The following is a 277,136-nucleotide window of genomic DNA, read 5'->3' on the forward strand; positions in this document are numbered from 1 at the left end:
ATGGCATCAAGACAGAATACGTTACAAATACTGGAGAAATATCTAGTGGCGGCATGAGGGAGATGCAAATACCGGTTTCATACCACGTTCCTTAGCTTAATCACTTTCTAAATTCGGTAACTTTATTATGAGGTTGCATCGTCGGCAATGTGTAACAACACTTTTGATCTGTGGCGATCACTGTCTATATTCAGTGTCGCTGTATTTGTCTGGAAAAATCACTTCGGAGGTAATGCCATACCTCGATTTATAAAGCCAGTATAGCTTTTAACATGGATACTTGTATGCACCTGTAGAACCAAGACCACTTGTGACGGTAACATACAGTAGTTGTACCGATCGTGTTTTTTATCATCTGGCGGTATGTAGAACAAATACGCCTCTCTTCCTAAGACACAGTGGTGCCACTCGCAAGAAAAACTTATGAGACATGTCCACCCATCGCTGATTTTCGGTGTGGTGTGCGTACTGTAAGACCTTCGGTACACACACCATCAGATTATTTGACTTGTCGCTCTAACGGAGTAGACACGCGGGGTTAGCCGAGCGGTCTAGGGACTGCAGTCATGGACTGTGCGACTGGTCCCGGCAGAGGTTCGAGTCCTCCCGCGGGCATGAGTGTGTGTGTTTGTCCTTAGGATAATTTAGGTTAAGTAGTGTGTAAGCTTAGGGACTGATGACCTTAAGTCCCATAAGATTTCACATACATTTCTAACGAAGTAGGCGAGTGTCAGCAATATGTCTCATGGTCTTATTGTGGCGTGTTTACCTTCTGCCGTTAGGTCAGACGATAGAAATGCCACTTGCACGCTTAGAGTAGCAGATTGACGGTGACCAATTTTAAACAGAACTTGATTAATTTTCACACACATTTATTAAAACAATAACAATCAAAAACATTACTTAACTTGATTCTGGATGCTATTTACAATTGACAATCTGAAGTTCCTTTGGTATTGGTACATTAATCTTATTCTCACATACATCTCTGATACTTGACTAAAGTCTCTATACGTTTATCTTCATGGCTATGTACAGGAATATGGTAATCTTATTAGGCGTAGACTGAAACTTGACTATAGACTGGTACAGACTAGTGTAGACAAACGCAGACTAATGCAGACTGACTAATCGGAGGTCTGTACACTCGTTATGATACCTCGCACGTTCATGTACCACTGTGCGAGTGTGATCTGCGAAAAGAAAAGGTTCTACGTTAGCAGCAATCTCATTGGCTGCGTTACATATTAATACATATTAATACGTGGATTGGCGGAAGCAGAATTTGGTCCGTCTCTAAGGCAGCGCCATCTCGTAGTGCGGAGATGGACGAGCGCTGCGCCTGCGCTGTTGTGCTCAGCGGTGCGCACTCTAGTGGTAAAGTTGTGTATGCGCTGACTACACGGAACTATGTACACAACATTCGGTCAGTATTATTCCGTATCGCTAGCAATTAGTTATTGACGAAGTATTATACTTAGTAGTAGGGAATTCATGATAGGCTCGCCTTGAGCCTCAGACTTACAAAGTATGTGTTTGTGTTCCAACATGTGCAAAGGAAATGATTATGTCCAGTCGTAAGAAAGGTATGGATTTGACATGGAATACTGTGATAGCAAAGGGAAGAGTATGTCAAGTGATAAGAATGGTAAGATATTGCTATTTCCAGAGCCACAGCTGTCAACAGGATTTATTTCCGATACTTCGCTCATTGTGGAATGTCGTTCAACTCAGACCACAATCATAGCATTTAACTGTAAGTATAACGATTAAATATACACTACTGGCCATTAAAATTGCTACACCACGAAGATGACGTGCTACAGACGCGAAATTTAACCGACAGGAAGGAGATGCTGTGATATGCAAATGATTAGATTTTCAGAGCATTCATACAAGGTTGGCGCCGGTGGCCACACTTACAACGTGCTGACATGAGGAAAGTTTCCAATCGATTTCTCATACACAAACAGCAGTTGACCGGCGTTGCCTGGTGAAACGTTGTTGTGATGCCTTGTGAGAGGAGAAAAGCATACCATCACGTTTCTGACTTTGATAAAGGTCGGATTGTAGCCTATCGTGATTGCGGTTTATCGTACCGCGACATTGCTGCTCGCGTTGGTCGAGATCCAATGACTGTTAGCAGAATATGGAATCCGTGGGTTCAGGAGCATAATACGGAATGCCATGCTGGATCCCAAAGGCCTCCTATCACTAGCAGTCGAGATGACAGGCATCTTATCTGCATGGCTGTAACGGATCGTGCAGCCACGTCTCGATCCCTGAGTCAACAGATGGGGACGTTTGCAAGACAACAACCATCTGCACGAACAGTTCAACGACGTTTGCAACAGCATGGACTATCAGCTCGGAGACCATGGCTCCAGTTACCCTTGACGCTGCATCACAGGAGCGCCGGCGATGGTGTACTCAGTGACGAACCTGGGTGCACGAATGGCAAAACGTCATTTTTTCGGATGAATTCAGGTTCTGTTTACAGCATCATGATGGTCGCATCCGTGTTTGGCGACATTGCGGTGAACGCACATTGGAAGCGTGTATTCGTCATCACCATACCGGCGTATCAAGTGGCGTGATGGTATGGGGTGCCATTGGTTACACGTCTCGGGCTCCTCTTGTTCACACTGACCGCACTTTGAACAGTGGATGTTACATTTCAGATGTGTTACGACCCGTGGCTCTACCCTTCATTCAATCCCTGCGAAACCCTACATTTCAGCAAGATAATGCACGACCGCATGTTGCAGGTCCTGTACAGGCCTTTCTGGATACAGAAAATGTTCGACTGCTGCCCTGGCCAGCACATTCTCCGGATGTCTCACCAATTGAAAACTTCTGGTCAATGGCTCCGAGCAACTGGCTTGTCACAATACGCCAGTCACTACCTCTGATGAACTGTGGTATCGTGTTGAAGCTGCATGGGCAGCTGTACCTGTACACGCCATCCAAGCTCTGTTTGACTCAATGCCCAGGCGTATCAAGGCCGTTATTACGGCCAGAGGTGGTTGTTCTGGGTACTGGTTTCTCAGGATCTATGCACCCAAATTGCGTGAAAATGAGATCACATGTCAGTTGTAGTATATTTGTCCAATGAATACCCCTTTATCATCTGAATTTCTTCTTGGTGTAGCAATTTTAATGGCCAGTACTGTATATGTGGCTGATTTCGGAGGGCGATTCTGTGTGTGTGCTAGGCGCGGCGGCGGCGATGGCCTATGGCGCTAATGATTCACGTTTTCCACTAACGGCAGGAGCCGTCTGAATGGACAGGCCTGTTGGGATGCAGGAATGTAGTTGACTTAACCATGTCGTCCTCTAAACGGCCGAATAGCAGACTAATACCTAGTATGTGTTGGACAGCTTTCGTGATCGCGTGGAAATTTGAGATGAACAAAATCTTTGTATGATGCTCTAACAGCCTCTTTTGTTTTTTCGTAACAAACTCAATTTTGCCTCTTGAAAGCACAGGTTCATCTCGAGATGATCCTACCCCTGCTCCAAAGTGTTAAATAGGTACGGTGCTTAGCAACATGAACTTAAAAATACGCTTAGACTGCAACAGTTTTGCGGTTTCTCCACCCACCTGCACCACCCGTGGAAATTAACTCTGGATGAACGTACTCCAGTATATTTTGCACTCACAATGATTTCATAGTCAGGGGACAATTGTGTGATCTGAGTGGTGGAAGCTATGCATGGAATGCATGGACTCAAACCCCGACTTGGCGGTCTGAATATATGTTGTTGTTGTTGTGGTCTTCAGTCCTGAGACTGGTATGATGCAGCTCTCCATGCTACTCTATCCTGTGCAAGCTTCTTCATCTCCCAGTACCTACTGCAACCTACATCCTTCTGAATCTGCTTAGTGAATTGATCTCTTGGTCTCCCTCTACGATTTTTACCCTCCACGCTGCCCTCCAATGCTAAATTTGTGATCCCTTGATGCCTCAAAACATGTCCTACCAACCGATCCCTTCTTCTAGTCAAGTTGTGCCACAAACTCCTCTTCTCCCCAATCCTATTCAATACCTCCTCATTAGTTACGTGATCTACCCACCTTCTCTTCAGCATTCTTCTGTAGCACCACATTTCGAAAGCTTCTATTCTCTTCTTGTCCAAACTGGTTATCGTCCATGTTTCACTTCCATACATGGCTACACTCCATACAAATACTTTCAGAAACGACTTCCTGACACTTAAATCTATACTCGATGTTAACAAATTTCTCTTCTTCAGAAACGCTTTCCTTGCCATTGCCAGTCTACATTTTATATCCTCTCTACTTCGACCATCATCAGTTATTTTACTCCCTAAATAGCAAAACTCCTTTACTACTTTAAGTGTCTCATTTCCTAATCTAATCCCCTCAGCATCACCCGATTTAATTTGACTACATTCCATTATCCTCGTTTTGTTTTTGTTGATGTTCATCTTATATCCTCCTTTCAAGACACTGTCCATTCCGTTCAACTGCTCTTCCAAGTCCTTTGCTGTCTCTGACAGAATTAAAATGTCATCGGCGAACCTCAAAGTTTTTACTTCTTCTCCATGAATTTTAATACCTACTCCGAATTTTTCTTTTGTTTCCTTTACTGCTTGCTCAATATACAGATTGAATAACATCGGGGAGAGGCTACAACCCTGTCTCACTCCTTTCCCAACCACTGCTTCCCTTTCATGCCCCTCGACTCTTATAACTGCCGTCTGGTTTCTGTACAAATTGTAAATAGCCTTCCGCTCCTTGTATTTTACCCCTGCCACCTTCAGAATTTGAAAGAGAGTATTCCAGTTAACATTGTCAAAAGCTTTCTCTAAGTCTACAAATGCTAGAAACGTAGGTTTGCCTTTTCTTAATCTAGCTTCTAAGATAAGTCGTAGGGTCAGTATTGCCTCACGTGTTCCAACATTTCTACGGAATCCAAACTGATCCTCCCCGAGGTCCGCTTCTACCAGTTTTTCCATTCGTCTGTAAAGAATTCGCGTTAGTATTTTGCAGCTGTGACTTATTAAACTGATAGTTCGGTAATTTTCACATCTGTCAACACCTGCTTTCTTTGGTATTGGAATTATTATATTCTTCTTGAAGTCTGTGGGTATTTCGCCTGTCTCATACATCTTGCTCACCAGATGGTAGAGTTTTGTCATGACTGGCTCTCCCAAGGCCATCAGTAGTTCTAATGGAATGTTGTCTACTCCCGGGGCCTTGTTTCGACTCAGGTCTTTCAGTGCTCTGTCAAACTCTTCACGCAGTATCGTATCTCCCATTTCATCTTCATCTACATCCTCTTCCATTTCCATAATATTGTCCTCAAGTACATCGCCCTTGTATAAACCCTCTATATACTCCTTCCACCTTTCTGCCTTCCCTTCTTTGCTTAGAACTGGGTTGCCATCTGAGCTCCTGATATTCATACAAGTGGTTCTCTTCTCTCCAAAGGTCTCTTTAATTTTCCTGTAGGCAGTATCTATCTTACCCCTAGTGAGACAAGCCTCTACATCCTTACATTTGTCCTCTAGCCATTCCTGCTTAGCCATTTTGCACTTTCTGTCGATCTCATTTTTGAGACGTTTGTATTCCCTTTTGCCTGCTTCATTTACTGCATTTTTATATTTTCTCCTTTCATCAATTAAATTCAATATTTCTTCTGTTACCCAATGATTTCTATTAGCCCTCGTCTTTTTACCTACTTGATCCTCTGCTGCCTTCACTACTTCATCCCTCAGAGCTACCCATTCTTCTTCTACTGTATTTCTTTCCCCCATTCCTGTCAATTGTTCCCTTATGCTCTCCCTGAAACTCTCTACAACCTTTGGTTCTTTCAGTTTATCCAGGTCCCATCTCCTTAAATTCCCACTTTTTTGCAGTTTCTTCAATTTCAATCTGCAGTTCATAACCAATAGATTGTGGTCAGAATCCACATCTGCCCCTGGAAATGTCTTACAATTTAAAACCTGGTTCCTAAATCTCTGTCTTACCATTATGTAATCTATCTGATACCTATTAGTATCTCCAGGATTCTTCCAGGTATACAACCTTCTTTTATGATTCTTGAACCAAGTGTTAGCTATGATTAAGTTATGCTCTGTGCAAAATTCTACAAGGCGGCTTCCTCTTTCATTTCTTCCCCCCAATCCATATTCCCCTACTATGTTTCCTTCTCTCCCTTTTCCTACTGACGAATTCCAGTCACCCATGACTATTAAATTTTCGTCTGCCTTCACTACCTGAATAATTTCTTTTATCTCGTCATACATTTCATCTATTTCTTCATCATCTGCAGAGCTAGTTGGCATATAAACTTGTACTACTGTAGTAGGCATGGGCTTTGTGTCTATCTTGGCCACAATAATGCGTTCACTATGCTGTTTGTAGTAGCTAACCCGCACTCCTATTTTTTTATTCATTATTAAACCTACTCCTGCATTACCCCTATTTGATTTTGTATTTATAACCCTGTAATCACCAGACCAAAAGTCTTGTTCCTCCTGCCACCGAACTTCACTAATTCCCACTATATCTAACTTTAACCTATCCATTTCCCTTTTTAAATTTTCTAACCTACCTGCCCGATTAAGGGATCTGACATTCCACGCTCCGATCCGTAGAATGCCAGTTTTCTTTCTCCTGATAACGACGTCCTCCTGAGTAGTCCCCGCCCGGAGATCCGAATGGGGGACTATTTTACCTCCGGAATATTTTACCCAAGAGGACGCCATCATCATTTAATCATACAGTAAAGCTGCATGTCCTCGGGAAAAATTACGGCTGTAGTTTCCCCTTGCTTTCAGCCGTTCGCAGTGCCAGCACAGCAAGGCCGTTTTGGTTAATGTTACAAGGCCAGATCAGTCAATCATCCAGACTGTTGCCCCTGCAACTACTGAAGAGGCTGCTGCCCCTCTTCAGGAACCACATGTTTGTCTGGCCTCTCAACAGATACCCCTCCGTTGTGGTTGCACCTACAGTACGGCTATCTGTATCGCTGAGGCACGCAAGCCTCCCCACCAACGGCAAGGTCCATGGTTCATGGGGGAAGGTCTGAATATATATATATATATATATATATATATATATATATATATATATATATATATAAAGCTATGCATGGAATGCATGGACACAAACCCCGACTTGGTGGTCTGAATATATGCATGGAATGCATGGACACAAACCCCGACTTGGCAGTCTGAATATATATATAAAGCTATGCATAGAATGCATGGACACAAACCCCGTCTTGGCGGTCTGAATATATATATATATATATATATATATATATATATATATACGACTCTAGGGCTTTTTAGATTGTAATTACAGGGCTATTACAAATGATTGAAGCGATTTCATAAATTCACTGTAGCTCCATTCATTGACATATGGTCACGACACACTACAGATACGTAGAAAAACTCATAAAGTTTTGTTCGGCTGAAGCCGCACCTCAGGTTTATGCCGCCAGAGCGCTCGAGAGCGCAGTGAGACAAAATGGCGACAGCAGCCGAGAGAGCGTATGTCGTGCTTGAAATGCACTCACATCAGTCAGTCATAACAGTGCAACGACACTTCAGGACGAAGTTCAACAAAGATCCACCAACTGCTAACTCAATTCGGCGATGGTATGCGCAGTTTAAAGCTTCTGGATGCCTCTGTAAGGGAAAATCAACGGGGTCGGCCTGCAGTGAGCGAAGAAACGGTTGAACGCGTGCGGGCAAGTTTCACGCATAGCCCGCGGAAGTCGAAGAATAAAGCAAGCAGGGAGCTAAATGTACCACAGCCGACGGTTTGGAAAATCTTACGGAAAAGGCTAAAGCAGAAGCCTTACCGTTTACAATTGCTACAAGCCCTGACACCCGATGACAAAGTCAAACGCTTTGAATTTTCGGCGCGGTTGCAACAGCTCATGGAAGAGGAAGCGTTCAGTGCAAAACTTGTTTTCAGTGATGAAGCAACATTTTTTCTTAATGGTGAAGTGAACAGACACAGTGCAAATTCGCAATTCACCAAAAGTTAACGTGTTTTGTGCAATCTCACAGTTTAAAGTTTACGGCCCCTTTTTCTTTTGCGAAAAAAACGTTACAGGACACGTGTATCTGGACACGCTGGAAAATTGGCTCGTGCCACAACTGGAGACCGACAGCGCCGACTTCATCTTTCAACAGGATGGTGCTCCACCGCAATTCCATCATGATGTTCGGCATTTCTTAAACAGGAGATTGGGAAACCGATGGATCGGTCGTGGTGGAGATCATGATCAGCAATTCATGTCATGGCCTCCACGCTCTCCCGACTTAACCCCATGCGATTTCTTTCTGTGCGGTTATGTGAAAGATTCAGTGTTTAAACCTCCTCTACCAAGAAACGTGCCAGAACTGCGAGCTCGCATCAACGATGCTTTCGAACTCATTGATGGGGACATGCTGCGCCGAGTGTGGGAGGAACTTGATTATCGGCGTGATGTCTGCCGAATCACTAAAGGGACACATATCGAACATTTGTGAATGCCTAAAAAAACTTTTTGAGTTTTTGTATGTGTGTGCAAAGCATTGTGAAAATATCTCAAATAATAAAGTTATTGTAGAGCTGTGATATCGCTTCAATCATTTGTAATAACCCTGTACATCCTTTATTCATCCACAAATACGTAATGGCGGGAGGCTTTTTGCAGTGCGAAAACGACAACCGGCTGGTGCAAGTGTGGATGTATATTAATTTTTTTTATACACCTATAATCGATAGTCAGAAATGTGCTGCTGCTTGAAAGTAAAGGTACCGTGGCTTGTGTTGCGACATACGTTTGTGGGAAGTAATCAAACTACTCTTCACGTAAAAGAAAAAAAAAAAAATTACGTACGTCCAGTCATCATGGAAGGATACATTTGACATGGTGAATTGTGATTTCAACGCATTGAGGAATATATCCAAACGTATATGGTGGTAGATTCATTCCTTAAACAGCTGCACAATATAGCAATGCAGGTGCTCAACTGGACCTGCTGTACTGTTCAAACAGGACGGGCTATATGGCTGTAACAATACATCGCCTCATCGGCAACCCTAAGCGTACCCTCGCATTTTCCTTGTTGTTCTATCCATAGTGATGTTGATTACAGAACACCAATCCGTGTCAGTGATATCTTTCCAAGCATTACGTCCGCGAGTGCGGTATTCATTATCATGTAGTGCCGGATCCCTGTCCTTCATAACACTCGTTTCAGAGAATCTTGGCAGGATGCAGCACTTTCCAGATGCGCTGATTCGAAGACTTTGTCAGATAATTTCCTAGAACTTAGGAGAATCGAGACAGATAGCCGGTGTGAGTGTAGGCATACCATAATTTTTTCAGGCGCTGTACAGATATAAACGATAACTGCATCGTTTGTGTAAAATGTGTATACATTGCAGTTTAATGTTACTGTGGCTTGTGTTGTGGCATGTCCTCTCGTGAGGGACCTATAGATTCAGTACATCTATAGCCGAGAGGGTATGAGAGAGATTTTTACATAGAAAATAATGTGCGCTATAGATACTGAGATTCGTTCCAGATCCACAGCCTTCAAGAGGAGACATTACCTGTACATCGATCGGTGCCAGACTGCAGCAGCGATCGTACTATTTAATTGTATTCAAACTGGTACACCCGTTCCTGATTCCCAATATTCTTGTGAGTCTTGCATGTATTTGACGATCTGTAGACAACTTTTGCGGGGTCTAACAGTCAGTGCAAAATGGTTCCAGACTGCAGCGCCTTTAACCGCACGGCCACTTCGGCCGGCACAGTCAGTGCAATGTGGCGATCTGTACAAAATAGTTTTGCCACTGAAAGTCTCGTGTGCAGGAAGCAATGGCGGATGGTGTTCCAACTGTGGCAGCAGCATCAGTTTGACAAGTAAATTCAGTGACGAGTGTCCTGCCCCTTTACGATTGCTAGGAAGAATGCAACCTGTGTTATTCAGAAAGCACTGCGACAGATTTCTATGGCGTGCCCAGAGGGGGGACTTGACTATTATTTACACAGACATGTGATGTCAGAATAACATTGAGAACGTTTTAGCTGGTATGCAAACATCTCTGTAGGTGCTGGACCCGCACTGCAGCTATGCGTCTTTGTGCCAGCAACAGTGTCTAGGTGAACACGCATTTCGACAGGAATTTCTCAGTGTCAAATATGAAAAGGATGACGCCGCCAGATTCTTGTGGGACCCAAATGGACACCTGTGCATGTCTCGGCAGCTGATGGCCAAGTCGTCTCTTCGCGTGGGCCGACAGTGCACCCCGACTCCTGGGGCTGTGTGCGGTGGCGTCCTGTGCGGTCCATTGCACAGGAGACGGCAGGAGGTTTGGTCATCGTGATCGAGAGATTTTTAACTGTGTAATTACGTGTGATGTGTGTTTCATGATGGTATTCCTTGCGCAATTCGAATAAAAAAAGAAATGCGACTGATGTAATCACGTCTTACAAGACCTGCATCTTACCAAACAGCAGAGAATGATGTGCAAGAGAAATTCAAGCCTCACAGACTTTTTTTAATAAAAATCAATATACCCTTGAATTTCCCTTCATGAGGTCCTTCCTCTCCATCGCATAACTGCCAATTTCCAGGTAGAGGAGGGTAAGGGTGAACGGAGGGGGCGAGGGAGGTGGGGATGGTGTGGTGATCGGTTCCCTGAAAAATTATTTAAATATATAGAGAAACTACATTCTATTCACTGCCTTGAACCCCTAAATTGTTTAAATAAACAATATTTCACACATTGTTTAAATTTTTTAAACAATATTCCATATACAGCAATCGATTTCTGGACAAATTCTTTACCTAAATAAACTATATTCCATACACTGCTATAAATAATTAAACAATATTTTAAACATTGTATAAATTGTTTAAACAATATTCCATGCACTGAAATCGAATTCCCTCTAAATGACCGATCAACTGAGTCTTTTTCCCACCAATTTCCAAGAGGGAGGGTGGGAGGGGAGGGGGTTTACCAGGGGGGAGAGGATAATTAATTTAACAGTTTAATTAGGTAGTCAATCAATTTGATAAGAGTGAGAGGGTCTATTCCAATAACTCAGTCCTGAAAGTGCACTTGTAACAGTGATGGGGGAGGTTTCCTGAGGGTTTGGGGAGGGGGGAGGGGGAGGGGGTGGGTGAACAATAGGTTAAGAACCTGTCAATCAAAGGAGAACAATAGGTTAAGTAACTCTAACAAAGGAGAACAATAGGCTTGCCCCTGAGTGCATACCTGCCCCTGATATAAGCAACCTATGCTTTTTTGCATTCCTATTAGGCATTACCTCATAACGATCGCTTTCTTTACGTATGCCATTACTGTCTTAGATTCCCCTAAAAACCTTAAGTAGTAAACCCTCTAGAAATTGGGTGAGCTTATATAAATGTCTGGGTAACCTATGGGAAATTTTTGTACTACATATGCTACGTCCTTAGAACACGACGCAGCCAGGGCAAAATTTGTTCAAAGACAATAACTAACCTGCGGTAAGAATGCCCGGTTAGCCGATCGGTTCGCCACTTGAGCGAGTTCCAACAGCTGACAAGGGAACCTCCCCATCGCACCCCCCTCAGATTTATTTATAAGTTTGACACAGTGGATAGGCCTTGAAAAACTGAACACAGATCAATCGAGAAAACAGGAAGAAGTTGTGTGGAACTATGAAAAAAATAAGCAAAATATACAAACTGAGTAGTCCATGTGCAAGATAGGCAATATCAAGAACAGGCCGAGCTCGGGAGCGCAGTGGTCCCGTGGTTAGCGCGAGCAGCTGCTGAAGGAGAGGTCTTTGGTTCAAATTTTCCCTCGGGTGAAAAGTTTAATTTTTTTATTTTCAGACAATTGAAGGGGTCGGAGAGATATAGTCATAAGCCAAATCGAACTAGTTTTGAGATACAGCGAGTTTAAAGTTCCACGGAGGTCTGAAAATGTTTAATACAAAATAGAAACTTTATTTCTACTGCACACACTTGCTTAGTACTTGCGAAGCATGTTGTTAAATAGTCAACTCTGTGCATGCTATAAAATATTAATTTTAGAATGATTCTAATTAAGATGTAGTCAATGGTGGCTTATGACTATATCTCCCAAAAAATTGTTTAAAACATAAAGTATGAATTTGTAAGGATTTATTTTAACTACTCTTACATAGCAAGCAGAAAATATAATTTTTACACGTTAATATATACATATCAGGTATCTGAGATGTATAAATTACTTTTTCATTGATACAGTTGCATCAAGGAAGTTCCTCTACCTCATCATTGTACACGTTATTTACAGTACATGACCGAAAGAAATCTTGATTTGCTGCAGGTATGTATGGCACAAGAGACAGTACATCATCAATTTTTTTCTGGTTAATTCGTAGTGGCTTTCTGTACTTTATTGGCAGCTGATATGGATTTGGTTCGACTAGCCTTCCTTTCTTTTTGACACGAATATCCACTGACATGAAAGCTCCTATGTCTGAATAAGAGTGCTTTACACTTAGCTTGAAGACATCTTCAGACTCAAACTTAAATTGAGTAGCTTCACTGAAATGGTGGGGATCTCCAGATGTGGATTCTGTATGTTTTGAGATCAATGTCTTCAGTCTTTCCAAACTTCTGAAATCTTCTCTTTCCATTTTAGTTACAATGAAATGTTTTGGACTCTCAGGTTTTATTACTTCTGCCCATTCATCTGGAGTGTACACTATTGCACGTCTGTTTCTTGCATACCGTTCAATGCGTCAAAAATCACGATCACAAGGTAGCATGGTGTGACCTACCACAGGGAAGTAATGCTGGACAGAATCAAATCTTTTGGTAGCAACAAGGGACCTTTCCAAAGCAATAACAGTCCAATTCTTTGCCTGGCCCTTGCAGTTGTCTGTGATTATGTGGAGATGTTTTGTCTGAAGATTAGTTGTCTCCAAGTACTTCAATAAGCAGCTCCCAACCTCATTTGAACCCCGTCCTCCATCTTTCTCGCTTCACAGAAACATATAACCCTTATTTGATCCACAGTCATGGATACCATAGTTGTATGTCCATATTTTTCTCTTGTAAAATGCTTGACCAACTGTTAGTTTAGGTGTGGGGAACGTTTGCTGCATATCCATTGCTATCACATGATGCTCTTTCGAATTTTCTTTAGCCAGAGCAGTTAAAGATGCAATCATATTTTGTCCTCTGTCAGCCTTTTTGAGATGCAGTTCATATTGTTGTTTCTTTTCTGTGACTTCTTCTGCACATAATTCTGGGCTATCTATTGCAATTAGAAATCCATCACATTTTGAACAGGTGTCACTTATTGGTAGTTTGAAGCCTGTGTTAAATTCAGATACGAAAATTTCTCTGAATTTACTTTCAGATACTGCAGGAACCTGCTTTTCCTTGCAGTATTCTGAGTATTTATGTCGAAATAAGGAAGCAGTTGTGAGATCATAATCCAAATATACTTTATTGGGGCTCTGTTGCCTACTGTAATGACTGTTATATTTCGGTGTGGCATTGAGAAATTCTCTAACACTTTGTAGAGCTTCGTCTTGAAATTTATGTGGGTAGTTTCCATATTTTCATGAAAGAAAAGAAAGATGAGCTTATTTCCTCTTCCTAACTGAAATATTTGTATAGTACTCAGTTGGAGTACATCCCTAACTTATAGCACAGAGTAACATACAAACCTCTTCCATCTTCTTTTGGCACTGCAAATCCCTGCTTCATTTGATGTTGCAAATTCCTTTCTCTTCGTGCATGTATCTGTAAGCCATGAACCCTTAGGAAAGCTTCCTTGCAGATCATGACTTCTATTCCGCATACCCTCACATTATAAGAAAATGTAACATCCCTGGATGATACTTTCTTGGAAGTCTTTTTTGGATAGCTTTGAAATAAATTATGACAAATATAACGAAATAAATATACAAAATATTAAACCATTTTTATTTAAATAGTGAACAAACCTCCGCTTTTTCGGTTCTATTTTCATACAGCTCATCAGGTAAGTATTCTGGGCATTAAAGTTTCCTATGTCCGAAAATGAATGAAAATCGTTTTCTTCCTCTCCAAGTAGTTTTGTGAAGCATTTATTTAAACAAGTACAGGGACTTCCTAAAGTAGCAGCCTGAACAGTCTTGTGGGTTTTTAAAGACTTATACTGCTGACCAGCATTTCGTCGACATTTTGCTTTATTTTTCTTCCACTGATCAATATTTCGCTTTCTTTTTCGTGAAGGCTTTGGTTTTTCAGGCGATTCTTCATTTATTCTACTTATTCCAAGCTATAATATGAAGAGCAAAATAGTCTAAGAATATGCGTGGGATATAGTCATAAGCCACACAAAACATTAAATTTCGTTAAAATCACATTAATGAGAAAATATTTTTTACACATCTTTTGCCTTTGAAACTACATTATTTCATCATTAAGCAGTAATATAAATTTGCCCATCAAGTTTCATCATTAACACACAGCATGGCTGTCAAATGCGTTGTCAATGTTGAGAGAAACAAAGTCACAAGCCACAGGAAATTAATCACCAGAAATAAACCGTTTTATATACTTACCGAAACATCATCTGAGCTGGAACTGCTGGTCGATGGTTGCCAAGATTCATCACTGTCAGGATCCAAAGGGTCAAGCTCTTCACTTCCACTACTGTCTGCGTCAAATATGCGTTGAAGACCCGAAGACGCTTCAGACGTTCCTGACCCACCTGCCATTTTGCCGTGGCTTGTGACTATGTATCTTCTGAAACTACCACCAGATGGCACAGCATAGAACTGCACTCCATCATAGCCTCCCATCTGTTGCAGTAACATGGAACTTAATCAACACGTTATGAAGAAGACATTGTTAAGAATGCCGCAACATGAAAAACTCAATTTCGTGAAAGTTGTTGCTTATGACTATATCTCTCCGAGCCCTTCAATTATAAAAGTCAGGCACTCTCACATAATCAACTTCGCTCTCCAAAATTCCAGGACATGTTCAGATTTGCTTGGATATATGCAGGATTTGACAGTCTACACACGGAAAAGTTTGAAAACGTTAAAAACATATGTTTTGACAGAGCACAGGGAAAACTGTGAGACTGTGAAACTGTTGCATTAATTTGTTGCAGTTTATGTGACGAACCCTTATGTTTTCATCACTTTTTTGGAACTGATTATCATATCCACAAGAAAACCTAAATCGGGCAAGGTAGAAGAATCTTTTTAACCATTCGCCAAATGTACAAGTTAGGTGCGTCGACAACATGTTCCTGTCAAAAAATGGCTCTGAGCACTATGGGACTTAACATCTGAGATCATCAGTCCCCTAGAACTTAGAACTACTTAAACTTAACTAACCTAAGGACATCACACACATCCATGCCCGAGGCAGGATTCGAACCTGCGACCGTAGCGGTCGCGCGGTTCCAGACTGAAGCGGCTAGAACCGCTCGGCCACACCGGCCGGCTGTTCCTGTCATGTGACGCACATGCCGTCACCAGTGTCGTATAGAATATATCAGACGTGTTTTCCTGTGGAGGAATCGGTTGACCTATGACCTTGCGATCAAATGTTTTCGGTTCCCATTGGAGACGCACGTCCTTTCGTCTACTAATAGCACGGTTTTGCAGTGCGGTAGCAAAACAAAGACATTAAACTTATTACAGTGAACAGAGACGTCAATGAACGAACGGACAGATCATAACTTTACGAAAATAAAGAAAGTAAACTTTTCACTCCAGGGAAGACTTGAACCAAGGCCCTTTCGTTCCACAGCTGCTTACGCTAACCACAGGACCACGGTGCTCCTGAGCTCGCACTCTCCTTGATGCTGCATATCTTGCACATGGACTACTCAGTTTGTATATTTTGCTTATTTTTTTCATAGTTCCACACAACGTCTTCCTGTTTTCTCGATTGATCTCTGTTCAGTTTTTCAAGGCCTATCCACTGTGCCAACTTATAACTAAATCTGAGGGGGGTGCGATGGGGAGGTTCCCTTGTGAGAATGAAGATATCGACTTCGCCTCGGCCTGTTGCCGGGCTAGTACCATCCGATCAAACGACAACGGACAGAAGGCCACTCGGAAGATAGAAGAGCAGCCCTCTCCCACTTGCTTATAGATCATCGTTCAGGGTTTACTTAAACAGGGAAAGTCGTTTGGTGAACTCTTAGAAGTTAACAGACAATTGTTATAAATTGCATTTGCTATGTACTGTGAAGTTTACCTACGATTGTGTGCACTTAGCCATCGAGGGCCTTTTTTATGTTATATTATATTCAGTGTTACAGACTTCGTTATTCGACAAGTCACAAAGATAAGTAAAACTTTTCAACTCATTTGAGTGACTTCGTTACTAATTTGTCGGAGTATTATACTACATTCATTCTCCTATCCTGGAGCGTAACTGTGTAATAGTGGCAGAGGGAAATTGTCTTAATGGTGTACTGCACCGGAAGCCGTTTCACGAACTCACAAACACAGCCTGGCTTCACATCCGTAGCAACTCGGCCTCCACAGCAGCAGCGACGAGGCCTTTACAAAACTGGCGACGACGGTTTTCAAAAACATAGTTACCCTCCTGTCTGTTACTCAAAAGTAAACAGTATTGTAGCAAAATTGAAACTCTAAATGTTTAATTCAGGCTTTATTCGTAAATTGTTGATTTGTTGTAGCAAAAATAAAGAAAATAATATAGATTTTTCGTATATCGCTAGAAAACACAATTTCCTCAACAAAAATGTAAAATAAAAAGAAACTGCAAAAGAAAAATGTAGTTAACATGACTTTAATACTTTGTTGAACTTACATAAAACATGTTTCTGTTTATCATGCACAACTCTCTCATTTATCAGTATTAACAGGAAACTCTTGCCTTTGATCATGATGAAGAATGTTCCACTGAGTACAAAATAATAACAATAATTATACAGATCATTTTACGTCTGAACATATAAACTATACCTGCATCAAAAGTAATTGCTTTCGTTACATAGAACTGCAGGCATCAAATAATTTCTGTCACCTATAAAATTCAATTTATAGGCCTATTTTTTGGATATAAAATACACATTGGACTAACATTGAATAATATTCGATTCTCATTATGTGCAAAACGAACAATCAAACAAACAAAAAAGCAAAGAGAAGTCGTCGTCTTCCAGTCATAATGACGTACGTTGGACACATTATTCCTGCTATTTCGTAATATATCAAGTATACCTACATTACTAGTGATCAATTTGCATAACAGGAGTGAAATATTCCTCCCTTTACCTCTGCCGTGCCTATGGTTGAAATAAATTACAGCCCGCTCCTTTCTGCCCCCCCCCCCCCCTCTCCAATCAACATATTATACCGTATCCCTTTCGTGTCTTCAACTTCAGCTTCTAAGGTAAGTTCCACCTGAGTCCCAGTCTACGAGTACATACATGGCCTAAAGAGAGGATCAGTTGTGCTGATTACTATGACTGATTACCGTAGGCAGTCTAATCGTATCAATTCAGTCACGGACTTGATGTATCAACATTGATTCTTAGAGTCATAGTAAAATAGTAGGTACGTCTAGGCAACTAGTGAGTATTCATCGATAGTTGGCCTTTTAATTCAACGCTTTAGAGGCACACTGACTGTGAACCCACTGCCATAGATAATGGATATGAGTGAGATGGCCTGAGTGATACTGCAGTAGTTACTCATGTCGCATCGGGATTCGTGACTGAATGCACCCATGCACAGTTACGGGGCGGTCAAAATGATCAGTATTAGGCTACTATTACTGCTATCGTGATCACATTGTTATTATTAACCGTATGCTATTTAAGACCTCAGCAACTGTCCCACCAACATTTTGGCAGACTTGTCTGTCATTGCAATTGTCTCCCTAATTTGTAATTTTCAAGTATTTTACGTCCTTTTCCACATTATAAAAAGAAAGGTCATTACACTAGGGTAATTACCTATGTTGGGTGGTTGGCTTAAAAGGGGGGAGGGGCGGAAGTGACCAAACTGCTTGGTCATCAGTCCCTAATTACCTATGTTTAGCACTTTAATGTTAGCACTGGCATCATTATTTGGAGACTGGTAAAACTTTGGGATTGCAATATTTCACGATTTCACAAGTACCAGAGCAGTAATTATCATTGCAAATAACATTAAATTAAAGTCAGCACATAAAAATACACTTGGATTTGCCTGTGTCTCACAAATGTCATGTTGGTCAACATAAATTCCGCCTTTATGGTGATGGTTAATATCTTTGAAAGCTTTCTCAAAATTCTATCATTTGTAGTCCAAATGGCAAAATATTGCCCCATCAGGTCACATAGGCGGTAGTTACTTATTTCTGGGGCAAACAGTATTTCATTTTATGTTAGTTTGCATAAGTTTTCCACAATATGTGTAGCTCACTGATATTTATGTTGGAAGGCGGCAAGCAATCGTCATTTTGTACTATGTATCTGTGTAGAAAGACGGCTCACATGTGGAACGGTGATATATCCTGTTTTCAAGTTTTACCAGTCTAAAATATGTTAGACTGCATTTTTACTACGATAACTATGTTCTAATGTGCAATGTCTTTTGGTAATATCCTTGGAACAGTGAGTCCAGCCATCACAATGCAAATGTAGCTGTAAACAAAGTTCATTTAAACAACCAAGTATGTTGTACTTTCTGGAGGAGTTTATTGGCATCAAAGACTGTATAAGCATATTCTCATAGATAAATACAAAGTCATTTATGAGAGCACATACATTTGTTAGAAAAGAATGGTACAGTATATTAGACTTTTAATTTGTTTGGCAATAAAGTGAAGTTACCATACTGGGCAATAAAGAAACATTTAATTGAGCTGTAGGGTGTGTCTCATATATATATTGAGAATATATGCAATACTTTTTAAAGAAATGCTTTTCTTGCTTAATTTTCTAGGCTAAATACCATTTATATGAAGGTCTCCGAAATAAGTGGCAAACACGAGCCTTGTTAAGGTCCTCTTTAAGAAATCGGAACCGACCTTTGACAAAATCCTGGCTACATCATTGGTTAGTTGCTGTGTTCGTACACTGACACTTTACACGGAGCCCAGCGGCCTGTTTCCATAAGGCTTGACCAGATGGTGTAAATGGTGAAGGATGCCATCGATGGGGGCAGTGCGCAGTGCTGCAGCTGTGGTTACAAAAAAATGGTTCAAATGGCTCTGAGCACTATGGGACTAAACATCTATGGGCATCAGTCCCCTAGAACTTAGGACTACTTAAACCTAACTAACGTAAGGACATCACACAACACCCAGTCATCACGAGGCAGAGAAAATTCCTGACTCCGCTGGGAAACGAACCTGGGCGCGGGAAGCGAGAACGCTACCGCACGACCACGAGCAGCTGTGGTTACATCCCTATGACATTCGCAATAAAGTAACATCATATCTAGTTTATCTTCATTATTAAAAACCAGCATTTTGGCGAGACGACCCCAGATGTCGCAACCGACGCCAAAACAGGGGAAGTACTGTCCCAAACATGTGAAAAATGTGTCACAGTGTATTTTCCGGTTTGTCACTGACAGCAGTGCAGCAGGGCTGAGTAGGAGAAACTGGCAGACCTAAGAGTGTAGGAGAATGTAATGTGCATGCTGATAGTGGTCTGTTCGCAGCAGGCTGCAGATCAGTGCAGATTGTGACAGAAACTGCAACGCTGTTGCCATCTTTTAAAGTCTAATATTACAGAATGTACGAGGGTTAGGATAGTGAAACCAAGTCTGCCATCATCAATTGTACCTCTAGCTTTCATTTGGCCACGCAGGGTAGCTGCAAGGTCTGATGCATCTTGTCATGGTCCGCGCAACTCCCCCCATCGGAGGTTCGAGTCCTCCCTCAGGCATGGGTGTATCTGCTGTCGTTAGTGTAAGTTAGTTTAAGTTAGATTAAGTAGTGTGTAAGCATAGGGACCAATAATTCAGCAGTTTGGTCCCATAAGACTTTACCACAAATTTCCAATTTCTAGTTTTCATTTCAGTAGAGAAATCATATATGTGCCATTTTAAAAAAACCTAACTTTGTATTGAAGGTTGTGTTCATTGACACGTCAGGATTATGCATTTCTGCTCATTTGGTGAAACCCTGAGAGAGGTGCATCTCTGGCCAAATGTATTTTCCACATCTTGTTTCTTCTGTACAGTAATTAAGTCTCTGTATGTAACTATTACGAGGGTGAGTCAAATGGAAACCTTAAATTTGTAATAACAAATCGAAATTTCACGCCGTTATCCTACAAGTTGGTAAGTGTGCTACAAACAGCATGCAGAATGACCTGTAGGTGGCAGCATAGTTCAGATGCACAAATACCGTCGGAGTATCAGTAAAAAGATGGCCTCCCCACTTGTGACTTGCACCAGGGAAGAACAGCATTCTGTTTTATTCGGTTTTTGGGTAGTGAAGATGTGAAACCTATTGAAATTCATCGATGAATGAAGATTCTGTATGGTGATGCATGTTTGTCACAGCAACAAGAGTACGAATGGAGTAGGAAGTTCGCAAATGGTGTGACTTGAGTGGAAGATGCTCCTTGTCCAGGTCAGGCACAACAAGTTGTGACTCCACAGAACATTGCAGCAGTTGAAGCCACAGTGAAGGAAAACCGCGGAATGACACTGAATGACATTGCAGCATGTTTACAGATTAGTCATGGGTCAGCACACCACATTGTGCATGATGTGCTCCAGTTTCACAAAGTGTCTGCAAGATGGGTGCCATGGCAGCTGACTCCTGAAATGAGAGAACAATGTGTCGATGCTTGTGAAGAACTTCTTTGGTGCTTTGAACGAGAAGGTGATGGCTTCCTTGCAATAATCGTTACTGGGGATGAAACCTGGGTTCACTCCCACCAACCAGAAACGAAGAGACCAAGCAACCCAGACCTTCCACAAGTGATTTCCATATGTTTGGACCACTGAAAGACGCAATGGGAGGAAAGAAGTTCTGATGAAGAGGTACGCCACATGGTGCATGAGTGGTTGCACGGACTACCAAAAGAATTTTTTTCTAAAGGAATTTATGCACTTTGTAAGCACTGGAGGACCTGCATTGCGCATGGGGGAGATTATGTTGAAAAGTGATACAGCTTCTGCACAATAAATAATATTTTAAAAAATATTTAAGGTTTTCATTTGACTCACCCTCATATAAAATTATTCTGTGCACTTAAGTGTATATACATTTCCAATTTTGTGAAACTTTGGTTTTAACTTGTAAAGGAAAACATGTTTCATATTTTGTGCTTATCCTTTTTGGAAATACATGTATGAATATTTCCTTTCAGTAGTAGAACCGCCCTTTATTTAAAATTCATTTAAATTAAAAGAGAAAGTACAAGATCAAGTTGCCCCATTACTACTTGATGATAAATTCAGTTGGGAGGACCACACCGGTGTGTGAATGCCTGTCAAATCTTTATTTTCAGCATGCATTTTGTTACAAACAGCTATTATAAAAATTTAGAAAAACTGGCATACTTTGCTTCATTTCATTCTGTATCATCCTACTGCATCATACTTTGAGGTAATTCATCAAGCTAAATTAAAATTCCCTTAGTACAAAATCATGTAATAAGAATAAATTGATGCGCAAATTCAACAGTGTGTTATATAGGCCTGTTGAAGGAACTATACATGCTAATTCCTGCATCCCAGTATATTTATTCCTTAATGTAATTTGTCATATATAGTATATCTGTTTTTTTTTCAGAATAACAGCTCAGTTCATGGAATCAGTACAAGAAACAAGAATAATCTACTTATGTATTTAAAGTCTTTTCCCTTTATCTAAGAACGTGTCCATTATTCAGCAACATAAATTTTCAATAACTTAATTGCAGCCATAAAATATTTAGCTTTCAATAAGTGGAGCCTACAGATGAATTGGTGACAAACTTGTACTCCATTGAAAATTCCTCAGTAGAACCAATTTATATATAAGCAAGTATTGCATAATATCTGACATCTGCTCATCTGTGCAGTAATTACATCCCTGTATGTAACTACTATAAAATTATTTTACGCACTTAAGTGTATATAACTTTACATGTTTGTAAAACTTTGGTTTTAACTTATAAAGGGAATTATGTTCCAGATTTTGTGCTATCCTTCTTCCTTGATATTGGTAATCATTTCCATTAGGATCTTTGGAATAATCATTACCATGTCTCCTATGGATTGTGTGTATATCTATCTATCTACCTACCTACTTACCCACCCATCTACTTACCTACACTTATAATAGTCCTTTTGCCTGGAGAGTCGAGTTTACTCTTGAAATCCTCCACAGGTCTAGATACTGTTTTTAAATGTTCAGTTAACATGTGTGTTACAGATATACAAATAGATGAATGACAAATGTGTGTACATACATATTGATGTGCACTGTTGAAATATAAAATCATCTCCAATAAGTAAATACATTGTCTGTAGCATAAGCAAAAAGATGCCTGAGGTTCAACAATCACATGTCTGCTCTGAGATCCAGCAAAAATAACACAATGAAAGAGAAACAAAGGCACACTTCTCAGTCGAAATGTCTGCACAGAAAGAGGGAAGTGACTGCAGAGGTTTAGGCACTAGACTCACATTCAGGAAGAGCAGGGTGCAGATTCTTGCCCATCCATACAAACAGATATTTCCCATGATTCGGCAGCAGTACCTAATGAAGTCAGCAAATGTAAATAAAGACCTTTTCAACTGGCTCTGGTACTGTCTTCAACAAAGCATAAAAATTACACTGAAAGTCATACTGAAGACTAAATTTTGAAAGCGGGGCTGAAAATGCCATTTGCGGGTATCACTTTATTTTGTCCTTATCTCTAAGTGGAATGGCATTCTTCAAAGGTATGCTTAAGCTCCTGAAAAGGGTGAAAAGGGTGCTTCTAGGATCTCTCATATATAGTAATATTTTTAATCCTCCTGGCTCACTCATTGACTGCCCGTTTCTTGCATATATTTCATCAGTAATCACTTATTAAATTAATCCTGATAAGTAAAATCAATAGTTCAAGTTTTTTGACCGACAGATTTCAAATAATTTTCATAAAATAATTGATACCTTGGTTGGTGTATAGTTTGTTTCCTGTTCATGCTTCTATGGAAAGAAGACAGTTCAGCTCCAGAGAAAGCAAGGAGTGTGGAATGAATGACATAACTGGAAGCTTTGAGAGGGAATGATTACTACATGCGCAAACAAAGTTGACACTCGGCACAGTGGCTGATGGGAATGACTGTAAAGGCATTTCCCATTTACAGTCGCTCCCATCAGCCACCGCGCCGAGTGTCAACTTTGGGTGCACAAACAATACTTGTTTCTTAGTCCGCCTCCGTAGCACAGCAGTAGTGTTACTGCCTACCACGCAGGGGGGGGCCAGGTTCGATTCCCAGTAGGGGACTGGGTGTTGTATGTCCTTCAACATAATTGACTCGCAAGTCACCGATGTGGCGTCACCTAAAAAGGACGTGCAATACGGCTGGTGAACTCCCCCAAATGGGGCCTCCCGGCCAACAATGCCATACAATCATTTCCATTTTAGTCAATACTGGCAACCTATGGATGTGCTCAATCAGGATCTGTGGTATAAATAAGGACTCCCGAAAGAGGATTATAGAGATATTCGTGTTACAACAGGCTAGTTACATTATTTATTCCTCAATAGACTTGCGCAACACAACAATATTTCACAACGCATCAAAAGAGTTTTATCTCTTATAAACAATAAATGAACTGATCAGAAACATAGCAGCAGCGTAGAATTGATTAAGTCAGAGTTTCTGGTTGAAAGCCATTCTGATTGCAGAGTTCTGCTAAGTACTTTTAGGACACATATGATACATATGTGCAAATTTTTTAAATTTTATTGTAATTATATTTGTGTATTATGTTCAATGAACAAATAAACTTGTTTGTTTGGATTCGATTAGATGTATTTTTCATTTCGTGGACACAAAAATGGGGGATTGTTGTAGATGTGGAACATGTCAGGAAACATAATATAACTAACATATTTAGAACACTTGAATGTAATGTCCATTTCTGAATTTACACCACAAATAAGTCTTAGCACATGCTTTTGATCTCTAAAAACTTTGCTTTGCTTACAACAAATATCATAATTGAATATAAGTATTATGAAGGTGCTGTGAATATCCTTACTTCCTTGAGTAAATGTCTGCAAGATGATCTTCGGAGGGCTCCAGCTATTGTTCTGTTTACACACTTTTGTGCACTGAATACTTTTCTCTTAGTTAGTGAAGCAGCAAGGGTTTCATGCAACCAGTTATTACTCAGAGTGTTTCATTTAAGCTTAAGGTGACCTTTCTGGCATGGAACCACACTGGGCAAGCATAGTCTGCTATGGAGAAGTACAGTGTCTTGGTTGTGGTTCTCAGCACCCTTGGGCTAGCTCTCCATCTGCTGTTAGCTAATTTTATCAGTCCTATTTCTTGCTGCAACTTTGAAATATTTTCTAATGATGCTTTACCATATCTTATAATGTGTGACATAAAAATGATAAGGATAGAAAATTATATCGAGCAGTGCTATTATGATCACAGATTTGTGTCACGATGTTGTGCAATTAGTTGAGAAAATAATAAAATATTTTAACGATTTAATTCATAAAGACATTTTTGAAGTGATCCAGAAAATACACATTCAAATTGAATTGCACTGTTTATAAACATTCATTTATTACAGAGTGCAATTACATGATAGTGTAATAATGTCATGTTATTTTATTTGGAGCTGTAGTCATTGTTCCTCTTTCCAGTAGCTCAGATCCACCTGGGGAATGAGTGTGCAGTCTGTTGCTGGGTTCCTGGAAAAACAATATTGCCAATGACAATCAAATATTAACAAATCTTAAGTGACAATGGTTCGACACAAATGTGTCAGAGAACCTCAATTACATACAGGAAGCATGCAGGATGCAAGTGGAAATGTGGTAGGAAAAGAAGAAATACACTAATAATAACAAGAAATCCAGATCAGCATGTAAATATTGTTTGATTTCTATGCAAGTAAGCATCTCCCACTAGACCTCAACAAACCTACCTGCATTGCTCAGGCAGTTTACTTTATCATGGAATTAATTTTATAGTTAATTGATTCTTACATTCATTCTTCATGTTCCATAGATCCCAGCAAGAAAGATAAAGAAGTAAGATATACATTAATAAAAGACAAGCAAATTAAAAACTTAATCTGTACAATATATTAACAATAGACCACCACTGAAGTGCTTAACACTATTTATGCTAAAACCAAGTAAGTGTAACTCAGTAAATTAAAAGAGCAGCTGCTAATCTGAAAAAAAAAAAATCAGGTGCCTCCTCATTTACATTAAATAACTGCCATTTATCTCCAGTCAAAATATGCTCAGAAAGCACTTACGTGTCACTGACTTTCTTGAAACTGTTGGTCTGTATTCTGGTTATGTTGTCTGAGTTGTCACAAATTATCCTGGACATTGTTACCTTTTTAATTTCATTTAGCTGATCTGCAAACAAGTTCGATAAAAATTAATCTCAGACAATGTAATAAACCATATTGGAGCAGTGAGTTTGCTATTTTCAGGTACATGATATAATTTGAAAGCAGAGATGCAGGGTGTGTTTACAAAACTACTACAATCTAACTCACCCTTGCAGCTGAAGTCAGTAAAGCATGCCTGTGCAGTGGCACTCAATTCTGGGGTAATGAATTGGTCTTTTTTACATTCATTAATTCACTCATTATGTTCTGCAAATCTCATCAGGGAGGAAAAGCAGCAGAGATGTGAAATGAGTCAAGTTATACATTAACAGGCAGGAGCAGCCACCATAGCTATTACACTTACAACAGATCATGATTAGTGATAAATTACTCATTTTAAGAACTATAGTGTTGCTTCCCAATTACTTTTTATGTAAGGCTCATTCCAAAAGTAAAGAAAATTTTGGTCAAACAAGCCATGCAATTCTCCCCTTGCCCCCCACCCCCCACCCCCCAACCCCACCCCCACCCCTCCCCACCACCGAGTCATAGACCTTTTAATCATTGGCACCTACATCTACATTTATACTCCGCAAGCCACCCAACGGTGTGTGGCGGAGGGCACGTTATGTGCCACTGTCATTACCTCCCTTTCCTGTTCCAGTCGCGTATGGTTTGCGGGAAGAACGACTGTCTTAAAGCCTCCGTGCATGCTCTAATCTCTCTAATTTTACATTCGTGATCTCCTCGGGAGGTATAAGTAGGGGGAAGCAATATATTCGATACCTCATCCAGAAACGCACCCTCTCGAAACCTGGACAGCAAGCTACACCGCGATGCAGAGCGCCTCTCTTGCAGAGTCTGCCACTTGAGTTTATTAAACATCTCTGTAACGCTATCACGGTTACCAAATAACCCTGTGACGAAATGCGCCGCTCTTCTTTGGATCTTCTCTATCTCCTCAACCCGATCTGGTACGGATCCCACACCGATGAGCAATACTCAAGTATAGGTCGAACGAGTGTTTTGTAAGCCACCTCCTTTGTTGATGGACTACATTTTCTAAGCACTCTCCCAATGAATCTCAACCTGGTACCCGCCTTACCAACAATTAATTTTATATGATCATTCCACTTCAAATCGTTCCGCACGCATACTCCCAGATATTTTACACATGTGTGCTATTTTGAAATGTATCCAAAATATAACAATTTCAGCAAGTGTGAGGTTTATATTATAATATGGTTTCTGAATAACAGCAAAAACCCACTATCAAAATTTGCAGATGGATAATCAAAATTTATAACAGTGTGGTAAACAAAGCTTCAGTTTGAATTTGATGCATAATTGTTAATGGTGGATAAACAAATATTCATGAAGAGGAATGCTTAAGTCAGCCTTCAGTTATGACTGACAACCTCAAATCAAGGATTATGAAAAGAATTAAATAGGACAGATATGTCACGGAAGAGGACTGAATTTTCACTTCCAGAAATTTCTCGATCATTATTTATGACGTCCTTGGTGGTGATTTTGGGTTGTAGAAAACTGCGTATCAGCACCACAGAAAAAATGCTAAGATATCAAAATGTGTTGTAAAAGAATGTTTTCTTTCATTGTCTTGAGTAGAAATATATGGGAAAACAAATATTATTTACTGTTAGGATAACCCTCATACGTTTATGTATAATGGGAAAAAAACCAGATGGTTTAAAGAAAGCCATTGATCCTGTCCTTATACCGTGCAGTAAAATCTACTCACTTATCTCTCACAGTGAATAATTATATCATTTTAAATATTTTCTGGGAATTTGTTACATTAATTCATTATGAAAATCTGGGCTTTCGAAAATATCAACCATTATCATTATCAGGAAACCAACTGACTGTCAAAGTAACAGAGTCACAACAATGTAACTTGTGTAGCATTAACCCCTGTGACCAAAGATTGTCTTTACGTCAATGATGTGATGTCACTAACAGCATCCTTGTTTCCATTGTCATGCATATTATGGACATACCGCTATGCACTCAGTAGAGCACAGATGCAGACACCAAAAGACTGCATAGGTTTGTGTCTCATATTGTCCATCGTGATGGTAACAAGGATGTTGTGAGTGACATTTCAACATTGTACCTATGTAATGTTTGGTCTTAGTGGACACTACTTCATCATTTACAGCTGTCAGTACCTTTCCTGGCATTGACAATGGTGGATATTGTCAACAACTCTTATTCTCATCTACATCTACACTCAGTAAGCCACCTTATGGGGTGTGGTGGAGGATATTTTGTGTACCACTATCACTACCACATTTTCCTGTTCCATTCGCAAATGGTTTGTGTGAAGAATGATTGCTGGTAAGCCTCTAATTTTATCTTCATTGTCTTTTAGCGAGATGTACCAGGTGATTAAAATTAAACTTTTCCTATTTAACACATTATAAAATGGAAACTAATTATGGTACGATTAGCAAACTCGGTAGCATTAACATCAAGGACATGGGGAAAGATGTAATGCAAAATCAACTCAATTGAAACACTTTTAACGTGCTACTATGGTACATTTTTCCCGAAGGCATGCAGCTTTACTGTATGGTTAAATGATGATGGCGTCCTCTTGGGTAAAATATTCTGGAGGTAAAATAGTCCCCCATTCGGATCTCCGGGTGGGGACTACTCAAGAGGACGTCGTTATCAGGAGAAAGAAAACTGGCGTTCTACAGATCGGAGCATGGAATGTCAGATCCCTTAATCGGGCAGGTAGGATAGAAAATTTAAAAAGGGAAATGGATAGGTTAAAGTTAGATGTAGTGGGAATTAGTGAAGTCCTGTGGCAGGAGGAAAAAGACTTCTGGTCAGGTGAATACAGGGTTATAAATAAAAAATCAAATAGGGGTAATGCAGGAGTAGGTTTAATAATGAATAAAAAATAGGAGTGTGGGTAAGCTACTACAGACAGCATAGTGAACGCATTATTGTGGCCAAGATAGACATGAAGCCCACGCTTACTACAGTAGTACAAGTTTATATGCCAACTAGCTCTGCAGATGACGAAGAAATTGAAGAAATGTATGATGAGATAAAAGAAATTATTCAGGTAGTGAAGGGAGACGAAAATTTAATAGTCATGGGTGACTGGAACTCGACAGTAGGAAAAGGGAGAGAAGGAAACATAGTAGGTGAATATGGATTGGGGCTAAGAAATGAAAGAGGAAGCCGTCTGTTAGAATTTTGCACAGAGCATAACTTAATCATAGCTAACACTTGGTTCAAGAATCATAAAAGAAGGTTGTATACATGGAAGAATCCTGGAGATACTAAAAGGTATCAGATAGATTATATAATGGTAAGACAGAGACTTAGGAACCAGGTTTTAAATTGTAGGACATATCCAGGGGCAGATGTGGACTCTGACCACAATCTATTGGTTATGATCTGTAGATTAAAAATGAAGAAATTGCAAAAAGGTGGGAATTTAAGGAGATGGGACCTGGATAAACTGAAAGAACCAGAGGTTGTACAGAGTTTCAGGGAGAGCATAAGGGAACAATTGACAGGAATGGGGGTAAGTAATACAGTAGAAGACGAATGGGTAGCTCTGAGGGATGAAGTAGTGAAGGCAGCAGAGGATCAAGTAGGTAAAAAGACGAGGGCTAGTAGAAATCCTTGGGTAACAGAAGAAATATTGAATTTAATTGATGAAAGGAGAAAATATAAAAATGCAGTAAATGAAGCAGGCAAAAAGGAATACAAACATCTCAGAAATGAGATCAACAGGAAGTGCAAAATGGCTAAGCAGGCATGGCTAGAGGACAAATGTAAGGATGTGGAGGCTTATCTCACTAGGGGTAAGATAGATACAGCCTACAGGAAAATTAAAGAGACATTTGGAGAAAAGAGAACCACTTGTATGAATATCAAGGGCTCAGATGAAAACCCAGTTCTAAGCCAAAAAGGGAAAGCAGAAAGGTGGAAGGAGTATATAGAGGATCTATACAAGGGCAAAGTTCTTGAGGACAATATTATGGAAATGGAAGAGGATGTACATGAAGATGAAATGAGAGATACGATACTGCGTGAAGAATTTGATAGCGCACTGAAAGACCTAAGTCAAAAAAAGGCCCGAGGAGTAGACAACATTCCATTAGAACTACTGACAGCCTTGGGAGAGCCAGTCCTGACAAAACTCTACATCTGGTGAGCAAAATGTATGAGATAGGCGAAATACCCTCAGACTTCAAGAAGAATATAATAATTCCAATCCCAAAGAAAGCAGGTGCTGACACATGTGAAAATTACTGAACTATCAGTTTAATAAGTCACGGCTGCAAAATACTAACGCGAATTCTGTACAGACGAATAGAAAAACTGGTAGAAGCCGACCTCGGGGAAGATCAGTTTGGATTCCATAGAAATATGGGAACACGTGAGGGAATACTGACCCTACGACTTATCTTAGAAGCTAGATTAAGAAAAGGCAAACCTACATTTCTAGCATTTGTAGACTTGGAGAAAGCTTTCGACAATATTAACTGGAATAACCTCTTTCAAATTGTGAAGGTGGCAGGGGTAAAATACAGGGAGCGAAAGGCTATTTACAATTTGTACAGAAACCAGATGGCAGTTATAAGAGTCGAGGGACATGAAAGGGAAGCAGTGGTTGAGAAGGGAGTGAGACAGGGTTGTAGCCTCTCCCTGATGTTATTCAATCTGTATATTGAGCAAGCAGTAAAGGAAACAAAAGAAAAATTCAGAGTAGGTATTAAAATCCAGGGAGATGAAATAAAAACTTTGAGGTTCGCCGATGACATTGTAATTCTGTCAGAGACAGCAAAGGACTTGGAAGAGCAGTTGAATGGAATGGTCAGTGTCTTGAAAGGAGTATATAAGATGAACATCAACAAAAGCCAAACAAGGATAATGGAATGTAGTCGAATTAAGTCGGGTGATGCTGAGGGAATTAGATTAGGATATGAGACACTTAAAGTAGTAAAGCAGTTTTGTTATTTGGGGAGCAAAATAACTGATGATACTTGAAGTAGAGAGGATATAAAATGTAGACTGGCAATGGCAAGGAAAGTGTTTCTGAAGAAGGGAAATTTGTTAACATCGAGTATAGATTTAAGTGTCAGGAAGTCGTTTCTGAAAGTATTTGTATGGAGTGTAGCCATGTATGGAAGTGAAACATGGACGATAACCAGTTTGGACAAGAAGAGAATAGAAGCTTTCGAAATGTGGTGCTACAGAAGAATGTTGAAGATTAGGTGGGTAGATCACGTAAATAATGAGGAAGTATTGAATAGAATTGGGTAGAAGAGAAGTTTGTGGCACAACTTGACTAGAAGAAGGGATTGGTTGGTAGGACATGTCCTGAGGCATCAAGGGATCACAAATTTAGCATTGGAGGGCAGCGTGGAGGGTAAAAATCGTAGAGGGAGACCAAGAGATGAATACACTAAGCTGATTCAGAAGGATGTAGGTTGCAGTAGGTACTGGGAGATGAAGGAGCTTGCACAGGACAGATTAGCATGGAAAGCTGCATCAAACCAGTCTCAGGACTGAAGACCACAACAACAATACAATGGTACATCATACTATTACATACTGGTATGATTACTGCAACAAAAGAGGCTCAATATGGCACCCATCAGTATCTAGAAGAGTCTGCAATTAGTGAATTGCATTCTGCACAGTAGTACAAGGCATTTCCGTAGGTATGCTGGGTACCTCTCTTGATATGCTGCACTTCACATCAGCACATGTATTACTGTTCCTCTGGTAAACCCTGTCCTTCAGGTAGCTCCACGACCAGAAATCACAGGGAGAGGGATCAGGTGATTGTGCCAGCGAAGCCTTTGGATACAATCAGCTCATAATTCGATCATTTCTAAATGTGTTTCAGAGAAGCAGGTGCGCTTCACAAGTGATGTGTAGTGGGGCCCCATCTTACATGAAAACTGTTTATTTCAATATGTGTCTCCTGTAGGGCGGGTATGACATGCTGGTGAAGCATATCGCAGTAACACTGGCCAGTCACACTGCACGTCTTTGGTCCTTGAGCATCAACCTGTTAAAAAAAAAAAACAATGTGCCAAAGATGAATGTAGCCACAAAGCCACACAATATGGTGACACGTACACCATACAGAGGAACTTCATGCACAGTGACTGGAGGTGAAGGTCCCCACACTCAGCAATTCTGTGTGTTTACCTCATCCATTAGGAAAACATGAGCTTTGTCTGTCCATAGGATGGTTCAGGACCAGCTCTCATCAACTTCAGTCCTGGTGAGAAAGTGGAGAGTGAAGTCAATATTTCGTTGTGCGTCCTGTAGTGCAAGCTGCTGTATGATACAGATGTTGTACTGATACCGTTTGAGAATGGTTCAAAGTACCTCCCGTACAGTGGACCACCACATGTCCAACTGTCATGACACAGCATGTGCAATGCCTGAAAATCGGGAATTGCGTGCAGTGTTGTCTGCCATAGCAACAGCGATTTCATCAACCACCTGTGGTGTAACCGTCGTCGGCCTGCTCCCGGAGCGATGCCCAGTTCTCCAGTTGATTCAAACTACTTCATCATGCTCTGCACAGGGAGTGGAGAAAGAGGACCCTTCCATAATTCTTTCAGCTGGCAATATTCTCAAATTTCAGCTGCAGTATTACTGTTGTTGATAATAGAGCTTCACCAATAATGCCCTGCTCCTTTTGTCCAACCTCACGTTGACACGTCAACAAGCACTATGACTGACCAGGTGTGTAAGACTGTGAATCATGATGATTGGACACGGCATCTGATGACCATAGTAGGAACTGGATGGTGACACTGTGATGCATGGAAATCATGCACCTCATACTCTGTACGTTAATGCTACCAAGTTAGGTACTCATACTGTAATTAGTTTCCGTGTTATAATATGTATATAAGCAAAAGTAATATACTGATTGACTCTTCTAGAAATGATGCTATCCAAACTTTGACTGTAAACCACACCATGACATAGAACACCTGTCTTGCAGCATCTATCACTGGAGTCAGCTGAACATTTGCATGATGCTTTCATGCTTACTAAATGAACCTGTAATGAAAGATGCTGTCCTTCTTTGGATCTTCTCTATTTCTTCCATCTGTCCTATCCATAAGGAATGAGTGCAACAATGCACTGAGAGTATGTAATATGAAAGGAAGGTCTAGATACCTAAGTTGATATAGTCTAATAAACTGTGGAACGACTGGCTAATGAGATTTTCTTTTAGCAACTGGGGATTTCCAGTTTCCTTTCTGATGTCTACCGACACCTGTTCCAGTCTTTTCCAACAGTATATAAAACTCCATTCAGAACCCTAAATTGAGATGCATAATTACATGGAAATTATCCTTACTGCCGATATTGTCATGAGTTACAGAGGCGAGAAGACAGTGCAGGTCAGCAGAATGAGAGAGATTTCTACATTCAAGTGAAAATTAAATGTTTTTCAGCACTCCATGAGTCTATCGACCTTCACTTCAAACAATTCACTAATTTTATTACCCACAAATACATTAGAGAATTTATGTATTGTTATGTAAGCCTAAGAATCCCTGGGTCCCTACAGAGTCTTGTGCAAGATGTTTGGTTATCAATTTTAGATAGCATTCTTACTACATGTATCTGTAGAATTGTGCATTGTGCACCTTAGTAGCATTGCTCCACAATATGTCACTTGACAGTACTTAGTGAAAGTAGCCAAACTGTGTTAGCAATCTGATGTGCAGGTCAGCACAATGAGAGAGATTTCTACATTCAAACATGTATAACTGAGGTTCTTGGTTAACTTATGTATGTGCTGCTGTCCATTCAATCTATTATTAATTTGTATGTCAAGGAACATAACAAATGAGGCCTCAGTGTGTCCTTACTTATATATCTCTGGTACCTGTGAATCATTTTCACTTGTTTGAAATTGCATAACATTAGTCGTTTTTATGATAAAGTGTTAAACTATGAACTAGTTCTAATACTACAACATTATTTTCCTAGGTGTGCCTGATATGGATGTGTGGACCCTTGATCACTATACTAGCGTAATCAGCAAACAAAAGTTTTTGAAGGGTAGTCCAGTGTCCCAGGTAAATCACTTATGTTGGTCAAGAACAAGAGTGGGCCAAGCACTGATCCTTGTGGGGAGCCATATTTAATGTTTCTTAACTCCTAATTTAGTCTTATTATTGCTGTATCATTTGTTAGTCTGTATATCTGTTTTCTGTTGTTAACACATTTCCATTCTGGCAAAGGGAGTGGCTTTTACAAAACACCAGTAGCATTTTAGTTTTTTGATTTCTTTAGTAGACTTTCACAATCTTCATGATTAAAGGCCTTGGCTAGAACACAGAAAATTCCAACATCATGAGATAACATGCAGCTTTCTCAGTCAAGAACAGTTAATGGAAGCCAATCTCAGCTACTGTAAAAATGTAATTCAAAGGAACTTGATTTAATATTCTGTTTTCAGCTTTCTTCTCAGAAATGTTAGAGAACTTAGGAATGATGTGTCTAACATTACTGGGACTTTACTTTTGGAGATCACAGCACAGTATCCCTGAGGCTGTGCATGTACAACTTAGTAACAACATTCAGACTTTATGAAAGATGCCATCATTGGCAGGAAGGACATGGGATCATCATCCAGTAAATTTCACAGACATTTAGTTATAGTGCCATGACTGGATAATGAATAGAGATGAAATTTGGTGAGGACAACAGTCTGTGAAGAGATCAGGTGGGGGTCCTTCCATAAAGCCTACATCACGAGAAGAACATAAGATTGTTATACCATTTCTGATGAGCAGGAGGATGACAATAGATGAAATCCAGCCAGAGATTTGTAGAACCATTGGAACAGATTATTAGAAGTTGAAATGAACCTATACTTTGGTAATACATGTGCAATAATAGGTGATACTGTAACTGTGTCTAAATAAACATCTCGATACAGTAATTGTCCCCGTGATATCTCTCAGCATTCACAAACTATATTTACTGTGTGTGTGTGTGTGTTTGCAGATTCATTTTGATGTTCTGGGGCCTGTGTTTGAAGTTTCATTTATGATTTTATATTGTTTCTTCCGTATGTTAAACATCCTTTTCTACATATTTTGCACCTGCTATCTGAAAACATTAATTGTATCATGTGATCCATATTGCTTACTATAATGAGTGTCAGCAGTGGAACTTATTCTCAGCAAACAAAATTATTAAAAATTCCATTATTAAAAACCATATTTAAAAATTACCTAACAAATTATATTTAACAAAATATGCTAATGAATTAAATAGTAATATCTACCTAAACATGATTTCAGTTGAAGTATACTGATATTTATGGAAGTGTTTGATCTGTTGGAATGAAACATCTTTGTCTTTGCTTTGTTTTACTCTCTGAAGCTTCTATATAGATAGGATATCATAATTTGGTAGTGGAGTTGTAAGGAAGTCTGTTTCGAGTGTTAATAGTGGATGAATAGGGGAGGCAAAATTGAACTTTTCTCCACAGCACCCACATGCAATGCATCCATAGAGTTATATTGTTCTACAAAAAGTGTCAGCAGTCAAGAAGTGTTTTGTCAGATGTGTGAAAGATATAAAAGTGGTACTTCAAAACATGTTTCATTCAAGAATATTTTGAGTTTACATAGTTACAGTATTTCCAAATGAAACAGTCTTGTACTTCGTTATTGTCTTAATTGTTTGATGAATGGATTATGACAAAAAATTGATTCTAGGAAGAAAGATGAATTTTGTTCCTAAACATGACAAACTGTGGCTTTCTCAGTGAGATCACACACCATTTTATTACATGACAATGAGCAAGAACAGCTACTTTGACATCAAGAGAATTAAGTTCAGGATAACTTTTTAACTGTTGACTTTATCAACAAATGAGTTGCACATTGTTCATCTGCAACCTATGTCCCAAAAAGTGCAAAAATCATTTCTATGTCTGTGGCTTTAGTCAAAAATCTTGAAATAATTTTAGTAAGGAAAATAACATTATTGTTTAATTGAACTGTGAGACTGAGTCATTTAGAAAGGTTAGATCAGATCTCAAGATGCCATATGTCAGTTACTGCTGATGCCATTCCAAAACAATAGACCCTTGCATGGCATAAAGCCAGAATGAGATGAGGTATTGGGTAGCATTCTGTGGTGTTCAGCTATGAGTCTTGCTTCTGCTTGTGGCAGTCAAAGTGAGATCAAAGGGCCTGTAGAGGATGTGGTGAACCAGCAATTATCAAGACCCTTATGTCTTCATCTCTTGGAATCGGTCTGGGGAGCTGTGGGACATGACAAAAGGACTGATTCCATAATAGTTGAGTGGAGACTGAATGTTCTCCAGTAAATGGAAAGAGTGGCAAACATTGTTGTCATAGACCTCATGGCCATGGTACAAAATGGCATATTTCAGCAGGATACTGTAAGATCTCACATACAGTTCACACCTCAAACGGCTTGAAGAATGTATGGATTCTTTTCTGCCCCCACTGGTTTTCTGATTTGTCACCCATATAACTTGTGTGGTATATGGTGGAAAACCAAATATTTTCATACAAGCCTTCAACCAGCAATTTTCATGAACTGACACAGTGTATGTTTCAGACATGACAATAAATCCACCAAAATGGCATTTAGAGGTAGTCTGCTTCAAAGCCACAATCAATACAAACGTGTTTTCACGCCTACAAGAGTTACACTTCATACCGATATTATTGGTGTGGATCTGTTTGAAATGGAGTAGGCTTGTTTAATCTGCTTCTGCCAGTTTACATGTAGTTTGACCCATTTCACAACTCTGAAGAGCTCCTTCATGATCAGATTTGTTGAACAAGGCATTTGAATAAATGAATTTGGACACACTCTTGTTTCATGATTTTACTTAGCTTTTAAATATTGATGCATAAACACACACACACACACACACACACACACACAGAGAGAGAGAGAGAGAGAGAGAGAGAGAGAGAGAGAGAGTGAGTTCTAGAGGGGGGGGGGGGGAGGGCAGGAAGGGGGGTTAGGGATTTGAAAATATATACAAAGTAATGGAAAAAGAGGAAAGGTGCCATATTGTGAATGTGCTAATGAAATAACAAGGGCAGTGTTTGTTATTCTGAACAATGCCAAATCACATAAGCAATGTCTGCTGATAGGAAGAAAACAGTAACAAAGTTTATACAGACTTATTAAACAGTGAAAAAATGTAAATAAATGAGACATTAACTGATACCTTCTGAGAATGGGTAAGGGGACCCACTGTAATCATAGAAGAATCTGTCTCCACATCTCCAGCGGTAGAACTGCTCTGCGACAATAGCCTGCCTCACTGTCAGTTTGTCTGGGCTGGTTTTCTCCAGCATCACCATCATCAGCTCAACGTCATCTGGATCTGCATAATACTGTCCCAAGGCCATGGCATCCTTAAAAGGAAAGTTATGTCAGCTGCAAATAACTTATATGCTTTTTTGATTAATGTACATATTGTGTAAACAACTCTGTTTTTAGGTGTCTCACATTGTCACCATTCAAATAGTCATGTTTAATCGAATAAAACAACACATTAGTAGGTATTTCAGATTAAAACTGTAAATTACATTGTGTGTTCTCTGGTTAGGTGCAAAATGAAATCAAAGTTTCATGCTGTACACTCTCTTCAGACTCTTGCTTCTCTTCTATACACTTCTTGCTCATATGAGTTTTATTTCAACATATTTCTCTGACAGCTCCACTATTTGCAAATCTAGTTTTGTTACTTCAGTAAATGACTGTATGTGTGAATATGCTCTTCAAAAAAATCTGCACCTCAAATGATGTGGTAAGCTCGTGGTGTAACAGACGACAAGTGGTCTGTTGCATGCACCATCTATCGCCTCTGACCTAGCACAAATTCTAATTAAATGATAAAATTGAATTACGGGTTAGGATTTGTTAGTTATGTGCATAAATACTGCAGAAGTATTTGGTTTTTATATGTGCAGATAATTCAAACACCGAGCCAGCAACCGGCACGGACTTTCATTGACGCGGCAAGTAGGGGGCTGCCGTGGAGCAAACACAGTGAGGCTGATGACGTCGCTCCATGGAGGTCCAGAGTCGTGGTGGCGGGATACTCCGAGGTGACTGTTGGACTTCACAGGAAAAAAGAAACGAAGAATGTATAATGAGGAACTTTGTGTATAACAGCGAAAGTAGGAAGAAGCAATTTAACTGCCAGTAATGCAGTAGGCGGTACCTCAAGAGCTGACTGTACATAGGTATCAGAAATAAATCGCTATAACTATTCTAAAAAAGGAGTTCTGAGTAAGAGTTATTACGAGAAGCAGTCAGACAGTGTCAGTTACTGGTGAATGATCGCCATAGGCAACATTTACTTCATCAGCTACGCCACCCCCTCTTTCACTCAACGAATTTAGTCAACATTAAGACAGAGCCGAACTACGCAAATAATAAAACTCATCAGTGGGGTGGGGACAGTGCAAGCTGACGAAATAAAACTGTTACTCTGGTACCGAGCACTGCTGGTTTCGAATCCGCACCAGACAGCATGGACCTCGATTATCGCTAGAAGGCTCTGCAGCCATCACACCGTAAGCTGTGGCTGCGTGAGCTCCTGGACCACATATAATGTGAGGGTGCCACAGCGGAGGCAAGTGGTCCCAGTGGCCAATAGCAATGTACCCTATCATGTATTTAAGCGCCTGCCTCTCATTCAGCGAGGCAGTCTGATATTCACGTGAGTATATCGACATCTCTCCTACAGACAGTGTGTTTGCTTTGTTTCCGTGTATGAGTGGACATTGTGGATTCATGAGGTTTTCAGTTGTAACCCCATTGCTTCTTGCGTGTTGTTGTTCATAAGGTCTTGCTCGGTCATCTGTCATCGTTCTTGTCCGTCCTTTCCCATTCGTTTTGTTTGTTCGCGAACCGCTCCTGTTTGGTCCCTTCACTACAAACTACAAATATATAATGATAACAGAAATTACTCAATGTAAACGACAAATAAAAATGAGTAAAAGCAACCAATCACCAACGGACTGACTATTGGTGTTGCAGTGACCAGGTTTCACGTATTATAGTTCAGTGAGGGAGAGTTATCTTAGCTGTCAGAGTTAGAATTAATAAAATGGTATTGTCATGGCCAAGGAAATCAGCATTTGAATTTTGTTTGACAATGTTTTACATGTGCCCCACATATCTTTTTATTTGTGAGAGAATGAATGTGCTTCCCAGAGGCAAATCTATCCTCCCTCAGCCCAGGGAACATTTTACAACAGCATCTGTATTTTTAAGTATGTCAGTTCTCAGGTTCATAGGTAATTTTTTGGAAAATAAACTAGTTTGGAAATACTCTAAATACAGAAAGGAATCCTTGAAAATTACAAGTGGGCTGACTGGTTCCAGAGAACATTCCAGCTGGGTACAGGCACCCATTCACAGGCTGGCCACATCTTCTGCCGACAACAAATCCAACTCAGTTCCGGAGTCTACATGTAACAACAGGAAGGGGAAGACCCTCCACCAAGGATAAAATTACAGAAACACTGACTTCCCTGACTGTGAGCAGAAACAAACAGCACTCCATTCATTCACACACTCACATAGCCCTAGTCTGCAGACCTGTGTTCACAACTCTATTCTCAAATGAGACTGTGATAATGATGAGTACATACTTTGATTTTATTTCGTGTGACTTACTATCCTTGTACGCTATTCTAAATCAGTCTACCAAACATCAATCTTACCAAATTGTTATTATATTAAATTAATTATTCCATTCTTGTTACTATTAAATTCTAGGTCTCTGAGGTACCTTAAAAGTACTAGTAACACCTTTTCACATCCCAATGCATGATACAAACATATTAATATATGTAACCTCATACAAGCCCAGTGAGGGTACCCACAGTGGGAATAAAAGACCTCCTAGTGGATGTCTCTGCCTCTGCCTTTGCTGTTATTTGTCTCATGTCTGTCCGTGGACTCCACAATGCTGCAACTATTTACAGCATTTAGTTTTGTGGATCGTAAACATGGTATTTCCACCAACACTAGCCTTTATGAAACTCTGAAACAAAATACTGTTTATCCAGGTAAGTCATGCAAGGACTGCAGTCTTTCCACTAGAACAATCTCAGATCCATTTCTGCTGATATTTCACCATGAACTGTTTCTGCTTCATTCATGGAGTAACTGATTAATTACATCTTCTGTGCTTATGTTAACCTTCCCCCTCCCCCCCTCCCCACCTCCACCCCTCTCTTGCCCACTTTCCAGATGCAACCCTTGTTCTGTGCCTGGCCTTTCCTCAAATTTTTATTTTTGGAGATCAGATCTGCTTTAAGCACAGTTTTATTTTATTCTCACCCAAACAAGTTTTGCAACAGCTATGGCATCATCAGTGTATACACTATTTGTCCTCTAGCATTATTTCATGGTATGTTTGCAGATGACTTGGTCCTTCTAGCAGTGGATGGAAAAAAAGTTACAGGGACTCTGGATGCCGTTGAAACTAAAGAAAGAGCTATGGAATTAACATGAATACAAAGAAAATGAAAGTAATGAGATTAGGAGGAAATGAAAGAGCAAATATAATACTGGATGGAGAATCATTAGAACATGTGCAAAGCTTTAACACTTAGGATGCAGAAAGGAAATCAATTGGAATTGGAACACAGAAATTAAAACCTGGGTAGCAATGAGGAAAAGGCATTTTATAATAATAGGGGACTTTTCTTCAGCAATATGGAGAAATATTTGAGGGAAAGAGTGATGAAGTGTATTGAGTGTCATCCTGAGTGGTTCTGAAACATGCAAAATGAAGCAGAAAGAAAGAATAAGTTAGAGACTTTTGAGATGTGGACATGGTGTAGGCTTCTGAGAAGTGAATGTGGTGCAGGATAGAAAGAATAAGTTGAGTAGTGAAGTGAGATGTTGAGGTGCTGAGAAGACCATGAGAGCAGAGACAATGTGTAATAAAATAAGGAGAAGAAACTAAATGGGACATATGTTAGGAAAGAAGTGGGGGGGGGGGGGGAGGGGGACATTTTGTAGGAAGTCTTACAAGGGAATGTTGAAGTGAAGAGAAGGCAAGAGAGGAAGAGATTTTAGGTCTTTCATGATGTGCTGGATGGTAGCATTGAGAAGCAAGTGATAGACTGCTAGAAATGAAGAAATGAAGGCACTCCCAGCATAGCAGAAAACTAATGATGATGATATTTTATGGTATGGTAGGCACATAACAGAGTTGTAAATTATAACAATATCATTACAGGATATCATACTCTGGCTTATCTCCATCAGCTGAAATATGTGACTTTGAGAAGGTATGTAATGTCTGCTATAAACAGGAAACTGAAATTTGCACCAGCTTCTTGAAGTAAAATTTCAATATACATAGTTTCATCTGTCCACTTGTGATAGACATTTGCTGTTTTTTGGCAGGCCATTGGGACAAAATGATTTCCAAAAAGCATTTGTGGATGTTTGCAAATATGGGGAAAACTGTGAGTAGCCTAGAGTTACAGATATTGAAGATGATTGCCTTTCCTCCATTTTATTTGTTGTTTTCTATTGTGAAAGATCAATATCAGTTTTATTAATGGATATGATTCAATTAATATATGCTCTGCTTAGAAAATTATATCATTCTGAACCATTAGCCCAAATTGAATTATAAAGACTAGTTAAGATGTAGTACTTAGTGTTTCATTTTCACAAATAAAAATTAACATAGAGTAACAATGACTGTTTAAATACCTCATATGACATAAGATCAGCAAAGTCTTCAAATTTTGTTGCTCTTGGTAGGCCTATTAATTCTCGATAATCATTATAGTGTCCCAAGCCATTATCTCTCCCTCTTATTATGTCAAACATGTCCAGGTCTTGGCCGTAAGGCCCATCAACTTGGAACAGGTTCCTGTTAAGCTGAAATCATTTAAACTTCATTAATTCAAGCACTAGTGAAAGAATATTGAAATATTTGCATTAATATTGTTAATTCGAAACAGGATGACTGACATTGGTCAGTGTTATTTAACTTAATCTGGGAATGGAGAGAAAAATTCCAAGGAGAAGGCACAACAGATATAAGGCTCAGTGAAAAGAATGACAAACTACAGTAAAGCCAATGGAAACTGCAAACTACTGTAAAGGCAAATGGAAACTGCGTTGAGAAATAGATTTACAGCAAATACAGAAATAGGAAGAAATGTTACAGGACTGTAGATCTGGAAGAACATTTATTTAGTATTTGACAATATTATGAAAAGGACAGGTTGCTACCCATCATATAATGGAGATGCTGAGTCACAGACAGGCACTACAAAAAGAGTACTTAACACACAAGCTTTCAGCCAGAAGATCTTCTTCTGAAATAGACAACATACACCCACACATTCACGAAAATGCAGCTTGCACCACATGACCACTGTCTCTGGCTGCTGAGGCCAGACTGCAAGCAACAGCACATGATGGGAGAAGCACTCTGGATGATGGGAGTAAGGAGGTGGGTAGGGATGAGAGGGGGTGCGATATCAGAGTACGGGCGGGTGGCAGTAAAGTGCTGGCTGTGGTAGCACAGAGATGGGGAGAGGGTAGGGCAGCTAGGTGCAGTCAGGAGGTTAGACAGAGAGCAGGGCAGTGGCAGAAAAGTACAAAGACTGTGGGTGCACTTATGGAATACAAGACTGGAGTCGGAACAGGGAAGGGATAGGTGGGTGAAGGACAATGGCTAACAAATGTTGTGGCCAGGAGGGATATGGTAATGCAGGATAAGTTGCAGGGATAATTCTCACCTGTGCAATTCAGATAAGCTGGTGTTGGTAGAAAGGATCCAGATGGAACAGGCTGTGAAGTAGTCATTAAAATGAAGAGTATTGTGATGGGCATCATGCTGGGTGGTCCAGCAGCTTCTTGGCCACAGTTTGTTAGTGGCCATTCATGCAGATGGACAGGTTGTTAGTTGTCATGCCCATGTAGATTGAAGCAACATGGTTGCAGCTTAGCTTTTAGATGGCATGACTGGTGGTGTGTTGCAAAAGCTATCAAGTGCCAATGCTACACAGTAACATACTGCCATTGGGTTGGTTGCCAGCTCAGTCCCTGTGACTACCTGACATTCCAACTCCACTATTTGCAGTGCAACCTGCAGAGGGCCTTTGCTTACACCGGACTAAAGCACAGAGGGTGTTTAAATCAGCAAGAGAGGTTGCTCCTGCCTTGAACCTTTTTTTGCATCTGCCAGTGTCACAAGTAGCCAATCAGGAGGAAGTGTACTTCCACTGTGTAGGTATTAGGGCCGTGTCTGCAATGATCGTGGCAGTTGTGATGCACCCAGCCAAGAGAAGCAGCCCACTCTACATCCAGCACAACTGACCGCATGCTGCCTTTGCCACCGAAGGACCTCGGAAACTCCTCATGGGCCTGTTAGTTTTCTGTCAGACTCACTTGGCAAGTCCTTAGAAACTGTTAACTTGTACAGATCATAATTAAAGTATTAGTCACTTCTACTGTGCTCCACTAAAGAAGAGTGAGGACTTAAAGATTTGATAGTCAGACTAGTGGAGAGCAGAATTTGGCTGTAAAAGCCTTCCTTTTGTTGTCCCCTAAACCAAGATTGGTATTACAAGTACTTGCGATTAGTTATGAACTTATTTCCCTATTAGGAAACAGTTACAAAGTTGGTTACTTGTTTTTTTAAGGTCAATGAAAATTATTTGTGTTGAATTCAATGTGTTCTTAAATATAGACAGTGAACTACATGCTTGTGTATTTCTTGTAGAAATGCTCAAAGTAAAGGACACTTCCTGGTTTCACAGGTAGCTCTGCCTTTGATGAGATAGATTATGCTTGTTACCAGACTGGAGTAGGTGGTGGCAGGAGGATGCTTGGGACAGGTCTTGCATCTAGATCCATTAGAGGGATATGAACCATGAGGCAAGGGGCTGGGAGCAGGGATTGTGTAGGGGTGACCAAGGATGCTGTGTGGAACACCACTGTGGGAGTGGTCGCGAGGGTACAGGTAGGACATTCCTCATTGCAGGGCACAATGAGAGGTGGTCGAAGTCCTGGGGGAGAATGTGATTCAGTTGCTCCAGTCCTGGGTGGTACTGAGTCACAAGGGGTGTGCTTCTCTGTGGCTAGATGGCGGGACTTTGGGAGGTGGTATGTGTATGGAGAGTTAAGGCACAGGAGATCTGTTTCTGTACAAGAGTGGGAGGGTAATTACGGTCTGTGAAGACCTCAGTGAGACCTTTGGTATATTTCGAGAGGGACTGCTTGTCACTACAATTGCAACTGCCATGTGTGGCTAGGCAGTATGGAATGGACTTTTTGGTATGGAATGGGTGGCAGCTGTCGAAGTGGAGGTATTGCTGGTGCTTTGTAGGTTTGATATTGATGGAGGTACTGATGTAGCCAGTTTTGAGGCGGAGGTCAACTTTGAGGAAGGTGGTTTGTTCAGTTGAAGAGGACCAGGTGAAGCAAATGAGGTAGAAGGTGTTGATGTTCTGGAGGAATGTGGACAGGGTGTCCTCACTCTCAATTGAGATCATGAAGATGTCATTAGTGAACCTGTACTAGGTGAGGAGTTTAGGATTCTGGGTGTTTTAGGAAGGATCCCTTTAGATGGCCCATGAAAAGGTTGTCATAGGATGGTCCCCATGTGAGTGCCTATTGCTGTACCCCAGATTTGATTACTGGTGATGTCTTCAAAGCGGAAGTAATTTTGGGTGAGTATGTAGTTAGTCATGGTGACCAGGAAGGAGGTTTTAGGTTTGGAATCCATTGGGCATTGGGTAATGGTAGTGTTCAATAGAGGCTAGGCCATGGGCATTAGGGATGTTACTGTAAAAGAAGATGGCATCAATAGGCACCATGTGAGAAAGTGTGATCTCCAGTCTCTCCTCAAATCCTTTGGCCCATTCCAGAACCTCTCCCCAGAGTCTCTCTCTCTCTCTTCACCCCTAACACTCACCTCACTCATGCTTCCTAAAGTCCATAAACCTAGTCACACAGGACACCATATTCTTTCCAGTTACTGTGCCACCCCCACTGAGAGAAACTCTGCTCTCTTGGACCAACACCATCAGGCTATTACCCACAACCTAACCATCTACATAAAAAATGCCAACCATTAACTCCACCGACTCTCCATGGTTCCTGTTCCTTTACCAGACAGTGCCCTGCTCATCACTATTTATGCCACCTCCCTTTATACTAACATCCCTAATGCCTATTGTCTGGCCACTGATGAATGTTTTCTACTATTGATGAACTCCAAGCCTACAACCTCCTTCCTGGTTGCCATGAGTAACTACATGCTCACCCACATTACTTCTGCTTTGAAGGCATCACCTGTAATCAAATCTGGGGTACAGCAATGGGCGCCATCCTATGTCAACCTATTCATGGGCCATCTAAAGGGATCCTTCCTAAAACACCCAGAATCCCAAACTCCTCCCCTAGTTCAGATTAAGTGATGACACCTTTGTGTTCTGGATTGGGGGTGAGGACTTCTTGTACACATTCCTCCAGAACATCAACACCTTCTTCCCCATTTGCTTCACCTAGTCCTCCTCAGCCATACAAGCCATCTTCATGTTGATCTCCATCTCAAAGATGGCTACATCAATACCTCCCTCCATACCAGACCTACCAACCAACAGCAATTCATCCACTTTGACAGCTGCCACCTATTTCATACCAAAAATTCCCTTCCATACAGCCTAACCACCCATGGCTACTGCATCTGTAGTAACAAGTAGTCCTCTCAAAATATACCCGGGGTCTCACTGAGGCCTTCATAGAGCACATGTGTACAGAAACAGATCTCCTGCACCTTATCTCTCTGAACACACACCACTTCCCGAAGTCCCACTGTTGGGTCACAGAGGAGCATACAGCCCATAACTCAGTACCACACAGATCTGGAGCAACTGAATCACACCCTCCGTTAAGGTTTCAACTACCTCTTGTAGTGCCCTGAAATGAGGGATATCCCACTCACTATCTTCCTCACCCCTCTCACAGTGATATTACAGCGACCACCGAACCTACACAATATCCTCGTCCACTCCTACACAGCCCCTGTTCTCAACCTCTTACCTCATTGTTCATATCGCTTTAACAGACCTGTCCCACACATCCTCCCACCTACTCCAGCCCAGTCACAAACATCATCTACCCTATCAAAGGCATGGCTACCTGTGAAACCAGTCATGTGATCTACAAGTTAAGCAGCAACTACTCTGCTTCATTCTCTGTGGGCATGACAACTAACAATCTGTCTATCTGCATGAATGGCCACTGACAAACTGTAGCCAAGAAACAGGTGGACTACCCACAACAATGTTCTTCAATGTATCCTTCCTATCAACGCCAGCTTTTCTGAATTGTGTAGGCAGGAACTCTCCCTGCAATTTATCCTATGTTTCCGTAACCGTCCAGGCCTCAACATTCATTACTCATTGTCCTTCATCCACCTATCCCTTCCTGTTCTCACTCCACAATCTTCTGTTCCACTTTTGCACTCAAAGTCTGTTTACTTCTCTCCTTTTCCATCCCAACCTGCCCACCATCTAATCTCCTGACTGCACCTAACTGCCCTACCCTTTCTCTGCCTAGTCACTATATGCCCCCACAAGCAGCACTTTACCATCCTATCATCCCCCACCCATACCATACCGTCCCTCCACTTTCCCACCCCAGCTGCCTCCTTAACCCCACCATCGGGTTTGGTTCTCCCATCATGCACAATAGCTCACATTACATCGGCAGCCAGAGAGAGTGGTTTGTGTGTGTGTGTGTGTGTGTGTGTGTGTGTGTGTGTGTGTGTGTGTGTGTGTCACAGTTTAGTAGTCATTTAGTTGTGCCTGTCTGCGATTCAACATTTCCACTATATGGTGAGTAGCTATTTATCCTTTTCATAATATTGTCATTACTCCATCCTGGATTTTCTATAGGATTTAATTTTCTCTAGACAATGTAGAAGTTTATCAAAAAATGACTTAAAAAGTCATTGAAACCATGAGCAATATGAAGATGAAAACAAGTTAAAATTATCAGCCATAATTTTTTTCAAAGTATATGGATTTCTCATCTTATTACAGTCATTTTAGTTAGTGTATATGTCTTCAAGTGACTGCTCAAACCAGTTTTTGTGTGAAATTTATGCCCAGTTGCAGTGTGCTTAATTGCTTAATGTCATATTTTAGAAGCAGGAAAAGACATTGGAGTGATTATATGTATAAAAATTGGTAAGTCCCAGGCTGAACAACTCAATACTGAACAGATGTTTGCTAAACAAGATCTGAAAATATGCAAGTTAAAGTACTAATACTTTATGGGCCATCAGCAGGAAACATAAGTTTCATCAAACAGTTAAAGAGAGTATTAATTATATCTAAAGAAAAACTATAAAATTGCAAACAGGCAGAAAGGTTGGACAGTGCTACCTTCAGGAAGTGAAATTCCAGTACTGCTGATAGACACATTTATAAGTGACATGCCCCTCCTTTCTAACCTTACAACACATATCCCTCTTCTCTCCCTATGGAAGGAACAAACAGGCTCAAAATCTAGGTATAGCCTTTTCACATTCAAATGTGTTGGTCAGCAGTGCGGGATTTCACTTCCTAAAGGCAGCACTAGCAAGCCATTACTTATCTTTGTACTATTAATAATGCTAAACAGACTTAGTTGAAGGCCCATTGCCCATGGAGACTTAACTATAAATTTTCTGGCAGTGTGTGCTGATTGAAGAGACTGTGAGGGGCCGATGCATGGCTTTCAATTATTTCTCATAGAAAAACTCCCGACAAGGACTGAAAGTCACAGAGTGACTGATAGTTATTAATCTGATCATGATGGCTGAATGTAAGAATAAGGTATGCTCCCCATTAGGTATATATCACAAAAGTAAAATATTTTATGATAGAAACATTGTATCAACACTACAGGAAAGAAGAAGAATTATCTATATCAATTCCATATCATCATCACATCGAGAACTTTTTGTCTTGCATCATATGTACCAGTCTTACAGTTTATATGTATATGCTACATACCGTGTAGCGGAGATGCTGAGTCGCAGATAGGCACAACAAAAAGACTGTTTTTTGTTGTGCCTATCTGCAAGTCAGCAGCTGTGCTATATGGTGAGTAGCAACTTTCCTTTTCATGATATTGTTACATTCCATCCTGGATTTTCCATTGTTTGATATATGCTACATATACAGGTATATGCAAACTGGAAGAGATTTGTTTAGTTATTTTGCCCATACATAGAAGAATGTATTAGATGGTAACAGACATTACACTTAAATCTAGCATTTCAAGTAAAAATGTTCATGTTGATATGTACAAGTTCTACAAAATTATTAAATAGAAGAGCTGAAGTGGTAAGTAGATATTCTCCAACAAATTTTCCAGATGCATTTTTATTTGCTATTCATTTTACATTTTATGGAAATTTTTATTCCTACAAAGAATTTTCTTTCTGACTACAGTGTCACTTGTACTGCCTGAGTAATGAAAAAATTTTCTTCTAATCTTATATTTTGATTGGGCATATCACTAGCTTTTTAATTGACTCCATCGTCCCCCTCCCCCTGCCCCCTCTGGATATTCACAGGGACAAAAATACATATTTTGAATAGACACCATATAGATGCATGGAAATAACAGCACATTTAGTCTTTTGAAGAATAGTAGCCAAGCTCCCTGCAATAATCCTGACAACTGTCTTTTTGATTCTGAATTACTGCATTCATATTGAAGTACTGTATTCAAACTTGTGGTGTTTTTACTGTTTTGTACTTGTCAAGATAATAATGGCAGATGGCCACTAAGTGTCAAGTGTGATTTTAGTGCTCATCCAAACATAAGTTTCAATCATATTTTTCTTGTTTCTTATCTGTTTCACATTTTGCATACTTTTTAGTATATTTATTGGCTATTACATTTAACATTTACTGTACACTGAATTTCCAATACTCATTATCTAGGCCTGACTTTTGTTTACTTACTTCTAGTGAACTGTGCAAATTCATGCACATTTTACATATACTTTTGATGTGAATATCTGCACTAAACAAATTTGCAACCAAGGCTGTCTTATTTCAAGACCATCTTTTTTTTTTCTTGTCACACAAGTGAAGACTTGTCATCTCTGTATTGCATTTATGAAATACCATGTGTCATTTTATGGTATTTTTTTGTAAGTATAACTGAAGTTACTGAACTCACACTCACAGCAAACTCAGCACATTATCATAAGGTAACCTTCTTTGTACTGAAACAAACAAAATACATCTCAGAATATCCCTTTAGTTTCACACATTTAGTGTTTTTATTTGCTGTAGATATTTCATTTGGCCATGAGTGGATACTGTGGGAGCTACCATAGGAAAGTAAGTAGTGGGATATACTGTAGCAGCTGTAGCAAAATGATTACTGGAAAGGAAGGGGGCATGTAGTGAGGAGAACCCTGGGAAGGTCACTGAGACTCTCTCTTGGGCTGTAAAATATGCAGCAAGAGAGGAAGATTTATGCACTTGAGGTACATTTTGATGAAGGTAAGAGAGAGCTAATGAGGAGGAAGTAAGACAGTGGTAAGAGGAATGGTTGGGAACTGGCAGTTGGTAGGAAGGCTAGTGGGAAGAGTACACAGTCTGACAATGTTGTTGTTTCTACCAGTAACATGTTCCCCCCCCCCCCCCCCCTCTCCGCATGAACCATAGACCTTGCCGTTCGTGGGGAGGCTTGCGTGCCTCAGTGACACAGATAGCAGTACCGTAGGTGCAACCAAAACGGAGGGGTATCTGTTGAGAGGCCAGACAAACGTATGGTTCCTGAAGGGGGGCAGCAGCCTTTTTAGTAGTTGCAGGGGCAACAGTCTGGATGATTGACTGATTTGGCCTTGTAACATTAACCAAAACGGCCTTGCTGTGCTGGTTCTGCGAACGGCTGAAACCAAGGGGAAACTACGGCCGTAATTTTTCCCGAGGGCATGCAGCTTTACTGTATGGATAAATGATGATGGCGTCCTCTTGGGTAAAATATTCTGGAGGTAAAATAGTCCCCCATTCGGATCTCTGGGCAGGGACTACTCAGGAGGAAGTCGTTATCAGGAGAAAGAAAACTGGCGTTCTACGGATCGGAGCGTGGATGTCAGATCCCTTAATTGGGCAGGTAGATTAGAAAATTTAAAAAGGGAAATTGATAGGTTAAAGTTAGATATAGTGGGAATTAGCAAAGTTCGGTGGCAGGAGGAACAAGACTTTAGGTCAGGTGAATACAGGGTTATAAATACAAAATCAAATAGGGGTAATGCAGGAGTAGGTTTAATAATGAATAAAAAAAATTGGAGTTCGGGTAAGCTACTACAAACAACATAGTGAACGAATTATTGCGGCCAAGATAGACATGAAGCCCACGCCTACAACAGTAGTACAAGTCTATATGCCAACTAGCTCTGCAGATGACAAAGAAATTGAAGATATGTATGATGAGATAAGAGAAATTATTCAGATAGTGAAGGGAGATGAAAATTTAATAGTCATGGGTGACTGGAATTCGATAGTAGGAAAAGGAAGAGAAGGAAATGAAGTAGGTGAATATGGATTGGGGGTAAGAAATGAAAGAGGAAGCCGCCTGTTAGAATTTTGCACAGAGCACAACTTAATCATAGCGAACACTTGGTTCAAGAATCATAAAAGGAGGTTGTATACATGGAAGAAGCCTGGAGATACTGACAGGTTTCAGATAGATTATATAATGGTAAGACAGAGATTTAGGAACCAGGTTTTAAATTGTAAGACATTTCCAGGGGCAGATGTGGAATCTGATCACAATCTATTGGTTATGAACTGTAGATTAAAACTGAAGAAACTGCAAAAAGGTGGGAATTTGAGGAGATGGGACCTGGATACGTAGTGGCTGATGGCCTCCACTTAATGGCCAAGAGCAGCAGCGTTTACATAGAGTTGCTAAGAAACTAGCAACACTGTGAAATAACCACAGAAACCAATGTGGAACATAACAATAATCATATCCATTTGGACAGTCTCGTGAAATTTGGCGTTAATAGGCTATGGCCACAGGCAACTGACTCAAGTGCCTTTGCTAATAGCACAACGTCAGCTGCAGAGCATCTCCTGGCTTCATGACCATATCAGTTGGACTCTAGAGGACTGTAAAACTGTGGAATGGGAGAGCTGATGGTAGTGTTTGACACCACAAAGTCATGGGTCCAACTTTTCTACAAGGAAGTTTGCAAGCTTGTGGTAGCTCCATAATGGAATGGATTGTGTATACATGGAATGGACTGGGTCTTCTGGTCCAACTGAAGCAATCACTTGCTGAAAATGCAGCCAAACAATGGTGGAATTTTGAAGGTTGATAATGTGCCACATCACTGGGCCACAATTGATTGTGATTGGATAGAGTTTTGTTCTCACCTTCAACGTGTAGAATTTCTTTTTGCATGAAGCTCATTATGCCATGTACAAACCATAAGTAGCACTGTGCCAATGTGTATTCTAAAAAGAGCCTAATAGTTACAGGACAGGTTTGTTCAGATAAGAAATAAATTTTTAGACAGTCATATATCTGCATATGCTAGTGACACCATCTTATTAGCAGTGAGACAAAACCTCATATTCTGTTCCCACAAACTCAGAGCGATTCATTAACTTCTGAGCTCTTACAGTGCAGATTGAAAAATATGAAAATGCTTTATGTATGAATGCCTCCACATCCAAGTCAAAATGTCAGAGGTAGCCTTCCCAATATTATGAAGAATATGACAAAAAATGTACTGAACTGAAAAATAAATAATGTGTTTTTGTTGTGTACTAAAATGGGCAGTTTAGCAAAACAATTCAAAAAACTGAATGGGAATCATGGAACAGTCTCAAAAATGGGTGGCTCCCAGTAAAAACAGGTAATATTGCATCGCTAGGTATACATAGTGCAACTAATTTCCCTTTATAGATATTGAGGAATTGTAGTGGAGACCATGACAGTTAAGTTTATCATAGGAACTTATGTCCACAAATGTACTATTGTCCCCACTACATGTAAAATACCACAACAGACATTCAGATCCATGCTCACTACAGGTTTGCTTACATGGCATTCAGTTGTGTTTGTGACCTGCCTGGACCTCATTTTACACATGCTGTCCTAAATCATGGGGCCAAAGTGGATAGGTCACTGTGGGTTGACTGCTTGGCCTGGACATTCTCACAATGTGAACCTGATGAACTACTGGTTGTGGGCTCACATGAAATGCTTGATTTACAAGATCCCTGTGGTTTATGGGGAAGACCTACTAGTGTGAGTTAGGACTGTGACAGACATTGGATTACCAAGGACTGGCACTCACATGTTCCACAACATGGTACAAAGATACTGTATCTGTTTTGATGTTGATGGTCGCTACATTGAGCCCTGCTTGTAAATGAACTCAGGCAACAAGAAGCTGGAGTCAGAGAGCAATGTGTACTGTGGTATTTTGTGTGTAATGGGAAAATAGCAATTTTTCCAGACAGGAGTTTCTATGCTTAACTTAATCACGTTGCTCCTCACTTGAAGTCCTCAAAGTTTTGTAAATGGAATTTAGTTACACCCATTGTGTATTATGAACCAAACAGATCAGAAAGGAAAACTTAAGAATATTGACACCAGGTGCGGTATAAGAACAAGCAAGATAATTCCACCTTGCTCTGTTACAAACTCTACTCTAAATGCTACACGTGAAGTTTATTTTTGGGTGCGTTACTGGGTTTGTGTAAATTACAGTTCAGGTGAAACAAACTTGTATTATCTGCAAAGCATCCTTAAAGAGACCTCTGCAATGTATGTAGTCATCCACTCTACACCATATTCTTTGTACTTGCATCTACTTAATAAATACTTTATTTACTTTAGCTGTATTACCTCCGAATATAATCCCATAAGACAGTAGGCAATATCCATACAATCAATACAGTGTGTAAAACATGCTGAACAAACTGAAGGAAAAACATTTTTCAATTTTTATACCAAAGCTTCTAATTATTTATTGGTTGACTAGTTTCAGGCTCTGCCCATTTTCACAAGCCATGTACTTGTTGTGGGCAATTTATGCCATCACGGTCCACCCCCGGTAGCTGAGTGGTCAGCGCGACAGACTGTCAATCCTAAGGGCCCGGGTTCGACTCCCGGCTGGGTCGGAGATTTTCTCTGCTCAGGGACTGGGTGTTGTGTTGTCCCAATCATCATCATCTCCATCGACGCGCAAGTCGCTGAAGTGGCGTCAAATCAAAAGACTTGCACCAGGCGAGCAGCCTACCCAACGGGAGGCCCTCGTCACACGCCATCATCATCGTATGCCATCACGCTTTAGATGTTGTAGCTCAAATCTTTAGTATCCAGTATGATCCTGATCCATGTGGCAAAGATATTTCATATGCAATGGATAATTTGTTCTCATTGGAATTAACTGCATCTCATGCTGGTTTATTTTTCATAGGTATTATTGTAAATTTGACTCATAATGAATTGCATTGACATCTGTCAAATTTACAATAACACCTACGACAAATAAGCCAGCATGACACATGGTGAATTCCAATAAGAATGAATTCTCCGTTGTATTGTGAAATATCATTGTCACATACCTCAGGTCATGCTGGTTAATAAAGATCTGAGCTACATCTAAAGTGTGATGACATAAATAGAACTATCCTCACAAAATATATACCAAATACAAAATATGTGGCTTATGAAAATAGGGAAAGCCTGAAACTTGTCAACCAATAAATAATTAGCAATTTAGGTGCAAACAATTAAAAGTGTATTTTTTTCAATATTTGAAAGTTGCAAGCTGCTACATACTGAAAACCTTTATGTGCTGAATTAAGCTTAATGATTAGTTTGAACATGTGTTGACTTTACTTTAATTTGTTATTCAGTTGTGAAATCAAGATGATATCATGCAGAATATTCAGACCTGAGAAACAAAAATTAAAAGAGGAGTATGCTATGCAAAAAGTGAGTGTGTGGCAGCCAAATTCCAGCAGCAAACAATTTACAATTGATTCAGGATCAAGCTGTGAAATTTAATATCTCAAATCTGCTTATAGAACAACTGCATTAAGTATGACAAAAGTTTGTAAAAAATTGTCTTACCTCATAGACTGTGTATTTGTCATCCTTTGTGGCAGGCTGCTGTGTGAGGCCCAAGGTCAGCTGATCCAAGTTATTACCTTGAATGAGGATTTCTGGTTTATCGAACCATCTGTTTATTTTTATTTTTCCGACTGGACATCCTATATCTTTGTACATACTGTAAAAAGTGATTTAATTAGTTTATCTCATTAAAAAGAAAAATGAATGTATACATGGACTGTTTCTTCGAAAAGGAAATGGATTTAGATTTTGGTAGCAGCTGCTGTAAGAGGGCTTGCACAATATTTGTTCAGTTTTTATCTATTTATTTATATTTTTTGCATGGAGCCATACAATAATGCCTTTTGCACATGTCAGAAGTGACAATAATTGCACTTACAAAATATGTTACATATTAAAGTTGTTACATCTTACATTTGTTTTATACATTTATTACTTAATAGTTGATATGCTACTAGTTGAAGTTACTGTTCAAAGTCTTAAAATTTGGTAAATGAATATAAACATTTACCTGTCAGAAAAATTTTAATGTGACATTAAAATTGTTCCCCATACACTTTCTTAGAGAGTTCGGTAGTTGGTTAAACCAAGTAAAAACATTAATGAGTTTCCTCTTTGCATGCTTCCATGCAAGTGCTGACTATATACATAGTTAATCATAAGTAATGTACAAAGCTGACATAAACTCAATGATAAGGTTACAAACTTTCAGTCCAGATATGAAGCAGCCACAGGGCCTAATTTTAGTCGCTTTCCTCTTCCTAGTGTCCATGAATGATGCAGAGTCACCCATCACCTCCCAGTTGGTAACTTATGCAGATGATTGTTATTTGTTGGCAAACAAAATAATGAGTTAAATAACTGAGGTCAAATAATTGCTTATTTCCAGGATTGAGATTTGGAGATTAATATCTGCAAATCACTGTTATTACCATTTAAACTTGCAAATTCACACCAAACATCTGTCAGTAATATAGGTGGAACTGAAGCAGCAGAAACAGAAGACTGTAGACTAAATTTCTAGGTATTTACCTAAATGAAAGCCTATGAGGGGTAAAAGATATCAATTTCACATGCAATAAAATCAGTAGTGCACTAAGGCTAATTAGTCTTCTCCCATCAGACATTAAAAACAATTTATCATGGGACAATTTTTGCACAGATTATTTATGGGATAGAGATATGGGACTGTGCTACTGACATACATACGAACGGAATATTAACCCTGCAGAAAGTGCAATCGTGATCATCAGTGGAACAGGGTACAGAGGGTCACACACAGAAATAATTGTACGTCATAAATACCTCAAAGTCTGCTCATTGTACTGGTAGCTTTACAAATCAATTACATTTTTTGTGACATCAGAAGAAAGCATTCAAGCAGTCTATTATGTATGACTGTAATAAAAGAAAGTAAGGATGCTACTATTGACTAGGAGCTAAACTAAGAGCAATGGCCCATGCTTTAATATTCACATATAGTAAAACAAACTGCTGGCCTTTATAAGGTATCACAAAGAGAACTAATTCAAACTGAAACAGAAATCATTCTTGATGGAAAAGTGCTTATAATTTTTAAGTGAATATTAACATTAAGCTGAAATGAAATCTTTGTATATTTTCTTATGTGAAATATGAATCTTTGTAATAATTATGATGTAATATCCAATTGTGTTGTCTTACTTAGTACACTGACATTTGTATTATGTGTATGTAATCACCTATGCATATATAAAATGTATCTGCTCTCTGTTCATACTAAACTTATTAATTCTTTTGTCTTGCTAAGTAAACTGATATTTGTATTACATATATGTAATCACTTATACATGTATAAAATGTATCTCCTCTCTCTTTGTAAAAAACTTGTAAACTCTATTGTCTTACTAAGTAACCTGATATTTGTATCATGTACTCAAATATCCAGTCACTTATGCAAAAATTGCTGTGGCATTTGCAAAAGTAATCAGTTGATGGCTCCATGAAAAAATACAATAAATAAATAAACAAATTGTTTTCGGAGTGCACTCAGCCCCATGATGCCAAATGAGGAGCTGCTCAACCGAATAGTAGTGGCTTCGGTCAAGAATACCATCATAACGTCCGGGAGAGCGGCGTGCTGACCTCACGCCCCTCCTATCCGCATCCTCCACTGAGGATAACACGGCGGTCAGATGGTCCCGATAGACCACTCATGGCCTGAAGATGGAGTGCTTTATTTTCAGTCTTGTTCTTTTCCAGAAATAGTTAAATTTTCTCCTAGTGTTGTGATCATATACATCATTGCACTTGATAATTTCGTTGGTTGACTCATAAAAAATGTAACTAATTTAAATGTGTATAAAGAATAAGTTGTTAGGTACTTGTCATGCAAAAGTACTTCACAACATGAATCTCTGTGGGTGATCCTACAAATAAATCTTATTCGACTTTTCTGTAACTCAAATATTCTTTTGAGTGAATATCAGCTGGACAGCTCCATATTTCAACCCCTTAATTAAAAAAGGTGTAATTTATTCCATGGTAGCCTTTAAAATTTTTAATGTTTGACTAGCAATTGTCTATGTGAAGTAGTTAAGGAGATATAAGCCACCACCGACAATTTGTATCATCATACATAAAAGAAATTTATTGCCATCAGATTTTGTTACTGAGCGTTTACATACATAATTAATATAGTTGTATTGTGAACTATCTGCTTTAAATCTCAGTAAGTGAGATTTAGTGACATTCACCTTGAGGCCCTGATCATTGTATTTTTTTACTTTTCCTACACCACTAGTTCCTTACACTCTCTACCATAGAATAAAACTGAATTACCATTTGCAGAGCTTATTATATCAGGATTAATGGGATATGCAATGTCTTTCTTGTTACAAGGAAGAGAAAGTGACCAAGGATAGAGCCTTGATGTTCACCTTGTATTATTGTTTCACTCGTGGACTAAAAGTTAGTTAATTAGTTTCATGTGCGATGGATTATTCTACATTCTAAATCTTATTGACTCGGAGTGAGTCATTTTACATTCACATCTCAGATTAACTAGGAAATGGTTATGTGCTGAAAATTTATGAGCATTCCTACCTGTCAAGTTTGGCACATTAGAATAATAGAAAATCTTCTCTGGAATAGAAGGAGTTGTCGAGGTGGAAAGTTTTCACTTTGTTATCAGATTTTGCTTTGCTGTCTTTCAGATATTTTACATCACTAGGTAAGTGATGAAAAACTTTAGTTGCTACATTGTGTACCCCCCCCCCCCTTTTTTTTTTAAAGTTCTGCAACAGCATTAAATCCAAAGCCTAAGAGCTTAGTGATAATTAATTCTTCAAGAAATGCTTAAATGGCAAAGACTTCTGTGCACTTTTAAAGGCATAATGTTCTTATTGCAACATACTACAAATTACTTGCTTTTGAATACTTTGGTGCATTCTTAATTTGGCTTTGTAATATTTCATTTTACATCTGGAGCACAATTTCTTTTGTATTGGCAGCAACAAGTATGAATTACTATGATTGCACATGACTTCCAAGACACTCCTAAGTGTCCTATGCCCCTAACTACAAATTATACTGCTAATGATAATGATGTAAATATTTTCTGAATGTTATTATTATGTGAAAATAAGCCTATTAGGACTACATGAAGTACTTAGAGGTGAGCATTTGCCTTCCTTTGTGCCCATATTTCTTTCATGTTCCCTTCCTGTGGGCTTCCTTCCTCTCTTATGATCATGTCATTCCAGACTTCTTCTTCAGTTTCTCCTCTTGGTCAACATGTCATTTGTGAATTTCAGACCTAAATATTTTACAGTTTTGGACATCTTGTGGATTGATTCCCACTCATTTCAGATCAATTTGGATATCACAAACCCATTTCATTGTGTCAGTTTTGGCTTTGCTCCTGCTGTCAAAAAATTTCTGTTTGTTTTGTAAGTCTGTCTGGCTTCATGCTTTTAATGTGTCCATAGAATCTTAACCTGCATTTTCAAATGTCACTATGTATATTTGTGTATTGTTAGAGTTCCTGAGTGCTTTGGAGTTGGTATTGTTTGTCTATAATGTTTCCAATGTCTGTTTTCCTAACCAGAATTAGCATTTCTGATCCATAGAGGCACCTGGTTTAATTACTGTATTGTAATGTCTGAGTTTCATGGCACATTTCTTGTTGAAAATATTTTGGGTAACTCAATATGCAGTTTCCATCTTCTGGCATCTAATTTGCTTTTCTTTCAATTCCATTTCACTCAATTATTTCACTGAGCTATTCAAATCGTAGAACTAATTTAATTTTGCCATATTTTGTCTCCATGAATTTTGGTGTGTCTTTGTTGCTGAGCATGTACTCTGTCTTTTCATATCTGGGAACTGACTTTTTCTGCATTCTCTTTCAAGAGTTCAGTCTGATTTTGGGCAGATGAGATGTCATGAGGTAATACTGTTAGATTGTCTTCAAGTGCTAGGCAATCTATAGATAACTTTCCTCTGCCTGAAGTGACTGGTTCATGAATTTTGAAATCTGACTTCTGTTTGCATCATTCTTGTATCACTTTCTCAAGAACTGAGTTGGAAAATAACTGTGACTGTCCATCTCCTGTTTTGATTTCAAAAGGATGTGGGCATTGTGCCATAAATTTAACCTTGGACTTTATATCTCTCAGTGTCTCTTTTATGATTACAAGTGTTTTCACGTTTAGACATTGTTCTTTTAATATCTGGAAGAGTGATTCATAATCAGCTGAGTCATAGCTTTTTTGAAATCAACTAAAGTGCAGACTAAATTTTTGCTACAAATGCTGTGATGTCTTAGGATTAACTATAGGTTTAAGATTTGCTCTGGATATGAAAGGCTTGGTCTGAATCCTGCCTGATATTCTTAAATATTTAGTTCAAATTATTACAGTTCTCTGCAGTAAAATGTCATTTATCTTAGCATTCTAGCATTTTAAGTATTTATACCTGTATGATGACGCAACAGTACACTTACAAATACATGGAAGCCCAGTTTCCTAATACAGTGCCTTGTAGCAGATTTTCATACTTTTTACAGATCTCTTATGGTGTATGTCAGAAATTGCAGAATGCAGTTTTGGAAAAACTGATATTACGCTGTGTCATTTAATTCATGTGAAATCATTATGAGTTAATTTTAGAATCAAGTATCACTTACAGCAAATCACTCTGAGCGATCCCATGGAACATCCTGTAAACTGCCTCTGTGAACTCGGAAAGTGTAGCTGGTTTCAAGTCCTCCTTGTAACAGTTGCTGTAGCCAGTTTGATTTGATTTTATATGGAACTTCTCTAATAAGTCATCACCTGTAAGCAACAGATAAATAGTGCTACAGAATTAGCACCTAAAATTAAAGAAGGGGTAAACTCAAATATTTTTAAATAAACAAATAAAAGATGGTATCATACAATTTTTAATTGGGGCAGGTATACTTTAGTGTAGTTGTGTCGAGTCTTTGTTCTGTAAAGAGTATCCTCCCCACTATTCTCTCTACCTCTCCCACAGTCTATTTCCCCACCCACACAATCTGTTCATTATCCTTACCTGTCCCTGTTCCAGCCCTGCTACTAACCTGTTGCCCTGAGACTCATGTCCCTGCAATGGACCTCAACACAAGACCTGTCCTGTACTTTCTCCCTCTACTGTCCACTCCAGTCCTGTCACTGGCATTTTCTACCCCACCAAAGGCGGGGTCACATGTGAAAGCAGCCATATAGTCAACCAACCTAGCTGCAACCACTTTATGTGTTTCTACTTGGACTTGACCGTTAACCAAGCTCTCTGCATGCATAAATGACCAACCCTAAGCTGTAGCCAGTTGACAGCTGGACCACCCAGATACCAAACATACTGCACAGCACTGTGTGCTTAACTTCAAAGACTGCTTCACAGCCCACACCAATGGTTTGTCAGTACTAATGCCAGATTTTCTTACCTGCACAGGTGGGAAGTCTTCCTGTAACGCATCCTTTAATCCCATAACACGGTGCTCACGTCACAGCCCACTAGCCTTTGACCATCCCTATCTGACTAGTTTCATTTGATTCTATCATAATCTGATACATAAAAAATCTACTCACAAAGCAGCAGCAGGAGAAAACACATGTGGAGGTACAGAAATTTGGAAGTTTTCAGAGCAGTGTCTTCTTCTTCTGTACATGTGTTCAAAAGGATCAAATGTAATGTGTGATGGTATTCATCATAGCAAAAGAAAAGGGTTGGGTGTGTTAAAGGTGGTGGGAGTGGCAAAAAAGAAGCACATATTAGGGTGTACATATTTCATTCAGTCCTTTCGAAAATGTCTACAGTAGAAGGCACTGTCTCCAAAAGCTTGTAAATTTCCTCCTGGCACCTCTTGGTGAGTAGATTTTTTATTTATCCACTTACACTATATTTTGAAATATTGATTATTTTTGTTAATCTATCCTAATTAATATACAGGGGGAATTGTCAGTATTCATGGTATGACAGGAATGCTCATTTGAAACAAAAACCTACTAATGGACATATGCCCTAATCTGAACAGTTTCTGAGACAGAAGACATTTAATGTACATTTAATTTTGTTCTGGTAGCTTGTATGTATGTGTCTTATCCACTCAACCTTTTTGAAGTTTTATTCTAGCCCAACTTAGCTCATTGCTTTCAACCTCTTTGCTCAGGATGTCTTCTGCCATTGAACTACCCACTGATTAGATTAGATTAGATTTACTTTCATTCCAATTGATCCGTAGTGAGGAGGTCCTCCAGGATGTGGAACATGTCAGAAAAACAACAATACATGACAAATATTTACAATTAAAACAAATAAGCTAATGTACCATTCCACAGGTCCCAAGTGGAATGATCGTCATTTTTTAATGAACACTAAGAGTAATTTTACAAATACTAATGCACTGAATTTAAAATAAAAAAGTTTTTTATTTATTTATAAGGTAATACAACTACTGTAATACTTATTTACAATGAACACATTACTGCACTGAAATGGTGCAGAAGTTAGATTATACTAACACACACACACACAAATTTTCAATGAACACATTACTGCACTGAAATTGTGCAGAAGTTATGTTGTACTTATATACAAATCAGTTGGTTTTACTAAGAAATTCATCAATGGAGTAGAAGGAGTTGGCCACCAATAAATCCTTTAGGCTTCTCTTAAACTGAATTTCATTGGTTGTTAAGATTTTTATGGCTGCTGGCAAGTTATTGAAAATGTGTGTTCCTGAATAATGCACACCTTTTTGTACAAGACTAAGTGACTTTAAATCCTTGTGAAGATTATTCTTATTTCTAGTATTGATTCCATGAATTGAGCTGTTGGTTTGAAAAAGTGATATATTTTTAATGACAAATTTCATTAAGGAATAAATATATTGGGAAGCAGTAGTTAGTATCCCTAGTTCCCTAAACAGGCTTCTGCAGGATGTTCTTGAGTTCACACCACATATAACTCTCACTGCACGTTTTTGTGCCCGGAAAACTTTAGCTTGGCTTGATGAATTACCCCAAAAAATAATCCCATATGACATTATGGAATGAAAGTAAGCATAGTATGCCAGCTTTTTCATTTTTATATCCCCTATGTCTGACAAAATTCGCATTGCAAACAGAGATTTGTTAAGACGCTTCAGCAGTTCTGTGGTGTGCTCCTCCCAGTTGAATGTATTATCAAGCTGTAATCCCAAGAATTTAACACTGTCCACTTCTTCTATCTTCTTGTCATTGTATGTTAGACATATACTCTTGGGACACCCCTTACAAGTTCTGAACTGCATGTAGTGTGTTTTTTCAAAGTTTAGTGACAAAGAATTGGCTAGGAACCAGTGATTAATGTCCACAAATATTTTATTGGCTGATCTTTCTAAGACTACATTTGACTTGCTATTTATTGCAATGTTTGTATCATCGGCAAACAAAACAAACTTGGCATCTGGTAATGTTACTGATGAAAGGTCATTGATATACACAAGAAAAAGTAAGGGCCCCAAAATGGAACCTTGTGGGACCCCACATGTAATTAGTTCCCAGTTGGATGAGGCCTGATAGCTTGATACATGTCTCTTTCCTAATAACACCCTTTGTTTCCTGCCAGAGATATAAGATTTGAACCATTTTGCAGCATTTCCTGTTATACTATAATATTCTAGTTTACTTAAAAGGATATTGTGATTTACACAGTCAAATGCCTTTGACAGATCACAAAATATACCAGCTGCCTGCAATTTTTTGTCTAATGAATTAAGCACATTTTCACTGTAAGTGTAGATAGCCTTCTCAATATCAGAACCTTTTAGAAATCCAAACTGTGACTTTGACAGTATGTTATTTGAGATAAGATGGTTATAAAGACGACTGTACATTACTTTTTCGAAAATTTTTGAGAATGCTGGCAACAGTGAAATTGGACGGAAATTTGATGCTATTTCTTTATCTCCCTTCTTAAACAGTGGCTTAACTTCAGCATATTTCAGCCATTCAGGAAATATTCCACTAATAAATGACTGGTTACACAGATAGCTTAATATGTTACTTAGCTCAGAATCACATTCTTTAATTAACTTTGTTGATATTTCATCATACCCACTAGATGTTTTTGATTTTAAAGATTTTATGATGGACATTATTTCTGTTTGGGTAGTGAGGGTCAAATTCATATTAAGGAAGTTACTTGAAATGTCTGGTCTAAGGTAATCCGTAGCAGCATCTACCGAACCTGACAACCCCATCTTGTCAGTAACAGTTATAAAATGTTTGTTAAAAAGTTCTGCAACACTATACACATCTGTCACCAATGTATCATTTACTCTTAATGCTATTTGTTCCTCTTCATGCCTGGTTCTACCGGTCTCCTCCTTCACTATATCCCATATTGTCTTTATTTTGTTATCTGATATGACTATCTTTTCCTTGTAATATATTTGCTTTGACATCCGTATTACAGTCTTTAATATTTTGCAGTATTTCTTATAATGTGCTATAGCATCAACATTGGAAATGTTTCGGAGTGACAGATACAGTTTTCTTTTTGTTTTACAAGATACCCCTATTCCTCGAGTAATCCATGGCTTCTTTGTATACTTTGCTCTAACCTTGGTAAGTTTTGGGGGAAAGCAGTGTTCGAATAAGGTAAGCACTTTATTAGCAAAAATGTTATATTTTTCATTCATGCCATGAACGCTGTAAACATCAGTCCAGTGAATGTCTCTGAGGAGTGTCCTAAAATAATCAATTTTTGGCTTACTGATTACCCTTTTGAGCTCAGATTTAACAGATTTTATATCCTGTTCAGTATTAACATTTAACAGAAGGAACTGCATGTCATGGTCTGATAGGCCATTGACTATTGGTTTTGTAATATAATTTTGTTAATTGGACTTTTCTATAAAGATATTATCAATGGCTGTTTGTGAGCAAGTGGCTATCCTAGTGGGGAACTTTACTGTGGGAATTAAGTTGAATGATAGTGTTACTAACTCAAACAAGTTCTTATTGGGAGAGTCTTTAAGGAAATCTACATTGAAATCACCAGCAACCACTATTTCTTTGTTTTTTGTTGTTAAATAGGCCAGTACAGCTTCAAGGTGGTTGACAAACAGATTAAAGTTACCTGCAGGTGCTCGATATACACATAATATTATGAAGGATTTTTTGTGAAATTCTAATTCTGTTGCACATGCTTCCATATGCTGTTCTAGGCAAAATTTATGAATGTCTATGTTCTTAAATTTATGACAGTTCCTGATGAATGTGGCAACTCCTCCTTTCTCCATTTCTGATCTACAAAAGTGAGATGCTAACCTAAACCCTGTAACACTTAAAAGTTCTGAATGCACAGTTTTCCATATTTTCTGACTGAAGTAGTGTGAAGGACTGAGAACGTCTCAGAGAGAAACATAGGTTAACTGCATTTGTACATATCCTGGGTAAAATATCACACATCTACAATAATGAGGAACATGCAGTTTCAGTGTATGTTTATGACTACTGTGATGGTAGTGCTCGTGCTACTGTCAAAGAATACCATGAGTTCTTTCTGACACATTGAATTCATGATTGCAGGGTATTTACCAGAGTTTTTAGCACTTAGCATGAAATAGGTATTCTTCCAAGATCTCTTTTTCATCTGAACATGTAGTTAAACAACATGTACAGGAACAGTGACACATTGTTGAAATGGTGCTGTGTAGCCCATCTATCAGCATAAGATGACTTACTGCACATATCAATGTCCCATGAACAAATGTATGGTGATCATTACATGTGGAAAACTTGTATCCATTTCACATAAGTGTGTCCTAAATCTTGAAGTTGTTGAAAATGCCACACACCTTATTTTGTCACCAGGTAAATGACAATTGCCATTTGCTTTCTTCAATTCTACTCACTGATGAAGTCACATTTACATGGAATGGAATCAATAACACATGTAGTAATCATTGGTGGTTGCAGAAAAATTCACACACTATAGTGAGAATCAAATTCGAGTTTCACGTTTTGAACAATATTCAGTGCAAGGTGATCAGTAACGTGTTGTTGGTAGGTCAATTTAGAAGAGCAATTTATGGGAAGGAACTACTTGCAGTTTTTGGAAAATTCACTTATTTAACACCTTTTGAATGTTCCTTTGGCCATGTGGATGGCATTGTACCTCTAATATGATGGATCCCTTCTCAGTTTGCAATGTATTTGAGTGAACATCTCAACTGCACTTACCATAATTGATGGATTGGTATGGTAGTACCTATTAATTGGTCACCAAAACCATAAGACCTTATGCTATTAGGTTTTTGTTTGTAGGACTGGATGAAGTCTGAGGTGAACAAATGAAAGGTGAATACAAGAGATGAACTGCTTGGTTACATCATGTATGTTGCAAAGCACTCAGACAAGCAACACAACATGTTCTTTCAAGACTGCACAAATGCATTGAAGTTGATGCTTGATATTCAAATGTTTATTGTGAACTATACAACACCTATAGTGTGAAATGTACGATAATGCTTAGATGTAAACATGTTAAACTATTTATTTTTAATTGATACTTTGTAAAACACCTGTTGTAATGTTTACTAACTGTTGTACATGTGTATATTTGCAAACCTGACAATGTATTGAATAACACAGAAAATAAAATAAAAACAATGTGCATTGAATGCATTCTATCTTGGAAACTATTCAGAACAGGCTATATGCCAATATGAAATTTTTGTTTCAAATGATCATACCACCATGTCCTTAAATACTGACCATTCATTCTGTGACAGCCTGTATATCTAAGGCATTGTCATTGTAAGTGCATTAGCATTAGTGGAACTGGTTGTTAGTATATGCAAAAAAATGTAGTCTGCAGTGGTTGCTTCTGCCTGTTAATGTATAACTTGTCTCATTTCACACCCCTATGGCCCTCCTTCATTATGGCGTTTATGGAATGCGATGCATGAATTAACGGAGACTCAGAAGTTTGTGTGTTAAACAGAGAAATATAATAAGTTAATTCTCTTACAGTATAACAGGTTAACAAGGGTACTTACGCAGAATCTGTGAAATGAATTCCGTGTAGGTTATGTGTTCATGTTCTGCAATAACAATTCTGCGAGCCTCTTGGTACGTCTTCTCGTCATCCCAGTGTTGGTTCATGGAAGACAGCTTGTCAGCCACCCTGTTGTGTTCTCGTAAATACAAATTTTGTAGAATTGTCAGTTGGGTGTTCTGGTTCACACGCACATCACCTGAACATGTGACATTTTATATCATAGATTAAATGAGACACTGTGAAGATAAAATCAATTTTAACTTGTGAAACAAGGTCAGACTTTTTTTCCAGTTTTTCATTTATTGCACTGAGTTTCACTCAGTGATAGAATATTGAAATATCATAAATTCTGTAGAAAAAACATACTGGCATAAACTCATTTGCATATCCATACAGGAAACTGCAGTTTCTCTGTGTAATAAGTATTGGGCTAAATCTGTGTCTGAAATGAACTCCCACCTGATTCAGTTCTTATGTTTTTACCCACAACATAAGAAAGTACAGAACATTTGTGCTAAATTTCAATTATTAATGCAATGACATTTTTTTCTCAATCTCTCCTCTTTCCATGCCCCTATGGCCCTATTCTGTAGCCAGACTCTGTATAGACATTACAATACTGTTCTTTTATCATACAAAGAAGTATCATTGAACAACACTTCCTGCCTGTGTTGCCCCATAAAAATAAATGACATGTAAAATTATGTACCTGCGATGAAGCATGTTCCGTTTGACGACAGGCTACAAGATACCATTGAGTTAGACACTTGTGGCAACACCTTTCTACCATCAGGAAGGACCTGTTCAGTAAGCTTCCCACCTTTAAATTTTCTTATTTCATATGCTCGCTGCTGGCTAGGGCCATATGTGAAAGAAGCGTCAATAAGGTGATTTTCAGAATTAATCTGAAACAGATAGTGATGATTAGTTTCAGTCTGCATTTCTCTAACAGTCCCAGAGGAAACATCCAGTTGGTAACCAACATTGTAATATTGTAACTAACTATGTGTGAAAGAAGCGTCAATAAGGTGATTTTCAGAATTAATCTGAAACAGATAGTGATGATTAGTTTCAGTCTGCATTTCTCTAACAGTCCCAGAGGAAACATCCAGTTGGTAACCAACATTGTAATATTGTAACTAACTATGTATATGAACATATGTGTCAATTTTGTTTCAGTTTATGACTCTCAGACTATACTGCATATTAATTAAAATGCAGCAGAACAAGGAGGAACATTTGAGTTAGGAAAACCCACATGAAGAGGACCTTTGATAAAGAAAACTTGTTTTATTTTCAGCAGTAAGCTAAATAAGATAGAAAAACTTCTTGGTGACTATGTCTTAAGGAACAAAATTTTGACAAATTCTTTAACAATATTCTAGATGTCTTCAGTGAAACATTTCCACCTAGAACCTTGTGCCAAATAAATTAAAGTGGATTTACAGTGAATGGAAAAGGAATCGTCACAAGAATAAAACTATAACACCAAAATTCTGATAACACTTTAAATACTTATATTTAGAAGGAGTTGTTAAGGCAGAAAAACAAGTGGAAGTAAGAGAATAATTTTAAAATATGGAAATAAGATGAAGATCAAGTGGTAAGCTGTTAAATCACAATTATGTGTTAAAATCTGGAAATGAATTTCAGAAATTGAGCTTGAGGGAAACATTGTTGTATGTTGAACTCTATGTCAGAGTGCTGCAAGTTTTCTTTAAAAATGAAGGGATAACTTGTATCCCTGTAACAGAGTGTCACAATAAAGTAACTCTCTTTGATCTTGATGAGAACTCTGAGGGCCTTGACTATTTGTTAAAAATTTCAATTAAGGGTGTAGAAAATACAGAATTACCATTAAAAATACCCACTAAAATTGTCAAAGCATTACCCAACATAATGACATGCCCAGTCTTTGAATCAAGGCTGCTTCCTACAGGTAATGAAGTACTCATTGCAAGAAAGGGATAAAATGGATGGGAAATTAACAACCTACCTCTTTCCTCTCAGCCACATCAAACATATCTGAGGTATTTGCTGCTTTACAAATCAAAAATTTCATTACAAAGTGTGGTGTCACCGTCAGACACCACACTTGCTAGGTGGTAGCTTTTAAATCGGCCGCGGTCCATTAGTATATGTCGGACCCGCGTGTCGCCACTATCAGTAATTGCAGACCTAGCGCCACCACACGGCAGGTCTAGAGAGACGTCCTGGCACTCGCCCCAGTTGTACAGCCGACTTTGCAAGGAAAGGTTCACTGACAAATACGCTCTCATTTGCCGAGACGATAGTTAGCATAGCCTTCAGCTACATTTCTACGACCTAGCAAGGCGTCGTATTCAATTGATATTGAGATTATATTAATGTATCATCAAGAGCAATGTTCTACAAATGTGGATTAAAGTTAAGTATTCCAGAAGCTACGTACTTTTCTTTATAGCATTCATTACGTATCCTGTTTCAGACCTCATGCCAGCCTGCGTGAGTTTAAGCTCGTGCCTTTCGGCTTCCTCTCATTGTGTCTAGGCTGTCTTGTATAGACACAACACAAAGTATGACATTATTCTAACTGACAGTTTGATTTTCAGGAAGGGATGAGCTAAATAGATGCAGCCATCAATTTTATAGAGAAAATAGCAAAACATTAGAAAAGAGCAACAAAGTTACAGGAATCTTCTGTGACTTCACAAAGCCTTTTAATTCTGTAATTGGCAATTGTGTTTTTGTGGTGTTTCTGGGAAGTTTTGACATGAATTGTTTGCTTTTGGAGAATAAATAAACAAGTTAGGGGCAGTATTCCACATAGCTGAAGTCCAACTTATGAGACAGAAAAGAGAGAGTTATCATTGCTCTAAATCGGGAAAAATTATTAGTCTGTGTCTCTAGATTCCATAACAGACCTTGTCTTGTTTCTGTTCTGTGTGTGATTTTCTGGTAGATATCAGCTTCTCATCAGTTTTGTTTGCTTATGATAATCCTGTGTTAGTTGAAAATAAGGATGCAGAAAAACTTCATGACTTGGTGATTAGTATTCTCAGTAGCTTAAAAACTTGGTCTCACTGAAATAGGTTGAACCTGAATACACCTGAAACCTACATGGTGCAATTCAGAACCAAACAGTCAAATTGTGACTGAGTTAAGATTACTCCTAACAGTCAAAACTGACTGACTCCATCAAATTCTTTGGATTTAATTTAGCTATAAACACTGAGAGAAGGGCCAAAACATGAAATCACCTTCTTAATGGTGTGTTTGTCCATCTCTGAAACACAAAACTGCAGCAATTATGCATGGCATGGATTCAACAAGTTAATGGTACATTTCTGGATGTATGTGCCACCAATTTGCTATGCACAGGCTGTGCATCTGCCATAAATTATGGGCAGGTGGCTTTTGGGCATGGCATTGGAGATGTCATTGCCATGGGGAAAGAACTCAAGCAGGAAGGAATGCAGGTCATCCACAGTAATCTTCTCATAGCTCATAGCTCTCATGGTGCATCCAATTGGTCCTGTGGAAGTCCAGGTAAATGTCCCCATGGCATATTACTGTCTCCGTCAGACTCTGTTCACAGCGTGGTGCATCTTTCAGCAGGCATTTATTTTGATGATGGCATATGACCATTGACCTAGTCTGACAAGAAACATGATTCATCCAGCCAGGTGACACATTTCCTTTGATCCATGGTCCAAATGTCCACATCCCATGCCTACTGCAATCACAATGGATGATGTTGTTGAGTCAATGGGAACACGTAGGAGTCATCTGCTGAGAAGTCCCATCTTCAACAATGTGCATTGAACTGTGTGTTTAAAACACTTGTGCCTGCACCAGCTTTGTACACCACCATGAAATTTGCCACAAATTGCTGCCCATTCTGCTTTACAGAGTGGGCAAGCATCTACCTGCACATTCTGTGGTTTTACGTGGATGACCAAAACATTGCCCCTTCACCATCCTTCAACCACTTTCCATAAATGCCCATTATAGTAGCACACAAATAGCATACCAGCTTTGCCATTTCATTCATAGATGTCAGGCCGTAACACTCTGCATTTTGTTGAAGTTGATTATGTCAAAAAATTCCTCATCTGCAGTCTGTTTCATCATTACAATGATTCATCATTTGTCTCTTGTTTGCTTATGTATTTTTCTTATTGCAGCTTGTGTTCACAACTCCATCAGGTGGCATTAATCTGATGGTGGGCAGTGGTCATAATATTTTAACTTAGTGTATCTGAGAAGCATGCATACATGGAGTGCCATACTTGGTAAACAAGTTAGCAACTTTGCATTTGCGATGCATATATTATCAATTTTAATTGGCATGGACACATTAAAAGTAACATATAATAATTGTTTTTAATCTCTACTTAAGCATAATATTGATTTTTGAAGAATTTGGGTAACACAGTGTGGATACTACAGATACAGAAAAAAAAAACATTCAGAATATGTGATTTGTACATCATAAAGAATCATGACACCATTATTTAGAGACCTAAAACTATTAACTGCCCTGTCTATGTCTGTTTGTGGAATTGTTATCATCTTGCACATACATACAATGCAATAAACAAAGAAAGCTTTATGCGTCCCACATGCCAACTCGGAGTATACTCTCCGGATCCTCAGTAGTAAACAATTTTATGCTTATAATTTCTAATTATGTTTATAGTAATTAAAATGGGACAGGTTACTTGCCCCACTAAGTTAATATAGCTTTTTATTGTTTGACATTGCATTTTAATGTTGTGTTAGTCATTATTAACATAAAAAGTAATGTTACTATGATGTACATTTCTGATGTGTCTCCTGTACACAAACCAAATGTTTTACAGATATTCATCACATGATGAATAAACTGCAGTTCTCATAAAGTAGTAATGTATCTTGACAAATACATGCTTAAATACTTACTGTCTCTGCTGGACCTAAGATACCTCCAAAAGTGTAAGTCTTCATAGATCTTGCAACACTCATACATGTCACCCCTTTGTCTGCATAGTACTCATCATTGCGTGGTATCCTAGCTGGGTAACAACCAACGCTGATGTTCTTACATGGGAGACGAGATGCATTATATGAGCAACATTCTACCCCAAGCCCATCTGCAATTAAGAATGTAAGACATTTTATCAAATTTATAATACATTAAATTTGTGTGGTGTTAATACAACACATAACATTCCAGTAATTGCTACAGTGGTAGTGTAATCATTATTGCAATCCCAGTTAACTCCATTGTTTGCCATTGTGATCTCCTGAACAAATACACATAACAATACTTATCATCCCATTTAAAAGGTTCCAAAGTACAGCATGTCCAGTTCCTTTGGTATCACTCTTACAGTAAAGAAATATAATATTTTTTCCTTTTACAATTTGATTTCAGACAACAATTTCTTAAAAAAATATCAGGATTACTTCACAGGCTATGTTTTCCAAATCCTTATTAGTCAGACAGCAATTCATGATCTGATGATTCCTTTGGTGTTGTGAATTTTCCTGAGGTATTTTCATTTTACTGAAGCACTTGAGATTTAACATTTAAGAATTTCATGAACTAGAAAATTTTTGACCTCACTAAAAACTCTTGATGGAACATTAATTTATATACTAACTTATATTACTAGGTATCCTGATAATATAAATGCTTTTAATTTTACCTAATAGTCTTAAAGAGATGTTAATTGAAAGATCTGATTCTTTGTATAAAAAGATAATAATGTAACAATGTGATGTCATCCAAAAAGTGAGGTGCGAAGCAAGGTTGGTAGCTTATGATGGAACCACAAGTAAACTTAGTTGCTACCAGAAGCAATGAAAAATGTAAGACAGTGGTGTAGACACACCCAGAACAGTTTCCATATGTCACCGCATCTGCTCGCTTACTTACGCCTACATGCAGTGCCACTCAGGCCAGTTAGCACTGTGTCTCTAGCAAACCAGAAATCAGCATAAAAGTTTGTAGTTGGTTGTACTCTGTGAGAAGGGACTAGTATCTTGTTCTACATCAAGGCATGCATTAATTTTGAATAACAGTAACGAATACTTATGATATTCTTGTGGACATGGACGTTACAAAGTTAAGTATTTCATCTTGTTCAAGTTGTAATATTTTTGTGTTGTCGTAACATGTCAGTCAATCCAGAACTAAAGCTAAGAACCCACCGTGGTACTGGTGAGTGTTATTTTGTCTGAAAACTGTTTCAATGACACTCCAATAAAGTCGGAACTGATTAATTAATACCAGTTGTTAAAAAGCCATATGAACTATGCTGAGTTACAAGGAAATTTGTGTTGATTACGCTATTAACTAAAATTACTGTATGAAGTAAAACCACTTACAAAATTTTTTAAGTATTGGTATAAATACTTCAAAAATAAAAACTTATACTGCATAGAATGAGGTGGAGTGGGAATTGCACATTGTTGTCAGTAACAACATGTAATGATCTTTACATGATTCATCAGTTTGGACTCTCCCTCACAAGCACCCCTCTCTCATCCCCCCAATGAGCTTTAATTTGTTAAAACTTGATAAGACAGTTATGATGTCTACAGTCAGAATTATGCATAATAAATGCATGGCAGAAAATATACAGTTTGTATGAACTATAAATATTTCAATATGTGAGGTTTTGGACAATCATCCATGGATGTGCTCATTATTGAATAAAAACAAATACAAAGGGTATCTATAAAGTAACAGATGTTTTGAAATAAAAAAAATTAATGATATGGTTAAACCAAATTTTATTATACACATTTTAAAGGTACATGCTTAAGCCATTTTTCTGCATAATCACCAAGCAGTTTCTACGCAATCACCAAGCACTTATCATACCATGGCACAAGTTTTTCAACACCATTTCTGAGGAATGTGCCACCCACAATTGCAACCACTGATTTATACCAGAATGCAGTTGGGCATCAGTATCAACGTGTTGTGTAGCGAGCCATGTCTTCAATGCTGGGAAGGGGTGGCAGACACTTGGTGCCAAATTCGGACTGTATAGTGAATGATCACCCACCTCCCATCCAAAACCCCATAGAAGCTCTCAGGTATGATTGGCCATGTGTAGATGTGTGTTTTTGTGTAAAAACAAACCTTTTGTGCTAAGATTTCCCAGACCCTTGTTTTGTACCGCCCACCTTAACATTGTCAGTGTTTGGTAATAACTCTCTGAGTTAACTGTTGTGCCACATTCGAGGAAATCAACGAGAATCACCCTCTTAGAGTCCCAAAATGCAGCAGCCATAATCTTTCTTGCTGACAGCGTTTGCAAACATATCCTTGTTGTTTTGGGAGAATTTGTGTGTCCCTGTTCTATCAGCTGCCTCTTTGTTTCACAATTTTCATGCTTCATCCCCATTTATGATATGGTCAGTAACTTAGTTACCATTTTTCTCGTAATCTTTGAGAAACGTCAGTGCTGCAGCCAGTCTCTGTTTTCTGTGGTCTTCCATTAGGATTTTGAGAACCCACCGAGCACATTGATTTTCATCATCAGTTTTTCAGTCACAAGGTTACCCCACCACTGCAGTCCTTATTGGTACAGTCATTTTTAAAATCACTGCATCGTTGCCTCACTTAGCTTCCACTCATTATTCCTCTTCTGTACAGATCACAAAGGTCATGATAAATTTCAACTGGTTTGCAGTTTTTTTGAAAAAAAAAAAACTAATCCCAGAATGCACCTCACCAGTGGGGGATTTTCTATTGCAGCGCACATTTTACTGCATCACAGAAAGCAAAAGTAGAGTAGGCACAGACCACATGCTGCCATTGTTGGATGCGTATTGAGTGTAGGAACCTCACGGCACCAAGAAGGCAGCTGTAGTGCTGCTCACAGCCATGATAGACCAAAATGTCTGTTACTCTCTGGATAGCACTCATGAAAGGCAACAGTTTTTCACCATTATCTTTATTGTTTATGAAAACCTCTGTCATGAACTGTGTAATTTCTTGAAACAATGACATTATAACAGTAGTTTAGCAGTGAACATTAGAACACTAAGTTATAACTTTGCACACTGTGGGGAATAAGCAGTATGAAGCATTGACTTTTGACTTTAAAAAATGTTAAGGTTCAGTAGCACTTCAACACTCCATATAAAAAATGTGTTGACAGTGGATTATATAGCATGACTGAGGACTCTGTGATGGGCACAAGGCAACACATCATCCTTGGCTATTGAGATGTTCTCAGACTCATAAGCAACTGCTGGTGTTCCTCAGGTAAGCATGAGAGGGCTATTACCATGCATGTTCTTTTTCTTCAGTGCCTGTCCCACCATTGCATTGTCTGCTAGCTATAGGTCATGATCAACCAGTGATCAGACACTTGTTTTATTCTAATTCTGTGGCTGGTAACCCCAAGGGGAATAAAGGGTGTGCACATTCAGTCTGTGAACTGTATTAGTTTTTTCCACTTGTACAGATATTCATATATTTGTGTGCTGTGTATCAGAGACAAAGATTGTGAATAAGTCTGGCACTTACCAAGAAAAGTAGGAAAAACCAACTGAAATCCACACTCAGACTGCCTGCTAAACCAAACAAACAGCTGATCTGGTGTACCAGTTGGGCCTAGGTTTGCCACACCTTTGTAATATCATTGCCACAGTGGGCAACAAAAGTCTGTGCATTATGGTTCATGTTTGATGAAATGATTATAATTCTTTGTTTGGGTTACAGGCCATTTTTGTCATTGAGCAGAGAAGCATGTTTGTGCCACTATCTTTGCTGCTTACTCCACCTTCAGGGTTCACAGTGAAAGAGCGAGAAGGTTATCAGTGTAGAGATAGGGACACTCTTGTGTTTGGACAGCGTAGATGTATTCATTACTCTGTCTGACCAACATTCACATCACTGCATTACTTTATGTATTTTAAATAGTTTCTGTTAGAAGTTACAGAATTCCCAGACTAGGATTGGCTGATGAAATTAATCTCAAAATGTTGGGTCTTACAGTTTAACAGCAAAATACTTGGCTGGGAATCAAGAGGTTGGAGTAACAAATTCCATTTAGATCACAGAATATTTCAGTTTTCCTGTAACTTAGCCTTTACTTCTGAATGATGTGGAATTCACCAGGAACAACACACTATTCAGAGTCCATGTAAAACCTGTAGGTCCCCTTTCTCCACTAGGATTACTGGGTAAGGTTAGTGGCATGCAAGTTACCAATGTGGTGTCAAATTGATCATCATCATCATCATCCTCACAGCACGACCGCAACGGTCGCAGGTTCGAATCCTGCCTCGAGCATGGATGTGTGTGATGTCCTTAGGTTGGTTAGGTTTAAGTAGTTCTAAGTTCTAGGGGACTGATGACCTCAGAAGTTAAGTCCCATAGTGCTCAGAGCCATTTGAACCATCATCCTCAACAACAACAACAACAACAACTCAGTGTCTGTGTGAAGAAATATATTTGTAATTTGCTATGAATGGAGGTGGCTATGAGGTGACCATGAGGTGACTGTGACATCTTTGTCTCACAGGTTGATGTATTACACTGAACAAGTGGATCCAGACAAGTGCTGTTCATGTTACATAATCTTATGTTGGCAGATAACATTAGCCATAATCTTAGATTTTTGTAACTAATATACTGGCTGCGTGCAAGAGATTGTCATCAAAAATATGTTTTCTAATACCGGTATCCAGACAGAGCTTGACAAAATATGAAGCTGAAGTAAACAGTAAAAGGATCTGTATTTAGAGAATTACAAATCTTTATACATCAAAAGATTAAAAAATATGGTAGTTTGTGACTGCATGATTAATTACTTACAGTTTATATGCTCAGAAAATTAAATAATTTTATACTTTCAGTCATGCAGAAAATTGATATTTCTGTAGGATATTATGAACTACTTTTTCTCTAGAGGGGGACTATATATAAAATCATTGTATAAAGTAGACTAACGTACTGTTTTGTTGAGTAAAACTAGCGCACGATTAGATTAATCACAGCATACAGGGTGTGATCAAAAAGTATCGAGAATTTTTTTCTCGTAATGAGTCTTTATTTATTCACCAACATCAAGTGTGTCCCATTTAAAGTAGTCCCCTCAGATATTATACACATGAGCCAGCATTTTTTCCAATCTAGGAAACACTTCTAGAACAGAGTTTTTGTTACTGTGTTCATTCCTTCAGCAATTCTGTTTTTATATCATCAATGATGGCAAAATGACGTCCTTCATGGCTCCATTCACCCCCAGGAATAGAAATAAGCTGCAGGGACCATGTCCCCAGTTTTGTTTTTTACCAAAAAATCATGAACATGCATTGAAGTGTGAGTGGAAGCATTGTCATTACCATAAGTGGTTTTGCCACAGTTCTGGTTGTTTTCTTCGAATTGCTTCACATAAACAATGCATAACTTCAAGGTAGTATTCTTTATTGACTTTATGACCAGAAGGCAGGAACTCATGATACACTATCACATTGTAATCAAAGTAAACAGTGAGAAGAACCTTCTCATGTGATGAAACTTCTTGAATAGTTTTTTTGTTCTTGGTTCTTCACACAGTTTCCATTGGGGTGATTGGGCCTTGGTTTTGATATCAGATCCATATACCTATGTTTTGTCACCTGTTCACCCACAAGCTGCTTTCCAAATCCTAGATCATTGTCGACTTCATTCAGCAACTCCTGAGTGATGTCTACATGATTTTGTTTCTGGTCAAAATTCAACAATTTCGGAACAAACTTTGCTGCTAAATATTTGATGCCCAAAACATTCAAAAATTGCTTGGAATGAGCCAAAGGATATTCCAACATCATCAGCAACCTCTCTGATGGTAATTTGCCAATTTTCAAGAACCATTTTCTTTACTTCCTCCAGATTGTCACCAGTAATTGATGTGCTAGGGTGTCCAAGGCAGTCGACATCTTCAATGTCTTCACAGCCCTCTTTGAACCCAACAGCTACAGTAACATTTTGAATGTGGTGCTGCACTTATTCCATTTTTCAAGTAAAATTTAATGCAAATTCTTTGATCCAGCTTTTTCTAAAGTAAAAATTTTCCAACCACTCAAAAATTTATATAACCTTTTTGAGTGTCAACAATAAACTGAATATTAAAGCCAACTGAAAATGCAATTGCATGCCAGGAATACATGTACCAACAACATAAAAAATTTGAAAATCAGATGAATAAAGCCCACAAAATTTAAAAAAATTCCTATTATTTTTTGATCACACCTTGTGTATGGCAAAGTACAATGCCAGTGGTCACAGGTCTAATACACTCACAGGTAAGTATCACAAGATTTGCTGCATATGTGAGTACAAACAAATGGAAAATATTATTTCTGTTAGGCACATTTTGTTCTCCAAGACTGTGGAAACTGCTATCTCCTCCTTGTTAGAATTAAACTGGGTCATCATAAATTTTGTTCTCAAAATTCGTGTAACATTGAAATTTGTAGAAAAAGGAAGATACTCACTAAATCCAAGCCAGTCAGAACTAAGTGCAGTATCATGTGCTATTAGCTGCCCATACTGCATTACCAGCAGAGTATTTGTTTCATCATCAAAATCACCAGTGGGCAGTAAGTGCTGTCTGAGAATTCTGGGATTTGGCAACTCTTTGCCTGTTACTGACTTCTTTGGTGCATTGATACCTGCCAAGGAGAGAGAAATATCATCAGCATTCTAAAGGTTACATTAAAACACAGGGCTCCAGAGAGCTCAGGAATAGTTAATATACTTTACAGAACTGACTCAAAGTTGTTACTTCTGCCAGTTAATGTAAAACTTGAATTTTATACATCACTGAAGGCTCTCCCATGTTATACAATTTATGGAATGCATTGTGTGAATGAATGAATGTAAATGAGAATTCTGTTGCAACTGATTTTTATTGTTAACAATTAATACCATTAAGGAGTTAATGTACTGGGGAATAAATGAATAAATGTAGAAATTCCAAGATCTTTGAAGATGTCTTTGTAATACATATGGTTATGTACTTTACAAAGCTCTCTTAGTGGTTAGTTTAGCTTATGTTGGATGGTACACAAGCTGTTAGTAGCACTTTCCATAAGTTTAATAAATACAACAGGTACACATAACAGCAGAAACATTAGTCATCAATAATATATTCTCCTTCACTATTTACAACAGTCTGTCAATGCTGGTGTAAGTTTTTGATTCCATGCCTGTAGAAATCATGTGGGTTTGTGATAGAGAACTTATTGAGCCATGTTCAGAACATATTTTCATCCAACAAAGAAGTTTCGTGAAAGTTGTTCAATAAAGAGTGGAAAAGGTGAAAATCTGAGGGTACAAGATCAGGTGAATAATGGAGGTGTGGAATGACTTATCAACAAAACTCCTGTATAGTGCATTTTTGCAGTCTAGCAGAATGCGGGTGAGCATTATCATGGAGTAGACTCACTTCTCGCAGAGCATGTGGTACCCACACACCTGATTTTTGAATCTTCCTCATTGCATGCAAATATCACATTTGCGAGTTCTCAAGTACACTGGTATGGATCATTGTGGATTAATGCATTTAAATGATCTTCATCAAACCCTGAAGGTCTTCGTGAATGTGGAGAGTCACTAATGTTGAAACATTTTTGTCGCTGGTTTGATGCAGCCCAACACAAATTCCTCTCCTTTGCACAGCTCCCTCTAGTACAATGGAAGTTATTTCCTCTGTCTTTCTCTACTGTTTTTACCCTCTACAACTCTCTTTAGTACCATGGAAGTTATTTTCTGATGTCTTAACTCATGTCTTACCATTCTGTCCCTTCTTCTTGTCAGTGTTTTGCATACATTCCTTTCCTTGCTGATTTTCCAGAGAATCTTCTCATTCCTTACCTTGTCAGTCCATCTAATTTTCAACATTCTTCTTATCCCCATATTCAGTGCAAATGTTTCTTGCTGCCTTTGCTGCTGTCACCTGACTATTTAACTCAGACAGACGAATATGTTAGAAATGTTTTGATATCTCCACTTTTCTAGTGTCCACAGCTTTACTCTCTATCTCCAAATAACAAAATGTCAGTATGTAAACTCAAATGGCAATCTTTAAGTACAAGTAAAACATGAAAATCGATAAATAAATCCATAGGAAAGGGAATACCAACATGCAAAAGAAATATGCTATGAACTTATGCATCAACCTAATATGTAGAAGCCTCAATTCAGCAGTGTTTGCTATTCATATGATTGCACCCGTTTGTAAAAAGAAGGCAACCAAATCAGTCTGCTAGGGCTATTTCCATTCAATTAGGGTGCACAGCATTATATTCTATGGCAGTGAGACTCATGCAAATAGTTTGTTTCTTTCATTCAGTTTATCATAACCATGAACGGATTCCATCCCAGACACTCCTAAGAGATTTTGTCAAACAGTCTGGAATCCTCACAAAGACATACGAGTATATTCTCTCAGTTACCTTCTTCATTGTAAAAAAAATTAAATGTTATACAGACTGAAAAGTGTATGTAATGAGTATGATGCATGTAATAACTAGGATTTGCATAAAGAGATAAAAATCCTCAGCACTGTACACAAAGGAATGAATTACTCAAACATAAAGGTATAAATAATTCACATCAAATCTGTTGGTGGTCACCAACTCTGCAGTGATTTTTTTTATCTTCTTCTGTAGTGATCCATCTGAGGACAAGTCGATAGCGGATCTCCACTGTCACGTCTTTCCCATTTGCTCTTAACTGCTCTGTAGGTCTATCATCCCATATATTTCTTAATTTTCCATGTGTATCTTAGTTGTGATCTTTGTTTAGGTCTCTTTCTGTGAACATGCTGTTCAGCAGGTGTTTCCAGAGTCTCTCAGGTCTCATTAAATGGCCAATAAATGGCACTCTTTTTTTCACAACTAACTTCTGCAAGCTTCTCTTCTCACCCACTTCTTTAATTAAGAACTTCTTCACTTGCAATCATGTCACTCCACTTTACTTTGAATATTTGTCTATAGCACTTGACCTCAGAAGAATTTAATTTATTCTCTCTCTCAGTTGCCAGAGTCCAGGATTCACAACCACTAATGTGCCACACATTTTAGCATCATAGGAGGTGTGTGAGATAAATAATAAGACTGACAACACTGCAAGCAATCTGGCAATGCTGTGTTGTTCTACTTGTGTAGGCCACTGTGTTCATCACTCCCAGATACTCAGTCCAAGTTTCAGCTCAGTACTGTCATCATGTGACTGTTGAGAATGCCATTACTGAAGTTGTGTTTTTGATATGTGTTATGAAAATGGAATTCAGAGCAATGTTATGCCATCAAGTTTTGTGTTAAACTTGGGGAATCCAGGAGAGTGACCTTTTCAAAGTTGAAACAGGCCTATGGGGAACATTCCTTATCAAGAGCACAAGTTCTTCCCTGCCATAAATCATTTTTCGGAGGCCGAGAATATGTTGAAGATGATGAACCTAACTCAGGGACACCTTCAACTTAAAAAACTGACAAAAATGTTGAATGCATGTGTGCTCTTGTTAGATCAGACCAATGTTTAACAATAATGATGATGAGTGATCTGTTAAACTTAAACCCTTTCACTGTACATCAAATTCGGCGCATGCAAAAGGTTTTTGCCAAAAAACCTCACAACTGAGCAGAAGGACAACAGACGTGTGCATTGAGAGATAGCCAGTGACTCCAAATGGTTCAGTCATCTGATCATAGATGTTGAATGCTGAGTTGATCTGCTTTTCTGACAGTAGAGTTTCAAGCATAAAGAATTTGTTCTTCCAGGTCAAACTGTCAACAAAGTGTTTTACAAATATTTCCTTGAAAGGTCCAAGAAAAGGGTCGAATCAAGTGAGACTGGATATTGCAGGTATGTGGATGCTGCATCATGACAACACACCATTTCACATGGCCACTTCCATCACAGAATTTTTGCTTTCAAAAGGCATTCTTGTTGTTTCACAACTCCCCCCCCCCCCCCCCCCCCTACCAACCTGTGTTCACCTGATGTGAGTCCTGGTGACCTTTTACTTTTCATAAAATAGAAAGATGTCTCAAAAGGATTCATTTTGAAACTCTGGAAAACATTCAAAAGAAAACGAATGACATATTAAAGGCCCTAGACTGGTAATGCTCTGGTGTACAGCAGCCAAAGGGTGATAATATTGTTGTGTGAAAAAGATTAAAATAAAATAAAATCAGTCTCATTAATTTTCTCACACACCTCATATAATACTTTATAAGTTCTGAGGTTCCAATAATCACATCCATACTTAAACTTAAAATCTGTGAATTCAGTTAACATGATAAATGAGAATTTGTTTGATATTATGGTGAAATGAATGTAGTAAATGACATGCTGTCACTGCAGTACCCTACACCATTTGTCAATAAATTGTAATAACACAGCAGTTGTACCATTATGTAAAAGTTTGTCATTGTTATTAACATTATACCTTATTATTAGTATTGCATTATTCCCAACTATTGCTCTAAAAATCTGGCTGTAAAGTCATATCTGCATTTAATAATTTATAATGTATCCATAACATGTGAAATGTTCTACATCTGCACTAACCACTTACAATCAATTATACAAAATGACAGTAACAAGCGCATTATTTATTTTGCCGCCAACCAGTTTCAACCCACAGTGGAGTCATCTTCAGGGCAATTTACACCATTTGGTCGCACAGGCAGGGTGATGACTGCAGCGAGCGACCAAATGGTGTAAATTGCCCTGAAGATGACCCCATCGCAGGTTGAAAACGGTTGGCAGCAAAATAAATAATGCGATTGTGACTGTCATTTTGAATAATTGATTATAAGTAAATTCATCACTGTTTATCTCCATACAACTATGTTGTCTAAAAAAACACTTACAGCATGGATTCACAAAACATGGAATTAAAAAATAATGATAGTTACTTAGTAACAGGCCATACATAATTACTTTCTGAGTTTTGTTTACCTCTGTCAAGGTGTACAAGAGTACTTTGAGAAGTTCACAGAATCACCACCAGATGTCACCACTAGTGCAAGAAGGTTCCCACATAATAATAGATCATTATATATGAGCAAACACATGCCACATCAGTGCTCTGGGTGGAGATCTGTGATTCAGATGTCTCTCTGTTGTTGTTCCCATGTAGTGGTTTGTAAAGATTTGAGCAGTGATTAAGTACATTGTAGACATGTATGAAAGCAGAGGAAAGTCACACCCATTTTCAGGACACACTGAAGGACTCTGCTCCTATATATTCAACTGTTGATTTGTGGACGTATGTGTACAAATTTTGTCAGGACAGCTTAGAGATGATCTGCACAGTGGTTGGCCAAGATGTGCAGCTACCCCAGATATTATTGCACAAGTGCATATAATGGTCATTGACAATTTCCAACTGAAATTGTGAGAAATTACTGAAGCTGTAAGGCTCTCACCTGAATGGACATATAATGTTTTAACAGTGCAGTTGATATGAGAAAATCATCTGCTAAATGGATACCACAACCCTTAATGCAGCATCAGAAACACATCAAAATGGAAATGTTGGAACAGTGTTTGACCTGTTTTCAGAGCAACCAACAATATTTTTTGTGTCAGTTTCTCACTAGAGATGAAAATTGGGTCAACTAGTACACCCCACAGACAAAACAACAGCCAAAGTAGTGGAAACATTTTGATTCACCTCCAGCAAAGGCAATATGCTTGGCCAGAAAGATCATGGTGTCAATTTTCTGGGATGCAAAAAGGATTCTGCTGATAGCTTGTCTTCCCACTGGTCAGACAATTGCAGGATAATACTATATTAATCTCCTGGACAAACTACAGCAAAAGATACATGGAAAAAGGTCAGGTTTGGTAAATTCATCTTTCATCAAGACAAGTGCACCCACACACAAGTGTCATTCCATGGCAAAAATGTGGGAACTAAGATAAAATTTGTTCCAGAACCCATGTTATTCATCTGATTTGCTTCATCAGACTTTGATCTCTTCCCCAAAATCAGAATTTTCCTCAGTGGGCATAGATTCCCTTCCAACAAAGAACTGACAGCAGAAGCTGACAGGTATTTTGCAGGCCTGGAGGAATCTAATTTTTGAGATGAGATCAAGGCATTCAAACTTTGCTGGACCAAGTTTGTTAGTGTACAGGGAGATTACATTGAAAAGTAAAAAAAAAAAAAAAAAAATCCACTGTTACAAGAACTTTTAGAACTACCCTTGTACATCAACTTGATCAACTTTTTTGAAAATGAAATATTAAGAGTGATTGAATGAATGAGTTTTATACAAGTATTTATTAAAGGTTTTTGTGAACAAGCATTTTTTTCTAATTAAGGTAGCAACAGACCTCATCCAACAAGAAACTGAGATTCTATATTTCAAGAACATGTTGCAGTATTACTTCTTCTCTGCCCAATTTGATTGTCGAATTTTCATACAAAAAGAGGATTTATAATTCATTGAGCTTGTGCTCAGACTCAGCTGTAACTGTGGTTATGAAATACTTTACAAAAGTAGGAGAACTTTTTCTTAAAATTGTTAGAATTTATTGCTTTCAATTGTTATAAATTATCTTAAACCACATTTCATGAGTCATTAATACAATCCTGGAAGCTGAAATAAGAACACCGTGAATTCATTGTCCCAGGAAGGGGAAACTTTATTGACACATTCCTGGGGTCAGATACAGCACATGATCACACTGACAGAACCACAGGCACATAGACAGAGGCAACAGAGCATGCACAATGTCGGCACTAGTACAGTGTATATCCACCTTTCGCGGCAATGCAGGCTGCTATTCTCCCATGGAGACGATTGTAGAGATGCTGGATATAGTCCTGTGGAACGGCTTGCCATGCCATTTCCACCTGGCGCCTCAGTTGGACCAGCGTTCGTGCTGGACGTGCAGACCGCGTGAGACAACGCTTCATCCAGTCCCAAACATGCTCAATGGGGGACAGATCTGGAGATCTTGCTGGCCAGGGTAGTTGACTTACACCTTCTAGAGCACGTTGGGTGGCACGGGATACATGCGGACATGCATTGTCCTGTTGGAACAGCAAGTTCCATTGCCGGTCTAGGAATGGTAGAACGATGGGTTCGATGACGGTTTGGATGTACCGTGCGCTATTCAGTGTCCCCTCGACGATCACCAGTGGTGTACGGCCAGTGTAGGAGATCGCTCCCCACACCATGATGCCGGGTGTTGGCCCTGTGTGCCTCAGTCGTATGCAGTCCTGATTGTGGCGCTCACCTGCACGGCGCCAAACACGCATACGACCATCATTGGCACCAAGGCAGAAGCGACTCTCATCGCTGAAGACGACACATCTCCATTCGTCCCTCCATTCACGCCTGTCGCGACACCACTGGAGGCGGGCTGCACGATGTTGGGGCGTGAGCGGAAGACGGCCTAACGGTGTGCGGGACCGTAGCCCAGCTTCATGGAGACGGTTGCAAATGGTCCTCGCCGATACCCCAGGAGCAACAGTGTCCCTAATTTGCTGGGAAGTGGCGGTGCGGTCCCCTACGGCACTGCGTAGGATCCTACGGTCTTGGCGTGCATCCGTGCATCGCTGCGGTCCGGTCCCAGGTCGACGGGCACGTGCACCTTCCGCCGACCACTGGCGACAACATCGATGTACTATGGAGACCTCACGCCCCACGTGTTGAGCAATTCGGCGGTACGTCCACCCGGCCTCCCGCATGCCCACTATATGCCCTCGCTGAAAGTCCGTCAACTGCACATACAGTTCACGTCCACGCTGTCGCGGCATGCTACCAGTGTTAAAGACTGCGATGGAGCTCCGTATGCCATGGCAAACTGGCTGACACTGACGGCGGCGGTGCACAAATGCTGCGCAGCTAGCGCCATTCGACGGCCAACACCGCGGTTCCTGGTGTGTCCGCTGTGCCGTGCGTGTGATCATTGCTTTTACAGCCCTCTCGCAGTGTCCGGAGCAAGTATGGTGGGTCTGACACACCGGTGTCAATGTGTTCTTTTTTCCATATCCAGGAGTGTATGTATCATTTAAAATTTTGCTTCGTAATACTAAGTAAAACTATATATATATATATATATATATATATATATATATATATATATATATATATATATATATATATATATATATATATTACCACTCTATATATATTACCATCACGAAAAATTGAGCTCACAAGCCGTGGGTAAACAGTCTCAGTCATTCCCCAAATTGGATGCTGCAGGTTGTTACATGACCCATTATATGTTCTGTAGATGGCAGACACATTGCAAGTTGGACTTTGTGGAATATGGGATGGATCTGCTGGTACCTGAATATCAATGAGAAGATCACCCACTTTGTCTCGGGATATGTTAAACCTGTGAAAAAACAAAAAATTTTCTGTGACAAATAATATCTGTAATATCCTCAGAATCTAAGGCAAAAGATGCAACTAACGGTTTCTGTATTACAGTACCTAATGACCAAGTAAATTTCAGTATCCACTTTGAGATTTGCCTGCACCAGCTAAATGGAAACTATCAAACTGGGAGGAAAGTCTAACATTAATAATATTTATTGAATGTCAGAACCACCTCTTATTTTCTGTAACATAATAGGTTTTAAGGTGGATGGTTTTCATGAGTTAGTCGCACCAAGCCTGATACAAAAGTAGTGCTCAGACTAATTATTTTCACACCTTTCCAAAATGTTTTTTAAGCGACTGAGATGTCTCAGTAACAGCAGACCAGAATACCACAATTCAGACAACTGACTGCTATTAAAATATTAATTAATTAAAAGATAAAAATACACCAATAATTTTCAAAACACTTTGCCTTCACAAAATCTGATTATAGACTTCTACTCTCCTCAACAAATGCAGTTATTTGGTACACATAACAACTAGATTCTTTTCATCCTTTGTTTTGGGAGTGTTGTAGTCAGGACCTGTTCTAGAACATTTTTCAGCACAGGCACCCACACTTTCCCCGCTTTCCCCTTGCACATTCCCATTGATGTAATTTATCACTACACAGACAATATGCACAGTATCCAAGCCTTGCATTTGGGTGCCATGGGTGCTGTGATCAGCCATACTAATTGTACTATGCTCTGTACAGAAATATTACAATTGTGGCACTCCTGGCACCCATCTCAGCTTGGTGCCCCAAGCGACAGCTTGTGTCGCTTGGGCCTAAAACCAGTCCTGTTTGTTGTAATTCTTTTCATGTGTTGTGACCTGCTTTCCTAATATCATATCAGTTCAGTAAACATAGTTATTATGGCACCATGTCACGGATTGCACGGTCCCCCCCGCCGGAGGTTCAAGTCCTCCCTTGGGCATGAGTGAGTGTGTTGTTCTTACCATAAGTAGTGTGTAAGTGTAGGGACTGATGACCTTAGCAGTTTGGTTCCATAGGAATTCACACACATTTTCTAATAATATTTACACATTAAAAGTATGGCAGTCTGTGATAGAATCTGATTTTTATTATGGTGCACTTCATCTTGCAACAAATTGACCTTCAGCTCGATTTAAAATTTGAATTAAAAGACATGTTGTTATTATGATGTATGGTTTGGCTGATGCCATAAGAATGATGTCATGCACCATTGTTACAAAACTAGCTGTCTCACTTGAAGCTGGGCAGAGTGATTGGCTGTTAGTCTGACAGTGATAGCAATGAACAAATGATGTGTATCACTCGAGCTGGAACTCTATTTTAGCTTTAAATAATTATGTAGTGCCAACAATGGTGGCGTCCACACTGGTCTGATTCAGGCATATGTATTTGTTTTTGCTGGATGCTATTGCAATAAAGAAAAAGGCAGAATTATCAGTGGTCAAACAATGGAGTCCCCCAAAGTTTCGTACTGGGTTCAATCCTGTTTTTACTACATTTAATTGATTTTGATACAAACAGTAGTAAAAGGAAACAACACCAGTTTGCAGATGACATGAACATCTTAATTACAAAAAGTATTAGAGAAACATTTGAAAAAAGAACATTAAATTTCCTAGAAATAACATAGCAGTGTAGTTTTTATGCAAACAGTTTCATTATAAACCTGAAAAAAAAAACTGTTGCAGTGGACATATTAACCACCTACAATAGGTCCCCAAGTTATACTCATACTGAAATAAATGGACATGCAATTAGCAAAATAGAAAGAATGAAATTTCTCTGTGCATGGATATGATAGAACTTAAAATGGGATGGACGTAAAATGAAAATTGAGCAAAACATCTTTCATAATACAAATACTAAGAAACTCTACATCATATGATGATCTCAGGGCTACATATTTTACCTATGCTCACTCAGTACTGAAATATGGTGTAGTATTTTCGGGAAAGTGTGCAGTATGTTTGAAATCATTATGATTACAGAAAAAGATAATTAGACTAATGGATGTGGTAGACCAAGAGCTTCATGCAGGCAGACATTTAGGAAAAATAAAATTCTACTGTGTATACATAGTTACATACTGTGAAATGTAATTATTATAAAAGAAAAATCCATGTATTGCCTGCAATGAATCTATACACAGCTCCTACACAAGAAAAATAAATGAAGTACATTTACAACAGACAAATACTGCACGATTACAAAAAGGCATACTCTATGCTCCTAGCATCAGCGTGTACAACACTTTAGCCACATCTGTGAGAACACGAATGGACAGGAACAGTTTCAAGTCAACCATGAATAATGACTTGGTCAAGCACTGGTTCTATATAATGAGGGTGTTTCTAAGAAAAAAACTTGTAGCAGCAATTAAAATTGTATTTGGAAAGTGTACTGATCAACATATACATCTATGCTTTGCAAGCAACCTCATGGTGTGTGGCAGAGGATATTTGTGAGCCAGTGTCTCTTCCATCTTTTCTATTCCAGCTGCATATGGTTTGTGCAAATAATTATTGCTGGTAAGGTTCCACGTGGGCTCGAATCTAAATTTTATCTCCATGGTCTTTTCATTAGCTATGCATAGGAGAAAGCAATATGTTGGTTGACTCTTCTAGGAATGTACACTCTTGGAACCTCTACAGTCAACCACATCATGACATAGAACACCTCTCTTGCAGTGTCTGCCACTGAAGTTGGCTGATCATCTCTGTGATGCGTTCGCACTAACTAAATGAATATGTAATGTAATGTGGTATTCTTCTATGGGTCTTCTCTATTTCCTGTATCAATCCTACCCGGCACAAATCTCAAATTGATGAGAAATACTCAAGTTTTGGTCAAATGAATGTTGCATAAGTTACTTCCTTTGTTGATGCACTACTATTCCAGAGAATTCTTTCAGTGAATCTCAGTTTTGCATCTGCCTTACATGCAGTTAATTTAATGTGGTTGCTGCACATCAACTCACTCTGTAAGCATATCCTAGACATTTTATGGAAGTAATCACTTCCATTGATTGTTCTGTAATCGTTTAAACTTACAGTAAAGGGTCTTCTTGTCTATGTATGCACAGTACATTTAATTTTTTTATGTTGAGAGTCAATTGTCACTATGTGTACTAAGCATTGATCCTGTCCAAGTTTTCCTGTATTTCGCTGTAATTTTATATAGCATTTTATAGCATTCTGTATACAACAGTATCAGCTACAGAAATGCTGATGGACCTTCTATTTCTTCTATATGTTTTGTGAAAAATAATGGACCTATAACACTGTGTTGGGATACACCTAAAGTAACTTATATGTTTGATGACTTGTTCCACTTCATTGCAATTTATCATGTAAATGATCCGTGGGACATGATGCCAACTAACTAACTCTCCATTGAGAATGACATTCTGTTCTGCTTGATAGAAACTGTTCAGTCAAATCATGCAGTTGGTCCGGCAACCCGCTTGCTCATATTTTGTTCCTTAAGCAGCAGTGTGGAATTGTATCAAATGCCTTCTGAAAGTCAAGGAACATGGAATTCAACTAGGCACCTGTATCTACCACCTTCTCATGGACGAACAGGGAAAGCTGGGTTTCGTACAATTGTTGTTTCTGGAATCAGTGTTGATATCTACAGAGGAAATTTTTGGTCTCCAGAAACATCATACTACATAACATAAAACATATTCCAAAATTCTATAATATACTGGCATCATAGATATAGGCCTATACTTCCATTCATCTCTTCAATGATCTTTCTTGAAAATGAGAATGCTTTGTGCTTTTTTACAACAATTAGGAATGCTTTGTTCCTCTAGGGACCTACAGTACACAGCTGCTAGAAGTGGGGTAAATTCTTTCATGTATTCTGTGTAGAATTGAACTGGTATTCCATCAAGTTCAGTGGCCTTTCCTCTGCTAGTCAATTTCAGTTGCTTTTCTATCTCTTACCCCTTTTCTATTATTTTGATATTTGTCATGTTGTTGTTTGTGTGACAGATCAAAAAAATATTGTGTAATATTACTTCTTGAAAATTGTGTGTGTAAAAGATCAAGAAATGTATATAGTGGCTAAAAATGGTCCAATTTATTTTGAACACTTTGCAGTTGTAGAGTTACAGGATCAATTAATAAACACATAATGCTATCCCAGGTTTTGGAACTAATAGTTCCTCCCATAGATAAGAGAATGGGATAGGTTGAGGAAGTTTAAGGACAAATACCTAGATCCCAGGATGAGACAGGCTGTCTGCACACATACATCCACAGTCCTGATGTTTCACCTCTGGAAGGTAAGTACTGGCAGCAATTCTGGCTCTTTTTTTAATAGTTTTCTCGAGTGAACACTACTTTAGATAGGGTGTCCTACTTACCTTGCCCACCCCAGATAACTTTTTGTCTAGAAGCAAAATAAAACGTGTATGAAGCCAAATTTGTCAAGCTACCATCTGACCTTAACCAGAATGACTGGCTCATCCACTTGCAGGAGTGGCCAGAAAATAAGTGGAAATACAAGGACAATGCACATCAGTCATTCAATCAGCTGTCTCAAATTGGAGCTCATCCACTTGCTGGAGCTGACAGTAAGCAAATGGAAATAAAAAAAAAAAAAAAAAAGCTGTGCACTGATCATCCAGTCAGCCATCACCTGTTGCAGATTTGTATGAGTACATTGTACACAATTAGGAAAGGGTAGAAATATTACTCACCTATGTAGAATGTAAGTTAGCAGAACAGTAACTGCAACAAAGTTTTCTTATTTACATTACAGATACAAGCAGTATGCCTAGTCTTGTACCTTTAAATAATATGTTGTGTATATTCTCCATAAATGAGTAGCAATTGCTAATATCTCTTCATTGGTGTACCTCATACTCAACACAAACCTTCAACTGAAGTGACTAATTGGAAGTCCAGTGTGCAGTTTCCTTTCTTTTTTTTTTTTTTTTTTTTTTTTTTTTTTTTTTTGTCAACCTCAACACTGCACTGTCCACAAACATCATTGTACATTGATAGGTGGTGCTATACACTAGATTATTGGAGTGGATTGCTGCTAGGTGGTGCTGTACACAAGAGTACTGGAGGGGAATGTGAAGATTTCCTCATTCAAGCACTAGTCAGCGTATGAGAAGCTCAGAACAGTACATGAATGGTGAGCTTACAGGCATGTGCTTAATCTGTGGAATAGCTGAGCGCAATGGATGAGCTGCTGGACACATATGTCAAGAACATTTTCCAGAGAGATGTCAACTTTGCCACAGTTTGTTTACACATCTGCATCAAAATTTGAGGGAGTACGGGTCATTCAGAAGTGATAGGGCTAGTGAGGGCAGCCCACAATTGGCACGTTTGATCGCTAGGGAAGAAAGTGTGTTGGATGCAGTGTAGACCAGTCTAAGCAGTAGCATACTTGGCATTGCCTCGGACTTAAGAATGTGCTGTAGCAGTATCCAGCATGTTTTGAATGCCGAGTCCTTACACTCCTTTCATCTCCTAAGGGTGCAGTTATTGCATCCTGACGATCATTCTGCATGGATGCATTTTTTGCAGTGGTTTCTGCAACAAAGTGGCCAAGATGTGAATTTCCCAGCTTATGTGTTGTCCACTGATGAGGCCACATTCACTAGGGGTAGCATACACAATCACCACAGTGAGCACTTATGGGGACCAGGAAATCCCCCAAGGTGTATGGCACAATGTCGTTTAATGTCACTTTACACTTAATGTGTAGGTGTCTTTGGTCAGTGACTGCATAGTCAGGTTGTACCTTTTACAATCCCACTTGACTGCCATGCAAATTGTCGTCAGTTTATGAAATGTGAACTTTAACAGCGAGGAAGATATTTTCAAGTATGTTTTATATTGTGAAGTGATGTTGCAACAAAAGTAATAAAAAAGAAGTGTAACTTAAATTCGGAGTGCTGATTACTTTTTTACATCACCATTGTCTTAACTTGCAAAAGTTTAATCTTCGAGAATGGTTTATGAAACACATCTACAAAACTTTTGAATATTGCAGAATAACACCTAGGCCTCTTTGCATCTGAGTTTGGAATCATCACTACCTAGATTTTCGACGATTGAGCCATGAGTTCACAATGAGATCAGCATGGGAAACACGAAAAGATGAGTGCCTAGTTTATCCATTATTTCAAGAAATGACTTTATTAACTGTGCTCTAATGATACCTGCCACATAATATAACTTTGTTGTTGCCCGAAAATGCAATATTTAGCAGCGTGAGCAACACTACAATCGTAATTAATTTTTGACCTTTGTTGTGGTAGGGTTGTTAGAAGTTGCTACAGTTGAAGAAGCTCCTGGTGAATTTGAGCATCTCTGGCAAACAGTTCTCCATTAGTGTCAAGCATCTCCGGCAATCAGTTCTCCATTGGTGTCAAGCATGCATGGCATCTGATGGTGCAAACTTCTAGCATCTGTTGTAACAGGAGAGCTGTAATCAAGTCCAAAAAATTTGTCAAATGAATCACTCTCGTGTTTCCTTTCCAATCTTTGACCTCTGCTACAACTTACCCCTGGCACTTGTGGCCATGGGCTGCTATGAAATTCTCAATTGTTATGATGAGCCCCACCTCCACTAGAAGTTTGTCACAATGTTTCTGGGTCACTCTGTGTGTGTGTGTGTGTGTGTGTGTGTGTGTGTGTGTGTGTGTGTGTGTGTGTGTGTGTGCATGTGTGTGTAGATATATGATGCCAGTTGACGAATTAACTGACTGAGTAGTAGCAAATACAAAGTGTCAGAAGAGGATGATTTAATAAGCACTGAATGATCCACGATCATGATCTATGAGAGAGAGAGAGAGAGACAGATAGAGAGACTCACTTGTGCACCAGGAGGGTGGCCAATGCGGTGACATTGGCAAGGTCTTCTAGTGTGTCCATCACGTGTTGCTTCTCAGAATCAGAGGCCTCATTGGTGAGGTAGTGGTGGTACTCTGGTGTGGACGGTGGCACATGCAGGCGCTGGGACACCCACCGCTCATGGTCCTTCACCTTCTCTGCCAGCTTGGACCCCCTCTTCAGTCCACGCTGCACCACGTCCCACAGTTCAGAGTCACTCACATTCAGCTCACCTGTAATAACAAGCCTGCATCACCACTTCTTACCCAACACAGTGTATAAGCTGTGACATTGATAAAGAGCACCTTATCACAAAGGTGAGAAGTTTAACTTGGCCATAGCAAACAACAAATCACTGAGTCAGCGACTGTGGTGGCACAGTCATCGAGACACTGAGCTCATATTTGGAAGGATAGGAGGTCGTAATCCCATTCAGTTATCTGGGATTAGGTGCTCTTTAGTTACCCTAAGTTGTGCAAGGCAAAAACTGAGATGGTTCTCTTCAAACCGTCTAACACCAACTATATAATTTATTATTAAATGCGTGTACAACATAAATAATCTTTATATGTTTCTACATTTAGAGCTGGAGTACTGTAATTAATAAATTGGACTTCACAGTTATTTTTTTAACATATTAAGTCAACCAATGCACAATGGGGTAATATAGCATGCAGTGGCTGGGTGCATCATATAGCTCTACAATATCGAAGAAGTAAGCAGGGCCTTTTAACACAAAATGTAAAAATTGTAAGAGAAAACTTGAATTTTTAACATCTGAACCTGAATGGGAGGAAGATTTGACTAACTTGTGTGACAATAATAGACTAGATGATGTGGCTGCAGAGTCAAAACAAGAAGTTTGTTTAGTTTGTGATAAATATGAAAAAGGCTGAAGCTTCATACAGGTCTATATCTTGCTTGTACTGGAGCCATTGAGAATGCGGTGGTTAGGATGGTGCACATACATTATTGCTCAAAATTATTTTGCAGTTGAACTTGTAGGTTGTTAGGCATGTTTATCTATACACAGACTCAAAACAACTGGTTATTCAGACAGAAGACTGCTTGATGTTGATGCAGTTACATGTATTGATTTCTGAGTGCAGGTAATCGTGGACATCAGCCATAAGCAGTGTTTCCAAGAGGTTCATAAGCATTTTGCAGGTTAGGAAGACTATTACAAACCTAACTACAAAAAGCAAATCTAATTCTAATATTTTTATTTACTTACACTAGCGCCTAAATCTAAAGAATATTCAGTAGATTTCAAACAAGCTGTCTTAACAACACTGATTCAAGGACAAACTCAGACCTTCATTGCAGTGTTTGGCTTCTCAGAACACCTAGTGAATGTCTAGGTAATAAGTGGTGACCTACAGGTAAAACATGGCTTGAAGGTCTATGTTTCAACAGTTAAATGTCACTTAATAGCTATAGATCTAAATGCCAGGTGACCTTCTCAAAATCCTATGATAATTACAGAAAATAGGAAGGCAAGACTACGATTTGCTAAGAAGTACTCATCGAGGACCACTCCAGACTGATCAAAAATTCTGTGGAGTGATGAAATCAAGTTTAATCTCTTCTCCTCAGATGGGGTACAGCACGTTCGATGGCCAAAAAATAAAAAGAATGACAGAAAGTACCAAGTGCCCACCATGAAGCATGGAGGAGAAATTACCATGGTGTAGAGCTGTTTCTCACCAAGTGGTGTAGGTCCTGTCATAAAAATTCGCAGGGTAATGGATAGTCTGAAGTATGATAAAATATCAACAGACCATATGATACCTCACGGAAGATAAAATGTGCATCACAACTGGCAATTCCAACATAACAAAAAGCACATTTCTGGCCATGTGAAAAAAGTTCTGAAGAAGCATAAAGCAAAGGTATTCAAATGGCTAAGCCTAAGTACATACTTCCACAAAAAGGTCCTGTTCATTTTTCTGTAGGACTAACAGTTTGCACATAGTGAGTGAGAGAATATGAAAATCTCGCATGTGGTATTTGAAGACATTACAGACTGCATAAAACTCAGCAGTAGAGGTAGCTGAGTCACCATGTATACGTCCTATTTTAGGTAAGGAGATGCAAAACTGCTGGAAAGAATACTGGATAAATATCTGAGAAGGTTAAAATTTCAGGCAGGTAGATGGAAATGCAGGGAACAATAAGGTACCTTACCTGTATAGCAAGCGAATAACCCTTCTCCACTAATGTTTTCAGTTAAGAGAGTGAGTTACGGAGACATATTAAAAATTATATAGAAAAAATGTTTGCAGGAGTCAGTTCCAAAAGTTGACAAAACTGCACTATCGCCAAATGTTTTGGCTGCACCTGTTTGAAGAACTTTGGTACGTGAACTTACTTGGCTGTCTGACTACCGCTACCTGACAGTTTTTCCTTCTGTGTGGCCGCCACATTTGCTGGAATTCTTGTCACATTTTTCAAGCTCAAATCACACTGGAACACACTAAAGTGGTGCATAGCCTAAATCGTGAATTGGAAATTCATCAGACTAGCGTTTCCCGAAATTTTAAAGTCCCTCAGGAACTTCACAGCAATGATTTCTAGAAGCCAGTGGCTGTTCCAGCAAATACAGAGGCACCAGCTGCTTTGCTCAACTATCGTTCTCTGACAGGTCAACCTCACGATTAACCGACACAACATACATTGTTGGAATGAGGAAAAGCCATATTGGTTACAGCAGGTTGAACATCAGCTTCTGTGGAATATGAATATCTGGTGTGGAATAATTGGGGACAAATTCATTTGTTCATTCTTTATCGATGGCACCTTCAACGGTGATTAAGTAACAAACTTCCTTGGAGGACGACCTTCCAGTACTGCTTTCAGCTTGAGACAAACATTGTGTTTTCAGCATGATGGTTGTCCAGTACATTATTCTGTAGCAGCATGGGAGGCATTAGATGCCTTGTACAATCGTCAGTGAATCGGAAGAGGTGGTCCAGTATCTTAGCCTGCTACATCGCCAGACCTTACTTCTCCCTGACTTTTGTTTATGGGGTTACTTGAAGAGTGAAGTTTATAACAACGTGCCATAACATGATTCAATGTATCACCAATGGATGCTAGCAGATTACATTGTAAACACTTCTCAGTTGTCTCGCATCATTCCATGTGGAGATAAATAAGTGCATCGAAGTGGGCTGCTACATTTTTGAGCTCTTACTGTGAAATAAGTGTTACAAACAAGTATCCCTTTGGTGGGAAATGAGCGAACACTCCTCAAAAAAGCTTTTTTCACAATCACTGAACACGTCTGGATTTTTTAAAATCCAGTATGTTCTTTTCTAGATAAAACTGTTTTGGAACTCAACTGTGTAATTCGTCAATTACAGTGTCATCTATCGTGCAACGACAAAAGTATCTAGACTAAAAATGGGATGTTCATATGTAAGATTTCAATCTCGCCCCCGCCCCACCCCCTGGGGGCGAGGCAGAGCGGCAGGGGGAGGGGATCAACATTGGTATCGCCGGATAGTATTTTTAAAAATATCAAACACGTATGTATCTAAAATATGTTCAAATGTGTGTGAAATCTTATGGCACTTAACTGCTAAGGTCATCAGTCCCTAAGCTTACACACTACTTAACCTAAATTATCCTAAGGACAAACACACACACCCATGCCCGAGGGAGGACTCGAACCTCCTCTGGGATCAGCCGCACAGCCCATGACTGCAGCAGCTTAGACCGCTTTTCTTTTTTTTTTTTCTTTTTTTTTTTTAATCTCATCTTGTTCTATATTGTTCGTTGATTTTATTCGTGGCAGACGTCCGATGACACTCATTCAGGTTGTTCGTTGATCCGTTCACTCAGTTTTTTTATTACAGAGGGTAGCTGACCGAACACGCTTTCTTTTTTTTAATCTCATTTTGTTCGCTTTTGTTCGTTGCATCTGCTCGGGGCGGACGTCGTAAGACATCCGTTTAAGTTCGTTATTGATCGATTAACTCAGTTTTTTTATTACAGGGGGCAGCTAACCCTCTGACCGAATACGCTGAGCTACCATGCCCGCGCGGCCGTATTTATCTGTTCTTTAATCTGATACATAGTTTTTTTTAAGATATTTCGTTGTTCCAAGACAAGAAAATTACCCCGTAATAAATTAGGGCAGTCCCAGTATTTAATAGTGCTTGTAAAGTTCGATGCACTATTCTTTTGGAAATACAACCATGTCCGTAGGAACAAACACCACAAACGATTTACAGCCATGTCAAATCATGAAATGTATCAGCAAATTGCGAAATAGTACCACAACAGCTATACAATTTGCTGGAAAGAAATGAAAATCTGTGCCGGATCAGGACCCGAACCCGTATTTCCCGCTTCACGCGAGCGCTCACCTAAACCGCTTTGTCTGTCTGCGCATGTTGCACGGACACACCGCAAACTTGAATATGTCCAAGTGTCTGTTTCCCGTAGTGCTCGCACAGTTATGTGACTCCTGCACAGGGATAGACTTACTTAGTTTCCTCGTCAGATCGCCTTCGCTTTGAGATGAAATACGTTAGTGCAGTGTCTGTATTTGATAGTATCTGTAAGATTTGATGCAATGTTCCTTCAGACATGCACGCATGCATGAAAACAAAATACACTCATGCTCATAAATTAAGGATAATGCTGATACATGGTGAAACAACGCTTTGGTGGGCGGTTTGTGGGTTTAAATCACCTCAGGGTATGACCCTGCAGTGCATTTGACCTGCGGTCGTCGCACGGTGGCGCTGGCAGCAGTTGGTTGGTTGGTTGGTTTGGGGAAGGAGACCAGACAGCGTGGTCATCGGTCTCATCGGATTAGGGAAGGATGGGGAAGGAAGTCGGCCGTGCCATTTCAGAGGAACCATCCCGGCATTTGCCTGGAGTGATTTAGGGAAATCACGGAAAACCTAAATCAGGACGTCCGGACGCGGGATTGAACCGTCGTCCTCCCGAATGCGAGTCCAGCACCTCGCTCGGTGCTGGCAGCAGTCCACATACGCAGAGGTGTGTTGGTGCATTTCAGAGTACGGTGCAGCGAGTAAGTGTGCAGACGTTTTCAGACTTGCTAATGGTGACCGTGTGTTGAAAATGGCTCAAAGAACAGATATTGATGACGTTATGAGGGGTAGAATACTAGGGCGACTGGAGGCTGGTCGAACATAGCAGGTCGTTGCACGGGACCTCCGTGTGCCACAAAGTGTGATCTCACGATTATGGCAACGATTCCAGCAGACAGGAAACGTGTCCAGGCGCTACAGTACGGGACGTCCACAGTGTACAACACCACAAGAAGACCGATATCTCATCATCAGTGCCCGCAGACGGCCACGGAGTACTGCAGGTAGCCTTGTGCGGGACCTTACCGCAGCCACTGGAAGAGTTGTCTCCAGACACACAGTATACAGACATGGTTTATTCACCAGGCGACCTGGGGGGTGCATTCCACAGGAAACAGTGGCGTTTTGTAGCACATGTGTTTCGGGACTGTTTTCTCAACTTATCGCCAATACCGTGGACTTACAGATCTGTGTCGTGTGTGTTCCCTGTTTGCCTTTACTGTTAGCGCTAGCTTTGTGTAGTGCCACGTTGTGTGGCACCACATTCTGCAGTTATTCTTAATTTATGAGCATGAGTGTAAGTCCGTTCCTGTGCGGGGATCACATAATTGTGCGAGCGCTATGGAAAGGAGACACTGAAACATATGGAAGTTTGGATGGGTCCGTGGCGTCCCAGTGCATCACAAATTTTCATTTGTCTCCAGTAAATTGTATAGCTGTATGGTACTGTATTTGCAGTTTGCGAATACATTCCGCCAGCCTGTTTACTTTCTTACTGTCTCGGGTGCCTGCAACGTGTCACGGTGCACAGTGGTCATAATTTATTTAACTAGTCGGTCTGAATCTCGCGTACATATCACGAGTCTAAATTAAATTAATGTGCGCACGAACACATATAGACAGCCATTTTTCCCACAAAGTCGATAATACTGGTGCGGAAGACCCTCCACCAGCAACGGAATTACAGCTTGTGGATGTATTACCGAAGTACAAACAAATAAATAATAGTACGCAGCGCTTGTTCAGCAACTTATTAGTTCTGTAAGCAATCTAGGTAATTAAGAAAAGTTCTAAGCGTTAATAACTTGCTGCACTTGTCGCTTCATCACACTGCACACTCGATAGAGATAACGCTGACATGACGCACGTAACTCACCAGATTTCCTACTTTTACTTATTTTTAAAACTACGTATCTTGACTCGTTAATTATCACTATCTATTATTTCCTTGTTATCGTACTTAAATGGTTCCACGTTCTGATACCAGCGTTGCCTGAATAATTAGCGTAAATTGGTTGTAAACCGTGCGACTCGTGAGGTGTCCGAGAAGAACAGGAAAACACACAGGCCTGCAACCCCGACTGTTAAATCGCGTTCGCGGTTTGGCGTCGTATTTGAGAACAGAAATAAAAGAGCAAGGGGGACTGTTGGCGGTGCCAAAGTTCACTTGTGACATTGTGAAAGTAGGGCTGTTTTCGGCAATGTAAGAACCCAAGACACTGGAGGAGACTAAGACGGTTTGTTCAAAGAACAGCGTTTCAGAAAGCGTATTGCCGAGTGCTTCAATGTCAATCGTTCGTATTATATCTTTACACGACAGCCAACACCGTCAGCTATTGCCAGTGCTACACCTACGACAAAACCCATGATCTATACATCCAAATATATTGCCAAATTAGAGCGCTCCGCCACATTTTCCGCCTTATGTGAAAGCTAATCCCAGGAACTGATGTATACATCAATTCCAGAGGAACGTGAGGAACGTTTAAATACGAGGGTTGGAACTTAAATAGTGTCAACTATTTGTTCACAACCGATACAAAAGAGTTACATGTTTGCGACTGTTACTGTCCTTCAAACTAGTCACCAGCGTTGTGTAGAACCCGTTGCCAGCGATGTGGAAGGCGTAGTATACCGTTAGCAGAGCCTGTTCTGTTGATGGTGCGAATGGAACGGTCTACTGCCTGTCGAATCTCTGGAACAGTTCTGAAGCGAATGCCACGAAGTGGTTGCTTGAACTTCGGAATCAAATCAAAGTCACAAGGACTTAAGTCCGGAGAGTCGGGTGGATGGTCCAGTGCTTCCCAGTCCCATCGACCGAACAGAGCAGCCACAGGTTGCGCTGTATGTGCCCTCGCATTGTTGTGCAAAATGATGAGTGGTTTGCGCAGAAAGTGTTGCCGATTCTTTCGCAAAGCTGATCGCAGGTGAAGCTCCAAAAACGAACAGTAGCACTGTGCATTGACGGCCTGTTGTGGAGAAACGTAATGCGTTAGGATAACACCATGACAGTCGTACACGACAATCAGCATAACTTTAGACCGCTCCAATCGCACCATCAACAGAACAGGCTCTATTAACGGTATACTACGCCTTCCACATCGCTGGCAACGGGTTCTACACAACGCTGGTGACTACTTTGCAGGACAGTAACAGGTGCAAACATGTAACCCTTTTGTATCGGTTGTGAATAAGCAGTTCCAGCCCTCGTATATACAATGGCTATCCTGGAAGTAACAGACTTTTTGAAATAAAAATAACACTATGGAAAAACCAAATTTTATTACATACATTTTGAAGGTACACTCTTAAGCTAATCTCTTACGTAATCGCCAAACTGAGACACTTCTCATACTGTGGCAATTTTTTTTCCAAATGGTCTTTGTAGAAATCTGCCACCTGTGATTTCTACTGCTCGTTTATACCGGCATGCAGTTTGGCCTCAGTATCAAAGTGTTCTGTAGAGAGCCATATCTTCATTGCTGGGTCGCCACCAAATCCGGGCTGTATGGTGGATGACAAACACATCCCATACAAAACCCCATAGGAGCTCTCGGCTACGATTGGCCATGTGCATTGTCGTAAAAAAACAAAACTTTTGCGCTAAGTTTTCCCCGACGCTAGTTTTGTATCGCTCGTTTTAACTTTTTCAGTGACTGACAACACCTCTCTGATTTAATTGTTGTGCCACATTCAAGGAGTTGTAAACCACAGCAGCCATAATCGTTCTTGCAGACAGCATTTGCAAACACTTCCTCGGTTTCCCGGCAGATTTTGTGTGTCCCTATTCCATCGACTGCCTTTTTGTTTCACAACTGTCACGCTTCACCCTAGTCTCGTCCCCAGTTACGATACGATCGATAACTTTGTTGCCATTTTCCTCGCAATCTTCGAGGAAGGTCGATGCTGCAGCTAGTCTCTGTTTTTTGTGGTCTTCCATCAGGATTTTGGTAACCCTTCTAGAACAAAATTTGTCGTAACCGAATTTCTCCGCCACAATTTCATGCACCAAACTCCGTGAAATTTGGGGAAGATGTTGTAGGAGTTCCATAATCGTGAAATGACAATTTTCACGAATTTTTGTCGTAGAATTTCATCATTAGCTCGTCAGTCACAAGGGTAGGCCTGCCACTGCGGTTCTCATCCTGAACACTGTGTAAGGTGGCAGAATAAATGGTCAGATTCACACCTTACATGAGACCTTTACAAATCGCAATGAGAAGGTGAAGATGACACCTAACGTAAATCGACAGTTATGAGAACATTTGCCTATCAATATGTAATGCAAAAAGGGACGACAGTCAATCAACGGTAATTAACACACCATTCCTATACAATCCATGTTTTTGAGCGGAAGATAGAACAGGCAGAGCGAGTCGAGTCGTTTTTAGTTTTGAAAAGGCAGCACTACAACGGCATAGCGAAGCCGCGCTGTGGGAATTACGCCGGAAACCACTTAAAGGGGTGGCAGGAAGGAGGGCAGTGACCCCGGACCAGATGATTCAAGCCAGAGTACCGCCTGTAGCGTGGCATCTGCTCAAAGGCAGAGAAAAAGCTTTAGAAAACTGCCTTTCGGAATTCTAATGGGATACAAGCAAAAGCAAGTGACGCATTTTCGTCCAGGGAGTGCGACACATGGAAAGGTCAATGCACTTTAGGCGTCTAGAATGGGCAAAAAAAAAAAAAAAAAAAAAAAAACCCGACAACCTTATAACTGGTACGGACGTTTTTGAAATCAGTACACTCGGATTTCACTCATTATTTCTTTTCCGTACACATCACAAAGTTCACAACAAATTTCAACTGGATCGCAGTGTTTTGCCACCAAAAATCTTAACACAGAACGCACCTCACAAGTGGTGGGATTTTCTACTGCAGTGCATACTTTAACACTTCACATGAAGCAAAACAGCAGAGACACACGCTACCACCACTGGATGTGTACTGAGTGTAGGAATGTTATGGCGCCAAGATGGCGGCTGTAGCCCTACCCTCTGCCACGACAGACCAAAACATCTGTTATTTTCTGGGTAGCCCTTTTAATTTAAATATTTCATGCAAATTGGCTGAACTACTCTCTAAGACAAAAACGCGATGCTCCACAAAGGAATTATCAATATGAGATGGAAATTGGTGGTTGTGAGTACATGTACAGACAAACGAATGATTACAATTTCAGAAAAATTATTTATTTAAGGAGAAAGAGCTTCACAAATTGAGCGAGTCAATAACCCGTTGGCTCTCCTCTGGTCCTTAGGCAAGCAGTTATTCGGCTTGGCACTGATTGAGAGAGCTGTAGGATGTCCTCCTGAGAAATATAGTGCCAAATTCTGCACAGTTGGAGCATTGTAACTGTAACTTTGTGTTCTGCCTTACGGCAGGTCTTGTCATGGGGGAAGCCTCGTCAGAGACGTGCACCGCATGAGCGTCTAGGGAAGTGAGTCCAGTGGTGGTTCCCATTAGGCTTCCACTGATGATGGTGAAATGATAATGAGGACAACACAACACCCAGTCCCTGAGCGGAGAAAATCTCTGACCCAGCCGGGAATCTAACCCGGGGCCATTGGCGTGACAGACCCCCATACTGACCACTCAGCTATCGGGGTGCACACTGGAGCATTAGGTTATCAAAATCCCAAATTGTTGGACGGCCCTCCCCATGACGTTACAAAGGTTCGCCATTGGAGAGACATCCAGCGACCTTGCTGGCCAATGCTGGGTTTGGCAAGCACAAAGACAAGCAGAAGAAACTCTCGCCACGTACGGGCGGGCGTTATCTTGCTGATATGTAAGCCCAGGATGGCTTGCCATGAACGGTAACAGAACAGGGCGTAGAATATCGTCGATGAAACCGCTATGCTGTAAGGGTGCCGCAGATGACAACGAAAGAGGTTCTGCTATGAAAAGAAATGGCACCCCAGACCATCAGTCCTGACTGTCGAAGTGTAAGGCGGGCGACAGCTAGGATGGTATCCAACAGTTGTGCAGAGCGCCTCCAGGCGCAAGTTCGGCCTGGAATCTCATTGACTGGAGTGGAATTATTTTCGTTGATGAGTCCCGCGAAGACGTGTCTGGCAACGACCCAGACAGCGGTGGGATACGAGCCTGAGTGTCGGACAGAGTGTGGCCGGACAATTGGGAGTGAGAGTCTGCGGTGTCACTTAATTTCATAGCAGAACCACTTTGGTTGTCATCGGCGGCACCCTTTCAACACAGCGGTACGTCGACGATATTCTACACCACATTTTGTTACTTTTTGTGTGAAACCATCCTGGGCTTACGTTTTAAAAAATGCCCACTTGCACACGGCGGGAGTTCCAAATGTTCGTCTTCGTGCTTGCCGAACCCTACCTTAGCCAGCAAACGATTACTCTGAACCAACTGTGAAGTGCAAGGCAGAGGGTACTTCCCGTTACTAATTATTAGGGCTTTTTCCCGTTCCATTCATGATGGGGCACAGAAAGAACGACTGCATAACTTAAGCCTCTGTGCATACTGCAGTTAATCTAATCTTGTCCTCACGACCCCTACAGGAACGATACGTTGAGGTTCCAAGTCACATCATTTAAAGCCGGTTTTTGAAACTTCGTTTGCGGCTATGTTCAAGTATCTGCCCACTCAATTTTCTCAGAATCTGTGTGAGATTCTCCAATACTTCAAACTTGCGCCCATTGGTGCTGTCCTTCTCTGTGTACCCTTGTGAGTCCTGTTTGGTAAAGGCCCCACAAACTTCAGCAATTTTCTAGGATGACTTGCGTCTACTTCTACATCTACGTTACTACTCTGCATTTCACAATTAAGAGCTTGGCAGAGGGTTCATCGAACCCCCTTCAAGCTACTTCTCTACCTTTCTACTTTCGAACAGCGTGCTCTGATTTCACTTACTTTCTTACAATGAACATTTCTCCTTAGGGAGGTGATCGCCAAGAAAATAATTTTTACATTATAAGAAGAAAGTTGGTGACTGAAATTTTATGACAAGATCCTGCTGCAATGAAAAACGCCTTTATTTTAATGATTGCCACCTCAGTTCGAGTATCATGTCCGTGGCAATCTTTCCGCTATTTCGCGGTAATACAAAAGGAGCTGTCTTTCTTTGAACTTTTTCGATGTCCTCCGTTGATCATATCTCATACAGATCCCACATCATACAGCAGTACTTCAGAAGAGGGCGTACGAGCGTAGTGTAAGCCGGCTTTTTAGTAGACCTGTTGCACTTCCTAGGTGTTCTGCTAATAAATTGCAATCTTTGGTTTGCTTTCCCCATAACATTATCCATGCGATCGTTCCATTTTAAGTTATTTGTAATTGTAATCCCAAAGTATGTAGTTGAACCTGCAGCTTTTACGTTTGTGAGATTAATCCTGTAACCGAAATTTAATTGATTCCTTTCAGTACTCTTGTGGCTGGCTTAGTGCTATTCATTATTTAGAATCAGTCGCCACTTGTGCTGTCTCAAAACGCACGGATTACGTTCGCCCTTACTAGTGCTGAGCATCCTACCCGATAACTTAATAATAACGCCTGGTGGTTACTGTAAATATACGTGTACGATGCATTGAGACAAAAAAATATGTTGTAGACGATCCGAGAGCGTCGACGAAAAACAGGTGGTGAGCGCGCGCGACTTCAGCGATTCAGCAACTCGCCATCGCTGGGTCCAGAGATGCTGCCCGAGTTACGATCAGCAGCCGGCCGCTGTCATGGGGAACCGACAGCAACAACGAATAATTAATCATTTGTCGAAGGTTGGCGTGGCGCTGCGTGTTTGACGTTTTAAATGGTTCTTATGGTATGACATAAAGAGTTAGTTAGTTCCTATATAGGCCTATCACCGACTAAGTGGATATATCGGTGTGCGTCTAGGTCTGATACTAGAGCGACCCACTGCGTGGCGTGAGTCACCGCAGCTGGCGGTTAAGCCTTGGGAGAGGGAAAGGAGTTTTGATTGGTGGTACCAGTACTTTAATTTGGGTACAGTTCGCGGAGGCAGCGTGGCTATTTAGTCTGCTAGGCCCCTGTTCATACACGTGGCTGTGGCGGTTGTTTCCTCCCAACGCTGAGCAACGAAATATACAGAGACTCTGTGCGATTTTCTGAATAGTTGCTGGTGATACACCGGTTTTGGAGAATTTAGGTGCACGAGCTATTGATTGTCGTCTTGTGGACAGTCTCGGTAGTAAAGTTTGCTGTGGTAAATCCAGGGTGAGCCTGGTTAGAGAGAGAAGATGATTTGTAGGCGCTGAGTTTTTGGGAATCGGTGGAACCAATATCCTGTCCGTGTTGTACGAATAGTGGTCGCGGCTCGCCCAGAGGTAATTGGGTTGTTAGCCGTTTTACTGAAGTGGTTTGGTAGTTGTTGGTGAGTGTGTCGAAAAGGTAAAGCCTCGAACACACATTCGTAGCTATTTACATACCACAATCTTACAGCGGACCGAGAATTGGCTCGAATAAATACGAACTGTTTCACTATATTGTGATAGAGTGCACCAGTAGTTGAGTGTATAAGCGACGAGGAAATAAAGGCACAATTTTACAAGCAGAACGTAGCTAAACAAAAACTTGATTAGTTTTCTTGGGTTAACAAAACTCTTACGTGTACTCAATAAGTATCTGGTGTGTGTATATATTTAACGAGAAAATCAAAGGGTGAAATTCAGTTGGGGGGGTGCCATTTCATTTCACAGCAGGACCCCTTTGGTTGTCATCCTTACAGCACAGCGGCACGTCGACGATATTCTATGTCCCTTCATAGCAAGTCATCCTGGACTTACATTTTAGCAAGGTAATGCCCACTCGCCCATGGCAAGAGTTTCTACTGTTTGTCTTCATGCTTGCGAAATCCTACTTTGGTCCCAGATTGAGAATGGTTCAAATGGCTCTGAGCACTATGGGACTTAACTTCTGAGGTAATCAGTCCACTAGAACTTAGAACTACTTAAACCTAACTAACCTAAGGACATCACACACATCCATGCCCGAGGCAGGATTCGAACCTGCGACCGTAGCAGTCGCGCGATTCCAGACTGTAGCGCCTAGAATCGCTCGGCCACTCCGGCCGGCCAAATTGAGAACGTTTGGAGCATTATGGGAAGGGCCCTCCAGATATCTCGGGATTTTGACGATCTGAAGCGCCAATTGGACAGAATTTGGCACGACATCCTCAGGAGGACATCCAACAACTATACCAGTCAATGCCGAGCTGAATGACTGCTAGCATAGGACCAGAGTTAGACTGACGCGTTATTGAATACCACAATTTGTGAACCTCTTTCACATCTACCGATTTCGGGCCCATCACAATTTCCTTCGTGATGCGCTTTTGTTTTAAAGAGTAATTTCGGATCTTCCCGAGCTCATATTCATTCCTTTTCTTTTGTGTTCAAATTATTTTTTTCACTTGTTCCATACCTCCATGTGTATTAACTTGAGAACTTCGTTCTCGAGTACACTAAGTTCTATATAATTGCATTTGGAGCCTTCAGGAAATAGGCTGCCTTAAGCAGAGGTGAGAGTTTTATTACTATCAAGTTTTTCAGCTATACAGGTAAGTTTATGAGACTACTAAACTTCGAGACACGAGTCACCGAAAGTGGAGGCATCGAAATAATTTCTGCTATCATCCTATCTCAAGAGTTTCCCATTTACTAGGTGATGTAGGATACGCAGAGCAAAAATACTCTGATGGAAAAAAGGTCTGCATCACCAAAAAAATAATTAATCTAGAGTAATAAAATTTATTGGTACGTCTAGGTAAAATATTTGAGTGATTGACACTGCAAGATCACAGACTAATGCAAGTGCGAGATAAGCCATTTCAAACGTGAAATACTGGTACATTAATAACCTGTCTAAACGCCAATATTGAATGCAAGCATGCATGCACTGTGTCGTACAGGTGCCGGATGTCAGTTTGTGGGATTCAGTTCCATGCCTTTTGCACCTGGTCAGACAATGCATAGGCGGTTAATGCTGTTTGTGGATGGTGCTGGAGTTTTCGTTAGATGAGGCTCTATATGTGCTCGACTGGAGGCAGATCAGGAATCGAGGAGCCCAAGGCAACATGTCGACACTCTGTAGAGCATATTGTGATACAATAGCGGTATGTGGGCGAGCGTTATCCTGTTGGAAAACATCCCCTGGTATGCTGTTCGTGAATGGCAGAACAACATGTTGAATCAACAGACTGACGTACAAATTTGCAGTTAGGGTGCGTGGGATAATGGCGAGAGTGCTGCCGCTGTCATACGAAATCGCAACTCAGGTCATAACTGCAGGTGTAGGTCCAGAGTAGCATGCAGACAGGTTGGCTGAAGCAGAACTGACTTTCATTGGAAAACACGACAACCTCCAATCTTCAATAAAAACAATACCAATCGCCGTTGTATATGTTTCTTTCTAGGCAACCAGTTTCGACGTTACACTACGTCATCTTCAGGCCTAAAGTGCCACAATCCAGTAACCTTCGTGTTACAAATATAACAGTTTAGGTTTGAAGATGACGTATTGTAACGTCGAAACTGGTTGCCTAGAAAGAAACCTATACAACGGCGATTGGTGTCGTTTTTATTGAACATGAACAGCCGTAGTCCCATACTCCACCAGAAGATTGAGTTACATTCATTGACCTCCAATCTGTCCACCAATGAGCTTCAAATGGCTGTCGTTTGGGGTCAGTGAAATGCGCACTACAAGTCGTCTGGCTTGGAGCTGTCCTTGAAGTAACTGATATCTATCCTCATCAACAAAACTCCCAACCTCAATCTTGAGGAATCGGCCAATATTGTCTTTAGTGAAGTATGTAATTGGTTTGTAAATAATGGGTTATCACTAAATGTTGATAAGACCCAGTTTGTACATTTCCAAGTAAGGAAAAAAGTTGAGGATCAGTTTAGTATTACATTGAATGGTAGTGAGTTACTACAAGTTGAGTCAACCAAGTTTCTGGGTGTACACATTGACAACAGTCTAAAATGGTCTGAACATATTTTGCACCTCCACAAAAAACTCAGCTCAGCAACATTCGCTGTTCGTATTATTTCCACTGTATGGACCGAGACACCACAAAAACTGCGTATTTTAGTTATTTCCATGCACTATTGCTGTATGGCATAGTTTTATGGGGTAATCAGCCACTATCCAAAACAATATTCATTGCCCAAAAGAGAGTTATTAGGATGATGAGCGGAGTCCAGCCTAGACATTCTTGTAGGAACCTTTTCAGAAAATTAGGGATACTGACAACTGCATGCCAATATATCCACTCCCTGTTATGTTTCATTGGTAAAAATGGACAATCGTACAAAACCAATGATTCATACCATACCCACAATACCAGGAGGAAGATGGACCTCCATTATGAATCAAAAAACCTTACTATTATTCAAAAAGAAGACCATTACATAAGCTGCAACGGTGTTCAATGCTCTCCTACCATCACTGAAATTACTTATCCACGAGCTTCCCAAATTTAAAGAACAGCTCAAACAGTATTTATTAGATAATTCCTTCTGTTCGGTAGAAGAATATTTCAGTAGAGTTAACTGTAATTGATTTTTTAATTTACTAATTTGATGTGCTATTGTGCATTACGATACTCACAATCACTGTTAACATTACTGTGTCTTTCATTTAGTAATTAAGATCTATCATTTTTTTAATGTAATTTTTTCGATACCTATTAATGTGTATTTTGTCTTATACCAGATATCCTCTTGCAAGAGGTACTTTTATGTATTCCTTTTGTATTATTTGTAATAATTCTGACACGTCCTACATCCATGCGAATGCCTCGCAGTATTGGATTTATGGGATATAAATAAATAAATAAATAAATAACAGTTCGATGCCAGCTGCTGGTCAGATTGCTGCTGCAGATGTAGTATGACGCTCCAGAGCCGTACTCTGAACACAATGATCTTCCCTCTGGGTAGTGGTACGCGGGCGTCCGGGCGCAGTCTGCCTGTGACCGTACATTCTCGTTGTTGTGTCCGACTTTATACACAACAGTAAGGAGAGGCGGACTACGGAGTGGTGTGGCAGATGTCACTGTAGGTAAGCTGGACAGGAGCAGAAATGATTGGCAAACAAAAAATTAACACAGTAAACAGAATATTTACTTAACTTGTATTTCTCCAAGTACACATACACTCATTACAACGCCGCAAGACACGGAGGCCCGCTATCACAATGTCAACAAGGATGAAGCTGCCTAAAGAAAGCACGAGCGACGATGTTGTAGCAAAGAGGCTCCCAGTGGTAGTGGCCATCTCGCTATTGCCGGCCGTGCTATATCAGGGCGGCAGAGGGCGCTGGAGGTGTGTCTCGGTGGGTGTGCACCATTGGGTCCGACAGATCCCACATGAGCGCTATAGGCGTCTGACGGAAACTTGCAATTCCGTTTCCAACTTCGAGACGCCCGTGGGGTGCTATCGATATCGAGACCACCACTGTCAGCAGTCATGTACAGTGGCCAATTCCTGCAAGCCTTTCTGCAACATCGACGAAGCAACATCCAACTTCTCATAACCTTGTTACACGACCTCGGCCAGACTCAATGAGGTGTGTTGATAATCTAATCTTTGTCACCTTAAAGGCGTTTTTGACAAACATCAACTCACCACGTCCAATCTCAAAGCCAACTAACGCTCACGATCTTTACGAACGTGTCTTTAAAGTAAACCTGACGTGCACCTTCATAGTGGCGCTACTAGCGCCGCTCTAATGCGACTGGAGCAAAACTGGAATAGTGATCATCTTTCAGGCGTAGAAACAGGCCTACCAAGTTTCGTTTATGTCATCATAACTCCTTCTTGGTGTTGCGATTGATTTTTCCATCAGAGTATTTGCGAAGGATGATTTGGCCCTATAAGCTGCAATTCTTAGACATATCGTAGCACGGTCTATTGTAAGGATTATAGTTTCAGTGCGGTCTTGCTTAGCTCTTCTCAAACCCCCATTTAATTATTTCGTTGCCCTTTGCGAAAGTCCTTGGAACTAGGAAACGTACGGGTGTTGAAAAAGTCTCTACGCAGTGCCGTATGATAATTAGCCGCGCGTGCCGTATGATTGTTCGCCTGCCTGGGTTACTTGCCTTCAAGTGGACTCTCCCAACATTCCACTGTTTCGTGTATCTCAGCCAGCGTCAGTAGTATCGTTGGGGTGTGTCGTTACGTGTTGACGTGAATATTTAAGTTTAGTTCCATTGAAGAACGTGTGTTTTTAGTCGAACAAGTGTTCAAAGCTGGCGGTAAATACACAGTTTCAGTTCGTCAAACATTCAATTCAGTGTTCCCGGAGACAACACTCCCACATCGCGGTACTGGGCGAGATTTGACTAACAAATTTCGAAGCACAGGTTCAGTGACAGATGAACGGAGAAGTGGTCGTCCTAGCGTTTTGTCTGAGGATAAACTACTCTACATTTCCAATAAAATGTCCATAAGTACGACCGAGCAAGTCAGTAACAAAACTCTCAGGAAATAGATGTTAGTGTCGGAACGGCCCACACAGCTGTAAGGAAAAAATTAGAACTTTTCCCATACAAAGTGGCAGTCGTGCGAGAACTGAAAAATACTGATCATGGCAAGAGACTGCATTATTGTCAATGGTTAAAAAAAATTGTTCAACAAAATGGAAGGGATATTCTTAATGAAACGTTTTTCACTGATGAGGCGTGGTTTCATTCATCCGGGTCAATGAAACCGCAAAATTCTCGTATGTGGAGTACTGCAAATCCATTGTGTATTCATGAGGAACCACTTCATTCTTTGGAAATAGCAGTTTGGATTGCAATTTCTAGACGTCGGATTGTGGGTCCCATATTTTTCAACGAAACAATAAACGCACAACGATACTGCAGTGATATTCTGTACCCATTCGTAGGAGAACTTCTGTTACGTGAAATACTGAACGGTTATTTTCAACAAGATGGTGCAACAGCACATACAGCTCGCGTTTCAATGTCACTGCTTGCTGATGTTTTTGGTGATCGCATAATTTCACAGGGACTTTGGCCTCCACGATCGCCTGACCTAACACCACCTGACCTTTTCTTCTGGTGTGCAGCGAAAGCAACTGTCTATAAAAACCGTCCAAAATCCATCAATGAATTGAAAAGTGCAATACCCACTTTTAGTGCTTATGTTACAGAAGAAATGTCACAGCTCGTGTTTGGAAACATGATTAGACGAACTGAATTCTGTATTTAACAAAGAGGGGACACTTTCAACATTTAGTGTGAAAATTTGTAAGTAAAAATGAATATGCAATAAATTAATGACTTGTATTTCAGTGAGTTTCATTTCAGTATATTCACTGCGGCATACGGCACGCACGGCTAACAATCATACGGCACTGTGGAGAGCCTTTTTGAACACCCCGTATAGTAAAGTCAGCAACACTGCGTTTATTCACACATGGGGCAGATTTTACACAAAGCAATAACATTTCGAGCGTAAAATCCTGGGCCGCAGTCCCTAATGAATTCACAGGTTAAAGCAGAAAACTTGTGGCAGGCTTTCAGAATGACTAAGTAGTCACTCCTAGAGTTCCTATCGCGCTCGCATACTAATTTGTTTCTCGTGACCGATGTTAAGCACGAAACTAGACTCTGCAGCCTCGGGAGTCAACAGCTGATGCAGAGGAAGTGTTTGATTTCATTTAACGGATCTCGTGCCTCTATTCTGTGATCTGTTGTGACCGTGATTTTACCTCCTAAAAAAAAAAAGAAAAAGAACTGGGATTTGACGTCCCATCAACAATAAGGAGATAGAGGTTATTCACTGATACATCGTCCCATATCGTTCGTACGTATCTGCAGCAAAATCATAGAACACATTCACCTACCTGGGACTAAATAATCTTTTCCATGTCAGTCACCACTGGTTCCGAAAGCATGGATCGTGCGTAATGAAACCCTTGTTCTTCCCAAGTGATTTACTCACTGCTACGAATAGAGAAAACCACGCGCATTCGATATTTCCAGACTCTGTGAAAACTTTCAGCTCAGTATATCAACGACTTCTGTGTGAAGTACGAGAGTTCAATGAAAAGTAATGCCTCCACCTTCGTTAATTGGGTTTGGATGGGAATATTTTAATAAATCAATCGCAGAAATAATCCTTAGAATGTGATCTTTAATTACCAATATTCACTTTTACACATAATCACCAGCCAATTGGATACATTTCTGCTAACGATGAACGAGTTTTCTGAAGCCATCACGGAAGAAGTCGACACTCTGTTTCCGCAACCACACAGTTCTCTCAACGTCTTCACCGGAAGCATAATAATGTCCCCGCAGATCGTCTTTCACTACGTCATTGTCATAACGCGAGTGGAATACCTGGCAAATTTCAAGTCTGTGCGCTTTCATTTCAGGAGTCAGCATCTGGGGTACCCACCGTGCACAGACCTTCCGATAGCCAAGCAAAGCAATAATGTGACCCAGTTTCTCTCTGAGTGATACGATGATCGTCCTGAATCAAACTGTCAACATTTGCTTGTGAAACTCGGTGGTTGCTGTCGCAGGACGTCCAGTTCTTTGTTTGTCACGCAAGTCAGATGTTCCCGCCTCAACATCTTTAAACTTACTCGCCCAATGGCCCACAGTACTCACATCAACACAATCGCCATAAACTGCTTTCATTCTCTGATGAATCTCCTTTGGGATGACACCTTCTAGTTTCAAGAATTCAATGACAACACGTTGCTTAAATCGAATTGACTGACCGTCTGCGTAGGGTTCCATACTTTCCACTGTAACAACACAACCGTTCAATGCTAAGGCTTCCCGGTAACCGGAGCTATAGAGAAGAATCTATGGAACAAGCCAGTACCTGCCGCATACCAATGCTGCCAACTGTTGAAGAGTTACGAAGGTGGAGGCATTACTTTCAGTCAATATTTCTATCTACAGGGTTATTTGACAAAACGTTTACAAACTTACTTGGCACAATGGGCATACAACAAGAATCAGTAACCACATAGGAACCAATGGTCACAAGTGCCACGGGAGGGCGCTACGGTGACGAGACGGCGCTGTCATACAAACACGGGCAGAGCACCCGGGGACCGTCACCATTAATGCCGTGGAATCGTTGGGAACAGCATGGCTGGCTACACGAACCGCGAAACGGCTGAGATGCATTCGATGTATGGCGTGGCCAACTGCAATGGACGAGAAGCCGTAAAAGGTGCCATGCCACACAATATTTGCCACCCTACATCGCCGATTGTGCGAAACCGGCTCGTTCCACGTGCCCAAGTCGGATGCTCGTCGCCCAAGAACAGCACGGGCAGTTGCGTTCTCGAAAGAATGCAGCGTGCGCCGTCAACAAGTACTCGAGGTGTGTCCTGCGACACTGATACCCCCAACGCTCCGTCTAGCGCTTTTTACACGACGAAGGACTGCATCCGTTTCGTTTCCAACCCGTCCAGGCATTCCAACCGAGGTACGGCAACAAGCGCATTGGATTTGCTCGGTAGTTTCTGCAGGAATCCACTGCAGACGCAAGTTTCCACAACGAAACTTTGTCTCGAAACCCGGAAAAAAATTCAGAGAGATTCTAGTCCTATGTGTATTATGTTAGCGGCAAGAAACAATCAATGCCTTCTCTACACGATAGCAATGGACATACTATCGAAGACAGTGCTGCCAAAGCAGAGTTACTAAATAGAGCCTTCCGAAATGCCATCACAAAAGAAGACGAAGGAAATATTCCACAATTCGAATCAAGAACAGCTGCCAACATGAGTAAGGTAGAAGTAAATATCCTCGGAGTAGTGAAGCAACTCAAATCACTTAATAAAAGCAAGTCTTCTGCTCCAGACTGTATACCAATTAGGTTCCTTTCGGAGTATGCTGATGCATTAGCTCCGTACTTGACAATCATATACAACCGTTCGCTCGACGAAAGATCCGTACCCAAAGACTGGAAAGTTGCGCAGGTCACACCAATATTCAATAAAGGTAATAGGAGTAATCCACTTAATTACAGGCCCATATCATTAATGGTGTGTAGTCGAGTTAACTCGGGTGATGCTGAGGGAATTAGATTAGGGAATGAGACACTTAAAGTAGTAAAGGAGTTTTCCTATTTGGGGACCAAAATAACTGATGATGGTCGACGAAGAGAGGATATAAAATGTAGACTGGCAATGACAAGGAAAGCGTTTCTGAAGAAGAAAAATTTGTTAACATCGAGTATAGATTTAAATGTCAGGAAGTCGTTTCTGAGATTATTTGTATGGAGTGTAGCCATGTATGGAAGTGAAACATGAACGATAAATAGTTCGGACAAGAAGAGAACAGAAGCTTTCGAAATGTGGTGCTACAGAAGAATGCTGAAGATTAGATGGGTAGATCACATAACTAATGAGGAGGTATTGAATAGAATTGGGGAGAAGGGCAGTTTGTGGCACGACTAGAAGAAGGGATCGGTTGGTAGGCCATGTTCTGAGGCATCAAGGGATCACCAATTTAGTATTGGATGGCAGCGTGGAGGGTAAAAATCGTAGAGGGAGACCAAGAGATGAATACACTAAGCAGATTCAGAAGGATGAAGCCTGCACTACGTACTGGGAGATGAAGAAGCTTGCACGGGATAGAGTAGCATGGAGAGCTGCATCAAACCCGGCTCAGGACTGAAGACCACAACAACAACAACAACAACAACAACAACATTAACGTCGATATGCAACAGGATTCTGGAACATATATTGTGTTCGAACATTGTGAATTACCTCGAAGGAAACGGTCTATTGACACACTGTCAACATGGGTTTAGGAAATATCGTTCTTGTGAAACACAACTAACTCTTTATTCGCATGAAGTGTTGAGTGCTATGGAGAAGCGATTTCCGTATTTCCGTATTTCTGGATTTTCAGAAGGCTTTTGACACTGTACCACACAAGCAGCTTACAGTGAAATTGCGTGCTTATGGAATATCGTCTCAGTTATGTGACTGGATTTGTGACTCCCTGTCAGAGTGGTCACAGTTCGTAGTAACTGACGTAAAGTTATCGAGTAAAACAGAAGTGATTCCTGGCGTTCCTCAACGTAGTGTTATAGGCCCTTTGCTGTTCCTTATCTACATAAACGATTTGGGAGACAATCTGAGCAGCCGTCTTATGTTGTCTGCAGATGACGTTGTCGTTCATCGACTAATAAACTCATGAGGAGATCAAAATAAATTGCAAAACTATTTAGAAAAGGTATCTGAATGGTGCGAAAATTGGCAGTTGACCCTACATAACGGAAAGTGAGGTCATCCAAATGATTGCTAAAAGGAATTAGTTAAACTTCGGTTACACGATAAATCAGGCAAATATAAAGGCCGCAAATTCAACTAAATACCTAGGTATTACAATTACGAACAACTTAAATTGGAAGGAACACGTAGGAAATGTTGTGGGGAAGGCTAACCAAAGACTGCGTTTTATTGGCAGGAGTTCAAAGAAGGGCGGCACGTTTTGTATTATCGCGATATATGGGAGAGAGTGTCACTGAAATGATACAGGGGTTGGGCTGGGCGTCATTTTCTCACAAAATTCCAATCACCAACTTTCTCCTCCGACTGCGAAAATATTTTGTTGACAGCGACCTACACAGGGAGAAACGATCACCAAGATAAAAAAAGGGAAATCAGAGCTCGTACGGAAAGATATACACTCCTGGAAATTGAAATAAGAACACCGTGAATTCATTGTCCCAGGAAGGGGAAACTTTATTGACACATTCCTGGGGTCAGATACATCACATGATCACACTGACAGAACCACAGGCACATAGACACAGGCAACAGAGCATGCACAATGTCCGCACTAGTACAGTGTATATCCATCTTTCGCAGCAATGCAGGCTGCTATTCTCCCATGGAGACGATCGTAGAGATGCTGGATGTAGTCCTGTGGAACGGCTTGCCATGCCATTTCCACCTGGCGCCTCAGTTGGACCAGCGTTCGTGCTGGACGTGCAGACCGCGTGAGACGACGCTTCATCCAGTCCCAAACATGCTCAATGGGGGACAGATCCGGAGATCTTGCTGGCCAGGGTAGTTGACTTACACCTTCTAGAGCACGTTGGGTGGCACGGGATACATGCGGACGTGCATTGTCCTGTTGGAACAGCAAGTTCCCTTGCCGGTCTAGGAATGGTAGAACGATGGGTTCGATGACGGTTTGGATGTACCGTGCACTATTCAGTGTCCCCTCGACGATCACCAGTGGTGTACGGCCAGTGTAGGAGATCGCTCCCCACACCATGATGCCGGGTGTTGGCCCTGTGTGCCTCGGCCGTATGCAGTCCTGATTGTGGCGCTCACCTGCACGGCGCCAAACACGCATACGACCATCATTGGCACCAAGGCAGAAGCGACTCTCATCGCTGAAGACGACACGTCTCCATTCGTCCCTCCATTCACGCCTGTCGCGACACCACTGGAGGCGGGCTGCACGATGTTGGGGCGTGAGCGGAAGACGGCCTAACGGTGTGCGGGACCGTAGCCCAGCTTCATGGAGACGGTTGCGAATGGTCCTCGCCGATACCCCAGGAGCAACAGTGTCCCTAATTTGCTGGGAAGTGGCGGTGCGGTCCCCTACGGCACTGCGTAGGATCCTACGGTCTTGGCGTGCATCCGTGCGTCGCTGCGGTCCGGTCCCAGGTCGACGGGCACGTGCACCTTCCGTCGACCACTGGCGACAACATCGATGTACTGTGGAGACCTCACGCCCCACGTGGTGAGCAATTCGGCGGTACGTCCACCCGGCCTCCCGCATGCCCACTATACGCCCTCGCTCAAAGTCCGTCAACTGCACATACGGTTCACGTCCACGCTGTCGCGGCATGCTACCAGTGTTAAAGACTGCGATGGAGCTCCGTATGCCACGGCAAACTGGCTGACACTGACGGCGGCGGTGCACAAATGCTGCGCAGCTAGCGCCATTCGACGGCCAACACCGCGGTTCCTGGTGTGTCCGCTGTGCCGTGCGTGTGATCATTGCTTGTACAGCCCTCTCGCAGTGTCCGGAGCAAGTATGGTGGGTCTGACACACCGGTGTCAATGTGTTCTTATTTCCATTTCCAGGAGTGTAGGTGTTCATTCTTTCCGCGCGCTATACGAGATCCGAATAGTAGAGAATTGTGAAGGTGGTCCGATGAACCCTCTGCCAGGCACTTAAATGTGATTTGCAGAGTATCCATGTAGATGTAGATGTAGATAGATGCAGATCGGAGCTTGACAGCGAGTGTCCTCTTCACCGATAAGGCTGCGTTCTCATTAGACGGTGTGATGAACGTTCACAGCCTGCGTACGTGGATGGAATGAACCCCACATGCTGCATGTTCGCATGCCTCTAAACGCAAATCTACCCTTAAGGTGTGGGCTGGCATCGTCGGAAACTGTTTAATTTGACGGTACATTCTCCCAGACAGACTTGATGGTCACACCAATCTCGTATTCCTGCGAAAGGTTCTGCTGGACATGCTGAATGATGATCCCACGCCTGTCCGTCGTCGCATTCGATTTCAGAGTGACGGAGCCCCCGCGCATTCCAGCAGACCAGTGATAGAACATCTCCTGGCAACCTTTCCCAACCGCTGGATTGGTCACGGTACGTCACTGTGATCACCCGATCTGTCCCCAGTCGATTTTTTCCTGTGCGGTTGTCTGAAAACCCTTGTGTATGAAACACCTATTACATCTCCGGAGGACCTAGTGGGCAGGATTGTTGCGGCAGCAGGATGTCTTCGAGATACATCAGCGATCTTTGAGAGGCTGCAGCGTCGATGTCAGGCGTGTCTCGATGCATCTCGACAAAACTTTTGAGTACCTGCTGCAGTCTGCGTCCATTTGTAGCATGTGACTACTAGCAACGCCAGTTAGTAACCCTAGATGGCCTTTGCGATCCCTGGCTCCCATGTGATTACTGATCCTTGACGTATACCCGGTGTGCAATATCAATTTGTAAACATTTTTCGAATCACGTTGTATGCAGGGTGATTTTTTCCACCAGGGATTAATCGATGAGAGGATATGGAACAAAAAGGTATAATGAACTTATGTCATGGTTTCCATGCTAGAGACCATTTATTCAATCATACTTTGTTACAGAGAGTGTGATCTAATATGTGCTGTACCATGCAGTCACAGTTACAGTTTGCATGGGTTCCTCCCAGAGTGTGGTGTTGTTCCTCATACGTCAGGCCCAGCGCCCTCTCCTGCCACAGTCATTGGTAATGCTATGTCCAATTCACTTCTCTTCCTGATTCATCTTGTAGTGAATGTGATACATCGTTGTACACAATGGTTCCGTATTCTGTCCAGAGTTTGCTGACAAGGTGGTTACTTATGGAAAGACAAATGGCAATGGGCGGCGGACAACAAGGTTGTATCAGTAGACCAATCCCCGCCAATGACAACCACAGCCTTCAGTGTTTGCTACAGTGTTTCCCCGTTTGTCTGAGACAGGGTCGTTTCAGGAAGCAGGAAACCGTGACTGTTCTCACACCAGACGTGGAGGAAAATGTGATTGTGAAAGGCGACCGCCTTGTCAGTACCAGGCAGCTGGCCCTCCAATACAGTGCAAGCCAGACGAATGCGTGAAACATACTACTTGACAATTCAGTAAATGTCGTGTGACTAGGGCCTCCCGTAGGGTAGACCGTTCGCTGGGTGCAAGTCTTTCGATTTGACGCCACTTCGGCGACTTGCGCATCGATGGGGATGAAATGATGATGATTACAACAACACAACACCCAGTCCCTGAGAGGAGAAAATGTCCGACCCAGCCGGGAATCGAGTCCAGGCCCATTAGGTTTGACAGTCTGTCGCGCTGACCACTCAGCTACGGGGGGCGGACTCCTTGACAATTGTTACTACCCTTATCACTTACGTTGTGTGCAGGGCTTACTAGCGACAGACTTTCCACATTGGAAGCAGTTTTGTCACTGGTTTCTTCAACAGGCAACCACGATTCTGGGATCTATGTCAGCCATCCTATTCACAGATGAGACCACCTTTACGTGGAACGGTATCTTCAACTTTCATAAAAGTCATTTGTGGGAAGTTGATGAAACGACTTCAGCGTCTTCGTTGTCCCAAAAGTGCAAACGAACTTCCCCTTCTCCATGACAACGCCGGGCCTGTCTCCCTCGTCCACCCTACAGGCCAGATACCGCACCTCCCTACTTACATCTCTCTGGCCGAATAAAACATGAAACATGCACTCTGCTTGAAGCAGTACGTGGGTGATGGGGGGGTTACTGATGCAGCAAGACATCGGCTCCGACATCGAGCAGTAGAGTGGTAGCATGCGGGGAGACGAGCCCTTCCCAGTTAGAGGCCGTCACGTTGAATCGAGACTAAACTACTGGCCATTAAAATTGCTACACCTAGAAGAAATGCAGATGATAAACGGGTATTCATTGGACAAATATATTATACCAGAACTGACAAGTCATTACATTTTCACGCAATTTGGGTGCATACATCCTGAGAAATCAGTACCCAGAACAACCACCTCTGGCCGTAATAAAGGCCTTGATACGCCTGGTCATTGAGTCAAACAGAGCTTGGATGGCGTGTACAGGTACAGCTGCCCATGCAGCTTCAACACGATACAACAGTTCATCAAGAGTAGTGACTGGCGTATTGTGACGAGCCAGTTGCTCGGCCACCATTGACCAGACGTTTTCAGTTAGTGAGAGATCTCGAGAATGTGCTGGCCAGGACAGCAGTCGAACATTTTCTGTATCCAGGAAGGCCCGTACGGGACCTGCAACATGCGGTCGTTAATTATCCTGCTGAAATGTAGGGTTTCGCAGGGATCGAATGAAGGGTAGAGCCACGGGTCGTAACACATCTGAAATGTAACGTCCACTGTTCAAAGTGCCGTCAATGCGAACAAGAGGTGACCGAGTCGTGTAACCAATGGCACCCCATACCATCACGCCAGTACGGCGATGACGAATACACGCTTCCAATGTGCGTTCACCGCGATGTCGCCAAACACGGATGTGACCATCATGATGCTGTAAACAGAACCTGGATTCATCCGAAAAAATGACGTTTTGCCATTCGTGCACCCAGATTTGTCGTTGAGTACACCATCTCAGGCGCTCCTATCTGTGATGCAGCGTCCACGGTAACCGCAGCCACGGTCTCCGAGCTGATAGTCGATGCTGCTGCAAACGTCGTCGAACTGTTCGTGCAGATGGTTGTTGTCTTGCAAACGTCCCCATCTGTTGACTCTGGGATCGAGACTTGGCTGCATGATCCGTTACAGCCATGTGGAAAAGATGCCTGTCATCTCGACTGATAGTGATACGAGGCCCTTGGGATCCAGCACGGCGTTCCGTATTACCCTCCTGAACCCACAGATTCCATATTCTGCTAACAGTCATTGGATGTCGACCAACGCGAGGAGCAATGTCGCGATACGACAAACCGCAATCGCGATAGGCTACGATCCGAGCTTTATCAAAGTCGGAAACGTGATGATACGCATTTCTCCTCCTTACACGATGCATCACAACAACGTTTCACCAGACAACGCCGGTCAACTGCTGTTCTTGTATGAGAAATCGGTTGGAAACTTTCCTCATGTCAGCACGTTGTAGGTGTCGCCAGCGTCGCCTACTTTGTGTGAATGCTCTGAAAAGCTAATCATTTGCATATCACAGCATCTTCTTCCAGTCGGTTAAATTTCGCGTCTGTAGCACGTCATCTTCGTGGTGTAGCAATTTTAATGGCCAGTAGTGTATGTTGAAAATCAGGGTTTTGTAGTCAAAACAGTGAGAATAATAGCCGGCCGGTGTGGCCGTGCGGTTCTAGGCCATTCAGTCTGGGACCGCGTGACCGCTCACGGTCGCAGGTTCGAATCCTGCCTCGGGCATGGATGTGTGTGATGTCCTTAGGTTAGTTAGGTTTAAGTAGTTCTAAGTTCTAGGGGACTGATGACCACAGATGCTAAGTCCCATAGTGCTCAGAGCCATTTGAACCATTCGAAGTGACAATAATATTATGTGTTGGAATCCTGAATATAAGCAACCTGTTCTCAGAAAAAAGAATGTCTCGCAATACTTATTTAACGCTCCCCGTGGTCTGCACACCCCATACTTGAATATTGTTAGACTGTGTGGGACTAAAATCTGGACTGGCCCGCATCCGCGAACATAGGTCTCTGCGGTGGCTCTTGACTCGGAGGCAGTGGTTTCGAATCCTATGGTGGAACGAACTCTCATTGTCAGTGTCTAACAGGCAAGGGCAGGAGAGGTGATGGCGTAACGTTCCTGATCATCCAGTGGCCTGGATTAAATTCCAAACCTCTCAGCTGTTTGTCAAGGACATGTGACATTTGATACGCCCGCTAAACCTGCTGGGCATAACAAGTGATTAGGATTGTGAAACGAACTAAATAAGGTTGGGGTCAGCTTCACCTTAAAATTGTAATTTATTGTAATTTAATAACACATTTACAACCAAAACGGCACCTAGCCGAACTTTTACAACTACGAGTTTCAAAGTGCAATTCTTTCACGGCTGAAGGCCTCCAAACAAGAAATCTTAAAAGCAACCAAATAAATTTCAAGTAAACTAAGACATGCAGTTAAAATTACAAATAAAATAATTAGAATATGAATATATTACAGCTAGGCCGAAAGACTCAAGGCAAGGGTGGATAGACAAACCTAAACAAGATGCAATGCAAGGCCCACAATAGAATTTTCAAGATTTCAAAATAAATTACCATAACCTTTCAAAGGCAGAAGGCCGCGATGTTTATGCTTGAAAGGTAATTTTAAGAATAAGGTTCCAAGGTTGAAGGCCCACAATTAATTTTCCAAAATTAAAAAAATATAACCATAAGCCATAAGTTTTAAGTAGCTGAAACCGCACTAAAGGAAAAGACAACACAACAATAACCTTTCAGCAAATATCCACTTGCCGGAATTCAAACTTACACAAAAACCAAGAATTTTTTTAATCATTGGCTATTATAGATTATAAACAGACAATTAAACAATGGTGAGAAAGACAGTAAAGACAACAGCACTCAGAAGCTTCCAGGGGGTCGGTCTGCTCTCGTTCACTTGGGTGAGACAGGTGGTGAGCCCAACTACACTTGATCCGTCGGACCCCAGTCAAGGGACAGCCACGGACCGACCGACAAACGACTTGCTTGCTACCAACCGTGTTGGACAGGGACAACCGGTGGGGAAAGGACACTGCCTGAAATTACGTTAGTGGCCAGGACAGGTAACCGGAACGCCACAAGGCAGAAAATTCCGCTGGTGCACTTGAATTGTAGTCAGCAATACAAATCCTCGGTGTTGCTCTCAGGAGAACCTGCCCAACAGCGAATTACCGAAACGAACCACACAACACGAATGGACGTCGCTTGGGTACTTGAAACCACTACTCAACTTTAATGTCCTGGGTCAGTGAACCACGAAGCTCGTAGCGATCGGACAGCTCCACACACGCACCGACACTGCGCTGGGACGGCCAGTGGACCCGACCAACTGCACCACGCGGAGATAACTTCCCTGGTCCGCAGCAACCGACCGACTGCCCTCAGAATGCCGACAACATCTAAAATATTCGTCAGTGGAAATAACGCCAACCACACACACAACCTGACACACACTTGCACGAAGACCTGAACGATACCCAACAGGAACTAAGGACGCACGAAGTCAAATCGGGAGTCGATGCACACACACACAGCCAACACATGAACCATCGGCGAGTCAAAACGCGTCGTCCGGTAGGACGACCGACCGACGATCCACCACGACCGTGGCCGGCTCAAGTGATGCGTGGCGGCAATGGTCGGGTGAGCCATGTCGACGCAGACCTCACAGCTCCAACCCTACTGCACTAGTGCCGCACTGCAACTCCCCGACCTGCAGGTCCGGACTGTGCTCCAGACGCGTTCCAACTGACTGGCAGCCCGAACTCGCGACCCGAACTGACTGACGACAGACAACGACCGGGAAGTAATAGCAGTCGAACAAAGATACGAGGTGCATTCAAGTTCTAAGGCCTCCGATTTTTTTTCTAATTAACCACTCACCCGAAATCGATGAAACTGGCGTTACTTCTCGACGTAATCGCCCTGCAGACGTACACATTTTTCACAACGCTGACGCCATGATTCCATGGCAGCGGCGAAGGCTTCTTTAGGAGTCTGTTTTGACCACTGGAAAATCGCTGAGGCAATAGCAGCACGGCTGGTGAATATGTGGCCACGGAGAGTGTCTTTCATTGTTGGAAAAAGCCAAAAGTCACTAGGAGCCAGGTCAGGTAAGTAGGGAGCATGAAGAATCACTTCAAAGTTGTTATCACGAAGAAACTGTTGCGTAACGTTACCTCGATGTGCGGGTGCGTTGTCTTGGTGAAACAGCACACGCGCAGCCCTTCCTGGACGTTTTTGTTGCAGTGCAGGAAGGAATTTGTTCTTCAAAACATTTTCGTAGGGTGCACCTGTTACCGTAGTGCCCTTTGGAACGCAATGGGTAACGATTACGCCGTCGCTATCCCAGAACATGGACACCATCATTTTTTCAGCACTGGCGGTTACCCGAAATTTTTTTGGTGGTGGTGAATCTGTGTGCTTCCATGGAGCTGACTGGCGCTTTGTTTCTGGATTGAAAAATGGCATCCACGTCTCATCCATTGTCACAACCGACGAAAAGAAAGTCCCATTCATGCTGTCGTTGCGCGTCAACATTGCTCGGCAACATGCCACACGGGCAGCCATATGGTCGTCCGTCAGCATTTGTGGCACCCACCTGGATGACACTTCTCGCATTTTCAGGTCGTCATGTAGGATTGTGTGCACAGAACCCACAGAAATGCCAACTCTGGAGGCGATCTGTTCAACAGTCATTCGGCGATCCCCCAAAATAATTCTCTCCACTTTCTCGATCATGTCGTCAGACCGGCTTGTGCGAGTCCGAGGTTGTTTCGGTTTGTTGTCACACGATGTTCTGCCTTCATTAAACTGTCGCACCCACGAACGCACTTTCGACACATCCATAACTCCATCACCACATGTCTCCTTCAACTGTCGATGAATTTCAATTGGTTTCACACCACGCAAATTCAGAAAACGAATGATGGCACGCTGTTCAAGTAAGGGAAACGTCGCCATTTTAAGTATTTAAAACAGTTCTCATTCTCGCCGCTGGCGGTAAAATTCCATCAGGCGTACAGTGCTGCCATCTCTGTGACGTATTGACAATGAACGCGGCCTCATTTTTAAAACAATGCGCATGTTTCTATCTCTTTCCAGTCTGGAGAAAAAAAATCGGAGGCCTTAGAACTTGAATGCACCTCGTACTACGAGAAGGGATATATCGATACGCGCTGCTAGCGCCGGTCACGGTCAGGCAAAGCAGCAACTCAGTGACTTTAGTGATTTAAATTAACGTAGTGAGGTGGAAGTACATTAAAAACAGTGTGTAGAATACATGATGGCGGGAACACGAGCCACGCACGGCTCAACATTATGGTGATCTTCCTGTCGGTCAGGGAGTCATCATAGAGCGTGGCCCGCGGGAAACATCTTCAATTGGCCACTCTTCAAGATGTAGAGGTGCTGGTTCTATCCACCGCATCTAATTTGGCTCACAGAGTATGACTTTCGGTTCAGTATGGAACGCCGTCCAGCGCAAGTGCGTACTGAGGCAGTGCTGGAGTTCTGCCGTGTGCATAGCGTTGCGATTGTGTAACTCTCAATGAGCCGTTGACGGGGCCGGCATTTCCGTGTTCCAGGCAGAAGGACATTATCAAGGCGGATAAGACAACGGCGTGGTACGAGTTCTGCAACGAATGAGAAGCATGAGAGACCTGAAATGAGACTCGGAACGCTGGAAAATATCCGACGAGCTAGTGTCGCTCTGCAACGAAGCCCACAGTGATTTGTTCGTCGTCATTCCAGAATATGACAAATACCTCGCACGAAGGAGGGTGACTAATTCAGACTGGAATTTTTGTTTTAGGCGCATTTTTGTAAACGGAAAGCTGCACGATCTCTGTTCATTGTTGCTTTCGTTTCAAATCAAATGGCTCTGAGCACTATGGGACTTTACATCTGATGTCATCAGTCCCCTAGACTCAGAAATACTTAAACCTAACAAACCTAAGGAGATCACACACATCCATGTTCGAGGCACGATTCGAACCTGCGACCGTAGCAGCAGCGCGGTTCCGGACTGAAGTGCCTAGAACCGCTAGACCACAGCGGCCGGCTGCTTTCTTTTCCAGTAAGGGTTCTCCGCAGCTATAAATTGGTCGTACCGCTTCTTTAGTCAGAATCCTAATGTCAGAGCAAGGGATACTGTCTTCTGTTGCGAAACGCATTATATTTAAGTTTCTCACAACAGAGACCGTAAAATCGTCCAAAATTTTGAAAAGGCATGGTGCACAATTCGGAGACAACACCCTGAGAAACACTCAAGTGTACACAAGGCACAAAAAGTTTTCACGAGAACGAGAAACACCTGGGACGCAGTTCACCAACGTGGCCCGAGGACCAGCCTTACTGAGGAGAATATTCGCATTGTTAGCCAGTTTACGGAAGACGATTACCCATTAAGAGTTGCTGAAATGGCTAATGTGGTTATGTGAGCTACGGTGGTTCTCAGGCCATCGTTACTAGCAAACTTGTCTTTCGGGAAGTGTCCGCAAAATGGGTTTCTCATCTTCTCACCACAGAACACAAAATTCGTTTCGATGTATGCAAACGACTACTGACACGCTACCGAGCTGAATTGTTTACACCAGACTGTGATCTTTGATGAAACATGGGCCCGACAGAGCCAAAAGCCATCCCTCTGTGGGGAAGGTTCTTTCAAAACTATTTTTTTATTTTAAAGGATTTCTTCTCATCTATTTTTTCCACGGACGTCTTACTGCATGCTATCGCCGACTTTACGACTAAACGAAACGTGTATACTGTCAGAAAAGGCGCACATTTCCAATCCATGATGTGACCGTGCTTCACGACAACGCTCGTTCACTCCTACAGCTGGCTGAACTGAACAAAATATTCACGAATTCATGCGCATCTGGCTGCTGTCACAGCCACGTTCATTTTATGTAAAACGGGATCAACAAATTCCTTATCCTGTTCAGGAGGCTGAATTTATCTGGAACTTAAACATGCTTATAAAAAAAATTTCCGGTTTATTTTTGATCCACCATCATATCTTCAGAGGATTGTGAAACAGGGTTTAAAGTTTCGTGCTGCAAGTGGCTCAACAGTTGTGGCCTGGAGATAAAAGTGAGTAGTAGCAGTTTCTGCACAACATTACTGGACATAATTTACCAGGATTATGTCTTTCTGCCAAATGTGGTGATATCTGAATGAGGTAGTCACTAAGTGAAACTTTCGATATTGCTCAAATACAAATCGACAGCATACACATGAAAAAGCCCAGGCAGCCCATAGGTCGGTTTCTGCTGAGCTATCGGACAATCCATTGGAATCGTTGGTCCATGTTCTTTTTTAAACGCAACAAGGGCCGCCAAGTGAACGTCAGTTCCAAGCAGAATATGAAAGTGATCGACAATTTCTTCACTCCGTATGTGCAGGGACGTTGACCTTTAAACGCGATATGGTCACAGCAAGGTGCGGCTCCAGCGCATACGACCTCTAATTCAGTGACTACGCAGAGGCACCACTTTGTACATCGATTACTCTTATGATTCGGTGACACCCAATCGCCGGCGAGGTCAACTGATCTTTTTCCGTGGAGTCGTCTCAAGAACAAAGTTTTTCACGGCGGCTCGACAATTCTGATGATTTGATAGACGCGATCTGGGAAACAATAAAGGCCATTCCTCAACACATGATTGAGAACTTAATGAAGAGCTTAGAGGAACGTCTTCATCAGTTCATCGTCAACGATGGAAGCCATTTGTGTGATGTGCTTTTTCAGAAATAACTTCGTGTTTGGCTCTTCAGGGGTGGCAATGTGTGCGGAATGGGTATCTGTAAAATCTCATAACAAAATGTACTTCTCCCACCCTACACTCACAGTCATTACAGTCACCTACACGTAAGACATAAATGTCACACGCCTCGAAGAAAGATGCCACTGCACGCGAAGGAAGAAAACCTCTTCCGATTAGGAGACTTGACTTATTCCTCGGGGTATTGTGACCAACAATGCAATAGGAATCTCTGTTTATTGTTTATAAGGTCGTACGAGGGTCACCACAAAGGAAACGCACACTATTTTTTTAAAAATCCATCTTTTATTCTACATATCGGAAAGTTTTACAGTGTGTAGATACATCCTTCAGGAACAATATTTTCATTTCTCCACATAATTTCCATCCCTCTCAACTGCCTTACGCCATCTTGGAACCAGCGCCTGTATACCCGCACGGAAAAATTCTGGACCAACCTGTTGGAGACACTGTTTGGCAGCGTGCACAAGGGAGTCATCATCTTCAAACCTTGTTCCACAAAGAGAGTCTTTCAGTTTCCCATAGAGATGATAGTCACATGGAGCCAGGTCAGGACTGTAAGGCGAGTTTTTCAGTGTTGTCCATCCGAGTTTTGTGATCGCTTCCATGGTTTTTTGACTGACATGTGGCTGTGTGTTGTCGTGGAACAGCAAAACATCCTGCTTTTGCCGACGTGGTCGAACACGACTCAGTCGAGCTTGAAGTTTCTTCAGTGTCGTCACATATGCATCAAAAATTATGGTGGTTCCACTTGGCATGACGTCCACAAGCAAGAGCCTTCGGAATAGAAAAGCGCCGTAGCCATAGCTTTTGCAGCAGAAGGTGTGGTTTTGATTTTTTTTTTCTTGGGTGAATTTGCATGATGCCACTCCATTGATTGCCTCTTCGTCTCTGGTGAAAAATGATGGAGCCATGTTTCATCAACTGTCACAATTCTTCGAAGAAATTCACCCCCACCATTCTCGTATTGTTCCAAAAGTTCGCTGCCTACCGTTTTTCTTCTTTCTTTGTGAGCCACTGCCAACATCCTGGAAACCCACCCGTCACAAACCTTTTTTAACGCCAACGCTTTCAGTATTCTGCAAACACTTCCTTCCCATATCCCAACGTAGCGTGACAATTCGTTCACTGTGATGCGTCGGTCAGCAGTCACCAATTCGTTTCAGCACATTGTTTGGAGTGTATGCAGTACGAGGCCTGCCGCTGCGAGGACAGTCCTCAATATTGCCGTGCCCGCTTTCATCACGTAACCTGCTTGCCCACCGACTAACTGTACTGCGATCGACAGCAGCATTTCCATACACCTTTTTCAACCTCTTGTGGATGTTTCCCACTGTCTCGTTTTCACAGCACAGGAATTGTATGACAGCACGTTGCTTCTGACGAACGTCAAGTGTAGCAGCCATCTTGAAGACATGCTGTGATGACGCCACTCACGGGAACAGGTTGAACTAAGTTTGAAAACAAGCGGTAAGGATGTATCTACACACTGCAAAACATTCACAAATGCAGAATGAAAACTGTATTTTTACAAAAATAGTGTGCATTTCTTTTGGAGTGACCCTCGTACTAACTGGGGAGGGGGTGGGGGGTGTTATCGGGTGTATTCAAGTGTATATAAGGAAGGGCATTGCTGATAGCCACCGTCTTGTTTGATTGGTGAGACGTTGTAACAGACGTGTTGTAAAATCTTAACAAGTTGACAATCGAAATACACTGTCCAGTCGCATTAATATGACCACCTGTAAAAATTGTGAATAATAACCTTTTGCTGCGCAAGACGTGCAGAAAGAGACTCAACGAATTTCTGGAACGTACCGACAGGGATGCGGAGCCATGCCGTAGCCAACTGCGCTAGGATTGAGGATGCGTGGCGTGAACAGCCCGATCGAGGGGGATCCACAGATGCTCGATTAGGTTTAAATTTGGGGAGTTTGGTGGCCAGCGGAGTACGGTAAACTCATCGTGGTGTTCTTCGAACCATGCACATACATTGCAAGCTGTGTGACACCTTGCGTTGCTCACCTGGTGCCTGTCATTGTGCCGAGGAAAAGCAAATGTATAAGGGGCGTTCAAAAAGAAACGAGGCGGAAGCATAATCACAGAAACCAGTACCTGTAGGTTGGAAGTATTGACCCTGGCTGTTGGGACACTTGTCCCACTGTAACACAAGGCGGTGAATGGCTGTCTCATAAAATTCCCAGGGCTGCAGTGTGAACCAGTTCCGCATGTACAGCTGGACGTCGTCGTCCGAGGTGAATCGTTTGCCCCTCAGAGCCTTTTTAAGGGGACGACAAACGGCGTCATCACAAAGAGGGAGGCCCGGACTGTATGGAGGATGGCCGAGAACTTCACATTTGAATTTCTGCAGGATTGCCGCGAGTGTGTTGGCCGTACAAAGCTTTGCAGTGTCGTGGAGCAGAATGATCCCGCGGGTGAGATTGCTTGCTCGTTTTGATTTGATCGCTTGGCGAAGGATGATCAAGGTTTGCGAGTAACACTGGGCATTCACTGTCGTCCCGTCCTACAGGAAGTGAATCAAAAGGAGGCCATCATAGAAGAACGTCAGCATAACCTTTCCTGCTCTCGTGTGGACGACGACGTCCAGCTGTACGTGCGGAACTAGTTCACATCGCAGCCCCGGGAATTTTATGAGGCAGCCATTCACTGCCTTGTGTCACAGAGGGACAAGTGTCTCAACAGCCAGAGGCAATACTTCTAACATACAGGTACTGGTTTCTGTAATTATGCTTACGGTTTTTTTTTAACGCTCCTTATATGTATGTGTGTACATGGTCCCCAAGGATACATGCATACTTGTGTTGATCCATTGTACCTTCCAGAATGACGGGATCACCCAGGAAACCCCACGAAAACATTCCCCAGACTATAACGCTCCCTCCTCCGTGTGGGCCCTTCCGACGATTGTTGCAGAGCTGTACACGCCAACGGCGTCTGTCCGATGGAGCATAAAACACGATTGTCTGAAAAAAGCCATCAGAACCACCAGTTGCCACTCAGTGGACGTCTATTTGTGGTAATGGCCTGCAAATCCCAGCCTTATTCAGCGATGAACACTACTGATAGCCTCTTGGTTCCTCTAGGCGGTCAGTGCACAACAGTCGCACGTCTATTCGCCCATATACATCTCCGCAGCCATTGTTTACCCCTACCATGTATGCCCTGTGGTGCACCACAGTTTCCTCGACACCAATTTTCGAATGCGTCATTTTGCCATCCACGGTATACTCTAACCGCGGCAGCCCGCGAACAGTTTACAAACTTTCGGAAATTCTTCCTCTCTTTGGCCCGAAAGCCAATGATCATGGCCTTTAGGACGTCAGATAAATCGCTCCTTTTTCGCATTACGACCACGACTGCACTGCTTTCCGCGTCCCCCAGACAATTTTTGTATACCCTCCACTGCTAATGCTTCCACCTGTCGTTTGTGTGTGGTTTTTGCTCGTCGACGTCGAACGTAGGTGGTGGCACATTAATGTGACTGGATCGTGTAAAACGAATGACAACTGTTCAGACCTCTTTGTATATTTCCTGGCCGGCCGGTGTACCCGTGCGGTTAAAGGCGCTTCAGTCTGGAACCGCGTGACCGCTACGGTCGCAGGTTCGAATCCTGCCTCGGGCATGGATGTGTGTTATGTCCTTAGGTTAGTTAGGTTTAATTAGTTCTAAGTTCTAGGCGACTGATGACCTCAGACCTTAAGTCGCATAGTGCTCAGAGCCATTTTTTTGTATATTTCCCGTAGAGATCGTGCAGATGAAACCACGCATATAGCAGTTCGTACTAATCGCAACTATGGCAAAATGAATGGGACACTTCAGGCACAGATAGGAGATCAGGGGATTTTGTATTTAACATCAGGAAGAGACTCAAAATGAGTTTTCTTTACCCGTAGAGTGTACTGATGCATTACGTGACTGGCTACGACCCACATGCAACGTATCTGCAGAAAATCAAAAGACGGACGAATGATAAGTTGCGCCTGCGGCAGCGTGGGCACTTCGGAACATACATTAGGGGACTGTGTGCTCTAAAAAGACGCAGAAGGTAACGGCCATCAAGGAATTAAGAATGCTGGATCCCAGAGCAGCACAGGAAATGGGTCGGTCTGGCACATCTTGGACGATACTGCAGCTGTAGTGTCCAGGAAGGCCAAGGAGCATTTCAGGAGGCATTAAACTGCAGGTCAGCATGCTGATATCCCGTCTAGAGAACAAGCTCTACAGATCGAGAAGAGGCAGTTGGTATTTACAACCTACGAATAAGTTTTCAGGACTTTCCATCCCCTTGGTCCAAGTGACCATGGATGTGTGGATTCCAAGACGTTATAGTGAATCTTGGAATCGCATGTTACATTGGAATCTGTGCTGACGAGGTACCCTGTGCCCAAGAAAACCAACAGAAAATGCCTGATGACAGGGTAGTATGAGGACGGGTCCAGAAGGGGAAACAACCAACACTATGGATGCACTCTAATAAATGAACATAAACAATGCAAAATATGTAGTACTGACAGTAGTGTTAGTGGTTGGGTAAGTTGTTGAGGAGTTCACAGTCGTTTTGTAGTGCTAGACAGTAGTTGTACTATTAGCTTTTTCATTGAGATATTTGTCGTAGCGTCCGGTCAGTTTGAAGAAACCACTCTGGTAACAATCGGCGCATTGCAATGCAAGGAACTGTCACACAGTCTGCTCCACCACAGTACTGGTCTGTAAGAGACGTCCTCAGAATGTGGCTTTCAGTGCAGGTAACAAGTTTAATGGGGCAAGGTCAGGGCTGTGGGCCGTGTGATCCAATCTCTACCACCTGAAGTGACGAAACTGATCCTGTGTGAGTCTTGCTGTGTGTGGTTCTGCTGGGTTGTCTGATGGAACAACACCTTCATTCAAGAGTCCTGTGCATGCGTCATTCCTCCTCCGCTGATGCCCTTCTGCCGTTCAACCAGATTCATATAGTGTTTCTTTTTGTCAACCGGTATACAATCTTCTCTTTCAAAAACAATGACCAAACTCACTTTTGGGACGTCCCTCGTATATAATTACCACGAATAAATAAAATGTATAATTTTTTTATTATGTGCAGAGAAGTGAGGCATATTGCCCGTGTTAGCTTCGCAGATAATAGGTTGGAATTCTGAAGACAACAATTGAACAGCTCTCACAGAGCTGAACAAACAGTGACGCTTCCCAGCACTTGCATGAGTGGAACAGAAAGATGATGATGATGATGATGATGAGTTGGGTTGAGGGGGCGCTCGACATCACGGTCATCAGTGCCCTGACGAAAAGTCAACATTAAATCTCATGGTTGGGGACAAAGGCTGTCCCCACATGCAGAGCAGTTTAAAATAGACTAGAGTCTGCCGCCCTTCTCCATCAGTTTATGGATGAGGCCTGACAGTTCACAAAATTTCACCACTCTGTTAACACTGACTGGTATCGGTATCTACGAGGACGGTGGGAAGATCTCCAGCGAGACCAAGGGTTGCCCAAAAATCACTATACAAGATATACGTAGCGACATGCTGAACTGAAAGCGGCACGCCACAAACTTCACAGAAAGGTGGCTCCTCCCCCCGGAGGAGGAAGCCATGGGTGAAAGGGCTGTGCCCGATGCGCAGTTTGGTAAGCAAACCCTCGTTCCAGCGGCGAGGCTGACACGAAGTCCGCCAAGCCTTTTGTGGTCGGTTTGAGCGACCACAGTTTGTTGTCCGACACCTGAAACCACTCAGTCTCCCACTGACGCATCTGTCAGAAAATGAGATAATGGCGTGCAGTGGGATGGGACATTGATGGACAGCACCATCCCAGCATGCTTCCTTGGCAGCTTTATCAGCCATGTCATTACCTTGTATCCCAACGTGGCGAGGTACCCAGCAAAAGATTACCTCCTTGTCACGGCGTTGGAGCCGCCGTAAGCAGTCATGGATGAGCTGAATCAGCGGGTCTACCGGAACAGAAAGAGACCTTAATCACTTTGTCAAAGCTCGTGCCCTTTTCGCTGCGTTCAAAATGTTCATTAATTAAAGCCCATCAGGAATTATTTAGCTGAGGGTGAAGAGCTTACATGGAGGTGAAAAAGGAAAGTTTCACGGCAATGACTGTGTACTGTCCATTTTCAGTCGCACGCACCTGTTTCGATCTTTCTATATAAAATTTTTCTCCATTATGGATGTGGAACACTGCGACTTTAATGAATAAAGGTTTTCGGAAATAGCTGCAGCCGCTCGCATTTTTTTAACGTTAATCAAGTCGCCTAGCGACTCATTTTCAGGTTATACACACAGTTATTTATTGTTTGTAGCATTGTGGGGTGTCGTCTAGAATTATAAGCATCCATGACTTTGATACTGGGTCACACATTAATCAGAAAAAATAATTTTTTTCCAGTTGTCTCACAGCAGCACTCAATGTTTGCCAGAAGCAAGTTGTAGCAAAGCTTATGTAGTGCTGTATCATAACTGAAAAACAGATTGTTTTTTTTTTCAGAGTAATGTACAATGGCTTTTTTTCAGGTTTGTTGATTTTGCACTTAGACACAACTGGAAGTCAACACGTGGTATTTGCTGTGGCACAAAACTGATGACACATCGTTGACGTGCAATGAAAAGAGTATAAGACCTAATACTGAACCCCAGGGGACGCCAGATACTACCTGCCCTCATTGTGACTTTATGGTGCCAGACATGACGCATCGCTGGCGAGACTTCAGTTATGAGCGAAAGCATTGCACCAAACTTGGCGAGAAATTAAGGTCGCTATATAAGTTTGGCAGGTAAAATGTCGAAGTCGACAGTGTCAAAGGCTTTGCTGAAGTACGTGACAGTCGCTTCTTGTGCGACCATAGCAAGCTTCAGATCATCTGTCACTTCTATTAAGGTAGGTTTTGTGCAGCAATGTTTGTGGAAACCTGATTGGTATTCATCTAGCAGTTGGATGTTTGCTGCTAGGTAGTGGACTATCTATTATAAGGTATTGGACAGTGCAGGAAGAATGCAAATCGGTGGTTAATCAGAGGGTTCTGTGGCAACGTCCTTTTTAGATAATGGTTTAACTAGTCCGTGTTTCCAGGCCCCAGGGAACAGGTGTGCTCGTATACACTCGGATAGCTGAACAGGGACTCGACCTTCGTTTCCACCCGAGTACGTCTCCAGAGGCTTGCCCACCGTTCCACAAAGAAAGCCATTCAAATCCATCCAGAATAGGAGTGATGATTAAAAATATCGATATTTAAAATGTGTCGCCAAAGGCACTCAATGTATCGAAAAAATTATCGATATATCGACGGAAAATAACTACGTACCGGCCTATAAAAATATCGGTTGCACATTGTAAATATATTGTTAATTTTAGAGTTGTGCATAAAACTGCTGCTTTATTATTAGATATTCTGTATATCAGCAAGCTAGCAGCTTGATTATTCCTTGTAGAGCAAGAATTGAAAGGAAAACGGTGCACGTTCATGCTTGGCGATAACCATTTGGCTAACAAGGGTAACACCAAGTAAGTGGCACAATAAAAGGTTTCCGATGGGTCCGTCGCTCGGTTTGGTCACATATCGGATTTGTGTGGAACACTTCATGTCGACTTCCCTGTTTGTCATTTCTGCAAACGCCACGAAACTAGCAATCGTAGTGTCAAGAAACTGCGTATTGAACTCAAATGTTGCCGTTTCTTTCCGTAGCGCCGAGACCCGATTACGTCAGCCTTTCCCCTCACACGTCTCCACCAGCCGTAAAGACAAATCTTGTCACTTAGATTTTTGTTCATCAGTTTCAGCAGCTGTTTTTGAAGAATGCCGATGTGAAGAAATAGCACACCAGTTATATTAAAAAAGAATTTTTAACGCAACTAGTTGCTGAAACTGATGAGCAAAAATCTAAATGACAAGATTGATCTTTGTGCTAGGCGGAGACATTTGAGGGGAAACGCTGACGTAATCGGTCCTCTGCACTACCGTTAGAAATTGTGGAGAAATAGCACACTAGTTACGTTGAAACTCCCCCTCCACCCCCCCCCCCTTTCCAGTGCAATCGGACCTCTTCCTTTGTGCCACTTGTACTTGCTTCACGCAGTCAAAGAAAGAGACTAGACATGATGAAAGCCCAAAAGTAAGACTCCTTCACACATTGGAAGTAAAACTATGTTCTACTACAATTTCAAAGGAACAATTTCAAACATTAACCGGAAATTGCGAAAAAATGTGACATAAAACAAAAATATTGGCACTCGATATTGCCATTTAGATATCGGTATTTCGGTGAAAAGAATATCGCGATATATATCGATATTTTATCAACAGAGCAGCGTTCCACTTAGACAAGGACGGCGTTGCGATCTAGGGCTGCTAGGTCACTGCAGAGAGAGAGAGAGCAGCCAGCATGTTAACTTATCTGACATTGCCGAGTGGCGGTGACGTCACGCTGGCGCAGGCAAAGGGCACGCCGGTTCCGCCTGTGTGTTTATAAGAGTTCCACCAGCAGAGCTTTCGCGCTGCAAGCGAAGGACAAGTGACTCCCTTTACTCTCGGACTAACTTCGTCTCCGCGTGACGTAGAATCCGGAAGACGAAAACCGAATTTAGGGAACAGTTTTCGCTGACATTTTTACGTGTTGGGCTTGAAAAGATTTCTCTAGACCGATCAAATATCGTTTTCGTGTCTTACACGATTGGTGTCTATAAATCAGCTGTTTCCAGTCTCTTCATTGCCGTGAAACATTATGGCTCATATTAAAATTTTTGGAACGATGTTTTGTGACTGGAAGATAATATTTGTAGTATTTTTCATTCCAATTTCAAATCTAGTTTTGTCTTTTCTGTACTACTTCAGGCCGGCCGCTGTGGCCGAGCGGTTCTAGGCGCTTCAGTCCGGAACCGTTCTGCTGCTACGGTCGCAGGTAAGAATCCTGCCCCGGGCATGGATGTGTGTGACGCCCTTAGGTTAGTTAGGGTTAAATAGTTCTAAGTTCTAGGGGACCGATGACCTCAGATGGAGTCCCATAGTGCTCAGAGCCATTTGAACTACTTCAGATTTTTGTAGAAATGACGTCACTAATTCGGTTTCTCCTTCCTGTGCCAAGAGTATGTTTTGCTTTCATTCTTGACTCAAGATATTCGGCGGCCTCTTTTTCTCAGATTCAAGTCGCGAGATAATTCATCTACTTCGTTTTGAATAAATACTCCTGGTGAAGAATGGTCTTCCGGTTTTTAATTACCACCGCGAGCTGTCCTCCTACTGCAAATCTTCAAGAATGAAAGTTGTAGCTCGAGTAAGGAGAGATTCACTAAGAGTGATGGGTCGTGAGGTAGAAGAAATGTTAGGATATTTTATATGCTTCTTACTTTTTGTGATGGACCTTCACTATTAATCATTCAAAATAATAATATACATAATTTTGCAGCTCCCTCCAAACTACAGGAACTGCAAAAGGCACTGCATTGTTCTTCCCATTTTCTCAGTCTCGATCCTGCAACGCAATGTACTGCATACCTTATGTGCCTTGATCAGCAAGCCTTATACCAAAGTGCGTGTATGAAATTGTTAATGTCCTCTCTTTTATTAGCAGTTACGTTGCTACCACAAACGTTACAAAATACTTTTCGGCTATTCAAACACTTGCGGGAGCTAATTTCTAAGAAACTGCAAAACTACGTTTAATAGCACAAAAGTAACCTTACACCACCATAACACGTTAACAATGAACTAACCATTCCGCCCTACAACCAGATAAGTGTCACGAACTACACCATTTTATTCAAATGAAATTTCCCTTACTTGTAACAGAATTTCTCTGTGTGGAACTTTGGGTTCAATAAAAAACGAGTTTACTTGATTAGAAAAAACTGAACGTAATAGAACACGAATAACAGATCTGAAAACATGGCAGAAAAATTAGTTCAGACATATTGGAATTTCCGTTAAACTTCAAAAATCATGTTTCACAGTGTATTGGCGGTTTCGTGATACACTGCTTTTCGGGAAAAGTGAAACAATCAGACCGAGAGATGAGATCGCAATGACACTTATTCCACCGATTAGGGGCGTGACACTGCACAAATGATTAGTGTTACGGACCTGTACATGCACTGTACAGCACGGAGAAACGACACCACGAACTGCAAACGCAGCGGCTAGGTGTCGTGGCATGGAATCAAAAAGCACCTGTATATGCTGCTGGGAAATAGTCTGGCACGTGGTTTGTAGGCGCGTACACTGTGACTGCAGGAGGACGTGAACGAACAAGTTGCCCAACAACCATGTCCCAGGCATGTTCGATGAGGAAAACGTCAGGCGAACAGACAGACCAGGGAAGCCGCGATACCCGTCGTTCTTCAAAGAAGACTTGCGTATTTGTCGCTACCTGTTCCCGGGCGTTGCCTTGCTTAAATATATGGTTCAAATGGCTCTGAGCACTATGGGATTTAACTTCTGAGGTCATCATTCCCCTAGAACTCAGAACTACTTAAACCTAACTAACCTAAGGACATCATACACATCCATGCCCGAGGCAGGATTCGAACCTGCGACCGTAGCGGTCGCGCGGTTTCAGACTGTAGCACCTAGAACCGCTCGGCCGCTGCGGCCGGCTGCTGAAACATGGCATGTGGAACGGCCCTCAGGAGGGGCAGCGCCTCGGGCTGAAAGACCTCCCTGATGTAGCGGCAGCTGTTCAGGGTGTCCTCAAGACGAGAGATCGCGTCTGACAGGCAATGGCGCCCCAAAACATCACACTTAGCGTTTGTCCGCTATGTCGCTCAACAATATAGTCTGCTCGATTGCGTTCAAGACGGCGGCGTGGAATACGTCTGCAGCCATCACTGCGGGACAATGTCAAGCGGGACTCGTCCGAAAACACTAAATTTTGCCACTCAGCACCCCACGCCATTGCCGGCGTTCACGTATGCGTTGCACGCTGCATGGTTGGTGGGTTCTGGTCAGTGGAATCAGACGCAATAGCATGCTTGCCACCATTGTAGCAGTCTGCAACTCGTGGTCTTGCGGGTTCGATTCCCAGCGGGGTCAGGGATTTTCACCTGCCTGGAGATGACTGGGTGTTGTTGTGTCGTCTTCAGCATCATCATTCATCCCCATTACAGTCGGAGGAAGGCAATGGCAAACCACTTCCGCTAGAACCCTGCCTAGTACGCTGGTGCGGGTCTCCCGCATCGTCCCCTACGCTCTGTCGAAGAGTATGGGACTTCTTCATCATCAACATCACCATTGTAGCCAGCAGAAGACGGCGTCGAACCGTCGGCGCAGACATGTCCACACTCGTTGCAGTGCTCCAACATCGCGTTAACACTGTCGAAGAAGCTGTTTTGTCCGTTACCGCCAAGCGGACAAGATGGCGGCCATCTCGTGGTGTGTACGGCCTTTCTTCTCCACTGGTTCCACACACGCCTCACAGCGTGCCTTGTACGAGCTGCAATGGCACGGAACGACAGACCCACATACCGGAGACCAGTCATTCTGCCCCATTCCAGCGCATTCACACTCTGGTGTTACACCCTGTATCGTCGGAGAGCCATATTGCCACTTGGTTACACGTTTCCACTTCGTACGACAGCTCCACCCCGTTTGAGCGTTATGTAACACTGGCCTGTCCGGCCAAACAACAAAAAACGCACGTGCACGCCACCTCTCTGCCATTTCAGTCACTTACTACGGTTCCGCAGTTCTACACGTCCTCTTGTCACGGCCTGAGGCAGACCATTGCTTCTGAGTGTTTCACTTTTTACACACATTAGTGTATTTTTATCAAAAAAAGGAGGAGGAGACTGTACAAGAAAACTCTTATACCCGCAAATCAATGCTTCAAAAATATTTTGTTTTACACTGTGTCTTATTTATCCTGATCGTCCCAAATACCTATTGTACAGAAGCAAAATAAAATAAAAAGTCAAGAAAATATGCTTGTCTTGAATGAACATTTGGCTGTGGAAACACATCTTTTTCAGATGGAGTCCAGACAATTTGACATGAGTTCAAAAGCTAGCTGGAGTAAATCGCTGTAGAGAAATCTTAAAAAAAAAATCGCCCACAGAAATGTAAAATCACTATACGACGTCGTATTACGAGACGAAAATGTTTCCACATTTGATTCGGACTCATGTAAAAATATATAAATTTTAAATGTGACTAACTTGAGAACAACAAAACAATATCTACCCAAACAGTCTTCTTTCACTGTTTGTGTAAAAACCTAAAAGTCGGTCCTTCTACACTACCTGATCAACAGTATCTGGACACCTATTACTAGATAATAATATGGCTGTCATGTTCACTTTTCGCCTTTATGACAGCTTGAACTCTGCTGGATACGCTTCCAATTACATGTCTGTATGTTTGTGGAGGAATGTCGCTCTATTCTCCCTCAACAACCGGTACCAGAGTAGACAGTGATGCTGGACGCTCCATTGGATTCATGTTGGGGCTTTCGACAAGTGACTTCATTTCAGGAACGTTATTGTCCACAATCAGTTGCTTTATAACACGGTTCATCGTCATAGTGATACAAACTTTCATCGTCTTCCAACTGTTCCTCTATTGGTAAAAGCACACAATGCCTTAAAATATGTTCATATCCTTCCGCGCATTTACCGAGTGAGGTGGCGATATGGTTTGCACACTGGACTCGCATTCGGGAGGACAACGATTCAAACCCATGTCCGGCCATATTGATCTAGGTCTTCCACGATTTCCCTAAATCGCTTGAGGCAAGTTCCGGGACATTTCCTTTGAAAGGGCACAGCCGACTTCCTTTCCCATCCTTCCCTAATGCGATGCGACCGATGAAGTCGCTGTTTGGTCCCCTCCCGCGAATCAATCAATGTTTCCGCATTTAGCATTTACTTTAACGCCAAATACGAAAAACAACCCCACGATGTAACACTTCGTCCTCCATATTTCACTGCATCTCCAGGCATTCGACAAACCCAAACCCTTCTACTGGGTTGCCACTGGGTACAGCGTCATTCATCACTCTAAATCAATCGTTTCTAGTCACCCACAGTACAGTGGGGTCACTCGTTACTCTAAATCAGGCAGCGCCTAGCACTGTGTGCAAAACTGCAAGTGATTTATGGACCTGCTCTCTCAGACTTTCTCGATGTCACTGATTTATGGACCTGCTCTCTCAGACTTTCTCGATGTCACTGATTTATGGACCTGCTCTCTCAGACTTTCTCGATGTCACTGATTTATCGACCTGCTCTCTCAGACTTTCTCGATGTCACTGACTTATCGACCTGCTCTCTCAGACTTTCTCGATGTCACTGATTTATGGACCTGCTCTCTCAGACTTTCTCGATGTCACTGATTTATGGACCTGCTCTCTCAGACTTTCTCGATGTCACTGATTTATCGACCTGCTCTCTCAGACTTTCTCGATGTCACTGATTTATGGACCTGCTCTCTCAGACTTTCTCGATGTCACTGATTTATCGACCTGCTCTCTCAGACTTTCTCGATGTCACTGATTTATGGACCTGCTCTCTCAGACTTTCTCGATGTCACTGATTTATGGACCTGCTCTCTCAGACTTTCTCGATGTCACTGATTTATGGACCTGCTCTCTCAGACTTTCTCGATGTCACTGATTTATGGACCTGCTCTCTCAGACTTTCTCGATGTCACTGATTTATGGACCTGCTCTTTCAGACTTTCTCGATGTCACTGATTTATCGACCTGCTCTCTCAGACTTTCTCGATGTCACTGATTTATGGACCTGCTCTCTCAGACTTTCTCGATGTCACTGATTTATGGACCTGCTCTCTCAGACTTTCTCGATGTCACTGATTTATGGACCTGCTCTCTCAGACTTTCTCGATGTCACTGATTTATGGACCTGCTCTCTCAGACTTTCTCGATGTCACTGATTTATGGACCTGCTCTCTCAGACTTTCTCGATGTCACTGATTTATCGACCTGCTCTCTCAGACTTTCTCAATGTCACTGATTTATGGACCTGCTCTCTCAGACTTTCTCGATGTCACTGATATATGGACCTGCTCTCTCAGACTTTCTCGATGTCACTGATTGACGGTACGCTTCTGGGTCTTCTGCTAATTTGTCCTTCCATTTTCTGCACAATATTTTGACGACCGATCCAGCCATCAGCTGTGAGATATGATGTTATGTGTACTAACTGCGAGAACTGTAATACTGTGCAGAAAACGGAAACAACAACTCGGTACAGCATCCAGAAGCAAAATATTCATTTTTGACCCACTTATTAGTTCTTTTCAACATATCAGTAGAAACTGCTTACAGTTACCAACTGTTCGTTCTTTTTCAAACGAATGATGCCAACAACTCAGTTCCAGCCAAAAACTGACCATCTCCTTTTTCCCTGTGGCGTTCAGATATACATAAGAAATGAAACACAGCCAGCAAGCTCTGACCGATCGTGCCGCAAGAAATGCGTTTCTATGACGTTATTGTGCGGACGGCATATCGTGGCAGTCGGCTGCGACCGTAACCAAGCGATGACTGTCCGAGGGGTGAGGGGCGGTGCAGGGAAGTAAGACCCGCCCCCTTCTCGGAGGGCTGCCACCTTACTTCTGCGATATGTGCTTTCACGAAAACAAATTGTTTTTCTTTATTGTATTTCGATTTCCCCCACCCCCATGGGGGAGGGGGGGGGGGCTCGGAGCAGCGTAATATGTCGCGCTACAGCCTACAGATAAAGTTAAAAAACATAATGAGGAGATATAACAATAAAAAGAGGTGATAAAACGGTGACTGTTTAAAACTGGTACATGGCGAAAAAGTTGTGAAGAAAACAGAAAAAACAAACAGGTCAGTAATGCTGATTAAAAAAACTTAGGAAACAGACAAGCACAATTAAAAAATACGGCGACAGTCTGGTTTCTGTTCGCAGCACTGTAAAAAGGGGACACACAACACTGAACACTCACAGAAAACAGTGCACAGAAAACAGTACGAAGGTATACGGGTATGGGGGGCCGCGGCAGGACCCGGACAGATGAAAGGAGAGGGGGGGGGAGGAAGAAGTCAGCCGATGGAGAGAGAGGGCACAGAAAAAGAGGGGGAGCAGGGCAGCCGGGTGAAAGGAGTGGGGAAGACGATGGAGGGGAAATAAAAAGGACTCAGGGGGAGAGAAAGGAGGCAATGAGTGGGTAGGTGGAGAAAAAACAGGATGTATGGAAGGGGATGAGGTGGAGGTAAGGATCATAGTTGATAGGAGGGATAAATGGTGGGAGAGAGGGCATCATCCGGGAGGGGGAGTTGATGGAAGCCACCTTGGGAAAGGAGGTGGGGGGGTGTAGAGGTGGAGGGTAGGGGGGACACAACGCTGAAGGCACGCCAGCGGGTGGGGGTTGGAGAGAAGAGGAGCAACCATGGGATGAGGGTGATCAAGTCAGCAGGAGGTGTTGAGGACGTGGACATGTTCGGGGAAAAGGAACAGATGGGGCAAACGAAAGCAAAGCTGACATAACGGTCATAACGAACCCTGATTCCTAGTCAGAGTAGCATTCGAATACCTTTATGCACCAGGATTAATCTTTTGACTCATTTCAAAATAAGAAAAAAAAAGAAGCCATTCACAGCACAAAGCAAATTGTAGTACACAGAGCCTTTGGTAGTGGCTACAGCGCAATTGTTTGCTGCAGTTGGCAGTGCTATTTTAGGCATGACCTCTACCATTAGCTAACGCAACCATAGTTGAAAACACTCCCCACCTGAAACTACCACGATATAGTGTCCACATGATACTATACTTGGTTCATCATAGGAATAAACCTGATGTAAACAAACAAACGGGGTGATTGGTTAGTAAAATGTTCAAATGGCTCTGAGCACTATGGGACTTAACTGCTGTGGTCATCAGTTCCCTAGAACTTAGAACTGCTTAAACCTAACTATCCTAAGGACATCACACACATCCATGCCCGAGGTAGGATTTGAACCTGCGACCGTAGCAGTCGCGCGGTTCCAAACTGTAGCGCCTAGAACCGCTCGGCCACCCGGACGGCGATTGGTTAGTAGCCGCAGCTCTCGTTCACTGGTGTTGTTCCGCTCTTAGAGGTAGGTCCTATTTATGTATTAGATACCATAGTAGGTCTACTATGTCACTCTAGATGAAACTTTAAGACATTCTGGGTATTAACAGCCACGGAATTCTCATTTCAAAAATCGTATACAGTCACTGTAAACGTAACTTATACTCTGATTGTCTCACTGTTCATAAGTACCGTGAAAATGGATGACACTCCTTCCTGACCCATGGTGAAACACGTGCGTGGAACACCGTTAATAGCGAGAAACAAGTGTTAATGTTTTCCACAAGATTATAAACAGAAATCTGCTTTGACATGTCTTGTGAAACATGTAATAAAAAAAGGCACGGCATATTAATCGTATGCGTTGCATACTCGGTAACGCTATAGGTTGAAAATCGTGTGAGCTGGTGGGCGGCGATTCAAAAAAGAATACATCCTCAACGGAAGTTACGTTCTCTGCACGGCCACAGACTCACCACGTAGGACAGCACGGCGACCCTACATCGACTTGATGGGACGACTTCCGGTTCATAAATTGGCAGTCTGTCTACCTACTGTGATCTGGAAGCAAGTGTGGTGAGATGTCAATAAGAATGTTTTGTCGTCCGGTGTGTCTGCGTTGTGGCACAAAGTTGTCAGTAATACACTGCCCACCAACCAGCGTTTAGCCGACATCCAACTCCTTGCCTCCCCCAACTGTGGCAGGTGTGGCGTGACCGATACCAGGGAACACCGCCTCCAGTGTCGCGCTGTTTCAGATGTGTGGAGGAAGGAGTTGCCAGTTAGTGAAGGCTCTCACCACTCGAACCACACTGGCCCACTAACAGTGTCGTTGCACTTGACTTTAAATATTTTCCGCCGGCAAAGCATAATATTGCTGTGTGGCTGTTAGGCCGTACCGTCTACGCCCTCATCGAGTGGAAAATTCATGGTTTATTTGACTTGAATCTGGCAACAGTTTTTGAAGACGAAAAATAGTGACAAACATCGTGAACTCTTTGCAAGTTCTTGTCAGCAGCATTACATCATGCGTATGTGATACTGCATCACACTTAATTTTTTATCGTGGTGAGCCCTTCCCATTCTTTCACCTGATCTTTCAGTCTGGCACTCGAGATTCGATGATTCACAGACTGATGTCATTCATTTTTAATACTTGATTAAGAAGAGGAAATTGAATTAGCTTTCTCTTAAAAGAGCACTAGGTAACAGGATGTGGTTCCAATTCGGGACAAATTTGAAAAAGAAAGAACAAAAAAAGAAAGAAATACACCGGTTCTCGTCCGACCACCGTGACAAGAACGAAAGAATAAAAAAGAAAAAGAAAAAAAAGAAAAAAGAAAAAGAAAAGACAAGTAAAAAGTGAACCGGTTCTCTTAAAAAAGGAAAAAGAATAATAAGTAAAAAACAAAGAAACAAAAAAGGAGAAACAAAAAGAAAAAACAAAAAAGAGAAAAAGAAGGAAAAAAGCTCGTTAAAGTCTTTTTTTTCGGTTTGAATACCTAAATCATTTAAATATGAAATTTATCAAATATACACTAATTAGCTCATACTTAACCATCATTTTCAAGCAAAATGCTCGTCTTCTAGATTCTAATTACATAACGCATGCAAAATTCTGGGTTTCATTGCCAATACAATTCTTAATCATCTAAATTTTATAAAAGATTGTTAAAGATGGTTGAAGTTGAGAAAACATTACACAATTAAATTTTTTGGAGAAAAATGAAAAATATGATATTCTGTTCGAATATTCCCATTGTTTTGTGGAAAGATGTAGTCTCACACGAGCCAGAGTGATAAGCGTAATAGAAACATGGAAAACTATAATTTTCAAGTGTCGAACACACGGTACAAATGCCGGTTTTTACACTTGGCTCCTTAACACTGCAATCTGAACCCAACAGAACTAATATGGAGCCAAGTTCAGGGATTTTTCGCGAGAAATAACAAGAAATTTAAGCTGCCAAACGTACTGGAACTAATGCTCGAAGCTTTCTGACACATCACTGCCTAACGATGGCGAAATGCGGAACAGCCCGTCACAAAAGAGGAAGAGGAGGAAACGTGGACTTTTTGGTGACTTGGGATTCTGTTGCTGATCGCCTAGTTATCAGCATAGAAGTAAATGTATTCCTCGGAGTCCGATATAGAAGGAGTTCAGAGTGAGCCGTGCTCACTCCCAACTATGCGTTTTCTTGAACTTGGCGGTCTATCTGTGTTTGGTTTCCCGCTGTTGTTGCAGTTATGCCATGGTTCTTCCTCCTTCTACTTGTGGCAGCAGCGATGTGTATCGATATTTGCACCGTGTTCCATCTTTGGTCTTGTGCATGTAGTTTCTGGCTAGGGGGTCTGTGGGAGCTGGTCGGTTGGTGCGGACCAGGGAGGATCTCCGTGCGGCGCAGTCGGCCGGGTCCGCTGGCGGTCCCAGCACAGTGTCAGACCGTGTGTGGAGCTGTCCGATCGCTACGAACTTCGTGGCTCACCGCCCCGGACATCAAAGTTGAGTGGTGTGTTAAGCACCCAAGCCACGTCCGTTCATGTTCTTCGTTTTGGTGGTTCGCTGTTGGGGAGCTTTCCCTCTGGGCAACACAGGGTGTTTGTAGTGGTGAAATCGAGCCGCTGTGCGGTTGAGTTAACTATATTGATTCACTACAATTCAAGTGCACCAGCGGAACTTCCTGCCTTGTGGCTGTTAGTGTCCTGGTTACCTGCCCTGGCCACTGACGTAAATTCAGGCAGTGCTCTTTTTTGGTGAAGTTAACTATATTACCTTATTTCCAATTCAAGTGTACAAGCGGAGTTTTCTGCCTTGTGGCCGTTAGAGTTCCTGTTACCTGGCCTGGCCACTAACGTAATTTCAGGCAGCGCCCTTTCCTCACCTGTTGTTGCTGTCCAACAAGGTGTGTAGTTCAAATGGTTCAAATGGCTCTGAGCACTATGGGACTCAACATCTTAGGTCATAAGTCCCCTAGAACTTAGAACTACTTAAACCTAACTAACCTAAGGACATCACACACACCCATGCCCGAGGCAGGATTCGAACCTGCGACCGTAGCAGTCCCGCGGTTCCGGACTGCAGCGCCAGAACCGCACGGCCACCGCGGCCGGCGGAAGGTGTGTAGTTTTGACAGCTTAATACATATTTCATTGTGGATAATTACGTCCATAAGAGTTTGGTCTTTGAGTTTTTATATACCGATTGGTGGCGAGCAAATCGTTTGGTCCATTGGTCTGTGACTGTCTCTTAGTTGGGTTACCGAAGGATCAAGTGTAGTTGGGACCACTACCTGTCCCAACTAAGTGAATGTTAATGTTTTTGGGGCAGCCCCCTCCCCCCTGCCCCCCTGGAGGCATCTGAGTGCCGTTGTCTATACTGTCCTTTTCATGGGTGTTTAATGGTCTGTTGGTAATCTATTATAGCCAATTTTATTGTGTATAAATTAATTTATGTAAATCAGTTGTGAGCCTTCAGCTGCTTAAAACCTTATTCTTAAATTTAGTTATTGCGTTGCTTTTTCATTTTGTGTGCATTCGACAATTGAAAATTTATAGATTAAGGTATTTTTGAATTTTTGGAAAATCAGCTGTGGGCCTTCAGCCGCTTGAAGCCTTATTCTCAAAATTTCCCCTTAAGCGAAAACATTGCGGTCTTCTGTCTTAAAAGATTATGGTAATGTATTTTAAAATTTTGAAATTTAATTGTGGCTTTCAGCCGTTTGTATTGCACCTTGCATATGTTTGTTCTATGTACTTTTGCCTTGAGGCTTTCCACCTAGCTGTGATATATATGTATGTATTTTAATTATTTTATTTGCTATTTTAACTGCATTTTTATCTGGTTGATTTTTAACATTTCTTGTTTGGAGGCCTTCAGCCGTGAAAGATTTGGAGTTTGAGACTCGTAAACGTTCGGCTATGTGCCCCTTTGCTTGTAAATGTGTCATTAAATTACAATGAATTACAATTTTAAGGTGAAACTGACCCCAACCTTATTTGGCCCTTTCCACAGTCCTAATCACCTGGTCAGCCCAGCGGGTCGATCACAGAGATTACCAGACGACTGACTGTAATACGTTCAGCGGCTTCAAATGGAACCCATAACTCACACAGAAAAATTACGCTTCTTAAAGTCAGGAATTTTCATCACTCTTGATTTTAATTACAATACCATGTTATCTAGAGAGCGTCTTATGTTTTCCGTCTGGTCACCTAAGAAGTGTATCGCCTGTGTTTTACCCTATATTATTTCCTTCTGTTGCAAAATTAAATGACATTAAAGACTATATTGATCTCTGCTCGTCTCTTTTTACACCTTTACTACAACTGTTCACATCACTCCATGTTAGCTGGACCAGGTTGCTGGCTAGTGATCTCAAGGGTTAAATGCGCCAGTAAAGCATAAAACATACCCTCATTGTCGGACGTAGCTGTACTCGAAACAGCTTGCCTTCCGCTCCACGTGAAACGAAATCCAATGAGGTTCCAGCAAACGGGGAAGAATACACAGCGTAATGCTTACAAGAGGTTTATTGCTCTGGAAATGGAAATGAGCTTTTGGCGTCATTGGCCGGGAGGCCCCTTGCGGGGCAGGTCCGGCCGCCTTGGTGCAGGTCTTATTACATTCGATGCCACAGTGGGCGACGTGCGCGCAGGATGGGGATGGAATGATGATGAAGACAACACAACACCCAGTCCCTGAGCGGAGAAAATCTCCGACCCAGCCGGGAATCGAACCCGGGCCCGGAGGACGGCAACCCGTCACGCTGACCATTCATCTATCGGGGCGGAGAGGTTTTTCCATATGATGAACAGAGTATACAGGGTGTTACAGAAAGGTACGGCCAAACTTTCAGGAAACATTCCTCACACACAAATAAAGAAAAGATGTTACGTGGTCATGTGTCCCGAAACGCTTAATTTCCATGTTAGAGCTCATTTTAGTTTCGTCAGTATGTACTGTACTTCCTCGATTCACCGCCAGTTGGCCCAATTGAAGGAAGGTAACGTTGACTTCGGTGCTTGTGTTGACATGCGACTCGTTGCTCTACAGTACTAGCATCAAGCACATCAGTACGTAGCATCAACAGGTTAGTGTTCATCACGAATGTGGTTTTGCAGTCAGTGCTATGTTTACAAATGCGGAGTTGGCAGATGCCCATTTGATGTATGGATTAGCACGGGGCAATAGCCGTGGCGCGGTACGTTTGTATCGAGACAGATTTCCAGAACGGAGGTGTCCCGACAGGAAGACGTTCGAAGCAATTGATCGGCGTCTTAGGGAGCACGGAACATTCCAGCCTATGACTCGCGACTGGGGAAGACCTAGAACGACGAGGACACCTGCAATGGACGAGGCAATTCTTCGTGCAGTTGACGATAACCCTAATGTCAGCGTCAGAGAAGTTGCTGCTGTACAAGGTAACGTTGACCACGTCACTGTATGGAGAGTGCTACGGGAGAACCAGTTGTTTCTGTACCATGTACAGCGTGTGCAGCCACTATCAGCAGCTGATGGGCCTCCACGGGTACACTTCTGCGAATGGTTCATCCAACAATGCGTCAATCCTCATTTCAGTGAAAATGTTCTCTTTACGGATGAGACTTCATTCCAACGTGATCAAATTGTAAATTTTCACAATCAACATGTGTGGGTTGACGAGAATCCGCACGCAATTGTGCAATCACAACACAGATTTTCTGTGAACGTTTGGGCAGGCATTGTTGGTGATGTCTCGATTGGGCCCCATGTTCTTCCACCTACTCTCAATGGAGCACGTTATCATGATTTCATACGGGATACTCTACCTGTGCTGCTAGAACATGTGCCTTTACAAGTACGACACAACATGTGGTTCATGCACGATGGAGCTCCTGCACATTTCAGTCGAAGTGTTCGTACGCTTCTCAAGAACAGATTCGGTGACCGATGGATTGGTAGAGGCGGACCAATTCCGTGGCCTCCACGCTCTCCTGACCTCAACCCTCTTGACTGTCATTTATGCGGGCATTTGAAAACTCTTGTCTACGCAACCCCGGTACCAAATGTAGAGACTCTTCGTGCTCGTATTGTGGACGGCTGTGATACAATACGCCATTCTCCAGGGCTGCATCAGCGCATCAGGGATTCCATGCGACTGAGGGTGGGTGCATGTATCCTCGGTAACGGAGGACATTTTGAACATTTCCTGTAACAAAGTGAAGTCACGCTGGTACGTGCTGTTGCTGTGTGTTTCCATTCCATGATTAATGTGATTTGAAGCATGGAAATTAAGCGTTTCCGGACACATGTCCACATAACATATTTTCTTTCTTTGTGTGTGAGGAATGTTTCCTGAAAGTTTGGCCGTACCTTTTTGTAACACCCTGTAGACAAGTCCTCAAGGTCTCGTAGTGAACAGTCTGATGGGTCCTCCTCTCCTTACTACGACCAGTACAAGTGCAGCGCTATTGCGGTAGGCCTACTCACTCTTGGTGAGCCGCAGCTGGCAGGGTTTGCCCTCAAATATGGACAGCGGCACCACGTTGGGTCCGCAGCGGTCCCCCATCACAGCAGGCAGCAGCAGGCAGAGGGCGGACAGCGCTAGACACGTCGCCAACATGCTGCGGGAACACACACACGCAACACGCCGTGAGTAGCTAGTCGCTAGGGTAGCTGCTTCGTTAGCAAGTAGCTTAGCTAGTCGGTTCTCTCATAATTGGATTTCGGGTCGTGCCCGGCCAGACAATCACAGGAGATACGAGGGCTATCCACAAAATACATTACGTTTTCATTTCTGTACGTTAGGGGCGGGGCTAGCGCGGCCATCTTGGTGTCATTGCATTCCGCCGCTCAGTCGGCATCCTGTCGTGCTAGTGAGAGGTTCGTGCTGTACTCCGTTGAGTTACTGTGACAGTTTGAAAAGTCAGCGTTAATTGAAAATGCCGCGAAGTGTGAAGTGCGTGCTGTAATAAGGTTTCTGACTGCAAAAAACAGTACACCGATAGAAATCTATCGGCAGCTTTGTGAAGTGTATGGGGACAACATAATCACTGAAGGTGGAGTGCGTCAATGGGTCAAAAAATTTAAAAATGGCCGAACTAACGTTCACGACGAAGAGCGAAGTGGAAGACCCAACATAGTGACTGCCGATCTTGTCGAAAAAGTCGATGCCGCCGAAAACCGTAATTTCACAATAACGGAACTCACAATAACGGAACTCTCTATGAGTTTTCCACAAATTTCACGAAGTTTTTTGCACGAAATCATTACCGAAAAGCTTGGTTACCACAAGTGTTGTGCAAGATGGATACCAAAAATCTTGACAGAGATTCACAAAAGTCAGCGAATGGCTGCAGTGTTAACATTTTTGGACGCTTACGAGAAAGATGGCGACTCATTACTCGATCGCATCGTTACTGGTGACGAAACATGGGTTAAGCATGTGAACTGCGAGACAAAATTGCAGTCAATGCAGTGGGGGCACACAAATTCCCCCCAAAAACGCAAGAAATGCATGCAGACAATGTCGGCAAGGAAGGTGATGGCGACTGTCTTTTGGGACAGAAAAGGTGTGATTTTTGAGGATTTCCTGGAAAGAGGCACTACAATAAACTCTCAAAGGTATTGCCAAACTCTGCACAACCTCAGAAGAGCAATACAAAACAAGCGCAGGGGAAAGTTGGGCTCAAAGATCTTGCTGATTCACGACAACGCCCGGGCCCACACGGCAAATGCCACTCGTGAAGTTCTCGAATCTTTCAAGTGGGAGTTGTTTCCTCATCCGCCGTACAGTCCCGACCTGGCACCGAGCGACTTCCACTTATTCCCAGCAATGAAGAAGTGGTTGGCTATGCAGCGTTTTGATGACAACGCACAGCTTCAAGAAGAGGTAACCACGTGGTTGAAGGCGCAGGCGGCCGAATTTTACGACGAAGGAATTTCCAAGCTCGTCCATCGCTACGATAAGTGCCTTAATTTAAATGGCAACTATGTAGAAAAGTAGTATTTAAGTGTGGCTTTCATATGTATATAATACAATATTTTTCCAATACTTTATTTTTAATTACAAAACGTAATGTACTTTGTGGATAGCCCTCGTATTATATTACAAGAGGTTTTGTCAATTTATGGTAGACATTATGAAGTCGTACCCTGATACGACGTAACGCAGGATTAACAGAGGACTGATCCGACATAAAACAAGATTTACAACTAGAGTATACGAAAACGAGACTAAAATGGAACACAAGAGATACACTGGTAGTATACTATAAAAATCGTCCTGTGGAACATAGTAAGAACCGGTGAAACTTCCCCATTGTATGCAAAGAATGACAATGCTGGAAAAACTCTTACGTTATTTGATTTTCACACAGCTGAGCAAAACAGAACGTACTCAGACAGATCTCTCTTTACTTAGTCTGATCATCACTAAACTGACACACGATATTTTTTAGCGCAACGCAATCTGACTTTCAATAATCCCTACAAAAGAATGGCCCTGACTAACAATAACCTATACCTTTCATGAATCACTTACCTCACAAAAATCTTCGTTACTCGGACTACTGCAATACAACGAGCGCCAAAACTGCCAAATAAATAAAAGATTTTACCTACTGAAGGCACCAACTACCGATAGGCATAGTTAGCGTATTTTGATAGAGAACAAACAATGTATTTACCTTAATAGTGTTCAAAAGTCATAATATATATCAGTTCATGACATCCAGTCTTACAAATTTCCTTTTTCTGCTATGTAAGTAGACTGTTTAGGTTTTTATGTTGATAACGCCACGTAGTGCTCTGTATGAAAATCACTGACTGTGCTGCGTGCAGTCAGTAGCTGGTTGGACTCATTTTTGGAATATTCGCTTGTGTAGTGTTGGGCAGTTGGATGTGAACAGCGCGTAGCGTTGGGCAGTTGGAGGTGAGCCGCCAGCAGTGGCGGATGTGGAGAAAGAGATGCCAGAGTTTTGAGAGGTTACTATGAGCGGACGATCTGGACGTGTGTCCATCAGAAAAAGGAAATTTGTAAGACTGGATGTCATGAACTGATACATATACATTATGGCTTTTGAACACTATTAAGGTAAATACACTGTTTGTTCTCTATCAAAATCTTTGACTTGCTAAGTATGCCTATCAGCAGTTAGTGCCTTCCGTAGTTAGAATCTTTTATTTAGCTGGCAGTTTTGGCGCTCGCTGTATTGCAGTAGTTCGAGTAACGAAGATTTTTGTGAGGTAAGTGTTTCATGAAAGATATAGGTTATTGTTAGGGCCATTCTTTTGTAGGGACTATTGAAAGTCAGATTGCGTTGCGCTATAAATATTGTGTCAGTTTAGTGATGTACAGACTAAGTAAAGAGATAACTGAGTACGTTCAGTTTTGCTCAGCTGTGTGAAAATCAAATAACGTAAGAGTTTTTCCAGCACTGTCATTCTTTACATACAAATGGGAAGTGTCACTGGTAAATCACCGTTTGTACACATTTGGGATATCCCCAGTTCAGTTCACATTAACATCTATACAAGCTGTTTCCATAAAAGCGTAAAAAAATTTAACGGGACATCCTATGCTCCAATGAACAATTTGAGGTAGAGAACCTGGGGTCGGAGAAGCCAGCTTAAGAAGATAATAGGAATAAAATCACGTTACTGTGTACAATTTTTATTTACATTAGTTACAGTTAAATACAAATACCATCACTGACACAACGAACGTACAACTTGTTCTGTACCTTTGCCGAAACTGACGACCATCAACCTCAATGCAAGCATGATGTCGGCGAACGAGATCTGACGCACCGTGACAAATATCCCTTCTGTATTTCGAATCATATCACAGGCAACTACAATTCTGGCAAATAATTCCATCTCCGTATCAAAAAAATGGCTCTGAGCACTATGGGACTCAACTTCTGAGGTCATTAGTCCCCTAGAACTTAGAACTAGTTAAACCTAACTAACCTAAGGACATCACACACATCCATGCCCGAGGCAGGATTCGAACCTGCGACCGTAGCGGTCTCGCGATTCCAGACTGCAGCGCCCAGAACCGCACGGCCACTTCGACCGGCCATCTCCGTATCCACTGGGCTCTCATACACAAGTAGGTTTAGATATCGACATAAGAAATAATCAAGGGGATTCAGGTCAGGTGACCTCTCAGGCCATGGAAGAGGACCTCCCCTTGCACTCCAACGACCTGGAAATACAGCACTGAGATGGTTGCGGACATCCAAACTGAAGTGAGGCGCGCACCATCGTGTTGCATCCACATCCTCTCACGAACAGCCAAGAGTACGTTCTCGAACAACTCAGGTAGAACTCTTTGCACGATCGAGCACCTGTTCATAACGCACGGTGTGTGGCGGTGTAATAAGTAACGTCCCTGTAATGGACTGGCGTGCACGGAGTCCTGACCTGAATCCTATGGAACACCTTTTGGATGTTTTCGAACGCCGACTTCGTGCCAGCCTCACCGACCGACATCGATACCTCTTCTCAGTACAGCACTCCGTGAAGAATGGGCTGCCATTCCCCAAGAAACCTTGCAGCACCTGACTGAACGTATGCCTGCGAGCGTGGAAGCTGTCGTCAAGGCGAAAGGGCGGGCCAACACCATACTGACTTCCAGCATTACCAGCATTAATGCCACGTGTTCGGATACCTTTGATCACATAGCGTACGTAGCCAAAGAGATCCACTGCTGTTCGATTATGTCATTAACGTCAAATCACTGGAAACAATAACGTCTGTTAAATACATAGCAGTGACCATCCAGACAGAGAAAGAGGAAGGAAGAGGGAGAGAGAGAGAGAGAGAGAGAGAGAGAGAGAGAGAGAGCGAGAAAGAGAGGCTCTCAATGGCGAGATTTTCAGCGTCCTTACGAAAACTAGTAGAAACGAACATGATTAAAATGTTTAAAATATTATCAAACAAGGAAGTGTGTGTCCGACATGCGCACCTCCCAACTTCAATCGCGGTCAGCCGCACAACTATTCCATCTCAGATCCTTTAAGATAGACCACATATGACCAGACGGTCTAAAATGAAACACAAGCAAAACAAGAGGAAGGCTAAAAGAACTGCACATAAATATGAGGCTGCCTGAGTACTTACAGCTAGGAGGGGAGGGGGGGGGGAGGAGGGGCGAGCACCCAGTCTCACAACATATTAAAAGTTCCTTCCTAAAATTTTAGGAAACAAATCGAACACTACACAGAACCATGAAAGTCGTGCGAGTCGTGCTGAGTCCAACGTGACATGTCACAAAAATAATGTAGAGTTTCATGCCACTGCACGCTTATTTATACTAACAAGGGAGTATACTCAAGAGTAAATAAACGACTTTCATGAAACTGGCGAGTTTGTGGAGGAGGCAAAACAATAAAAACTTGTTTTCTTTTTGTTTGTGCCCAGTTTCACTTATAAGGAGTAAAACACAAACCTTAAGGTTATTTGGCATATGAGGTTTAAAGGGATTAACTTCCAAACGATGATATATAAAAATATTTATCATACAAAGGCTGCTATCAAATTAACTTTCTTAATGCTTGTATAAGCAACTTTTGTAATAATTTGAAATTTTGCTTAATATCCCACCACCATTAATTTATTAATTTAGAGAAATGAAAACTTTTGTTATAACATAAAGCAGCTTTCGAGCCTCAGACATCCAAGTGTAATAAAGCTGGTTTCTGAAATACTATTCTTGGAAAGTAAGCGCTTCACAAGGTCCTGTCAGATTATTTTCAACATATCAATTAAAACATTAAATCATTCATCATTATTATTATTATTTATTTTGCGTACATTCATTTTATGTTTTAAATTTTTATTTTACGTTTTATTTTCATGGTTCTTTCGATTTTTAGTTTACCATTCCACATATGTGGATTTAGTTAACATTATGATACAAAATCATTGCAATATAGATAATCTGTGAAGAAATGCTTAAAACATAACGTTTTTATACCATGCATCTAAAATGAACGAAATTTCTTCATATAATATACACGACGATGACACAATACAAAACAGAATTCAGCAGAATTTCATATACTTTCGGGTCATCCTCTAAATATCCTGATTTGTGTCAGGCATGTATCGGTACATTCGTAAGAGCTGGAGAAGAGAATTGATTACTAGTGACTGCAGCTTGGTTACATTGTTTCGAGATTGACGTCGTCCTCATACAATAAAACTAGATTCGAAAATATTCTCACAACATTCTTATAACACCGAAAACCGTCTATGTTCCAGAGCTCTATCTCTTTCGTCGGGTCATACAGGATCACCAGATGAAAAAATTTCTTGATCTTGGGTACAACGCTCAGAATGGATTTTTCACACTGACCACCTGCCTTTTCATAGTTTTAGAAGAAGCTAATGGTGGTTTTGGACTGAGCATTCGAGATTCTCTTTTCGAACCCCCAGATGGCGTTGTGACAGCATCGAAATCTAGTAAAAAAGCGTCTGGCCAGATCAAAAGTTATTTGAAAGATGTCGTCCTTCCCAATTAGAGAGAAATATTGTATTATTGTTAGATTCTTCGGGTGGTCAGTGGGAAAGAACCGTGTAGGACATCGTATCTGAGGACAAGGAACTGGTTCATCTGGTGATCCCAAAGGATTCACAAGCAGACGTACAGCCATGAGGCATACACTGCTTTCGATGTTGGGAGAACTTCTGCGAGAAGCTTTCAAGATCTAGTTCTGTTGAATGATTACGACGTCAATCTTCATTTGAGAAACGACATAATGGAGCGGCGTGCAGAAGTAAAATCTGTGGGCAAGTTTGCTATCGCCTGGTCTGAAAATAAAAGACACTCTAGTAAATTGTGGCCCACCGCAATCTACACTCGACAAGCACCTCGCATTGGAGGGTACTCTAGACGCATCAAGGAGCCATGAGTCTCAGGACTGAGGCCTATACGAAGACGAGTAAGGAGGACCTCGTCCCGCCTGCATAGCTGGAAGGTGCGCCACGGCCAAGCGATCGACTTCACCAGGAGCAGAGTGTTTTCTGTAACTGCCAGCCACCCTTCTTCCCATATATCTACGACTATGTGATACTACTTTGAGATAGGGGCACCAGTATTAGAATCAGACTTTAAAAGAGCTTTGGATGACTTAAGATCAATCAAAGCAGAAGGGACAGATAACATTCCATTACAATTTCTAAAGTCATTGGGGGAAGTGGCAATAAAGCGACTGTTCACGTTGGCGTGTAGAATATATGAGTCTGGCGGCATAGCATCTGAATTTCGGAAAAGCGTCATCCACACAATTCCGAAGATGGCAAGTGCGAGAATTACTGCACAACAGCTCATGCATCCAAATTGCTTACAGGAATAATATACAGAAGAATGGAAAAAAAATTAAGGATGCGCTTGATGACGATTAGTTTGGCTTTAGGAAAGGTGAAGGCACGAGAGAGGCAATTCTGACGTTGTGGTCAGTAATGGAAGCAAGACTAAAGAAATTCAAGATATGTTCATAGGATTTGTCGATCTGGAAAAAGCGTTCGACAATATAAAATGGTGCGAGGTGTTCGAAATTCTGAGAAAAGTAGGAAAATCATGTAGGGAAAGACGGGTCATATACAATATGTACAATAGCCAAGAGGGAATAATAAGAGTGGACGACCTAGAACGAAGTGCTCGTATTAAGAAGGGTGAGGTGGAGGTTCGAGTCCTCCCTCGGGCATGGGTGTGTGTGTTTGTCCTTAGAATAATGTATGTTAAGTAGTGTGCAAGATTAGGTTTAAAATGGTTCAAATGGCTCTGAGCACTATGCGACTTAACTTCTGACGTCATCAGTCGCCTAGAACTTAGAACTAATTAAACCTAACTAACCTAAGGACATCACACACATTCATGCCCGAGGCAGGATTCGAACCTGCGACCGCAGCGGTCGCTCGGTTCCAGACTGTAGCGCCTAGAACCGCACGGCCACTCCAGCCGGCTGTAAGATTAGGGACTGATGACCTTAGCAGTTAAGTCCCATAAGATTTCACACATATTTGAACAAAAAGGATGTAAGTCAAGGATGTAGCCTTTCGCCCCTACTGTTCAATCTGTACATCGAGGAATCAACGATGGAAATAAAAGAAATATTCACTAGTGGAATTAAAATTCAATGTGACAAGATATCAATGATACGATTCGCTGATTACATTGCTATCCTGAGTGAAACTGATGAACAGTTACATGATCTGCTGAACTGAATGAACAGTCTAATGAGTACAGAGTATGGATTGAGAGTAAATCGAAGAATGACGAAGGTAATGAGAAGTAGTAGAAATGAGAACAGCGAGAAACTTAATATCAGGACTGATGGTCACGAAGTAGATGAAGTTAAGTAATTCTGCTACTTTTGCAGTGAAATAACCAATGACGGACAGAGGAAGGAGGACATCAAAATCAGACTAGCATTGGGAACAAGGGCATTCCTGGCCAGGAGAAGTCTACTAATATCAAACACCCGCCTTAATTTGAGGAAGAAATTACTGGAGTACAGGTAGTGAAACATGGGCTGTTGGAAAACCGGAACAAAAGAGAATCGAAGCATTTGAGAATTGGTGCTTTAGACGAATGTTGAAAATTAGGTGGACTGATAAGGTAAGGAATGAGGAGGTTCTGCGCAGAATCGGAGAGGAAACGAATATGTGGAAAACCCCGATAAGGAGAAGGGACAGAATGACAGTACATCAGTTAAGACATCAGGGAATGACTCCCTTTGTACTAGAGGGATCTGTAGAGGGAAAAAACTGTAGAGGAAGACAGAGATTGGAATACATCCAGCAAATAATTGGTGATGTAGGCTGCAAGTGCTACTCTGGGATGAGGTTGGCACAGGAGAGTATTTGTGGTGGGCCACATCAAACTAGTCAGAAGAGTGATGAACAAAAAAGAAAAAAAAGGTACGTCACCAGTGACGTAGTAACACGTAGGGGCATGGCGCACTAAACTAACTGATTAACACGACACGTCTCTTTGACTGCTACATCTGATTCTTCATTTCCATCAACACTCATTAGCCCAACAAACTGCCGGCCGTGGTGGCCGAGCGGTTCTAGGCGCTTCAGTTCGGAACCGCGCAACTGCTACGGTCGCAGGTTCGAATCCTGCCTCGGGCATGGATGTGTGTGATGTCCTTAGGTTAGTTAGGTTTAAGTAGTTCTAAGTTCTAGGGGACTGATGACCTCAGATGTTAAGTTCCATAGTTTTGAGAGCCATTTGAACCATATGAACCCACCAAAGTGTCACCTCCTTCCCCAGCCTTTGTTGATGGAGAACGGCGTCGTTGATGCTCTGGACTACTAACAACCCAGGGCGACCTGAAGTGGAATGATCCCGTAAGAAGCCGGCAGGGGTGGCCGAGTGGTTCTAGGCACTACAGTCTGGAACCGTGCGACCGCTACGGTTGCAGGTTCGAATCCTGCCTCGGGCATGGATGTGTGTGATGTCCTTAGGTTAGTTAGGTTTAAGGAGTTCTAGGGGACTGATGACCTCCGCAGTTAAGTCCCGTAGTGCTCAGAGCCATTTGAACCATTTGAACCATTTTGATCCCGTAAGAGTAGTTGTTGGAGGAGCAATTGACAGACTGAGCTTGAAACGTCCCCTTTGAACAATTTATACACTACTGTGCTTATACTGACACACAAAATTTTTTAGCGCAACGCAATCTGACTTTCACAAAATCCCTACAAAAGAATGGCCCTGACTAACATTAAACTATACCTTTCACAAATCACTTACCTCACAAAAATCTTCGTTTCTCCCACTACTGCAATACAGCAAGCGCCACTACTGCCAGCTAAATAAAAGATTCAAACTATGGAAGGCACTAACTACTGATAGGGATAGTTAGCAAATGAAAGATATTAATAGAGAACAAACAATGTATTTACCTTGATATCATCATATATATAGCAGTTCATGACGAATTACAAAACTCCGCCATCTCTCTCCCCACGTCCACCACTGCTGGCGGCTCACCTCCAACTGCCCAACGCTACGCGCTGTTCACAGCCAGCTGCCTAACACTACAATGGCGAGTATTACAACAATGCAAAGCAGCCACAGACTGCACACCGCACAGCCAGTGATTTTCTATACAGAGGTGGCGTTACCAATAAAAAAACCTAAACAGCCTACTTACAAGCTATTCTGGGGAATCCAAAGGATCCAGAATGGAGCCGCTTTCAAAACACTTATCTGCCATATTACTCGGTACAGTACTACCCTTAATAACGAAAGAGGGATAAAAAATCAAATGACGAGCGGAACGTTTCCTCATCGGTTCGTTTAGTAGGCGCGAAAGCGCTAAAGAAAGTGTCGAACAAACTGCAGTGGCAGACGCTACTAGAGAGGTGTTGTGCTTCACGGGATATTTGCTGCCGAACGTTTTTAAGATATTGCCGCCATTTCACTAAAAGTTAATGTTCATTTACTTAACAAAATCATGATTCCGGCTTCATAGCCATTCTCATGTGTAACCTGAAATGTCCCAAATATACTACATTGTTAAATGAAATGTCAATTTGTTTTCGCTTTATCGTAATTCCATCCCCCTTCTCCATGTGGGCAGGGGGTGGTCCGTCAGCTGTATAACTTTCCACTCTTCAGGCAAGAGTTGTAAAAAAATATAACATAGACGGAGACAAGTATTAAAAGGCGAAAAATGTACAAATTGTCTTTTAAAAAAATTGAATAATATTTAATTTTTTTGCGTTTACATACAAACAGTAAGATTTCTGGCTTTTTTAAAATAACAGTCAAAGGACTAAAAGTTAAAAAACACAAATTACATACATTTAAAAAACATATCGGAGAAAGGTGACATTCCTGTAAGAAATTGCACTGCAATTTCACTTACTAGCTGAAGCACCTGCACTGGGAGAAAAGGATTCGGGGAAGAGAGAATGTGTTCTATAGGCCTGAGGGATGTGAGCAGAAAAAATATACGAGTCTATAAGGTAGGAAAACTACGGAGATGAAGCCAGGTGTTGGGAGGAATAGTGGGAAGATAGGTGGCGGGACAGTGATATCAAGAGGAGACGGGAAAGAGAGAGAGGTGGATAGAGGAAATGGACGGGCTGAGCCCTGTTGTGGTGTGGAATAGGTGGAAAATTACAATTGGTAAGGCGGATAGATATCGGTGTGGCTCTCATTGTCTGTGACAGGGAGTCAGTTGAAGATCGAGATGACACATACCCGGTAGTACTACTAGACATGAGTACATATCAAAATAGACATATTAATGGTCAAATTCTGCACAGGGAATAAATATTAACACACTGTAGTGCGCATTTGACAGCCATTACGTTACTGTAACCTGCGTTCATTACGTTCATACATGAACAAGTCAACGTCAGTCATACATCAACTAATGTATTAGGCATGCCAGGCATTTTGTGGTCGTTCAGCTTGCACTTTAGAATGGCTACAAGGCCAAAATCATGACAGTGTGAAATAAATGAGCAGCAATTTACAGTCAAATAGTAGAAATTTCTTTCAAAATGTAATGCACGTCTGTGGTCCCCCGTAAAGGAAAAATCATTTTCTGTAGAAATTCCGAGAGATGTTCCAAGAAGAGTCAATTTTCATATTGCTTCATTCCATACATCACAAGGGGCAAAAAATCAGAGAAATTGGTTGGCATGCGGAGCTTTATTGACAATAGATCCTCCCACGCGCTGCTTGTGATTAGAACTACATTGTTAAATGAAATGTCAATTTGTTTTCGCTTTATCGTAATTCCATCCCCCTTCTCCATGTGGGCAGGGGGTGGTCCGTCAGCTGTATAACTTTCCACTCTTCAGGCAAGAGTTGTAAAAAAATATAACATAGACGGAGACAAGTATTAAAAGGCGAAAAATGTACAAATTGTCTTTTAAAAAAATTGAATAATATTTAATTTTTTTGCGTTTACATACAAACAGTAAGATTTCTGGCTTTTTTAAAATAACAGTCAAAGGACTAAAAGTTAAAAAACACAAATTACATACATTTAAAAAACATATCGGAGAAAGGTGACATTCCTGTAAGAAATTGCACTGCAATTTCACTTACTAGCTGAAGCACCTGCACTGGGAGAAAAGGATCGGGGAAGAGAGAATGTGTTCTATAGGCCTGAGGGATGTGAGCAGAAAAAATATACGAGTCTATAAGGTAGGAAAACTACGGAGATGAAGCCAGGTGTTGGGAGGAATAGTGGGAAGATAGGTGGCGGGACAGTGATATCAAGAGGAGACGGGAAAGAGAGAGAGGTGGATAGAGGAAATGGACGGGCTGAGCCCTGTTGTGGTGTGGAATAGGTGGAAAATTACAATTGGTAAGGTGGATAGATATCGGTGTGGCTCTCATTGTCTGTGACAGGGAGTCAGTTGAAGATCGAGATGACACATACCCGGTAGTACTACTAGACATGAGTACATATCAAAATAGACATATTAATGGTCAAATTCTGCACAGGGAATAAATATTAACACACTGTAGTGCGCATTTGACAGCCATTACGTTACTGTAACCTGCGTTCATTACGTTCATACATGAACTGAAGTCAACGTCAGTCATACATCAACTAATGTATTAGGCATGCCAGGCATTTTGTGGTCGTTCAGCTTGCACTTTAGAATGGCTACAAGGCCAAAATCATGACAGTGTGAAATAAATGAGCAGCAATTTACAGTCAAATAGTAGAAATTTCTTTCAAAATGTAATGCACGTCTGTGGTCCCCCGTAAAGGAAAAATCATTTTCTGTAGAAATTCCGAGAGATGTTCCAAGAAGAGTCAATTTTCATATTGCTTCATTCCATACATCACAAGGGGCAAAAAATCAGAGAAATTGGTTGGCATGCGGAGCTTTATTGACAATAGATCCTCCCACGCGCTGCTTGTGATTAGAACTACATTGTTAAATGAAATGTCAATTTGTTTTCGCTTTATCGTAATTCCATCCCCCTTCTCCATGTGGGCAGGGGGTGGTCCGTCAGCTGTATAACTTTCCACTCTTCAGGCAAGAGTTGTAAAAAAATATAACATAGACGGAGACAAGTATTAAAAGGCGAAAAATGTACAAATTGTCTTTTAAAAAAATTGAATAATATTTAATTTTTTTGCGTTTACATACAAACAGTAAGATTTCTGGCTTTTTTAAAATAACAGTCAAAGGACTAAAAGTTAAAAAACACAAATTACATACATTTAAAAAACATATCGGAGAAAGGTGACATTCCTGTAAGAAATTGCACTGCAATTTCACTTACTAGCTGAAGCACCTGCACTGGGAGAAAAGGATTCGGGGAAGAGAGAATGTGTTCTATAGGCCTGAGGGATGTGAGCAGAAAAAATATACGAGTCTATAAGGTAGGAAAACTACGGAGATGAAGCCAGGTGTTGGGAGGAATAGTGGGAAGACAGGTGGCGGGACAGTGATATCAAGAGGAGACGGGAAAGAGAGAGAGGTGGATAGAGGAAATGGACGGGCTGAGCCCTGTTGTGGTGTGGAATAGGTGGAAAATTACAATTGGTAAGGTGGATAGATATCGGTGTGGCTCTCATTGTCTGTGACAGGGAGTCAGTTGAAGATCGAGATGACACATACCCGGTAGTACTACTAGACATGAGTACATATCAAAATAGACATATTAATGGTCAAATTCTGCACAGGGAATAAATATTAACACACTGTAGTGCGCATTTGACAGCCATTACGTTACTGTAACCTGCGTTCATTACGTTCATACATGAACAAGTCAACGTCAGTCATACATCAACTAATGTATTAGGCATGCCAGGCATTTTGTGGTCGTTCAGCTTGCACTTTAGAATGGCTACAAGGCCAAAATCATGACAGTGTGAAATAAATGAGCAGCAATTTACAGTCAAATAGTAGAAATTTCTTTCAAAATGTAATGCACGTCTGTGGTCCCCCGTAAAGGAAAAATCATTTTCTGTAGAAATTCCGAGAGATGTTCCAAGAAGAGTCAATTTTCATATTGCTTCATTCCATACATCACAAGGGGCAAAAAATCAGAGAAATTGGTTGGCATGCGGAGCTTTATTGACAATAGATCCTCCCACGCGCTGCTTGTGATTAGAACTACATTGTTAAATGAAATGTCAATTTGTTTTCGCTTTATCGTAATTCCATCCCCCTTCTCCATGTGGGCAGGGGGTGGTCCGTCAGCTGTATAACTTTCCACTCTTCAGGCAAGAGTTGTAAAAAAATATAACATAGACGGAGACAAGTATTAAAAGGCGAAAAATGTACAAATTGTCTTTTAAAAAAATTGAATAATATTTAATTTTTTTGCGTTTACATACAAACAGTAAGATTTCTGGCTTTTTTAAAATAACAGTCAAAGGACTAAAAGTTAAAAAACACAAATTACATACATTTAAAAAACATATCGGAGAAAGGTGACATTCCTGTAAGAAATTGCACTGCAATTTCACTTACTAGCTGAAGCACCTGCACTGGGAGAAAAGGATCGGGGAAGAGAGAATGTGTTCTATAGGCCTGAGGGATGTGAGCAGAAAAAATATACGAGTCTATAAGGTAGGAAAACTACGGAGATGAAGCCAGGTGTTGGGAGGAATAGTGGGAAGATAGGTGGCGGGACAGTGATATCAAGAGGAGACGGGAAAGAGAGAGAGGTGGATAGAGGAAATGGACGGGCTGAGCCCTGTTGTGGTGTGGAATAGGTGGAAAATTACAATTGGTAAGGCGGATAGATATCGGTGTGGCTCTCATTGTCTGTGACAGGGAGTCAGTTGAAGATCGAGATGACACATACCCGGTAGTACTACTAGACATGAGTACATATCAAAATAGACATATTAATGGTCAAATTCTGCACAGGGAATAAATATTAACACACTGTAGTGCGCATTTGACAGCCATTACGTTACTGTAACCTGCGTTCATTACGTTCATACATGAACTGAAGTCAACGTCAGTCATACATCAACTAATGTATTAGGCATGCCAGGCATTTTGTGGTCGTTCAGCTTGCACTTTAGAATGGCTACAAGGCCAAAATCATGACAGTGTGAAATAAATGAGCAGCAATTTACAGTCAAATAGTAGAAATTTCTTTCAAAATGTAATGCACGTCTGTGGTCCCCCGTAAAGGAAAAATCATTTTCTGTAGAAATTCCGAGAGATGTTCCAAGAAGAGTCAATTTTCATATTACTTCATTCCATACATCACAAGGGGCAAAAAATCAGAGAAATTGGTTGGCATGCGGAGCTTTATTGACAATGGATCCTCCCACGCGCTGCTCGTGATTAGAACAAAGAAGGACCACAGGGCGTGAGGCACTCTCTGCCACACACCTGAAGGTGCTGAAAGTGCACACTTGGGAGTAAAATATGGCGACTCGTTTCTTTACCTGCGATGTTGCGTTGACAACGACCCGGATACTGAAGGTGTACAATGTGTGAGGCTCGTTTTAAAGCGCGACCGTCACATGTAGGAAATGGTGCCGAACGCTATCTAATCGGCGAGCTGGAGGCAGTAATTGTAGCTGCGTGGAATTCGCTCGTTAAGGAAGAGGACACGCCCAACAGGTTTCCAATCAGAGGCGTGCCTGCCACGACCAGAGTGGGAACATCTAGACACACACACACACACACACACATACATACACGCGAGCGCACACTCCCTCACGGGCACACAGTTTAGTCAGACACAACATCCGGCGTCAGATAGGGACCTCCTCTAATATCCATGCTGCTGCTGCACTTTTTGTAATGTCATCTACCCACCTATATTGAGTGGCAGACCGAGCTAGGTGGCGCATTTGCTAGCACACTGGACTCGCCTTAGGGGGGGAAGACGGTTCAAACCCGCGTCAGACCATCCTGATTTAGGTTTTCCGTGATTTCCCTAAATTACGAGGTTCGCTGCAAATGAAATGCACACTGTTTTTGTAAAAATACAGTTTTCATTCTGCATGTGTGAAAGTTTTACAGTGTGTAGATACATCCTTCCCGCTTGTTTTCAAACTTAGTTCAACCTGTTCCCGTGGTTGGCGCCATCACAGCATGTCTTCAAGATGGCTGCTACACTTGACGTTCGTCAGAAACAACGTGCTGTCATACAATTCTCGTGCTGTGGGAAACATCCACAAGAGGTTGAAAAAGGTGTATGGAAATGCTGCTGTCGATCGCAGTACAGTTAGTCGGTGGGCAAGCAGGTTACGTGATGAAAGCGGGCACGGCATTATTGAGGATTGTCCTCGCAGTGGCAGGCCTCGCACTGCACACACTCCAGACAATGTGCTGAAACGAATTGGTGACTGCTGACCGACGCATCACAGTGAACGAATTGTCACAGTACGTTGGGATAGGCGAAGGAAGTGTTTGCAGAATACTGAAAGTGTTGGCGTTAAAAAAGGTTTGTGCCAGGTGGGTTCCCAGGATGCTGGCAGTGGCTCACAAAGAAACAAGAAAAACGGTATGCAGTGAACTTTTGGAACAGTACCAGAATGGTGGAGATGAATTTCTTGGAAGAATTTTGACAGGTGATGAAACATGGCTCCGTCATTTTTCACCAGAGACGAAGAGGCAATCAATGGAGTGGCATCATGCAAATTCACCCAAGAAAAAAAAAAAAAAAAATCAAAACCACAGCTTCTGCTGGAAAACTTATGGCTACGGTGTTTTTCGATTCCGAAGGACTCTTGCTTGTGGACATCATACCAAATGTCACCACCATAAATTCTGATGCATATGTGACGACACTGAAGAAACTTCAAGCTCGACTGAGTCGTGTTCGACCACATCGGCAAAAGCAAGATGTTCTGCTGTTGCACGACAATACACGGCCACATATCAGTCAAAAGACCACGGAAGCGATCACAGAACTCGGATGGAGAGCACTGAAACACTCGCCTTACAGTTCTGACCTGGCTCCATGTGACTATCATCTCTTTGGGAAACTGAAAGCCGGCCGAAGTGGCCGTGCGGTTAAAGGCGCTGCAGTCTGGAACCGCAAGACCGCTACGGTCGCAGGTTCGAATCCTGCCTCGGGCATGGATGTTTGTGATGTACTTAGGTTCGTTAGGTTTAACTAGTTCTAAGTTCTAGGGGACTAATGACCTCAGCAGTTGAGTCCCATAGTGCTCAGAGCCATTTGAACCATTTTTTTGGAAACTGAAAAACTCTCTTCGTGGAATAGGGTTCGAAGATGATGACGCCCTTGTGCACACTGCCAAACAGTGGCTCCAGAAGGTTGGTCCAGGATTTTACCGTGAGGTTATAGATGCGCTGGTTCCAAGATGGCGTAAGGCAGTTGAGAGGGATGGAAATTATGTGGAGAAATGAAAATATTGTTCCTAAAGGATGTATCTACACACTGTAAAAGTTTCAAACATCTAGAATAAAAGATAGATTTACAAAAAAATAGTGTGCATTTCTTTTGGAGTGACCCTCGTACTTTAGGCAAATGATGGGATGATTCCTTTCAAAGGGTACGGTCGACGTCCTTCCTCATCCTTCCCTAATCCGAGCTTGTCGCTAATGACCTCGATGTCGACGAGACGTTACACACTAATCTCCTCCCCCTCCTCTACGATAGAAGTGGCAGACTCTCCTCTGGAAGCTCCCGAGCACTGGCCTGGAACAGAAACTGAATCTGCAGGCAAAAACGTCAGCTCGTCAGGAGTATCCGGATCAACAGATATGTGGATAGAGAGGCTAACCCAGGTGATCACCTGGTGAAATCAAGATTGTCATCAGTGAACCTCAAGATTTTGATGCTGTCTGGCAAAAGAGGAGTTGGAAGGGCTATGTTCACATTGATTTGATTCCACGGGGACAGTTGCAAATTTGTGGGAGACTGGGCCTCGAACGCGGACCACCTGCTTACTAGGCCAACGCGCTCACCATTGCGCCATCCAGGCACGGCTCTCATCGCAATGCAGAGACTACCCTATCACGCCTCCCCGCCACACGCTAATTCCCAGCTCATCCACACACTACTAGTGCCCCTTGCCCATTATCTTCATTACTCGCGGCATTTCACCGACTCCTAAGAGTTAGAGCCTGATGCGCATCTGCACTGAAGAGATCATTGGCAGCCCCAGCGTTAAACATGTCCGGAAGAACTGTCACCACATAAATACAGGTTCAACATTAATAAAACCGAGAAACTGCAGGGACTGATTCCTGACTGGAAATGAAGGAAACAAGATCATATGAGCCTGTGTCTGGAAATAGACGGTATGCACGGAACGAGAACAGATCTTCCCGGAAAACAGTACAGAGCTGCATCACATACACGTTACAGCAGATAGTGGCCTCCCTGGGATGCAACGCACACGTTCATACGTAAAGAGGACTGGAAAGAAATCTCATGATTGTGATGATCTACACTCATGCTCATAAATTAAGGATAATAGCAGAATGTGGTGTCACACAACGTGGCACTGCACAAAACTGGCGCTAACAGCATAGGCACGTAGGGAACACACAGGACACAGATCTGTACGTCCACGGTACTGGTGATGAGTTGAGAAAACCGTCCCGTAACACATGCTACAAAACGCCACTGTTTCCTGCGCATGTACCCCGACATCAGTATGAGATATGATCCCCATGCACACGTACACAGGCCGCACAACGGGTTGGCATACTCTGGATCATGTGGTCGAGCAGCTGCTGGGGTACAGTCTCCAATTCTTGCACCAATCGGAGGGGTTTGAAGACGAGCAGCGATACGTCGACCGAGAGCATCCCAGATGTGTTCGATGGGGTTTAGGTCTGAAGAACAGGCCCATTCGCCTGATATCTTCTGTTTCAAGATACTCCTCCACGATGGCAGCTCGGTGGGGCCGCGCGTTATCATCCATCAGGAGGAAGGTGGGACCCACTGCATCCCTGAAAAGGCGGACATACCCTGTGAAAAATAACGTATCGATACACCTGTCCTGTTACAGTTTATCTGTCAAGGACATGCAGGGGTGTACGTGCACCAATCATAATCCCACCCCACACCATCAAACCACGACCTCCATACAGACTCCTTTCAAGGACATTAAGGGGCTGGTATCTGGTTCCTGGTTCACGCCAGATGAAAACCCGGCGAGAATCACTGTTCAGACTATACCTGGACTCGTCTGTGAACATAACCCTGGGGCCACTGTTCCAATGACCATGTACGGAGTTCTTGACACCAGGCTTTACTGGCTCTCCTGTGACCAGGGATCAGTGCAATGCACCTTGCAGGTCTCCGGGCAAATAAAGAATGTCTGTTCAGTCGTCTGTAGACTGTGTGTCTGGAGACAACTGTTCCAGTGGCTGCGATAAGGTCCTGAGCAAGGCTCCCTGCAGTACTCCGTGGCCGTCTGCGGGCACTGATGGTGAGATGTCGGTGTTCTTGTGGTGTTGGATACGGTGAACGTCCCGTACTGTAGCGCCTGGACACGTTTCCTGTCTGCTGGAATCGTTGCCATAATCGTGAGATCACAATTTGTGACACACGGAGGGCCCGTGCTACGACCTGCTGTGTTTTGCCAGCATCCAGTCGCCCTAGTATTCTACCCCTCATAACGTCATCAGTATTTCTTTGAGCCATTTACAACACACAGTCACCATTAGCATCTCTGAAAACGTCTGCGCACTTACTCGCTGCACCGTGCTCTGACATGCACCAACAAAAATGGTTGAAATGGCTCTGAGCACTATGGGACTTGACATCCGAGGTCATCAGTCCCCTAGAACTTAGAACTACTTAAACCTGACTAACCTAAGGACATCACACACATCCATGCCCGAGGCAGGATTCGAACCTGCGACCGTAGCGGTCGTGCGGTTCCAGACTGTAGCGCCTAGAACCGCTCGGCCACCCCGGCCGGCCATGCACCAACACACCTCAGCATATGTGGACTGCTGCCAGCGCCACGGTGCGACTACCGCAGGTCAGATTTAAACCCACAAACCTCCCACCAGAGCATTGTTTCACCATGTATCAGCATTGTCCTTAATTTATGATAATGAGTGTAGAACAAAAACAATGTACTAAATTCTTCCCATAGAAGCAAATTCGCTGCTGATAATCCTTGCACCTGTTGCAGGTGACAGGGATTGTAGATTTGTCACATAATCGTACTGTGGCTTACACAATGTTGGCGGGCAACTTGTCTGCAGCTCGTACTAGGGTTCGTCTCAGTATCCTGTACGATCTGGTGTACGCACAGTCCGCCGCCTCCCAGTTGTTCGTCTGTCTGAAAGGACGCGTGGTCACACAAACGGCAAAAAAGGGCTTCGAATGTTGTGTGATGTGGTTGGGTGTTTATGAGAGTGCTTGTACTGATACAGCGGCGCTGGCTCTAGACCGTTCCCATCTCCATGTGTAACCTCCCCCTCACTTATAGACCTTAATGACAGTGAAAAATTAAACCGCGTGTACCTAATGGAAATTTGGGAAAAGGAATCGTCACCGAAGTTAATCTGTCGGTAAAGAGGGAGGAAAGGGTTAGATCTAAATGTAAGGAAAAATCCAAATGAAATTGGTGGAAATTAATTTTGAGAAAAGGGTAAAATTAATAAAGGAAGTACATGTGCGGTCGTTACGTTAACAATTAACTGGCGTTAATTAGATATTTGAGACCTGGGGAAAATTATGGTCGCCAGTCCTATGGACAACTACTATAATAAATGAAAGAGAAAGGTTATTGCACATATAATTAGCACTGAAAGCGTGGCAACTGAAGGTTGACATGTGTTGTGTGAAAACTGAATGTTTGTCAGAAGTAATAAATTTCGCTACACTCTGACTTAATTTAGCAAAAGAATTAATAAAACCGGAAAATTGAAGGTTAATTTAGTGACTGAAATTAATAGTGAACTTTGTTTCTGAAGCACTACGAAATTCAATAAAATAAGGTTAATCTTGGGCTATCTCAACAATCATTTCAAAAGCTACTTGAATCTACGCGATTTAGAAATAAGAGATCTAACTTTGAACTTGAATTAAATGATTCTGAACAATTAACAAAAGTAAAATTTAGTACGTACCAAGCTGAGTTGCAGTCACGGGTAAGCTAAAATATGGTAACAAAACTCGCACTCTTAATTTCTGCTTGTGTAATCTAAATATTGTAGCCAGCTATGAATACTTTAACTGAACTTTGAAATTAAAGCAGTGAAATGGAATGATATTACTTTAATGTTGGCGTATGAATTTCAATGACACTCGGGTTCATTCCAGAAAAGGAAGGGACCCTGCTTTGGTAATGCAATTGGGACAATGAGCAACAAAGGTTCATGCTAAGTTGCTGTAATTTTGTGATTTGAACAGTTTGAAAAGCTGAGGTCTGCCATACAGTTCTAAAACTTTACGTGCTTCCAGTCTTCCTTGTCGGTTGATTGAAGGTTTGCAGTCGTCGATCGGGGAGGTGGCGACAGTCACTCATTGTCGGCCGTCGCTGTTGCAGAAGCTGGATGTTGGCGCGCCTTCTTCAGGCGAAACGGGCTCTTGGTGTGTGCCAGCTAATGCTTCCCGTCCGCGACACCGTGTCAGAAACTATTGTGGCAAGTCGAGCGCAATTACATGCTGCCAAACCCTGAAAGCGCGGCAACTCGCGGGAGCGTCACGCAACACACCTGCTCTACCGACCTACTCCAGCCAGACTCTGCTCTGCCCGCTCTCCACGCGGCAGAGTTAACACTACCAAAGATCCTAAACACTTTGGTTCTCCACACGACGTATCGATGTAATCGTTCGATAGCATAGTTTTCCCTAGGCCAGACCCAGCGTAAAAATACAGATAATATTTACAAAACAAACCAATTATACATCGACATATATATAGTAAAACAATTACAATATATAAAGACACAGAAATGTCATATCTTCAGGTAACAAATAAAGGTAAAAAATTTATAGGACAATAGATGGAAATAGGAGGATACACATTTCCGGCGTTACACTTGGCAGTACACAATCTCGACTTGTTCCCAGACCATTCTGCTGCTGACAGTATACTGCGCCAGTTACACAGCCTGCAACACACGAGAAACACACGGCACGTGGTCAGAGGATCTTTAATTCGTCAGCGCCGTTTACCGTGGCAACGATGCATTTGCGGGCGTAAGTTCATAGGATCTTTTTTCCTCTGCTTCCGCTGACGAATCCTTCCCTACAGTTTGTCGGTTTTATGAATATTCACTCTGTATAATTAAGGCGAGGACGGCCAACGGTCTCTTCAGTGTGGACGCACATCAGACTCGAACTCGTACAGCAATCGGTGAAATGCCGCGAGTAATGAGGAGATCTGGGTTCGAGCCTCAGTCTGACACATATATTACTGTCTCCATTGATTTAAATGACTGTTCACACGCAGCCAATGCCTGTAATTCCTTTGTGTCTAAATTCACTGTGGCTGCTGGCTCAAAAAATTATTTCTGTTCTTTCGGACATGTCCGAAGGATCAGACACCACATATACATGGTATATCGAATCAATTGATTTGGTACGTCTGTATTTCTGAAACTAATAAACATATACAAGGATTTTGTTTTTTTGATGAACGGGAAACCCAAAAAGGTTTTTTTCCTACTTTTTCATAGGTGTTCAGTATGTCCCCTTTGAGATACACGGTATATGTCAATGTGGTATTGAAATTGTTCCCTCACTGCAGCGAGCGTGTCTTTAGCTACAGCTTCCACAGGTGCTGTTACGTGATGTCTCAGTTCACTTATTGATGTTGGTAACATAAACAGGCTCTTTTATAAACCACCGCAAGAAATAATCACGTACAGTCAGGTCTGGTGACCTTGGAGGCTAGTAATATAAGGCTGAATCGTTTGGTCCAGTGCGACCGATCCATCAATCAGCAATCCTTTGTCACCTTCACGAAGAGCTCGCAGTAGTTGAATTTTGTATGCTTTGATGTATAAAAGTTGATGCAACACACGCCAGACGGACTTCGGGGGCATGTTGAGCTGTCGAGCCGCACGGCGAACGAATATCTGCGGATTCCTTGTAAAACTGTGACGGATGCGTTCGACGTGTCAGACACTTGCGGACGGCCCGGCGATTTTCCTTTGCACAAACAATCTGTTTCTCGGAATTGTCCGTGCTATCGTCTAATTCTCTGTGCAGTAGGAAGATCCACACCATACCTAGTACGAAAGTCACGCTGAACAGTTATTACTGACCCGCTCTGCGCAAAACGTAGAACACAAAACGCTTTCTGTTGTCCCGACACCATTTTTACTAGAACTGAAGTGGGTGCACACTGCTGATACCTAGCGGGAAGCCGGCCGATGTGACCGAGCAGTTCTAGGCTCTTCAGTCCGGAACCGCGCTGCTGCTACTGTCGCAGGTCCGAATCTTGCCTCGGGCATGGATGTGTGTGATGTCCTTAGGTTAGTTAGGTTTAAGTAGTTCTAAGTCTTGGGGACTGATGACCTCAGATGATGTCCGATAATGCTCAGAGCCATTTGAACCTCGCGGGAACCATGTAAAACTAGAGACTTTGCTCTTTCCAACACTGCGTTGTTCACGCGCGTATCTCAAATAACATAATGGTTACGATTTTCTTAACTCGGATGATTCTTTTTGATATACCCTGTACATTGACATCGTTCTTGTCCCATGGTCCGGCAGTAGCTAACCAAGATAGGAATCTGATGGTGGGTCTCCCCTCGAGCGAACGCTGCACTGTCACGTCCAGGGCGCATCTTCACCTCCGAGCACCTGTCCAGCGGGGTGAACACTTCGCAGCCGGGAGGGGAGGGACACCCATCGGCCGTAGAGTGCCGCTCCGTGTCGTCCGGTCCATCACCCGCTGGAATTACTAGCTCCGTCCCGTCTCTTCTAGCTTAAGTGCAGTGGTACAACCATCTAGCAGCTCGAAGTCCAACGCCATCGACCGCCGGAAACACAATGGGTGGACAAAAATATGGAAATTCCACAACACGTTACCTTGCCTAACATAGCGTGGGAAAACCGTTTGCATTCAAATCAGCTTCCAGTCGTCTCGGAATGGATAAATACAGGTGCTGTATTGTTTTCAAGGGTATCTTATACGATTCTTCCTGAAAAGTAGTGGCAAGTTCAGGCGACGACAGTGGAGCTGGTTGGTGATCATGCACCAAAGTGGCCCACAAAGCACAGTCGGTACGCATGCGACATCGTATGTTCCAAAACGCAGCGCGATCTAGTGCACATACCTCGTTGTCTCTTGATGATAAAAAGGTGTTTTGTATAACCCTTGGGCTAGGGACCAGTTCCATTACAGAAGGATCGTCTTAGTGTCACTACCCGACAGTACTGGGTCAAAGTGACTACATAACACACTTCCTCCAGCTTAGGCAAATAGAGCAAATCGGTTGGTTCCTTTTGCATTTGATGTTCTCTACGGTGGGTTTGTTGGGACTTACGGAGGGACCAATAGTTCATGAGCGATTCCTCGAAAAACCGCACAAAAAAGATTTTTTTACTATAATTTCGCCGTCACAAGCGGACCAGAACGCAACCGAAGATTCCAATGCGGCTATGTGCAACGAATGGCTGAAATTTTTACGATGTATTCCTAGGATCTCGAACAACCTTGAAACTTTTTTGTTGATATCTTTATCCGTTTGAAAGGTAGAGAGGTTGAAAGTTTCTCTACTTCTACACATAAAATCCAGTATGAGACGAAATGTAAATAATAAATAACCGCAGCAAAGTGCTCAAATTTTAATGGTATATTCTCCAGGCATGTATCTAGAAGAGCCATTTCCCTGTTTTCAAAAATCCTTATCCGTTATCGAGAAGCACCCTAAAATCTAGTTTTTAGGTACGAAAACCCAACTGCGGATTTCGAGACGGCTATGCCAAGCAAGTGGCTATAATTTTTACGATGTGTTCCTAAGAGTCCGATCCCGAACAGTTTTGAAAATTTTACTCATATCTATGTCAGTTTCCTAGATACGGAAGTTCAAAAGTATCCTACTTGTACACGTAAAATACACGGAATAACGTAGTGTACAGTGTGACGGAGTACTGGGATATATGCTGTGAAGTCTCTCCATTACCATTTGGGAACCGCATGTTGCGGTACCGAAACATGTTTTTGCATATAAAATCCGGTATTAGGTATAATGTTGAAAAATACGAGCGGCCTACAAAATGCTAAATAGGTCGCTGAGGAAAGAAGCGGTTCTAGGCGCTTCAGTCTGGAACCGCGCTGCTGCTACGGTCGCAGGTTCGAATCCTGTCTCGGGCATGGATGTGTGTGATGTCCTTGGGTTAGTTAGGTTTAAGAAGTTCTGAGTCTAGGGGACTGATGACCTGAGATGTTAAGTTCCATAGTGCTTAGAGCCATTTGAACCAGCTTGTATCCAGTCAATGACCTTTTTCTCAGTGACCTGTTCAACATTCTGCATACTGCACATAATATTGAGCATGTTACTTTCCTGAAGTTCTTTCTTTCTTTCACTGGTGCCATGTCCCACACTGACGCAGGGTCAGCATTGTTAGGCACGGATTTGTCAGGGTTAGTATGAAGGGGTGACCGGATGCCCTTCCTATCGCCACCCCGTACCCCCTGGGACGGAATTAGTGTACCCCAACTGTCTGCGTCTAGTGTAATGCATGGAATAGTGTGAATGTGTTCAGATGTTCGCGAGTCGTGTAACTGAGGCGGAACGTGGGGAGCAGCCCGGTATTCTCCTAGCGGGATGTGGAAAACCGCCTAAAAATCACATCCAGGCTGGCCGGAGCACCAGCCCTCGTCGTTAATCCGCCGGGCGGATTCGATGCGGGGCCGGTGCGCCTTACCCGAGTCCAGGAAGCAGCGCATTAGGGCTCTCGGCTATCCTGGCTGGTCACGTTACGTTCTGCAAGTATTTAACGGAAAAACTAAAACGCTATGTGAAGTTCTACGATCACGTAAAATCGTTATTTGGGTACGCACTTCAGTTCTAGTAAAAATGGTGTCGGGACAACAGAAAGCGTTTTGTGTTCTACGTTTTGCGCAGAGTGGCTGTTTGAAAGAGCAAAGTCTTTAGTTTTACATGATTCCCGCGAGGTTCAAACTCTCTAAAGTTTACTGACGACTACATTTCCTTCTATATGAGTTACATGCCCTGCTGCAGCAGCGAAACAAAGGGAACCAATGAAAAATGATCCTATCAGAGCACAAAAAACTCGAATATGTTCCTGTTTATTGAAAAGGCTTTGACTGAACAGTGGAGTCCCAGGTGCCTCATTCTACCTTCCTCAGCACCTTAACAAATTTCCCCAAAACTTTTGGCATGTGAACGCGCTTATTTATGCTGAGACAGTGGCAGTGGCAAGAAGATGGAAAAGAAGTAATAAATTGAAACATCCCCTTAGAAAAATTTATGAATGACTGTGCTGAAAAACCCCTTACGTTATTTGATTTTCAAACAGCTGAGCAGAACTGAACGCACTCAGACATTTAGCTCTTTACTTAGTCTGATCATCACTAAACTGACACACAATATTTTTAGCGCAACGCAATCTGACTTTCAATAATCCCTACAAAAGAATGGCCCCGACTAACAATAACCTATACCTTTCATGAATCACTTACCTCACAAAAATCTTCGTTTTTCAAACTACTGCAATACAGCGAGCGCCAATACTGACAGCTAAATAGAAGATTCTAACTACTGAAGGCACTAACTACTGATAGGCATAGTTAGCAAATGAAAGATTTTGATAGAGAACAAACAATGTATTTACCTTAATAATATTCAAAAGTCATCATGTTAATATATCAGTTCATGATATTCAGTATCTCAAATTTACTCTTTCTGATGGACACACGTCCAGATCGTCCGATCTCAAAATTCTTCCTCCTCTGTCCCCACATCCACCATTGCTGGCGGCTCAGCTCTAACTGAGCAACGCTACGCACTGTTCACATCCAGCTGCCCAACACTACAATAGCGAATATTCCAACAATGCCAACCAGCCACAGACTGCACACAGCACAGCCAGTGATTTTCATACAGAGCGCTACGTGACGTTAACAACATAAAAACCTAAACAGCCTACTTACAAAATGTAGGAAGATTGTAGACAGCGGTTGTGTTACAGAAACAGCGAAGGTGACAATGGCACTGTGAGATAAAGAAAGAGGAACGCAGTGACAATGGAACATAGTTGACAGCGACAGAATAGTTCTAGAAAAGAGTGAACGTGCAGTGGCGGTGGGGGAGGGGGGGGGCGGGGGGAGGAGGGGGAGGAGGAATTAAGAGAAAGGCAAAGTGGAAGTGTTGGAGAGCCAGTGATAATGAGAGACCGAATATATGACAATAGCAACGAGGAAGAGAATGATAATGACACTGAGAGGAGACAGCAGCAGTAGGAAGGAAGGGACGAGATATTAGCAGTAAGAGAGAGCAGGAGTGAGAGAGTGCGAATGAGAGGGGACTGTAGTAGCAGGACGGGACGGAGCGGAAAGTGGCTGTGACACAGGAGACAATGATAGAGAGACACAAAGAGTTTATGACAATGAAGTTAAAATCTTCTGGGTTATTAGGCCGCGTCATGTTTATTCTAAAATGTTCGATGATTCGACCCCTCTTCTGGGATTTTTCCTCAGGATCTTTTGGTCCCGGGTTCGATCCCTGCCACTGCCTAAATTTTGATAAATAATCAGCATTGGCCACCGAAGACTTCCGGCATAAGAAGTCAGCCTCATTCTGCCAACGGCCTTGTCAAAGAGGGCGGAGGAGCGGATAGAGGTTCAGGGCACTCTCTTGTCCTAGGGGTGGGAAATTGCCCCTAAAGGCGGAAGAATCAGCAATGATCAACGACATGAGGATGCAGAAGGCAATGGAAACCACTGCATTAAAGACACGTAACGTGTATCCACAGGACATGTGGCCTGTAATTGAAGAAGTATCATGATGATCTCTCCATTGGCAAAAGATTCCGGAATAGCCCCCATTCGGATCTCTGGGAGGGGACTGCCAAGGGGGAGGTTACCATGAGAAAAAGATTGAATAATCAACGAAAGGATAACGTTCTACGAGTAGGGGCGTGGAATGTCAGAAGCTTGAACGTGGTAGGGAAACTAGAAAATCTGAAAAGGGAAATGCAAAGGCTCAATCTAGATATAGTAGGGGTCAGTGAAGTGAAGTGGAAGGAAGACAATGATTTCTGGTCAGATGAGTATCGGGTAATATCAACAGCAGCAGAAAATGGTATAACAGGTGTAGGATTCGTTATGAATAGGAAGGTAGGACAGAGGGTGTGTTACTGTGAACAGTTCAGTGACCGGGTTGTTCTAATCAGAATCGACAGCAGACCAACACCGACAACGATAGTTCAGGTATACATGCCGACGTCGCAAGCTGGAGATGAACAGATAGAGAAAGTGTATGAGGATATTGAAAGGGTAATGCAGTATGTAAATGGGGGCCGAAAATCTAATAGTCATCGGCGACTGGAATGCAGTTGTAGGGGAAGGAGTAGAAGAAAAGGTTGCAGGAGAATATGGGCTTGGGAGAAGGAATGAAAGAGGAGAAAGCCTAATTGAGTTCTGTAACAAGTTTCAGCTAGTAATAGCGAATACGCTGTTCAAGAATCACAAGAGGAGGAGGTATACTTGGAAAAGGCCGGGAGATACGGGAAGATTTCAATTAGATTACATCATGGTCAGACAGAGATTCCGAAATCAGATACTGGACTGTAAGGCGTACACAGGAGCAGATATAGACTCGGATCACAATATATTAGTGATGAAGAGTAGGCTGAAGTTCAAGACATTAATCAGGAAGAATCAATACGCAAAGAAGTGGGATACGGAAGTACTAAGGAATGACGAGATACGTTTGAAGTTCTCTAACGCTATAGATACAGCAATAAGGAATAGCGCAGTAGGCAGTACAGTTAAAGAGGAATGGACATCTCTAAAAAGGGCCATCACAGAAGTTGGGAAGGAAAACATAGGTACAAAGAAGGTAGCTGCGAAGAAACCATGGGTAACAGAAGAAATACTTCAGTTGATTGATGAAAGGAGGAAGTACAAACATGTTCCGGCAAAATCAGGAATACAGAAATACAAGTCGCTGAGGAATGAAATAAATAGGAAGTGCAGGTAAGCTAAGACGAAATGGCTGCAGGAAAAATGTGAAGACATCGAAAAAGATATGATTGTCGAAAGGACAGACTCAGCATACAGGAAAGTCAAAACAACCTTTGGTGACATTAAAAGCAACGGTGGTAACATTAAGAGTGCAACGGGAATTCCACTGTTAAATGCAGAGGAGAGAGCAGATAGGTGGAAAGAATACATTGAGAGCCTCTATGAGGGTAAAGATTTGTCTGATGTGATAGAAGAAGAAACAGGAGTCGATTTAGAAGAGATAGGGGATCCAGTATTAGAATCGGAATTTAAAAGAGCTTTGGGGGACTTACGGTCAAATAAGGCAGAAGGGATAGATAACAATCCATCAGAATTTCTAAAATCATTGGGGGAAGTGGCAACAAAACGACTATTCACGTTGGTGTGTAGAATATATGAGTCTGGCGACATACCATCTGACTTTCGGAAAAGCATCATCCACACAATTCCGAAGACGGCAAGAGCTGACAAGTGCGAGAATTATCGCACAATCAGCTTAACAGCTCATGCATCGAAGCTGCTCACAAGAATAATATACAGAAGAATGGAAAAGAAAATTGAGAATGCGCTAGGTGACGATCAGTTTGGCTTTAGGAAAAGTAAAGGGACGAGAGAGGCAAGTCTGACGTTACGGCTAATAATGGAAGCAAGGCTAAAGAAAAATCAAGACACTTTCATAGGATTTGTCGATCTGGAAAAAGCGTTCGACAATATAAAATGGTGCAAGCTGTTCGAGATTCTGAAACAAGAAGCGGTAAGCTATAGGGAGAGACGGGTCATATACAATATGTACAACAACCAAGAGGGAATAATAAGAGTGGACGATCAAGAACGAAGTGCTCGTATTAAGAAGGGTGTAAGACAAGGCTGTAGCCTTTCGCCCCTACTCTTCAATCTGTACATCGAGGAAGCAATGATGGAAATAAAAGAAAGGTTCAGGAGTGGAATTAAAATACAAGGTGAAAGGATATCAATGATACGATTCGCTGATGACATTGCTATCCTGAGTGAAAGTGAAGAAGAATTAAATGATCTGCTGAACGGAATGAACAGTCTAATGAGTACACAGTATGGTTTGAGAGTAAATCGGAGAAAGACGAAGGTAATGAGAAGTAGTAGAAATGAGAACAGCGAGAAACTTAACATCAGGATTGATGGTCACGAAGTCAATGAAGTTAAGGAATTCTGCTACCTAGGTAGTAAAATAACCAATGACGGACGGAGCAAGGAGGACATCAAAAGCAGACTCGCTATGGCAAAAAAGTCATTTCTGGCCAAGAGAAGTCTACTAATATCAAATACCGGCCTTAATTTGAGGAAGAAATTTCTGAGGATATACGTCTGGAGTACAGCATTGTATGGTAGTGAAACAAGGACTGTGGGAAAACCGGAACAGAAGAGAATCGAAGCATTTGAGATGTGGTGCTATAGACGAATGTTGAAAATTAGGTGGACTGATAAGGTAAGGAATGAGAAGGCTCTACGCAGAATCGGAGAGGAAAGGAATATGTGGAAAACACTGATAAGGAGAAGGGACAGGATGATAGGACATCTGCTAAGACATGAGGGAATGACTTCCATGGTACTAGAGGGAGCTGTAGAGGGCAAAAACTGTATAGGAAGACAGAGATTGGAATACGTCAAGCAAATAATTGAGGACGTAGGTTGCAAGTGCTACTCTGAGATGAAGAGGTTAGCACAGGAAAGGAACTCGTGGCGGGCCGCATCAAACCAGTCAGTAGACTGATGACCAAAAAAAAAAAAAAAGCTTAGGGACTGATGACCTTAGCAGTTAAGTCCCATAAGATTTCACACACATTTGAACACCTTGCCATCAACAGGTATACTTTGATAATGTCAACATGATCGTTTGCCAAAATATTGTGCCTGTTGGACACTGACAGCTGACAGTTCATCCGTGAACTATTTCGATATGAAGTGCACTGGGAGATACTGAAGACTCACAAGAGAAATATCGTTCTTTAGAATCGCTTCCAGCCTCATACAGATGATTAATACACAGTCCAGTCACACTAATGTGGTCACCACCTGTATTCGATGTCAACGTGCAATATCTATTCAGAGTTGGCAGGTGGCAATTTCAGAAGAGTTGGGTATATAAAGCGTGTTAGGAAGACATGAGACAGTCAATATGTCTGGAGCAGTGGCTGTGACAGGGCGTCCCGAACTTGGCTGATCGTGGAGCTCTGTTTCTGCATTTCCTGAGGCTGTAACTTTCTTTACCCATCGCCCAACTGTACTCCTGTCAACTGGAGCATCCCCGTGCACTGCACGCAAACGTTTATGGACGTTCACTACGGTTTCTTTTTCTGCACACAAGAATTCAATACCAGCTCGCTGCTTGTAACGTGAGTCGTATTTACACGTCATTTTGACGCTGTACTACGACTCTACCGTCTGCCAGAACGGTTCGAAACTTCACCGGCGCACAGAACAAGCGTCAAATGTGAAGCACCAACAAGGACGCTTGTCTGTGTAGATCAATGGCTTTTTAAAGAAATGTGGAGCATTACTTATTGAAGACCCTCGTATAATATATATCTTGCGTTTCTGGGGCTGCCAGTCACATTTAGCTTAAGCCAAAACCTTTACCAGAATCTATGAATCACAGCCAAAGTTTTAATTCTTATTCGTTAGTCTTTGCTATAATTCCGTCCATTATCTGCGAATTTTGTAGTGCGATATATCCACTTCCTCAGCCAGCCTGTCCCTTTGCCTCATTAATACGTAATGTTTATTCTCTGGCGTTGTTGATAATTTTCGTGACTAGCTCGAGCGTTATTGAGGGGAAGCTAATGTATCTATAGCGTTCTTAAGTCTTGTTTCTTGTATTGTGAACAAAAACAAATATAGTACTGTTCCACTTTTCTGAAATCGTCTTGCTCCGCAGACATTCTGCAACTTGCTTCGAAAGTACCTTTTGTACAACTCTTCCTCCAACTTTTAACGTTGCCACTGAAACACAAACATCTCCGTGTGTGTTTCTTTCTTCACACCTCGAATGGCTTTGCGTACCTCATTTGATATCACGTTCGTGATGCTACTATTTTATTTATTAGCTATCTGCGTTTCTGATTCATTTCTTGAACTATACGTTCACTTAATGAAATGTAGGAAAGCTTCTACAATTCTCTCTCTGTTGTCAGTTACTGTGGCATCTGCCAGGTTAACGGGTGTCTGCCCAACACAAGTTTATATTTTACTCTTTTTTATTGTTTGTATCATGAAATTGTCGTTGTATGTCCTCAGTTCCCCTCGAACTCGGTTACGAACAGCTTTGCTGCACTGCGCATATTCTGTCATGTTCCTATTATTTCTTTTCTCTTTAATAGCTGTCGCGTTCAATTTGCGATTTGATTCCTTCGTAGGTGCAACATCCTTTGCTGTCTGGGTAGTTGCAGAGTATAATTTTCATCTCGGCTCTGCTTGTCAAGAACCACCTAGGAATATGGAAGACTTCAGACACGGCGCTAAAATTGTCTCGTTCGGAGAAGAGCGTTAACAAATAGGTGCCTAGTTAAAAATACTCTGTCAGCACGTATTGTTAGTGTGGCAAGCGATAAAAAGATAAAAGACAAGTCGAATTACTAAGCGATTCGTACAGCAGGTGCATACCAGTTGCCTCTCATGATAAAGTATTGTGTATGTATTTGTTTTGTAAAATGAAAACACCTTCTCTTGCTGCACTGTTTCCATTCTTCCAGACGCGTTTCGCCTTTTTTCACTTTAACGTATTATCATTGGGATCTATAATGATGCAGTTAGGATACACTTTTGTTTTTATATGTACAGCTGCAAAATACTAACACGAATTCTTTACAGACGAATGGAAAAACTGGTAGAAGCCGACCTCGGGGAAGATCAGTTTGGATTCCGTAGAAATACTGGAACACGTGAGGCAATACTGACCTTACGACTTATCTTAGAAGAAAGATTAAGGAAAGGCAAACCTACGTTTCTAGCATTTGTAGACTTAGAGAAAGCTTTTGACAATGTTCACTGGAATACTCTCTTTCAAATTCTAAAGGTGGCAGGGGTAAAATACAGGGAGCGAAAGGCTATTTACAATTTGTACAGAAACCAGATGGCAGTTATAAGAGTCGAGGGACATGAAAGGGAAGCAGTGGTTGGGAAGGGAGTAAGACAGGGTTGTAGCCTCTCCCCGATGTTATTCAATCTGTATATTGAGCAAGCAGTAAAGGAAACAAAAGAAAAATTCGGAGTAGGTATTAAAATCCATGGAGAAGAAATAAAAACTTTGAGGTTGGCCGATGACATTGTAATACTGTCAGAGACAGCAAAGGACTTGGAAGAGCAGTTGAACGGAATGGATGGTGTCTTGGAGGGAGGATATAAGATGAACATCAACAAAAGCAAAACGAGGATAATGGAATGTAGTCGCATTAAGTCGGGTGATGTTGAGGGTATTAGATTAGGAAATGAGACACTTAAAGTAGTAATGGAGTTTTGGTATTTGGGGAGCAAAATAACTGATGATGGTCGAAGTAGAGAGGATATAAAATGTAGACTGACAATGGCAAGGAAAGCGTTTCTGAAGAAGAGAAAATTGTTAACATCGAGTATAGATTTAAGTGTCAGGAAGTCTTTTCTGAAAGTATTTGTATGGAGTGTAGCCATGTATGGAAGTGAAACATGGACGATAAATAGTTTGGACAAGAAAAGAATAGAAGCTTTCGAAATGTGGTGCTACAGAAGAATGCTGAAGATTAGATGGGTAGATCACATAACTAATGAGGAGGTACTGAATAGGATTGGGGAGAAGAGGAGTTTGTGGCACAACTTGACCAGAAGAAGGGATCGGTTGGTAGGACATGTTCTGAGGCATCAAGGGATCACCAATTTAGTATTGGAGGGCAGCGTGGACGGTAAAAATCGTAGGGGGAGACCAAGAGATGCATACACTAAGCAGATTCAGAAGGATGTAGGTTGCAGTAGGTACTGGGAGATGAAGAAGCTTGCACAGGATAGAGTAGCATGGAGAGCTGCATCAAGCCAGTCGCAGGACTGAAGAGCACAACAACAACAACAACATGTATTACTGGCAGATTTTAAAAAGATCCGCTTCTCGCTTTTTATGTAAATAAGTGGTGCACGTTTTTGGTTGGCATCTGCTTTTCCTCTCATCTGGGCACATGCTGGAGGTCGCACTAGCGCATTATTTACGAAACATAACATGCTTTTTTTATATTTCGAGCATTTTTCTTCTCATTTTTTAATCTTCTATATTCCAGGGTACAACTTTGCTGCAACGACTTAAGGTTAGCTCTGTTACACTTTGTGAAAAAAAATGTTGACTTTTTCCGTTACCGTCTTTGATGAGAAAAACCAACTACCAGATATACAATAATTAACAAATACTAACTCACTACTGGACTACAGTTTAATGCTCACTCATACTACTTACGCACCCTTATCGTTAGTGCCACTTAACTGACTCACACCTCAGGACAGTTGGCGCCTAAATAACATAGGGTATGAAATGATAAACGTTTACTTCTGTCACATTGTCGTTTATTTACGTTTATTACTAATTTGCTTAACATTACTTCTACATGAGCCCGCATCTCGTGGTCGTGCGGTAGCGTTCTCGCTTCCCACGCCCGGGTTCCCGGGTTCGATTCCCGGCGGGGTCAGGGATTTTCTCTGCCTCGTGATGGCTGGGTGTTGTGTGCTGTCCTTAGGTTAGTTAGGTTTAAGTAGTTCTAAGCTCTAGGGGACTTACGACCACAGCAGTTGAGTCCAATAGTGCTCAGAGCCATTTGAACCAGCCACTTCTACATGATAACAAAAGACTGTTGTGTTTTCAAGAAGTTTCTTATTCGTTTTAAAATTTACAAATTTGAACTTTCATTATTATTTTACGACTAAATATATCATGATGACGATTTCTGATTACAATTTCGAAATTTCACTGAATATTTACGACATATTGAAGTTGATAAGAATAAGAACAAGAAAGTGTGAGGGAGTAGATGAGACGACATAGGATCGCAGGCAGATAAGGACGGTGAGGTAAAGTGCATGACTTTCTATGATTCGAAGGGATTTATTAATCTTGGAGTAGCGTGAGATCCAGACAGCACTGGCGAAAGCTACGATGGGGTGGAGCGGGGATTTCATTCTCGCAGTCCGCTGTATCTAAAGTACACGGCGGTACATCCAGATCCTGAAAGTTCCTATGTTGTTGATGGCGGTTACTTTTCACTTTTCATGTATAACCCTCTATACCACAAGGAAATGTTTACAAAATGGAACGTTGTACAGACCTGGAGGATAGATACCGCTCATTTCCAGGTCTGCCCCAGATATTTCGCTTCGTTGGTACCACCAATATGAAAGAGTATCCGCACGATATACCAACTCGGAAGGCACCTCTTGGGGATTATCGATAACACATCAGTATTATCATTATAACGTATCAAAACTTTTGCTTTCGTGTTCCTTTAATGTGTATTCTGTGAGCTATGAACCTAGTGGAATATTTTCATTCACACTTGGCTCACATCGGCAACTCAGTCCGAGATAATTAGAAGATTAAATGAAAGTAGTAGCAGCTGTTTCCTTGGGTAAACGATAGATGTCGTACTACTGTTTCAAGGCAATCCTAACGCCATATTCAAACGAAGGAATCCCTAAGCAAGGCTGACCGAGTATCTAAATCTACATCTAAAAAAATAAAAATTTCTTCGATCTGGCCCCAGACAGGCCAATCTACCGCCGTGTCACTCTGTGAAAATGGTGTCACTAGATGCGATATGGAAGGGCGCGTGCTTAGCACACCACTCTCCCCGTCGTTGTTGGGTTTCTTGACCTTTGAACCGCTACCAATCGGTCAAGTAGTTTGTGAATTGGCTGATTGCACCCCGTACTAATACTCCTACCAAGGAAAAGCCCTTGGCAGTACCGGGAATTGAGCCCTGGTCCTCCGCATTGCAATCAACCAGACTGACTACTTTTTGGCCGTTTTATCTTTCTGTTTCTTCGCCATTTTTCGTCCGTAATTCCGTCCTGACGTCGCATGACACCTCTTAACTACCATCAATGGAAACTTTTCTGTATTTTTTTGAATTGCTTCCAGTCAGCTGCAGAGGTAGAGGCATCTTCATCTATATCTACATATACAGGGTAAAGAAAAATGCTGCACTTCGTGGTCGGCATGTGATTCCTCACACCAGTTCAAGTCCAAAGGTGTCGAAAGTGCATGCAGCATAACCTAGCCCTTCCAAAAGGGTTAACAGAAATGCAATTATAAAGGCGTGGCTCTGGCAACGCCGTAATTGCAAGCAGTATGGCCAAGAACAGGTAGCATGGACTCTGCAGTGTGCAGACATGCCCCACTAACTCAGCAAGATGCTGATGCTGTGGGGAACCGATACAAGAACTCGCCGTTGTTCGAGTTGTATTCACACCACACTTTTTTTTTTCAATTAAAATATCAAACTGTATCCAGTTTACACTTCCACAATGCGGTATCTTGTGTATTACGTTCTGCTACTGTTACCTTTATTTAAACATTGAGACATAACATGAACTTCTTACAGATGTAAATGACCGCTTTATTTCATCCATGGCACAAATAAAGCCAGTAGAAAGTAATGGTGGTACAGTAACTTCGTCTGTAGTCAAGGTACAAAAACCACAATAAGCAGGCTACACTAGACTGCATGTTGTGCCATACAGAATGATTCCACTCTGTACATTTGACGTCATGGCGTATCTTCGCAGAGCCAATATGTACGTGTATGAGTAACGTTCGCTTTAGAGATGATGTTCAAAGCGACCACCTTGCATTTGCGAACACTGCGCCGCTTGCTAGATCGTACTTAGCTGGACTCCAGGCAACACACCTGCATCCACCACTGCCGAAGAGGCGTGCACGCAAGCTATTAGGTCGTGTGCGTCCGTGGGTTGAGTACTATCAACTTCTTCCTTTAAGTGTCCCCACAAATAAAAATCTAATGAATTAAGGTTGAGGGAACGTGGAAGTCATAACAATGGACTTCCACGACAAATCCACTTCCCTGAAAACGCTCCATTTAAATTCAAAGGAGGCAAGTCAGCCGAGCCTGGTGAATGGACGTAGACATGATCAAGGCACCAGGTATCCAATAAATTTAATGGCTACATCTAACACTGCGAGTCATTTAGAAGGAAAATTAAGTAGCAGGTGACTGTAAGAAGGGATAATAATACTACTGTTCAAGAAAGAAAGTAGAAAAAAGTGTTCTAGTTATAAACTTAAGACACTGGAAAATATCATTGCGAAAAGATTAAGATGCTTGTAGGAAAACCGGTTTGAAGGTTCTAGGCGCTTCAGTCTGGAACCGCGCGAGAGCTACGGTCGTAGGTTCGAATTGTGCCTCGGGCATGGATGTGTGTGATGTCCTTAGGTTTAAGTAGTTGTAAGTTCTAGAGAACTGATGACCTCAGATGTTAAGTCCCATACTGCTCAGAGCCAGCCAGTTTGAAGGCGAACAACATAGACTTAGAAGAGGCGCAGGAACGGCAGACCCCACATCTGCACTAAGGCAGTTAATGTAAAACTATTGGGAAAAGGGTAAAGATCTCATAATCGTATTCCTGGATTTGGAAAAATATGTGAAAATGTTCCAACGGGGAAGATCTCGGAGTGTTTAGAAAAACTAATGGTTCCCAATTCCCTAACAAGAGATACGGATGCTGTATGAAAGTTGCAAACGTTGTATCCAAGTGGGTAATGGCGGATCGGAGTGGCTAAGGGCAAAGGGAGGAATGCAACAGGGTAGTGCACTTTTCTCATTACTTTTTATTTCTCTTGTATGGATGAGATTGTAAAAGAAATCAAGAAGACAGGAAATGGTGATCTCAATGCTTTAGTCTTTGCTGATGGTGCAGCTATTTGGGGGAAAACTGACTGGAGCTATGGGGAAGATAAGATGGTTTGAACTCCAAGTTTAAAGAGTGCCCGCTGACAACAAGCAAGAGCAAAACTGTAGCAATGATGGTGAGCAGTGCACTTGTCCTGGGCAACCAGATGGTACATAAAGAGAAAACTGAGCCTGTGGAAACTTTCAGTTACCTACGAAGTACAACAGCAAGGAATGGAACTGCCAAACTAGAAGCGCGGAACAGAGTAACAAAAGGATCTAAATTTTTTCATCAAGTGCAGAACTTTGCGTGGGACAAAATAGTTCCTGTGGGAGCCAAACAGACCATTTTTGAAATGTATCTCCTACCAATTATGACATACTGCTTGCAGTGTTGTGTAATTAACAAGGCAGATTTGAGCAAGTTGCAAGCATGTGAAATGAAGTTACTGCAGTCAGGCTTGCAGACGACTAAAAGGGATAAACTTAGGAATGAAGACACCAGAAGAGATATGGAAGTGGATCTGTCAATGACAGACACCGTACGGCACGGCTCAGGTGGTTGGGACTTTTGAATAGGATGAAGGATAACTGCGTTCCAGAACAGTACTTGGATAGAAGTGTGCAGGGAGAGGAGACTAATAGGACGACCCAGAAAAAAATGTCTACATCAGATTAAAGAAGATCTGAAGACTACAGGAGAAAACTGGGAAACAATATCAAGACAAGAAGTGTATCAAGATGGAGCATAATGAAGGCAAATTGTTCATAAACACCTTATCCCGGCTCACTGAAAGGTTACGAAGACTGGTTTGAACAGTAAAATTTGCTGAAGCTAGGGAGTGTAATATCTTCTCTACTTTTCATCGCTGTAATGGGTGCGATAATGACAGGGGTGGCAGCGCAAATATGAGGTGACAGTAGACTGACGGAAAAAAATCGCAACACCAATAATTAATGAAGAATAATGAAACTTTGGGAGTACATCTGTCCAGGTAACATATCTAAGTGATTAACACTGAAACATCACAGGTTAATTTCAGCGCCAGATAAGTCATTGCGAATGGGAAATCCCAAAACGTTAAATACTAGCATGCAAACGTGCAAGCATTGTGTTGTACAGGTGTCGGATTTCAGTTTGTGTGATGGAGTTCCATGCTAATTGAACTTCGTCGCTCAAAACAGGGACGTTAATGCTGGTTGTAGATGAAACTGGAATTGTCGTCCGGTGATGTCCAATCTGTGCTCGATTGGGGAACATCTGGTAATCGAGCAACACAAGGCCTGCCGCTGTGGCCGAGTGGTTCTATGCGCTTTAGTCCCGAACCGCGCTGCTGCTGCGGTCACAGGTTCGAATCCTGCCTCGAGCATGGATGTGCGTGATGTCCTTAGGTTAGTTAGGTTTAAGTAGCTCTAAGTTTAGGGGACTGAAGACCTCAGATGTTATGTCCCGTAGTGCTTAGAGCCATTTGAACCATTTTTTTTAGCAAGACAAGGCAACACGTCGATGTTCTGTAGAGCATGTTGGATTACGACAGTGGTATGTGGGCGAGCATTATCCTGTTGGAAAACAGCCCCTAGAATGCTGTCCATGAATGGCAGCACGACAGGTAGAATCACCAGACTGACGTACAAATTTGCAGTCATGGTGTATGGGATAATCAGTAGAGTGTTTTCCTGCTGTCACACGAAATCACACCCCAGACAATAACTCCAGGAGTAGAGCTAGTGTGACTAAAATGCAGACACGTTGGGTGTAGATCTTCAAGTAGCCTCCTTCTAACCGGCACACGGCCACCATCGTCACCGAGGTAGAACCAGCTTTCATCAAAAAACAGAACAGACCTGCACACTGCCCTCAAATGAGCTCTCACTTGACACTACTAGGGTCAGTGGAATGCACGCTACAGGGTGCTGTCCTTGAAGTAAACGATTTGTAACAGTGGCGACAACTGCTGCTCAAATTGCTGCTGCAAACGCAGTACAATGTGCCAGAGCTGTACACCGAGCCAAACATAATGGTGTTCTAACTCGGTAGTGCCATGTGGCCGTCTGGAGCAGGGTATTCTTGCGACCGTACATCTCGTGATCACCGCTGCCAGCAGTCAAGTACAGTGGCTACATTCCTGCCCAGTCTCTCTGCAGTACCGCAGAAGGAACATTCAGCTTCTCGTAGCCCTCCACAAGACCTTGTTCAAATTCAGTGAGATACTGACAATGGCGTCTGTGTCGCCTTAAAGACATTCTTGACTAATTTTGGTAAACATTTTTGGAATACAGTGATCAATAGATTATTATATTTTAACTAAAGTTCAGTCTTGATCACAACACTTATGTCTCAATAACATAGGTGACCGGTTTCGGTTATATTTATGTAACCATCTTCAGACCCATGGCTTCCTTGGAGGACGGTAGGCGGAGCTCTCTTCAGCTGCTACAAAGTCAACTGACTTCGTAGCAGCTGAATAGAGCTGCGCCCACCATCCTCCAAGGAAGCCATGGGTCTGAAGATGGTTATATAAATATAACCGAAACCGGTCACCTATGTTATTGAGATATAAGCGTTGTGATCAAGACTAAACTTTAGTTAAAGTATAATTCTTGACTAAAGTCGACTCACCACGTCCAATCTCAAAGGAGACTAACGCTCACGACTTCTACAGCTCGTCTTTAAGGCAAACCTGATGTACACCCTGACAGTGGCTTATGCGACTGGCGCGAAATTCGATAGACGTCATCTTTCAGTTGTAGGAAAACGCCTAGCAACGGATATATGTATTAGGGAGCAAGTACTAAAGAATGTGGAGAACTTCAGGTACCTGGTGAGCACAGCAGAAGACAGTGGGAGGAATGATAAGGAGATTAGAGAAGGATGGAGGCAAGAAGGTGGTCTCCTGCAGAGTTTAGGAAGCCTGGTATGGAGCATGGATGTACCACCGAAGACTACACAAATGTCAGACCGAGCGCGTTACTCTCCAGTATTCACGTATGCATCAGAAAAGTGGGTAATGAATAGAAGGCAGATGAGCAGGATACACACTTGCAAGGTAAAATTTCCAGGAAAGAAGATAAGACTTACGAGAGTGGACAGAGTAAGGACTGAGGTCGTATGAGAAATAGCGAAAGAGAAGCACACGCAAGAGACCATAGAAAAGAATAAGACGCCATCGATATGTTAAAGGAATGGGAGTTGGCAATGCGCTATTGATGGCATCTTCGTTGACCAGACCCAACGAGCCATGCACCGCTCGCAGCTATGTGAGAGGCGGCTGTTTCAACTCTGCATGAATAATTTAGATGAAAAAATGGAAGAGAATTGGGACAGGAAAGAGATAGGAACGAAATAATGACTTCCAGTCATACAAAGCATTGCACCAATGCAGCGGCTTCTCTAGAATGGTTATCTGGACACATTGTCCGCTAGATCCAATTTCCGAACTTCCCACTCCCCGCACGGCAACGACTCCCATCCATTAACCACCTACTCGCAGTTTGCCATAAGAGTTCGGATGCTGGTTGTGTATCCGCACTGAAACTTTTTCACCAAACAGCCAGTGCAGCCTTAGAATTATAGATATGAGTGGTGTCTACCCAAAAAACACGCAGCACCCGCAATGAAGCAGCTTGGACGTATACAGAAGTAACTGGGGTGAAAGGAGTGGAAACTGAAACTGGATGGGAAAGAGATAGGAAGGGAGCAATGACTTCCAGCCGCACAGGGCATCGTCGCAATGCAACAGGGAGAGATGATAATTTGTGACAGAGCTGGACTCAAACCCGGATGCTCCACTTCTCTATAACGGATCTTGGCCATCCGTACACGCTTTCCGTCATATCCAAATTCCGCTTTCCCAACCGCAACGACTCCTGCCCATTAACCCCCTGTTCGCAAATTTCTGTTTCTGACAGAATAGACACTGTTAGGGCGTAAGGTCAGCGCCTACACGCCAGTCGGGAATGACAGAGAAGAGAAGGCCACTGACCAACCTCCCTCCAGGATGATAATGCGACAGCAGCGGCCCTTAGATGAGAACGACATAAGCGCCGCGCCCGACTGGTGAGAGCCTCAGGAGCGCCCCATCCTCCGCGACAACATCAGTATTACAAGTGCCCAGGTCTCATGGCCCCTTATGCCAAATACGTAGGTGTCTGGATGGATAAAAAACTGCTCTTCTATCACCATACAGAATATGTAACCCAAAAAGGACCGAGCTGATAAAAGCGTTGTACCCAATGTTCACCAGCAGGGAACTGAACCTCGACACGAAGCTCCAGCCCGCCTGTTTCTTTAGATACGTTGACGATACAACGTTGTTTGGCCTCATGGTAGGGAGAATTTGAATGTATTTCTAGAACATCTGAACTCGATCAACCCGAACATTCGTTTTACGATGGAGGTGGAAGAGGATGGTTGCCTTCCCTTTCTTGACGTGTTGGTTAGGAGGAAGGATGATGGATCATTGGGACATGCAGTCTACAGGAAACGTACTCACACCGACTTGTACTTACGGCTAATAGTTGTCACCATCCGGCTGAGCGTGAAGGGGTACTTCGTACATTGGTACACAGGGCACATGTCGTTTCTGACACTGAGACTTTGCCAGCTGAGCTGTCCCATCTTGAAGTTACATTTCGTCAAAATGGTTATAGTGATAGACAGATTGAACGTGCGTTGCGCTATCGACCAACTGTACATCGGGTGGTTGATGATAATTCTGCCTTTTTGCCTTACGTAGGAAACACGTCCAACAAGATCTGTCGAATTTTACGGAAATACGATGTGAAATGTGTTTTCCGACCTCCATCTAAAATTAGAGCACTTTTGAGTTCCGTTAAGGATGATCTTGGACTGCCTAAGGCGGGTGTATATCGTATTCCTTGTAGCTGCGGCATGGCATATTGGTCAATCTATCAGGACCGTGGAGGACCGATGTACTGAGCATAAACGGCACACACGATTACAGCACCCAAATAGACCTGCTATTGCCGAACATTGCTTGGATACTGGTCACCCCATGTTATATAATAACACCGAGATAGTGGCATGCAAGTCCAGCTATTGGGACAGTGTTATAAGGGAGGCAGTTGAGATTAAATTAGTGAGCAACCTCGTTAACAGGGATGGAGGTTTCTGTTTAAACTCTGTTTGGAATCCGGCTCTCTTCCTTGTCAAAAAACAGAGGGACAGAGTCAACGCTACTACACCTGCGAATTCATAGTCTCACTATCGATAGCTCTGACTTTGGTCATCTTTGGTGGCACTAGTGTTCAGTGTGTGTGTGTTATCTTTCCTGCTTCAGTCCGAGGACCGAGGTTTTAAATTTGCATGTACGCCTCCTGTTCGTTGTTTGCCTTGAAAATGGCGGGGTGTTCTCCCGCCGAAATATCGGCGGTCGCTGAAAGTGTTAGCTGGCTGAATTCCCGGAAGTTATTTGAAAACCAAACACTCCGTCTCCCTGTGTTTTGGAAGCACCCACCATGGGAGTACCAACAATCTGCCTGCACTCGAATTCACTTTGCTCCGGCATAATGCACTCACAGCTACAGAGAACAGTCTGCTGATCACGACTGACGCTTGCAACATATTGAGGACATTGCACAGGTGCAGTTCGTGGTCAGATACAACAATGGAACCTCCAGGTTTGGCTTGCATCTACGTTTATGTCCAAGTCATGCATTTCTGGTGTGTACGTATATTTCTGTCGCAGTCCTGTATGCGATTTCCTTTACAGATATACCGCATTTTCCCAGAATCCGCAATCACCTACCCAAATAACGATTTTACGTGATCGTAGAACTTCACATAGCGTCTTAGTTTGCCCGTTAAACACTTGTAGAACGTAACGTGACCAGCCAGGATAGCCGAGAGCGCTAATGCGCTGCTTCCTGGACTCGGGTAGGCGCGCCGGCCCGGGATCGAATCCGCCCAGTGGATTAACGACGAGGGCCGGTGTTCCGGCCAGCCTGCATGTCGTTTTTAGGCGGTTTTCCACATCCTACTAGGTGAATACCGGGCTGGTCCCCACGTTCCGCCTCAGTTACACGACTCGCTGACATCGGAACACATTCACACTATTCCATGCATTACACTAGACGCAGACTGCTGGGGTACAGTAATTCCGTCCCAGGGGGTACGGGGTGGCGATAGGAAGGGCATCCGGCCACCCCTTCATACTAACCCTGACAAATCCGTGCCTAACAATGCTGACCCTGCGTCAGTGTGGGACATGACACCAGTGAAAGAAAGAAAGAACTTCAGGAAAGTAACATGCTCAATATTACGTGCAGTATGCAAAATGTTGAACAGGTCACTGAGAAAAAGGTCATTGACTGGATACAAGCTGATTCAAATGGCTCTAAGCACTATGGGACTTAACGTCTCAGGTCATCAGTCCCCTAGACTCAGAACTTCTTAAACCTAACTAAGGACATCACACACGTCTATGCCCGAGACAGGATTCGAACCTGCGATCGTGGCAGCAGCGCGGTTCCACACTGAAGCGCCTAGAACCGCTTCTTTCCTCAGCGACCTATTCAGCATTTTGTAGGCCGCTCGTATTTTTCAACATGGTCGCATGCCTTCTTCGTTACTTCATGTCGCAGCTGTGTGCTCGATACTGTTCTGATCCAGTGAGCACAGGTCGAGTTGTGAACAGGAGGCCTAGCACGGAGCGTGTGTGAGTACTCCGGTTCACACACGAAGGCTTCACTGAAGCTGTTGTATCTGCATTAACATTAATTTATCTTGTAAAGTGTGCATTATGTTAGAATAACGCAATGACATCCAAAATACTTAAATGATTTATTCACAACGATAGCTCTTTACAATCCAATTTATACAAATCCAGGGCACTGCAAATCACATCCGAGATAGTTAATCACTAGTAGTGATTCTCCAGCAGAAAGAGGTTCCTACTCAATGGTCTGAAGACGACCACAGTAGTGGCCGAAACCGGTCACCTTAATAAATAAATCGTGATCAAGACTGCTTTTAATAGTAAATATTTATAACACATTGATCACTGTCACTCCCATAATGTATTCAAAAGTAATCGGCTCTTTCTGCCTACGACTGATTTTACAGTGCGTTCGGGCGTTTTAAGTTACGTTGTGTTACTTCATGGTGCCCCGTTATGACGCACGGCAACGTTTGTGTTTCTGCCTGCTTCACTCTGACGGCGGGTTGTGTGGCAATGCTCACCTCTTGCCCAGAAGTCTGCTACATTTGCGGTACTCCTTGATGAAATTCCGTTTGGTACCCTGGGACATGGCTAACCTTTTCTGTGCTGAGCTCGCCTGGTGGAAATTTTTAAGAATTTAAACGTGTACAATAAAATTATTCTGCTGCGCAACAATACGTTCGTCGAGCAAGAGAGTGTAGATAAATATGAGCTTGGGAAAGAGTTAATTGTGGTAAAATCTAACTGAATTTCCATCATGACCTACTGTATCAAATGGTTCAAATGGCTCTGAGCACTATGGGACTCAACTGCTGAGGTCATTAGTCCCCTAGAACTTAGAACTAGTTAAACCTAACTAACCTAAGGACATCACAAACATCCATGCCCGAGGCAGGGTTCGAACCTGCGACCGTAGCGGTCTTGCGGTTCCAGACTGCAGCGCCTTTAACCGCACGGCCACTTCGGCCGGCCCTACTGTATCGTACGGTTGAAATAGTAGTCATTCTTTTCAATATTAGTTGTGGTAAAATCGATATCTCTGATTTGTGACTCTGGGCATCAGTCAAATACTGGTGCGATAGTATAGTGTATGTACAAAATTTTCATTTTCTATGCTGATTCTGCTAATTCAACACCAGGCAGATCCAACAGAGACTGAAGATTTGATTCAGTTCATTGGCTTTATGTACCATCACAACTTTCCAGGACTATGGAATAGATATTTCACGATGACCTTCTCCGAGAATTATTGAAGGCGTCACGCATGGCCCCATTTTACAGCGGAACGAGTTGTTTCCGTTCCTCAGTCGGTAAAAATGGAATCCTTAGAGCATTACTTTGTTGTCCATCTGCCTGTCTGTCTGTCCCTCTGTTAATACTCCCATTTCTCTGGAGCGGTATAGGCATAATCTTGAAATTTATGTCAGATACTAAGATCTACGGTGCCTTGGCGGTGTAAAAAATTTAAACACGTATATCGATGCAACCGAACATATTTTGACACTCACAAACTCACTGATCAAAACTTACGGGTACTTCGCGTTATAAAACCTATAGGGTACGCCCCGTTGACCTAGAATCTTCAAGTCTGGGCAAGAAGCAGCGTATCGCAGCTTAACAAACGGAAAACCTCGCAAAATTGTCAATTTGTAATTGATGCTGTTGTGTTCTTCAGTCCAGAGACTGGTGTGATGCAGCTCTCCATGCTACTCTATCTTGTGCAAGATTCTTCATCTCCCAGTACCTACTGCAACCTACATGCTTCTGAATCTGTTTAGTGTATTCATCTCTTGGTCTCCCTCTACGTTTTTTACCCTCCACGCCGCCCTAAATTGGTGATCCCTTGATGCCTCAGAATATGCCCTACCAACCGATCCCTTCTTCTAGTCAAATTGGGCCACAAATTTCTCTTCAATACCTCCTCATTAGTTATGTAATCTACCCATCTAATCTTCAGAATTCTTCTATAGCCTCACATGTCGAAAGCTTCTGTTCTCTTCTTGTCCAAACTATTTATCGTCCACGTTTCACTTCCATACATGGCTACACTCCATACAAATACTTTCAGAAACTAAGTCAAGGCAGCGAAAAGTACGGTCATTTAACTCACCTATTTTGATAATTTGTAATTATATCACATAAAAAATATTTTTTTGCCATTTGTTGTCCACCTGTCTTTTTGTCCGTCTGCTAAGACCCCTTTTCTCCGGAACGGGTAGACATATCAAGTCTATGTCAGATACGAAGGTGTATGGTCCTCGACGGTGTAAAAAATTTTAGTTTATACGTCAACGCAACTAAAGGTATGGTCATTTATATCATCTATTTTGATAATCATAAACTCACGGGTAGAACCCTATCCCGTTGATCTAGAAACTTGAAAATCGACACGAGACAACGCTTCGCCGTATAAATAAAGGAAAAAACATAGCAAAATTGTTAATTTGCAACTGCATCAGACAAAAATTTTTTTGCCATTTGTTATCCATCTGTCCGCCTGTCCATCTTTTAAGATCCCCCTCTCTCTGGAATGAGCAGAGATAGCAATTTCAAATTTATGTCAAATACTAAGGTCTACAGTCCCTTAGCAGTGTAAAAATTGTAAGCTACTAAGTCAATGCAATCGATACGGCCATTTATGTTACACATTTTGATACCCGCAAACTGAATCGCCAGAACCTGTAGATGAACTATCTACACAGTCAATGGAGGACTCGTAGAGAGCCAGTACGTCTCGCAATTGTCTGGCCTTTACTTTCTCTCTTTGTTTCTCTGCACCCTCAATAGTCTCTGCTTCCGGATCGTACCATTAAAGCAGGGTGTGTCTTTGTTGCATTTTATTACTTAACTTGGCAAGTACTTATCCGGATCGTGGTTTATGACGTCTTTCATCGTAAACCAAAAATGCTCTGAAGAAAAATATTCTCATTTCGTCCTTTGAATAAATTCTTAGTGTGCGTACAGTAAAAAGTTCGCCATTTAGCCGAAATAAAGCCTGACAAGCTGTCACCACTGAAGCAGCTTATATTCTGTTATCCTGAGCAGCGACACGTGTAAGCCAACGATGCCTTCAGAACCCACAGACACTAAATCCATAGCGCACCTGTATCTCTGTCTGCGTTCCTCAGCGTTTCCCCTCTCCTCGTTATGTCACCGTTCCCCTGTAAGTAGTGCGGCAAGCTGTGCTCTTTATCATTCTGCGGGACATAACCGGTTTTCTGGGCGGTGCTGAATTATGAGTGACGGGCACAAAATAGGCATTTTATCGCGAGGCTTGTTTTCGAGAGGTATTATCCATTTAACCAAAACGCAACAATAAATAATTTATTAACATTGTCTTGTCAGTGTTACAAGCCGGTTTAACTTTTTTCGCACAGCTCTATCTTTCAGAACTTTAACAACAACGTTTGCTACGTTAATCGACATGACTCCAGCTGAACATCATAATTACTGGCACTGCATTTCGTCTGCGGTAACATTTCCAGCCTTTCAAACACTCTCGTGCAATTATTGTTTCGTAGACACGTCGTAGTAATATTACCGTCTATTTCTGGCCAGAACTGCCGCAACATCAACGAAAGATACATACCTAAAGACTGGAGGGATGCGCTTGTAACCCTAGTACACAGGGAAGGAAATATAACTAATCTACTAAATTATAGACCCATACCATTGGCATTTTTTGTCTGAAGTGGGATTTTCGAACATATATCTTGTTCCAATCCCAAAGAAAGCAGGTGTTGACAGATGTGAAAATTACCGAACTATCAGTTTAATAAGTCACAGCTGCAAAATACTAACGCGAATTCTTTACAGACGAATGGAAAAACTGGTAGAAGCCGACCTCGGCGAAGATCAGTTTGGATTCCGCAGAAATGTTGGAACACGTGAGGCAATACTGACCCTACGACTTATCTTAGAAAATAGATTAAGGAAAGGCAGACCTACATTTCTAGCATTTGTAGACTTAGAGAAAGCTTTTGACAATGTTGACTGGAATACTCTCTTTCAAATTCTAAAGGTGGCAGGGGTAAACTACAGGGAGCGAAAGGCTATTTACAATTTGTACAGAAACCAGATGGCAGTTATAAGAGTCAAGGGGCATGAAAGGGAAGCTGTGGTTGGGAAGGGAGTGAGACACGGTTGTAGCCTGTCCCCGATGTTATTCAATCTGTATATTGAGCAAGCAGTAAAGGAAACAAATGAAAAATTCAGAGTAGGTATTAAAGTCCATGGAGAAGAAATAAAAACGTTGAGGTTCGCCGATGACATTGTAATCCTGTCAGAGACAGCGAAAGACTTGGAAGAGCAGTTGAACGGAATGGACAGTGTCTTGAAAGGAGGATACAAGATGAACATCAACAAAAGCAAAACGAGGATAATGGAATGTAGTCGAATTAAGTCGGGTGATGGTGAGGGAATTAGATTAGGAAATGAGAAACTTAAAGTAGTAAAGGAGTTTTGCTATTTGTGGAGCAAAATAACTGATGATGGTCGAAGTAGAGAGGATATAAAATGTAGACTAGCAATGGCAAGGAAAGCGTTTGTGAAGAACAGAAATTTGTTAACATCGAGTATAGATTTAAGTGTCAGGAAGTCGTTTGTGAAAGTATTTGTATGGATTGTAGCCATGTATGGAAGTGAAACATGGACGATAAATAGTTTAGACAAGAAGAGAATAGAAGCTTTCGAAATGTGGTGCTACAGAAGAATGCTGAAGATTAGATGGGTAGATCACATAACTAATGAGGAGGTATTGAATAGAATTGGGGAGAAGAGGAGTTTGTGGCACAACTTGACAAGAAGAAGGGACCGGTTGGAAGGACATATTCTGAGGCATCAAGGGATCACCAATTTAGTGTTGGAGGGCAGCGTGGAGGGTAAAAATCGTAGAGGGAGACCAAGAGATGAATAAGCAGATTCAGAAGGATGTAGGTTGCAGGCAGTAAGTACTGGGAGATGAAGAAGCTTGCACAGGATAGAGTAGCATGGAGAGCTGCATCAAAACAGTCTCAGGACTGAAGACAACAACAACAACAACATCTTGTTCCAACGTTACGCAGTACCTCGAAGACAACGATTTACACTCCCTTTGTATTTTTTTTAGAAAAAAGCTTTCATGATTACAATTTTTACAATTTCGGAAAGATTGGATAGTTCCTCCAGGGAAAGAACTTCATAAATTGCACAAGTTGCTCCCCCTCTGGCCGTTATCCAAGCAGTTATTCAGCTTGACATTGACTGATAGAGTTGTTGGATGGCCTCTTGAGGGACCTTGTGCCAGTATTTTAGATCGGCAAAATCCCGAGCTGGTTGTAGGACCTGATCAAAATGCTCCAGAAGTTCTCATTTGGAGAGAGATCCGGCGACATTGCTGGCCAAGGTATGATTTGTCAAGCACGAAGACAACCAGTAGAAACCTTTGCCGTGTGCGGCAGGTCATTGTCATGCTGAAATGTAAGCCCAGGATGGCAGTCCAACAAAACGGAGCGAAGGGAAGAGTCCAAATTCGAACTGAGCGCTGACGACCAATGAAGAGGTGTCTGGGGACGCCCCAGACATCGGAACGATACGAACCTGACTGTCGCCACCCATACGGCCCGATAACAAAAAATGATGGTCTGAAGTGGCATTCCTTTTCGTAGCATCATCCGCGGCACTCTTGTAACACAGCGGTACGTCGACGATATTATAAACACCATTTTGTTGGTCTTTATGGCAAGCCATATTCGGCTTACATGTCAGCAAGATAATGGCCGTCCGAAGGCGCCAGGAGTTTCTACTGCTTGTCTTCGTGCTTCACAAAACATACCTTTGCCTGCAAGGTCGCCGGATCTGTCCCCGACAGACAACGTTTGGAGCATTATGGGGAAGTTCCTCAAATCAATCGGGATGTAGAGGATCTGACGCGGCAATTGGACCAAATTTGCCACGGTGTCCCTCAGGAGGACACCGAACAAATCCATCAGTCAATCCCAAGCCGATTATGTGGTTGCGTAAGGGCCAGAGGAGGACCAATGCTTTATTGACATGCTCAATGTATATAGCTCTGTTTCTTGAGTAAAGCATCCAATTTTTCTGAAATTGTAATTATTTATTTGTCTGTATATGTACATTACATGCAGGTTGGTCCATTGATAGTGACTGGGCCAAATATCTCACAAAACAAGCATCATACCAAATTTTTTTTTTTTTTTTTGTCATCAGTCTACAGTCTACTGACTGGTTTGATGCGCGAATTCCTCTCCTGTGCTAACCTCTTCATCTCAGAGTAGCACTTGCAACCTACGTCCTCAATTATTTGCTTCACGTATTCCAATCTCTATCTTCCTCTACAGTTTTTGCCCTCTACAGCTCCCTCTAGTACCATGGAAGTCATTCCCTCTTGTCTCAGCAGGTGTCCTATCATCCTGTCCCTTCTCCTTATCAGTGTTTTCCACATATCCCTTTCCTCTCCGATTCTGCGTAGAACCTCCTCATTCCTTACCTTATGAGTCCACCTAATTTTCAACATTCGTCTATAGCACCACATCTCAAATGCTTCGATTCTCTTCTGTTCCGGTTTTCCCACAGTCCATGTTTCACTACCATACAATGCTGTACTCCAGAGGTACATCCTCAGAAATTTCTTCCTCAAATTAAGGCCGGTATTTGATATTAGTAGACTTCTCTTAGCCAGGAATGCCTTTTTTGCCATAGCGAGTCTGCTTTTGATGTCCTCTTTGCTCCTTCCGTCATTGGTTATTTTACTACCTAGGTAGCTGAATTCCTTACATCATTGACTTCGTGACCATCAATCCTGATGTTAAGTTTCTCGCTATTCTCATTTCTACTACTTCTCATTACCTTCGTCTTTCTCCGATTTACTCTCAAAACATACTGTGTACTCATTAGACTGTTCATTCTGTTCAGCAGATCATTTAATTATTCTTCACTTACACTCAGGATAACAATGTCATCAGCGAATCGTATCATTGATATCCTTTCACCTTGTATTTTAATTCCACTCCTAAACCTTTCTTTTATTTCCATCATTGCTTCCTCGATGTACAGATTGAAGAGTAGGGGCGAAAGGCTACAGCCTTGTCTTACACCCTTCTTAATACGAGCACTTCGTTCTTAATCGTCCACTCTTATTATTCCCTCTTGGTTGTTGTACATATTGTATATGACCCGTCTCTCCCTATAGCTTACCCCTTCTTTTTTCAGAATCTCGAACAGCTTGCACCATTTTATATTGTCGAACGCTTTTTCCAGGTCGACAAATCCTATGAAAGTGTCTTGATTTTTCTTTAGCCTTGCTTCCATTATTAGCCGTAACGTCAGACTTGCCTCTCTCGTCCCTTTACTTTTCCTAAAGCCAAACTGATCGTCACCTAGCGCATTCTCAATTTTCTTTTCCATTCTTCTGTATATTATTCTTGTGAGCAGCTTCGATGCATGAGCTGTTAAGCTGATTGTGCGATAATTCTCGCACTTGTCAGCTCTTGCCGTCTTCGGAATAGTGTGGATGATGCTTTTCCGAAAGTCAGATGGTATATCGCCAGACTCATATATTCTACACACCAACGTGAATAGTCGTTTTGTTGCCACTTCCCCCAAATGATTTTAGAAATTCTGGTGGAATGTTATCTATCCCTTCTGCCTTATTTGACCGTAAGTCCTCCAAAGCTCTTTTAAATTCCGATTCTAATACTGGATCCCCTATCTCTTCTAAATCGACTTCTGTTTCTTCTTCACCCTCATAGAAGCTTTCAATGTATTCTTTCCACCTATCTGCTCTCTCCTCTGCATTTAACAGTGGAATTCCCGTTGCACTATTAATGTTACCACCGTTGCTTTTAATGTCACCAACGGTTGTTTTGACTTTCCTGTATGCTGAAACTGTCCTTCCGACAATCATATCTTTTTCGATGTCTTCACACTTTCCCTGCAGCCATTTCGTCTTAGCTTCCCTGCACTTCCTATTTATTTCATTCCTCAGCGACTTGTATTTCTGTATTCCTGATTTTCCCGGAACATGTTTGTACTTCCTCCTTTCATCAATCAACTGAAGTATTTCTTCTGTTACCCATGGTTTCTTCGCAGCTACCTTCTTTGTACCTATGTTTTCCTTCCCAACTTCTGTGATGGCCCTTTTTAGAGATGTCCATTCCTCTTCAACTGTACTGCCTACTGCGCTATTCCTTATTGCCGTATCTATAGCGTTAGAGAACTTCAAACGTATCTCGTCATTCCTTAGTACTTCCGTATCCCACTTCTTTGCGTATTGATTCTTCCTGACTAATGTCTTGAACTTCAGCCTACTCTTCATCACTACTATATTGTGATCTGAGTCTATATCTGCTCCTGGCTATGCCTTACAATCCAGTATCTGATTTCGGAATCTCTGTCTGACCATGATGTAATCTAATTGAAATCTTCCCGTATCTCCCGGCCTTTTCCAAGTATACCTCCTCCTCTTGTGATTCTTGAACAGGGTATTCGCTATTACTAGCTGAAACTTGTTACAGAACTCAATTAGGCTTTCTCCTCTTTCATTCCTTGTCCCAAGCCCATATTCTCCTGTAACCTTTTCTTCTACTCCTCCCCTACAACTGCATTCCAGTCGCCCATGACTATTAGATTTTCGTCCCCCTTTACATACTGCATTACCCTTTCAATACCCTCATACACTTTCTCTATCTGTTCATCTTCAGCTTGCGACGTCGGCATGTATACCTGAACTATCGTTGTCGGTGTTGGTCTGCTGTCGATTCTGATTAGAACAACCCGGTCACTGAACTGTTCACAGTAACACACCCTCTGCCCTACCTTCCTATTCATAACGAATCCTACACCTGTTATACCATTTTCTGCTGCTGTTGATATTACCCGATACTCATCTGACCAGAAATCCTTGTCTTCCTTTTTCACTTCACTTCACTGACCTCTACTATATCTAGATTGAGCCTTTGCATTTCCCTTTTCAGATTTTCTAGTTTCCCTACCACGTTCAAGCTTCTGACATTCCACGTCCCAACTCGTATAACGTTATCATTTCGTTGATAATTCAATCTTTTTCTCATGGTAACCTCCCCCTTGGAGTCCCCTTCCGGAGATCCGAATGGGGGACTATTCCGGAATCTTTTGCCAATGGAGAGATCATCATGACACTGCTTCAAATACAGCCACATGTCCTGTGGATACACGTTACGTGTCTTTAATGCAGTGGTTTCCATTGCCTTCTGCATCCTCATGTCGTTGATCATTGCTGATTCTTCCGCCTTTAGGGGCAATTTCCCACCCCTAGGACAAGAGAGTGCCCTGAACCGCTCCTTCGCCCTCTTTGACAAGGCCGTTGGCAGAATGAAGCTGACTTCTTACGCCGGAAGTCTTCGGCCAGCAATGCTGATTATTTATCAAAATTTAGACAGTGGCGGGGATCGAACCCGGGACCGAAGACGTTTTGATTATGAATCAAAGACGTTAGCCCTAGACCACGGGTAACTGCAAAAAACCCAACTCGTCTAACTTGAAGGGAGAAACCAGATGGCGCTATGGCTGGCACGCTAGATGGCGCTGCCATACGTCAAACGGATATCAACTGCGTTTTTTAAAATAGGCACACCCATTTTTTATTACATGTTCGTGTAGTACGTAATGAAATATGAATGTTTTAGTTGGACCACTTTTTTCGCTTTGTGATAGATGGCGCTGTAATAGTCACAAACGTATAAGTACGTGGTATCACGTAACATTTAGGCAGTGCGGACGGTATTTGCTTCGAGATACATTACCCGTGTTACAATGGACCGTTTACCAATAGCGGAAAAGGTCGATATCGTGTTGATGTATGGCTATTGTGATCAAAATGCCCAACGGGCGTGTGCTATGTATGCTGCTCGGTATCCTGGACGACATCATCCAAGTGTCCGGACCGTTCGCCGGATAGTTACGTTGTTTAAGGAAACAGGAAGTATTCAACCACATGTGAAACGTCAACCACGACCTGCAACAAATGATGATGCCCAAGTTGGTGTTTTAGCTGCTGTCGCGAGAATCGGGAATCTCAAAAACGTCGGTGTTGAGGATGCTACATCAACATCGATTGCACCCGTACCATATTTCTATTGCAAAAAAAATGGTTCAAATGGCTCTGAGCACTATGGGACTTAACATCTATGGTCATCAGTCCCCTAGAACTTAGAACTACTTAAACCTATCTAACCTAAGGACATCACACAACACCCAGTCATCACGAGGCAGAGAAAATCCCTGACCCCGCCGGGAATCGAACCCGGGAACCTGGGCGTGGGAAGCTATTTCTATGCACCAGGAACTGCATGGCGACGACTTTGAACGTCGTGTACAGTTCTGCCACTGGGCACATGAGAGATTACGGGACGATGACAGATAATCTGCACGCGTTCTACTTAGCGACGAAGCGTCATTCACCAACAGCGGTAACGTAAAATGCCATAATATGCACTATTGGGCAACGGAAAATCCACGACGTCTGCGACAAGTGGAACATAAGCTACCTTGGCGGGTTAATATATGATGCGGCATTATGGGGGGAAGGATAATTGGCCTCCATTTTATCGATGGCAATCTAAATGGTACAATGTATGCTGATTTCCTACGTAATGTTCTACCGATGTTACTACAAGATGTTTCACTGCATGACAGAATGGCGATGTACTTCCAACATGATGGATGCCCGGCACATAGAACGCGTGGGGTTCAAGCGGTATTAAATTGCGTATTTCATGACAGGTGGATTGGTCGTCGAAGCACCATACCATGGCCCGCACGTTCACCGGGTATGACGTCCCCGGATTTCTTTCTGTGAGGAAAGTTGAAGGATATTTGCTATCGTGATCCACCGACAACGCCTGACAACATGCGTCAGCGCACTGTCAATGCATTTGCGAACATTACGGAAGGCGAACTACTCGCTGTTGAGAGGAATGTCGTTACACGTATTGCCAAATGCATTGAGGTTGACAGACATATTTTTGAGCATTTATTGCATTAATGTAGTATTTACAGTTAATCACGCTGTAACAGCATGCGTTCTCAGAAATGATAAGTAGGCTACACAAAGGTACAGGTATCACATTGGAACAACCGAAATGATATGTTGAAACGTACTTACGTTCTGTATTTTAATTTAAAAAACGTACCTGTTACCAACTGTTCTTCTAAAATTGTAGGCCATATGTTTGTCACTATTACCGCGCCATTTGTCACAAAGCCAAAATGTGGTCCAACTAAAACATTTATATTTCTTTACGTACTACACGAATATGTAATAAAAAATGGGGGTTTCTGTTTAGAAAAACGCAGTTGATATCCGTTTGACCTATGGCAGCGCCATCTAGCGGGCCAACCATAGCGCCATCTGGTTTCCCCCTTCAAGCTAGACAAGTTTCGATTTTTGTAATTTTTTCGTTCTTCTCGTGGGACTGGATTCATTAAGTGTCAGAAAGTTTAATATTCCTATCAATGGACGGGAAGTAATTTAGTGAGATATGGGGTTCCCAAACAAGTGTTAAAGGTCCTCTGCTGCCCGTAATCTATATAAACGATTTGGGAGACAAACTGAGCAACTCTCTTAGACTGTTCTCAGATAATGCTGTCGTTTACTGCCTGGTAAAGTCATCAGAAGATCAAAACGAATTACAAAATGGTTTAGGCAAGACATCTGAAGGGTCAGTAGGTGGCTGTTGATCCTGAACAATGAAAAGCACGAGTCGCTACATCAGTGCTAAAAAAATAAACATTAAATTTCTGTTACACAATAAATCACACAAAATTTAAAGTCTGCCAATTGAAATAAATACACAGGAATTACAATTTCGAACTAAAATTGCAACCATCATGTAGGAAATGTTGTGGAGAATGCTAACCACATACTGCGTTTTATTGGTGGAAGAGTTAGATGTGACAAATCTACTGAACAGGTCGCCTGCTTGTACGTCCTTTTATAGGATTCTACTGCGCTGCATGCGGTCCTTATCAGATATGGCTGACGGAATTCATCGAAAATGTCTAAAGAAGGTATAACATTACATATGTTATCCTCAGAATATATTTAGGCAATCCCCATGAACTTGTGTGTAAATATAAATCATAAAATAGCCATACCGACAGAAATATGTTAATGCTGTTATGAATGTGAATTTCCGTTTCATCCTGTGTGTGAAATATCTTATGTCTTTAAAACAAAAAGATATATAATTGGCCAGAAACTTTACAGACAAGACAAGAATACTGAACTGACTAAAATGTGTATAGCCTTTTGTAAAACGAAGCGGAAAAGCTTACTTCAGTTTTTCTCGCTATCTTAAGGGGCTCTTTTATCGCGAGGAAATTGTAACATACGCGTCCATGTTTGTATGTACTGCAATTTTAAATAGAGAGTATTGTTTTACCTGTGTCCTTGGAATTCATTTAAAATATTATACCTGGCTATCTCCCACTTAACAACCACAATTTTCTTTGAGTTTATATATATATTTTTTTTCTTTTGAGAGACCGTAAAGGAAGAATTGGTGACCAATTGTTCGGTGGCATAACGACGAAGACAGTACGATTTCTAACGTTATTTGTACTGTATCGCTAAGCACAACGTCCCTGAAACCGTATTCCCATCATTTCTTTTAAGACCTTGCGTATATTTTTTACGTATCAGTCCTGTTAGGTTGTTCGGTCAATTGCCTTCGAATGATAACGTCGGCAAATGGCATTGGTGGCCTGATGTATCGTACCTCAGCAAAATCAACGGGCGGCAACATGAAACATCACGTGCATGCGTAGTTCTCACCTTTTAACAGCAAACTCTAAGTTCATTTACTTTCGCTCGTGACAGTGTTGCACAATAATCAATTCTATAACAATCGTATTGTATTCTTGCCGTGACTTTCTGGGCAAATTCTTATTTAAAATAACTCAGGCCTTTTTTGTGGTAAATACAAGGGGAAACACTTCAAATTGCAGCTCATCCAGTATTATCGCGAAATAGGGAAAAGTACTATGGATATGATAACGAGTCAAGGTGGCAATTATTCAATCAAAGGCGTTTTTCGTTGCCGCGGAATCGTTTCTCGAAACTACAATCACCAGCTTCCTTCTGCCAATGTCAAAACACTTTGTTAACACCTATCTAGGCAGGGAGAAATGACCATCGTAACAACTAAGAGAAATCAGAGCTTCCACGGAAAGAGTTAGGTGTTCATTTTTACCACATTTTTTTCCACGTACCATTCGAGAGTGGAACGGTCGAAAAATACTGTACCCTGAAAGTTTTTCTGTGAACCCTGTGCCAAACATTTAAATGCGAATTGCAGTGTAACCATGTAGATGTAGACATTCAGACATTCTCCATTAAGTTCTAACGTCCTTTGCTGAATTCTTATCTCCGAGAGAGTCAATCAGTACATTGCCATTAATAAAGCGCTTATTTCTCCGTTTTCCGAGTTTAATGAACTTAACATTTCCTACAGGACTGCTAAGAATAGTTTTCGTGATAAGGAGTCTCTTGTCTGAGTCCTGTTTCAGTTCCAAATTTCCGTCTAATGACAGCTCCATTTTGTCACCCTCATCGGAGATCAGATCGTGCTCAGGAGGCCTTACTGTTAAAGCCCTGAAAAATAAAGTACTCGGCGGCATTTTGGACCCAATCGGCAGTAGCAACGATATGGACTGAACTGTTAAATTCTCGCTTATGAAGAAGTGAACGGGGCTATACGTGCACGTGACGTCCTAGCGCGTAAAGTAAATAGTGAACTACTGTTTTCAATTGTTTCCTGGTCTGTACTGGGAAAAAATGAAATGATTTTGTGGCATTGTTGGCAAGGAGGCCCCTTCCGGGGAAGTTCGGTTGCCGACTACAAGACTTATTTTAGTCGACGCCACAATGGGCGACTTGCTAGCCGGTGATGAGGATGAAATGATGATGAGGACAACACAACAGCCAGTCCACGAGCGGAGACAATCTTCAACCCGGCCGGGAATCGAACCCGCATGCCACCACTCAGCTAAGCAGGTGAACTGCACTGGAAGTATAAAGTGATGATTTTCGTAAGTCCGCCAGGGAAATTATGACTGCCATTCCGTTAGTTCCAGGGAGATATTTGGAAACTGAAGACAGTACTGAAAAACAAAATCCTAAGAAATTCTGGTCTTATGTCGAAGCGGTGTGTGGATCAAAACAAAATGTCCACATACTCTGTGACGAAAATAGCACTGAAACAGAGAATGACAGACTAAAGGCCGAAATACTAAATGTCTTTTTCCGAAGCTGTTTCACAGAGGAAGACTGCACTGTAGTTCCTTCTCTACATTGTCGCACAGATGACAAAATGGTAGATATCGAAATAGACGACAGAGGGATAGAAAAACAATTAAAATCGCTCAAAAGAGGGGAGGTCGCTGGACCTGATGGGACACCAGTTCAATTTTACACAGAGTAAGCATAGGAACTTGCCCCCCTTCTTGCAGCGGTGTATCGTAGGTCTCTAGAAGAGCGTAGCGTTCCAAAAGACTGGAAAAGGTCATCTTCGTTTTCAAGAAGGGATGTCCAACAGATTTGCAGAACTATAGACCTATATCTCTAACGTAGATCAGTTGTGGAATTTTGGAACACGTATTATGTTCGAGTATAATGACTTTTCTGGAGACAAGAAATCTACTCTGTAGGAATCAGCATGGGTTTCAAAAAAGACGATCGTGTGAAACCCAGCTCGCGATATTCGTCCACGAGACTCAGAGGGCCATAGACACGGGTTCTCAGGTAGATGTCGTGTTTCTTGACTTCCGCAAGGCGTTTGATACAGTTCCCCACAGTCGTTTAATGAACAAAGTAAGAGCATATGGACTGTCAGACCAATTGTGTGATTAGATTGAAGAGTTCCTAGATAACAGAACGCAGCCTATCATTCTCAATGGAGAGAAGTCTTCCGAAATAAGAGTGATTCCAGGTGTGCCGCAGGGGAGTGTCGTAGGACCGTTGCTATTCACAATATATATGAATGACTTTGTGGATAACATCGGAAGTTCACTGAGGCTTTTTGTGGATGATGCTGTAATATATCGAGAGGTTGTAAAAATGGAAAATTGTACTGAAATGCAGGAGGATCTGCAACGAATTGAAGCATGGTGCAGGGAATGGCAGTTGAATCTAAATGTAGACAAGTGTAATGTGTTACGAACCCATAGAAAGAAAGTTCCTTTATCATTTACCTACAATATAGCAGGTCAGCAATTGGAAGCAGTTAATTCCATAAATTATCTGGGAGTATGCATTAGGAGTGATTTAAAATGGAATGACCGCATAAAATTAATCGTCGGTAAAGCAAATGCCAGATTCATTGGAAGAATCCTAAGAAAATGCAGTCCGGAAACAAAGGAAGTAGGTTACAGTACACTTGTTCGTCCACTGCTTGAATACTGCTCACCGGTGTGGGATCCGTACCAGATAGGGTTGATAGAAGAGGTAGAGAAGATCCAACGAAGAGCAGCGCGCTTCGTTACAAGATCACTTAGTAATCGCGAAAGCGTTACGGAGATGATAGATAAACTCCAGTGGAAGACTCTGCAAGAGAGACGCTGAGTAGCTCGGTACGGGCTTTTGTTGAAGTTTCGAGAACATACCTTCACCGAGGAGTCAAGCAGTATATTGCTCCCTCCTACGTATGTCTCGCGAAGAGACCATGAGGATAAAATCAGAGACATTAGAGCCCACACAGAGGCATACCGACAATCTTTCTTTCCACGAACAATACGAGGTTGGAATAGAAGGGAGAGCCGATAGAGGTACTCAAGTTACTCTCCGCCACACACCGTCAGGTGGCTTGCGGATCTTTCATCCTTGCTTCTCTTGCTCGTTATAACTCTTTTCACGTTCATAACTGCCAACCCAAGCGCTGCAACCAATATGCCTGAGAAAGCCGCAGGCAGAATCGTGGCAAACCAGGGCCCTAGTCCTCGGTTCACATTTGAGCTAGGAGCATGGTGTAAAAAGTATTTGGTTTTGGCCGGACCAGTGGCCCCTGTATAGCCATTCGAGCACCGGTCTTACTGTAGCTGTGTTACAGTATAGTAAGCAAGGTTTGATCGATGAACCGCAGCTAGCGCCCAGGTAAATTGGGCAAATCTATTAATTCCTTTTGCAAAATATGTTAACTGAGTTGAGATTAATGCTCACCTAATGGCACCATTTGTATGTGCACCGTTCGGATTTTACGACTAAATACGTGTAAAAGAACGCGTATGTCTCGTCGGTTTTTGAAGCACACCGCTTCTATACTTTAAACTTGTACGAATCGGTTCAAACCTTACATTAGGGTAGATAAATCGGTAAACTCAATCCATTTTTTTTACCCAGTCATCATTATCCATTGTCGAGATATGATGATTAAAGTTGAGCTACATTAGCACGTAAAATTTATTCCGTAGTAAATTAAACAGTTTGATTCAGATAAAAAATGCATTCTTACGATAAAATGGAAAACTCACTTTCGAAAATCTAGCTTCATTCAGATTTTACCTGGAAAAACGCGTTTTTGTGACCTATTTTTAGCGCACCAGTTATGTGTTTCAAACCTGTGTAAATCGGTTCGAATTCGGTAAGAAGGTAGACAAACTGGTCGACCAGTTGTTTCGTGAAAGCTTCATCTGTTGCAGTGATATAGGCAACGTGGTTCGAAACACAACAAAAAAACATTTTCCGGATCAGTCGTCGCCCGGGTCAAGAAAAGTTGAAAAAGTTGGAAAGAAGAATGAAAAGCACAAAAAAGGTAAGTATGTCATAGGCAGAGTTAGGTATGTAAAAGAAGGGAACTAGCTTTTCGAAGTATCTAGCAGCTTCAGAGACATTTAAATCAAAACACGTTCACATATTCGCGCCTTTTTACGACTTACACCTACTTCTCCACTGCAGTGAGCTCTTCTACCGCCAAGGTCTTGGCTCACCTGCATTTGCAAATTATAGTGTAAATCCCTGATCCTGTACCAAAAATCCAGACGTTTCGCGAGCCATAGTGAAAAATATACAGGGTGGTCCATTGATCGTGACCTGGCCAAATATCTCACGAAATAAGCATCAAACGAGAAAACTACAAATATCGAAACTCGTCTAGCTTGAAGGGGGAAACCAGATGGCCCTATGGTTGGCCCGCTAGATGGCGCTGCCATAGATCAAACGGATATCAATTGCGTTTTTTTTAAATAGGAACCCCCATTTTTATTACATATTCGTGTAGCACGTAAAGAAATATGAATGTTTTAGTTGGACCACTGTTTTCGCTTTGTGATAGATGGCGCTGTAATAGTCACAAGCATATGGCTCACAATTTTAGACGAACAGTGGGTAACAGGTAGGTTGTTAAAATACAGAACGTAGGTACGTTTGAACATTTTATTTCGATTGTTCCAATGTGTTACATGTAACTTTCTGAACTTATCATTTCTGAGAACGCATGCTGTTACAGCGTGATTACCTGTAAATACCACATTAATGCAATAAATGCTCAAATTGATGTCCGTCAACCTCAATGCATTTGGCAATACGTGTAACGACATTCCTCTCAACAGCGAGTAGTTCGCCTTCCGTAATGTTCGCACATGCATTGACAATGCACTGACGCGTGTTGTCAGGCGTTGTCGGTGGATCACAATAGCAAATATCCTTCAACATTCTCCACAGAAAGCCATCCGGGGACGTCAGATCCGGTGAACGTGCGGGCCACGGTATGGTGCTTCGACGACCAATCCACCTGTCATGAAATATGCTATTCAATACCGCTTCAACCGCACGCGAGCTATGTGCCGGACATCCATCATGTTGGAAGTACATCGCCATTCTATCATGCGGTGAAACATCTTGTAGTAACATCGGTAGGACATTACGTAGGAAATCAGCATACATTGCACCATTTAGACTGCCATCGATAAAATGGGGGCCAATTATCCTTCCTCGCATAATACCGCACCATACATTAACCCGCCAAGGTCGCAGATGTTCCACTTGTCGCAGCCATCGTGGATTTTCCGTTGCCCAGTAGAGTATATTATGCCGGTTTACGTTACCTCTGTTGGTGAATGACGCTTCGTCGCTAAATAGAACGCGTGCAAAAAATCTGTCATCGTCCTGTAATCTCTCATGTGCCCAGTGGCAGAGCTGTACACGACGTTCAAAATCGTCGCCATGCAGTTCCTGGTGCATAGAAATATGGTACGGGTGGAATCGATGTTGATGTAGCATTCTCAACACCAACGTTTTTGAGATTCCCGATTCTCGCGCAATTTGTCTGCTACTGATGTGCAGATTAGCCGCGACAGCAGCTAAAACATCTTCTTCGGCATCATCATTTGTTGCATGTCGTGATTGACGTTTCACATGTGGCTGAACACTTCCTGTTTCCTTAAATAACGTAACTATCCGGCGAACGTTCCGGGCACTTGGATGATGTCGTCCAGGAAACCGAGCAGCATACATAGCACACGCCCTTTGGGCATATTGATCACAATAGCGTCCGCCCCCGGTAGCTGAGTGGTCAGCGCGACAGCATGTCAATCCTAAGGGCCCGGGTTCGATTCCCTGCTGGGTCGAAGAATTTCTCCGCTCAGGGACTGGGTGTTGTGTTGTCCTAATCATCATCATTTCATCCCCATCGACGAGCAAGTCGCCGAAGTGACGTCAAATCGAAAGACTTACACTCGACGAAAGTCTACCCGGCGGGAGGCCCTAGTCACACGACATTTACATTTATCACAATAGCCATACATCAACACGATATCGACCTTTTCCGCAATTGGTAAACGGTCCATTTTAACACAGGTAATGTATCACAAAAAAATACCGTCCGTACTGGCGGAATGTTACGCGATTCCACGTACTTATACGTTTGTGATTATTACAGGGCGAAAAAAGTGGTCCAACTAAAGCATTCATATTTCTTTACGTAATATATAATAAAAATGGGGGTTCCTATTTAAAAAAACGCAGTCGATATCCGTTTTGACCTATGGCAGTGCCATCTAGCGGTCAACCATAGCGCCATCTGGTTTCCTCCTTCAAGCTAGACGAGTTTCGTTCTTTGTAGTTTTTTCGTTATTTCGTGAGATATTTGGCCTGGTCACTATCAATGGACCACCCTGTATAATATCTTATGGCTGAAGAGTGTACTAACTAAAGAAGTGATAAAATTTCTGAGGGTAGATTTGTTCCAGGGCGATAATATCATGTTAATGTGCTGGACACGATGCGTTATGTTATATGACATGGGTACTATACCAACAAGTAATAAAGCGCGAACATATCAAGTTGTTTTGATGTAAATGTTTTTGAAGCTCACAGATACGTCGAAAAGCTGATTCCTCTCTTTTAGATCTCTAACTCTGCCCAGGACACGTTCGCTTTCTTTGTGCTATGATAGGAGCATTTAAAAAAATAGTTCAAATGGCTCTGAGCACTATGGGACTTAATTTCCGAGGTCATCAGTCCCCTAGAACTTAGAACTACTTAAACCTAGCTAATCTAAGGACATCCCACACATCCATGCCCGAGGCAGGATTCGAACCTGCGACCGTAGCGGTCGCGCGGTTCCAGACTGTAGCGCCTAGAAACGCTCAGCCACACCGGCCGGCAGCATTTTTCATTCTGGCATAGAAAGTAAATTAATTGCATGGTGACTGCCACTTAAAATAACGTTATCGCATTTCCCATGCCTACGCTTTTACAGCCATGTTTGGCAGTGGCGTGTCTCTCTGTATAGTGGTTGTGTTTTCTCAAAAGAATGTACAGTCCTATTGCTAAAAGTGCCTGTGGAATTTTCTCTGTGACCAAGCGACAAGACGGAATACTGCGAGCGAGTTCCTTGGCTGCTTTGCATGTATCTCCCTATAGTGACACCTGAAGCGACAACTTCGATTCCAAAACTTGTTTCGCACTGAAACGAAGAACTTTCCTTCCATTTGAATAATGTTAAGCGCTGCTGCCGATACGCATTCTAATCCGTCGGGGTCGTGTAATTTTTGTGTTCGGTTAATCTACGAACTTCGTATTCAGGCTGTTCACTTCTTAAAGTGGTACACGACAAACATCACACATAACGTGTTTCCACTTAACTTCCAGTTATCCCGGCTAGATAATACAACTACGTCGCTTATGTCTAAATTTGCACCTACAAGCATCACTGCATGATTTATGACTGCGTTCTAGGCAGCCAAAGAGGAGCGAAGAATTCACCATTTTCTGTCTGATAAGTACTTTGGCGATTGGGGCGAAAATACTGTGACAGATCAGTAAGCCACTGAATTGCCTTAAAACTGAAGGAATGTGGAACCGGATTATTTACTCGAATCATGCTGTAAAGTTATTCCAGCGCATCGTATGAAGAGCTGCGCAATAAAATACTGTAGAAACCTTTCTCATTCAGAAGTTAATACTGATTGCTAACATCTGTGGTTGTTGCCAGAACTACTTCGGTTGTTCTGGTACCTCTATAATTAACAAAATTAATTAAATGATATGCAGTTTCTAAACAGTTACTACAATTCGTAGTGATCTCGGTGAGATGGCTGCAATGCCGTCCAAACAAATATCGCCCATGCCGATTACTTCCGTTCATACAGTAAGATTCAGCCGCACTTACAGCTGGTAACGTTGATACATGCATCTTAACAGATCATGGCTAGAAGGAGGAAAGGTAACGAACATAGTGACGAAAGAAGTATGTCAGACAAACGATGGAGATTACTGCACAAAAATAACATAGTTACAAAGGTCATTCCTCCAAATTTAAAACATTATGGATTCATGTTTTATAATAGTATTTCCTTTATCACCTTGGCACAGTCACAATTAGTCCATCATATTTGCACTTAGGAAACAGTAAAACTGCTAAAACAAATAAAACTGCTGTTATATCATTATAAGCTTTTCTGTTCCTCGAGGTCATTAATTTAAACTACTGAAAAAATGCCAGAATGAAATTTTCACTCTGCAGCGGAGTGTGCGCTGATATGAAACTTCCTGGCAGATTAAAAGTGTGTGCCTGACCGAGACTCGAACTCGGGACCTTTGCCTTTTGCGGGCAACTGCTCGACCATATTTTTTTTCTTTTTGTTTGATCTCATTTTCTTCTATATTGTTCGTTGAATTTTTTCGTGGCGGACGTCCTATGACACCCATTCAGGTTGTTCGTTGATCCGTTTACTCAGTTTTTTAATTACAGAGGGTAGCCAAACCCTCTGACCGAACACGCTGAGCTACCGTGCCGGTACCACCTGAGATACCCAAGCAGGACTCACAGCCCGTCCTCACAGCATCACTTCTGCCAGTACCTCGTCTCCTACATTCCAAACTTTACAGATGGTAGAGCACTTGCCTGCGAAAGGCAAAGGTCCCGTGTTCGTGTCTCGGTCCGGCACACAGCTTTAATCTGCGGGGAAGTTTCACTGCAAAACTGCCTAGCCGGCCGAAGTGGCCGTGCGGTTAAAGGCGCTGCAGTCTGGAACCGCAAGACCGCTACGGTCGCAGGTTCGAATCCTGCCTCGGGCATGGATGTTTGTGATGTCCTTAGGTTCGTTAGGTTTAACTAGTTCTAAGTTCTAGGGGACTAATGACCTCAGCAGTTGAGTCCCATAGTGCTCAGAGCCATTTGAACCAAAACTGCCTATCTCTACAAAAAACTTTAAACTATCTTTTGTTCTACTGCATATTTCATTGCTGCTGAAGCACTATGGTGTAAAAGTGTTTAATGTCCTGTTACATTTTCTCGTAGAATCCAGGTTATGTTTAATTTTTTGTCTCCGTCAGGACCATATGATTTTACAAAAGCTCAATGGAGACAACTGGACCTAGCAAACGATTGACTTCAAAGAATTGTTTGGTAAATATAATGTGATCAGAAATTGTTAAATGATTTCTCAGATTCTTCAGAGTATGAGCTACATCATGCACGAAATATACGAAGTATAGTTTTTTAACACAATCCTTACAATTCATTTCAAATTGATCAGGAGTAAAATCAAGGTAATTAATAAAAATGGATATTGAAATGTAATATGATATGGAGTTTAAAGCTCTACTGCAAATAAAGTAAACTTAAGGAGACAGTAATAAGAGGAGTGGTTGATAAGTAACACAACTTTTTTGCGTTGAAAAAAATTTAGAGTTTTTTGTTGGACATCGTGGAATATTCCCGCTTTAGCCCCTATTATTTCAGTAAGTTCCAATACGGCTATGGAGACCTGGCAGTGAACAAAAGCACGGTGAGCCGTTGGGCGAGCGGTCTGTCAGCACCGCATCAAATCGTGCAAACGTGTACGATCTGCCCGCGCGCGGGACGGCCGCGTACAGTTGTGACTCCTGCAATGTTGCAACGTGTGGACACTCTCGTTCAAGGTGATTGGCGGATCACAATCAAACTTCTGGCTGCACAACAAGACATCTCTGTTGGTCTTGCTGACACTCTCGTCCACCAGTTGAGATACTCAAAGATGTGCGTCCTCTGGGGTCCTCACTGCCTAACAGAAGACCGTAGAGAGCAACGAAGGACCGTCTGTGTGGAATTGCTTTGATGATTGGTAGATTGTTGGTGCAGCAAGACGTTGGCTCCGACATCGACCAGCAGTGTGGTACCATGCTGGCATATATGCCTTGCCAGTGAGGTGGCCTAAGACCATCGCATTGAATGTAGGTTATGTTGAAAATATGATTTTGCTGCCAAAGGAGTGGGGAATATACTGTGTACTGGAATCGTGAATAAAACCAACCTGTTTTCAGAAAAAAGTTTGCGTTATTAATTGAACGCCCTTCGTATTAAGTGAAGAGGGCAGGAAGGAAGAAGAAAAGGAAAAAAAACCTCAAGTGACAGAGGATCTATTTGGGAGTGTGGCACTCTGCCAATATGCTATAAATTAATAATAATAGTGTTTTGATATATTTGTGCATCATTTTTTTCAAGGAGGTGGCTTCCATTCTCCTCTACAGCTCCACCATCCGCACGCCATGAAATCGCCCTCATTAGTGCAAGCTTGTAGCTTGTATTCGAAGTTTTCCTCTTGAAATTTGTGTAAAATAAACGTCGTTTGCAAAGCTGTTGCAAAATCTACTAAAATTAGAACTCTTCTCTCATAGTCTTCGTTGAAAATTAGTAAAGGTAGCTACTCAGCTTGGGAAAAAGTAAACAGGGAGATGTAAGGTTGCTCTTAAGGAGGGAAACCACATTAGGAGGCTGTTTGACACTGATTTTTTGGGATTTTTTTGAGGTGAGAAGAATTTATTAGAATTTAATCAAATTTTGACATCGTTTCATTCATATTTCTAACAGTTTTTGTGATTTGTTTTGAATAATTTCAGCCAAAAATAACAAAGATACCCTGTGATATCCGCTGGAGGTTGTGAGTACAGTTCTCCAATTGCGTGCAGTGTAGCCATTCAGATTTTCACCTGAAATCAAAAAGGTTTTGATTTTACATTAATAACTTATTTTCTAAGAATATTAACTTCAATGCAGGTGAAAACAACGAAAATTAAAAATTTTGCGGGCGTTGGAACACTTTATTTCGATTTTCACAATTTTTTCCTCTAATTTTGCAGTGAAAAATACCCTTAAAATCATAGTATCGTCTCACAAGTTGGTTCATATAATTCGTAATTTTATAAAGAATCATACTATCAATTTTTATAATGATTGGTTCTATACTTTTTGTTGTGGCGTAACAAGCGAGCTACGCCACACTGAGAAGGAAGCCGAAAGGCACGCGTACACACACGCCGACTGGCGTCAAGTCTGGAACAGGATACGTAATGACTGCTATAAAGAAAATACGTAGCTTTGGAATATACTTAACTTTTAATCACTCCTTGTGATACATCTCTCTTGACTATACAAATGAGACTCGTAAGATACATGCACTGTGACAATTGGCGCCTTGCTAAGTCGTAGCCATTAACTTAGCTGAAGGCTATTCTAACTGTCTCTCGGCAAATGAGAGCAAAGGCTTCGTCAGTATAGTCGCTAGCAACGTCGTCGTACAACTGGGGCGAGTTCTCGTACGTCTCTCGAGACCTGCCGTGTGGTGGCGCTCGGTCTGCGATCACACAGTGGCGACACGCGGGTCCGACATGTACTAATGGACCGCGGCCGATTTAAGCTACCACCTAGCAAGTGTGGTGTCTGGCAGTGACACCACACTTTTTGAGTTACACTACACGCAAATGTGAAACTAGAAATTCAAGGAAGTGAACAATAATGTAAAATGGTTACTGATTAATCTGCGATTTCAGCATCATATATTAATCCTTCTTCTTCCTCATAGGTTTCGTTTTGTGCTTTCAGCAGTGCTTTCCGAGTTTTCCGACCTTCCTTCGTTTTCAATGAACTACTTCGATTCCGCCGGCTCAAGCGCTGTTTATACATTTGTTTCTCCATAACTGAAGCTTTGCCTGCCTACCACAATTCCTGCCTCGTTCATGACCATCAGAAGGGATAAATTTCCTTAATTGATTAAGCCTGCTGCTAAATACGATGCCAATTCAACGACTTTTAGTCCGGAGAGCGTTTAAAAGCTAATCGCCAAAGAGAGGAATTAAAACTGTAGTCCGCATTTGGGTTTGGCCACCTAAACATTTCTCCAGTAATTCATCCCCTGATAAATCTTCATAGATTGGAAGAATTTCCTTCTGTACCCGATGTGCACTCGGTTCTATGCTCATAAAATCTAATCGAATGCGAATTTCGCTTTAAAATTTTGAGAGCGAATTCTTGGATAATTAAGCTAATGATTTATGCAATGAAAAATCACATTTTTTGAGCATCCTAATGCGGTTTCCCCCCTCAATGCAGTGAATAAAAGATCCTCTTCAAAAAACTATGAATCTATGTTGGATAAATGAAAGAAAAAACCATTCTTGTGCAGACCGCTAAACTTTTCAAGATGCAATGTAGGTTTTTCTTCTTACTTTTTTTGTGTTTAGCGTAAATGAATTTCTGAAGTTAAAAAGGAAAGAAATAAAAGGTTATTTCTTTTGGTTGACTCAGTAACGTAGAACGATATTTAAGATTGAGCAGGCACCATCTTTCCAGTGACATAACGAGATTCTTTTGTATATGATGAGAAAACAACCTAACTTAACCTAACCTTAGGTCTCTAATTTGGTACACAATGAACAAGGAGTGCCTCAATTCTTACTTGTTCCTTTGTGTAGTTGAGGATGTGTTGTGATAGTCAAGAGGTATTTCAGTTGGGTCTCAGAGTTATATTTAGGAACTTTTGTATCTACTGTTTGTAATTTCGGCCTTGTCCTGAGTTAGGAAGTTCTGTTATCATGGTTTGCTGACAATTTATCAGTGAAGTTTCCTTGTCGGAGATTGCGTATTGTACAAGGTGGCCAAGCAGCTAGGCCATACTGTTGCTCCTTGAACTGGAGTAAAAGGGCCAATCCAGTTTGATAACACGCCTTAAGGCTGTGATTCACTGGTTCCAGCGATGCTGCTATCTTCTTTCTTATCCACTTCCAAATTTTCGTCTGGTAAGGTACAAAAACCTATTTAGGAGTTAATCCACGAAATTGCACTTTGGACACACTGGACTTTGGCTCAGATTAATTTTATGTAACTCTTCTCTAGTGCAGATAGTATTATCATACCAGGCCGCCTTGAAGTTTTATTGTAACAAAGCTTTTAATGTTGTTCCAAATATTCTTCCATTCTGCGGTGGATTGTTTCTGTTCTATCGAATTTCTTGGAGAGCTTTTCGTGAGTTCCTGATACATGCATTTTTTGGTTGGATCTCTAGGAAACTTCTGCAGGCAGCTAAGAGTTAATAGTGTGTGACATACTCGAGTTCTGGATTTATGGATTCCACATTAATCGGTGGGAGCATTCTGGAAGGCGCCAATAACATTTATAAACATTGATTGTGCCATAACATTTTTGAATTCCAAACCCCCTGTGGATCGCTGTTGAACGAACGTATTAAATGTGGTCCTGAAGATGTTGCCTCACCAGATACACCAGCAAGTCACTGCAAGAATTCTCATAGCGATCTCCGCAGGAAACGGTGACTGGAGTGATGTAGCTGACTTTGCTAAGCACATAGAAGATTATGTATTCTACTCTTTGCAGTATGTCTAGTGTTTCCTAAAGCTGTTTCCTTTGACCATAAGACAGATCTTGTTGATTTTATTCTTCCAGTTGGCAGCGATCATCCCTCTGGGGGTGGCCGAGATAATTAAGCCAAATTGTTTCCCAGTTGCTGCTTTGCGCATCCATGTTCCTTTGAAACTGTTGCTTGGTGGAAGTAAAAACACAATAGACGAACACCTAACGAAACATTTCAGAATCTTCCGCACGTTCCATCCAGAGGAACAATCACATGTCGCCCAACCACAACCAGCTCAGTGCGCAAAATGGCACACTATTGAAATGAAATGGCTCTGAGCACTATGCGACTTAACTTCTGAGGTCATCAGTCGCCTAGAACTTAGGACTAATTAAACCTAACCAACCCAAGGGCACCACACACATCCATGCCCGAGGCAGGATTCGAACCCGCGACCGAAGCGGGCGCTCGGCTCCAGACTGTAGCGCCTAGAACCGCACGGCCACTCCGGCCGGCGCACACTATTGAACATACTACCGATAACTGCCGTAACAAACCGTTATGCAACAGATGCGGAGGACAACACGCAATTGCGGAATGCCAACAGGAAGCTAACAAGCCTACTTGCGTAAATTGTAATGGGGAGCACCTATCGACAGACATCAACTGCCTGAAAAGGCCGAAGGCACCCCTATCGATAGAGGCAACAGCAAAAATCATGTGCACAGACGAACCTACAAAGAGAACAGCAGACGAAGAAACAACACCAGAAACAGTAATATGCAAGGACTTTATCCGCGCAACAACACTCGCACTCCTAAATATACTTCCCGATCGAAACAACCTCGTTATAACCGCAATGAATGACGTATCCAGAGCCTTCTTCGGACGCCAAATTAACGTATCACAGGCCTGGAACCGGATACACTTTAGCATCTCCCCAATCGGCAGCTACCAAACTGAACAAGGTGAAGACCACAAACAAACAGAAAACCAGCACGTTCACGGTAGTAAATAAAATTACGAAAATAGGCGTTGTAAACGCAAATGGCGTCAACACGAAAAAACCGCTCATCGACACCTAATAAAGAAGGAAAACATTTAAATCCTGCGAATCACCGAAATCAGAATGGGATAAGCACCACTAAATATTCTAAACTTCACCTGTTACCGCAAGGATGCAATAACCGAGGCGAGGCACAGAGGATACATGGCGGAGTTGCCATCTTACATCACGGGAAAATACCATCAGTATAGGTAGAGCTCCCACCACAGTTCGACGAACATCAAGTGATCTCAATAAAAATAGCCGCAATAACGTTTAAAATAATATACATCTCCGTAATGTACGTCCCACTCACGGAAGAGATACCAAAAGACGTAATAATATACATTTGTAACCTTGGTCCATGAATCATTCTCGGTGATTTCAATGCGCGATCTGCTAATTTCGGAGACAAACGCAACTAGAAGAGGTACTCGAGGAAAACTATCATATACTAAGAATACCAAACGACAATCTCACATTCATAAACCACATCGGAGAGTCAATACCATATCATATTGACCACACAGCTAGTCTCGCGAGACACGTCGGAGACATAGAAATAGGAGACAGCATAAGGAGTGATCATCTCCCAATCTTCACTACGACGACGATAATAAATCCTGATCGTACAAAGCCGACAACGAAAACATAAAAAGATAGAAAAAACCTAGACAAAACTAAATTCATCAACCATATCAGACAAAACTTAACAATTTCAGACGAAGAAATCAAAGACGAAAACGAAATGGAGGAAATAAGTGAACACACTACGAAAGTAATCCGCGACGCAATAGAAAACAGAGCCCGAACGAGGAGAGTAGCAGAGGAAGGACAAGCATCCCAGGAAACATCCTCGACTTAATAAAACAAAAAAGAAAAGTATGCACGCAGTTCAGAAGAAACTGGGATCGCACGATAAAAAATGAATGGAATAGGCTAAACGACCAGGTGAAACATCTCCTGAGAGAACATAGGGCCAGAACACTATACAACAAGGTTCAGGGATTAGACCCGAAAAATCCCACAGACTTCTGGCGGAAATTCAAACGAATTACGCACCAAAATCAGGTGCAAGGGTCACCACTTGTCATTAACGGAGCGATCACCACATGCGAACAAACCAAAGCAAACGCGTTCATGAACGCTCTAAAAGAAATCTACACCCAAACCGAAGACGACAAGTGCAATAGAGACACAAGAAGCAGAGGCCAAGAAAGCACTAGAAGAAACACGACACACGACCTACGACCAGGACCAGACATCGCTCATCAACGAAATGTAGAGTATCGAAATGCAGATTGCAATATCAAGCGGAAAAGTCACTGCCCCAGGAGCAGACGAAATCACGCGACAACACCTCAGGGTCATACATCCTCAAATCATCATACCACCCCTTCGAAAACTCTTCAACGCCGCACTTAAGCTCCAAAAAACACCAAAACAGAGGAAAGATGCACAAGTCGTAATGATGCCAAAACTAAACAAACCTAAACAGGATCCAAAATCGTACCACCCCATTACACTATTACCGGTAATAGGAAAGACCTTCGAAGCCATACTCACCAACAGAATACAAAAATTCATAGATAAACGAAATATCCTACCAGACGAACAAGCGGGTTTCAGGAAAAACAGAAGTACAATTGACCCCATATTCAGACTGACTAGAAACTGCACAGAAGCCATAAATAACGGAGACGTATCAGCGGCGTTACTGCTCGATATAGAAAGAGCCTCCGATAAAGTCTGGTACTCTGGGCTACTAAGCAAATTAATAAAATGCTAAATTCCAATAGAGGTAGTCAAACTAATAAAAAACATGATCACCGAGACGGATACAAAAGTAAGAGTAGGAGATAAAATAACCGCGAAATTCAGGCCGCGAGCAGCAGTACCACAAGGAGCGATCGTATCGCCACTTCTCTACAACATCTACACTTCCGACATACGAAAACCGACCGGCCTAAATGAGGAGTTGGCACTATACGCCGATGATATGGCGTTCTGGTGCCACGCACCAACAACATAATTAATCTAAAAAAAAAACGAATAGATATACCAAGACCCTGGAAGAATGGGTGACAACGTGGAGGATACGCCCAAATCCGGCTAAATCTCAATTACTAATAATAAAACACAGAAATCTTGTTGAAAACAAACAACAAAACCCAGAAAATATGCAAATAACACTTTTGGGACAAAATGTAGAACCAAAGAAAACTGCAAAATACCTGGGACTCGAACCTGACAACTTACTAAACTGGGAGAAGAATACAACACAAAAAATAGGTGTAGCAAGCACGAAACTCACTAAATTAAAATGTTACAACATAGAAACGAAGGAGCCGCTACCCCAATAGTCTTACACATTTACAAAATATTTGTAAGACCATTTCTAGAGTACGCAGCAGTAGTGTGGAACGGAAACAACACACAACGCAACAGAATTAAATCAGCAGACAGAAGAATGCTAAGATCAATAGAAAAGACATCCTACGAACGAACATCGACGCTACGTACCACACTTTCAACTAATTCTATGGAAGAGAGACTACTAAAACAGCTGGCCTCATATGGCGACAACAGAATACAGATAAACGAAAACATCAAAGAACTGATCGTGAAAACATCATTTCAGCTGAACCTACCAAAATACAAGTACCCATTGCCACCAGAACTAACAGCAATAGCGACAGAGAAAATTTACCCCAAAAAACACAATGAACTAGAACAAATTACAAGAGCAAAGCAGTTACCACAACACCTACAAAATAACGAAATATGAAACAAAAGACAATAAAGAAGTAAAAATAAATACGAAAGACACCCGACGCTGGCTGAGGTTTTAGGGGGTTTCCCTCAGCTGTAAGGCGAATGCCAACGTAGTGTATTTCTCCCATCCAGAAGAAAAAAAAGTACTAATAGCGTAAATAGAAAAGTACGTTTATACAATAGGAAGTCCCCTACCCAACCTAACCAATAAAAAGTGCCACAACAGCAAAACATAAGCCTAAGCTAAGGCTCCAAAGGACATTTAAGTCCTCCATGAGCCCGCCTGCACCCATCTGGTGAAGGAATGAAAGAAAAAAAAAGAAGAAGTGCTATATGATTGAAATGTGATACTACGCTGGTTGTTTACGGTAAGACTGAAACTCGAGTTAGTTCGGAAAACAGTATTAGTACTGAGTATCTGAATGTTTTGAATGTAAAGTTTGGAGTAGAGGTTCGAAACATAATGCGTACTAGGTTACGGAAAGTGGTGAGGCTTGACGAAATGAACTCTTTTTGGACACTGGTGCCGTCATTTTCCCATTGACTTTAATTATAGACTATGCTTGTTAAAGCTTGATATATGGTCTTCATGAACTGGAGAAAAATAATAGATAATTTACTCTAGTATGTCGATGTAGGATGGACAATATCCCTGTATTCTGATGACAGGTTGGACATGCTTCGATCTGTCGCAGTACTGGATTCATACGGACTGACGAGCTTTTCGGTTAACGGCTTTACTGCTTATTTAGCAGTCTCGCGAAAATTTTGTTGTCTGCGTTAGTTAAAGTCATGGGTCTGAAGTCTTGCAGTGATCTTTCGCAATTACACTCCTGGAAATTGAAATAAGAACACCGTGAATTCATTGTCCCAGGAAGGGGAAACTTTATTGACACATTCCTGGGGTCAGATACATCACATGATCACACTGACAGAACCACAGGCACATAGACACAGGCAACAGAGCATGCACAATGTCGGCACTAGTACAGTGTATATCCTACCTTTCGCAGCAATGCAGGCTGCTATTCTCCCATGGAGACGATCGTAGAGATGCTGGATGTAGTCCTGTGGAACGGCTTGCCGTGCCATTTCCACCTGGCGCCTCAGTTGGACCAGCGTTCGTGCTGGACGTGCAGACCGCGTGAGACGACGCTTCATCCAGTCCCAAACATGCTCAATGGGGGACAGATCCGGAGATCTTGCTGGCCAGGGTAGTTGACTTACACCTTCTAGAGCACGTTGGGTGGCACGGGATACATGCGGACGTGCATTTTCCTGTTGGAACAGCAAGTTCCCTTGCCGGTCTAGGAATGGTAGAACGATGGGTTCGATGACGGTTTGGATGTACCGTGCACTATTCAGTGTCCCCTCGACGATCACCAGTGGTGTACGGCCAGTGTAGGAGATCGCTCCCCACACCACGATGCCGGGTGTTGGCCCTGTGTGCCTCGGTCGTATGCAGTCCTGATTGTGGCGCTCACCTGCACGGCGCCAAACACGCATACGACCATCATTGGCACCAAGGCAGAAGCGACTCTCATCGCTGAAGACGACACGTCTCCATTCGTCCCTCCATTCACGCCTGTCGCGACACCACTGGAGGCGGGCTGCACGATGTTGGGGCGTGAGCGGAAGACGGCCTAACGGTGTGCGGGACCGTAGCCCAGCTTCATGGAGACGGTTGCGAATGGTCCTCGCCGATACCCCAGGAGCAACAGTGTCCCTAATTTGCTGGGAAGTGGCACTGCGTAGGATCCTACGGTCTTGGCGTGCATCCGTGCGTCGCTGCGGTCCGGTCCCAGGTCGACGGGCACGTGCACCTTCCGCCGACCACTGGCGACAACATCGATGTACTGTGGAGACCTCACGCCCCACGTGTTGAGCAATTCGGCGGTACGTCCACCCGGCCTCCTGCATGCCCACTATACGCCCTCGCTCAAAGTGCGTCAACTGTACATATAGTTCACGTCCACGCTGTCGCGGCATGCTACCAGTGTTAAAGACTGCGATGGAGCTCCGTATGCCACGGCAAACTGGCTGACACTGACGGCGGCGGTGCACAAATGCTGCGCAGCTAGCGCCATTCGACAGCCAACACCGCGGTTCCTGGTGTGTCCGCTGTGCCGTGCGTGTGATCATTGCTTGTACAGCCCTCTCTCAGTGTCCGGAGCAAGTATGGTGGGTCTGACACACCGGTGTCAATGTGTTCTTTTTTCCATTTCCAGGAGTGTAGTTTTGGGAATCAAAACGACTAGGCCTTCCGTAAAGTCACGTGAAAAGCAAGGATCGGCAAATAACTCATTGTGCGGACTTCGGGGCAGTTGGCACCTTCACCACGATAATGTACCCGCCCTTCGTTCTCAATGAATTCAGAGTCTTTTGACACTGCTGTGGTTTGACAGTCTCCCTATCCCACCGACACAGTCGAACCTACCATCGGGTCTTCCAAACTGAAATCGGGAGTCATTTGACGAGGCCACGGTTTGCCAGCCGTCTTGCAACCGATGTGGTCACGAGCTCAGCAGTGGTGCAGCAGGCGAGTCGTGCTGTTAGCAAAGCACTCGCGTCATTTGTCTGCCTCCGCAGTCCATTACCTCACACTTCGCCGCACTGTCCTAACGGATACGTTTGTCGTACGTCCCACATTGATTCCTGCGGTTATTTCATGCAGTGCTGCTAGTCTGTTAGCACTGACAACGCTATGAAAAGGCCGCTGCTCTCGGTCGGTAAGTGAAGGCCGTCTGACACTGCATTCAGCATGGTGAGAGGTAATGTCCGAATTCTGGTATCCTCGGCACACTCTGGGTACTGTGGATCTGGGAATATTGAAATTCCTAACGATTTTCGAAACAGAATGTCCCTTGCGTCTAGCTACAACTACCATTCCTCATTCAGTTAAACCCAGTGTGTGGCCATTTTCATCTACAGCTACATCTACATGACTACTCTGCAATTCACATTTAAGTGCTTGGCAGAGGGTTCATCGAACCACAATCATACTATCTCTCCACCATTCCACTCCCGAACAGCGCGCTAGAAAAACGAACACCAAAACCTTTTTGTTCGAGCTCTGATTTCTCTTATTTTATTTTGATGATCATTCCTACCTATGTAGGTTGGGCTCAACAAAATATTTTCGCATTCGGAAGAGAAAGTTGGTGACTGAAATTTCGTACATAGATCTCTCCGCGACGAAAAACGTCTTTGCTTTAATGACTTCCATCCCAATTCACGTATCATATCTGCCACACTCTCTCTCCTATTACGTGATAATACAAAACGAGCTGCCCTTTTTTGCACCCTTTCGATGTCCTCCGTCAATCCCACCTTGTAAGGATCCCACACCGCGCAGCAATATTCTAACAGAGGACGAACGAGTGTAGTGTAAGCTGTCTCTTTAGTGGACTTGTTGCATCTTCTAAGTGTCCTGCCAATGAAACGCAACCTTTGGCTCGCCTTCCCCACAATATTATCTATGTGGTCTTTCCAACTGAAGTTGTTCGTAATTTTAACACCCAGGTACTTAGTTGAATTGACAGCCTTGAGAATTGTACTATTTCTCGAGTAATTGAATTCCAACGGATTTCTTTTGGAACTCATGTGGATCACCTCACACGTTTCGTTATTTAGCGTCAACTGTCAACTGCCACACCATAGAGCAATTTTTTCTAAATCACTTTGCAACTGATACTGGTCTTTGGATGACCTTACTAGACGGTAAATTACAGCATCATCTGCGAACAACCTAAGAGAACTGCTCAGATTGTCACCCTGGTCATTTATACAGATCAGGAACAGCAGAGGTCCAAGGACGCTTCCCTGGGGAACACCTGATATCACTTCAGTTTTACTCGATGATTTGCCGTCTATTACTACGAACTGCGACCTACCTGACAGGAAATCACGAATCTAGTCGCACGTCGGAAGACTTTTTTACGTGAATCACCTGAGTACAAATGACAGCTGCACCAATGCATTACCCATCCATACCTTGTGTTACCGCCATCTGTTTCGTGCATATTGCTGTCGCATGATTTTTGTCACCTCAGTGTCACATATGTAAAAAATGCTCGTATGTGGGTGAATATAAGTCCAGGTGTCATGTTAAGCGCATTTATTAACGTTTTCAAGTCATCACAGTAATTAAGGGGTTTTGTCTTCTTGCGAACTAGGCAGAGACACCCCCAAAGAGCATAGAACGGTAGTAATTTGAGAATAGGTGGACTACATCGACTTTGAAGAAGCGGTTTCGGCGCACCCTGTTATTTGTACCTGAGTGTACGTAGATATTATTTATCAACTTGTACCTCCGCTTCCATCCCTCTGCTATTTTCCAGTACCACTTTCATTTTGTATTATAAACCTTCCTTAAAAGATTACCGCACCGCAGGAGTTTCCAATGTTGCTCATTACCTCGTAGCCACGCACTTGATTCAAATTAGCTGCTATGATATCTTTTAGTAGTATAATGTCAATGCCCGCTGCAAAGAGATAATTTTGTACAGCCTGCAGTTTGACATGCCATTGTAAGTTGTTTATATTTGGAAATTTATGCTAAGTTCTATGGGACCAAACTGCTTAGGTCATAGGTCCCTATTATATTAAATGTCGCAAATTTTGTAGTCTTGAATGCTGTGGTAATTGCGGATGTTTATAATTAAAATGCAGCTGCCGACAGAGGTCCAGTGTGGGCTGTAATTAACATATGTATTCAAACCTGGGGGAGATATTTTAATGCGTTAATGTGGAATCGATTTATAGCGAAAAAAATTAGTTCCAAGTATGGCCACCAGGTGCAAATCTAGCGCTGTGAATGCAAGAAGGATGTATAGAAATGTTTCCGTATGTACTGGATTAGGAAGTGGGTCTTGGGCAGAAAAGATCAAACAAGTGAGAAAGGCATAATGTTGGTTTTATTATTAACCGCCGCTTATACAATTTGTTAAATATGAGCACAGGAAACGTCGACTGGATGCTGCATCCGTAAAGCAACGTGACCAACAGCCGCTCACAGCAGTTTCGGCGGAATTCGAGCAACACGTTCCTCTACCCTGGCTTTCAGATCAGATAGAGACCGAACGTGTCCCTGGTAAAAGCATTTTTTTAGACGTCACCAGAGCCAAAAGTCAGATGGATTCAGATCATATTATCTTGCAGGGGATGCATCTGGAAAACCCCTGGAAATACGTTCGTGTAAGGTTGCATTAAGCCGATCTTTCACTGGGCGAGCGAAATGTGTTGCCCCATCTTGCATGAAAATAGTGGTTTCTACACAGTTGCGCTCTCCCAAAACAGGAATCACATGCTGTACAAGGAGGTCTCTATAACGCACAGACGTCACGGTACACCTGACGGGTCGTCTGGTTGTATTCTCCCCAAAGAAGAACGGATCGAGAATAAAGATGCTAGTGAATCAACACCTCACACATACGGCGAGTGCGATGGCTCTTTGAGCACAGGAAACGGTTTAACAGTACCCCAAATTCGGCACCATGTAGCGTAAAATGTGCCTCGTCGCTTCACAGAATACTGCCCAGCCACATGTTATCAACTTCGATCTGTGCTGGTAACCGAAGAGCAAATTCAGAATGTTGCTGCATCGTCTGGATCTTGTACGGCTACTACTACCACTACTACTATTACGTGATCAGGCACAGTGGACCGCACGCATCTACAAGTTTCCTCCTCCACTGTATTCTGTCCATTGCTGCTATCCGCCATTCGTCTATTGACACTTCGTTTAAATCTTTATGGAGTCCATCCCTCCAACGCTTCTTGGGTCTCCCTAGCGGTCTCCTTCCTGTAGGTGTGAAATCCAGGAGCTTCCGAGACCATCTGTGATCCTCCATCCGGGCCACATGGCCGGCCCACTGCATTCGTTTGGCTTTGACAGTTACTGCTATGTTGGGCTGTTGGTATAGTTCCTCAAGCTCTTGGTTGTATCTGATCCTCCATTCCCCGGTATCTGCATCCAAAACTGGACCGAAGATCTTACGAAGCACTTTTCTCTTAAAAACAAGGAGCTTATGGAAGTCCTGTTTCCGGATACTCCATGTCTCACAGCCATATAGAACAACAGGCTGGATCAGGTTTTTGTACAGTCGAATCTTGAAGTGTCTGGAGAGATATCTGGACCGAAGCAATTGTGCTAGGCTGTGGTAAGATCGGTTTCCTGCTTGTTTTATGGCATTGATCTCTGCTTCACATGACGAGTTCTTAGTGAAAAGTGCCCCTAGGTATTTGAATTCTTGCACTCTCTTGTAGGACTGGTCCCCAACTTGCAGTGATTGTAAATGATCAGCAGGCTGACAATGACCACGCGTCATAACGAGGTACTCTGTCATGGCTTCGTTTATGTTTAGCCCAAATTTTCTGGCAACCTTCTTTTAGTGCTTTGGTCATTTGCTCCATCTCCTCTTCCGATCTAGAGAGTAAACAGATGTCATCTGCATAGGCTAAGTATGCCAGTCTCTTTCCTTCGATTTCAATCCCTACGTTCTCTTGGAAGGTCTCGCGTACGATCTTCTCGAGGGCAAAGTTGAACAGGATAGGGGACAACCCACCTCCTTGCCTGAGTCCTGTCACAATTTCAGATTCCTCAGTTACGCGACTTCCCATCTTCACCTTTGCATGTGTTTCGTTCAGACTGATCTTTATCAGATTGATGAGTTTCTCTGCTATGCCAAACTTCCTTAAACAGTTGAGCAGGCACTTTCGATGTATGTACGACTACCAGCGTAAAATAGACCGAAAAATTCCGCATTGTTGACCATGGGATACACAGTTCCCGTGACACTCCACGAGCTCTACCACCACCAGGAGCTCGTGCTGCGTGGCAGTTACAGCAACAGCAACCTCGCCAATACCTTCCACTGGGTCAGGACGCCTGCCCCCTTCAGGTGTCATACCAAGCACACGCGTGTTTTCGAATTTAATTACTATCTTCTTTAAATTATTTAATGACATCGAGCCTCTCCTCAGATGTTTCAGTCGGCGATAGTCTCTCAGTACAGCAGTGTAATTGCTCCCGTTAATATGGAACACTTTCACTAACAGCGCACGCTCTCTCTTCTCGATAGCCATGCTGTTCACTTATATAATGGCTTTTCAAATGACAGCGTGGAGGTCGTACCGTCAGAAAAACAGTTGAAAGCAGCTGACCATTATTTGATCAAAAAATTCCAGTACATAGTTAGAACAACAATGCAAGATACATTTACGAAATACTTTTCTATGACAACAAATGTATAGAATACAGTCTGATCTCAGAACGTATAGGCAGCCCCTTGCCCCTTACTTCACGTTCGCTTCCCAAGTACATGTGTCAAATGCCAAAATTAAAGGCCAAATTTACGCTTGAAGTAGATGTAAACTGCAGCCACCAGTGATAAGAGTGACAAATATGTCTAAAAAGATGAAAATAATATAAAATATGAAATTAAGAAATTACATATTAAAATAGCGCACACTGTAATAAAACACCAAAAGCAAAATTTTGTTTTCTTTATTGTATTTAAACTCCCCATCTGGGGCGGGCTGCCAGCAGCATAGGCGCTGCTCTTCAGCCAAGAGATATTAAGTACAAAAGAAGACGACATTTAAAACAACATAAAGGAGAAAATATGGCGAAAAATATAAAAATGGGGATAAAAATCTAAAAATGCATTTTACACAAAAAACGATACACTGTAACGATTAAAATAACACAAGGTGAAGTACAGATGGAGTACAAAGTCATGCACATGATGGAAACCACACCACTTGTCATCACTGAAGATTTGCACCAAACAATAGACTGATGTAGCACACTGATGACAAAGAACAAACTGGGAGGATATGCCAGGGGTAGGGATATGAGGGACAAGGGAAGAAAGGGAGGAAGGGGCAGTGCTAGAAAGGGGGGGGGGTAGAAGGAGAGACAGGGTTGTGGCACGCCCAAGGGGGCTGGGGAGGGAAGGATGGGAGAGGAAAACAGTCGAGGATGGAGTGCACAGGCGCAGGGGAGGGGGGAATGAGGAGAAATCGCTCTTGGGGAAGGAGGGGAAATAGAGGGCCCTGGTGAGGTCAGGGGAACAAGACCATCCTATGGTTGGTAGGAAAGGTAGATGTCATGGTGAAGTTCAACATCCAGGAGGGGGAGGTGCTGGAAATTGCCCTGATGAAAGATATGGAGGGAGTGGAGGTGGAGAGAGAGGGGGATACAGCGATAGAGGTGCAGCAACAGGTGCGGGGGTGGTGGGGGGTGTAGAGAGGAAGGAGGACAGCATGGGATGCGGGATCAAGCCTGTTGGGAGTGTAAAGGATGCCAGTATGTTGGAGAAAAATGAGGAGGTGGGGGAAGGGGATGAGGTCGTACAGGAGCTGTGTGGGGGCGGAAGGCGGATACAAAAGGCAAGGCAAAGTGTGTGGCATTCAAGCGGGGGGGGGGGGGGGGGGCAAGATCCAGGCAATGCTGACATAACAGAAGATAGGACAGATGAGGGACTTGTAGGTGTGGAAGGTGGTGGAAGGATTCACTCCCCATATCCTGCCACACAGAAGTTTCAGGAGGCGGAGGCAGAAATTGGATTTCTGCTGGATGGTCAGGAGACGAGGGGTCCAGGTGACGTGATGGTCGAGGGTGAAGGTATCTCAGGGTGGGGGTGAGCTGGATGGGATGACCGTAAGTGGTTAGGTAGAAATCATGGAAGAAGCGTGTGGTGTGGCATTTGATGATTGCCTGGGTCTTGGAGGAGTGTAAAAGCAAAATAGCAAACCTGTTTAGCCATGTTTACATTGACCGTTTTCGTATAGTTTGCATCGGTATAACACACCAAACTGAACAAACAATTGTCGTCTTAATAATAGCATTATATACTAAAAACACGGTGCAACAATTCCTTCCTCGGCCAATTTCGGTTAAAAAATGCGAAATTTGTTGTCAGACGTCGTAGAATATTCCCGCTTCAGCCCCTATAGTTTCATGAAGTTCCGATAGGAGGCGGCGCTGTACGTAGCCTTCAAAATGGCGTCTGTAACGGAGGTGCGTTCCCAGCAGAGGGCTGTCACTAAGTTCGTTCTGGCGGAAAACCAGAGGATCGCAGATATTCATTGTCGCTTGCAGAATGTCTACAGAGATATGGACGTGAATAAAAGCACGGTGACTCGTTGGACAAGACATCAGCCATCATTGCAACAAGGTCGCGCGAACCTGTCCGATCTCTCATGTGCCGTCTGCAATGTTGGAACGTGTGGACACTCTCATCCTATATGTTCAACACATCACGATCTGACACCTCGCTACACTACTGGACGTCTCTGTTGGTAGTGCTGACACACTTGTTCACCAGTTGGGGTACTCAGAGGTGTGTGCCCGTTAGGTTCGTCGACGACTAACACAAGACCATAAAGAGCAACGAGGGAAGATCTATGCGGAATGGGTCCTGCTTTACATTATGATTCTTTTTAAGAGGTAAAAAAATGCAACTCTGTACATAGGGGCACTCTTATCACTGCTGCTACAACTATTTCAAGTTCAGATTTGACACATCTTTCACTGAAGCGAGCGTGAAGACTGCGTGGCAGAGGTAAGGGGCTATGAGCATTTTTTGAGGTTATACTGTACGAGGGGCGCAAAAATAAAAACTATGTACATGTTTGGGGTAAACCTTTTTTTGTTTTTCGACATAGTCTCCTTTTAGACTTATACACTTAGTCCACTTAGTCCCTTCCGAGTAATAGGAATTGTCCAAGTCTGCAAAATATCTATTAGTTGCTGCAGTCACCTCCTCATTTGAATAAAATCTTTGTCCCGCCACCCAATTCTTCAAATTGGGGAACAAACAGTAGTCTGAGGGAGTCAAGTCTTGAGAACAGGGAGGATGTGAAACGAGTTGGAATCCTTTTTCCAATAATTTTGCGAACACAACTGCTGAGGTGTCTGCTGGTGCATTGTCGTGATGGAAAAGGACTTCTTTGCGATCAAATCGCCGGCGATTTTCTTTCAGCTCGGTGTTCAAACGGTCCAATAACGATGAATAATATGCACCTGTAGTAGCTTTACCCTTTTCCAGATAGTCGATGAGGATTATCCCTTGCGAATCCCAAAAGACAGTCGACATACTTTTCTGGCCGAAAGAATGGTCTTCGCCTTTTTTGGTGCAGATCTCCCTTGGTAACCCATTGTTTGGTCTCAGGAGTATAGTAATGTATCCATGTTTCATCCACAGTGACGAAACGACGCTTAAAGTCCTGTGGATTCTTCCTGAACAGCTGCAAACCATCCTTGCAACACTTCACACGGTTCCGTTTTTGGTCAAGCGTGAGCAATCGCGGAACCCATCTTGCGGATAGCTTTCTCATGTCCAAAAGCTTATGCAAAATATTATGTACCCGTTCATTCGAGATCCCCCCCCAGCACTATCAATCTCACGCATTGCAGTCATGGACTGTGCGGCTGGTCCCAGCGGAGGTTCGAGTCCTCCCTCGGGCATGGGTGTGTGTGTTTGTCCTTAGGATAATTTAGGTTAAGTAGTGTGTAAGCTTAGGCACTGATGACCTTAGCATAAGATTTCACACACATTTTAACATTTTGAATCTCACTTAACCATATCATGGATTTCATCAATGATTTCTGGAGTCGTAACCGCCACAGGGCGTCCAGAACGTTCAGCACAACTTGTACCCATATGCCCACTCCGAAAATTCTGAAACCACTTATAAACTGTTCTAATCGAAGGTGCAGAGTCACCGTAATGTTTATCAAGCTTCTCTTTAGTCTCCTCAGGTGTTTTGCCCTTCATCAAGCAATGTTTAATCACCACACGAAGTTCTTTTTCGTCCATTTTTTGACAATCACTCGACTTCCTTGATTCACACGAGTGTCAAACACAAAGAAATAGACCAATATGGCTGAAACTTGGTGTGCGTTCTTTCCAAAGATGCTACTAACTAAGCATGACCTCGATACGAGCCGGTGGTGCCATCTCTCGGACTTTTCACGTACTTTTAAAACGCCCCTCGAGTATATACGTTTTCTGTCATAATGAAAAATATTTCGAAACTATTCCTTTCATTCTCGTTCTAACTAATGTATTGGAATTTTTTGATCATAAGATGGCCTGAGGATGCTACTGTGAATAAAAAAAAATGTAGACTATAACACATATTGTTTCTAGAACCAGTCAGTTCCCTAGTATGGCACTTTGAACTTTCTTAATGAATTATTTATATTATAATTTGTCTAATTATTTTCTTGTGACGAGGCTGTGCGATAACCGTCTCTTTGTGCGCACGTGACTTTTCGGTACTCATTCACTAGTGTGGCACTGTATTCTTATCTATATTTCTCGCCTAATGGATGTTATGGTTGAGCGTGGGTGAGAATTTTGTCATGTGATTACGAGCAAATTCCCAGATTTTCAATTATTGACAAAACTTAGTGCATGGAACGGATAACGCGACACGCACACAAAACCAAAGCATTCAGTGATAGAGACGGTAGTCGCTAGAATTATGCATGCCTACGCTCAAATTCCTACATGGTTATCAAGAGGGGGAAAGGCCAGTTGATTTGTCATTATTTAATGAAGTAATAAGGGGTTTCTTACTCTTTCATAATTAATTTAATTTGAGCTTGATAATAATCAACTGGAATAAGAGGGGTAATTGTCTGAGATACCAACACTGATGTTACGTGACTGAAATTTTATTGCATATTGAAATGCATGAATTATTGGTCTACACTATTATCGGTGCTGATACGTACTGAAATTTCTAAGCAGTCTCTCACCATTAACAGTTATGTCACACTATAGAGTGGCCGAAGGCAATTAATGACCACGCACTAAGGCACAACCTTTCCATGCATCGACACGCTGAAGTACGCAGCGAAGCACTACGAAAATGCCGGTACAGTGGAAACTCGATTAACCGTCATCTTCGGGAGAGTGGTCCTGATGGTTGAGTGAATAGACGGATAACAGAAACACTGTATTCCTCCAAAACATAACCTCAATCAATTATTTTATCACTCTCACAGTAATATAATAATATTTCGGAGCGAAAACAAATTAAAGACGATTGTAATAGCAAATAAAACTATTTACTACATGATAAAAACATCCGTACAGTAGCTACAAAAGTTGCAAAATACGTAAGTACGGTACTGTACTGTACTATAAACTTACAGGTGAAATTGTTTATCTATCTTGGAAATATTAAGTCAATTTCTTCTGCCTTTTAGATGTTCGAGCTTTCACCGTGGCAATATTTCGTATTTTTCGGAGCAGTAGTGCCTGCATTGCATTAGCCTCTTCTTGACTTTCAAACCATTCTAAACACTTGGACAGCATTGTTTCGGCCTCTGAATGGCTAATAGTTTGTTTTTCTTCATGGTTTGAACACTCGTCTTAATCAGCCCCATCTTCTTCTTCTTTGGTGGCACTTCCGCTGGAAACAATTTCGTCATCACTCAAAATTTGAAAACCCCCGTCCACTTTGCCACATTCTAACCACTCTGATACTTCTTCTGACGTCAAATTTGTGCTGATTTGTAAATTATTCCACAAATTGACCATCTTGTCAACTGTTACACACTCAGGTTCCTCCGATTCTTCACCTCTAGGTTGAGGCCAAAGTTTATTCCAGCTGTTCTTGAGATTTGACACTGACAAATCACTCCATGGACTGGGTACATTGAAAATGGCATCTTTAATACTGTAAGACCTCCAAAACTGTTTTACAGATGTTGATTCATCAGATGAGAGCAAACTTTCGATAAATATTTTTCTATAACGACGTTTCATGTTTTCGATGCTTCCCTGATCCATGGGCTGTATAAGTGAAGTTGTGTTTGCTGGAAGGAAGAGACATGTTATGTTACCGTCATCACTTTACATTTCACAAGTAGGGTGCGTTGGGGCATTGTCTAATAGCAATAGCGCTTTCTGTGGCAACTTTTTTTTTCAGCCAAATGTGCTCAAACTTGAGGTACAAATTGTTTGTGAAACCAGTCAGAAAAAATTGATTGATCCATCCAAGCACTCTTCTGGGCGTAGTATTGTGCAGGGAGAGCATTCAAATTCAAATTCTTGAATGCACGAGGTTTTCTTGATTTCCCAATCACAAGTAGGGGTAGCCTATGATTGCCAGTCGCATTTGCGCAAACCATAGCAGAGATGCGATCTTTTTGTACTTTGAAACCTGGAGCAGCTTTTCCAGAGAGTGATGCTAATGTCTTTTGTGGTAAAGCATTCCAATGAAGCCCAGTTTCATCACAATTGTAAACTTGCTCCCTAACAAGATTCAATTCAGGCATTTTTTCTTTAAATTGTTCCCGGAACTCAGCAATTACAGTTTTTCTCCACTGATATCAAGTTGGCGAATGCCATGACGAAATTTAAACTTGTCGAGCCATTCGATACTTGCTTTAAAAGACGAGTCACCATCAAGTTTGTTGTTCATTTCAACAGCCTTGGCCATTATTATAGGCTCTGAAAGTGGAATCACCTGACTTCTTGCTTGTATAAACCATCAGTACATTGCAGTGTCCAATTCATCATATTTTGCAGGTTTCATTGTCTTCTTGTTCGCACATCTCCATCCATGCTCTGCATTGTTGACACATAACTGTTGTTCTTCCAATACCATAAATCAGCGCTACACTTGTCGCAGTTTCGCCCTTTCTTAAACGTTTTATAATTTTAAGTTTTTGATTAAGTCCTAAAACAACACGTTTACGTTTTTCAGACATTTTATCAAGTCACTGTATCACACACACCTGCACTAAATACGGTAGTGTAAAATATTAGTCAGTAAAGCGTATTCAAGTGGAAAACACGTAACACGGCACAGCCCGCTAGATACATTGCGACAATTACAGTCTTCTCGCTACAACTGGAAACCGATCCAGTCGTGATTGTTGACTCACAAGTGAGACAAAGACAAGAAAAGGGGGGGATGTGTTAGCACGTCAACTGAAGGTCATATTTTATGTACCATTCTACGGCGGGCGGGTACATTCACTTCCCACTGAAATAGAGTAAATAAACAAAGCGAACGCGTCACTGCACCTTAGAGCATTCTGTTATCACAGTATGCTGTTACAGCAGTGACGGTTAACAGAAACTGACGGTTTAAAGAGTGACGGTTAATCGAGTTTCTACTGTACTATAGAAATTAAAGCAAAAGCGCGACTACACAGAGCTGACTAGATACCCACAGAGATGTCTGAGCACTTAATTTCCAACTGCGCCAAAGCGGGGATGTTGGTTTGCGAACTATATCTATGATGATGCCCTGCATCTTACTACATCTTACCACCGCCTTCCAGACGTCCTCACTTCAGCAGATCTCGACTAGACATCCAGCAGCCATGTTACCGACCGGCCACCCTTGCCATTGTTTCAATTGCCACGTTCCTAGTGACTGAAGGCCTACTCCTCGGAACCGATCTCTCTCGAGCAGTCCCTGTGTTTATATTCCCTAGTTTCTCTTTTAAGAAGCCGTCCTTTGAAACAACCCTTCTTCTTTCCAAGCCCACCACATTCACACGACAAGCCTTCACACATACTGGAAAGGCACAGAGAGGATGACGAATTGTGACACATTGCAAAAGTTATCGAAATAAAACACTTCGATGCCCTTTTTCATGTCCATCAGCTGGTTTATTAACTTAACAAGTGAGCGAAGACTCATGTTTCATTACATGGTAATGTTGCAATCAGCTGATTAATTTCTGATATCCCTCAACTGAGGTTTATTCAACTGGGGCACGATTTGCGTTCATGATGCGTACTCACAGTACTGCTTCGAGGTGAGCAGCATAATTCTGTGCTACCAGAACACCTTTTCATTTTTTTATACAAGCAAGTTATGTCCATAAAGAGATACATTCGTTTTATGAGTCTCCTGACGAATGTGAGATTTGTCACTTAGAAGTTTCATATTTCCACTCCTCCGTTGTCAGTGCACAACGCTGCAAGACGACACTGATCAGGCTGAAAATTCGAATTTCCAGAGTCATGCCAGAGAGGAAGACAAACACGATAACACCAACAGTTGCGAGACCATAAAAATTGCCAAATTTGACTTGACTGTCGTACGTGGTCAACATTTTTCAGACTCGGGTGCTCTCGCCGGAGCTGTGAGGCCGTGATTAACAAGGAGACCGAACTAACTTCCCCTCAGCGATTACTGGTAGGGTGTTTAGGACACCGACAAGAACTTCATCTTATGTAAACAGGGAGACGCAACTCCCAACCATTTCCGACAAAATCGCATTTGAACTGTTCTCTCAGTTTAATGCAGGACGTAGAGAACATCAAACTAAATGTATTTACTTACGGTACATATGGTCCTACACAGTAGTTTCTGATGCTAGGGACGATTTACACAGAAGGTAGTTCAGGAACTGCTCGAAAGCGCTACGATTGGCCTGTATCCACACAGTACATCATCGGACCATAGACTGTCGTATCCGTTCGAAGATTCCTCACGTGTCCACAATGGTTCCAGAGCGACGTCAGTTCTAACGACGAGGTATTTTTCGGTTTCCACGACGGATTCATGCATCAGTTGTTTCGTGTGGCCCCAGAGGAAGAAATTCTGACACGTGAGATGAGGTCACCAGCGTGGCCAGCACACAGGGCCATCTCAGCTGATCCATCTACACACATCAAAAAAAGTTTACATCACCTCAGTTCCGAGAGTTCCGGAACCTGTACTGAAAATTGGAATAGAGATCAACATAAAAAATCATTTCCGCCCTTTTTATTGGTCATGAAAACCACACATTGCATGTTGTACTACCATACAGCGAGACCTTCAGGGGTGGTGGTCCAGATTGCTCTACACACTGGTAACTCTAATATCAAGTAGCACATTCTCTTGCATTGATGCATGTCAGTACTTGTCGTGGCTTACTATCCACAAGTTCATCAAGATACTGTTGGTCCAGATTGTTCCACTCCTCAACGAAGATTCGGCGTAGATCCCTCAGAGTGGTTGGTGGGTTCGTCGCCCGTGAACAGCGCTTTCCAATTTATCCCAGGGATGTTCGACAGGGTTCATGTCTGGAGAGCATGCTGACTGCTCTAGTCGAGCGATGTCGTTATCCTGAAGGAAGTCATTCACAAGATGTGAACGAATTGTCGTCCATGAAGACGAATGTCTCGCCAATGTGCTGCCGATATTGTTGCACTGTCGCTCGGAGGATGGAATTCACGTATCGTACAGCCGTTACAGCGCCTTTCATGACCACCAGCGGCGTACGTCGGCCCCACATAATGCCACTCCAAAACAGCAGGGAACCTCCACCTTGCTGCACTAGCTGGACAGTGTGTCTAAGGCGTTCAGCCTGACCGGGTTGCCTCCAAACACGTCTCCGACGATTGCCTAGTTGAAGGCACATGCGACACTCATCGGTGAAGAGAACATGATGCCAATCCTGAGCGGTCCATGTTGTTGTGCCCATCTGTACCGTGCTGTATGGTGTCGTGGTTGCAAAGATGGACCTGCCATGGACGGCGCGAGTGCGCATCATGCTGCCTATTGGACACATAGGACGTCGTGTTACGACTCAAACTGACTGCACGAAACTCATTATTCAGCATGGTGGCGTTGCTATCAGGGTTCCTCCGAGCCATAATCCGTAGGTAGCGGTCATCCACTGCAGTAGTAGCCCTTGGGCGGACTGAGCGAGGCCTGTCTCTCTGTATCTCCTCCATGTGCGAATAACATCGATTCGGTTCACTCCGAGACACCTGGACACTTCCCTTGTTGAGAGCCCTTCCTGAAACAAGATAACAATGCGGACGTGAACGAACCGCGGTATTGACCGTCTAGGCATGGCTGAACCACAGACAACACGAGCCGTATACTTCCTTCCTGGTCGAATAACTGGAACTGATCGGCTGTCAGACCCCCTCCGTCTAATAGGTGTTACTCATGCATAATTGTTTACATCTTTGGGCGGGTTTAGTGACATCTCTGAACAGTTAAAAGGACTGTATCTGTGATACAATATCCACAGTCAACGTCTATCTTCAGGAGTTCTGGGAACCGGGCTGACCGAAAACTTTTTTGATGTGTGTATTCCCGAATATGGCTCCCAGATGATTCCTCACAGCAGTGCTGAAATGAGCTGGTGTCCCATTGTGCAGGAAGTACATAGTTTGTCTAATACTCAGAGGAACATCTTCCAGCGATTCTGGCAACACACGTTTCCCGAAGATGCGTTATTTCCATCTGTTGAGGCGGAATGGAGGTATGTATCGTTCAATCAACCTATCACCGTTGTTGTCGCAAGGTGGTGATGCTTGAGAATGAATAAGTGTGTTTCTAAGCACACCTCAGAGCCAATCATCTGCATGCAGGGCAATTTTGAATGTCAGTATACATTCTCAGCCAGCGACAACGACACGACAGCCTCCTTCAGCTTCACCAACAAAATGGTCCCTAACATTACAAGCTGACTTCAGCTACCTTACTCTCCTTATCAAAATACGAGGTGCATTCAAATTCTAAGGCCTCCGATTTTTTTTCTCCGGACTGGAAAGAGATAGAAACATGCGCATTGTTTTGAAATGAGGCCGCATTCATTGTCAATACGTCCCAGAGATGGCAACATCGTACGGCAGATGGAATTTTACCGCCAGCGGCGAGAATGAGAACTGTTTTAAATACTTAAAATGGCGACGTTTTCCTTACTTGAACAGCGTGCAATCATTCGTTTTCTGAATTTGCGTGGTGTGAAACCAATTGAAATTCATCGACAGTTGAAGGAGACATGTTGTGATGGAGTTATGGATGTGTCGAAAGCGCGTTCGTGGGTGCGACAGTTTAATGAAGGCAGAACATCGTGTGACAACAAACCGAAACAACCCCGGGCTCGCACAAGCCGGTCTGACGACATGATCGAGAAAGTGGAGAGAATTGTTTTGGGGGATCGCCGAATGACTGTTGAACAGATCGCCTCCAGAGTTGGCATTTCTGTGGGTTCTGTGCACACAATCCTGCATGACGACCTGAAAATGCGAAAAGTGTCATCCAGGTGGGTGCCACAAATGCTGACGGACGACCACATGGCTGCCCGTGTGGCATGTTGCCAAGCAATGTTGACGCGCAACGACAGCATGAATGGGACTTTCTTTTCGTCGGTTGTGACAATGGATGAGATGTGGACCCCATTTCTCAATCCAGAAACAAAGCGCCAGTCAGCTCAATGGAAGCACACAGATTCACCACCACCAAAAAAATTTCGGGTAACCGCCAGTCCTGAAAAAATGATGGTGTCCACGTTCTGGGACAGCGAGGGCGTAATCCTTACCCATTGCGTTCCAGAGGGCACTACGGTAACAGGTGCATCCTACGAAAATGTTTTGAAGAACAAATTCCTTCCTGAACTGCAACAAAAACGTCCGGGAAGGGCTGCGCGTGTGCTGTTTCACCAAGACAATGCACCCGCACATCGAGGTAACGTTACGCAACAGTTTCTTCGTGATAACAACTTTGAAGTGATTCCTCATGCTCCCTACTCACCTGACCTGGCTCCTAGTGACTTTTGCCTTTTTCCAACAATGAAAGACACTCTCCGTGGCCGCACATTCACCAGCCGTGCTGCTATTGCCTCAGCGATTTTCCAGTGGTCAAAACAGACTTTTAAAGAAGCCTTCGCCGCTGCGATGGAATCATGGCGTCAGCGTTGTGAAAAATGTGTACGTCTGCAGGGCGATTACGTCGAGAAGTAACGCCAGTTTCATCGATTTCGGGTGAGTAGTTAATTAGAAAAAAAACCGGAGGCCTTAGAACTTGAATGCACCTCGTATGTTTGTTCTTGTATTCTCTGCCTCGTGCATTAATCTGAACGAATGGTTTCGGAACACCCAACATACGTCTTATGATGGTTGCTGATAATCAAGGAGACCTCAGCCAACCGAGTAAAAGCTTAGTTTCGTAATCGCAGGTCTCTGGATCTCGCTTTTAGTATACTTTGTTTTCATTCCACTTAATTCTAACAACAGACATGCGTGGTACGCGATGAAGTTGTGTGACGACCGAGAACAGCTTACAAATGCAAACCAAGCTTGTCTTGCAACAGAAATACTGAAAAACCATGTCGTTGTTGTTGTTGTTGTAGTCTTCATTCCAAAGACGGGTTTGATGCAGCTCTCCATGCTACTCTATCCTGTGCAAGCTTCTTCATCTCCAAGCACCTACTGCAACATACATCCTTCTGAATCTGCTTAGTATCTTCATCTCTTGGTCTCCCTCTACGATTTTTACCCTCAACGCTTCCCTCCAGTACTAAATTGGTGATTCCTTGATGCCTTAGAACATGTCCTACCAACCGATCCCTTCTTCTAGTCAAGCTGTATCACAGATTCCTCTTCTCCCCAATTCTATTCAGTACCTCCTCATTAGTTAAGTGATCTACCCATCTAATCTTCAGCATTTTATCGCTGTGGCATGCCGATTGGGCCACTCTTACGGACAACAAGCTTCGGGCCTTGAAACCTCTCCCCACGGCTTGGACGACCTCTTCACGCCCTTCTCGGCGGGATGAGGTCGTTTGGCCCGGTTACGTATTGGACACTGCCGGTTCAGCCATCGCCATCTGCTGACGGCTGCGCCGGCGCCGTTCTGCCCATGTGGGCAATTGCTGACGGTACGCCACATTTTAACGTCCTGTGCGAATTTTAATATACTGCGCGTTGATCTTGGCCTGCCATGTACTCTGGATGCCATTTTAGCGGATGACCCAGGAGCAGCTGCTCGCGTCCTTCGTTTTATCCACTTGACAAACCTGTTTAAGGACATTTGATTATGCTGTTTTCCTTTAATCCCTTGCCTGGTCATATGTCTTTTATAGTGTTGTCCCTTTAAGTTGCTGTTTTAACCTTGTGCCTCGCAGTGCATTCCTAATTTAGTCTGGGCGCTAATGACCATTGTAGTTGTGCGCCCTAAAACCACAACAAAAAAAAAATTCTTCTGTAGCACCACATTTCGAAAGCTTCTATTCTCTTCTTGTCTCCTCCGGCCGCTGTGGTCGAACGGTTCTAGGTGCTTCAGTCCGCTGCTGCTACGGTCGCAGGTTCGAATCCTGCCTAGAGCATGGATGTGTGTGTTGTCCTTAGGTTAGTTAGGTATAAGTAGTTCTATGTCTACTGGACTGATGACCTCAGATGTTAAGTCCCATAGCGCTTAGAGCCATTTGAACCATCTCTTCTTGTCTAAACTAGTTATCATCCATGTTTCACTTCCATACGTGGCTACACTCCATACAAATACTTCCAGAAAAGACTTCCTGACACTTAAATCTATACTCGATGATAACAAATTTCTCTTCATCAGAAACACTTTCCTTGCCATTGCCAGTCTATATTTTACATCCTCTCTACTTCGAAAATGAAGTTATTTTGCTCCCCAAATAGCAAAACTCATCTACTACTTTAAGTGTTTCACTTCCTAACCTAATTCCAACAGCATCACCTGATTTAATTCGACTACATTCCATTATCCTCGTTTTGCTTTTGTTGATGTTCATTTTATATCCTCCTTCCAAGGCACTGTCCATTCGTTTCAACTGCTCTTCCAGGTCCTTTGCCGTCTCTGATAGAATTACAAAGTCATCGGAAAACCTGAAAGTTTTTATTTCTTCCCTATGGATTTTAATTCCTACTGCAATTTTTTCTTTTGTTTCCTTTACTGCTTGCTCAATATATAGATGGAATAACATTGGGGATATGCTACATCCCTGTCTCACTCCTTCTCAATCACTGCTTCCCTTCCATGCCCCTCGACTCTTATAACTGCCATCTGGTTTCTGTACAAATTGTAAATAGCCTTTCCCTTCCTGTATTTTACCCCTCCCACCTTCAGAATTTGAAAGAGAGTATTCCAGTCAACATTGTCAAAAGCTTTCTCTAAGTCTACAATTTCCCCAGAAACGTAGGTTTGCCTTTCCTTAATCTATCTTCTAAGATAAGTCGTAGGGTCAGTATTGCCTCACGTGTTCCAACATTTCTACGAAATCCAAACTGATCTCCCCCGACGTCGGCTTCTACCAGTTTTTCCATTCGTCTGTAAATAACTCGTGTTAGTATTTTGCAGCTGTGACTTATTAAACTGATAGTTCGTTAATTTTCACACCTGTCAACACCCGTCCTGCTTGGGATTGGAATTACTATATTCTTCTTGAAGTCTGAGGGTATTTCACCTGTCTCATACATCTTGCTCACCACATGGCTTTTGTCAGGGCTGGCCCTCCCAAGGTTATCAACAGTTCTAACGGAATGTTGTCTATTCCCGGGGCCTTGTTTCGACTTAGATCTTTCAGTGCTCTGTCAAATTCTTCACGCAGAATCGTATCTCCCATTTCATCTTCATCTACGTCCTCTTCCGTTTCCATAATGTTGTCCTCAAGTACATCGCCCTTGTATAGACCCTCTATATGCTCCTTCCACCTTTCTACTTTCACTTCTTTGCTTAGTGCTGGGTTTCCAACTGAGATCTTGATATTCATACAAGTGGTTCTCTTTTCTCCAAAGGTCTCTTTAATTTTACTGTAGGCGGTATCTATATGACCCCTAGTGATATCCTCACATTTATCCTCTAGTCATCCCTGCTTAGCTATTTCGCACTCCCTGTCGATCTCATTTTTGAGACTTTTGTATTCCTACTTCATTTACTGCATTTTTATATGTTCTCCTTTCATCAATTAAATTCAATTTCCCTTCTCTTACCCAAGGATTTCTACTAGCCCTCGTCTTTTTACCTACTTGATCCTCTGCTGCCTTCACTATTTCATCTCTAAAAACTACCCATTCTTCTTCTACTGTAGTTCTTTCCTCCGTTCTTGTCATCGTTCCCGAATGCTCTCTGAAACTCTCTAAAACCTCTGGTGTTTCAGTTTATCCAGGTCCCAACTCCTAGAATTCCTACCTCTTTGCAGTTTCTTCAGTTTTATTCTACAGTTCATAACCAATAGATTGTGGTCAGAGTCCACATCTGCCCCTGGAAATGTCTTACAATTTAAAACCTGGTTCCTAAACCTCTGTCTAACCATTATATAATCTATTTGTGACCTTACAGTGTCTCTAGGCCTCTCCACATATACAACCTTCTTTCATGGTTCTTAAACCATGTGTTAGTTATGATTAAGTTATGCTCTGTGCAAAATTCCACCTGGCGGCTTCCTCTTTCATTCGTTACCCCCATTCCATATTCATCTACTACTCTTCCTTTTACTACTATCGAATTCCAGCCCCCCATGACTATTAAGTTTTCGTCTCCCTTCACCATCTGAATAATTTCCTTTATCTCATCATACATTTCTTCAATCACTTCGTCATCTGCGGAGCTAGTTGGCGTGAATACTTGTACTGCTGTGGTAGGCGTGGGCTTCGTGTCTGTCTTGGCTACAATAATGCTTTCACCATTGCTGTTCGTAGTAGCTTACCCGCACTCCTATTTTTTATTCATTATTAATCCTACTCCTGCATTACCCCTATTTGATTTTGTATTCATAACCCTGTATTTACCTGACCAGAAGTCTTGTTCCTCCTGCCACCGAACTTCACTAATTCCCACTATATCTAACTTAAATGTACCCATTTCCCTTTTAAAATTTTCTGAACTACGTGCCCGATTAAGGGGTCTGACATACCACGCTCAGATCTGCAGAACGCCAGTCTTGTTTCTCCTGATAACGACGTCCTTCTGAGTAGTCTCCACCCGGAGATCCGAATGGCGGACTATTTTACCTCCGGAATATTTTGCCCAAGAGGACGCCATCATCATTTAACCACACAGTAAAGCTGCATGCCCTCGGGAAAAATTATGGCTGTAGTTCGCCGTACCAGCACAACAAGGCCGTTTTGGTTAATGTTACAAGGCCAGATCAGTCAATCATCCAGACTGTCGCTTATGCAACTACTGGAAAGGCTACTGCCCCTTTTCAAGAACCACACAATTGTCTGGCCTCTCAGTAGATACCCCTCTGTTGTGGTTGCACCTATGGTATGGCTATCTGTAACGCTGAGGCACGCAAGCCTCCACACTAACAGCAAGGTCCATGATTCATAGTTCATACATCCTTGATTCATGGTTCATACACATACAAAAATTCGGCTTAATTGTTGTTTTCCTTGTTTCTATGATCAGTATCATCCTGATTCCTGCAGTGCTCCATAGGTTGCGCATTATACTTTCTACAAATATAGATACAATAATATAAGTAAAATTGCTATACTGATTTGAATGGAAGTCCTTGTGTATCCGATTTCTATATTCAACCACATTACGAAAAAAAACCTGCTTTTTTACAAGAAAAAGTTTACGAAAATGATACATGAATCGTTAACTCTGGATAATTTACACTTCATAAAGAATCTGTTGTTAGAATTACGTGGGAATGAAGAAAAATGTTGTACTGGTAGTGAGATCCGATCCACAGACATCGCACTTATGAATCGAGCCACTTACTCCAGTGGTCTCTGTAGAGTCTGCGCAGGATTCAGTGGTCGATGTGGAGTGACCGGTTTTCGTCCCAAGCGCTGAGTCGAGTTGATTCGTTTGTTTGGAAGGGTAGGCGTACATAGTCTGCCACCTCTCGGCCAGTTGGAGATGACGTAATCGAGGCTCATGTCCAGCAATTTTTCTCAAACGATTTTGCACGAATTATTCGGTAAAAACATTTATTTTTGCTTTGCTCGTAGCTTTATATGACTGGTTAATTATGATGTGCCCATCGTTTCGTTAATGGTAATAGTTATTGTGATATTTACGTGAAAGTAAGACACTGCGCGAAATTCGAAAAAGTTTGCAACGAAAAATACGGATCGCGTTTGGTGCATATTACATTATGTGTTGCTGCGTATTAAATTTAGCTTACACACTGAATTTCTCTTTAGACTTGGGTGGAGGTCTCTATCTGTTACCAATCTTCAGACAATTGATCTGATGTACTACACTTATTTGCGATCGCTTAGTGCCAGCGGTAAAGCCAGAGTGAAATATCCACAACATTTCTTATATTTCATAAACTGTTTGACCTATCAAAATGAGATTTTGGCAAATGATAGCACGCAAAGAAGAGAGTATTTTGCCGTATTATTATTACGCAAAACTTCATTATCTGTCTACAGACATATTCGATGAAAGAATATAATTTTAGGGGCCATCGATAGCAGGTCAAACGAGAAATGCTATGGGTTTTGGAACAATATAAGTGAAGACATTGAATGTGTGTTTGGTAGCAAGTATGTGCTTTTTCTAAAATTCTGACTTTACTTTCCCTCAGTTCCTCACTGGATAAACTTAATAAACCACTGTTCCAGAATTCGCTCGCAATTGCCTTTGTATCCGCAAATATTAACATAGCAACAAGAGAAATGTGTAAGTTTTACTTAAAATTCGCCACTGGTGACACTTCTCTGAAAGTTACAATTGATTAACAAGTCAGGCGAAAATAAATCGTTGTGTTTTCAGCGGTATTCTTTTTAGATACTAACCAAAGCCAAGGTGACAGATCCTTTAGAGTGGTCACCATGCAAGGACGGGCATGGAGGGGCCCCCACTCAATATTTACAAAAAATGTGAGTATAGGCTTCAGTTTAGAATTGCACTTCCCCTCCAGCACTCGGCATTTCCCCTACAGTGCCTGCCCACAGCCCCCACCACTACCTTTATCCCCACGCATGTCCTGTCGTCTGCACATCTACCCATCATGATATTCTGTGCGGATTTTGCTACCTGGACATAGATCTCTAACATCAAAGCATGGAAGATCGACTTGTCTGCAGATTCTTGTCATCTGCATAGTTCGCCATTTTGTAATTAGGCAAAAAAAAAAAAGTTCACCAGTATGTATGTGTTATAGAATTCTTTACTTATCTGCGGTTTTGAACTTTATATCGGTATACGATGAATAGGAAGATGTTTGAGCAGAATCGAAACTTATTTTCAGTTTGCATTCACGTAACATTTTGTGACAGCCATGTTGTAGTCAGGCAAGACATGAAGTGCCAGCACCTTTGACTAGCACGTTCAGGCAGCTGGAATTCACGATCCAGATAGTACAGGATGAGCCCAAAAGGACTTTCCAACTTTGGAATTATATGGAAATATGACTTACAGAATCGGAAGACATGTCATTTTCTAGTAAAAATTCTCAAGATAAATTCATATAGTGCAGCAGTAACCATTTCCGCCACCAGGAGCGCCCATGTAGTGCACAGTTGAAATGGCTACTTTCGCTGGTGCAGAGTGGGCTTGCTGTGTGTTTTGGTTTCACGAAACGAACTGTGCAACAACTGTTCGAAATTTCGCACCGAATACGCTAAAGAACCTCGAAGTAGTCATATAATTTACTTTTGGCACAAGAACTTTGTTGATCCGTGTTGCTCACTGCCCTTAGCAAATTGAAAGTGTATGGCCCTTTCTTCTGCATGGAGAAAACTGCCTCTGGTATTGCGCTTCTGGATATGCTTGAAAACTTTTTAATTCCACAAATCGATAAAGATGACCGATATGGAACTGTTTACTACCAGCAAGACCGTGCATCACCTCATTTCCTCACGGAAGTTCGAGGTTTCGTCGATAATCGCTTCCCACGTCGGTGGATTGGCCGTGAAGGCCACCTCACTCCCAAGCTTTGACACCATTGATTTCTTTCTCTGGAGTTTCGTTAAGGACTCAGATTATGTTCCTCCCCTACCAAATAATTTTGCTGACCTGAAAAATCGAACCTATTTTGCCATTTCACAAGGTGGCCCAATTTGCTGAAATGAATGTGGGAAGGAGCTGATTACCAGTGGTACGTTCGCTGCATAACAAATGATAGTTGTATTCTATTCTGTTTTTATGCTACTTACTGGCTGGATAATTTTTTATGACTTTTAACTGTGAAGTCATAAAAGGTAGATAAGGAAATGCTTTTACAAGTGTCTGCCGAAAAGACATCATCAAACAAATTCGAAACAAAGTTTCTAGCAAATTTAATAATAAATGTTGTTAGCTGTATTGTCTGCTCAGTGAGAAACCTTATATGTTCTTTCTGCTACGATGGTCGTCTCAAATACAGCCACCGTAGATGTCACTAATTGTTGGACGTGCCGCCTAATAAAAGAAACTTCTATTTCGATGCTGTAGGATGAACTGTTTGTCAAATAAACAGACAGGCACTGTGTTTTACTTGACTTTTATATTAACTCAAAATAGAATCTTATTCAGATAACTGTTACAGGAGAAAGAGCGATAAAAATGTTTACCTCCTCTCTTCATTATGACACACCACAGACTCTTCTGTTCCTAATGACTAAAAAAAATGGCAGTCACATCTCTCACCTAACAGCATCTTTGCTGCAGCGCATCACTTCCTTTCTTATCTTACGTATATCTCTTTGGAAACATGTAGCAAGTGCTATTATATAGTCAAATCGAACCAAAATGACACTTGACACTTTTATGTGAAACTTGGGGCTGTTTGCTACAAAATGAGACATCTACTGATTCTGTAAGTTATCTCAATAAATTTCTATATCATTTCAAAGTTGTAAAGACGTTTTTATCTCACCCTGTATAGCGATCACTGGCTTACACGCTCGACTGCGAACTCCTTGATTAATAGCAAACATACATTAGTATATGAGCACGCTTAAAATTTTTACCCTCGATTTTCTGGTAAACGGTTGAGAGTTGCGTCTTCATGTCTGCATATGGTGAAGTCCTGGTCGCTCCCTACACAACCTGTCAAGATGAATATGCGAGAAAGTTCCTACAGTGCTCTTGTAAGATCAAGGGGCTCAGGTTTTTGTGAGTGTGGCAAGGTGGTGGTGACTATGTGGAAACATGGCAGTTCGTAACAAATATTGCTTTGTTTAATAGTGTTAATATGCGTTTGTATCTGTTGCACAAGGTTACCATAGAGTCCCGCTATCATTGGAAAAGCTTTCAAACTATTAGGTATAGGGACTAACGGTTTGTTATAAAACATTTAGCGTTTCTTAAACCTTTTTTCTCCTTTGTCCTTTGTTGCTGATTTGACTTGGAGTGGCCGGCCCGGGTGGCCGAGCGGTTCTAGGCGCTTCCGTCTGGAACCGCGTGACCGCTACGGTAGCAGGTTCGAATCCTGCCTCGGGCATGGATGTGTGTGATGTCCTTAGGTTAGATAGATTTAAGTATTCCTAAGTTCTAGGGGACTGATGACCTCAGAAGTTAAGTCCCAGAGTGCTCAGAGCCATTTTTTTGACTTGGAGTGCATCAAAATGGCGACAAACGAGGAGAAATAGTTGAGTGTGATTTAGTCCGCAGAAAACCAGTGTGTGACAACGGTGGTGGTGAACTATTCAAGCAGGTATTGCGGGAATCACCGCCAAAAAACCAGAGTAATGAGGTGGTTTAAGTAGACAGGCGGTGCTCCCAATGCATGGCCACCGTCCTCTCCAAATGTCTACTCTACATCTACATCCATACTCCGCAAGCCACCTGACGGTGTGTGGCGTAGGGTACCTTGAGTACCTCTATCTCTTCTATCAACCCTATCTGGTACGGGTCCCACACTGCTGAGCAGTACTCAGGCAGTGGGCGAACAAGCGTACTGTAACCTACTTCCTTTGTTTTCGGATTGCATTTCCTTAGGATTCTTCCAATGAATCCCAGTCTGGCATCTGCTTTACCGACGATCAACTTTATATGATCATTCCATTTTAAATCACTCCTAATGCGTACTCCCAGATAATTTATGGAATTAACTGCTTCCAGTTGCTGGTCTGCTATTTTGTAGCTAAATGATAAGGGATCTTTCTTTCTATGTGTTCGCAGCACATTACACTTGTCTACATTGAGATTCAATTGCCATTCCCTGCACCATGCGTCAATTCGCTGCTGATCCTCCTGCATTTTCCATTGTTACAACCTCTCGATATACCACAGCATCATCCGCAAAAAGCCTCAGTGAGCTTCCGATGTCATCCACGAGGTCATTTATATATATTGTGAATAGCAACGGTCCTACGACACTCCCCTGCGGCACAACTGAAATCACTCTTACTTCGGAAGACTTCTCTCCATTGAGAATGACATGCTGCGTTCTGTTATCTGGGAACTCTTCAATCCAATCACACAATTGGTCTGATAGTCCATATGATCTTACTTTGTTCATTAAACGACTGTGGGAAACTGTATCGAACGCCTTGCGGAAGTCATGAAACACCTGGGAACCCGTGTCTATGGCCCTCTGAGTCTCGTGGACGAATAGCGCGAGCTGGGTTTCACGCGATCTTTTTCGAAACCCATGTTGATTCCTACATATTTCTAGCCTCCAGAAAAGTCATTATACTCGAACATAATACGTGTTCAAAAATTCTACAACTGATCGACGTTAAAGATATAGGTCTATAGTTCTGCACATCTGTTCGACGTCCCTTCTTGAAAACGGGGATGACCTGTGCCCTTTTCTAATCCTTTGGAACGCTACGCTCTTCTAGAGACCTACGATACACCGCTGCAAGAAGGGGACAAGTTCCTTCGCGTACTCTGTGTAAAATCGAACTGGTATCCCATCAGGTCCAGCGGCCTTTTCTCTTTTGAGCGATTTTAATTGTTTCTCTATCCCTCTATTTCTATATCTACCATTTTGACAACTGTGCGACAATCTAGAGAAGGAACTACATTGCAGTCTTCCTCTGTGAAACAGCTTTGTAAAAAGACATTTAGTATTTCGGCCTTTAGTCTGTAATCCTCTGTTTCAGTACCATTTTGGTCACAGAGTGTCTGGACATTTTGTTTTGATCCACCTACCGCTTTGACATAAGACCAAAATTTCTTAGGATTTTCTGCCAGATCACGCAGTTAGACTTCTTTTTGTGGGGTCACATCAAGGATCACGTGTGGGCAATACCATTCAGTGACATTGCTACTCTCCCTGCTCTGGAAGTGCCGGATTAGCCACGTAGCAATAGTTAGCAAATGGTGCTGGCTACTCGCATCAGGGGACCCAGCGCTTGAGTGTAAAGAAATCTGACACGTTATATGTTAGATATGATTGGTATTCTACATGCCGCCCAATCGAAAGTTGGTGGCGCACAGATCTACAACGAGCAGTAGCAGTTTTAGCTGATTCCTAAAAATTATGTGTCGTAAGTTGACAACAAGGAAAAACTTACAGGGAAATTCCGTAATGTTGTCCGAGCTTGTCGTAACAACTCCACCAAAAAACAATTAATGGATATGGTATTTATTTTTGTAAGTTTCCTGTTACAGTAGTTCATTCCTTCTACAGTGTATTTACTTTCCTTACAGTACTTTCGATAGGAGCCGTCTAGTTACTTTCTCGTTGGTGGACTATTGTTATATAACGTGTTGCAGTTTCGCTGTTCCTGCGTTTCTTATGTGCCGTTATTTCTTTGTTGGTAGCTGTGCACTAATAGGATATAACACTACTGTTTGACAATAGTAGAGGATATTAACAGAGTATAATTTTATTTAGTGATTGCAAAATTTGCCGACAGGAAAACGAGGAGCACTAAAGAATAAGATAATCTCTTTTTTATTTATATACGTTAAAGAGTTTAAAAGGAAACAAGTAGGTTCCATGTGCAAAGCATATAACGATGTAGGTATCAGTTAGCGGTGTTTGATATGATAGTAAAATAATTCTTTGCTTCTGAGTACAGTAAATACTTATTTGCCAGTGAGGCACCAGGGGTATGACTGACTTTTTGAAACCAGTGTTGTAGGATAACCTGTCGCACGTGCAGCCTTACAACCTGAAGGACACCAGTTTGTGAAAATGTGACAAAAATAATATCTCCTGAGAGACTGATGACTATACTGTTAAAAATAACGTGAGCTCATCCACTAGCTCTAGGCTCGTGAGCTAAAGGTCGCTTGTTAGGTGCTCACAAAGAAGTAATTTTTTAAAAATACTTATCAAAATGATTTTGGACTTTATTTTTGCTCGTTTAATTTGGTTTCAATTATAATTCATTTGTTAAATTTAATTTCTGATACTTCAATACTTCATTTTCATAATTTTATTATCTTAATTTTTGCGCAAATTTAATATTAACTTTATTACTGTGGACAAATTTAATGAGCTCAATTTTTATTAAAAATTGTGATGGCAGTTAGGAACCGTTTTTCCCACTGTGCGAAAGGAGCTTATCTTCTAAATGTCTATATAACGATAAGCATCCAAGAAGATGTAAATACCGCTCTGGGACAAAACTAAAGCGCCTTTTTTACCTTGTATTCTAAAGTTTGAGTCCTAAAGCAAACCAAGTGCCTCTTCTTAGCATTTCCTACGGGCCCTGTACTGGTTTAATCCGGCACTGTAATCGCTTCAACGAAGCAATCAGAAGAGTGGAATTCTGGCGTAACAGAGAAAGCCTTTGAGAGCATTTAAACGTTTTACGACAAACCACGATGCTCTATCTCTGCTAGGTTCCAAGTTACGATTGCTTGAAATGATAGCGGAATTTTATGGACATCCTGCACTTTCAAAAAAAGTGAATGTGTGCATATGTTCGTAATGACAATAGTTTTTTTGATACAGTCCTTGCCTGATTATGCTTCTTTAAATGGGTTTTTGCATATTCTGATGAGTAAAACATCATTAAAAAAATTTAACTTGCTGCATATGAACTTTCGAGGAGTCTACATAGGTTATACAGTTGCTCATATCCTTTAGGTAACCGGCATTCTTCTAGGTTGCGACAGTAGATTCTGGGTTTTCTAGCATCGTTCCAGAAAGTTTATTGTGAAACTGGAATATTCGCCGACATTAACAGTTTAACGACGGAAATGGTCCGTCGAATCCAAGTCGTAAACTGCAGGTTGTAAAACGACCCGTCACGGCCGCTAACCACGGACCGCGGTTGTTTAGTGATACCAAAAAATATTTACAGAAGTGGCCAGAGAAGTGGATACTGCGAAACACAACAGCGTGCAGTCACAGGAAGACACTACGCAACTACGATGCCCTTTCTCAACAGCCTTCATGCCCTATATGAGTTCTTGAAGGTACCCACTCATCACCTGCAAATAAATCCATATACTCACCTCACTCAATAGCCAAAAATGCAAGTACTTCATACGTTAGTTCAAATATTCGCATTAACACATTAGCTCCGATAACCATCTTACTTCTGTATGTAGCAGAAGTAAAGCGTGCGGGGATCTCATATTTTGACACAAAATGTCAAAAACTCGCGTATTAGAGGTCACGAATTGATCACGACTTTCAGTATTTTGTCCATCACAGTTTTCGGAGATGGCAACGACTTAACTAGAATGGCTTCAGGGTGAATGAAACAATGGTCTGTTCATGAGTTTGGGTTTACTTCTCGTAGTTTACCTACCAATACTTTCATTCAGCCTGTCATCGAAGCGGCTTCGTCTGTGCAAACATTAACCCAGTCCCCCCCACGTTAATTCATTACGAACCAAAATGTCGCACAAGATGTTTCTTCGTCAGGTAGTTCTCTGCAATAAAAGAAATTACTTGCAGTTTCATTCGCATCATCATATCTTATTTAGGAAAGAAGGTGTACGTGACCACCAATATCATTGGACTCATCGATCTGAAGTGAGAACTTACATTTTTTTCTCTCCTTCAAAATGTGTTCACTAAGACTGGAAATGTTAGTAAATCAGCGGCTGATTGTACCAGCAGAGACAGGACTTTTTGAAATTTCAGTAGCAACTTCTGAACCTAGGACTATTTTTAGCATTTCTTTACACGCAAGTAGTAACAATGTTTCTGCTATTGTGTGAGGTTTTTTTGGCCTTTATGGTGTGTGGTCTAGGGGTAGTGTCTTTGATCCATAATCAAAACGTCTCCAGTCCCGGGTTCGAATCCCGCCGCTGCTTAAATTTTGGTTAATAATCAGCTTTGGTGGCATAAGAAGTCACCCTCATTCTGCCAACAGCCTTGTCAAAAAGGGTGGAGGAGCGGACAGAGGTCCAGGACACTCTCTTCTCCTAGGGGTGGGAAACTGCCCGTAAAGGCGGAAGAATCAGCAATGATCGACGGCATGAGGCTGCAGAAGGCAATGGAAACCACTGCATTAAAGACACGTAACGTGTATCCAGAGGGCATGTGGCCTGTAATTGAAGAAGTGTCATGATGATTTCTCCACTGGTAAAAGATTCCAGAATAGTACCCCATTCGGATATCCGGGAGAGGACTGCCAAGGGGAAGGATACCATGAGAATGAACAATCAACGGAAGGATAACGTTCTACGAGTCGGGGCGTGGAATGTCAGAAGCTTGAACGTGGTAGAGAAACTAGAATATCTGAAAAGGGAAATTCAAAGGCTAGATATAGTAGGGGTCAGTGAAGTTAAGTGGAAAGAAGACAAGGATTTCTGATCACATGTGTATAGGGTAATATCAACAGCAGCAGAAAATCGTATAACACTGACAAGAATAGTTCAGGTATACATGCTGACGTCGCAAGCTGATGATGAAGAAATAGAGAAATTGTATGAGGATATTGAAAGGGTAAAGAGGGATGAAACTCTGATAGTCATGGGAGACTGGAATGCAGTTGTAGGGGAAGGAGTAGAAGAAAATGTTACAGGAGAGTATGGGTTTGGAACAAAGTATGAGAGAGGAGAAACACTAATTGAGTTCTGAAACAAGTTTCAGCTAGTAATAGCGAATACTCTGTTCAATAATCACAAGAAGAGGAGGTATATTTGGAAAAGGCCGGGTGATATGGGAAGATTTCAGTCAGATTACATCATGGTCACACATAGATTCCGAAATCCGATACTGGGTTGTAAGGAGTATGCAGGAGGAGGTATAGACTCAGATCACAATATAGTAGTGATGAACAGTAGGCTGAAGTTTAAGACATTAGTCAGGAAGAGCTAGTACGCAAAGAAGTGGGATATGAAAGTACTAAGGAATGACAAGATACCGTTGAAGCTCTCTAAGCCTATAGATACAACAATAAGGAATAGCTTAGTAGACAGTACAGTTGAAGAGGAATGGACATCTTTAAAAAGGGCCTTCACGGGAGTTTGGAAGGAAAACATAGGTACAAAAATGGTAACTGTGAAAAAAACCATGGGTAACAGAAGAAATACTTCAATTGATCGATGAAAGGAGGAAGTACAAAAATGTTCCACGAAACTCAGCAATACAGAAATACAAGTCGTCGAGGAATGAAATAAATAGGAAGTGCAGGGAAGCTAAGATGAAATGGCTGCAGGAAAAATGTGAAGACATCGAAAAAGAAATAATTATCGGAAGGATAGACTCAGCATAGAGGAAAGTCAAAATAACCTTCGGTGACATAATAGAAGCAAGACTAAGGAAAAATCAAGACACGTTCATACGATTTGTCGACCTGGAAAAAGCGTTCGACAATGTAAAACGGTGCAAGAAGTTCGAAATTCTGCGAAAAGTATGGGTATGCTACAGGGAGAGATGGGTCATATACAATATGCACAATAGCCAAGAGGGAATAATAAGAGTGGACGACCAAGAATGAAGAGCTTGTATTAAAAAGTGTGTACGACAAGGATGTAGCCTTTCACTCCTACTGTCAATCTGTAAATTGGGGAAGCAATGATGGAAATAAAGGTTAAGGAGTGGAATTAAAGTTCAAGATGAACTGCTATCAGTGATATGATTCACTGCTGACATTGGTATCTTGAGGGAAAGCAAAGAAGAATTACGTGATCTGCTGAACAGAATGAACAGTCTAATGTGCACAGAGTATGGATTGATAGTAAATCGAAGAAAGACAAGGGTAATGAAAAGTAGTAGAAATGAGAAGAGTGAGAAGCATAACATCAGGATTAATGGTCACAAAGTATATGAAGTTAAGGAATCTTATACCTAGTCAGTAGAATATCCAGTGACGGATGGGGCAACGAGTACATCAAAAGCAGGCTAGAAATGGCGAAAAGGGCATTCCTGCCCAAGAGAAGTTTACTATCAAATATTGGCCCTAATTTCAGGAAGAAATTTCTGAGAATGTATGTTTGAACTACAGCATTGTATGGTGCTGAAACATGGATTGTGGGAAAACTGGAACAGAACAGAATTGAAACATCTGACATGTGGTGCTACAAACGAATGTTGAAAATTAGGTGGACTGATAAGCTAAGGAATGAGGAGGTTCTGTGCAGAATCGGAGAGGAAAGGAAGATGTGGAAAACACTGATAAGGAGAAGGGACAGGATGATAGGACATCTGTTAAGACATGAGGGAATGTCTTCCATGGTAACAGAGGAAGCTGTAGAGGGAGAAAACCATGGACTAAGAAAGAGATTGGAATACATCCAGCAAATAAATGAGGATGTAGGTTGCAAGTGCTACTCTGAAACGAAGAGGTTAGCACAGGAGAGGAATCCGTGGCGGTCAGCATCAAACCACTGAGAAGACCGATAACCAGAAACACAAAACACATACAAGTGCAGTCATGAACTTCACTTGTTTTTTATATATTTTTGCAAGAGCTGACGAAAGCAGTTCACATCTCTACTTAACAAAGTGGAATGTTTTGTTGACTAAAGAAATCATGATGATTCATTTGAAGAAGTTGGTGAAAGCTTTGTAAAAAATATTCAGAAAAATCAGTCGAATATATGTGGATGAATGTTGTTAGAGATTTTATTGATAGATTAACAGTAATTCATGGTGAAGAATTAGCAGGAAATAAAAATTATCACAATGAAAAATGTTGGAAGCTGGCAAACATTAAAAAACAAGTTTAGCACTTTAATTAGATTTTAGAATAATTTACCACATACATTTTGGGAAAGTGAAAAATATGTAAAAGGTTTAATTAATACATTAATTAAGAAATTACAATTTAAAATGTATTTCTTTCTTTCTTTCTTTCTTTGACTACTGCCTTTATCTCGCTATGTGTGCAGGGTCGGCAGGGTTAAGTATGGATATGGCATAGTTAATGTGGCTGGATGCCCTTCCTGTTGCCAACAATTTGAAATGCATTTAACTGATTGTAATTATTGTATTCCAGGGACAAAATCATAAGAAACATTTGCTACAAAAGATAAGGGAATAAATCGATTAGATGAAAATTGTGAAGACCATGATATTTTTATAGAGAATATAAAATTAGAAAAAAGACATGATACAGAAAAAAACTTCAATCGTTTGCAAAATTAAGAATGTGTGCAAATGATTCTTCATTAAGAGAAAATATTACTGCAACTGCAGTAAATATTGACATAGAAGAATTAGTAAAACAATTAAAAATTTGTCATTTTATTTGTGTTTTAAAGAGTGATGAATTACCTAAGGAACCAAAAAATTTAGAATGTGGAATAGTAAATTTAGATACCTCCAATCATTTTGTAACTCATTGGATTTCTTATTATAAAAATGAAGATATAAACTTTGTTTTTGATTCATATGCGGAAGTATACCTCAACAACTCGTTTACTATTTGGGAAAAAGTTATATTTACTACAATATTGGGAGAACACAAAATTTCGATGACATAATCTGTGGTCATTTGTGTTTGCCTTAAAACTATTGTGCATGACTTATAAGAGTTATATTCTAAATTTATGAAGTTGACATTTTTGGAAATAAATTCATTAGCCATTTTGTAAAATTAAAAGATTTTCAATTATTAGATCCAGAAATTAATAGTGATTTAATTTCAAAATCCTCTGTAGCATCATAAATAGTTCATATAATTAAACAACTACAGACAGAATTAAATAACATTTTTGAAGTGCTAAATATTATATTGAATAGTTAATATTAACAATCCAGTTGATTATTTGGATGCACTTAGAAAAGTAAATCTAGTAGAATTTAAAAAAACCACATGCAAATTTGCTAACAATTTTTCAAAATTATTAATCCAAGAAAGATACTGAGTAAGGTTTAAGTGATTATTACCAAAAAACTGATTTAACTCCATACTTAAATTATTTAAATATCTTAGTTATAAAAAGTATGGTAAACAAATTATTCAATTTAATTTTATGCTTGAAGGTGATCAAAAACTTCACAATTCAAGAATATGATTCTCTTCTTAAAAAAGTTCTTGTTGTTGATGAAAACATAAGCAGATATTTGATATTTAATGTTTTCGATATTCTGAAGAGTTTGGGTGACAAACTATCTAAAACAGCTCCTGAAATACGAGGAAGAAATAGTTTGAAATTCAAATTTTCTAGCTGTAATATTAAAATGTTCTGTTAAAACTGTGCCAGCAGATGTAAAGGTAAATGTATCTGGTGAAATAAATTAACCATCTTTTATTCTCTATAAATGAAGAGTGAAAATCATATTTACTTTTTGAAATGGAAAAATTTACTGAAACACTTCATCCTCATACATTAACAACTTAAATGGAAAACAAAGAATTAAGGGAATTTGTTCAATTTGAAACACTATAACGAGTAAAATCATAAAAAACTTTTGGAGTTGAAGGTCTAAATATCGTGAACAAATTATTATTGATTACACATTAAAATAATTAGAAAAAATTTGAAAGAAGAAATATAATTCCTTTTTGAATGACTATCTACGCCAGTCTGATTTAATCGAAATGGATTCTCATTATCTGAAAGGAATATCGAAAGTAAATAAGGATATAAATATTTATTAACTGATCTGGAAGTTCTTAAAATTTGTTTGGGAAATTCCAGTTCAAGACAAATCAAGTAAAAATATAGTTGATTCTTTCAAAAAAATTTTAATTTGAGAAAACCAAAAAATTTAGACATAGATAATAGTAAAGAATTTTATAATAAAGAATTAATGACAAAATTTAACATGAGTGCATATTTAATTTTTATTGAATTAAAAGCTACTGTTGCGTGATATATTAGAACATTGAAAAAAATGTGGAAGAACTTTCCTCTTCAATAAATTATAAATGGGTTGATTTGATTTCTAAATTAATTGATGTTTATAATAACACACAACAATAAATAATAAAAATGTGAACATAAGATGTAAATGAAGCAACAGAAAAAATATGTTTGAAGACTCTTTATGTAACAAATTTATTACATACTAAACCGAAATAAAGGTGACAAAGTAAGAATAAGTAAAGTTACAAGATTTTCAAAAAGAATACACAACAAATAGATCAACAGAATTTTTTGAAATTGGAGATGTTATTCATTCTAATCTGATAACATACAAATTAAAAGAGTTAAATGTCATAGAAATATAAGAAAAGTGTTATCAACAAGAACAACTGAAATTTTTTTCAGATGTTTGTCTAGTTCAAAAAAAATAAAGAAGGAATGTAATAAATATAATTTTAAATGGTTAGTTTTTGATAATTCACATGACTGTGGAGTAAATAAAAATAATATAATTGTATAGCCTTTTTCATTACTTAATAATTATGGTTTTTAGAAATCACCGAATCAGAGAAGTGTAAATTTTTTATTAATAAAAACTTTCTGTATAAATCGATCTAATTAAGACACTTTATACATGTTTTTTATTAAATACAATTTTCATTGTGGTTATTGCTTTAGTAACGAAGAAAGAGTGTATTTTGATGTTCAAATGAATAAAAAATGTATTTAATGTCAAACTCATTTGAGGTTTTTTTAAATTGAGATGATAGAATCTTATATTTTTAATAAATTTTGTGTATTAGATACACATAAGAATCGTAATAAATGTCATTTAAGATTTGATTGTAAAAAATAAATGGGAATTTAATTTTATATTCCAAGAAACGTTTGTTAGTTTCTTTATATCTTCACAAAACTTTTCTGATGAATATTCAATATTCATACAAATTATTCTTATAGTGTCAGTGGCAAACAATTCTTAAATTTTTTTCATTCATTCAAATGTCTAAACTGAAATTGGTACATAAATAATTCTTAAAAATTCTTCTCAATTTGGATGTATATTTCTGCCACTATCTATTTGACATTGCATATTTTGAATTGTATTCAAGTATGATAATATTCACAATGAAAATCATGCAATCTTAAAATAACTAAGTTGCTTTTAGATTTTCTTCACTTAAATGAGGAAGAACATGTGGTAATAATGTATTTGTTTTTTCAGTTCTTTTGTTTATTATTCCAACTTTGATTTTATTTGTATTTTCCAACTGAGTTATTTTCTCTGTAATTTTATATTCATCATGTTTTATAATGGATGGTAAATTTCATCATAAACACAATCGTGACAATTTTCTGCAAATGGCGTTTTGGGTTTCATACTAAACAATACAAGCCAGGTTCGTTAATAAATTCGCATGTGAATGATTATTTTTAATAGCATTATTTCAGAGGTACTAAAGTTTTATATATTTTATAATATTTTGATTTAACATATTTTAATGACGTTTCTTGGACAATCATATACTAAAAAATCATCAACGTGATTTGCATCAAAAAAAGATTTTTTCATCATGATTACTACTACTTGTTTGTTATTAAATTTATGTTTATTATTTTTAAATACTTACACAGCTTCATTTATATATTAAAACATTTATTACCTTCTTCATTGTTTAATTTCATTAATTTTAACATATTTTTCACTTTATAATTTCATTAAATTTTTTCCATATAAATGAAAGTGAAAATGAAATGATTTGCATGATTGGTCCAGTGTGCAATCAAAAAAGCGAATTCATAAAGAAGTTAAAATAACAAGACATAATTTGCCTTCAAAATCTGGTTTGCAAAGTTTGTAGAAGAAAGGTACAAAAAAACTTCTTCATAATTGGTATATTAAAAGATTTATTTGAGAGAAATTAAAAATTCTTCCAATTATGATCATACCTGTGATCATTGAATAGAAGTGATATTTGCTTAAAAATGTAAAAAAGATCATAAAATAGTAGATTTTTTTGGCAAATTTTTTGTAAATTTTGTATGCAAAGACATAAAAAATCAACATAATATGGAAAAATATTAAAAATTATTTATTTATTTAATTTTATTGAACCTTCTGTTAATTGTTTAATTCTCTTAAAATTTAATCTGATCTTTATTTTGATTTAATTTATAATGATGATGTATTAATTTCATTTTATAATACAACACGATTATCGTCATTAAAATTAACACAATTATATTACATTTGACTGAATATAATAAATTTTCAAATTATCTTACCAAATTCATTTTTCTACATTGTTTTGTTTTATCAGTTAAACAATTTTGATAATTATTGAAAGTAATTTCGTCGTTCACACAAACTTCTGAACTTGTTTAGATGTTTTCTCTTCCTTTCTCCAACTTTCTATGCATACATTTTTGATTTTAAAAGTAAGTGATCTAACATAATTTTTTACACTTTTTTAATCTTTCATTTTTCCTACAACTTTCTTAATTACTTGAAGAATTTCATTAAGATTATCCTTTGGATATTCACTTGTAGTGATTTTGTTTATCATTGATTTCATATCTTCACATAAATCTTCACTTCTGATAGTGTAAATGAAAGATTCTGTGTCCATATAATGTAAATCCCCCAGAACCATGGACCTTGCCATTGGTGGGGAGGCTTGCGTGCCTCAGCGATACAGATAGAAGTACCGTAGGTGCAACCACAATGGAGGGGTATCTGTTGAGACGCCAGACAAACGTGTGGTTCCTGAAGAGGAGCAGCAGCCTTTTCAGTAGTTGCAGGGGCAACAGTCTGGATGACTAACTGATCTGGCCTTGTAACGCTTTCCAAAACGGCCTTACTGTGCTGGTACTGCGAACGGCTGAAAACAAGGGGAAACTACAGCCGTAATTTTTCCCGAGGGCGTGCAGCTTTACTGTATGGTTAAATGATGATTGCGTCCACTTGGGTAAAATATTCTGTAGGTAAAATAGTCCCCTATTCTGATCTCCGGGTGGGGACTACTCAGGAGGATGTCGTTATCAGGAGAAAGAAAACTGGCGTTTTACGGATCGGAGCGTAGAATTTCACATCCCTTAATTGAGCAGGTAGGTTAGAAAACTTAAAAAGGGAAAGGGATAGGTTAAAGTTAAATATAGTAGGAATTACTGAAGTTCGGTGGCAGGAGGACAAAGACTTTTAGTCAGGCGAAAACAGGGTTATAAATACAAAATCAAATAGCGGTAATGCAGGAGTCGGTTTAATAATGAATAAAAAAATAGGAGTGCGGGTAAGCTACTACAAAAAGCATAGTGCACGCATTATTGTGGCCAAGATAGATACGAAGCCTACGCCTACTACAGTAGTACAAGTTTATATGCCAAATAGCTCTGCAGATGATGAAGAAATTGAAGAAATGTATGATGAGATAAAAGAAATTAATCAGATAGTGAAGGGAGACGAAAATTTAATAGTCATGGGTGACTGGAATTTGGTAGCAGGAAAAGGGAGAGAAGTAAACGTAGTAGGTGAATATAGATAGGGGCTAAGAAATGAAAGAGGAAGCCGCCTGATACAATTTTGCATAGAGCACAACTGAATCATAGCTAACACTTGGTTCAAGAAACATAAAAGAAGGTTGTATACATGGAAGAAGCTTGGAGATACTGACAGGTTTCAGACAGACTATATAATGGTAAGACAGAGATTTATCTCACCAGGAGTAAGATAGATACTGCCTACAGGAAAATTAAAGAGATCTTTGGAGAAAAGAGAACCATTTGTATAAATATCAAAAGCTCAGATGGAAAACCCAGTTCTAAGCAAAGAAGGGAAAGTAGAAAGGTGGTAGGAGTATATACAGGGTCTATACAAGGGTTATGTACTTGAGGACAATATTATGGAAATGGAAGAGGATGTAGATGAGGATGAAATGGGAGATACGATACTGCGTGAAGAGTTTGACAGAGCACTGAAAGACCTGAGTCGAAACAAGGCCCCAGGAGTAGACAACACTCCTTTGGAACTACTGTCGGCCTTGGGAGAGCCAGTCCTGAAAAAACTCTACCACCTGGTGAGCAAGATGTATGAGGCAGGCGAAACACCCTCAGACTTTAAGAAGAATATAATAATTCCAATCCCAAATTAAGCAGGTGTTGACAGATGTGAAAATTGTCGAACTATCAGTTTAATAAGTCACAGCTGCAAAATACTAATGCGAATTCTTTACAGACGAATGGAAAAACTAGTAGAAGCGGACCTCGGGGAAGATCAGTTTGGATTCCGTAGAAATGTTGGAACACGTGAGGCAATACTAACCTTACCACTTACCTTAGAAGAAAGATTAAGAAAAGGCAAACCTACGTTTCTAGCATTTGTAGACTTAGAGAAAGCTTTTGACAACGTTAACTGGAATACTCTCATTCAAATTCTGAAGGTGGCAGGGATAAAATACAGGGAGCAAAAGGGTATTTACAATTTGTACAGAAAGCAGATGGCAGTTATAAGAGTCGAGGGGCATGAAAGGGAAGCAGTGGTTGGGAAGGGAGTGAGACAGGGTTGTAGCCTCTCCCCGATGCTATTCAATCTGTATATTGAGCAAGAAGTAAAGGAAACAAAAGAAAAATTCGGAGTAGGTAATAAAATCCATGGAGAAGAAATAAAAACTTTGAGGTTCGCCGATGACATTGTAATTCTGTCAGAGACAGCAAAAGACTTGGAAGAGCAGTTGAACGGAATGGACAGTGTCTAGAAAGGAGGATATAAGATGAACATCAACAAAAGCAAAACGAGGATAATGGAATGTAGTCGAATTAAGTCAGGTGATGCTGAGGGAATTAGATTAGGAAATAAGACACTTAAAGTAGTAAAGGAGTTTTGCTATTTGGGGAGCAAAATAACTGATGATGGTGGAAGCAGAGAGGATATCAAATGAAGACCGGCAATGGCAAGGAAAGCGTTTCTGACGAAGAGAAATTTGTTAACATCGAGTATAGATTTAAGTGTCAGGAAGTCGTTTCTGAAAATATTTGTATGTACCGTAGCCATGTATTTAAGTGAAACATGTACGATAACTAGTTTAGACAAGAAGAGAATAGAAACTTTCGAAATATGGTGCTATAGAAGAATGCTGAAGATTTGATGGGTAGATCATGTAACTAATGAGGAAGTACTGAACAGGATTGGGGAGAATAGAAGTTTGTGGCACAACTTGACTAGAAGAAGGGATCGTTTGGTAGGACATGTTCTGAGGCATCAAGCGATCACCAATTCACTACTGGAGAAGAGCGTGGAGGGTAAAAATCGTAGAGGGAGACCAAGAGATGAATACACTAAACAGATTCAGAAGGATGTAGGTTGCAGTAGGTACTGGGAGATGAAGAAGCTTGCACAGGATAGAGTAGCATGGAGAGCTGCATCAAACCAGTCTCAGGACTGAAGACCACAACAACAACAATATAATGTAAATCAATATTTTCATCATACACTGGGGTTCCTAACATTGTAGTAAAATTCATATATTTTGATCTACAATTCTCTTTCCAATATATAGGTTTATTGGACATTATTTTAGTTTTCAACACATGAAATGCTACTAAGTTTTCTGAAAACTCAGTAGTATGTTCATTATTTGGATTTAAAATATAATTCATATATTTTCCTGGATCTTGTTATTATTTTAATACTTTGTCTATTTCTAATTTGGTTCACTGTTTTTCCAAACACTGAATTATTCATTAAGCTTTAGGAATCTATTTCAAACCTGTTAGCTGTCTTTTTTCTCAAATCTGTATTAAAATCAATATATTTTTTCAACCAATTCGATTGTTCAAATGATAAGGTTCTATAATAATTCTTTAATTTTAATCCAAGATGTGAACATTGTTTACTATTTCTATACCATAACACATGTTTTTCTCTATTACCTACTCCTGGAAATTGAAATAAGAACACCGTGAATTCATTGTCCCAGGAAGGGGAAACTTTATTGACACATTCCTGGGGTCAGATACATCACATGATCACACTGACAGAACCACAGGCACATAGACACAGGCAACAGAGCATGCACAATGTCGGCACTAGTACAGTGTATATCCACCTTTCGCAGCAATGCAGGCTGCTATTCTCCCATGGAGACGATCATAGAGATGCTGGATGTAGTCCTGTGGAATGGCTTGCCACGCCATTTCCACCTGGCGCCTCAGTTGGACCAGCGTTCGTGCTGGACGTGCAGACTGCGTGAGACGACGCTTCATCCAGTCCCAAACATGCTCAATGGGGGACAGATCCGGAGATCTTGCTGGGCAGGGTAGTTGACTTACACCTTCTAGAGCACGTTGGGTGGCACGGGATACATGCGGACGTGCATTGTCCTGTTGGAACAGCAAGTTCCCTTGCCGGTCTAGGAATGGTAGAACGATGGGTTCGATGACGGTTTGGATGTACCGTGCACTATTCAGTGTCCCCTCGACGATCACCAGTGGTGTACGGCCAGTGTAGGAGATCGCTCCCCACACCATGATGCCGGGTGTTGGCCCTGTGTGCCTCGGTCGTATGCAGTCCTGATTGTGGCGCTCACCTGCACGGCGCCAAACACGCATACGACCATCATTGGCACCAAGGCAGAAGCGACTCTCATCGCTGAAGACGACACGTCTCCATTCGTCCCTCCATTCACGCCTGTCGCGACACCACTGGAGGCGGGCTGCACGATGTTGGGGCGTGAGCGGAAGACGGCCTAACGGTGTGCGGGACCGTAGCCCAGCTTCATGGAGACGGTTGTGAATGGTCCTCGCCGATACCCCAGGAGGAACAGTGTCCCTAATTTGCTGGGAAGTGGCGGTGCGGTCCCCTACGGCACTGCGTAGGATCCTATGGTCTTGGCGTGCATCCGTGCGTCGCTGCGGTCCGGTCCCAGGTCGACGGGCACGTGCACCTTCCGCCGACCACTGGCGACAACATCGATGTACTGTGGAGACCTCACGCCCCACGTGTTGAGCAATTCGGCGGTACGTCCACCTGGCCTCCCGCATGCCCACTATACGCCCTCGCTCAAAGTCCGTCAACTGCACATACGGTTCACGTCCACGCTATCACGGCATGCTACCAGTGTTAAAGACTGCGATGGAGCTCAGTATGCCACGGCAAACTGGCTGACACTGACGGCGGCGGTGCACAAATGCTGCGCAGCTAGCGCCATTCGACGGCCAACACCGCGGGTTCTGGTGTGTCCGCTGTGCTGTGCGTGTGATCATTGCTTGTACAGCCCTCTCGCAGTGTCCGGAGCAAGTATGGTGGGTCTGACATACCGGTGTCAATGTGTTCTTTTTTCCATTTCCAGGAGTGTATTTCTGTATGTGAATTGTGTAATTTTCTTGGATATTCTAAATCAACTTCCAAAATTAAGCCATATTTAAATTCATCTCACATTTTAAATATTTTTTCAGTATTAAAACATTTTGGTCCCACCTAATGTTTATTTTTAAATAGTATAAACTGAGACATTGCCCAACCCTATAAATTATTTGCATCTAAATATGCAGTATAATTTGAGTTTTATTTTGGCTCGAAATTTTTCATAAGTTTATTAGTTGATTTTGCATATATTTTAATACATTGAGAAATTCCATCTCTAATTTCTTTTTCAAGAAATAAAATCGCATCGTAATCATGTAATAAATCGAATTCAATTTTTGTCCTTTTAAAAACAGAATTCCAAGATAATCCTGGAACTGTAAAGTACCAAGATGGATAAAGTTTTTCAGATTTAATACATATATTTTCGAAAAAATCTGCTAAAATTAACACTTAGTTTTATTATAAAATTATGTACATTCATCTAAATTTTTAATGTTGAATTTATTCCAAATTGTTTTTGTTCTTTCATAATCTTCATTGGAAATATTATCTTTGTTAAATTTTAAATAAATTCATTTTTCAGGTAATTAAGTTTCTTCAGAATCCATATATGCATAAGGGTAAACTCCTTTTTTAACTAATAAATCTAATTATTTACCTTCAAAATATTTAGTTGTTCCTCTAAATTGTTCTTAGTAAGACTGGAAGATAATTTATCAATACTTGAAGCCATAAATTTTCATGTATCAAAAACTCTTAAAGTTAATCCATCTGCAAAGTGTTTACTACAAGAAATATATTTTTGTTTCATATTTCGAATTGCATTAATATCTTTATTATATTGTCCAATTCCTTAATAAACGAATGAACACTGTATTTTGTTAAATTATGAATATAAACAGTTATAAATTTAGGAGTTTGGTTATTAAGAATATAGCCTTCATGTGCACTTCCTCAATGTGTTCCTGGTAAATGGCCAAGTTCTTTTTCATTCTTTTCACCAAAAATAATTTATTCACAAATATAACAAGTTTCTGAATTTTTAAAATTAATTAAATCTTCTTTAGTAATTTTCATACAATTAATTCGTTCGTATATATTACCAATTTCCCTTTATTCTTCTTTTAACATCTCAACAAATTACTTTGCTTCATCTTTACCTAGATAAGTGCCCAGATTTTTAAAATTTTCTTTAGATTATTTAATATTGCTAAATGTTTTTGATATTTGGTAATACAAGATATTTCACGATTAGGGTGACAAGTTTGAATATCTTTTAAAAAAATTCGAAACTGCATAAATTTAGAAGCTACATGTAATGAATTATTATAATTTTTAAATTCAATTTTATGACCTCTTATATGTGTATCTATTTTTCTTTTGCATGTATTTACAATCGTTTTTGTGAATGGCTATTTTTTCTTCTAAATGAAAATATCCTAAGATCACAAAGATATATTTGATGACCTTTTCTAGTTACTTGCGAACTAATTACCTAGAAAGATATTTTTATCCAACAATAATATGACGTGTTTATCTCGAATAGAAAGAAGGTTTTCTTGCTTATTTTGTGTATGACAAAGAGGATATACAATAATTTTTTTCATCTTCATTATTTTAAAATGCATAAATATTAATTTAAATCTTCAATTTCTGTTCAAAATTTGAATATGTGTTAACTGAACAGAAAAGTTAATTTTGGCTTTTTCAAAAATTTCATCCACTTCAAATTCAATATTTTAATAATTATTTACTCATTCTAATGATTATTTGCTGAATATATAGCTGTTTTTATTGAGTAAATGAAACATTTTTATCTTTGTTTTTTATTATCTACTGCCTTTTTAACTTTAATAGTCCTTGGTAATTCGATATAAGAAGAACCAATAGCTGGGTTGTGTTTAATAATATTTAATTCTAAACTATCTACGTAAAATAAAGACAAGCAGATTTTTCCTTTTGTATTTCTTCCATTTCAGTTAATAGTTTATACATTGATTTTTGGTAATAATCTTGGAAACTGGTTGTTTTTAATGAGACTTGACTACTTGTTGTAAAATTCAATTAATGTATTCCTTTTCTGTTTTAAAATTCTAATAAAATTTCATATCAACTTTAATTGCTCTTCTTTGTATTAAAGTAACCTTTAATTTTGTTAAGTATTTCTTTTTTAATTTGATTCTTTTGGTTCAACAATATTATCATTATCATTATTATTATTATTCTCGATATGAAGGCATAAACGATTCTATAAATTCGTTTATTTGATTTGAAAAATCATCATATTCTAGAATTTTGAAAAATGGCAATTTTTTGATAACTTTTTTGTTCAATTTCTTGACATTTACCTACTATAAGTTTTTGAAAATAATTCTCATTATCCATATTATTAATATTTTTCCTAGTGTTGATATTATAATTTTGTTCTCACATATAGATTTTGTATTCATATCATTACCTTATTCATTTTACCTTCAGATTATTTCATAAGATCAAATAACTGACTGTTTTAAGTTTAGAATACTTTTTAATTTTTTTCATTTTACAGATTTGAAGAAGTTTTTTATGGAATTCATTAATGTTATCATTGTTATTAGTATTGTCAATAGGACTGAGACTCGGTCCCGCACAATGTTTTAATCAGCCGGGAAGTGTCATACCAGTGAGCACTCCACTGAAAAGTGGAAATATCATTCAGGATTCTCAATAAGATCTATAGTAAGATCTATTAATTGTTTTTTAAGTTTGGAATAATTCTTCAAATTTTTCTGTTTTAGCTTTTGATAAAAGTTCTTTTAAGATTTTATACTTTAGTTCTTCATTTCTTTCATGTCAAAAGACTCAATAAATTCCATAAGATCTTCTCTAGTTACATTAGAATAAACATTTTCTTTGGAATAATTATCTAAATCTTCATAACTCAATTCAAACTTTCCTATACTACAGCTATCTAAGTCCTTAAATAGTTCATATTTGTTGATCATTTTTGTTTTTACAGAATTTATATAGAATGAAATTTGATTTTATATTTTATTAAAACGATTATGGTTAAAATGAACATTTGAGATTTTGGGTTTGATAGTTCTTCTTATTAAAGAATAAAATTTATTAGATTTGAAAATTTTTAAATGAGAAAATGAGAATTTGGTTCTTTTGATATAGGCAAATAAAATTTTTTGTTGTTCTTTATAAATAACACAATTAATTAGATTTGAAGTTTTTAAATTAGAAAATGAGAATTTGGTTTTTTCGATATAGGCTAATGAGTTTTTTTTGTTGGGTAAAACTTCAAAATTTGATTTTTGGTCTTCAACCTAGAATTTTTACTCCAAAATGCTCTTTGGTCCAGAATCAGTAACGATTATACTACTGTTCCATTTTAAGTTATTTGTAATTATAGTTCCTAATTATTTTTTGAATTTACAGCTTTATATGTGATTGATTTGTCGTGTAACCAAAATTTAGTGTATTACCTTAGGAAGTCGTGTCTATGGCTTCACGCTTTTGATTATTTAGAATTAATTGCCACACTTTTCACTGTACAGGTATCTTGTGTAAAGCCTTTTTAAATTTTTTTTGATCATCTCATGACTTTACAAGACAGGAAATGGTGGCTTGTTTTGCAAATAATCGAAGAGGGCTGCACAGATTGTCTCCTAAATCATTTATGTATTTCAGGAACAGCAGAGGACCTATCAAATTTCTATGGGAAACGCCACTATTACTTCTGTTTTGTTCAATGACTTTCCCTCACTTGCTACAAACTGCGATCTTTCTGACTCGAAATCCCGAATCCAGTCGCATAACTGGGGCGATATTCCCTAGGTGTGCAATTTGCTTAGAAGTCGCTTGTGCGGAACCACATCAAAAGCCTTCTGAAAATCTAAAAATAGTGCATTTGATTTGCATGCAGATCTGTGTTGCCATGCATATCAAGTGGATAAGTAGGTGGCTCAGTTTATTAATAACAGTAATACAATGTTACATCTCTAACTCATCTAAACTCCTCTGTTACAACATGTCGTTTCATTCAAATGAATACAACTTCTGCTGAAGCCACACTGTTGTTACGTGTAGACAAAGTTAATTGCATATTGCTAGTTTATGTTGATTTACCTAAGTCTTTACTAGCAATTCCAGAAAAATGAAATGTTTTATACAATGTACCATACCTCTCGTTAAATCTCTCAAGTCCAGCTAAGGCGGCAGAAGCACATCTTATCACAACCATTGTAACCCATCCATTACCATGAGCAAATGTACCAGTACCATCAATACTGAAAGATAGATGACATGTAAGTTGGCTTGAACAGTTCCTCTGACAGCTTTATTATTTATTCTTATAGAGCCAGATGTCAAATCAAGAGTTAATACGTAGCTTTAGCGACAATCAGTCTTTCCAGGCGCCACTCGTGGATCGAACAAGGAATGAGAGATCAGATAGTGGTACTGAAAGTGCCCACCGCAACACACCATCACCTAGCTCGCGGAGTATAGATGGAGGTCGACTATTATAGGTACAAACAAAAAAGGCAAATAATCCTAATAGACTTGAATTCGAAAACCAATGGCCTCCCCAATACGACGTATGCACAAGTGCAGTCATGCCAATGTCACAACACGTTTATTTCGACATACCGCAAGTGAGGCGTAAATTACAAAGTGATAACCTACCATAGTTTCATTTTATCATCATTCACGTTTCCACAACATGTGTAGCCATGCCTCTCCAGTATCATGACCACCCATTTTCCCTTCAACCTACTGGAAAGGAACGCATCGTGGATGAGTGTCAATTCATTTGAAACATGCCTGGAATTTCTGAACGTATACAGGCGTCGATGAGGAGACATGCTGAAACCCACCATCATACGAATGGTGGCACTGTCGAACAGTTGTAGTGTTTTGTTTAGCCTCAAGCGCATATTGTAACTTTTCTGAACAAAAGTGTTTAGTTGTGGACTAAAGATGGTCTGATTTTCTACCTTAAACTTTGTGTATCTGTGGTGTAATTATGAAACGCTATCCGATAAATTACTCGCCAAATTTCGGAGACTGTACAATGGTAAACTTCCATTGCAATTAAATTCACCATATTAATTAGAAAACCTAACGCTCAAAACTAAACAAACAGTCCTGTGGAACTCTGCATTGTGCAGTCCAGTGAACGGTGCTTCAATGCATGACATCACATTACCTGACTCGCAATTCCAGCACACAAAAATATCATAATGAAAACTGGTACATAAAATTACAAATCGTATATTGAAAGAGTAAATAACGAAAACGTTTGTTTTAAAATGCCCTCTTAAGCTACGTGTACAGACTAACAAGAAAATTCCGAACACTACATAATACACATACAAATGTAATACTGCATTGTAAGAAAGACTGTCTGACAATGATATGTAACCTGAACTGAATTTTACATTAACAGAATCTGATAATTCTGAAGTGCAATGCTTCACTATGAACGACCTTACTGTCTTCTGAGCGCAGCAGCAAACCACCTACATAAAAGAAAACATTGCGGCAGTAGATTAAGCTTTGATTTTAGCAACTGTGTTCCGCAGAGCGCATTGTGGCGATACACAACTAAAAATCAAAATTTTTGAGGGAAAACGGGGGAGGATATTCAAACTTGCTAGATCTCAGTGATACTGAAACTCATTGTCTGACTACTACAATCATCTTTAAAGAAGTTACTTGTCGTGAAAAACATCACTCTGCCATTAAATTAAATACTGAAATGGTAAAGGTGAGGCAAGTCTGTAACTTCTGAATGCACGCCATGTGAACTGATTACTTTATTACGTCTGAGCACTGAAACTAACTAACCCAAACCAATAAAAAAATCCTACTAAAACTTTCAAATTTTCAAACAGATTAGAAATTAAGCATAAGAAGGCAGTGCGGCAGTGCAGCAACAACAACAGTACCTGGAAATCATCACTTCTGAAATTATAATGTTCCAAACCATGATCCACAATTTGAATCCACCGTATCTTTATCTCTGTGCTCTGCAAGCTAGTTCCACTTCCACGCCGCTCAGTACGATGACCAACACACGACTCACTAGCTTCGCTTAGAACGCTACAGCAACAACAATGCTACTACCAATCAAAGATTACATTGCTTGCACTCTGACCCTCTGTGACGAGACATATCGACAACTGAAAACCTCGGTTTGAAAAATATCCAGTGTGCAGATATGAAGTCTGACACGTCGAAAGAAATAGAGCTTAAATCATCTTTCAAAAAATGGTTCTGAGCACTATGGGACTTAACATCTATGGTCATCAGTCCCCTAGAACTTAGAACTACTTAAACCTATCTAACCTAAGGACAATCACACAACACCCAGTCATCACGAGGCAGAGAAAATCCCTGACCCCGCCGGGAATCGAACCCGGGCGTGGGAAGCGAGAACGCTACCGCACGACCACGAGCTGCAGACTAAATCATCTTTCTTGAATACCAAAAAGAAGCTAGAAACCTTACTTTATCAGCATTTTGGTTTGTCGGGAAGTCTGTTACAACTTAAAGGTGCTCATGTGCTCAGTCGTAGTATTTGGTATTGGGCAAACCATTGGTATCCCGATCTATGTGTTTTCGCATTATTAGCTTCTTTCTTTGTAGTCTACCCGCCCCTTTCGTTTGTACCTGTAACAGGTGTACAGAACATGTATGGTACCATCTCGTGGCTGCCAGCTGGGAAGTATTAAATGCCCGATGGTTGGAGGGAAAGCCATTTTACCTGTTCCTTTGTCTATTAGAGACAATCCATAGGTGTTCATTGTCTTCGTAGCTGCTGGCTCTACGACTAGCCGCTTTGCGTCATAACAGAATGACGGATTACGAGGCGAGAGGTTTACGACCCAAGTCGCACGGTTTTTGTGACTACACTGGATTCTCCTTTCTCCAGAGCCCTCCCGTTCCGGTACTCAATCCCCTAGCTCGGCACACAATATAAAAGACGAACCCGGGTCTCCGAAGACAGTGCAGTCTCCACACAGAACACCTGCAGGGCGACCAAGAGACATCATGAAGAGTGCAGTAAGTCCGCAATTTGGCTGAATGTTCATTACAAAGCTACTCGTTAGGTCGGTTGCATTTATTGGAGGGTACTTTGCATCGTTTCGGCTCCTCATTTTACCAAAAGCATTGTATCTAGTACGCCACTGTGCGAGCTGTTATCTGCAGCATCTCTACGGGATAGATATTTAGAGTGTTGAAAAATGTTTTCGCTTTCTGTTCTAGAAGACCATACTTCAGGTTGTCGAAGTAGTTCTTCGCGTAACGTACACATTCTTCGTTTGTTTCGTAATAGTAGTACTGGTAGTATTATTGTTTCGAAATCAGACTGCAAATATAAGAGTCGAAGAATATGAAAGGGAAGCAGTGATTGAGAAGGGAGTGAGGCAGGGTTGTAGACAATCGCCGACGTTACTCAGTCTGGACATCGAGCAAGCTGTAAAGGAAAATAAGGACTAAGGAATTAAAGATCGACGAGAAGCAAAAAATCTTTTAAGTTTGCCAATTACATTTTAAGTCTTTCAGACAGCAAATGACTTGGATGAGCAGCTGAACAGAATGCATGTTATCTAAAAAAGAGAGTGTGAATGAATATTAACAAAAATAATATAATATTTGGTTGACGTCCACTTACTTAGGGAAAGATGATTATCGTGACGAAATAAGAGAAATCAGAGATCGCACGGAAAGATTTGACTGTGTATTTTGCCTCGCGCTGTTTGCCAGTGGAACAGAAGTGGAATGGTCTTAACTGTGAACTGAGTTGGAGAGGCGTAATGGACAGTGATCGAATTAAATCAGGAGACGCTGAGGGAATTAGATTAAGAAATGAGACACTAAAACCAACTGCAAAGTGACTGATGATGGTTAAAGGAGAGTGGATATAAAATTCAGACTGACAGAACCACGTAGAGCACTTACGAAAAATAAAAAAATAAAAATAAAATAAACAAGAAAAACGACGTACCACAAAAGAATTATCCGAATGGGACGGAAATCGGTAGGTATGGTGAACATATACAGACAAAGACGTGATTACAATTTCCGAAAAACTGGATGATTTATTCAAGAGAAAGACCTTCACAAACTGAGCACGTCATTAGCGCGTTGGTCCATCACTGGTCCTTGCGCAGGCAGTTATTTGGATGAGCACTGATTGATAGAATTGCTGGATGTCCTTCTAAGGAGTATCGTGCCAAATTTTGTCCAATTGGTGCATTAGATCGAGAAAATCCTGAGATAGTTGGATGGCCTTGCCTATAATGCTCCAACTGTTCTAAATTGGGTAGGCATGCGGCGACTTTGTTGGCGAAGGTAGGGTTTGGCTAGCACGAAGAAAAGCAGCAGAAACTCTCGCCATGTGCGTGATGGCGGGAGGGGGGGGGCGGGGCGGGGGAGGGGTCCGTTATCTTGCTGAAATATCAGCCCAGGATGGCTTGCCATGAAGGGCAACAAAACGGGGCGTAGAATGTAGTCGACGTACCGCTGTGCCTTAAGGTGCCGCGGATGACAACCATAGAGGTCCTGCAATGAAATAAAATGGCACCCTATGGTCGACCCGTATGGTAGGTGACAATATCCCACCGTTATCCAGGGCGTCTCCTGGGCTGAATTCGAAGCGCGACTCATTATTGGAGACAATTCTACTCAATTCAATGAGATTCCAGGCCGAATGTGCCCGACAACACTTCAAACGGGGTTGCTGATGTGCAGAGGTCAATGACAATCGGCGCAAAGGGCGTCGTGGGCTCAGTCCCCTTTCTGTGGTCTTTGTGATCACTGAAGCCACATTTGCACGGAGGATCGATGACATGATGAATCGGGGCTCCGACTGCCTCTCTGACGACTTCTCGGTCCTCTCGTTCAGTCGTCTCAGTACTTCGACCGCCTTCTTCTTGACACTACTCATTCCTGCGAAGATAGTGGCATCGCTCCTATACAAATATCGAGCGATTCGCCGAGTATTCCAACTGGCTTTCAGCCAACTACACGTCGGCTCTCAAATGCTGAGATCTGCGTATATTGTTGACGCGCCTCTCTGCGAGGCATAGTTACTGTCCAACTGACCACTGGAATGAAATTAGGACAGACTTAATGTCCTTATATAACCATGTTCCATATTTACTACACTTGACAGCTGCGCAGTGAAATTGCACTGCAGCGTCACACACTCATCCCCTGGTCGCCAAAGTTTACAATTTTCCACGTTGCATCCACACCTGTATGAATGTCAGTTTGTGAACTTTTCCATAACTCCTTCGTGGCGTGCCTTTTTTTTTTCTGAGAGTAACTTACACAAATTCAAGTGCTAGGATGTCTTTTATCTAGACATTTGTATGGGATGCACCCTTGTGGTAAACTGGTACTAAGCGATAAACAGTTCAGACAAGAGGATAATAGAACCTTTCGAAATGTGGCGCTACAAAAGAATGTTGAAGATTAAGTGGGTAAATGGAATAATTAATGTGGATGTACCGAACTAAATTGTGGAAAAAAGATATTTATGGCACAACTTGACTTATAGAAGGTATCAGTTAACAGAACATATTCTGAAGCTTCAAAGAAAAGTCAGTTTGGTACTGGAGGTAGAAGTGTGTGTGTGTGTGTGTGTGTGTGTGGTTGGGAGAAAGGGCGACAGGGTGAAGAATAAAGTAAACCGGTTCAAACGACTGAAGGTTGCAGTGGTTATGCAAAGACGAAGATGCGTACACAGGATAGAATATCGTGGAGAGTTGCATCAAGCCATCCTTGAACTGAAGATCACAACAGCAATATTCTATCTTGTCTTCGATGGGACGTTAAACCCTAATCTACGTTCCTTTTTTCTTCGGAACTGCCACAATCAGCCCTACAACGTCTAGAACTACGCATTAGACACTGATATAGTTCGTTTTCAATTATTATTATTATTATTATTATTATTTAGCTCCCAAATACTTATTCTTTCTTGCTGTTCGTTGTTCCCTTCTTTCTTCTGTCGCTGTCTCTCCTCTTTTCTTTTTTGTTTTCTTCTGGAAACGCTTGTTTTTCTTTTTTTACCATTCCCGCGAATTCAGATCTGTTTCCTATGTTTTTGTCTGTTATTATCAACTCGTGTAGATCTTTCTTAGCTTCTATAAACCATGAAATTTGGATTTTTGTCAAAGAATTTGAATCTTTCTCTCAATTGTAGTACTTTTTCCAGCTTTTTGTTTCCATTATTTGAAACGGTCGCAATATGTAACCCTGCGCTTTCTCATCGTATCTATTACATTCTCAATTTTTTCATCCTTGTTGCTTCTCAATTTTCAAATACAATTTTCTTACTTTGAACGGAAGATTGTTCGAATGATTCTTCTTTCTTTCCTTCTCAAAATTATGTAGCCGTTTGGCTGTGTTTAAAAAGAAGCATCTCAACTACTTTGTCATCACCCTTTAACGTCACCTCTCCACTCCTTAGTGTTCTACTGATG

At 41.6% G+C, this 277,136-nt stretch overlaps 1 protein-coding gene across 1 annotated transcript; it reads right to left on the bottom strand.

Annotated features, from left to right (window-relative positions):
• Positions 1 to 24,650: 24,650 nt before the first annotated feature.
• LOC126210520 (peroxidase-like) lies at positions 24,651 to 163,353 on the bottom strand. The gene is made up of 14 exons (XM_049939767.1): positions 163,294 to 163,353; positions 148,370 to 148,503; positions 91,508 to 91,757; positions 84,432 to 84,637; positions 76,762 to 76,938; positions 70,216 to 70,406; positions 66,002 to 66,197; positions 65,291 to 65,488; positions 58,910 to 59,057; positions 53,743 to 53,899; positions 41,323 to 41,493; positions 36,797 to 36,986; positions 25,450 to 25,555; positions 24,651 to 24,874 (listed from the first exon to the last, which is right to left on the bottom strand). The coding sequence occupies exons 2-14, from the start codon at positions 148,500 to 148,502 to the stop codon at positions 24,808 to 24,810; spliced, it is 2,190 nt and encodes a 729-aa protein (XP_049795724.1). The 5' UTR covers position 148,503; positions 163,294 to 163,353; the 3' UTR covers positions 24,651 to 24,807.
• Positions 163,354 to 277,136: the final 113,783 nt, after the last annotated feature.

This window comes from Schistocerca nitens, chromosome 10 (genome assembly GCF_023898315.1).
Source record: "Schistocerca nitens isolate TAMUIC-IGC-003100 chromosome 10, iqSchNite1.1, whole genome shotgun sequence".
Classification (NCBI taxonomy): domain Eukaryota; kingdom Metazoa; phylum Arthropoda; class Insecta; order Orthoptera; family Acrididae; genus Schistocerca; species Schistocerca nitens.

Bases quoted from the DNA above. Each gene is read 5' to 3' on its own strand.
- LOC126210520 (XM_049939767.1), bottom strand. From the start codon at position 148,502: ATGTTGGCGACGTGTCTAGCGCTGTCCGCCCTCTGCCTGCTGCTGCCT. The intron at 84,638-91,507 runs GTGAGTCTCTCT...GTTTTTTCACAG, and splicing joins GCCACCCTCCTGGTGCACAA to GTTTAACATATCCCGAGACA. The intron at 59,058-65,290 runs GTAAGTACCCTT...TGTTGCTTACAG, and splicing joins ATTCATTTCACAGATTCTGC to GTGATGACTTATTAGAGAAG.